The 220309-nt window shown below is 45.3% G+C and overlaps 2 protein-coding genes across 3 annotated transcripts; one reads left to right on the plus strand and one right to left on the minus strand.

Moving 5' to 3' along the window:
- Window positions 1-8901: 8901 nt before the first annotated feature.
- On the minus strand, window positions 8902-84941 carry LOC137385114 (NACHT, LRR and PYD domains-containing protein 3-like). 2 transcript variants are annotated; one of them, XM_068059904.1, is made up of 10 exons: window positions 84858-84941; window positions 59439-59534; window positions 44583-44749; window positions 30887-31058; window positions 30716-30781; window positions 12084-13860; window positions 10683-10769; window positions 10367-10537; window positions 10081-10248; window positions 8902-9909 (listed from the first exon to the last, which is right to left on the minus strand). In XM_068059904.1, exons 2-10 carry the CDS (start codon window positions 59500-59502, stop codon window positions 9822-9824), a joined length of 2760 nt encoding a protein of 919 aa, XP_067916005.1. In that variant the 5' UTR covers window positions 59503-59534; window positions 84858-84941; the 3' UTR covers window positions 8902-9821. The 2 variants fall into 2 exon arrangements, with proteins under 2 accessions (XP_067916005.1, XP_067916006.1); XM_068059905.1 differs by lacking the exon at window positions 84858-84941 and adding an exon at window positions 66749-66787 and having other exon boundaries at window positions 12084-13821.
- Window positions 84942-85329: 388 nt separating this feature from the next.
- Window positions 85330-197358, plus strand: LOC137385117 (NACHT, LRR and PYD domains-containing protein 3-like). Its single transcript, XM_068059907.1, has 16 exons — window positions 85330-85431; window positions 87542-87768; window positions 89819-89984; window positions 91579-91731; window positions 100539-100691; window positions 111869-111985; window positions 148110-148279; window positions 157996-158091; window positions 168959-169125; window positions 181652-181823; window positions 181929-181994; window positions 192439-194176; window positions 195491-195577; window positions 195723-195893; window positions 196012-196179; window positions 196351-197358. The coding sequence occupies exons 8-16, from the start codon at window positions 158028-158030 to the stop codon at window positions 196436-196438; spliced, it is 2721 nt and encodes a 906-aa protein (XP_067916008.1). The 5' UTR covers window positions 85330-85431; window positions 87542-87768; window positions 89819-89984; window positions 91579-91731; window positions 100539-100691; window positions 111869-111985; window positions 148110-148279; window positions 157996-158027; the 3' UTR covers window positions 196439-197358.
- The last annotated feature ends 22951 nt before the right edge of the window (window positions 197359-220309 follow it).

Raw genomic sequence — 220309 nt, forward strand, 5'->3', positions numbered from 1 at the left:
AAATCTGTACTAATACACTCAGGATTCATTATCCTATTAGGGCCAGTCAGTTGCACACAGCAGCATATGTTTCTCATACCTACAGAAGAACAGGGCATGTTTAAATAGAGATATTAAACAGAATCACTGAGCCCATTCCAATAAAGCAATCCTGATCAGTTCAGTCAACAAACTGCCTGATTGGACAATTGCAGGAAATTCCTGCTCGCAAAGTACTGGATGTCGGATAAGGAGTCGGACAAATGGGAGCCAATGGAGAGTTCCGGAGAGCTGGTGTCGAGGTACAGCTGGATGTTTTCAGTGTATATATGGAAAGTGACTTAGTGGTTTCAGATAATGTCGCTGAACAACAGCGTGTAGATGCAAAACAGGAATAGGCCAATGATAGATTCTTGGGGAAACTCAAATGTAACGGTGCAGAATCGGGAAAAGAAACCATCGCAGGTGATTCTTCAGCTTTAACTCAATCTTTATTGAGCCATTTCTGCTGGAACTGTGTGAGAACTGTTTCACATTTATACAGAATGAGGAAATAGATTCACATCTGTGTATCTGTGGTTTAAAGTGGTACTGGAATACTCATTGATGGAAATCACAGCACAACAAAGCTAGGACTGTACATAAAGCACCTCTGGAGAAGTCTACAACCCAAGTTATGAGGGAGTGTCCATAAAGCACCATTAGGAAAATTCCCATCTGAAAAAGGGGCCCATCCATCAAATAATAAACGATTGTCCAAAATTCTTCTTCAGAAAAATCTCCCTCCAAAGAATAACGGCTCTTCATAAATCACCTCTGGAGTAATGGGCATTCAAATAATGAGGGACCATCTGTGGGCGATGCAGTGGTTAGCACCGCAGCCTCACAGCTCCAGCGACCCGGGTTCAATTCTGGGTACTGCCTGTGTGGAGTTTGCAAGTTCACCCTGTGTCTGCATGGGTTTCCTCCGGGTGCTCCGGTTTCCTCCCACAGCCATAAGACTTGCAGGTTGATAGGTGAATTGGCCATTATAAATTGCCCCTCGTATAGGTAGGTGGTAGGGGAATATAGGGTCGGGTGGGGATGTGGTAGGAATATGGGATTAGTGTAGGATTAGTATAAATGGGTGGTTAATGGTCGGCACAGACTCGCTGGGCCGAAGGGCCTGTTTCAGTGCTGTATCTCTAAATCTAAATCTAAATCTATAAGTATTCTTCAGATTAATCTGCATACAAATAAAAAAAGCCTGGTCATCGGGGTATAAATGTCAAAACTGGGCAACAGAATGCCCCCTAAAAAAAGGATTATAACTTTTTAAACGATCTTTCATTCATTGAGAATGGTCGGTATTTTAATCCTGACCTGTGAGGATGTTTATTTGTTGAAATGTATCATTTGCCTTTGCCCCTCACCAAGATGGCGTTCACTGAGGGGCAATGAGACCAGCCATGGCAGCATTATTAACGAGGAGGATCCGCATGGAGACAAGAGTGAACCAAAAGTATCTGTCTCCTCCAACAGCCCCAGTGGGGGCTTGTGGCAAACGAGCTGCAGCAATCAGATTTCTTTTTTAAATAGATATGAAAGAAGACATATTAATTTTGTTTTCTGGCAATTTCTTCCCTAGCTTCCTGAATTAGAGTGGGCCGGTCTTCATCTGTGGGTTTTGGAAGGCTATTTCACCATGGAAGGCTGCACAACTGGGCCAGATTCTGGAACTCTCAATAGCAGCAACTGTGTAAGCTCCATCACCAGAAGGGACAGCAGCTGGTTCGGGGCAAAGGCCCAAATCACCTTCTCATGGGGCATTTATTGTTGGGCAAGTAATGCCAGCATTGTCTGTGGCACCCACATCCTGCAAATCAATCTGTACTGTGAACACATATTGGAAACAGATGAGAACTATTTATTCAGGGTTTTCAAAGACCCTGGTGAGTGAGAATTATCGTGCAATATATATTATGGGTCTATGCGTATGTTTGTGGTTTATGAATGAGTTAATGTGCAATGTTAATCTCACAGTGCCACTGAATGTGAGCAGTGCATGAACAATTGGACTGCTCTGTTCCCTAGGGGACAAGTTCAGGGTCTGAGAGGAGATTTCGGTACCCAGTGGTTATGTCTAGCTCATTGCCCTCCTTGTGTCTCCACCCCCTCCTCAGAAGCCCCCCTACCACTGCTCCCCGGCCTCCACATTCCATCTCCATCCCTCTCTTGGGGGCACTTCTGTGAGAAGATTATGAGACCTTGAGCTTGCTGCTCAACTGGCAGGAGAGGTGGTAGTGAAAGGCAATGAAGCAGAAAGTTTCCTGTTTGATTTGATCTGTGACCCAGACGTGCATGTTTATTTCAAGACTGCCTGTTTCCATCTCCATACTGGTGCCCATCTTCTCCCCAGCCTCAGTGGATCTACTGCTGAAACCTCATCCACGTCCGTCAGCTACAAACTTCACTATTCCAATGCTCTCCTTACTAGTCGCCCAGTTTCCACTCTTCATAACCTTCAGCTCCTCCAACTCTCTGCTGCCTCATATCCTGACTTGCAGTTATCCCTGTTCACCCATCTTGCCGATGTTCACAGGCCTACAATGGCTCTCCATGTGTCAACAGCTTAATTATAGAATTATCATCCTTAAGCTCAAATCCCTCCATGATCTTACGCCTTCCCTATCTCAGTAACCTCCTCCAACCCTGCAAATCTCTGTAATCTCCACTATCCCCTACAACCTTTCCTATCTCTGTAACCTTATCCAGCCCCTATAATCCTCCTCATCTCTGTAACCTAATCTAGCTCGTACAACCATACATAACTGTAACCTCCTTCAGTCCCTACAATCCTTCCTATCTCTGTAACCTCTTCCAACCCAACAATCCTCCAAGCTCTCTGCATTCATCTAATTCTGGCCTCTAGCGTACAAGAAACCCCCCCCCCCCCACTCCTCCTCCTCCTCCCCACCCTGCCCCCCATGCTCTAATTTCTATCTTTCCACCATTGGCAATCACGCCTTCAGATATCTGGATTCGCAGATTTGGAATTCCGCCCCCCCCCCCCCCCCTCCACTCAACCCACAAAAAATGTCTCCATCTATTTCCCTCTCTCCCATCCTTTAAGACACTACTGGAAACTTACACCTTTGATCTAGTTTTTGGTCCCTTGTTCTGATAATCGTTTCTGAGAATAGGACTATATCAAATTAATATATCTTACGTTCTCCCTTTCAATCCAGCCCAACAACCTCTCTTTCCAACCTTGTCCCTCTCCACAGCCCTCACTCTCTGCCTGCATATCTAACCCTCTCTCATTCCACCTTAAAACATACCTCTTTGACCAAGTTTTTGGTCAACTGCCCTAATATGTGGCTCAATATTATATGAGAGATTCCCTTTTGTGACAGGTCTTGAGAAGTTTTATAGCATTAAAGGCACGATATAGCTACAAGTTAACACAAGAACATAAGAAACAGGAGACAGAGGAGGTCATTTGACTCCGCAAGCCTGCTCCTCCAGTCAATAAGGCCATGGGTGATCTTCTACCTCAATTCCACTTACCTTCCCTATCCTCATATCCCTCAATTCCCTTAGTGCACAAAATCTATGAATCTCAGTCGTGAATATGTTCAATGATAGACCATCCACAGATCTCTGAGGTAGGGAATTCCAAAGATTCACAACCCTCTGAGCCTCAATTCATGCACAATCACCCTCTGGGATTCTCCATCGCCCGAAGGTGCCTTCTAGAAATATATACAGCACCACGGAAACATCCCAAATTTCACACAACTGATCCAGGCCAACAGTGGGTGTCATGTGACCCAGTATCTCATGAGTAGGTGTCGGATCAGTGTTCAGCTTGAGGTCAGTGTTCACTTCAGATCAGGGTTCACATTCGTTTCCATTCAAGTTAGGTAGATATTTGGCAATTATAGTTCGGGTTAGGATTAGGGGTAAGGCTCCTGTCAGGTTCAGGAGGAGAGTTCGAGTAAGGTTTATGGTTACAGTTTGGTTTAGTTTTAGGGTTAGAGTAAGGGTTAACCTTGTAGATAAGTTTTGGATTTGTGTTAGAGTTAGGTTTATGATTACACGTAGTTTTCGGGTTAGGTTTAGAGTTAGCGTTAGTTTTAGGGTTAGGTTGAGGGTTAGGATTAGGCTTAGGATAAGGGATAGTTCTAACCACTTAGGGACAGGGTCTCAGTTAGGTTTACGGTTATGGTCAGCATTTGAGGTAGGAAAGAGTTGGGATCAGATTTCGGGTTAGTGTTAGTTTTAGGGTTATAGTTGGGTTGAGGATCAGGGTTAAAGTTAGGGTTAATTTTAGGCATACAGTTGGTTTTAGGGTTACATTTATGATTAGGGTTAGCATTCCAGTTTAATGTTGGGATTCCAGTAGGGTTAGGGCTACAGTTATTTTTAAGTTAGGGTTGGGGTTAGGGCTAAGATTAGGGCTTGGATTAGGGTTGATGTTGCAGTTATGGTTTGAGTTAGGTTAGGTTGAGTTTGTTCAGGTTAGCGTTAGGATTAGTGTCAGGTTTAATATTCCAGTTAGGATTAGAGTTACAGTTAGTTTTGTGTTAGGTTTGGCCTTGCGTTTGCAGTTGGGGTTAGGGTTACAATTGTAGATGGTTTCCGGGTTATTATTACAGTTAGGCTTAGGGCTATGTTTATTGTTATGTTTAGGGTTAGCGTTACATTTATGGTTAGGGTTCGCCCTAACGTTAGGTATAGTGTTACATCTAGAGTTAGCATTACATTTCTGTTTCAGGCTAAGGTTACAATTCAGATTTTGTTTCGGGATAGGTTTATGGATACAGTTAGTGTTAGGGTTAGGTTTATGTTTTGTGTTACAGCTTGTTTAGGGTTGCAAAAGATATACTCAGGGAGAGAGAGAGAGATAACAGCAACAAAACCTTATTTTTATGTCACGCCTGTATTATAATGATGCATCCTAATAAATTTCACTGGGCCACAGAGCGAGATATTAGGACACAGGGATAAAAGCTTGCTCAAAGCGTTGGTGTTATGGAGTGATTTAAAGGAGGGGAGAGAGCGGTTTAGGGAGGAACCACCAGAGCACGGGGCCCAGGTAGCTGCAGACATGACCGCCAATGGTGGAGGGCTTAGAGTCGGGGATGTATGTGAGACAAGCATTATAGGAGCCCGGAGATCATGGAGCGTTGTAGGGGTTAATGAAAGTTACACAAATAGGAAGAATGTAAGGCTGGAGCAGATTGCAGAAATAGGGAGGAACCAGACCGTGGAGGGATTAGAAAACAAGGATGAAAGTTTTAAATCAAGGATAGTAGTGGGAAGTTGTGTGTGGAATCAGAGGAGGTAGGGGAAGTGTTAAATGAATATTTTGCGTCGGTATTTACAGTAGAGGAAGAAAATGTTGTCGAGGAGAATACTGAGATTCAGGCTACTAGGCTAGATGGGATTGAGGTTCACAAGGAGGAGGTGTTATCAATTTTGGAAAGTGTGAAAATAGATAAGTCCCCTGGGCCAGATGGGATTTATCCCAGGATTCTCTGGGAAGCTAGGGAGGAGATTGCAGAGCCTTTGTCCTTGATCTTTATGTCGTCATTGTCGACAGGAATAGTGCCGGAAGACTGGAGGATAGCAAATGTTGTCCCCTTGTTCAAGAAGGGGAGTAGAGACAGCCCTGGTAATTATAGACCTGTGAGCCTTACTTCGGTTGTGGGTAAAATGTTGGAAAAGGTTATAAGAGACAGGATTTATAATCAGCTTGAAAAGAATAAGTTCATTAGCGATAGTCAGCACGGTTTTGTGACGGGTAGGTCGTGCCTCACAAACCTTATTGAGTTTTTCGAGAAGGTGACCAAACAGGTGGACGAGGGTAGAGCAGTGGATGTGGTGTATATGGATTTCAGTAAGGCATTTGATAAGGCTCCCCACGGTAGGCTATTGCAGAAAATACGGAAGTATGGGGTTGAAGGTGATTTAGAGCTTTGGATCAGAAATTGGCTAGCTGAAAGAAGACAGAGGGTGGTGGTTGATGGCAAATGTTCATCCTGGAGTTTAGTTACTAGTGGTGTACCGCAAGGATCTGTTTTGGGGCCACTGCTGTTTGTCATTTTTATAAATGACCTGGATGAGGGTGTAGAAGGGTGGGTTAGTAAATTTGCGGATGATACTAAGGTCGGTGGAGTTGTGGATAGTGCTGAAGGATGTTGGAGGGTACAGAGGGACATAGATAGGCTGCAGAGCTGGGCTGAGAGATGGCAAATGGAGTTTAATGAGGAAAAGTGCGAGGTATTTCACTTTGGAAGGAGTAACAGGAATGCAGAGTACTGGGCTAATGGGAAGATTCTTGGTAGTGTAGATGAACAGAGAGATCTTGGTGTCCAGGTGCATAAATCCCTGAAGGTTGCTACCCAGGTTAATAGGGCTGTTAAGAAGGCATATGGTGTGTTAGCTTTTATTTATGGGCGGCACAGTGGCGCAGTGGTTAGCACTGCAGCCTCACAGCTCCAGGGACCCGGGTTCTATTCCGGGTACGGCCTGTGTGGAGTTTGCGAGTTCTCCCTGTGTCTGCGTGGGTTTTCTCCGGGTGCTCCGGTTTCCTCCCACAAGCCAAAAGACTTGCAGGTTGATAAGGTAAATTGGCCAGTATAAATTGTCACTAGTATAGGTAGGTGGTAGGGAAATATAGGGACAGGTGGGGATGTTTGGTAGGAATGTGGGATTAGTGTAGGATTAGTATAAATGGGTGGTTGATGTTCGGCACAGACTCGGTGGGCCGAAGGGCCTGTTTCAGTGCTGTATCTCTAATCTAATCTAAAAAAAATCATTAGTAGGGGGTTCGAGTTTCGGAGCCACGAGGTCATGCTGCAGCTGTACAAAACTCTGGTGAGACCGCACCTGGAGTATTGCGTGCAGTTCTGGTCACCGCATTATAGGAAGGATGTGGAAGCTATGGAAAGGGTGCAGAGGAGATTTACTAGGATGTTGCCTGGTATGGAGGGAAGGTCTTATGAGGAAAGGCTGAGGGACTTGAGGTTGTTTTCGTTGGAGAGAAGGAGGAGGAGAGGTGACTTAATAGAGACATATAAGATCATCAGAGGGTTAGATAGGGTGGATAGTGAGAGTCTTTTTCCTTGGATGGTGATGGCAAACACGAGGGGACATAGCTTTAAGTTGAGGGGTGATAGATATAGGACAGATGTCAGAGGTAGTTTCTTTACTCAGAGAGTAGTAGGGGCGTGGAACGCCCTGCCTGCAACAGTAGTCGACTCGCCAACTTTAAGGGCATTTAAGTGGTCATTGGATAAACATATGGATGAAAATGGAATAGTGTAGGTCAGATGGTTTCACAGGTCGGCGCAACATCGAGGGCCGAAGGGCCTATACTGCGCTGTAATGTTCTAACAAAACAAAAAAATGCAAGACGTTGCTTGACTGGGAAACAATGTACGTCAGTGAACACAGTGGGTTGTGGGTGAACGGAACTTGGTGCAAAGGAGATAGGCGGCACGGTTTAGGGTGGTGTCACGTTTATGGAAGGTAGAATGTGGGAGGCCAACCAGGCCAGGAATAATTAAGTCTAGAGATAAAAAAAAAGGATGAATGAGAGTTTCAGCAGCAGATGAGCTGAGGCAGAGGAGGAGTCAGGTGATGTTACAGAGGTAGAAATAGGCAGTCTTCGTGAGGATGTAGAAATGTGGTTGGAAGCACATCTTGGGGTCAAATATGATGCCAAGGTTGAGAACCATCTTGTTGAGACTCGGACAGTTGCCAGAGAGAGAGATCGTGTCAGTATCTAGGGAACCGAGTTAGTGGCAGGGATCGAAGTTAATAGCTTCAGTCTTCCCAATATTTGATTGGAGAAATTTTCTGCTTATCCAGTACTGGATGTTGAATAAGCTTTTTGACCGTTTAGAGACAGTGAAAGAATTGAGAGAAATGCTGGTGAGACGGAACTAGGTGTCATCAACATACATGTGAAAAATAACACTGTGCTTTTGGATGATGCAGCCGAGGGGCAGGCTATAGTTGAAAAACAAGGAGGCAAGGAAGGATCCTTAGGGAAGATCAGATGTAATGATGTGGGAGCAGGAAAAGAAGCCATTGAAGGTGATTCTCTGGCTACGATTAGATAGATAAAAGTGGAACAAGGTGAGAGCAGCACCCCTCCCCCCCCCCCACCCACCACCAGGCTGGACGACGGTGGAGAGGGATTGGAGGAGAATGTCGTGGTCAAAGGCAGCTGCCAGGATTAAAGATGGTGCTGCTCAAATAATCACATAAAGCTAATGTCAACACATGGCAGCACACAATGGCCTGAGGGAGAGAGAGAGTGGGGGGCGGGGCAGGGAAGAGAGCGAGTGGGCGGGAGTGGGGGGGTGGGGGGGAGGAGAGCACACCCGCCACCACCAAGGTCTATGGCTGCTCTCTCCCTGCTTCCCCTCGCTCTCTCCCCCTGTTACGTGATGATCTCATATACACATGCACCAACCAGTCCTGGCAAAGCGGAATGCAGCGCATGCGCAGACAGCAGGAGCCCCTTTGCGCACGTACGCAGTCTGATGACATCAGTGGCCGGCTGTCAAGAATCACTCTATATTTCTATACTCAAAAACGCATCGCACCAGGAGATTATTAATTCTGAGGTCCTGCTTGCTGGTTTCTTTCCTTGCTCCCTAAAATCTGCCTGCAGAACTTCAGCCTCTTCCTTCCTATATTGCTGGTACTGATATGGACAACTGCTGGCTGTTAACTCTCCCCCGTCAGAGTGCTGTGCAGTCGCTCAGTGGCATCCTTGACCCTGGCCCCAGGAAGACAACATACTATCCTGGATTCACATCTACGCCTGTAGAAATACCTGTCTGTTTCCTATCACTCTATGGTGGGGAATGTAAAATTAAACACGAAATAATGCAATGTACAGCAGGTCCATCAGTATCTGGAAAATAATTTCATTATAAAAGAGGTACATCACAAGCACATGATACCAAACATCTTCTCTCCGCTTATATGCCGACAATATTGTTCTGTATTTCAACCACAGTCTGTTCAGTTTGCAGGTTCCAACGTGGGTCCTGTCCATTTACTGCAGTGCAGTTTTCACTGGATCACTCAACTTCCGCAACTTGTTACTCTTTGAGCGGGCGGGTGAACTTACCATGTCACCTTCTTTATTTGACACTCTCCAGTCCTTGTGCGTCATTCCAGCTCAGTGTACAACCAACAGGAATAATCAATGGGGCGGAACCTGCATTATGTACATTGTTTCAACAATTGTTCCTTTATTTTGGGAAGGCAGGAAAACATTGATCCTTTCAGTTTGATTCCACTGGTGCACAGTCCTAAAGAAATCTCTCCAACAGGATATACTCTCTGGGTCATCCCAAACACTGGATGTTGGTCCCTACTGAATGCTGAGATCCATGCCAGCTGAACAGAATCTGTCCTCATCCTGAACCCACGCTGTTTCACTTCACTGGGTACTGATATTGAGTGCAAACCCTGGGTAATGTCATCCCCAAACCCAGGGATATTGAATGTGATTACCAGTGTCCCACTGCAGCCCAGACTGAGCCCCACCCTGGACCCTTCCTGTCTGTACATTTCCCCATTGCCCCATTGGGGAACATTCAGTCCCGGATATCCTGCAGAAACAGCGCTGTGGGGCCGGGCGGCTGAGTCACGTGACCCTGTTGCTGGGCCTCTGATGTCACAATGGGAGATGACACTCGCTCAGCTCGAACTAGAAACAGTGAAACAGCCAATAGGATTTAAACCTGGAGTGCAGCCAATTAAAGGGGAAGGACAGAAAATTGGCCAAAAATGTTCATATAGAGACCAGTGATGTTTACAAATTGAAACGTTCACACTACCACACTCAGTTCAGGTCTGAATTTGCTCAGCGACTCCAAATGTCTCTTTCCAGCTGGACAGAACCGGTTCTCCCGCAGCCTTAAACAGAAAAAGATTAAACAGGAAATAAACAGACTGAACAACAGTGTAAATAACAGGGAGACTGGGATTAATATTTCAATAAAAATTACAGGCAAATATTACCATAAAAGTGACTGAATCCCATTTATATTTTATTCATTATATTAAAATATTAACACAAATGCTCACCAGATCTCCTTCAGACTCCTGCAGGTCACTGTGAGGTGGCAGAAAGTGGGGACAGATCGGTCTGTGAAAGAGTTTGATTCTAGGGATAGAACTGTCAGTGACCAGTTCATATTGACTACGGAGGCAAACTCCTCAGTACAAGAATCTGTGAAATGGGCAGTATCTAGCCTGGGCATCAGAGAGACAGAAACAACAGGGATCAGAGTAAATTCCCAGTGTTTATTGTTACTGTAAATTATTATTAGTATAAATGCTATAAACACAATACACCCAGTCTGATACTTACTCCTGCTCCTGTATTTTACAGTCTGGATTCCTCAGAGCCGCAGACAGTCGTTTCACCCATGAATCTCCCAGTTTATTTTTATCCAGGTAGAGTGCCTTCAGTGACTGGTTTGTACTGAGAGCGGAGGCGAGATCCTTGGCACAAGAAGCTGTGATAGCATTATTATTCAGCCTTGGGATCAGCAAGAGCAGGATATACAGGAAAAAAGAATAAATTACCAGTGTTTATCATCAGTATCAGTAATAGTGCTATTGATAATGTTCACTGTCAGATATCCAGTTATTATAAACACAATCTCACACAGTCTGGCACTTACCACAGTTTTTGTATTTTACAGTCTGGATTCCTCAGAGCCACAGACAGTAGTTTCATTCCTGAATCTCCCAGATTATTGGAGCTCAGTCTAAAGACAAACAGACAGAGAGCGAGAATCAAACCTTGGATATCTACAATTCTTTTTCTGTCCAATGTTACAGGAAACATTTGAGGAAATGAATGATAATTTTCCTGGACTGAGAATGAATCTCACTCCCCATATATTCACAGACTGTCGGTATTGTATTTATTAAATAAAGTTTTGTCTGTGCGAAACCTTTAAATGTTCCTCAGTCCAGCCATATTCCCTATGATTAGAATTACTCTCCTGGAGCTCACTGACCAGTCCCGTCATATTTTGAGAAGGTGGTCTCATTTCTGCTACTCCTTAATCCTGGATTTTATAGGAATGGGATAATTTTCCCCAAATTAAATGATAAAACAGTCATTTCCCAGTACTTTATATTCTGCACATTATATTAATCAAGAAAATATCTAAGGGTGTTATATTGTGAAATGGCATTAACTATTGCTGTAAACTCCATCCCCAGGATTCTATAAAACAAGGAGAGATAATTCTGTCCAATTACAAGTTTTAAATGTACCTGTTCTCTTACTTTATATAGGTGGGGATTTTCTCATTTTATTCCCCATTGAACTCACTCGACATTTATTTCACATGTAATTGGTCTGACAGTGTTTGGAAGTCCCCTCCCCGAGTCAGTCCTTTCACACAGGGGACAGATTATGGGAAGTTCCTGGGTTCACTTTTCCCCCGTTTACCCAGGAGTCTCCTGGTGTGTGAAATCCCACCCATGGCTGGTGTGTACCTATACTCTGGGGCGAATACCTCACAGCCCTTTAGATTCGAGCCTTTTTATTGGCAGGTTTAATCTCCCAAATCTCATTCTTTACTTAATGTTCAGGACTGTGAATAATTCTAAACATTTCCAACTGAAAGAACTTTCATTTCCAATATCCCCAATCCAGGAAACTTTCCTGCCGACAAGACACACACTGCAAGGAATTGGATTAAATATGTTAGTTATTTAAACTCCTGTTTCTAGTTTAAATGGTGTGGAAAATATTTTACATTAATTTTCTGTATTTTATATTTTGTGTTTACATTCCACTGTCCAGTTTATTAAATGTGATTTATTGTAATTAAATAATCAGATCCTTTCAGTGATCTCTATTTGTTGATCTGACAAAGCTACTGGTTCACAACGATCCATTTTAGATTCTCCAGTCCTGAGGCAATTAGTAAATGGTCCTCTTATTATTGATCATATATTTGTGCTGAATCTGCTTCTCTCTGAAATGTTTGTTTCATTTCATTACAGAGCAACAACACAATCAGTGACTGTTCTGCAATTCACCCAACAGTTAAATAAACAGTTACCTCAACACAAGACATTTGTGCAGTACAGGACCCAACCGTTGGAGTCCTTCACATTGAATGTAGCAGTTCTCTAGATCAAGGTGTTTTAATGTATTACAGAATCCAATGACATGAAACAGGATAGCACAATCAATCGGGATCAGTCGCAATCCACTAAATGCAAGTGTTTCCATAGATCCAATTGTGTCCTGAACCAGTGCTTTATTCTGAGACTCAAACAGGTAGTGCAATGTGTTCAGGAGGTTCCTTTTACCAGTTTCACTTCCTGTGTTTCCAATCTGTCCTTTAACCTTCTCCTTCACCCAGTCAATCACTCGGCAGGTTGTTTGATGAGGAAATGGTCCCAGAAACTCCTCCAGGGGTCGAGCTGCCTGCGGGGAGGAGAGACCAGCAACAAAACGCAGAAATATCTCAAATCTCCCATCCTTCATCCTGTGGGCGTCACTGAGGAGATTCCGGATGTCCCCACGACCTGCAGTCAGGAATTGTGCGAGTGCGGCCACAAACTCTTGGATGGTGAGGTGCGGGAATGTGTAAACCACACTCTGGACAGAATCATGTCTCTCCAAAAGTTCCATCAAGAATCCAGACAGGAACTGGGAAGGTTGCAGATTGTACTCGATCAAATCTCCATTTCTAAACACAATCTTCTTCCTGGAGACTCCTGTGAAGGCCATCTCACCGATCTTCAGTAACACATCACGGGGGTTTTCAATCTCTCGGCCATGGTTTTTCAGAATGTTGTAAATATAGTAGGAATATAGCTGGGTGATGGTCTTGGGAACTTGCTGCTGTTTCCTGTCTCTTTGTGTAAAGAAGGGACCCAGTGACAGACAGAGGATCCAGCAGTAGGAAGGGTTGTAGCACATGGTGTACAGGATCTCGTTCTCCTCCACGTGTTTGAAAACAGCTGCTGCCACCGTCTGATCTTCAAAAAACTTGTTGAAATATTCCTTCCGTTCATCACCAACAAATCCCAGGATTTCAGCCCAGACACTGATCTCAGCCTTTTCCAATAAATGTAATGCAGTGGGACGACTGGTCACTAACACTGAACATCCTGGGAGCAGCTTGTGTTGTATTAAACTGTACACAATGTCAGACACTTCACAGCAGCATTCGGGATCTGTGCACATGTACTGAGGTTCTGTATTTCTCCGATTGTCAGTAAAATCGATCGTGTCCTTGAATTCATCCAAACCATCAAATATAAACAGCAATCCCTCTGGATTCTTCCAGAGCTCTCCCAGAACATTCCCAAAGTAAGGATACTGATCCAGTATCAGATTCCTCAGGTTTATTCTACAGTTAATTGTATTCAAATCCCGGAATTTAAAACTGAAAACAAATTGAAAGTTTGGGTATATTTTCCCAGTGGCCCAGTCATAAACAATCTTTTGTACCATTGTAGTTTTTCCAATCCCCGGGACTCCACTCACTGCTGCTGAACTCCCAGATTTGGATTTTCTGTGGGAAAAACTGCTCTGGAATAATTGATCAGTTCGGATTTTTTCCAGTTCTATCCGGAGATGTTTCTCTCTCCACTCTTCATGGTCTCGGCCTCTTACCAGCAGTTCATGTTCTACAAGTGTCCGATCTCGAACAGTAGAAATGACCGTTAGCTCAGCGTATCGATCAACCAGCTGGAAAATCTTAACCTTCTCCTTTATTAGGATAGTGTTCACTCTCAGTGTTTCAGTTTGTACCCGGAGTGTTTCCTTGTGTTTCTGTTGAACATCTTCAATTAGAACAGACAGAAAGTGGTTTTCAGTGTTAGCTGTATTGATATAAAAACAACTTCTGAAAAACATTTTATTAGTCAATAAAGTTGCAAGATTTAATTCACAGCTTCAATAGAGGTGTGTGTATAAATTAAAACTCAGTTAATGAAAACTTCACCTGAAAGTGAAGAATGGTGAAAAGAAGTTTTAAATCCTGATTTGATTCTAACATTTACTGAACAGGGAGATGCCTACACAGGTGATATTTTCCCTCTGATGGTTAACATGATCTGTCCTGCCCTGTACGATTAGAAATCTCATTACAAATCCCCACGTGATCCTGGTTATACAACAGTAGAGATTCCACTGGATTAATTTTTAAAACCATCAGCGGTGCTTACCTTCTCCAGAAATGGGAAATTTGACATCGGACACAAGTGGGTTATACTGTGAATTGTCAGTAATCCCACTGTTATTGTATCAGACAATGAGCAGTTTATCTGGCTGGACATTGGCTCCCAGTTCGGCAACGTATCAATTTAAAAATTCTCATTATTTTCAAATCCCTCCATGGCCTGGACCCTCACTATCTCTGTAACCACCTCCAGCCTGACAAAACTCTGAGGTCTCTGTGTTTCACCAAGGGTAGAGTAACACAGTTATGTCACTGGACTAGTAAGCCAGAGGCCTGGACCACTGACCCAGAGATATATACAACCATGGCAGCTGGGGAATGTAAATTCTGTTCAGTAAATAAATCTGGAATAAAGCTAGTATCAAGAATTTTGTGCAGGAAATCTACCAGATTGTCATGAAAACCCACCTGGTTCACTAATGTCGTTTTGGGAAAGAAATTCACCCTCCTTATCCAGGCTGGTTCTAGGTGACTACAGACACACAACAATGTGGCTGACTGTGAACTGCTGGCTGAAATGGCCTGGCAAGTTACTCAGTTCTATCAAATTGGTAAAAAAAAGTGTAAGCAGTATAAAACCAGACAAACCACCTGGTGTTGACGGAGGCTCCTGACACCACATGCATAACCAGCCCAGTCAACCCTGTAAACTCCTCTTCACCAACATCTTGTGCCAAAATTCAGAGAGCTGTCTCACAGACTTGTCAGGCATCAGCCTAAGATATTCATAATCACAGAATCATTTGTAGCTTCACCAGGTTGACACCTCATTTTGAGTTATGTCTGGTGCTGTTCCTGGCATGCCCTCCTGCACTCTTCATTGAACCTGGTTTTGTCTCCTGGCTTGATGGTAATGGTAGAGTGGTGAATATGCCGGGTCTTGAGGTTACAGATTGTGATTGAGTACAATTCTGCTGCTGCTGATGGCCCACAGCACCCCATGGATGCCCAGTTTTGCATTGCTAGATCTGTTTGAAAACTACCCCATTTAGCACAGTGGTAGTGCCACACAACACGATGGAGGGTATCCTCAATGTGAAGGCAGAACTTTATCTCCCAAGGACTGTGCAGAGGTCACTCCTACCAATACTGTCATGGACAGGTGCATCTGTGGCAGGCAGATTGGTGAGGACAAGGTCAAGTATGTTTTTCCCGCTTGTTGGTTCCCTCACCACCTGCTGCATACCCAGTCTAGCAGCTATGTCCTTTAGGACTCGGCCAGTTCGGTCAGTAGTGGTGTAACCGAGCCACTCTTGGTGATGGACATTGAAGTCCCGCATCCAGAGTACATTCTGTGCCCTTGCCATCCTCAGTGTTTCCTCCAAGTGGTGTTCAACATGGGGGGTACTGAGTCATCAGCTGAGGGAGGGCGGTCGGTGGTAATCAGCAGGAGGTTTCCCTACCCGAGTTTGACCTGATACCATGAAACTTCATCAGGTCCGCAGTCGATGTTGAGGACTCCCAAGGAAATTCCATTCCGACTGTATTCCACTGTGCCAACACCTCTGCTGGATCTGTCCTGCCAGTAGGACAGGACATACCCTGGGATGGTGATGGCAGTATCTGGAACAGTGTCTGTCAGGTATGATTCCGTGAGTTTGACTATGTCAGGTAATTGCTTGACTAGTCTGTGGGAAAGCTCTCCCAATTTTGGCACAAGTCCCCAGATGTTATTAAGGAGGACTTTGCAGGGTCGACAGGGCTGGGTTTGCTGTTGTAATTTCCGATGCCTAGGTCAATGCCGGGTGGTCTGTCTGGTTTCATTCTGTTTTATTGACTTTGTAGCGGTTAGGTACAACTGAGTGGCTTGCTAGGCGATTTCAGAGGGCATGTAAGAGTTAACCACATTGTTGTGGGTCTGGAGTCACATGTAGGCCAGACCAGGCAAGGACAGCAGATTTCCTTCCCTAAAGGACATTAGTGAACCAGATGGGTTTTTACAACAATCGACAATGATTTCATGGCCATCATTAGACTAGCTTTTAATTCACATTTCACCTTCTGCTGTGATGGGATTCGAACCCATGTCCCCAGAAAAATACCTTGAGTCTCTGGGTTACTAGTCCAGTGACAATGCCACTACACCACTGCCTGCCCGCAGACAAGAAATAAGACTCATCAAAGACAGATTCTTCAAACAAAGGAATGAACCTTCGATACGCGACCATGTTCCAGGAAAGGCTCACAAAAGCTTGTAACGTGTCCTGAAATCATCCCAAGCCAATATAAAAAAATGGGCGGACAAGAATGCAAAGACCCAAAATTTTCAACTAGGGGATGAAGTATTAGTATTATTACCTTTACAGGGTGAACTATTAAAAGCAGGTTCAGTATAAAGTTGTGAAAAGAGTGGGTACGGTAAATTACTTGATTGACACCCGTGATCACCCGGAAAAGAATTGGCTGTTTGATATCAATATGTTGATGCAATATTACCACAGGGAGGAGGATAAACCAGTACAGGTATGCTAGGTAATGGGGACTATTGAGAAGGAAAAGGATAGTGAGGATGAGGTAGAAGCAGGCCTAGACAATTTTCAGATTGAACCTCCTGCTGTCCAGTTAGCTAATACAGAATGGCAAGGAAAATTGGACAACATGCTTTTGTACTTACAGACAGAACAACGTGAAGACCTAACAAGACTTTTCACAGCGTTTAAGAGTCCATAGGAATAAGCCAGGATGTACAACCTTAGCCACACATGATGTGGATATAGTGGAATCCATTCCTATAAAACTTGTTATCTCTTGCCCCACCCCTACTTTATTTGCTTAAAACCTATTCCATTTCTTCCCTTTGCTAGTTCTGAGGAAAGGTCACTGACCTGAAACATTAATTCTGCTTCTCTCTCCACAGATGCTGCCAGACCTGCTGAGTATTTCCAGCATTTCTTGTTTTTATTTCAGATTTCCAGCATCTGCAGTATTTTGCTTTTATTTTAGCCTATAAAACACCATCCTTACCGCTTAAGTCCAGACCAACAGGCTCAAGTAAAAGTAGAAATCCATGCTGGAAAACAATGTAACTGAATGGAGTCAAAGCAGCTGGAGTTCACCAATAGTTATTAGTGTTTAAACCTGACAGGTCAACCCAACTTAGGGTTCTGTAGCTTAGGCTACAGAAAAGTCAATGCAGTTATGAAGGCAGACTCTTGCTCAATTTCTCGCTTGGAAGACTATTTACAGTGTGGGCAGTGCCATTTGTCTTAGAGGTAAATTTGGTTCGAGAGATAATGGCAAATTCCTTTGACACTCCAAGCTCAGAAAGAAGACGTTTTTGTTCCAATGGACGGGGTTTTCCAGTGTCAAGTATTACCACACAGATTACCGACTCAAAAAAAAAATTCAGAGACGAGTGAACCCAGTAGTGGCCAGTTCCTAACGATGCAGGTCATCTTGCTGAGGTGCTGGTCTTTAGGAATACTTGGAAACAACACATGAAAAAACTGGGAGACTATGTTTGGAAGGTTGCAATTGGCTGATGGAAACAACCTTTGCATAAAAAATGTTTAAAGCAAAATGCCAGAATATAAAGATAAAGTTTATTGTTACAGCCTTATCATTTGAAGATTGGACACATTTTGGGGAAAAAAACGATGTTATTGCCAATGCTTTGTCAGAAATTTAACCTTATTTCAGTTCCAGGAGCAACAATGCTACAAAGAAAAATTGTGTTAACTACCAGTAGAATGAATGATGGGTATGAATGCGAAAATGTGTTTATACTGTTTTTTCAATTTCTGTTTTACATTGTAATGGAATTTAGAATAGTGGGAATGGAGGTTAAGGCAGTTGTATGTTCCTCCTGCAGAATGTGGGAGGTAAGGGTCGCCAAGAGTGTCCCTGCTGACTGCATCTGCGGGAAGTGCACCAAACACCAGCTCCTCGAGAACCGCGTTAGGGAACTGGAGCTGGAGCTGGATGAACTTCGGATCATTCGGGAGGCGGAGGGGGTTATTGAGAGGAGTTATGGGGAGGTAGTCACACCTCAGGTAAAAGAAGTAGGTAGATGGGTTACCGTCAGGGGAAGGAGAGGGAACCAGCAGGCAGTGCAGGGATCCCCTGTGGCCGTTTCCCTCAACAACAGGTATACCGTTTTGGATACTGTTGCGGGGGACGACTTACCAGGGGTAAGCAATGGGGTACAGGTATCTGGCACAGAGTCTGTCCCTGTTGCTCAGAAGGGAAGGGGGAAGAGGAGCAGAGCATTAGTCATTGGGGACTCCATAGTTAGGGGAAAAGATAGGAGGTTCTGTGGGAACGAGAGACTCACAGTTGGTGTGTTGCCTCCCAGGTGCCAGGGTTCGTGATGTATTGGATCGTGTTTTTGGGATCCTTAAGGGGGAGGGGGAGCAGCCCCAAGTCATGGTCCACATAGGCACCAACGACATAGGTAGGAAGAGAGATGGGGATTTAAGGCAGAAATTCAGGGAGCTAGGGTGGAAGCTTAGAGCGAGAACAAACAGAGTTGTTATCTCTGGGTTGTTGCCCATGCCACGTGATAGCGAAGCGAGAAATAGGGGGAGAGAGGAGTTGAACACGTGGCTGCAGGGATGGTGTAGGAGGGAGGGTTTTGGTTTCCTGGATAATTGGGGCTCTTTCTGGGGTAGGTGGGACATCTACAAACAGGATGGTCTTCACCTGAACCAGAGGGGTACCAATATCCTGGGGGGGGAGATTTGCTAGTGCTCTTCGGGGTGGTTTAAACTAATTCAGCAGGGGAATGGGAACCTAAATTGTAGTTCCAGTGTACAGGATGTTGAGAGTAGTGAGGTCAGGGATAAGGTTACAAGGACGATAGAGGGCACTGGCAAGCAAGAACTTGGTTTAAAGTGTGTCTACTTCAACGCCAGGAGCATCCGGAATAAGGTGGGTGAGCTTGCAGCATGGGTTGGTACCTGTGATCTCAATGTAGTGGCCATTTCGGAGACATGGGTAGAGCAGGGGCAGGAATGGATGTTGCAGGTTCCGGGATTTAGATGTTTCAGTAAGAACAGAGAAGATGGCAAAAGAGGAGGGGGGGTGTGGCATTGTTAATCAAGGAGAGTATTACAGCGGCAGAAAGGACGTTTGAGGACTCGTCTACTGAGGTAGTATGGGCCGAGGTTAGAAACAGGAGAGGAGAGGTCACCCTGTTGGGAATCTTCTATAGACCTCCGAATAGTTCCAGAGATGTAGAGGAAAGGATAGTGAAGATGATTCTCGACAGGGGCGAGAGTAACAGCGTAGTTGTTATGGGGGACTTTAACTTTCCAAATATTGACTGGAAATACTATAGTTCGAGTACTTTAGATGGGTCAGTTTTTGTCCAGTGTGTGCAGGAGGGTTTTGTGACACAGTATGTAGACAGGCCAACCAGGGGCGATGCCACATTGGATTTGGTACTGGGTAATGAACCTGGCCAGGTGTTAGATTTAGATGTAGGTGAGCACTTTGGTGATAGTGATCACAATTCGGTTAGGTTTACCTTAGTGATGGGCAGGGACAGGTATATACCGCAGGGCAAGAATTATAGCTGTGGGAAAGGAAATTATGATGCGATTAGGCAAGATTTAGGATGCGTAGGATGGGGAAGGAAACTGCAGGGGATGGGCACAATCGAAATGTGGAGCTTATTCAAGGAGCAGCTACTGCGTGTCCTTGATAAGTATGTACCTGTCAGGCAGGGAGGAAGTTGTCGAGCGAGGGAGCCGTGGTTTACTAAAGAAGTTGAAGCGCTTGTCAAGAGAAAGAAGAAGGCTTATGTTAGGATGAGACGTGAAGGCTCAGTTAGGGCGCTTGAGAGTTACAAGCTAGCCAGGAAGGATCTAAAGGGAGAGCAAAGAAGAGCAAGGAGAGGACACGAGAAGTCATTGGCGGATAGGATCAAGCAAAACCCTAAGGCTTTCTATAGGTATATCAGGAATAAAAGAATGACTGGAGTTAGATTAGGGCCAATCAAGGATAGTCGTGGGAAGTTGTGTGTGGAATCAGAGGAGATAGGGGAAGCGTAAAATGAATATTTTTCGTCAGTATTTACAGTGGAGAAAGAAAATGTTGTCGAGGAGAATACTGAGATTCAGACTACTAGGCTAGATGGGATTGAGGTTCACAAGGAGGAGGTGTTAGCAATTTTGGAAAGTGTGAAAATAGATAAGTCCCCTGGGCCAGATGGGATTTATCCCTGGATTCTCTGGGAAGCCAGGGAGGAGATTGTAGAGCCTTTGTCCTTGATCTTTATGTCGTCATTGTCGACAGGAATAGTGCCGGAAGACTGGAGGATAGCAAATGTTGTCCCCTTGTTCAAGAAGGGGAGTAGAGACAGCCCTGGTAATTATAGACCTGTGAGCCTTACTTCGGTTGTGGGTAAAATGTTGGAAAAGGTTATAAGAGATAGGATTTATAATCATCTTGAAAAGAATAAGTTCATTAGCGATAGTCAGCACGGTTTTGTGAAGGGTAGGTCGTGCCTCACAAACCTTATTGAGTTTTTCGAGAAGGTGACCAAACAGGTGGATGAGGGTAAAGCAGTGGATGTGGTGTATATGGATTTCAGTAAGGCATTTGATAAGGTTCCCCACAGTAGTCTATTGCAGAAAATACGGAAGTATGGGGTCGAAGGTGATTTAGAGCTTTGGATCAGAAATTGGCTAGCTGAAAGAAGACAGAGGGTGGTGGTTGATGGCAAATGTTCATCCTGGAGTTTAGTTACTAGTGGTGTACCGCAAGGATCTGTTTTGGGGCCACTGCTGTTTGTCATTTTTATAAATGACCTGGAAGAGGGTGTAGAAGGGTGGATTAGTAAATTTGCGGATGACACGAAGGTCGGTGGAGCTGTGGATAGTGCCGAAGGATGTTGTAGGGTAAAGAGGGACATAGATAGGCTGCAGAGCTGGGCTGAGAGATGGCAAATGGAGTTTAATGCGGAAAAGTGTGAGGTGATTCACTTTGGAAGGAGTAACAGGAATGCAGAGTACTGGGCTAATGGGAAGATTCTTGGTAGTGTCGATGAACTGTGAGATCTTGGTGTCCAGGTACATAAATCCCTGAAAGTTGCTACCCAGGTTAATAGGGCTGTTAAGAAGGCATATGGTGTGTTAGCTTTTATTAGTAGGGGGATCGAGTTTCGGAGCCACGAGGTCATGCTGCAGCTGTACAAAACTCTGGTGAGGCCGCACCTGGAGTATTGCGCGCAGTTCTGGTCACCGCATTATAGGAAGGATGTGGAAGCTTTGGAAAGGGTGCAGAGGAGATTTACTAGGATGTTGCCTGGTATGGAGGGAAGGTCTTACGAGGAAAGGCTGAGGGACTTGAGGTTGTTTTCGTTGGAGAGAAGGAGGAGGAGAGGTGACTTAATAGAGACATATAAGATAATCAGAGGGTTAGATAGGGTGGATAGTGAGAGTCTTTTTCCTCGGATGGTGATGGCAAACACGAGGGGACATAGCTTTAAGTTGAGGGGTGATAGATATAGGACAGATGTCAGAGGTAGTTTCTTTACTCAGAGAGTAGTAGGGGCGTGGAACGCCCTGCCTGCAACAGTAGTCGACTCGCCAACTTTAAGGGCATTTAAGTGGTCATTGGATAGACATATGGATGAAAATGGAATAGTGTAGGTCAGATGGTTTCACAGGTCGGCGCAACATCGAGGGCCGAAGGGCCTGTACTGCGCTGTAATGTTCTAATTCTAATTCTAATTCATTCAGGAATGGTGTTTCATTTCGCCAAGGGCGGAGGTGTTACAAGTGCTTTGTTTTTCAAAAGAAAACTTGGAGTTTTGTGTTTTGAAAGACTAGGAGAAAAAAGGATTTCTCTCCGAGAACACTGAATGCTGAACTGGGTGGGCATAGATTGCAAGGCAACCTGTTTCTAAGCAACAGCAAGGGAAATGACAGGTCACCTGACTTACTGTTAAGAGTTCAGTTTCACTTTTGCTTTGTGAAAGACCCGTGCTGGGCAGGCAGGAGGCAGAACAAACAGGCAGGCAGTTGTTTTTTTCGTTCGTTTTTCGTTTTGCAAACCAGAGAAAGACCTCTCCCTGAACAGAAGACTTGTCTCTCTTAAGAAAGGGAATCCTACATCTGAGTTGTGGCTGTGTTCGACCTGGAGAGAGAAAAACAGCCCTGGAGAGGAAAAGAGCCAGAGAAAGAGGAGTTGCTGCTCTCTATGGAGAAAGGCTCCTTTGCTAAGTGGAAGCCCTGCATTGTTAAAGGTAGCAAATTGCTATTGTCTCCATTCTCTGGAAAATCTCTGCCTCAAGAGTGATTCCTGTTGTTTGTGTTTTGGGAGATCTTCAAATTTCAAGAAAGCTTCTATTGCTGGACTTTTACTTTAAAATGTAGGCAGAGCTGTTGCTGCATCCTTTGCTGCAGATGAATTACCTTGAACGCCTACCCATCACAGACTGTTCATCAAACCTGCCTGGAGAGACTTCGAGTGGCATCTGACTATTCGACTCTGGGATCCCTCTCCGATCTAGAAATATCCTACCAGCCCATGACCACCAACTATCTCATTATTGCTAAGAAATAGTTGAACACCAAAAGGTTTTTCCCCCAGTTAACCGATTTTTGAAAGCATGTATGTGTGCATGAGGGCTAGGAAGAATAAGAAGCTATAAAATCTTTTTCTATATACAGATTTAACCCATTACTGTTTAAGATTTAGTTTATTAGTAAATACTTAGTTTTGTTGTTGTTTAAAGAAACCTGGTTTGGTGTGTTTTATTCTGGAGGATAAATAAAGTGTTTAATTTGGCTAATTTTCAGTAGGAAGGAAACTTTACTAGTATGTTGTGACCCGTGAAGTAGTGGGACTGAATTAGCACTGCATTACTCCCACCTTGGTCATAACAATGTGAATAGGTATGAAGTTATCCACTTTCGTAGAAAAAACAGTACGACAGAGTATTTCTTAAATGGTGAGAGGTTGGGAAATGTTAATGTTGAAAAGGACCTGGTGTCCTTGTTCATGAGCATTAAAAGCGAGCGTGCAGGTGCAGCAAGCAATTAGGAAGATAAAAGGTATGTTGGCCTTCATTGTAAGAGGATGAGAATACAGGAGTAAAAATGTCTTGCTGCAATTGTATAGAGCCTTGGTGAGACCAACCCTGGAATATTGTGCACAGTTTTTGTATCCTCATTTAAGGAAGGATATACTTACCATAGAGGGAGTACAATGCAGATTCACCAGACTTGTCCCTGGGACACTGTCTTATGAGAAGAGATTGAGGAAACTGGGTTTGTATTCTCTATATTTTCAAAAAATAAGAGGTGATCTCATTGAAAAATACAAAATTCTTACAGGGTGTGACAGGGTGGATGTAGCTAGGATGTGTCTCCTGGCTTGTGAGTCTAGAACCGGGGGACCTAGTCTCAGAATAAGGGATAGGCCATTTAAGACTGAGATGAGGAGGAATTTCTTCACGCAGAGGGTAGGAAATCTTTGGAATTCTCTACTCCAGAGGGCTGTGAAAGTTCAATCATTGAGCATGTTCAAGACAGAAATTGATAGCTATCTGGATGCTAATAACATCAAGAGATATGGAGATAACGTAGGGTAGTGGCATTGAGGTAAATGATCGGCCATGATCTAAAGTGAATGGTGGAGCAGGCTCAATGGGCAGAATGACCTACTCCTGCTCCTTTGTTCCTATGCTCCTAATTAAAATTACAGGCGACTGGAAGCTAACAATTATTCAGCAGTTTTACACATACATTCATTGATTGTGGTTTTATAACAGTCCGGTCATGTTACTGATTAGAATTAGAAATTGAACTACTGCGCACTTCACTCAGTGTAATGTTAGAGCAGAAAACATTCGCAGTTCATCTGAACTGTTCTACCAATAATTATACTGCATTGCTTTGTTTTGGTCTTGAATTCCGACAATGCAGGCTTGGGAAATTAAAAATATGTTTCTGTTAGTCATTACATTGGGTTCAAAAACAACTCCAGAGTTAAAGGATTATTCTTTGTGTAGAATGAGATTCTCTCTTTCACTGTCATTAGGAAGTTGGCCAATAACTAACTTTCCAGTCACTCTGAACATTGTCTTTTCCTCACATTTCTCCACAGATTAATGTTCTATTGTGTGAACATTAACATATATTCTCAGATTGGATCAAACACATTCTGATGTCTTATTCTGTGCTGTGAAATGATAACGTTTTAATATTTCACATTTCTCCACCTCTTTCCCTACAGTTTAAAAGGAGACAAATCAGAGCCAGGGAACTACAGACCTATCATGCTGACATCCCTTTTTGGGAAGATGCTAATGGGATCAGAAGAAATGTCCTTTATGTTTAAAGAGAAATGAAGGGACCAATAGAAATTCATAACGGAGCTTCTGAGAAAATAGCTTCTGCCCAACAAATTTTGCAGAGTTTATTTTGAGGAAGTCATTGGGATGGTGGATGAGGGAAATCCTGTGCACATTGTTTACTTGGACTTTCAGAAAGTCTTTGATAAGGTTCCTCACACTAGGTTACTTCAGAAGATGGAATTTTGATGTATCAGTAGAAATTTGAAACTCTGGATTGGGAATTGTCTTCAATCCTGCAGCCAAAATGTTATAATTAACAGACGTGATTCAGCTTGAAGACAAGTTACAAGTGACTGGTCCTAGACCTGCTACTCTTCACAGTCTGTATTAATGACCTAGACAGTGGCGTTGGGAGGATGGGAAGTAGGTTTGCAGATGACACTCACATATGTGCAATGGTGAAAATAGTCGAGGAGGGCAATCAAATCCAAAAACTTTGTAGATGTGCCAGGAGAGTGAAGCAAACATGGGAAATGGCATTTAATTTAGTTAAATGTAGTGCCACACATATTGATCGGGCAATCAGAGAACACAGGAATCATTCGGAGGCATCAATAGGGCGGCACAGTGACGCAGTGGTTAGCACCGCAGCCTCACAGCTCCAGCGACCCGGGTTCAATTCTGGGTACTGCCTGTGTGGAGTTTGCAAGTTCTCCCTGTGTCTGCGTGGGTTTCCTCCGGGTGCTCCAGTTTCTTCCCACAAGCCAAAAGACTTGCAGGTTGATAGGTAAATTGGCCATTATAAATTGCCCCTAGTATAGGTAGGTGGTAGGGAAATATAGGGACAGGTGGGGATGTGGTAGGAATATGGGATTAGTGTAGGATTAGTATAAATGGGTGGATGATGGTCGGCACAGACTCGGTGGGCCGAAGGGCCCGTTTCAGTGCTGTATCTCTAAACTAAACTAAAAAAACTAAACTAAATAGTGAGAGAGTGAGAGAGAGAAAAAAGATCTTGATAAGATCACTGAAGATGAATGACCAATGTAAAGAAATCATTGCTAAAGCTACCAAAGTACTGGGTTATATTAATCGAACCACTCAGTATAAAAGACAAGGTACCACTTTGACACTGTACAGGTCACTGGTCAAACCACATCTGGATACTGTGCCTAGTCCTGGTTCCCCCACATGGTGGATGATATAGTGCCATTGGAAAAGGTACAGAGGAAATCTTCAGGAATGATTCCTATCTTAGGGAACCTGAGCTACTGAGACAAGGTCAAGGACCTTGGTCTATTTATTTTCGAGCAGCACAGGTTTTGTTTGCACTGGAGTGATGACTTGGGTTGCATTCGAGTGCTACAGTGAAAGCTTGGTAAGTGAGGAAGTTCGGTAAGGAGGGAGCGAGGAGCTCCTTTCATTTCCTACCTGTCCTCAGAGTGAGGGGAGCCAAGAGCTTCCAAAGAGCACAGCTGACTGGGAGAAGACTCGGAGCGCAGCGTTCCGGACCGGTAAGTACAAAAAAACTTACCTCTGGTAAAAAAAAACTGAAAGTGACGTCACAGGAAAGCTGTGACCTGATTGGCTGATAGGGAATTTTTTTACTGAATTTGGAAATAAAACATTGATAAAAATTGATTAAAACCCTAATTAACTAATTAATAAGTAGAGTAACTAAACCAGAGGGAGGAGATTACTGTATTTAGTTCGCATTTAATATTTATAGTAGGAATCTAGCACTAGGGACCAAATAGTTATTATAACAATTTAGTAAGGATTTAATCAGTATTTATTTATTTTAAATTAAGTTATTAATTGGTGCTAGAAATGTCAGTTAGAGGGGTGAAGTGCTTCACCTGTGAGATGTGGGAGGTCCGTGACACTTCCAGCGTTCCGGACGACTACATCTGCAGGAAGTGTACCCAGTTGCAGCTCCTCACAGACCGCATGGATCGGTTGGAGCGGCAACTGGATGCACTTAGGAGCCTGCAGGTGGCAGAGAGTGTCATAGACAGGAGTTTCAGAGAAGTGGTTACACCCAAGGTGCAGGCAGATAGATGGGTGACCGCTAGAAGGGGCAGGCAGTCAGTGCAGGAATCCCCTGTGGCTATCCCCCTCTCGAACAAGTATACCGTTTTGGATACTGTTGGGGGGATGGCCTATCAGGGGAAAACAGCAGCAGCCAGAGCAATGGCACCACAGCTGGCACTGTTGTTCAGCAGGGAAGGACAAAGTGCAGAAGAGCAATAGTTATAGGGGACACTATAGTCAGGGGCACAGATAGGCGCTTCTGTGAACGTGAAAGAGACTCCAGGATGGTATGTTGCCTCCCTGGTGCCAGGGTCAAGGATGTCTCTGAACGGACAGGGGGCATTCTGAAGGGGGAGGGTAAACAGCCAGAGGTTGTAGTACACATCGGTACCAATGACATAGGCAGGAAGAGTGACGAGGTCCTGCAGGGGGATTTAGGGAGTTAGGTAGAAAGTTAAAAGACAGGACCTCGAGGGTTGCAATCTCGGGATTACATATACTTTTATTTTATTTAGAGATACAGCACTGAAACAGGCCCTTCGGCCCACCGAGTCTGTGCTGACCAACAACCACCCATTTATACTAACCCTGCAACAATCCCATATTCCCTACCACCAACTTGCACTAAGGGCAATTTATAATGGCCAATTTACCTATTAACCTGCAAGTCTTTGGCTGTGGGAGGAAACCGGAGCACCTGGCGAAATCCCACACGGTCACAGGGAGAACTTGCAAACTCCACAGGGAGTACCCAGAATCGAACCCGGGTCCCTGGAGCTATGAGGCTGCGATGCTAACCACTGCACCACTGTGCCGCCCTTATTGGGACTCACTTAGTGCTAGGGGCTTGGATGGGGCAGAATTTGGAAGGAGCATTGAGGAGGGCTTCTTGAAACAATGTGTAGATAGTCCAACTAGGGATGAGGCCGTACTGGACCTGGTATTGGACAATGAGCCCGGCCAGTTGGTCGAAGTTTCAGTTGGGGAGCATATCGGGAACAGTGACCATAATTCCATAAGTTTTAAGGTACTTGTGGACAAAGATAAGAGTAGTCCTCGGGTGAAGGTGCTAAATTGGGGGAAGGTTAATTATAATAATATTAGGCAGGAACTGAAGAATTTAGATTGGGGGCAGCTGTTTGAGGGTAAATCAACATCTGACATGTGGGAGTCTTTCAAATGTCAGCTGATTAGAATCCAGGACCAGCATGTTCCTGTTAGGAAGAAGGATAAGTTTGGCAAGTTTCGGGAACCTTGGATAACGCGGGATATTGTGAGCCTAGTCAAAAAGAAAAAGGAAGCATTCGTAAGGGCTGGAAGGCTAGGAACAGACGAATCCTTTGAGGAATATAAAGACAGTAGGAAGGAACTTAAGCAAGGAGTCAGGAAGGCTAAAAGGGGTCATGAAAAGTCATTGGCAAACACGATTAAGGAAAATCCCAAGGCTTTTTATACGTATATAAAGAGCAAGAGGGTAACTAGGGAAAGGGTTGGCCCACTCAAGGACAGAGAAGGGAATCTATGTGTGGAGCCAGAGGAAATGGGCGAGGTACTAAATGAGTACTTTGCATCAGTATTCACCAAGCAGAAGGACTTGGTGGATGATGAGCCTAGGGAAGGGAGTGTAGATAGTCTCAGTCATCTCATTATCAAAAAGGAGGAGGTGTTGGGTGTCTTGCAAAGCATTAAGGTAGATAAGTCCCAAGGGCCTGATGGGATCTACCCCAGAATACTGATGGAGGCAAGCAAAGAAATTGCTGGGACCTTGACAGAAATCTTGGCATCTTCATTGGCTACAGGTGACGTCCCAGAGGACTGGAGAATAGCCAATGTTGTTCCTTTGTTGAAGAAGGGTAGCAAGGATAATCCAGGACATTATAGGCCGGTGAGCCTTACGTCAGTGGTAGGGAAATTATTAGAGAGGATTATTCGGGACAGGATTTACTCCCATTTGGAAACAAACAAACTTATTAGCGAGAGACAGCATGGTTTTGTGAAGGGGAGGTCGTGTCTTACTAATTTGATTCAGTTTTTTGAGGAAGTGACGAAGATGATTGATGAAGGAAGGGCAGAGGATGTTATCTATATGGACTACAGTAAAGCCTTTGGCAAGGCCCCGCATGGCAGACTGGTACAAAAGGTGAAGTCACACGGGATCAGAGGTGAGCTGGCAAGATGGATACAGAACTGGCTCGGTCACAGAAGACAGAGGGTAGCAGTGGAAGGGTGTTTTTCTGAATGGAGGGATGTGACGAGTGGTGTTCCGCAGGGATCAGTGCTGGGACCTTTGCTCTTTGTAGTATATATAAATGATTTGGAGGAAAATGTAGCTGGTCTGATTAGTAAGTTTGCGGACGACACAAAGGTTGGTGGAGTTGAGGATAGTGATGAGGATTGTCAGAGGATACAGCAGGATATAGATCGGTTGGAGACTTGGGCGGAGAAATGGCAGATGGAGTTTAATCCGGACAAATGTGAGGTAATGCATTTTGGAAGGTCTAATGCAGGTGGGAAGTATACAGTAAATGGCAGAACCTTTAGGAGTATTGACAGGCAGAGAGATCTGGGCGTACAGGTCCACAGGTCACTGAAAGTGGCAACGCAGGTGGATAAGGTGGTCAAGAAGGCATACGGCATGCTTGCCTTCATTGGTCAGGGCATAGAGTATAAAAATTGGCAAGCCATGCTGCAGCTGTACAGAACTTTAGTTATGCCACACTTAGAATATTGCGTGCAATTCTGGTCGCCACACTACCAGAAGGACATGGAGGCTTTGGAGAGGGTACAGAGGAGGTTTACCAGGATGTTGCCTGGTCTGGAGGGCATTAGCTATGAGAAGAGGTTGGAAAAACTCGGATTGTTTTCACTGGAACGACATGATAGAGGTTTACAAAGTTATGAGCGGCATGGACAGAGTGGATAGTCAGAAGCTTTTTCCCAGGGTGGAAGAGTCAGTTACTAGGGGACATAGGTTTAAGGTGAGAGAGGCAAAGTTTAGAGGGGATGTGCGAAGCAAGTTCTTTACACAGAAGGTGGTGAGTGTCTGGAACTTGCTGCCAGGGGAGGTGGTGGAAGCAGGTACGATAGCGACGTTTAAGAGGCATCTTGACAAATACATGAATAGGATGGGAATAGAGGGATATGGTCCCCGGAAGTGCAGAAGGTTTTCGTTGAGGCAGGCATCAAGATCGGCGCAGTCTTGGAGGGCCGAATGGCCTGTTCCTGTGCTGTACTGTTCTTTGTTCAGACTTACAGGCAACCTGATAGAGGTCTATTAAATAACTGAATGGCTGGATAGAGTCTCTGTTGATAGATTATTCTAGTTTATCAGATTGGGAGGACCAGCAAACACACATTTAAACTATGTAAATGTAGGAATAAACTGGATGTTCGCTTGTTCTTCTTTCCCAGAGAATTGTGAGCCTCTGGAATGTGCTGCCGATTGCTGACTCTCTGTATCCCTTCAAGAGGGAGCTGGACCGGTTCCTGACTGGGACAGAGATCTCATCATGTAGAAGGTAAGTGTCTTTATAGGTAAAATGTGGTCCGTGTGATTTCCTGGATTGGTCCCTGGGGGGGGGGGGGGGCGGGGTCAGGTCAGAGAGGAATATTACCAAGAACATTTTCCCATATTGGCTCTGGGTGTTTCCATTGTTTTGCTTCACTGTGGAGGTGGGGGTGGTGTCTTGTGGGGGTAAGGGGTAAGGGAGGGATGAAGTGTTTAGCCATAATGGTCGAGCCTGCGTGGTGTGGGGTTTAGGTTTGATGGACCATCTGGTCTCTTCCTGCTCATCATTTCGGTGGGACATATTGCTCGGGATGCAGGAACCCTTAACATCTGGGTCAAGGCACTGCTCTTTACTGTGAGCCCAGAGCATCCGTGCAGCACACAGGAGGTTTGTATTAAGATTCACAGCTTATCAGGATCCTGCCAGATGTGTGTAAGATTTCAGAAATAATAATGATCAGCAGCTGGATTCAGTGAAATAATACAATGTTCACATATTTACAGGATATGATAGAAATCATATGAATTGTAACTTGAATCTACACAGAATAATTGACAACAAATCCAAACAATGTTCAATCTTGTTTCTCCAGCCTTTGATTTTCGGATTCCCAGATTCTGTCAATCTCTTAAACAAACGGCTACAGTCAATCATTCTGATTCTGGGAAGTGAAATAAACAGTTTGAAATCTCCATGTCATCACTTACCTTTCAGGTCACTGGGTATTTCAGATAAACCATGTGCGATGTCCATATAATCAAATGAATCACAACCTGTTAAAATCAATAAAATTTCATGAAATCAGATTTGTGTAATATTATAGTAAATTCTGCAGTGTTTGAATCTGAAGTTGAATTCAGTGTGTGATTTTACCGTACCGAGTTCCTGTATTTCTTTCAGTATTTTCTCCAACTTTGGTAACCTGTGGCACATTTTCACAAAGGATTTCCACATCAGCCTTCGGACCCGAGAGCCTTTCTCCATCACCAGATTGAGGAGAAGTTTGGAACTGTCCGCCCGGTTTCCCTTCTCCACAAGCTCAGTGACTTTCTGTCAAGAATAATAATGAATATATGAATTCTCAGTTTTGAGCACAGAAAGCAGTCACTTGGCCGAGTACTGATCCATTCTGAACATGGGCTGAATATTCTGTAAACATCTTGATTCAGACATTAATGGCAAATAAATGTGATAAAACTAAATTGAAAATCAGAAGTATTGTTCCAGGAGAGTGAGGAATCACTGAGAATCTGCAGTATTTTAATGAGATTAGTTTTCTCTGTCGTTCAGTATCCAACATGACATCAGATACTGATTGACAATATGATCCACTTGTTTCTCACACTTATTTCCTGCGGTCACACTTTGTGATTTACTCAGAAATAAAACAGCAGTGAATCAGAACTCAAGTGACAGGGAAGGACGATTCTGAACTGAGGGAAGCAGCGAGAAAACTGTCTGAGAAATTATCACCAACCAATCGAAACAACCCCTGTTGATTTATCAGTCAGGAGAATCGACCAATAATAATAATACTGAAAATCCAATCACTCCATATATATTCCCCTCAGTAATTGAGATGTCAGATACTCAATGTTTTGTACACCCACTGCCAGTATGAAACCTCAGTAACCGGGAGAACATATCCAGCAATGGATAGTCAGGACTTCTATCAACAACTTACATTTAATATAGGACTTTTAATGTCGAGAAACAACCCAAGATGTTTCACAGCGACAGAATCAGACAACGGGCCCGAGACAAAGTAGGATAAATTGGCACAGGTGACCAAAACATAACAAAAGATAAGTTTTAAAAAGGAGGGGACGGGGATCGGTTTCAGGAGTGAATTTCAGAGCGTGGGGCCCAAGGTAACTGAAAGCTTGACCACCAGTGGTGATGTGAAGGAAGGGCTGCACAAAAGGACAGGGTCAGAACAATGGAAAATTCCAGTGGTACGAGAATTGAAGGAGGTTACAGTGATAAGAAGCATCAGGACCATCAAGTTATTTAAATAGAAGGACAGGAACTTTAAATTGAAGGCCTGAGGGTTGGAAGCCATTCTAGGTATGTGAGCACACATGTGATATCAGAAATGGGACCTGGAGGGGACAGGGTACAGGCAGAAGATTCTGAGTAGCTGAAGATTACAGAGTGTGTAAGGTGGGAGGCTGGGCAGGAGAACATTGGAATAGTCGTGTCTGGAGGCATGGACGAGGGCTCAGCAGGAGATGGGCTGAAGTAGGGAGAGAGACTGGCAATGTTACATAGATAGAAGTAGGGGATCATCGTGATGGAGAGAATGTCGGATATGGAGTTCAGCTCGAGGGTGGATGCTGAAATCACAGACAGTCTGTCTTAGCCTCAGGCAGTGGCCAGCAGGAGTTGACAATGTGTCTGCACACAGACACCAGTGGTCCATGGTTAAAAATGTTGAAGTCCGTGGTAATTGTAAATGTCTTGCTCCAAGCCTTCCCTCCAAATCCTGTCTATTGTCTCTGTTCTCTCTTTTTTTCCAGTCCTACTAAAACTCTTTCCCTTTGTTTTCAGTCCAGACTCCAGTTACACTCGAACCACTACCCTGTTCTTTGTACAGATACTGATGGATCCACTAATATTTTCACCTCTTCAGAACATTGTTTCAGATTCATGGTATTTGCCATTTTATCCTTTCTCTCCTATTTCCCGGTTTCTATCCTTTAACAATCTGCAATTCGAAGATCTAACATTGCAACAATTCTCAGTGACTGCGTGGAAGCAAATTACATGTTGGGGTGTATTAACAGTGCAAGATTGAGCTGAAAGAATGAGATAATCCTGTCACTTCCTAAAATCATTCATGTGACTGCACTTAGATGACTGTGTATAATTCTGGTTGACTCAGTACAAAACGTTAATGTTGCTACTGAAAAGAGGAAGTAGAATAACTGAGAGAAGGGAGTGGTTGGAATTGAGGAACTATTGTGTAATCTGGGAATGTCCTCACTGGAAAAGAGAATGTTGAGAGGTGATATGATTGCTGTTTCACTTTGTCCAGTACAGTAGAAACAGAGGACACAGCCTGAGCTTCAAGGAGGGTAAATTCACAACTAATCTCTCATAACAATATTTCAGTGAGTGAACAGTTAATCTGTAGGACACACTTCCTAGGGAAGTTGGAGTTAGTATTGATTCATTCAACTGTGAATTAGACAGATATATTTCAGAAAATAACATTTTGAGATGCACTATTAGTGTAATTTAAGATATGACAGTTTTTATTTATTCATTCATGGGATGTGGATGCCTCTGGCCTGGCCAGCATTTATTACCCATGAGAAGGTGGGAATGAGCTGCCTTCCTGAACCGCTGCAGTCCATGTGGTGATGGTACACCCACACTGCTGTTAGAGTTCCAGGATTCTGACCCAGTGACAATGAAGGAATAGCAATATATTTCCAAGTCAGGATGGTGTGTGACTTGGAGGGGAATTTGGAGGTGGTGGTGTTCCCGTGCACTCGCTTCCCTGGTCCTTCTAGAAGGGAGAGGTCATGGGTTTGAAAGGTGCTGTCGAAGGAGCCTTGATGAGTTACTGCAGTGCATCTTGTTGATGGTACATACTGCTGTCACTGTGCGTCGATGGTGGAGAGAGCGAATATTTAAGGTGGTGCCAATCAAGCAGGCTGTTTTGTTCTGGATGGTGCCGCGTTTCTTGAGTGTTTCTGGAGTCGCACTCATCCAGACAAGTGGAGAATATTCCATCACACTCCTGATTTGTACCTTGGTACGTCTATGGCACGAATGTTACTTGCCATTTATAAGTCCAAGCCCAAATGTTGTCCAGGTCTTTCTCTATGTGGGCACAGACTGCTTCATTATCTGAGGAGTTGCAAATGTAGCTGAACACCATGCAATCATCATCCATATTTCTGACATTATGACGGAGGGAAGGTCATCGCTGAAGCAACTGAAGATGTTTGTGCCGAGGACACTTCCCTGAGGAATTCCTGTAGCGATGTCCTGGGGCTGAGATAATTGGCCTCCAAGAATCATGACCATCTTACTTTGTGATAGATGTGACTCCAGTCAGTGGAGAGTTTTCCCCCTGATTCCCATTGACTTCAGTTTTGCTAGGGCTCCTTAATGCCACACTCGGTCAAATGTTGTCTTGATGTCAAGGGCCAACACTCTCTCCTTTCCTCTGGAATTTGGTTCTTTTATCCAGGTTGGACCAAGGCCATAATGAGGTCTGGAGCCGGGTGTCTGTGGTGGAACCCAAACTGAGCATCGATGAGCAGATTATTGGTAAGTGCCTCTTGAGAGCATTGTTGACGACGCCTTCTATCACTTTGCTGATGATTGCGAGTACCCTGTGGGACAGTAATTGACTGGTTTGGATTTGTCCTGCTTTTTGTGGAGCAGGACATACCTGGACAATTCTTCCAATTTGTCAGGCAGTTGCCAGTGTTGGGTAGGCAGTATTATCACTGGACTAGTAACCCAGAGACCCAGGGTATTTCTCTGGGGTTTGATAAGGTATCTACCAAAACTCGTTTTCACAGCCACATCTCCTTCCTCAGTGACTGTCTCCGGCTCCGACTGATTCCACGTGGATTCCAACTGCAGTTTCACCCGTCATGCTTTGAGACCACCCAGGATCACAGGTATCTCCGAGAAATACAACGTTCCTTGGACTGCTACTCTCGCCGCATCCTGAGATCCACACTCAGTGCTATGCGCCGCCATATGCACACACTGGACCTCTCTCTCCAGCAGCACCGTCTTACCTTATCTCAAATCTGTTCTACTCCGCAGTTTCATCTCATCTTACGTCTCATCCGAAACATTAACAAAAAACTTTTTTTCTTCCTTTCAGGTGTTAAGGAATGCAAGCTCCAGCAGCTGATGGGGACTAATGCCCCTCCAGATCCTCCTTCCGCTTCACTTCCCTCTGACCCCACCCCTTCTGATCTGACACCTTGCCGTGTATTTACGATACCCTCTGACCTCCCCCTCTCTGATGCTGAGCGTTCTGTACTCAGCAAAGGTCTCAGTTTTATCCCTTACGCCCCCACCTCAATGAATTTCGCGCTCGGCATGACGTTGAGCTCTTCTTCCGTCGCCTCCGCCTCCGGGCTCACTTCTTCGACCAGGAGTCCTCCCCCCGACCAGCAGACCCATTCACCCGCCTCCAGCATTCTCCCTCTACCTGGACCCCTCCCCCTGGCCTCTTACCCGCTCTTGATCTCTTCATTGAAAACTGTCGGCGAGACATTGGTCGTCTCAATTTCTCTGCCCCCCTCACTCACTCTAACCTGTCCCCCTCTGAACTTGAGGCACTCCGTTCTCTCAGGTCTAACCCCGACATGGTCATCAAACCTGCAGACAAGGGTGGTGCTGTTGTTGTATGGCGTACCGACCTCGACCTTGCAGAAGCTCAACGCCAACTCACAGACACCTCTTCCTACCTCCCTCTGGACCATGACCCCACCACCGAACATCAAGCCACCGTCCAAAGGACTGTCACTGACCTCATCTCCTCTGGAGATCTTCCCTCTACAGCTTCCAACCTCATAGTCCCGCAACCCCGGACAGCACACTTCTACCTCCTTCCCAAAATCCACAAACGGGACTGTCCCGGCAGACCCATTGTGTCAGCCTGCTCCTGCCCCACTGAACTTATTTCTTCCTATCTAGACTCTATCTTTTCTCCGCTGGTCCAGTCTCTTCCCACCTACATCCGTGACTCTTCTGACGCCCGACGTCATTTTGACAATTTCCAGTTTCCTGGTCCCAACCGCCTCCTCTTCACTATGGACGTCCAATTGCTCTACACCTCCATCCCCCACCAGGATGGTTTGAGGGCTCTCCGCTTCTTCCTGGAACAGAGGCCCAACCAGTCCCCATCCACCAACACCCTCCTCTGCCTGGCTGAACTTGTTCTCACATTGAACAACTTCTCCTTCAACTCCATGCATTTCCTTCAAGTAAAAGGTGTCGCTATGGGTACCCGCATGGGTCCTAGTTATGCCTGTCTTTTTGTGGGATATGTCGAGCATTCTTTGTTCCAGTCCTACTCAGGCCCCCTCCCCCAACTCTTTTTCCGGTACATTGATGACTGTATCGGTGCCGTTTCCTGCTCCCGCCCCGAACTAGAAAACTTTATCAACTTTGCTTCCAATTTCCACCCTTCTCTCACCTTTACATGGTCCATCTCTGACACTTCCCTTCCCTTCCTCGACTTCTCTGTCTCCATCTCTGGGGATAGGTTGTCTACCAATATCCATTATAAGCCCACTGACTCCCACAGCTATCTCGACTACACTTCTTCACACCCTACCTCCTGCAAGGACTCCATTCCATTCTCCCAGTTTCTCCGTCTCCGACGCATCTGCTCTGATGATGCTACCTTCCATGACGGTGCTTCTGATATGACCTCCTTTTTCCTCAACCGAGGATTTCCCCCCACTGTGGTTGACAGAGCCCTCAACCGTATCCGACCCATTCCCCGCACCTCTACCCTCACCCCTTCCCCTCCCTCCCAGAACCGTGACAGGGTTCCCCTTGTCCTCACTTTTCATCCCATCAGCCTCCATATCCAAAGGATCATCCTCTGCCATTTTCGCCACCTCCAGCGTGATGCCACTACCAGTCGCATCTTCCCCTCCCTTCCCCTGTCAGCATTCCGAAGGGATCGTTCCCTCTGCGACACCCTGGTCCACTCCTCCATTACCCCCACCACCTCGCCCCCGTCCCCGTCCCAGGGCACCTTCCCCTGCAATCGCAGGAGGTGTAATACCTGCCCATTTACCTCCTCTCTCCTCACTATCCCAGGCCCCAAACACTCCTTTCAGGTGAAGCAGCGATTTACTTGTACTTCTTTCAATGTAGTATACTGTATTCGCTGCTCACAGTGTGGTCTCCTCTACATTGGGGAGACCAAGCGCAGACTGGGTGACCGCTTTGCGGAACATCTCCGCTCAGTCCGCAAGCAGGACCCTGAGCTTCCGGTTGCTTGCCATTTCAACACTCCCCCCTGCTCTCATGCTCACATCTCTGTCCTGGGATTGCTGCAGTGTTCCAGTGAACATCAACGCAAGCTCGAGGAACAGCATCTCATCTACCGATTAGGCACACTACAGCCTGCCGGACTGAACATTGAGTTCAATAATTTCAGAGCATGACAGCCCCCCACTTTACTTTCATTTTTAGTTATTTTTTCTTCCTTTTTTTTTACATTCCTTTTTACATTTTTTACAATCTTTTTTTGCATTTATTTCATTTCATCTTAGTTTGTTCAGTTTGCTTACCCACTGTTTTTTTCAGGTTGTTTTTCTTCAGGTTTGCACTTGCTGCTGTTCAATATTCAGTATATTCACACCTAATCAGTACTAATGCTTTGTCTTTCAACACACCATTAACATATTGTTTGCCTTTGCTCCGTGACCTTTTGGTCAGCTTTGTGGCCTGGTCTAATCTGCACCTTCTCCTTTGTTATCTCTTGCACCACCCCACCTCACTTGTTTATAATCTGTGACTTTTCTAATATTTGTCAGTTCCGAAGAAGGGTCACTGACCCGAAACGTTAACTCTGCTTCTCTTTCCACAGATGCTGCCAGACCTGCTGAGTGAATCCAGCATTTCTTGTTTTTGTTTCAGATTTCCAGCATCCGCAGTATTTTGCTTTTATTTCTCTGGGGACATAGGTTCGAACCTCACCACATCAGAAGGTGGAATTTGAATTTAATTAATAAAAAAAAATATCTGGAATTAAAAGCTAGTCTAATTTTTTTTTTTACTTGGAGATACAGCACTGAAGCCATCCCTTCGGCCCACTGAGTCTGTGCCGACCAACAACCACCCATTTATACTAACCCTACAGTAATCCCATATGCCCTACCTACACAATGGGCAATTTACCCATCACCTGCAAGTCTTTGGCGGCGGGAGGAAACCGGAGCAGCCGGCGAAAACCCATGCGGTCCCAGGGAGAACTTGCAAACTCCGCACAGGCAATACCCAGAATTGAACCCGGGTCCCTGGAGCTATGAGGCTGCGGTGCTAACCACTGCGCCACTGTGCCGCCCATGATGGCCATAAAACCACTGTCGATTGTTGTAAAAACCCATCTGGTTCACTAATGTCCTTTAGGGAAGGAAATCTGCTGTCCTTACCTGGTCTGGCCTACATGTGACTCGAACCCACAGCAATGTGGTTAACTCTCACATGCCCTCTGAAATGGCCGAGCATCCACTCAGTTGTACCTAACTGCTACGAAGTCAATAAAAAGGAATAAAACCGGATGGACCACCCGGCATCGACCTAGGCACCGGAAATGACAACGGCAAACCCAGCCCTGTCGACCCTGCAAAGTCCTCCTTACTAACATCTGGGGGTTTGTGCCAAAGTTGGGAGAGCTGTCCCACAGACTAGTCAAGCAACAGCCTGACATAGTCACACTCATGGAATCATACCTTACAGACAATGTCCCAGACACTGCCATCACCATCCCCGGGTATGTCCTGGCCCACCGGCAGGACAGACCCAGCAGAGGTGGTGGCACAGTGGTATACAGTAGGGAGGGAGTTGCCCTGGGAGTCCTCAACATCGACTCCGGACCCCACTAAGTCTCATGGCATCAGGTCAAACATGGGCAAGCAACCTCCTGCTGATTACCACCTACTGCCCTCCCTCAGCTGATGAGTCAGTACTCCTCCATGTTGGGCGGCACCGTGGCGCAGTGGTTAGCACCGCAGCCTCACAGCTCCAGGGACCCGGGTTCGATTCCGGGTACTGCCTGTGTGGAGTTTGCAAGTTCTCCCTGTGTCTGCGTGGGTTTTCTCCGGGTGCTCCGGTTTCCTCCCACAAGCCAAAAGACTTGCAGGTTGATAGGTAAATTGGCCATTATAAATTGTCACTAGTATAGGTAGGTGGTAGGGAAATATAGGGACAGGTGGGGATGTTTGGTAGGAATATGGGATTAGTGTAGGATTAGTATAAATGGGTGGTTGATGTTCGGCACAGACTCGGTGGGCCGAAGGGCCTGTTTCAGTGCTGTATCTCTAATCTAAAAAAAAAAAGTTGAACACCACTTGGAGGAAGCACTGAGGGTGGCAAGGGCACAAAATGTACTCTGGGTGGGGGACTTCAATGTCCATCACCATGAGTGGCTCGGTAGCACCACTACTGACCGAGCTGGCCGTGTCCTAAAGGACATAGCTGCTAGACTGGGTCTGCGGCAGGTGGTGAGGGAACCAACACGAGGGAAAAACATACTTGACCTCGTCCTCACCAATCTGCCTGCCGCAGATGCTTCTGTCCATGACTGTATTGGTAGGAGTGACCATCGCACAGTCCTTGTGGAGACGAAGTCCTGCCTTCACATTGAGGATACCGTCCATCGTGTTGTGTGGCACTCTTCTTCTTCTTTCTTTGGCCTCCTTGTCTCGAGAGACAATGGGTAAGCGCCTGGAGGGGGTCACTGGTTTGTGAAGCAGCACCTGGAGTGGCTATAAAGGCCAATACTAGAGTGACAGACTCTTCCACAGGTGCTACATAAAATTGGTTGTCGGGGCTGTTACACAGTTGGCTCTCACCTTGCGCTTCTGTCTTTTTTCCTGCCAACTGCAATGTCTCTTCGACTCGCCACGCTTTCGCCCCACCTTTATGGTTGCCCGCCAGCTCTGGCGATCCCTGGCAACTGACTCCCACGACTTGTGATCAATGTCACAGGACTTCATGTCGCGTTTGCAGACATCTTTAAAGCGGAGACATGGACGGCCGGTGGGTCTGGTACCAGTGACGAGCTCGCTGTGCAATGTGTCCTTGGGGATCCTGCCATCTTCCATGCGGCTCACATGGCCAAGCCATCTCAAGCGCCGCTGGCTTAGTAGGGTGTATATGCTGGGGACGTTGGCCGCCTTGAGGACTTCTGTGTTGGAGATACGGTACTGCCACCTGATGCCAAGTATTCTCCAGAGGCAGCGAAGATGGAATGAATTGAGAAGTCGCTCTTGGCTGACATACGTTGTCGAGGCCTCGCTGCCGTAGAGCAAGCTACTGAAGACACAGGCTTGATACACTTGGACTTTTGTGTTCTGTGTCAGTGCGCCATTTTCCCACACTCTCTTGGCCAGTTTGGACATAGCAGAGGAAGCCTTTCCCATGCGCTTGTTTAATTCTGCATCGAGAGACAGGTTACAGGTGACAGTTGAGCCTAGGTAGGTGAACTCTTGAACCACTTCCAGAGTGTGATCGCCGATATGGATGGGGCGTTTCTGATGTCCTGTCCCATGATGTTCGTTTTCTTGAGGCTGATGGTTAGGCCAAATTCATTGCAAGCAGCCGCAAACCTGTCGATGAGTCTTTGCAGACACTCTTCAGTGTGAGATCTTACTGCAGCAAAGAGGAGTTCCCTACCACCGTGGAGGCACTACCACCGTGCTGAATGGGATAGATTTCGAACAGATCTAGCAATGTAAAACTGGGCATCCATGAAGCGCTGTGGGCCATCAGCAGCAGCAGAATTGTACTCAACCACAATCTGCAAGCTCATGGTTCGACATATCCATTACCATCAAGCCAGGAGACCAACCCTGGTTCAATGAAGAGTGCAGGAAGGCATGCCAGGAGCAGCACCAGGCATACCTCAAACTGAGGTGTCAACCTGGTGAAACTACAACACAGGACTATCTGCGTGCCAAACTGCATAAGCAGCATGCGATAGGCAGAGCTAAGCAATCCCATAACCAACGGATCAGATCTAAGCTCTGCAGTCCTGCCACATCCAGCCATGAATGGTGGTGGACAATTAAACTACTAACTGGAGGATGTGGCTCCACAAATATCCCCATCCTCAATGATGGGGAAGCCCAACACATCAGTGCGAAAGATAAGGTTGAAGCATTTGCAACAATCTTCAGCCAGAAGTGCCGAGTTGATGATCCATCTCGGCCTCCTCCTGAAGTCCCCTGCATCACAGATGCCAGACTTCAGCCAATTCGATTCACTCCGCATGATATCAAGAAACGACTGAAGGCACTGGATACTGCAAAAGCTATGAGCCCTGACAATATTCCGGCGATAGTACTGAAGACCTGTGCTCCAGAACCTGCCGCGCCCCTAGCCAAGCTGTTCCAGTACAGCTACAACACTGGCATCTACCCTGTAATGTGGAAAATTGCCCAGGTATGTCCTGTACACAAAAAGCAGGACAAATCCAACCAGGCCAACTACCGCCCCATCAGTCTACTCTCACTCATCAGTAAAGTGATGGAAGGTGCCATCAAGCGGCACTTGCTTCGCAATAACCTGCTCAGTGATGCTCAGTTTGGGTTCCGCCAGGGCCACTCAGCTCCTGACCTCATTATAGCCTTGGTTCAAACATGGACAAAAGAACTGAACTCAAGAGGTGAGGTGAGAGTGACTGCCCTTGACATCAAGGCAGCATTTGACAGAGTATGGCATCAAGGAGCCCTAGCAAAACTGAGGTCAGTGGGAATCAGGGGAAAAACCCTCCGCTGGCTGGAGTCATACCTAGCGCAAAGGAAGATGGTTGTGGTTGTTGGAGGTCAATCATCTGAGCTCCAGGACATCACTGCAGGAGTTCCTCAGGGTAGTGTCCGAGGCCCAACCATCTTCAGCTGCTTCATCAAGGACCTACCTTCAATCATAAGGTCAGAAGTGGGGATGTTCGCTGATGATTGCACAATGTTCAGCACCATTCATGACTCCTCAGATACTGAAGCAGTCTGTGTAGAAATACAGCAAGACCTGGACAATATCCAGGCTTGGGCTGATAAGTGGCAAATAACATTCGCGCCACACAAGTGCCAGGCAATGACCATCTCCAACAAAAGAGAATCTAACCATCTCCTCTTGACATTCAACGGCATTACCATTCTTGAATCCCCCACTATCAACGTCCTAGGGGCTATCATCGACCAGAAACTGAACTGGAGTAGCCATATAAATACCGTGACTATAACAGCAGGTCAGAGGCTGCGAATCCTGAGGCGAGTAACTCACCTCCTGACTTCCCAAAGTCTGTCCACCATCTGCAAGGCACAAGTCAGGAGTGTGATGGAATACTCTCCAATGCCTGGATGGGTGCAGCTCCAACAACACTCAAGAAGCTCGACACCATCCAGGACAAAGCAGCCCGCTTGATTGGCACCCCATCTACAAACATTCACTCCCTCCACCGCCGACTCATAGTGGCAGCAGTGTGTACCATCTACAAGATGCACTGCAGCAATGCACCAAGGCTCCTTCGACAGCACCTTCCAAACCCGCGACCTCTACCAACTAGAAGGACAAGGGCAGCAAATGCATGGGAACACCACCACCTGCAAGTTCCCCTCCAAGTCACACACCATCTTGACTTGGAACTATATCGCTGTTCCTTCACTGTCACTGGGTCAAAATACTGGAACTCCCTTCCGAACAGCACTGTGGGTATACCTACCCCAAATGGACTGCAGTGGTTCAAGAAGGCAGCTCACCACCTTCTCAAGGGCAATTAGGGATGGGCAATAAATGCTGGCCTGGCCAGCGACACCCACATCCCTGAATGAATAATAATAAAAAAAAGCTTCTGAGAGATGTGGTTACTTCTTCAGCACTGCAGATGTGAAATCGTCGGGGCCCATAGAAGTTGTTGTGTCCAGTGCGCTCAGCCATTCCTTTTGTCACGTAGGGTAAATAAAACTGGCTGAAGACCGGCATCTGTGAAAGTATGGACCACAGGAGGAGGCAGAGATGGATCATCTACTTGAAACTTCTGGCTGAAGATGGCTGCGAATGCTTCAGCTTTGTTTTCTGCACTCTGGGCTTCGCCATTATGGATGATGCAGATGTTTGTGGAACGTCCTCTTCAGTTAGTTGTTCAATTGTCCAGCACTATATGACTGGGTGTGGCAGGACTGTAAAGTTTTATGATTTGTTGGTTGTGGGATCGCTTGTCTGTTTACAGCATGCCACTTCTGCTGTTCAGCATCCATGTCGTCCTGTGATGTAGCTTCACTATGTTGGCACCTCAATTTCAGTTCACCTTGTGCTGCTCCTGACATGCTCTCCTACTCTCCTCATTGAACCAGAGTTGGTCCCCTGGCTTGATGGTAATGGTAGAGTGAGGGATACGACAGGCCATGAGGTCACAGAACATAGTGAAATATAATTCTGCTGCTGCTCGTGGCTCCCAGCACCTCATGGATGCTCAGTTTTGGATGATAGATCTATTCTGTATCATCACATTTACAATAGTGGTAGTGCACACAACATGATCGAGGAGTCTTCAGTTCCCAAACGTGACTTAGTCTCCACAGGGACTGTGTGGTGATCACTCCGACCAATACAGTCATGGACAGATACAACTGCGACAGGTAGATGGGTGAGGACAAGTAGATTTTTTCCCTTGTGTTGGTTCTCTCGGCACCCTCTGCATGCTCTGTCTGCCAGATATGTCCTTCAGGATCGGCCAGCTCGGTCAGGAGTTGTTCTACTAAGCCACTCTTGACGGACATTAAAGATTCCCTACCCTCACCCCCTCCAGAGTAAATTCTGGGCCCTTGCTTTTTCCACGTGACATAAAGGAATACAGATTCATCAACTGAGGGAGGACAATAATCAGAAAGTGGTTTCCTCGTCCATGTCTGACCTCAGGTCATGAGATTTCACGGGATCCAGAGTCAATGTTGAGGACTCTCGTGGCCAACCCTGTTTACTGTATATCACTGGGCCACCATCTCCCATCGTTCTGTCTGGTGGGAAAGGACATACCTAGGAATAGTGATGGAGGAGTCTGGGATATTGATTGATGGTTCGACTCGATCATACCTAGATCAGGCTGTTGCTTAACTGAGCTGTAGGATAAGTTCTTTCAATTTTTTTCCCAAGATTCCAGATGTTACTGAGGAATTAGGAGGGTCAGCGGGCAGTGTGACTGAATACGATTCTGGTCGGTCCACCTGGTTTTACCATTATACTTTTTTGTAGCAGTTTGAGTGACTTCCTGGGCCATTTCAAAGGGCAGTTAAGAGTCAACGACACCACTGTGTCTGGAGTCACAGGTAGGCCAGGCTGGATAAGGACGGCAGCTTTCCTTCCCGAAAGGATGTTACTGAACCAGCTGGGTTTTGACGAATATCCAATATTATTTAATGAATTCAAACTCACAAACTGCCACTGTGAGATTTGAGCTCAGGTGTCTGGATTATTGGTCCAGACCTCTGGTATAACAATCCAGTAACATGATCACTATGTCACTGGACCCAAACGTGGTGAGTGTAACATGCTTGGAAGGAACAGGTGACTTTAGACCTCTGGTTCCCAAAGCTCTCCACCTCTGGGCTTTTCCGCATACCTGGGTCTGTTGTAGACTAGCTGATAGAGATCAGTTAACAATTAACTGTTATTATTAACCATTAACCATTAACAATTAACCATTATCAGTGCAGTATGTGACTGCCCAAATGTTAGGTGAGTCAGACATTGGTCATTTTTTACCCAGCATTTCCTTTGTTCCCATGTTACAATATTCTATCAGTTCTGTGATGTTAGAATAAATTAACTTCATTCTGTATCCCTCCCACTTACTTGATACTCCTGTCCAGTGAAATGGTCCTCGCCTGTTAATATGAGACTGAGTCCCTCCACCCCTTCTTCAATCGCCTGTTCTAGTCTGTCCCGGTAGAATTTCATCAACTTGAACAGCTGGTAATCGTCACACTTTGTCAGGAAATCAGTGATTGTGGAGTTCGGATCTGTGAACACAAATGGAGAAAACTAAACACATTGTCGGTATTCTATCCAGACTGTTACATTTCCTCTGATACCAAACAGCTGAAACCTCCTGTGAGTCACATTACCAAACAACTTCTGAAAACAGAGAAACACCACATGTATCACATTCCACTGACCTGTATAGTCAATGCTCAAAAACTGGGGACAAGTTTGTCAAACATGACTTACCTTCAACTTATCAGCTCCAGATCCCCAAACAATCCCCTGTATCTCTAAATGGTCACTAGATCAAAACTGAAACACAGACTCCAGGAGTTTTCCCACAACTCCAGCCTCCTCCTGCATCTTATCTCCATTCTCGATAGTCTGCAAAACCGATGAAGAAATGTGCTGTTTTCTTTTCTGTTCTTTAAATGTATACCTATTGATTCCATCGTGGGAACAGGAGTAGGTCATTTAGCCCCTCGAGCCTGTTCTATCATTCAGTGATATCCTGGCTGATTTGTGATCTAATTCTAGATACCCCTCTTTGCCTCATATCCTTTAATACCCCTGGTTAACAAGAAGTTATCAATCTCAGATTTAAAATCAACAATTGATATGGCATCACTTGCTGTTTGTGGAAGAGAGTTCCTTTGCGTGTCGAAGTTTTGTGTAATTTCACTCCTGAAAGGAATGGTTCTAATTTTTTGACTACGTCTTCTAGTTCTAGACTCCATATTTAGTGGAAATAGTTTCTCTCTATTGACCCCATCTCTTCCCCTTAATATCTTGAAAACTTTGATCAAATCACCCCTTAACTTTGCAAAAAGCAGGGATTACAAGCCTAGTTTGTGTAAACTCTTCTCATAATTTTACCTTGGAATCCAGATATCATTCTGATAAATCTATGGTATCCTCCTTCCAAGGATAATAGATCCTTCCTAAGGTTTGGTGCCCAGAACTGAACACAGTTCTCCAGGTGTGGTCTAATTCAGTACCTTTATTTCTGGTCCATCTTTGTCCTTTTCCATAACTACCTTAAATCTTACAGAGTTATGGTCACTATCCCCGAAATGCTCCCCCACTGACACTTCTCCCATTTGACTGGCTTCATTCCCGAGGATTCGGTCCAGTACTGCCCCTTCCCTTGTAGGACTTTCTATGTACTGGCTCAAAAAGCTCTCCTGTATGCATTTTAAGAATTCTGCCCCCTTTAAGCCTTTTGCACTGAGACTATCCCAGTTTATATTGGGGAAGTTGAAATCCCCTACTCTTATTACCCTATTATTTTCACACCTCTCAGAGAATTGCCTACATATCTGCTCCTCTATCTCTTCCTGACTGTTTGGAGGCCTGTAGTAAACATCCAGCCAAGTGATTGCCCCCTTTTTGTTTTTAAGTTCTACCCAAATGGCCTCATTTGAGGAACCTTCCAAGATGTCATCCCTCCTTACTGCAGTAATTGACGCCATGATCAACAGTGTAATACCACCTCCTCTTTTATCCCCTCCCCTGTCGCGCCTGAAGATTCTATACCCTGGAATATTGAGCTGCCAGTCCTGTCCCTCCCTCAACCATGCCTCTGTGATCGCAACAATATCATAATCCCATGTGCTAATCAATGCCCTCAATTCATCTGCCTTACTAGTAAGACTCCTTGCATTGAAATAGATGCAATCCAACCTTGCATTTTTCCCTTGTGCTTTACCAGGTCTATATTTGCTCTGCCTTCCAGACAGACTCACTTTCTGTTCGATATTACCCCCTACTGTACCTCCACTCTGTATCATATCACCCGCCAAATCAGTTTAAACCTCCCCCCTCCCCCCGCCCCAACAGAACTAGAAAATCTCCCAGCAAGGATGCTTGTCCCATTCCGGTTCAGGTGCAACCCATCCAACTTGTATAGGTCCCACCTTTGCCAGAAACAGACCCAGTAATCCAGGAAACTAAAGCCCTCCCTCCTGCACCATCTCTTCAGCCACGCATTCATCTGCTCTGTCCTCCTATTTCTGAACTCACTAGCATGTGGCACCGGGAGTAATCCAGAGATTACAACCTTCAAGGTTCTGCCTTTTAATCTGCTACCTAGTTCCCTAAATTCTTGTTGTCGGACCTCATCCCTTTTTCTACCTATGTCGTTGGTACCAATGTGAACCATGACCCCTGGCTGCTCACCCTCCTCCTTCAGAATGCCCTGCAGCTGCTCCGTGACATCCTTGACCTGAGCACCATGAAGGCAACATACCATCCTGGCATCAAGGTTGCGGCCACAGAAACGCCTATCTGTACCCCTAACGATAGAATCCCCTGTCACTATAGCTCTTCCCTGCCTTTTCCTTCCCTGCCTTTTCCTCCCCTGCGGTGCAGCAGAGCCATCCTTGGTGCCACGGACCTGGCTGTTGCTGCTTTCCCCTGGGAGGTTATACCCCACCGCACCCCCACCAACAGTATCCAAAGCTGTATATCTATTTGAGAGGGGGATGGCCACAGGGGACTCCTGCACTACCTGCCTGCGCCTACTACTCCGCCTGGTGGTCACCCAGTTCCTTTCTGCTTGTGCTGCCATTACCTGCGGTGTGACCACCTCTCGAAACGTGCTATCCACGTCCTCAGCATCACAGATGCTCCACAGTGAATCCACCCACAGCTCCAGCTCCGTAATGCGGGCAGTCAGTAGCTGCTGATGGATACACTTCCTGCACACATGGTCGTCAGGGACACTGGAAGCATCCCTGATTTCCCACATAGTGCAGGAGGAGTATATCACAGGGCTGAGCTCTCCTGTCATGACTTACCTTTAAATTAATTTAGTTACTCCCTTTAAAAAATACTAATTACACTCGGGGTCTTGTTCTACTCCAAACACTACCCACTACAATCTAAAGTCCTGAATAAATTACTCTAATTTAAGTAGTACCATTCACCTTATCACTTGAGGTTTTGAAAAAAAACCTTCCCCTTTTTTTAAGCAATTTAAATACACCAACAGCTGTTGCATTACTGGTCAAAGAGGATATCACAGCTGTGCTGAAGGAAGGCACTATGGAGGACTCGAGCTGTGAGGCAATATGGGCAGAACTCAGAAATAGGAAGGGTGCGGTAACAATGTTGGGGCTGTACTACAGGCTTCCCAACAGCGAGCGTGAGATAGAGGTACAAATATGTAAACAGATTATGGAAAGCTGTAGGAGCAATAGGGTGGTGGTGATAGGAGATTTTAATTTTCCCAACATTGACTGGGATTCACTTAATGTTAGAGGTCTAGATGGAGCAGAATTTGCAAGGAGCATCCAGGAGGGTTTTCTAGAGCAGTATGTAAATATTCCAACTCGGGAAGGGGCCATACTGGACCTGGTGTTGGGGAATGAGCCGGGCCAGGTGGTTGACGTTTCAGTAGGGGACTACTTTGGGAATAGTGATCACAATTCCGTAAGTTTTAGAATACTCATGGACAAAGACAAGAGTGGTCCTAAAGGAAGAGTGCTAAATTGGGGGAAGGCCAACTATACCAAAATTCGGCAGGAGCTGGGGAATGTAGATTGGGAGCAGCTGTTTGAAGGTAAATCCACTTTTGATATGTGGGAGGCTTTTAAAGAGAGGTTGATTAGCGTGCAGGAGAGACATGTTCCTGTGAAAATGAGGGATAGAAATGGCAAGATTAGGGAACCATGGATGACAGGTGAAATTGTGAGACCAGCTAAGAGGAAAAAGGAAGCACACATAAGGTCTAGGCGGCTGAAGAAAGACGAAGCTTTGAAAGAATATCGGGATTGTAGGCGCAATCTGAAACAAGGAATTAAGAGGGCTAAAAGGGGTCATGAAATATCTTTAGCAAACAGGGTTAAGGAAAATCCCAAAGCCTTTTATTCATATATAAGGAGCAAGAGGGTAACGAGAGAAAGGATTGGCCCACTCAAGGACAAAGGAGGAAAGTTATGCGTGGAGTCAGAGAAAATGGGTGAGATTCTAAACGAGTACTTTGCATCGGTATTCACCGAGGAGAGGGACATGACGGATGTTGAGGTTAGGGACAGATGTTTGATTACTCTAGGTCAAGTCGGCAGAAGGAGGGAGGAAGTGTTGGATATTCTAAAAGGCATTAAGGTGGACAAGTCCCCAGGTCCGGATGGAATCTATCCCAGGTTACTGTGGGAAGCGAGAGAGGAAATAGTTGGGGCCTTAACAGATATCTTTGCAACATCCTTAAACACGGGGGAGGTCCCGGAGGACTGGAGAATTGCTAATGTTGTCCACTTGCTTAAGAAGGGTAGCAGGGAAAATGCAGGTAATTATAGACCGGTGAGCCTGACGTCAGTGGTAGGGAAGCTGCTGAAGAAGATACTGAGGGATAGGATCTATTCCCATCTGGAAGAAAATGGGCTTATCAGTGATAGGCAACATGGTTTTGTGCAGGGAAGGTCATGTCTTACCAACTTAATGGAATTCTTTGAGGAAGTGACAAAGTTGATTGATGAGGGAAGGGTTGTAGATGTCATATACATGGACTTCAGTAAGGCGTTTGATAAGGTTCCCCATGGTAGGCTGATGAAGAAAGTGAAGGCGCATGGGGTCCAAGGTGTGCTAGCTAGATGGATAAAGAACTGGCTGGGCAACAGGAGACAGAGAGTAGCAGTGGAAGGGAGTTTCTCAAAATGGAGACGTGTGACCAGTGGTGTTCCACAGGGATCCGTGCTGGGACCACTGTTGTTTGTGATATACATAAATGATTTGGAGGAAATTATAGGTGGTCTGATTAGCAAGTTTGCAGACGACACTAAGATTGGTGGAGTAGCAGATACTGAAGGGGACTGTCAGAGAATACAGCAGAATACAGATAGACTGGAGAGTTGGGCAGAGAAATGGCAGATGGAGTTCAATCAGGGCAAATGCGAGGTGATGCATTTTGGAAGATCCAATTCAAGAGTGAACTATACAGTAAATGGAAAAGTCCAGGGGAAAATTGATGTGCAGAGAGATTTGGGTGTTCAGGTCCATTGTTCCCTGAAGGTGGCAACGCAGGTCAATAGAGTGGTCAAGAAGGCATACGGCATGCTTTCCTTCATCGGACGGGGTATTGAGTACAAGAGTTGGCAGGTCATGTTACAGTTGTATAGGACTTTGGTTCGGCCACATTTGGAATACTGCGTGCAGTTCTGGTCGCCACATTACCAAAAGGATGTGGATGCTTTGGAGAGGGTGCAGAGGAGGTTCACCAGGATGTTGCCTGGTATGGAGGACGCGAGCTATGAAGAGAGGTTGAGTAGATTCGGATTATTTTCATTAGAAAGTAGGAGGTTGAGGGGGGACCTGATTGAGGTGTACAAAATCATGAGAGGTATAGACAGGGTGGATAGCAAGAAGCTTTTTCCCAGAGTGGTGGATTCAATTACAAGGGGACACGAGTTCAAAGTGAAAGGGGAAAAGTTTAGGGGGGATATGCGTGGAAAGTTCTTTACGCAGAGGGTGGTGGGTGCATGGAACGCATTACCAGCGGAGGTGGTAGACGCGGGCACGATAGCGTCTTTTAAGATGTATCTAGACAGATACATAAATGGGCAGGAAGTAAAGAGATACAGACCCTTAGAAAATAGGCGACAGGCTTAGATAGAGGATTTGGATCGGCGTAGGCTTGGAGGGCCGAAGGGCCTGTTCCTGTGCTGTAATTTTCTTTGTTCTTTGTTCAATCACCTTGCAGAATTCCCGTGATGTCACTAAGTTTCTTTTCTGCTTTTCAAGTTTCAATGCGCGCTGAGAGACACAGGTCCGCCAGTCACTGCACCGCTCTGTTCCCAGGTAAGTGAACGAGGGCCTCGAGTCCTGCTCTTGACTTACAGCCACCGTTCCGGATCAGCTTCCACACAGGTCCGCCAGTCACTGCACCGCTCTGCTCCCAGGTAAGTGAATGAGGGCCTCGAGTCCTGCTCTTTACTTACAGCCACCGCTCGGATCAGCTTCCACACAGGTCCGCCAGTCACTGCCCCACTCTGCTCCCAGGTAAGTGAATGAGGGCCTCGAGTCCTGGTCATTACTTACAGCCGCCGTTCCGGATCAGCTTCCACACAGGTCCATCAAGCGGCACTTGCTTCGCAATAACCTGCTCAGTGATACCCAGTTTGGGTTCCACCAGGGCCACTCAGCTCCTGACCTCATTACAGCCTTGGTTCAAACACGGACAAAAGAGCTGAACTCGAGGTGAGGTGAGGTGAGAGTGACTGCCCTTGACATCAAGGCAGCATTTGACCGAGTATGGCATCAAGGAGCCCTAGCAAAACTGAGGTCAATGGGAATCAGGGGGAAAACCCTCCGCTGGCTGGAGTCATACCTAGCACAAAGGAAGATGGTTGTGGTTGTTGGAGGTCAATCATCTCAGCTCCAGGACATCACTGCAGGAGTTCCTCAGGGTAGTGTCCGAGGCCCAACCATCTTCAGCTGCTTCATCAAGGACCTACCTTCAATCATAAGGTCAGAAGTGGGGATGTTCGCTGATGATTGCACAATGTTCAGCACCATTCGTGACTCCTCAGATACTGAAGCAGTCCGTGTAGAAATGCAGCAAGACCTGGACAATATCCAGGCTTGGGCTGATAAGTGGCAAGTAACATTCGCGCCACACAAGTGCCAGGCAATGACCATCTCCAATAAAAGAGAATCTAACCATCTCCCCTTGACATTCAACAGCATTCCCATCGCTGAATCCCCCACTATCAACATCCTAGGGGCTACCATTGACCGAAAACTGAACTGGAGTAGCCATATGAATACCATGGCTACAAGAGCAGGTCAGAGGCTAGGAATCCTGAGGCGAGTAACTCACCTCCTGACTCCCCAAAGCCTGTCCACCATCTACAAGGTACAAGTCAGGAGTGTGATGGAATACTCTCCACTTGCCTGGATGGGTGCAGCTCCAACAACATTCAAGAAGCTCGACACCATCCAGGACAAAGCAGCCCGCTTGATTGGCACCTCATCTGCAAACATTCACTCCCTCCACCACTGCCGCACAGTGGCAGCAGTGTGTACCATCTACAAGATGCACTGCAGCAATGCACCAAGGCTCCTTCGACAGCACCTTCCAAACCCGCGACCTCTACCAACTAGAAGGACAAGGGCAGCACATACATGGGAACACGACCACCTACAAGTTCCCCTCCAAGTCACACACCATCCTGACTTGGAACTATATCGTCGTTCCTTCACTGTCGCTGGGTCAAAATCCTGGAACTCCCTTCCTAACAGCACTGTGGGTGTACCTACCCCACATGGACTGCAGCGGTTCAAGAAGGCAGCTCACCACCACCTTCTCAAGGGCAATTAGGGATGGGCAATAAATGCTGGCCTGGCCAGCGACGCCCACATCCCGTGAATGAATTTTAAAAAAAGGTCCGCCAGACACTGCACCGCTCTGTTCCCAGGTAAGTGAATGAGGGCCTAGAGTCCTGCTCTTTACTTGCAGCCGCTGCTCTGGATCAGCTTCCACACAGGTCCACCAGCCACTGACCCGCTCTGTTCCCAGGTAAGTCCTTAGTTTAGTTTAGAGATACAGCACTGAAACAGGCCCTTCGGCCCACCGATTCTGTGCCGACCATCAACCACCCAATTCTACTAATCCTCAACTAATTCCATATTCCTACCACATCCCCACCTGTCCCTATATTTCCCTACCACCTACCTATACTCGGGGCAATTCATAATGGCCAATTTACCTATCAACCTGCAAGTCTTTGGCATGTGGGAGGAAACCTATGCATTCCTGTGCTGTGATATCTCATCCTGTGCCTCAGTGTCATTTTTTTTTATTGATAATGCTCTTGTTAAGCTGCATTTGCTCAGTGATTCAGTCTCAGATCAGTAATTTCACCAAACGACATAGAGTCATAGCGTTATACAGCATGGAAACAGGCCCTTCGGCCCATCGTGTCTGTGCTGGCTATCAAGCACCTAACTATTCTAATCCCATTTTCCAGCACTTGGCTGACAACCTTGTATGCTATGGCGTTTCAAGTGCTCATCTAAGTACTACTTAAATGTTGTGAGGGTTCCTGTCTCTACCACCTCTTCAGGCAGTACATTCCAGATTCCAACCATCCTCGGTGAAAATTTTTTTCCTCAAATCCCCTCTAAACCTCCTGACCCTTACCTTAAATCTATGACCCCTGGTTCTTGCCCCCTCCACTATGGGAAAAAGTTTCTTCCTATCTAACCTATCAATGCCCCTCATAATATTCTCCACCTCAATCATGTCCCCCCTCAGCCTTCTCTGCTCTAAGGAAAACAACCCAAGCCTTTTCAGTCTCTCTTCATAGCTGAAATGCTCCAGCCCAGGCAACATCCTGGTGAATCTCCTCTGCACCCTCTCCAGTGCAGTCACATCCTTCCTATAGTGTGGTGACCAGAACTGTACACAGTACTCCAGCTGTGAACTAACTAGCGTTTTATACAGCTCCATCATAACCTCCCTGCTCTTGTATTCTGTGCCTCAGCTGATACAGGCAAGTATCCCATATGCCTTCCTAACCACCTTATCTACCTGTGCCGCTGCCTTCAGTGATCTACGGACCAGGACACCAGGTCCCTCTGACCCTCTGAACTTCCGAGCGTCCTACCATCCATTGTATATTCCCTTGCCTTGTTTGTCCTCCCAAAATGCATCACCTCACACTTCTCAGGATTAAATTCTATTTGCCACTGCTCTGCCCATCTTACCAGCCCTTCGATAACGTTCTGTAATCTGAGGCTTTCCTCCTCACTATTTACGACACCACCAATTTTCATGTCATATGCAAATTACTTATTATACCTCCTATATTCACGTCTAAATCATTGATGTACAGTTCAAATTATTCTGCAGCATTCATTTATAACCAAGTTTGAGACAAAGTGAAATTCACTTCTCGGCTGTTTCACTCGTACTGACACTGGTATCATAAAAACACAACAATAACTTACATTTCCATAGCATTTTAAACATCAAAATACATCCCAAGGCACTTCACAGAAGCTGAGCCAGACAAAAGATAGACGCTGAATAAAGGAGGAAGCAGCAGCAGCGGACAAAATATTGGTCAAAGCTCTGAATTATAGGAGGGTCCAAATTGAGAAGAAGGAGGTTGAGAGGTTTAAGGAGGCAAAGCAAAGCAGAAAGTTGGGACAATTCAAAGTACGGCCGACACAGATGGGGTGAGGAGAAGGTGAAATGTACAAATGGTCAGTGTTGGAGGAAGAGTGAGAATTTGGTGGTTGCGGGGCCGGGGGGGGGACTGCAGGGCTGGAGGAGGTTACAGATGGTGGGGGATTGCAGGGCTGAAGGAGGTTACAGATGGTGGAGGGATTGCAGGGCTGAAGGAGATTACAGATGGTGGGGGATTGCAGGGCTGGAGGAGGTTACAGATGGTGGGGGGATTGCAGGGCTGGAGGAGGTTACAGATGGTGGAGGGATTGCAGGGCTGGAGGAGGTTACAGATGGTGGGGGATTGGAGGGCGGGAGGAGGTTACAGATGGTGGGGGATGGCAGGGCTGGAGGAGGTTACAGATGGTGGAGGGATTGCAGGGCTGGAGGAGGTTACAGATGGTGGGAGGATTGCAGGGCTGGAGGAGGGTACAGATGGTGGGGGATGGCAGGGCTGGAGGAGGTTACAGATGGTGGAGGGATTGCAGGGCTGGAGGAGGTTACAGATGGTGGGAGGATTGCAGGGCTGGAGGAGGTTACAGATGGTGGGAGGATTACAGGACTGGAGGAGGTTACAGATGGTGGAGGGATTGCAGGGCGGGAGGAGGTTACAGATGGTGGAGGGATTGCAGGGCTGGAGGAGGTTACAGATGGTGCAGGGATTGCAGGGCTGGAGGAGGTTACAGATGGTGGGGGATTGCAGGGCGGGAGGAGGTTACAGATGGTGGAGGGACTGCAGGGCTGGAGGAGGTTACAGATGGAGGGGGGATTGCAGGGCTGGAGGAGGTTACAGATGGCGGAGGGATTGCAGGGCTGGAGGAGGTTACAGATGGTGAAGGGATTGCAGGGCTGGAGGAGGTTACAGATGGTGGGAGGATTGCAGGGCTGGAGGAGGTTACAGATGGTGGGAGGATTACAGGACTGGAGGAGGTTACAGATGGTGGAGGGATTGCAGGGCGGGAGGAGGTTACAGATGGTGGAGGGATTGCAGGGCTGGAGGAGGTTACAGATGGTGCAGGGATTGCAGGGCTGGAGGAGGTTACAGATGGTGGGGGATTGCAGGGCGGGAGGAGGTTACAGATGGTGGAGGGACTGCAGGGCTGGAGGAGGTTACAGATGGAGGGGGGATTGCAGGGCTGGAGGAGGTTACAGATGGCGGAGGGATTGCAGGGCTGGAGGAGGTTACAGATGGTGAAGGGATTGCAGGGCTGGAGGAGGTTACAGATGGTGGGGGGATTGCAGGGCTGGAGGAGGTTACAGATGGTGGGGGGAATTGCAGGACTGGAGGAGGTTACAGATGGTGGGGGGATTGCAGGGCTGGAGGAGGTTTCAGATGGTGGGGGGGGGATTGCAGGGCTGGTGGAGGTTACAGATGGTGGGAGGATTGCAGGACTGGAGGAGGTTACAGATGGTGGAGGGATTGCAGGGCTGGAGGAGGTTACAGATGGTGGAGGGATTGCAGGGCTGGAGGAGGTTACAGATGGTGGGGGGATTGCAGGGCTGGAGGAGGTTACAGATGGTGGGGGGAATTGCAGGACTGGAGGAGGTTACAGATGGTGGGGGGATTGCAGGGCTGGAGGAGGTTACAGATGGTGAAGGGATTGCAGGGCTGGAGGAGGTTACAGATGGTGGGGGGATTGCAGGGCTGGAGGAGGTTACAGATGGTGAAGGGATTACAGGACTGGAGGAGGTTACAGATGGTGGAGGGATTGCAGGGCGGGAGGAGGTTACAGATGGTGGAGGGATTGCAGGGCGGGAGGAGGTTACAGATGGTGGAGGGATTGCAGGGCTGGAGGAGGTTACAGAGACAGGGACTGACGAAACCATAAAGATGATTAAATGAGGATGAGAAGTTTAATTTGCAGGTGCTGGGGGACCAGGATACAATGTAGGTTTATAATGACAGGGTGATCAGTGAGCAGGGAGTTTGATTGATCTACATTTACAAAAGGTGAAAGGAGCAAAGCTGCTCCGGAGAGCCTCGGGAAATCGAGTGTACAGGTGATAAAAGTATGGATTCGGGATCAGCCGCAGATGAGCTGAAGCAGGGTGAAGATGGGCGATGTTACAGAGGTGGAAGGAAGCGGTCATTATGATGAACAGAATATCATCTCGGAAGCTCAGCCCGGCCTCAAACAGAACACTGAGGTTGTGAACAGTCTGGTTCAATCTGAGACATTGTCTGGGACGGAGACAGAATCATTGGCGAGGGAACAGAATTCATAGTGCTGGGTAAAGAACATGTCCTCAGTCTTCACACTGTTTAATGTGGGCTGCAGAATTAGAATAAATCTTCTGATATCAACAGAAACATCTCCACCCCGACCAGCCTTCAACATCTCTGCACTCCTCCAGATCTAACCCCGTGCCCGCACCCCACTCACCCAGCCCCGCGCCCGCACCCCACTCACCCAGCCCCACGTCTGCACCCCACTCACCCAGCCCCGTGTCTGCACCACACTCACCCAGCCCCGCACCCTCACTCCACTCACCCAGCCCCACGTCTGCACCCCACTCACCCAGCCCCGCACCCTCACCCCACTCACCCAGCCCCACGTCTGCACCCCACTCACCCAGCCCGGCATCTGCACCCCACTCACCCTACCCTGCCACGCGGCCTCACCCCACTCACCCTGCCCCGCGTCTGCACCCCACTCACCCAGCCCCGCGCCCGCACACCACTCACCCAGCCCTGCGCCCGCACCCCACTCACCCAGCCAGGCGCCCGCACCCCACTCACCCAGCCAGGCGCCCGCACCCCACTCACCCAGCCCCGCGTCCGCACCCCACTCACCCAGCCCCGCGTCCGCACCCCACTCACCCAGCCCCGCGTCTGCACCCCACTCACCCAGCCCCGCGTCCGCACCCCACTCACCCAGCCCCGCGTCTGCACCCCACTCACCCAGCCCCGCGTCTGCACCCCACTCACCCAGCCCCGCGTCTGCACCCCACTCACCCAGCCCCGCGTCTGCACCCCACTCACCCAGCCCCGCGTCTGCACCCCACTCACCCAGCCCCGCGTCTGCACCCCACTCACCCAGCCCCGCGTCTGCACCCCACTCACCCAGCCCCGCGTCTGCACCCCACTCACCCAGCCCCGTGCCTGCACCCACTCACCCAGCACCACGCCCGCACCCCACTCACCCAGTCCTGCCTTCCACTGACCAAGCAAATGAATGGCAATGTACTGCATCCCCCACACCTAGAGTACTGTGTACAGTTTTGGTCTCCTTCTTTATAGGGGATATTCTTGCATTGTAGGTAATTCAGAGAAAGTTCACTTGTTTGGATTCTGTAATGAAGGAGGGATTTGTCTTCTGAAGAAAGGTTGAGCACTTTGGATCAATACACATTGGAGTTTGGAAGAATGAGAGGTGATCTTATTGAAACATACAAGATTATGAGGGGGTTGACAGTATCGAAGCTGAGAGGATGTTTCCCCTGGTGGGAGAAATTTAGCTCGATGTCAGTAAGCAGGATTTGTACGGCAGTGAGTGTGGAGTGAAGAATGGTTGTGAAAGAGTGTTTTGTTAACGGAAAAGTCAGGAATTTGGTGCAGGAGGAAATTCTCTGGTAAGTATTTCTCAAGCTGAAATTTAGTTTTACATTTACAAATTGACTTTGACTTTTACAAATTGTAAAAGGGCCTGCAAGTTAGTGAAGATACCGAGTTAATAGAAACTGTCAGTGAGAGTTAACTGTCAATCAGCTGAAAGTGATTATCTGAATAGATGTTAATAACTGGAACAGGAAGCTGAGTTAACAGTTGTAACTTGGGTGTGAGTTATAAACTCTATCTAAGTGAACAGTATTTACTGCCACACACAGTGTTCAGGAAAGAGTGATTTGTTAACAGAGAGCTAAAGTCAAGAATTTGGTGCAAGTTGTAATTCAGAAGAATGAGAGGTGATTGCATTCATAAAATTCATAACAGGTTTGACAGGTTAGAAGCTGAGAACATGTTTCCCCTGAGTGGGAAATCGAGGACATGGGGTCAGTCTCAGAATAATAGGTCAGCCATTTAGGACTGAGATGACAAATTTATTCATTCAAAGGGTTGTGAATCTTTGAAATTCTCTACCTCAGAGAGCTGTAGACACTTTGTTACTGAGAATATTCAAGATGGAAGTTGATACATTTTGGGTACCATGGGAATTAAGGAATATGGGTTAGTGTGGGAAGATGGAGTTGAAGTAGAAGATCAGCCATGATGTTATTGAATGGTGGAGCAGGCTTAAAGGATCAAATTTCCTATTCCACCTCCTGTTTCTTCTGTTCTTGATGATGGTTCCAACCATGACCATTATCTGCTTTCCCTGGCTTCCCAGAGAAGGTCCCACCCATCACAGGATGTTCTTCCCTCTGACACCAGGGAGGTAACTGACCATTCTGGACCTGCTCAGGGCTGTAGAAGAGTCTGTCTATTGCCCTGACTGTAGAATCTCCCATCACTATCACTCCCCTATTCCTGTGTCCCAACTACCTCTCACACGGCCCCACTCGGGGTGGCCTCCTAATCCCACACTGTTGCTCAGGAAGACCCTCCTTGATTTAAGCACCTTTCGGGGCTGGGATTGGAGGTGGATGAGTGGGTGCTAAAAATAGCCCCTCCGTCTGGCACACTGGTTCCTCAGCTCCATCCTGGCTTCAGGCCATTTTCATGGAGACGGGGAGGGGGGGAGGCAGCAGGACTACCCCACCACGTGATGGTTAACCGACAAGTTCACAAAGAGCCTATTGCAGCCAATTAAAGGAGGTCATGGACTGAGTGAGTGATCATCTAGAGGGGCATCATATTGACAGGTGGATGGAGCCCCTGAGCACTGGAACTGTCTAGTAGATTTGGGATTTTCCATTTGGCCTTCAGATCATTGCAGGCAGCGGGAGCCAGTTTAACTGCCTGGAGGCAGCCTCCCAGCAGCAGACCAGGAGGGCCAGTATTCCAGGAAAGTCTAGAGGCCCACCCTGCCAGCCTGGGTGAAGGAGCAGCCACACTCTGCCCAGTAGAGGGGTTCCCCCACTAACAGTGGTGGTTTGGCTGCAAGATCCATTTGCTTTCAATTAAAGTTTTAAAAAGTTGAGGATAGAGAGAGTGCCTCCATTTTGAAGCATTGTCACCCTCTATTACAGCCTGCTACTCCTTTCAAGCTGGACGGCCTCTGACAGACCCTCCAGCTTCGATAGTCTGTCTGCTGTCATTAATTAGACAGTGAGCCTGCCCTCTCTGGCCATTAACTGTCTGGCACAAACTAGGGCTTGTGACTCCTTCCCCCATGGGCGGGTTCGGGACACAGAAACAATCCCAACCACTGTTTCCTTCCCCCGGATGGAAAATCCTGCCTGTTTCTCTCTCCCCCTTACAGTCCCAATACCAGGTATCTACTGGACAGTTCCAGTGCTCAGGGGTTCCATCCACCTGTCAATGTGATGCACCTCTAGATGATCACTCACTCAGTCCCTGTCCTGTTCTTTCTTCCTGTGTAGCTGCAGCTTCCTGCTCAAGACTTGGACACCTTTGTCAGGACAGAAATTATATTTGAAGTATTTTGTGAACCTACCTGTGTCCATTCTCATTCTTGTTGAAGATGTTGGATCTTCTCCCCTGTTTGAACCTTCAGCCATGGTGGTGACAGGCGTTCCCAGATTCTGATATTCTGTAATAAATACAATATTAATAGGAAGGTTACACAGAAATATGAAAATGAGAGGTAGAACATTGCCTTGTTAAACATGATATCAGTCCCTCCTCCCCCATTAGTACAATAGCTGTTAGCTCCGGGATCGAGCATTTCCCGAGCGTTATGATCCACTCTCCACATCAGGTATGACACAGACAGATGCCCAGTGAATCACTGAATTATTTATGGCACAGAAGGAGGTCATTCAGACCATCGGGTTCATGCCAGCTCTCCATGGAACTATCCATTCAGTCCCACTCCCCCACTCGATCCCCATAGCTCTCAAAGTCTATTTACCACAAGTGGCCATTCAATTTCCTCTTGAAATCATTGATTATCTCTGCTTCCACCTCCCTCGTGTGTAGCGAGTTCCAGGTCATTAGCACCCACTGTGTAAAAACATTCTTCTTCATATTCCCCCGCTTCTCTTGCCCAAAATCTTCAATCTGTGTTCCCTAGTCGTTGTACCATCAGTTAATGGGAACAAATGTTCCTTGTCTAACTTATCTAAGCCTATCATAACCTTGGACACTTCTACTAAATCTCCCATCAATCTCCATTGTTCTAACAAGAACAAACCCAGCTTTTCCAACATAACCTAGTAACTAAAATCCCTCATCCCTGGAAGCATTCTGGTAAATCTCCTCTGCACCCACACAAGAACCCTCACTTTAGCCAACTATGCCCACATCCCGTGAAAGAAGGAAACATGGTAACATAAGGCTAAGGAGAGAGTAATGGTATAAGTGAGTTAGTATCCTTATCTTGGGCATCCATGTGAGGGCACTGAATTTCTTCCTACACTGCAGTAGTGGGCTGTATTTCTGTTTGTGCCAGCCATCAAGCACCTATCTACTCTAATCCCATTTTCCAGCACTTGAACCGTAGCATTGTAGGCGGTGGCATTTCAAGTGCTCGTCTAAATATTTCTTAAATGTTGTGAGGGTTCCAGCCTCTACCACCACTTCAGGCAGTGCGGTCCAGATTCCAACCAGCCTTTGGATGAAAATGTTTTTCCTCAAATCCCCTCTAAACCTCCTGTCCCTTACCTTAAATCTATGCCCCCTTGTTATTGACCCCTCTGCTAAGGGAAAAAGTTTCTTCCTATCTAACCTATCAATGCCCCTCATAATTTTGTACACCTCAATCACGTCCCCCCTCAGCCTTCTATGCTCTAAGGAAAACAACCCAAGCCTTTTCAGTCTCCCTTCATAGCTGAAATGCTCCAGCCCAGGCAACATCCTGGTGAATCTCCTCTGCATCCTCTCCAGTGCAATCACATCCTTAATATAGTGTGGTGCCCAGAACTGTACACAGTACTCCAGCTGTGAACTAACTAGCGTTTTATACAGCTCCATCATAACCTCCCTGCTCTTATATTCTATGCCCAGGCTAATAAAGGCAAGTATCCCGTATGCCTTCCTAACACCTTATCTACCTGCCTGTGCTGCTGCCTTCAGTGATCTATGGACAAGTACATCAAGGTCCCTCTGACCCTCTGTACTTCCTAGGGCCCTACCATCTATTGTATATTCCCCTTGCCTTGTTAGTCAACCCAAAATGAATCACCTCACACATATCAGGATTAAATTCCATTTGCCACTGCTCTGCCCATCTTACCAGCTCACTTATATCATCCTGAAATCTAAGGATTTCCTCCTCACTATTTACGACACCACCAACTTTCGTGTCATGTGAACTTACTGATCATACCTCCTTTATTCACGTCAAAATCATTAATGTACAATACAAACAGCAAGGGTCCCAGCACCGATCCCTGTGGTACACCACTGGTCACAGGCTTCCACTCGCAAAAACAACCCTCGACTATTACCCTCTGCCTCCTTCCACTAAGCCAATTTTGAATCGAATTTGCCAAATTGCCCTGGATCCCATTGGTTCTTAACCAATCTCCCATGCGGGACCTTATCAAAAGCCTTACTGAAGTCCATGTAGACTAAATCAACTGCTTTACCCTCATCAACACACCTAGTCACCTCCGGCCTGTAATTACCTGGTTTATCCCTACTACCCTCCTTGAATAATGGTACCACATTTGCTGTCCTCCAGTCCTCTGGTACCTCTCCTGAGTCCAGAGAGGATTTGAAAATTTGTGTCAGAGCCCCTGCAATCTCCTCTCTTGCCTCACATAGCAGCCTGGGATACACCTCATCTGGGCCTGGGGATTATCCACTTTTAAGCTCACTAAAACTGCTAATACCTCCTCCCTTTCAATGCTAATTTGTTCAAGTGTTCAAGTATATCACAATCCCCCCTCCCTGATCTCTACACCTACATTGTTCTTCTCCATAGTGAACACAAATGAAAAGTAATAATTTAAAACCTCACCCACGCCCTTTGGCTCCACACACAGATCTGCTACTTTGGACCCTAATAGGCCCTACTCTTTCCCTGGTTACCCTCTTGCCTTTAATATACTGATAAAATCCCTTGGGATTTTCCTTTATCTTGCCTGCCAGTGTTTTTTCATGCTCCCTCTTCGCTCTCCAAATTCCTTTCTTTACTCCTCTAGGGCCGCCACTGTTTTCAGCCCTCTGAATCTGCCATAAGCATCCTTTTTTGTCTTTATCCAATCCTCTATATCCCTTGACATCCAGGATTCCCTGGACTTGTTGGTTCTACCCTTCACCTTTACTGGAACATGTTGGCCCTGAACTCTCACTATTTCCTTTTTGAATGACTCTCATTAGTCTGATGTAGACTTTCCTACAAGTAGCTGCTTCCTGTCCATTTTGGCCAGATCCTGTTTTATCATATTGAAATCGGCCTTCCCCCAATTCAGTACCTTTATTTCCGGTCTATCTTGGTTGTTTTCCGTAACTACCTTAAATCTTACAGAGTTATGGTCACTATCCCCGAAAGACTCCTCCACTGACACTTCTACCACTTGTCCGACTTCATTCCCTCAGATTAAGTCCAGTACCGTCCCTTCTCTTGTTGGACTTTCTATGTCTTTCTTACTTTTTTGTCTTTCTCAACTCTACAACATCAACCCTCTCCAGAGCTACAGTAGTTTTTTTTTGATTAATACTGCAAACACATCCCTTCTTCTTAACATTCCCGAATACCTTGCAGTCAGGAATATTAAGTTCCCAATTTGCTCCTTCTTGGAATATCTCTGCTACTGCCATTGTATCATTCTCCCATGTGGCGACTTGCACCTACAACTCACCGACCTTATTTACCATGTCACATGTATTCAGGTACCTGCACTCCAAACATGTGACTGCTTCACATTCGGCTGCTGGCCAAACCCTCGTATTACTGCACCATTATTTACACTAATGCTATGTGCCTCTCCCAGTCCTCTGTGCATCTAGTTTCCCCTCACGATATTTCATTCTGGTGCCCATCCCACTGCCCAATTAATTTAAACCGTCCCCCAAAGTACCAATGAACTATACAGTGAGGACACTGATCCCAGCTCCATTCAGGTGTAACCTTTCCATCTTCTACAGGTCTATCCTGCCCCAGACCTTATCCCATTGTCCCCAGAGTCTGAAACTCTCTCCTGCATCATTTCTCCAGACACACATTAACCTGGAGTACTGTGTTCAGTTCTGGGCACCACATCACAGGAAGGATATATTGGCCTTGGAGGGAGTGCAGCATAGATTTTCTACAGTGATACCTGAACTTCAAAGGTTAAAGTTCAAGGAGCGATTCCAGAAGTTCGGGTTGCATTCCCTGGAATTAAGAAGGTGATTTGAGTGAAGTTTTCAACATATTATGGGAACGGCTAGGGAAAGATGCCATTTCTGTTGTTTGGAAAATTTAGGATTAGGGGAGATAGTCTACAAAATAGAGAATGAGCTGTGGAAACACTTCTACATGTGAGGGGGGTAAAACCTTGGAACTCTCTGCTGCAAACACCAACTGATGCTGGACCAAATGCTAAATTTACACCTCAAATTAATAGATTTTTGTTCTCTAAGCATTTAAAGGGATTTCAGGCAAAGGCAGCTATATGGAGTTAGGTGAAAGATCAGATGAAACTCACATCCCAAGATAGTTTTTTTTCAATCACCTGGTAACATGCTGTCTGATCTCATTGGGTCCATCCTCCCCGGGTTACACACTGTCTGATCACACCAGGTCCATCCTCCCCGGGTTACACACTGTCTGATCACACTAGGTCCATCCTCCCTGGGTTACACACAGTCTGATCTCACAAGGTCCATCCTCCCTGGGTTACACACTGTCTGATCACACTGGGTCCATCCTCCCTGGGTTACACACAGTCTGATCTCACAAGGTCCATCCTCCCCGGGTTACACACTGTCTGATCACACTGGGTCCATCCTCCCCGGGTTACACACTGTCTGATCTCACTGGGTCCATCCTCCCCGCGTTACACACTGTCTGATCACACTGGGTCCATCCTCCCTGGGTTACACACAGTCTGATCACACTAGGTCCATCCTCCCCGGGTTACACACTGTCTGATCACACTAGGTCCATCCTCCCTGGGTTACACACAGTCTGATCTCACAAGGTCCATCCTCCCCGGGTTACACACTGTCTGATCACACTGGGTCCATCCTCCCCGGGTTACACACTGTCTGATCACACTGGGTCCATCCTCCCCGGGTTACAGACTGTCTGATCACACTAGGTCCATCCTCCCTGGGTTACACACAGTCTGATCACACTGGGTCCATCCTCCCCGGGTTACAGACTGTCTGATCACACTAGGTCCATCCTCCCTGGGTTACACACAGTCTGATCTCACAAGGTCCATCCTCCCCGGGTTACACACTGTCTGATCACACTGGGTCCATCCTCCCCGGGTTACACACTGTCTGATCTCACTGGGTCCATCCTCCCCGGGTTACAGACTGTCTGATCACACTAGGTCCATCCTCCCTGGGTTACACACAGTCTGATCTCACAAGGTCCATCCTCCCCGGGTTACACACTGTCTGATCACACTGGGTCCATCCTCCCCAGGTTACACACTGTCTGATCACACTGGGTCCATCCTCCCCGCGTTTCACACTGTCTGATCTCACTGGGTCCATCCTCCCCGCGTTACACACTGTCTGATCACACTGGGTCCATCCTCACCGGGTTACACACTGTTTGATCTCACTGGTCCATCCTCCCCGGGTTACACACTGTCTGATCACACTGGGTCCATCCTCCCCGGGTTACACACTGTCTGATCTCACAAGGTCTATCCTCCCCGGATTACACACTGTCTGATCTCACAAGGTCCATCCTCCCCGAGTTACACACTGTCAGATCTCACAAGGTCCATCCTCCCCGGGTTACACACTGTCTGATCTCACAAGGTCCATCCTCCCCGGGTTACACACTGTCTGATCTCACTAGGTCCATCCTCCCCGGGTTACACACTGTCTGAGCACACTGGGTCCATCCTCCCTGGGTTACACACTGTCTGATCTCATTGGGTCCATCCTCCCCGGGTTACACACTGTCTGATCACACTGGGTCCATCCTCCCCGGGTTACACACTGTCTGATCTCACTGGGTCCATCCTCCCCGGGTTACACACTGTCTGATCTCATTGGGTCCATCCTCCCCGGGTTACACACTGTCTGATCTCATTGGGTCCATCCTCCCCGGGTTACACACTGTCTGAACACACTGGGTCCATCCTCCCCGGGTTCCACACTGTCTGATCACACTGGGTCCATCCTCCCCGGGTTACACACTGTCTGATCTCACTCGGTCCATCCTCCCCGGGTTACACACTGTCTGATCTCATTGGCTCCATCCTCCCCGGGTTACACACTGTCTGATCACACTGGGTCCATCCTCCCCGGGTTACACACTGTCTGATCACACTGGGTCCATCCTCCCCGGGTTACACACTGTCTGATCTCACTGGGTCCATCCTCCCCGGGTTACACACTGTCTGATCTCACTAGGTCCATCCTCCCCGGGTTACACACTGTCTGATCACATTGGGTCCATCATCCCCGAGTTCCACACTGTCTGATCACACTGGGTCCATCTGTAGGGAGGTGGTGGCGTACTGGTATTGTCACTGGACTAGTAACCCAGGGTATTTCTCTGGGGATATGGGTTCAAATCCCACCACAGCAGAAGGTGGAATTTGAATTCAATGAATAAATCTGGAATTTAAAGCTAGTCTAATGATGGCCATGAAACCATTGTCGATTGTTGTAAAAACCCATCTGGTTCACTAATGTCCTTTCGGGAAGGAAATCTGCTGTCCTTACCTGGTCTGGCCTACATGTGACTCCAGATCCACAGCAATGTGGTTGACTCTTACATGCCCTTGAAATGGCCTCGCAAGCCACTCAGTTCAAGGGCAATTAGGGATGGGCAATAAATGCTGGCCTGGCCTGCGACGCCCACATCCCATGAATGAATTTTTAAAAATCTAACCCTCGAATTGGTTGCAGTAACTGTTTAAATTGCTGCGAACATACTGAATTCAATGCCAAAACATTTGATATTTTAGAAGTACAAGGATTGTGAGTATTACAACATACATTTCAGGAGTCCAGGAGTAGGAACATCTGGATTCCTGGAATAAAACTCCAGTGAGTGTTTAAAGGGCTAAAACATGGTCGTTTCATTTCCTGTTGAAAGCAGGTCCCAACAATAACCAGGTGATTTGTGTTGAACGAGTACAGCAATGAATCTACAATGTAGCAGAACAAACACTGTTCTCAGTTTAATAAAAACCCTCGGTCGAGGCTGGGAGCTGGATCAGGTGACCATTGAGAACTCTTTATTCTGACAGAACACAAAGTAATTACATTTAAATCAAGTTTAAAAATATATCCTGTAAAAATAACATGATTATAATTTTATCACCAGTTAATGATCAATCATTACATCCAATATTGTGTTAAATTGAGAAACAGATGTAACAATGGGAAATAAGTGTGATTAGTAAAACCCAGATTTTGGTTAAAACCTGTCAGTTTATTAATTTATTTTATTTTATTTCCGCGTTTTCATCGGTGGAGCCGGAAATTCTCCATCTTCTCTACAAACTGTAGATTAACACAATCAGACCAAACCCTCTATTAACACTGTATCTTAACACTATATTACACTATTAATACTATAACTATATTAATACCATCACTTTATAAATCCAAAATCTCTCTATATTGATGCTATTTTACTCGATATTAATACGATACAATACTGTAAATGTTCCTCACCATCACTCAGAGACCAACCACGTCGTGAACCCGGAAGAAAGGCTTTACTGTGCGCTTGCGCAATAGCAAGGCTAAACTTGCGCCTGCGCCGTCGTGGAGATCTGACTGCGCCTGCGCGGCAGCAGAGGCTGCGGAGGACCCTGGAATTCCGAAAGTTAAAAAAAGGCTGAAATAAAAGCAAAATACTGCAGATGCTGGAAATCTGAAATAAAAACAAGAAATGCTGGAACCACTCAGCAGGTCTGGCAGCATCTGTGGAAAGAAAAGCAGAGTTAACGTTTCGGGCCAGTGACCCTTCTTCGGAAATGCAGCATGTGCCACCAAAACGTCACAGGCTGCGCCTTCAGGCAGCTGCCAGGACTAAAGATGGCACTGCTCAAATAATCACACGGAGGCAACCTGACCTAAACACATGGCAGCGCACAATGGTCGGACGGAGAGATCGAGTGAGCGAGAAGGCCGGGGTCGGGGAGGGATGGAGCGGCCGAAAGCGCGGAGCAGCAAGGGAGGCTGGGGGGAGCGGAGCAGCCGGAGAGAGCAGCGAGGTGGAGGAGGGGAGCAGAGCTTGACGCATGCGTGAATACCCGTTGGCATTGCATAGCTGGAAGCGTAAAGCGCACGCGCAGAGGCTGACCAGCCGCATTGCCCGAAGATGCACACGTCACGTGATGACGTCATCGGCGCACGCACTAACCAGTCATGGCAAGTCGGAATGCACCGCATGTGCAGAGAGCAGGGGACCGTTGGCGCATGTGCACACGTTGGCGCAGCCTGATGATGTCATCGGCTGGCTGCGTTGTCAGGAATCACAAAGTCGGATGTTGTGGAGGAAATGGCAATGGGAACATGGAGAGTCAACACCAACAGCTGCTGGACTAAAACAAACAAAATAAAATACAGGGTCACTGACTTGAAACGTTAACTCTGCTTCTCTCTCCACAGATGCTGCCAGACCTGCTGAGGATTTCCAGCATTTCTTGGTTTTATTTCAGATTTCCAGCATCTGCAGTATTTTGCTTTTATTTTAGTGTTTAATTCACTGCCACTTCTCCAGGAATGCCCACCTTGAAGAAGTTCTGCTCTTCTCTCCGACGGGATTTTCATTTGTCTCTTTTAACTTGTTCACCTTCGTTGTTTTCTCTCTCTCTCCTGGTGTTTGATAAAGTCTCTACCAAAACCCGTTTGCACAGTCACATCTCTTTCCTCAGTGACTGTCTCCGGCCCCGACTTATTCCATGTGGATTCCAACTGAACTTTCATCCTTCATGTTTTGAATCCACCCAGGATTACAGGTATCTCCGAGAAATACAACGTTCCTCGGACTGCTGTTCTCACCGCATCCTGAGATCCACACTCAGTGCTCTGTGCCGCCACATGTACACACTGAACTGAACCTCTCTCTCCAGAAGCACCGCCTCACCTTATCTCAAAGCTGTTCTACTCTGCAATTTCACCTCATCTTTCGTCTTATCCGACGCATTAACAAAAAGCTTTTTAACTTCCTTTCAGATATTAAGGAACGCAAGCTCCGGCAGCTGATGGGGACGAATGCCCCTCCAGCTCCCTCTTCCCCTTCACTTCCCTCTGACCCCACCCTCTCTGATCTGACCCCTTGCCATGTATTCACTATACCCTCTGACCTCCCCCTCTCTGATGCGGAATGTTCTCTTTTGGGCCTCCTTATCTCGAGAGACAATGGATACGCGCCTGGAGGTGGTCAGTGGTTTGTGAAGCAGCGCCTGGAGTGGCTATAAAGGCCAATTCTAGAGTGACAGGCTCTTCCACAGGTGCTGCAGAGAAATTTGTTTGTCGGAGCTGTTGCAAAGTTGGCTCTCCCCTTGCGCCTCTGTCTTTTTTCCTGCCAACTACTAAGTCTCTTCGACTCGCCACAATTTAGCCCTGTCTTTATGGCTGCCCGCCAATGTTCTGCACTCAGCAAAAGACTCAGTTTTATCCCCTTACGTCCTCACCTCAATGAATTTCGCCCTCGGCATGTTGTTGAGCTCTTCTTCCATTGCCTTTACCTCCGGGCTCACCTCTTTGACCAGGAGTCCTCCCACTGACCAGCAGACCCATTCACCCGCCTCCATCATTCTCCCTCTACCTGGACCCCTCCCTCTGGCTTCCTACCCGCCTTTGATCTTTTCATTGAAAACTGTCGGCAAAACATCGGCCGTCTCAATTTCTCTGCCGCCCCACCACCAGCCCCCCCCCCCCCACCCCCTTCACTCACTCTAATCTGTCCCCCTTTGAACTTGCTGCACTCCGTTCTCTCAGGTCTAACCTCAACATTGTCATAAAACCTGCAGACAAGGGTGGTGCTGTTGTTGTCTGGCGTACCAATCTCTACCTTGCAGAGGCTCAGCGCCAACTCTCAGACACTTCTTCCTACTTCCCCCAGACCATGACCCCAGCATCGAAAATCAAGCTATTGTACACAGGACTGTCACTGACCTCATCACCTCCGGAGATCTTCCCTCTACAGGTTCCAACCTCATAGTCCCGCAACCCCAGACAGCCTGCTTCTACCTCCTTCCTAAAATCCACAAACAGGACTGTCCCAGCAGCCCATTGGGTCAGCCTGCTCCTGCCCCACTGAACGTATTTCTTCCTCTCTTGACTGTATCTTTTCTCCCCTGGTCCAGTCTCTTCCCACCGACATCCGTGACTCTTCTGACACATACGGCATTTTGACAATTTCCAGTTTCCTGTCCCGAACCGCCTCCTCTTCACTATGGACATCCAATCACTCGACACCTCCATCCCCGACCAGGATGGTTTGAGAGCTCTCTGCGTCTTCCTGAACAGAGGCCCAACCAGTCCCCATCCACCACCACCCTCCTCCGCCTGGCTAAACTTGTTCCCAAATTGATCAACTTCTCATTCAACTCCACTCACTTCCTTCAAGTAAAAGGTGTTGCTATGGGTACCCGCATGGGTCCTAGTTATGCCTGTCTTTTTGTGGGATATGTCGAACATTCCATGTTCCAGTCCTACTCAGGCCCCTCCCCCGACTCTTTGTCCCGTACATTGATGACTGTATTGGTGTCATTTCCTACTCCCGTCCCAAAATGGAAAACTTTAAATCAACTTTGCTTCCAATATCCACCTAACTCTCACCTTTACATGGTTCCTCTCCGACACTTCCTTTCCCTTCCTTGACTTCTCTGTTTCCATCTCTGGGGATGGGTTATCTACTAATATTCATTATAAGCCCACCGACTCCCACACCTACCTCGACTACACTTCTTCACACCCTGCCTCCTGTAAAGACTCCATTCCAGTCGCCCAGTCTCTCTGTCTTAGACGCGTCTGCTCTGATGATGCAACCTTTCTTGACAGTGTTTCTGATATGTCTTCCTTTCTGCTCAACCGAGGATTACCCCCCACTGTGGTTGACAGGGCCCTCAAACATGTCCGGTCCATTTCCCACACCTCTATCCTCACCCATTCCCCTCCCTCCCTGCGACAGGGTTCCCCTTGTCCTCACTTTCCATCCCACCAGCCTCCGCATCCAAAGGATCATCCTCCGCCATTTCCATCACGTCCAGCGTGATGCCACTACCAAACGCATCTTCCCCTCCCTTCCCTGACAGCATTCGGAAGGGATCGTTCCCTCGTGACACCGTGGTACACTCCTCCATTACCCCCACCACCTTGTTCCCTTCCCACGGCACCTTTCCCTGTAATCGCAGGGGTACCTGACCTTTTACCTCCTTGCTGCTCACTATCCCCAAACACTCCTTTCAGGTGAAGCAGCGATTTACTTGTACTTCTTTCAATTTAGTACACTGTATTCGCTGCTGACAATTTGGTTGCCTCTACATTGGAGAGACCAATGGCAGATTGGGTTACCGCTTTACGGAACACCTCCACTCAGTCCGAAAGCATGTCTCCAAGCTTCTGCTTGCTGGCCATTTCAGCACATCCCACTGCTCTCATGCCCACATCTCTGTCCTGGGATTGCTGCAGTGTTCCAGTGAACATCAACGCAAGCTCGAGGAACAGCATCTCAGTTACTGATTAGGCACACTACAGCCTGCCGGACTGAACATTGTGTTCAATAATTTCAGAGTATGATGGCCCCCCCTATTTATTTTTAGTTATTTTTTCTTCTTTTTTCTTTGTTCCGCTTTAGGCAAAACACAGCCTGTAGGCAATGTAGATTTTCTGCTGAGAGGGGAGACATATCCTTCCTTCATGGAGAGCACACTTTGCTGGTCAGCCAGATCAAACCAGTTCGTAGCCAGTTCTTACACACAGTCAAACTGATACAATATGACATGTGACTGCCTCTCCCTTGCTGTTGCTTAGGAACAGGCTTGCACCACGCACACACCCTTCCCAGAGATTAAAACTTCTTTCAGTCTTAAAGGCACACTGAGTCCCCTTAATTTTTTTTTTTAAACTGCTCTGACACACTGGACTAATAATCCAGAGGTCCAGGGTAATGCCCTGGAGACTTGGGTTCAAATCCCACCATGGCAGCTGGTGGAATTTAAATTTAATAAAGTAATAAAAAATCTTGAATTGAAAGCTAGTCTCAGTAATGATGTCATGAAATTCTCATCAAATGTTGTAAAACACCATCTGGTTCACGAATGCCCTTTAAGGAAGGAAATCTGCCATCCTTACCAGATTTGGCCTACATGTGACTCCAGACCACAGCAATGTGGATGACCCTTAACTGCCCTCTGAAATAGCCTCGCAAGTCATTCAGTTGTCAAGGGCAATGAGGGATGGGCAACAAATGCTGGCCTTCCCAGTGACACCCACATCCCATGAAATAAAAAAAAATGACTTAGATGAAGGGACCAAGTGTATTTTAGCCAAATTTGCTGAAGATATAAAGAGAGGGCAGAAAGCAAGTTGTGAGAGGACACAGTCTTCAAAGGGATACAGATAGGTTGAGTGAGTGGGCAAACATTTGTCAGATTGAGTATCTTTTGGGCCTCCTTATCTCGAGAGACAATGGATACGCGCCTGGAGGTGGTCAGTGGTTTGTGAAGCAGCGCCTGGAGTGGCTATAAAGGCCAATTCTGGAGTGACAGGCTCTTCCACAGGTGCTGCAGAGAAATTTGTTTGTTGGGGCTGTTGCACAGTTGGCTCTCCCCTTGCGCCTCTATCTTTTTTCCTGCCAACTACTAAGTCTCTTCGACTCGCCACAATTTAGCCCTGTCTTTATGGCTGCCCGCCAGCTCTGGCGAATGCTGGCAACTGACTCCCACGACTTGTGATCAATGTCACACGATTTCATGTCGCGTTTGCAGACGTCTTTATAACGGAGACATGGACGGCCGGTGGGTCTGATACCAGTGGCGAGCTCGCTGTACAATGTGTCTTTGGGGATCCTGCCATCTTCCATGCGGCTCACATGGCCAAGCCATCTCAAGCGCCGCTGACTCAGTAGTGTGTATAAGCTGGGGGTGTTGGCCGCTTCAAGGACTTCTGTGTTGGAGATATAGTCCTGCCACCTGATGCCAAGTATTCTCCGAAGGCAGCGAAGATGGAATGAATTGAGACGTCGCTCTTGGCTGGCATACGTTGTCCAGGCCTCGCTGCCGTAGAGCAAGGTACTGAGGACACAGGCCTGATACACTCGGACTTTTGTGTTCCGTGTCAGTGCGCCATTTTCCCACACTCTCTTGGCCAGTCTGGACATAGCAGTGGAAGCCTTACCCATGCGCTTGTTGATTTCTGCATCTAGAGACAGGTTACTGGTGATAGTTGAGCCTAGGTAGGTGAACTCTTGAACCACTTCCAGAGCGTGGTCGCCAATATTGATGGATGGAGCATTTCTGACATCCTGCCCCATGATGTTCGTTTTCTTGAGGCTGATGGTTAGGCCAAATTCATTGCAGGCAGACGCAAACCTGTCGATGAGACTCTGCAGGCATTCTTCAGTGTGAGATGTTAAAGCAGCATCGTCAGCAAAGAGGAGTTCTCTGATGAGGACTTTCCGTACTTTGGATAATGTGGGAAAATGTGAGATTGTCCATTTTGATGTGAAGAATAGAAAAGTAGAATATTATATAAATGGAGAAAGACTGCAAAATACTGCAGTACAGATGGATCTGGGCGACCTTGATGTGAACCACAATAAGTGAGCTTGCAGGTACAGCAAGTAATTAGGAAGGCCAACAGAATGTTGGCATTTATTGCAAGGGGGATGGAGGAGAAACGTGTGAAAGGCTTGCTACAACTGTACAGGGTACTGATGAGATCACACCTAGAGTTTTAGTACAGTTTTAGCTTCTGTATTTAAGGAGAAATATACTTGCATTGGAAGCAGTTCAGAGAAGGTTCATTAGGTTGATTCCTGGGATGAAGGTGTTGGCTTATTGGAAAAGTTGAGCTTATACTCATTGGAGTTTAGAGGAATTAAATGTGATCTTATCAAAACATATACGATTCTGAGAGGGCTTGACAGGGTAGATGCTGAGATAATGTTTTCCCCTCCTGAGGTAATCTAGAACTAGGGGACACAGTTTAAAATGAAGGGGTCTACCATTTAAGACAGAGATTAGGAGGAATTTCTTCTCTGAGGGTTGTTAATCTTTGGAAAGCACTTCCCCAGAGTGCAGTGGAGGCCCGGTCATTGAATATATTGTCATGGTCCTGAAGTATTTTTTCCAGAAATATGCGGTTTGCCTTTAAGGCTTGCAAAGAATCAGTATTGCTTTAAAATGCAGCAAGCCTCAGGAGTTATAGGAAGGTGCATTTTCGTTGCCTGAGAAACAGCCATTTGGAGACTGCGATTCAAAGGGTGTATTCTTGTTACCATCGATATAGCCACTGGGAGTGAATGTTAAGCGATACATTTGTTAACATTCAATTTTGAACTGGCTTTTTAGTTGAAGACAGTTTGTTCTAACAGAACACAGACACAGAGGACACAGACACAGACAGCTGGTGTTAGCACCTGGAAAAAGAGCTCTCTACCATTTAAACTGAAGGAAGAGGATTTTTGTCTGTTTAATTATCTCAAAATTCTAAAAAAAATAGCCAAGACAGAACAGAGATCTCTGGTAATTTAAACTGAAGGAAGGAAAGTTAGACTGTGACAATGTATTATCCGTCAAAAACTCTAAAGTCTGATTGATTCTACTGAAAATGTTTGCAAGTCATTAATTGTTGAAATTCGCTGGAGAAGGAAGCAACATTCAGTGAGGACTTCATGTAACATTCGGTGAGGACTTCAAGCAACAATGGACTGTTAATTTGCAAGGACTCTATTTTAAATGTTACTTATATCTTCATAGTGTTTAAGAATTTTTAAAAATTAAACAGTTAATTTGTTGATTTAAAGGCACCTGATTTGATTAGCCTCATTCGGGGGTTAATAGACGGTACAATTTGGCTGGGTCTTTCTTTAATTTGGAAAGTTTTAAAATTATATGTTAGGCAATCTGTGGAGCGACGGGATTGAATTATCAGTGCGTGTCTCCCACCACAATCAGAATAATATATTTTGATTGGGGGCTTTGACAGGAGCGGTCAGTCTAACATATTTATTGGGTTTCTCATCTGGGATTTGAATTATATTAGTTGGAGGGCTCGCTCAAGATTTGAATCACAAATTAATTGGGTTTCTGGATTTGAATCATATCTTCAAGGCTGAGGTAGACTGATTTTTGATCTACAGGGGATTTAAGGGTTACGGGGTGGGGTGGAAGGGGTCAGGCAGGAAAGTGAAGTTACGGCCACAATCAGATCAGTCATGATCTTATTGAATGGTGGAGCAGGCTCGAGGGGCTGAATGGCCTGCTCCTATTTCTTATGAATGAAGGTTCACGAGATTGCCTCCTGAGATGGGCACAGTCTATAAGGAGAGATTGAGTAGAATGAAGCCTATATTCTTTGGAGTTTAGAAAAGGTGATCTCATTGAAACATATAAAATTCTTAGGTGGCTTGATAGGGTAGATGCTGAGAGGCTGCTTGCCCTAGCTGAAGAGTCTAGAACTAGAGATCATAGTAGCAAGATAAGGGGTGGTACATTGAGAACTGAAATGAGCAGAAATTTCTTCAGTCTGAGGGTTGTGAATCTATGGAATTCTCTACCCTAGGCGTCTGTGGATAATCAGTCAATGAGTATATTCAAGACTGAGATTGTTACACACATTATACATCAACAAATTTGAAGCCTATGGAATAAAAGGGACATTGACAGCACGGATATGAATTTCCTGAGCGACAGGAGATAGAGAGTAATGGTGAACATTTGTTTATCGGGCTGGATCAAGGTATAAGTGGTGTTCCCCAGGGGTCAGTATTCGCAGAGGGACCTGGGGTATATGTGAACAATTTGTTGAAAGTGGTGGGGCAGGTTGAGAAGATAGTTGTAAAGGCACATGGGAATCTGGGCTTTATAAAAAGAGGTATAGAGTACAAAGCAAGGAAATTATAATCAACCTTCATACATCACTGGTATAGCCTCAACTGGAGTATTGTGCCCAATTGTGGGCACCACACTTCAGGAAGAATCTGATGGCTTTCGAGAGGATGCAGCAAAAGCTTTACGGTTCTGGGGATCAAGGACTTCAGCTACATGGGTAGATTGAAGAAGCTGGGTTTCTTGCCCTTAGAGGAGGTTGAGAGGAGATTTGATCACGGTGTTAAAAATCATGAATGGTCGAAACAATGTAGATAGAGAGAAACTTTACATTGGCAAAGGGTTGCGAAATAGAGGACACAACTTTACGGTAAATGGCAAAAGGACCAAAGGCGGCATGAGAAAAAACATTTTTACACAGCAGGTGGTTATGATCTGGAACACACGGTCTGAAACATGTGGTGGAGATAGATTCAATCATGACTTTCAAAAGGGAATTAGATAAGCATCTGAAGGGGAACAAAATTGCAGGGCTACGTGGAAAGGCAAGGAAGTAGGAGTAGCTAAATTGCTCTCAGAGAAGTGACACCGAATTAACTGGCTGAATGGCCTCCTTCTGTGCAGTAACCATTCTTTGATACGATACAGCAATAGATTTCCTGCTGTCAACTGCAGAGAGCCACAGCGTGCAATAAGCTGCAGTGTGCAATAGGAAAGAGATGGAACAGTGTTTATAATAAAGAATTATATCACTGGGAGCGGCTGGGTGGTGTCCCTGTGAGTTCAGTCCCATCGAATAAACAGCTGTCAGTTACGGTATTGAACTTTGAGGTAAAATAACTGGAAATTTAGAGAATGGAATGGGGTTTGTTGGGATCTGAGAGGTGCTGCTGTGGGGAGGGAATGGCCACAGGACAGGCTTTATCCTCAGGTAGAAAGGAGGAAACATCAATGAACAAACGAACAACAGGAATGTGGTGACCTGGGACTCAAATTCATGATATTTGTCTATATTTGTCTCATTTTCTGTTCTGTCATAGTTAGATCTCCTGGTGAATGACGGAGTGATGAGAAAGGGCCACAGCTGGAAGTAAACTGGGATTGTACACTGAGGAACAACAGCAGGTGAACCAGCACAGGATTATGAGAGCACCAACCAGAGCGAACCCTTTTAACGAAGCTTTTTGAACATTTAGTTGAATTAGTTGAGCCTCCCTCAAATGGCTGGGAATGCATACTGTCCATCCGACTGCTCACCACCTCTGGTCCAGTACACCTACTCAGCATCTATACTCCAACACTCTGCTCCCCAACTGAAGCCAAAGACCAGTTCTACGAGGAACTCCATAACATCATTAGCAGCATCCCCAACACCGAACAACTGTTCCTGCTGGGGGACTTTAATGCCAGGGTTGGGGCCGACCATGACTCATGGCCCTCCTGCCTTGGGCGCTATGACGTTCGAAGGATGAATGAGAATGGGCAGAGACTGCTTGAGTTGTGCACCTATCATAACCTCTGCATTACCAACTCGTTCTTTCACACTAAACCCTGTCACCAGGTTTCATGGAGGCACCCAAGATCGGGTCATTGGCACCAGCTGGACCTCATGGTCACAAGGTGAGCCTCTTTAAACAGTGTTCAAATCACACGCAGCTTCCACAGTGCGGACTGCGACACTGACCACTCCCTGGTGTGCAGCAAGGTTAGACTCAGACCAAAGAAGTTGCATCATTCCAAGCAGAAGGGCCACCTGCGCATCAACACGAGCAGAATTTCTCATCCACAGCTGTTACAAAAATTTCTAAATTCACTTGTAACAGCCCTTCAAAACACTCCCACAGGGGATGCTGAGACCACATGGGCCCACATCAGAGACGCTATCTATGAGTCAGCTTTGACCACCAATGGCAAACGTGCGAAGAGAAATGCAGACTGGTTTCAATCTCATAATGAAAAGCTGGAACCTGTCATAGCCACTAAGCGCACTGCACTGTTGAACTACAAGAAAGCCCCCAGCGAGTTAACATCCGTGGCACTTAAAGCAGCCAGAGGCACTGCACAAACAACAGCCAGGCACTGCGCAAATGACTACTGGCAACACCTATGCAGTCATATTCAGCTGGCCTCAGACACCGGAAACATCAGAGGAATGTATGATGGCAATAAGAGAGCTTTTGGGCCAACCATCAAGAAGATCGCCCCCCTCAAATCTAAATCAGGGGACATAATCACTGACCAACGCAAACAGATGGACCACTGGGTTGAGCACTACCTAGAACTGTACTCCAGGGAGAATGTTGTCACTGAGACTGCCCTCAATGCAGCCCAGCCTCTACCAGTCATGGATGAGCTGGACATACAGCCAACAAAATCGGAACTCAGTGATGCCATTGATTCTCTAGCCAGCGGAAAAGCCCCTGGGAAGGACGGCATTACCCCTGAAATAATCAAGAATGCCAAGCCTGCTACACTCTCAGCACTACATGAACTGCTATGCCTGTGCTGGGACGAGGGAGCAGTACCTCAGGACATGCGCGATGCCAATATCATCACCCTCTATAAAAACAAAGGTGACCGCGGTGACTGCAACAACTACCGTGGAATCTCCCTGCTCAGCATAGTGCGGAAAGTCTTTGCTCGAGTCGCTTTAAACAGGCTCCAGAAGCTGGCCGAGCGCGTCTACCCTGAGGCACAGTGTGGCTTTTGTGCAGAGAGATCGACCTTTGACATGCTGTTCTCCCTTCGTCAGATACAGGAGAAATGCCGTGAACAACAGATGCCCCTCTACATTGCTTTCATTGATCGCACCAAAGCCTTTGACCTCGTCAGCAGACGTGGTCTCTTCAGACTACTAGAAAAGATTGGATGCCCACCAAAGCTACTAAGTATCATCACCTCATTCCATGACAATATGAAAGGCACAATTCAACATGGCGGCACCTCATCAGACCCCTTTCCTATCCTGAGTGGCATGAAACAGGGCTGTGTTCTCGCACCCACACTCTTTGGGATTTTCTTCTCCCTGCTGCTCTTTCACATGCGTTCAAGTCTTCAGAAGAAGGAATTTTCCTCCACACAAGATCAGGGGGCAGGTTGTTCTACCTTGCCCCTCTCAGAGCGAAGTCCAAAGTACGGAAAGTCCTCATCAGGGAACTCATCTTTGCTGACGATGCTGCTTTAACATCTCACACTGAAGAGTGCCTGCAGAGTCTCATCGACAGGTTTGCGGCTGCCTGCAATGAATTTGGCCTAACCATCAGCCTCAAGAAAACGAACATCATGGGCAGGACGTCAGAAATGCTCCATCCATCAATATTGGCGACCACGCTCTGGAAGTGGTTCAAGAGTTCACCTACCTATGTAAATCTGAGTTCTTTTTGCCTTCAGTCTGGTTCAGTCAGTATACCGAGTCGGATGTGTAGGTAAAATCAATTACTTTATTTGCGCAGTAGCCAGCGGACTTACTCTGAGAACAGCGGCACTGACTCCACCAGAGTCTGTCGGGTCCCCCCCCAGAGTAAGTGAAGTTTGTGATACAGGTACGACTGTTTATACATTAAGATTCATGCTATACATCCTTGTTTAACCAATCAGTGCGGTACAATTCGACTTCACCCACGTGGTGACATGCAGTACATCTGTTACTGAGGTTACAATACACTCCATTCTCAATACATATTTGTTACTAATAAAATATTGTTTTGTACCAGCAAGATTAAAAGAAAACAGACATTAAGACAATTAGCAAAGGAAGAGGAGTTAGAAACAAGATACTGATTTTGATTCCCACAATTGTCATAAGTCCTGGGATCCTGTAATCTCTATCAAGTCACATCATGAAGTAACACCAAGCAGCAACAGTATACAGTGATAGTGTGGCCTTTCATTCCTTATCATCACTCACACAGGGATGGCCAGCATCTCTCACAGGAATCCATTTGTTCCAAACCACAAGGAGTCACACAATCAAGTCATGAATGAACAAATGTCCTTGCAATTACCAGTGCCTGTAAGTTTATACGATCTCACACTCTCAGCCTTTACTTTTAACTATTTCATTGCAGTTTCTCAAGATTTAAATCATTTCATCAGAGCTCAGCAAAGTGACTACTCCTAACTTGGCTATATTTCCCATCTAGCATAGTGCCATGTCGTTCTGCTCACTTCCACACCTAGGCTCAAGTATCACCAGTAACCTGTCTCTAGATGCAGAAAATCAACAAGCGCATGGGAAAGGCTTCCTCCGCTATGTTCAGACTGGCCAAGAGAGTGTGGGAAAATGGCATACTGACACGGAACACAAAAGTCCGAGTGTATCATGCCTGTGTCTTCAGTACCTTGCTGTATGGCAGCGAGGCCTAGACAACGTATGTCAGCCAAGAGCGACGTCTCAATTCATTCCATCTTCGCTGCCTCCGGCGAATACTTGGCATCAGGTGGCAGGACCGTATCTCCAACACAGAAGTCCTCGAGGCGACCAACATCCCCAGCTTATACACACTCCTGAGTCAGCGGTGCTTGAGATGGTTTGGCCATGTGAGCCACATGGAAGATGGCAGGATCCCCAAAGACACATTGTACAGCAAGCTCGCCACAAGTATCAGACCTACCGGCCGTCCATGTCTCTGCTTCAAAGACGTCTGCAAACGCGACATGAAGTCCTGTGACATTGATCACAAGTCGTGGGAGTCAGTTGCCAGCATTCGCCAGAGCTGGCGGGCAGTCATAAAGGCGGGGCTAAAGTGTGGCGAGTCGAAGAGACTTCGCAGTTGGCAGGAAAAAAGACAAAAGCGCAAGGGGAGAGCCAACTGTGTAACAGCCCCGACAAACCAATTTTGCTGCAGCACCTGTGGAAGAGCCTGTCACTCTAGAATTGGCCTTTATAGCCACTCCAGGCACTGTGCCACACACCACTGACCACCTCCAGGCGCTTACCCGTTGTCTCTCGAGATAAGGAGGCCAAAGAAGACAGCGAGCTCGAAGCACAGTAACAAAAACCCTCTTTAGAGATTGCCTCAAACTTCTCCATTTTATTTTTCTTCTGCTCTTTTCTGTCACTATTTGCATGTGTGTATCACATGTACATGCCAGTATGGGTGCGTGGTATATCCGTAGGCATTAACTGTGTTAGAGTCTAAGTTTAAGGTTTAATACATTTCACTTTTCTTCTTTGAACACAAGAAAACCTGGTGTGGTAACTTCTTTGCCTTATAATTGGAAAGTTGTGAACAAGGATTCACCAAAGGGGGAGCGTAAAACAAAGTGTGTTTAAAATTAATCCCTGTAACAATAAGACCAGGTGAAGATAGTAAAAGACCCCTCGACACCTTTCTCACTTGGTCCTAACATCAGTGACCATTTAAATTACTGCTAAAATACTAATTTGATTGCAAAATATAATCAGGTTCGCCATACATCCAAAATACCAAATTTGGATAAACATTTTGTGAAACTCCAGGACGTGTTTAAAGCGCCGAAACATGGTGCATTTTTAAGTTCTGCTAAAAGCAGGTTTTTTAAAATTCATTCATGGGATGTGGGCGTCACTGGCCAGGCCAGCATTTATTGCCCATCCCTAATTGCCCTTGAGAAGGTAATGGTGAGCTGCCTTCTTGAACTGCTGTAGTCCATGTGGGTTAGGTACACCCACAGTGCTGTTAGGAAGGAAGTTCCAGGATTTTGACCCAGCGACAGTGAAGGAATGGCGATATAGTTCCAAGTCAGGATGGTGTGTGACTTGGAGGGGAACTTGCAGGTGGTGGTGTTCCCATGCATCTGCTGCCCTTGTCTTTCTGGTTGGTAGAGGTCGTGGGTTTGGAAGGTGCTGTCTAAGGAGCCTTGGTGCATTGCTGCAGTGCATCTTGTAGATGGTACACACTGCTGCCACTGTGCGTCGGTGGTGAAGGGAGTGAATGTTTGTAGATGGGGTGCCAATCAAGGGGCTGCTTTGTCCTGGATGGTGTTGAGCTTCTTGAGTGTTGCTGGAGCTGCACCCATCCAGGCAAGTGGAGAGTAGTCCATCACACTCCTGACTTGTGCCTTGTCGATGGTGGACAGGCTTTGGGGAGTCAGGAGGTGAGTTACTCGCCTCAGGATTCCTAGCCTCTGACCTGCTGTTGTAGCCACGGTATTTATATGGCTATTCCAGTTCAGTTTCTGGTCAATGGCAGCCCCTAGGATGTTGATAGTGGGGGATTTAGCGATGGTAATGCCATTGAATGTCAAGGGGAGATGGTTAGATTCTCTCTTGTTAGAGATGGTCATTGCCTGGCACTTGTTTGGCGCGAATGTTACTTGCTACTAATCAGCCCAAGCCTGGATGTTGTCCAGGTATTGCTGCATTTCTACACAGACTGCTTCAGTACCTGAGGAGTCACGACTGGTGCTGTACATTGTGCAAACATCAGCGAACATCCCCACTTCTGACCTGATGATTGACGGAAGGTCATTGATGAAGCAGCTGAAGATGGTTGGGCCAAGGATGCTACCCTGAGGAACTCCTGCATTGATGTCCTGGAGCTCAGATGATTGACCTCCAACAACCACAACCATCTTCCTTTGCGCTAGGTGTGACTCCAGCCAGCAGAGGGTTTACCCCCGATTCCCATTGACCTCAGTTTTGCTAGGGCTCCTTGATGCCATACTCGGTCAAATGCTGCCTTGATGTCAAGGGCAGTCACTCTCACCTCACCTCTTGAGTTCAGCTCTTTTGTCCATGTTTGAACCAAGACTGTAACGAGGTCAGGAGCTGAGTGGCCCTGGCAGAACCCAAACTGAGCGTCACTAAGCAGGTTATTCATAAGCAAGTGCCGCTTGATGGCACTGTAAATGACACCTTCCATCACTTTATTGATGATAGAGAGTTGGCTGATGGGGCGGTAATTGGCCAGGTTGGATTTGTCCTGCTTTTTGCGAACAGGACATACTTGAGCAATTTTCCACATTGCAGGGTAGATGCCAGTGTTGTAGCTGTACTGGAACAGCTTGGCTAGGGGCGCAGCAAGTTCTGGAGCACAGGTGTTCAGTACTATTGCCAGAATATTGTCAGGGCCCATAGCCTTTGCAGTATCCAGTGCCTTCAGTCATTTCCTGATATCACGCGGAGTGAATCGAATTGGCTGAAGTCTGGCATCTGTGATGCTGGGAACTTCAGGAGGAGGCCGAGATAGTTCATCAACTTGGCACTTCTGGCTGAAGATTGTTGCAAATGCTTCAGCCTTATCTTTTGCACAGATGTGTTGGGCTCCCCCATCATTGAGGATGGGGATATTTGTGGAGCCACCGCCTCCAGTTAAGTTTAATTGTCCACCACCATTCACAGCTGGATGTGGCAGGACTGCAGAGCTTAGATCTGATCTGTTGGTTATGGGATCGCTTAGCTCTGTCTATCGCATGCTGCTTACGCAGTTTGGCACGCAGATAGTCCTGGGTTGTAGCTTCACCAGGTTGACACCTCATTTTGAGGTATGCCTGGTGCTGCTCCTGGCATGCCCTCCTGCACTCTTCATTGAACCAGGATTGGTCTCCTGGCTTGAAGGTAATGATGGGGTAGGGGATATGCTGGGCCATGAGGTTACAGATCGTAGTTGAATACAGTTCTGCTGCTGCTAATGGCCCACAGCGCCTCATGGATGCCCAGTTTTGCATTGCTAGATCTGTTCGAAATCTATCCCATTCAGCACGGTGATAGTGCCACACAACACAAAGGAGGGTATCCTCAATGTGAAGGCGGGACTTCGTCTCCACAAGGACTGTGCGGTGGTCACTCCTCCCAATTCTGTCATGGACAGATGCATCTGCGGCAGGCAGATTGGTGAGGCCGAAGTCAAGTATGTTTTCCCCTCTTGTTGGTTCCCTCACCACCTGCTGCATACCCAGTCTAGCAGCTATGTCCTTTAGGACTCGGCCAGCTCAGTCAATCGTGGTGCTACTGAGCCACTCTTGGTGATGGACATTGAAGTCCTCCACCCAGAGTATCTTCTGTGCCCTTGCCACCCTTAGTGCTTCCTCCAAGTGCTGTTCAACATGGAGGAGTACTGACTCATCAGCTGAGGGAGGGCGGTAGGTGGTAATCAGTAAGACGTTACCTTGCCCATGTTTGACCTGATGCCATGAGACTTCATGGGGTCCAGAGTCGATGTTGAGGACTCCCAGGGCAACTCCCTCCCTACTGTATACTACTGTGCTGCCTCCTCTGATGGATCTGTCCTGCCAGTGGGACAGGACATACCCGAGGAAGGTGATGGCAGTCTCTGGGACATTGTCTGTCAGGTCTGATTCCATGAGTATGACTATGTCAGGCTGTTGCTTGACTAGTCTGTGGGACAGCTCTCCCAACTTTGGCACAAGCTCCCAGATGTTCGTAAGGAGGACTTTGCAGGGTTGACATGGCTGGGTTTGCCATTGTCGTTTCCAGTGCCTAGATCGATGCCAGGCGGTCTGTCCGGTTTCATTCCTTTTTATTGACTTCGTAGCGGCTAGGTGCAACTGAGTGGCTTGCTCGGCCATTTCAGAGGGCATTTAAGAGTTAACCACATTGCTGTGGGTCTGGAGTCACACGTAGGCCAGACCAGGTACGGAGAGCAAATTTCCTTCCCTGAAGGGCATTCGTGAACCAGATGGGTTTTTACAACAATCGACAATGGTTTCATGGCCATCATTTGACTGGCTTTTTTTTAAATTCCAGATTTATTGATTGAATTCAAATTCCACCTTCTGCTGTGGTGGGATTCGAACCCATGTCCCCAGAGCAATACCCTGGGTCTCTGGGTTACTCGTCCACTACGCCACCACCTCCCCGAAATAAAAGATCCCCAGAATAATCAGGTGATTGTGTTGAACGAGCACAGAAATGAATAGAGAATGTATCCGGACAAACACTGTTCTCAGTTTAATTTTTAAAAAAACTCTCAGCCAAGCTGAACTGGGTGATCAACAAGAATCTTTCTTCTGAAAATAATTCCAAGTGATTATTTTGTTCATTTTTACAAATTTTTATTAAAATAAGCTTTCCATATCTTCATGTTTATAGTTGAATGACAGTGATTGAACTACAATTTTGAAATCCAGAAATAGATTTGCTGAGGGGAAATAACTGAAATACAACACAGCATCCAGTTCAGCATTATAAAATCATTTATTCTGATAGTTGGATATGAAATATATCTGAATTCAGTAACACTGTCTGGTACTACATTAACACACAGTATAACATTATGGGGACCACAAAGGTCAGTTCTTTCCCCATTGGTATTGGGGGCTGGGAGTTAGTGTACACCTGCCGGGCAGACTACCTCAGAGATCAAATCCCTTTAATCTAAAATACACAGAAGATTCACTTGTGACTGTGTATTTTCACAGAATCACAATCACAGAATTGTTGCAGAGCAGGAGGCCATTCGGCCCGTCCTGTCTGTACCAGCTCTCCGAATGAGCAATTCACCTGGTGCCAATCTCCCGCCCGCAAATCCTGCACATTCTTCCTTTTCAGATCAGAGTCCAATTCCCTTTTGAATGTCTCCATTGAACCTGCCTCCACTAAACTCTCAGACATTACATTCCAGACCTGAACCACTCGCTCTCTGAAGATGCTTTTCCTCAAAGTCGCTTCTGCTTCTTTGGTCAATTATTTTAAATCTGCGCCCTCTTGTTCCCCATCCTGTCATGAGAGGGAAATTGCTGCCACTTGCCCTTCCATTGCAGGTCTTCATGCTGGATAATTGTACTGGGTGATCAGACTCTCCCAGTCTCATTCTCACTATTTACTCTCTTACCTTGTTATCTCAGGCCGGTGACCGTTCCTGTTAAACTGAGTCTCAGCAGCAAATCCCGCCGATCATTGGCCAGTCCGGCGCAGGCGCAGGCGCAATACAAACAGCCCCGCCTCCCCTCCGATTGTTTCTCACGCGCATCAATCAAAACGTGGTCATGCGCACTGGGGAGAGGACTCAGACTATTGCTGCCCGACACGGAGTCAGTTTTCTGGCCGAGCCACGTGACCGCGAGCGACCCTGTTGCCGGAATGGGGCGGAGCTGGGATTGCCCCCGGCCTGTTCTATCGGCAGATGTGGTTGTCAATCTGTACATCCGCGACCAGTGGGAGGAGCGGACAGATGGAGTGTCATTAATTTATGCAGCGTTCGGTGGCGGTATTACGCATGCTCCGCTCCAGCACCCCTCCCCCTTCCCCCAGCCTGGGTCGCGCGCAGTTTTCGTTAAATTTCTGTTTTGGGAAAATAAATAAAACGGAAAATACTTGAAATCTGAAATAAAAACAGAAAGTGCTGGAAATACACAGCATCTGGTCTGTCAGCATCTGTGGAGAGGGAAACAGAGTTCACCTTTCAGGTCTGTGACCTTTCATCTGAATCATCGAATGGTGACAGCAGAGGCCATTCGGCCCGTCCTGATCGTGCTTGTTCTCTGCAAGAACAAATCACCTCGTCCCACTGCCCGGCCTTTTCACTGTGGACAGAAATTGTTATTCTCTTCAGATCCTGCCTTTTATCTCCAAATAGTTCAACGTTGATCAGTAACGAATTGATCAAAATGGACCTATTTAAATAAACACCCAAATACTGAAGGGATGATGTGCTTTTTAAAGACTTTGTTAAATCCTCAAACTCCAATTCTCCCCCAATCTCACCTATTTTGTCAGGACAGCAACCCTGATACATACTCAAACTCCAATTCTCCTAATCTCACCTATTGCGTCTGGAAAGTCACCCCAATAAATCCTCAAACTCCAATTCTTTAAGAACTGTTTCTGTTTTCATCGATAGTGATTTGATTTATCCTAAAAATAAGCGCAATCTGTATTTAATTACACATTCTGCTTTAAATTATTAAGTTACTGACTCTGATTTTCTCAAGCCTAAATATTTATTATTACAGACATTGTCATGAGCAGATGAGAACCAACTATACATTGTGTTTTTGTGCACTTGGGTGTTATTGTCAACTGCCACTATGCACAGCATGTTAAGTTTTTACTTCTGTGTTCCACTTGTTAAAATGGAGGAGGTGGGACAGCCACTTGAAGTGGTCCAGTCACATGGCCCAGAAGTCATACTTTTCAGTCTGCCTGGATTTGAAACAGTAGCAGTTGAGGGAACAGCTCATTCAAAAGCCACAGCTGTCTTGAAGCTGCATCTAACTTCTCTGAGGCCTCCCTGCAAGAAAATTAAAAAGAAGGTGCAGTCTGCAAAATGGCAAGAAAATCTGCTCTCTGCCAGTTTTCTCTCCATTAGAAAAGGTTGCATCAGAAATTAAGCTGCCTCAATTTATCTCTGAAAGTGCAAGAGGAAGAAAGTGTAAGAAGTGTAAGAAGGATAGTGCCGAAGGATGTTGTAGGGTACAGAGGGACATAGATAGGCTGCAGAGCTGGGCTGAGAGATGGCAAATGGAGTTTAATGTGGAAAAGTGCGAGGTGATCCACTTTGGAAGTAGTAACAGGAATGCAGAGTACTGGGCTAATGGGAAGATTCTTGGTAGTGTAGATGAACAGAGAGATCTTGGTGTCCAGGTGCATAAATCCCTGAAGGTTGCTACCCAGGTTAATAGGGCTGTTAAGAAGGCATATGGTGTGTTAGCTTTTATTAGTAGGGGGATCGAGTTTCGGAGCCACGAGGTCATGCTACAGCTGTACAAAACTCTGGTGAGACCGCACCTGGAGTATTGCGTGCAGTTCTGGTCACCGCATTATAGGAAGGATGTGGAAGCGATGGAAAGGGTGCAGAGGAGATTTACTAGGATGTTGCCTGGTATGGAGGGAAGGTCTTACGAGGAAAGGCTGAGGGACTTGAGGTTGTTTTCGTTGGAGAGAAGGAGGAGGAGAGGTGACTGAATAGAGACATATCAGATAATCAGAGGGTTGGACACGGTGGATAGTGAGAGCCTTTTTCCTCCGATGGTGATGGCAAACACGAGGGAACATAGCTTTAAGTTGAGGGGTGATAGATATAGGACAAATGTCAGAGGTAGTTTCTTTACTCAGAGAGTAGTAGGGGCGTGGAACACCCTGCCTGCAACAGTAGTAGACTCGCCAACTTTAAGGGCATTTAAGTGGCCATTGGATAGACATATGGATGAAAATGGAATAATGTAGGTCAGATGGTTTCACAGGTCGGCGCAACATCGAGGGCCAAAAGGCCTGTACTGCGCTGTAATGTTCTAAAAAAAAAAGAGGTTTTTCCAGTGACTTGTACCCAACTCGACATTTCCAGTCTGTTAACTCCAGTTTTGGACTTTCTGATAATTAAAAAAAGGATTCTAGTTTCAACAGCAATCTATGTTTGTTTGCAGTTAAGATTTTTTTTCTATTTAGCAAATGTCCTTGCCCTTTTTATGTCTTTACCTTTCATTATATGTTCGTGAGCATGTGTTGGGAAGTTAACCCCTTCCTAAGTTTAAGACTGTGTTAAGAAACCCTACTGCTTTGTTTTAACTTTAACAACAGTGGGATTGCGGTCTTTTACAAGTCATGGTTCAAGGGAGGAAAAATTCAATCATAATCTGTTTCTGTGTGAGCTGATGCATTTTGGGAGGACTAACAAGGCAACGGAATATACAATGGATGTTAGGACTCTAGGAAGTACAGAGGGTCAGAGGGATAACAAGGAATGCTGGTAATAGTCAGCAGGTCTGGCAGCATCTGTGGACAGAGAAGCAGAGTTAACGTTTCAGGTCAGTGACCCTTCTTCGTAACAATATGTAAATGAGTTGTCAAATATTATCCAGTTATGTACATAAATTGTGAAAACTCCTGTGAATTTCCACATTGAGGTACTGTAGATAACTATTTTGATTGTTAAATATTCCTATTAAGATGTCTCACTTATAGTTACAAACATTCCTTAACAGCCCCACTTTGGAGTTTGTACCTAACTGGAAGCACATGCAGTCTCAGAGTCGTCCAGTACCAACGCAAGGCTGTTAGAAACCCAGTCAACAACACTTATTCAGCAGAGTGTCCACACTAAAAAGGAGCAGAGCAGCAGAAATATCTTGTTCTGCTGATATATCAGCCCCATGCTGTGTTATGTGAATACTAAGTGAAGTGAACTGACTACTATAGTTACACTTCCAGTCACAGTGTTGTGACAATACAGCTGCCTTTTGTAGGTAGAACCGTGTTACTGATGATATTTTCCTATCAACCCTCCCTGTTTGTTCATGGTTCCACTAAAATACAAATGGAAACTGGGAGTCTGGTCCCTGATTAGAGTTCAGCCAGAAAATGTAATGGAATGTCCACTGATTCAAAAATAGCCAATCTGATCCCAAAACAGGCAAGACATGGAGAATAAACTGTCTCTAAACAGGGACTGAATATCGAGACATGGAGAATAAACTGTCTCCAAACAGGGACTGAATATCGAGACATGGAGAATAAACTGTCCCTGACTGGGGATTGAAGGTGGAGACATGGAGAATGAACTGTCTCTAACCGGGGACTGAAGGTGGAGACATGGAGAAGGAACTGTCTCTAACTGGGGATTGAAGGTGGAGACATAGAGAATAAACTGTCCCTGACTGGGGACTGAAGGTGGAGACATGGAGAATGAACTGTCTCTAACCGGGGACTGAAGGTGGAGACATGGAGAAGGAACTGTCTCTAACTGGGGATTGAAGGTGGAGACATAGAGAATAAACTGTCTCTAACCGGGGACTGAAGGTGGAGACATGGAGAATGAACTGTCTCTAACCGGGGACTGAAGGTGGAGACATGGAGAATGAACTGTCTCTAACCGGGGATTGAAGGTGGAGACATAGAGAATAAACTGTCTCTAACCGGGGACTGAAGACAGAGACATGGAGAATGAACTGTCTCTAACCGGGGACTGAAGACAGAGACATGGAGAATGAACTGTCTCTAACCGGGGATTGAAGACGGAGACATGGAGAATGAACTGTCTCTAACCGGGGACTGAAGGTGGAGACATGGAGAATGAACTGTCTCTAACCGGGGACTGAAGGTGGAGACATGGAGAATGAACTGTCTCTAACTGGGGACTGAAGGTGGAGACATGGAGAATAAACTGTCTCCAACCGGGGACTGAAGGTGGAGACATGGAGAATGAACTGTCTCTAACCGGGGACTGAAGGTGGAGACATGGAGAATGAACTGTCTCTAACCGGGGACTGAAGATTGAGACATGGTGAATAAACTGTCTCTAACCGGGGACTGAAGATTGAGACATGGAGAATGAACTGTCTCTAACCGGGGACTGAAGGTGGAGACATGGAGAATGAACTGTCTCTAACCGGGGACTGAAGGTGGAGACATGGAGAATGAACTGTCTCTAACTGGGGACTGAAGGTGGAGACATGGAGAATAAACTGTCTCCAACCGGGGACTGAAGGTGGAGACATGGAGAATGAACTGTCTCTAACCGGGGACTGAAGGTGGAGACATGGAGAATGAACTGTCTCTAACCGGGGACTGAAGATTGAGACATGGTGAATAAACTGTCTCTAACCGGGGACTGAAGATTGAGACATGGTGAATAAACTGTCTCTAACTGGGGATTGAGGAATAAAACTATCACGTGGTGGCTGTGACTGTAAAGAAAGATGGAATGTAGGAGCAGAGCTCCTCAATAGTGTGTTTATTCAGTGAGATATTTTATTTAAGTTTGTTACCTTTTATTATTAAACATTAAAGAACAAGTGTACATTACATTTATCTTGAGACCATCAGTATTATTCTCATTTTCTGTCCTGCCATAATTAGATCTCCTGGTGAATGACGGAGTGATGAGAAAGGTCCACAGCTGGAAGTAAACAGGGATTGTAGACTGAGGAACAACAGCAGGTGAAACAGCACAGGATTGTGAGAGCACCAACCAGAGAGAACCCTTCCCATTCAAAGAGCTGTCATAGATCAACTGGGGATAAAGGTAAGAGAAAGTCCCATTCCGAGACTATATAGATTGTTTGAATACCACACATTCAGCGTATGTGGGTTTTTTGAGGCTGTGCGGCACACTCGAGTCATTGTTAGAGAGGACCTGGGGGTCACAGAAAACGCCATCTTTTGGGCTGATTCTACAACCTGCCCTCCAGTCCAGTGAGACTGCACCAAGAGCAGAGCCTGGTCATGTGACCCTGTAATACCGTGACTGGGCGGGGCTTGGGCTGGCTGCTGTGTGATTGTCTCCTGGCTTCCTTTGTGATGTCACCCGGAGACACATTTCAGCCCCTGGTTGCAATTCATCAGTTGCAGTTCCCGTGGGCAGGAGCTGGAGTTGGCAGCTGACACGTGCCTGGATGGGTGCAGCTCCAACCACACTCATCCAGGGCAAAGCAGCCGGCTTCATCAGTACCCCATCTACCACCCTCAACATTCACTCCCTCCATCACCGACTCACAGTGGCAGCAGTGTGTACCATCTACAAGATGCACTGCAGCAACTCACATCTCTTTTGAGTAAATGCTTGGTTAAAATGGTGATTTTTAAAATCATCTGAAGCGTAGAGGGAGGGGGAGCTGTTTGGCTTTGAGAGCAAATTCTGGAGCTTAGGGCCTAGACAGCTCAAGGCTTGGATACTAATGTAGGGACAAAGGAAATTGGGGTGTAGAAGAGGCCAGAATTGGAGGAGCACAGAGATCTTGGAGGTTTACAGGGCTGGAGGAGTCATAGAGTGATACAGCACTGAAACAGGCCCTTCAGCCCACCGAGTCTGTGCCAACCATCAACCACCCATTTATACTAATCCTACATTAATCCCATATTCCCCACCACATCCCCACAATTCTCCTACCACCTACCTACACGAGGGGCAATTTACAAAGGCCAATTTACCTATCAACTTGCAAGTTTTTGGCTGTGGGAGGAAACCAGAGCACCCGGCAGCAACCCACACGGTCACAGGGAGAACTTGCAAACTCCACACGGGCAGTACCCAGAACCAAACCCGGGTCACTGGAGCTGTGAGGCTGCGGTGCGAACCACTGTGCTGCCCCATTTGAGCACTGAGGTTACAGAGATAGAGAGGGGTGAGACCATGGAGGGAATTGAACACGAGAAATAAAAATGTTAAAATCGAGGCGTTGCCAAGCTGGGACCCAATGTAGATCGGTGAGCACCAGGTGAAGGGGCAACAGACAGCTGGAGTGAATACCATCCTGAACATAATAGGAGTAACCATGGCAAAATCACTTCCTCCTCGTTCAACAGCACTTTCATTCAGCAGTTAAATGGTTAAAGTGTTGATCTTTCGAGGTGGCAAGTTCTCACCACATTGAAACATCAGACATTGACTGTTAGGTGTTGGTCTGAAAGGCCAAATATCAGGGAATTGGTGGAGCATTGAATACAGTTTCAGACAGAAAGGGAATGATTCATTTCTATTGAATGGGCCGTGAGACAGTATTTAATAAAGAATTAAAATCAAAATACTGCGGGTGCTGGAAATCTGAAATGTTTATGACTAACTTTGTTCACGGTTGAAAGAGTTGTTTAACCGGTTCGACTTGTTTTATTTTAAACAGCAGCTTCCAGTCAGAGGACAGAAGCATCAGATCCAATTACCAAATGATGATTTGCTGAAAGAAAACCAGGAACAACCTCGGGATTGGTGGCAACAGGTTTACAAGGACGGAACTGGGAGGCTGCCCGTGGAAACGGAGAATCTGTGGATCAAGGTAAGGTTAATATAGTTTCTGAGCCTGTGTTCCATGTCTGTCTTTAATCTTCCTTTTGAAAGATAATTTCTCCCAGTGAGATTATGTTGTATGGGAGGTTGTGGCCATTCCTTTTCCTCATGTCGCTCAGTGTGAACTCAGACAGTTACTGAGGGTGGTCTGTTTAACAATGAGGGTCCTCAGATCAGGCCGCTGTTGTTCTGCACCCTCCTTTCATTTTGAAGAGGGATGGTGTGAGATAATCAGAGTGTTAGACCATCCTAGGTAGCTGTGACAGGGGTGGGCCCTGGACTTCTCTTCCTCACTGTGGATGTTTACCACAATACATACTGCATCTTTGGGGGAAGATTTCAGTTTTGAAGTTACAGGAAAGCAGGTTCAGGACCTCTGGCGGAGTCGGCCCACAGGGTTTAACCACACCCATGCACTTACCCCACTCAATACTGAGCAACTCAGGTAATGAAAGAGCTCTCGGGTGTTTGACTAAAACTTCAAACATCAGCTAATCAGTGTGACTTTTCATCATGTTCAAGATGCAGATGTAACAATTGGTGTTTAACCTTCTTTAACTGAACTTACTGAATAGGAAGTGAGAAAGAAACATTTCTAACCAGCCTTAAACATTCTTTGCAGCTGAACTGGGTGAGGACTTGTCAAACCGGTTCAATTCATTTTTATAAGAAATGGCAGATTTTTTCTTAAAGTTCTTCAGATACAAACCAATCTCATAGCAGAAACAACCTTACACCAGTTTAGTTTAGTTTAGTTTCGAGATGCAGCACTGAAACAGCCACTTCGGCCCACTGAGTCTGTGCCGACCATCAACCACCCATTTATACTAATCCTAAACTAATTCCATATTCCTGCCACATCCCCACCTGTCCCTATGTTTCCCTACCACCTACCTATGCTAGGGGCAATTTATAATGGCCAATTTACCTATCAACCTGCAAGTCTTTGGCATGTGGGAGGAAACCAGAGCACCCGGAGGAAATCCACGCAGACACAGGGAGAACTTGCAAACTCCACACAGGCAGTACCCGGAATTGAACCCAGGTCGCTGGAGCTGTGAGGCTGCGGTGCTAACCACTGCACCACTATGCTGCCCCAGAGGTGAAACTCAGGCACAAATCCTACAAACAAGGATCAACTGAAATGATTCACACTCTGATTTGTACAAAGTAAACCTGGAATTGACGGTAAATGAATTTATGAAGACAGCGCAGAGACAGAAAGCCCCGTTGGTTCAAAATAGTTTCCGAACCTGATTCTGAATCGTTCCGCATTAATTCTTTCCCCTTCCCATTTAAAGCTGTCTTCTCCCAGGGAGATGATATTCCATGGGTTCCTGTGGTAAATCCATTGCCCCGTAGCTGTAGCCATTCTGTGGGAAGTGTTCACTCAGACAGTGATCAAGGATGGTCTGTTTAACAATGGGACCCCCCTCCCCAGCTGAATCTGCTCCTGTTCTCCATCATCGCTCTCATTTTTGAAAGAGGTTGATCACGATTAACCACAGACACAAGTGTGCAGAGTTTCTGTCAATCCTATTTTTATTTTTATTTAGAGATACAGCACTGAAACAGGCCCTTCGGCCCACCGAGTCTGTGCCGACCATCAACCACCCATTTATACTAATCCTACATTAATCCCATATTCCTATCACATCACCACCTGTCCCTATATTTCCCTACCACCTACCTATACTAGGGGAAATTTATAATGGCCAATTTACCTATCAACCTGCAAGTCTTTGGCATGTGGGAGGAAACCGGAGCACCCGGAGAAAACCCACGCAGACAGGCAGCTCAGGATGACAGTGGTGGGATTGTGGAAGTAACTTCATGTCGAACAATGTGAGACAATACACTTTGGATTGAAAAGTTACAGATTAGAATACAGGGTGAGTAGGGAATTACTGGGAGATTGTCAAAGTGAGGTGTACAAAATTATGAGGGGCCTAGATAGAGTAGATAGGAAGGACCTGTTTTCCCTAGTGAAGAGGTCAATTACCAGTGGGCACAGATTTAAGGTGATTCGAGGGGACATGAGGATGGTGCGTGTCTGCAATTCACTGCCATGAATGGTGGTGGAGGCAGAAACCCTCAACTCATTTAAAAGTTGCCTGGACATGTCCCTGAAGTGCTGTAACCTGCAAGGCCAAGGACCAGGTGCTAGAAGGTGGGATTAGATTGGGTGGCTAGTTTGTTCAGCCGGCACGGACAGGCTGAATGGCCTCCTTCTGTGCTGTAATTTTTCGATGGTTCTATGAATTCGACTCTCAAAACAGAAATCATTAAAGAATAGATTCAGATCCTACAAAAATATTCTCAAAGGCCCATTGCAATTAAGTTAGTTAGAACTCAATGTATTCAGTTTTGGATGTCTGTTCCAGGAAGAACATACTAGGGTAATAATAGTTGGGGATTTCAACTTTCCCAAAATTAACTGGGATAGTCTTCGTGCAAAAGGCTTAAAAAGGGGCCGAATTCTTAAAGTGCATATAGGAGAGCTTTTTGAGCCAGCACGTAGAAGGTCCTACAAGAGAAGGGGTGGTACCGGATCTAATCCTCGGGAATGAAGCGGGACAAGTGGGAGTAGTGTCAGTGGGGAAGCATTTCGGGGATAGTGATCATAACTCTAAGATTTAAGGTCGTTACGGAAAAGGACAAAGATGGACCGGAAATAAAGGTACTGAATTGGGGGAAAGCCGATTTCAATATGATAAAACAGGATCTGGCCAAAGTGGGCTGGGATCAGCTACTTGTAGGAAAGTCTACATCAGACCAGTGGGATTCATTCAAAAAGGAAATAGTGGGAGGTCAGGGCCAGGATGTTCCCGTAAAGGTGAAGGGTAGGACCAATAAGTCCAGGGAACCCTGGATGTCAAGAGATATAGAGGATTGGATTAGAAAAAAAAAGGATGCTTATGACAGATTCAGAGGGCTGCAAACAGCAGAGGCACGAGAGGAGTAGAGAAAGTGTAGGGAGGTGCTTAAAGTAATTAGGAGAGCGAAGAGTGGGCATGAAAAAACACTGGCAAGCAAAATAAAGGAAAATCCCAAGGCGTTTTACAAGTATATTAAGGGCAAGAGGATAACCAGGGAAAGAGTAGGGCCCATTAGGGACCAAAGTGGCAATCTGTGTGTGGAGCCAGAGGATGTAGGTGAAGTTTTAAATGATTGGTGTTCACTATGGAGAAGGACGATGTAGGTGTAGAGGTCAGGGAGTGGGAATTGAGATATACTTTAACAAATTAGCATTGAAAGGGAGGAGATATGAGTGGTTTTAGCTGGCTTAAAAGTGGATATATCCCCAGGCCCAGATGAGATATATCCCAGGCTGTTACATGAGGCAAGGGAGGAGATAGCAGGGGCTCTGACAAAAATTTTCAAATCCTCTCTGGCCACAGGAGTGGTACCAGAGGACTGGAGGACAGCAAATGTGGTACCATTATTCAAGAAGGGTAATAGGGATAAACTAGGTAATTAGAGGCCGGTGAGTCTAACATCAGTGGTAGGGAAACTACTGGAAAAGATTCTGAGGGACAGGATTAATCTCTACTTGGTGAGGCATGGATTCATCAAGGTTATTCAGCATGGCTTTGTCAGGGGAGATCGTGTCTAACAAATTTGATTGAATTTTTTGAGGAGGTGACTAGATGTGTAGATGAGGGTAAAGCAGTTCATGTTGTCTACATGGACTTCAGTAAGGCTTTTGATAAGGTACCACATGGGAGATTGGTTAAGAAGGTAAGAGCCCATGGGATCCAGGTCATTTTGGCAAATTGGATCCAAAATTGGCTTAGTGGCAGGAGGCAGAGGGTTATGGTCAAGGGACCCTTGCTGTTTGTAGTGTACATTAATGATTTAGATGTGAATATAGGAGGTATGATCAGTAAGTTTTCAGATGACACGAAAATTGGTGGTATCGTAAATAGTGAGGAGGAAAGGCTTAGATTACAGGACAATATAGATGGTCTGGTATGATGGTCAGAGCAGTGGCAAATGGAATGTAATCCTGAGAAGTGTGAGGCGATGCATTTTGGGAGGACTAACAAGGCAAGGGAATATAGAATGGATGGAAGGACTCTAGGAAGTACAGAGGGTCAGAGGGACCTTGGTGTGCTTGTCCATAGATCACTGAAGGCAGCAGCACACGCAGATAAGGTGGTTAGGAAGGCATATGGGATACTTGCCTTTCTTAGCGGAGGCATAGAATATAAGAGCAGAGAGGTTATGATGGAGCTCTATAAAACGCTGGTGAGGCCACAGCTGGAGTACTGTGTACAGTTCTGGTCACCACACTAAAGGAAGATGTGATTGCACTGGAGAGGGTGCAGAGGAGATTCACCAGGATGTTGCCTGGGCTGGAGCATTTCAGCTATGAAAAGAGATTGGATAGACTAGGGTAGTTTTCCTTAGAGCATAGAAGGCTGTGGGGGGGACTTGATTGAGGTATACAAAATTGTGAGGGCCACTGATAGGGTAGATAGGAAGAGACTTTTTCCCTTATTGGAGGGGTCAATAACCAGGGGGCAAGGATTTAAGGTAAGGAACAGGAGGTTAAGAGGGGATTTGAGGAAAATATTTTTCACCCAGAGGGTGGTTGGAATCTGGAACACACTGCCTGAGGGGGTGCTGAAGGAACCCTCACAACATTTCAGAAGTATTTAGATGAGCTCTTGAAAGGCCATTGCATACAAGGCTGCAGGCCAAGTGCTGGAAAATGGGATTAGAATGGAAAGGTGCTTGATGGCTGGCACCGACATGATGGACGAAGGGCCTGTTTCTGTGCTGTATAACTCTGACTCTACTGACTCTTCAGCAAGTCTGGGTGAAATTGTTTAGGTTAGTACCGGAGTTGAAGGGACTGAGCTATGATGATATAACTGGTTAACCCAGTCTATTTCCTGGATAAATCGGTGATCTAATTTAATATTCTTCCCTCATGTTCAGATTTACCCAGACTGATATTTCTTTCTGAGTAATATCCTGATAGAAGATTGGTTAGCTAACAGGCAACAGAGAGTAGGCAAAAATGGGTAATTTTCTGCTTGGCAAGATATAATGAGTGTAACACGGTGGGGGGAGGGGGGCACGGGGGTGAAGGGATGGGAGGGGGCACGGGGGGAGGGTTTGGGAGGGAAGGGGAAGAGGGTAGGGAAGGGTGAGGGGGAGAGGGAGGGGAAGAGGGCATGTGGGAATGGGAGGAAGGGGGGAGCAGGGAGTGGAGAGGGGGAAGGGGAGAGGGAAAGGGGGAAGGTGAGGAGGGGTTGAGAATGGGAAGAGGTAGGGAGGGGAAGTGGAATAGGGAGGGGTGGGAGGGGAGGAAGGGAGGGGGAGGGGATGGGTGTTGGGGGAGGAGTGAGAGGGGAGGGCGAGGGGGGAGTAGGGAGTGGGGGAGGGGGGCATGGGGAGGGGAGGGGGGAAGAGGATGGATGGGGTGGGAAGAAGGCCTGGAACTCAGTGTGGGGGGAGGGGGAGAAGGCCTGGAACTCAGTGTGGGGGGAGGGGGAGAAAGCCTGGAACTCAGTGTGGGGGGAGGGGGAGAAGGCCTGGAACTCAGTGTGGGGGGGGAGGGGGAGAAGGCCTGGAACTCAGTGTGAGGGGAGGGGAAGAAGGCCTGGAACTCAGTGGGGATAGGGGGAGAAGGGAGGGGGAGAAGGCCTGGAACTCAGTGTGGGGTGGGGGGGTGGGGGGAGTTGGGGGGGAGAAGGCCTGGAACTCTGTGGGGGGAGGGAGAGAAGACCTGGAACTCAGTGGGAGGGGAAGAAGGCCTGGAACTCAGTGGGGATAGGGGGAGAAGGGAGGGGGAGAAGGCCTGGAACTCAGTGTTGGGGGTGGGGGAGGGGGGAGAAGACCTGGAACTCTGTGGAAGGAGGGGGAAAAGGCCTGGAACTCAGTGCAGCCTCTGCAGTCTATTGCCAACATCAGCAAAGTGATGAAGTTGTCCTTGACATTGCTATCAAGTGGAACTTGTTCACCAATAACCTGCTCAGTGATGCTCAGTTTGGGTTCCTGGAGGAACATTCAGATTCAAACTTGGTCCAAACATGGACAAAGAGCTGAATTCCAGATGTGTGATGACAGTGACTGGCCTTGACATCAAGACAGCTTTGTTCAGAGTGCGGCATCAAGGAGTCTGATTAAAATTGAAGTCATATAAATATTGTGGGTGCAACAGCAAGTCAGAGGCTGGGAATTCTGCAGTGAGGAACTCACCTCCTGACTCCCCAAAGCCTGTCCACCATCAGGAGTGTGATGGAATACTCTCCACCTGCCTGGATGGGTGCAGCTCCAACAACACTCAAGACTCTCGACACCATTCAGGACAAAGCAGCCGGTTTGATCAGCACCACATCCAGTACCTTTAACATTCACTGCCTCCACCACCACACACAGTGACAGCAGTGTGTACCATATACAAGAAGCGCTGCAGCAACTCACCTCTCATTTCAGCAAATGCTTAGTCAAAGTGATGGGTTTTTAAATCATCTTAAGCGTGTTAGGCTTGAAGAGAAAATTCCAGAACTTCGGGCAGCTCAAGGCTTGGTTATCAATGTATGGATGAAGGAAAACATGAAACGCTGGAAATACTCAGCAGATCTGGCAGCATCTGTGGAGACAGAAGCAGAGTTAACGTTTTAGATCAGTGACCTAAGAAGAGTCACTGAGATGAAACGTGAACTCTACTTCTCTCTGCACAGATGCTGCCAGACCTGCTGAGTATTTCCAGCGTTTCTTGTTTTTATTTCAGATTTTCAGCAACCGCAGTATATTGGTTTTATTTTAGGGATGAAGGAAATTGGGAGTGTGGAAGAGGCCAGAATTGCAGGAGCACAGAGATCTTCAAGGTTTACAGGGCTGGAGGAAGTTACAGAGGTAGAGAGGAGTGAGACCATGAGGGAATTGAACAGGAGAAATAAAAATGTTAAAATCGAGGCATTGCCAGGCTGGGACCCAATGTAGATCAGATTAGATTAGAATTTAGATTAGAACATTACAGCGCAGTACAGGCCCTTCGGCCCTCGATGTTGCGCCGACCTGTGAAACCATCTGACCTGCACTATTCCATTTTCATCCATATGTCTATTCAATGACCACTTAAATGCCCTTAAAGTTGGCGAGTCTACTACTGTTGCAGGCAGGGCGTTCCACGCCCCTACTACTCTCGGAGTAAAGAAACTACCTCTAATATCTGTCCTATATCTATCACCCCTCAACTTAAAGCTATGTCCCCTCGTGTTTGCCTTCACCATCCGAGGAAAAAGACTCACTATCCACCCTATCTAACCCTCTGATTATCTTATATGTCTCTATTAAGTCACCTCTCCTCCTCCTCCTCTCCAACGAAAACAACCTCAAGTCCCTCAGCCTTTCCTCGTAAGACCTTCCCTCCATACCAGGCAACATCCTATTAAATCTCCTCTGCACCCTTTCCAAAGCTTCCACATCCTTCCTATAATGCAGTGACCAGAACTGCACGCAATACTCCAGGTGCGGCCTCACCAGAGTTTTGTACAGCTGCAGCATGACCTCGTGGCTCCGAAACTCGATCCCCCTACTAATAAAAGCTAACACACCATATGCCTTCTTAACAGCCCTATTAACCTGGGTGGCAACTTTCAGGGATTTATGTACCTAGACACCAAGATCTCTCTGTTCATCTACACTACCAAGAATCTTCCCATTAACCCAGTACTCTGCATTCCTGTTACTCCTTCCAAAGTGAATCACCTCACACTTTTCCACATTAAACTCCATTTGCTATCTCTCAGCCCAGCTCTGCAGCCTATCTATGTCCCTCTGTACCCTACAACATCCTTTGGCACTATCCACAACTCCACCGACCTTTGTGTCATCAGCAAATTTACTAACCCACCCTTCTACACCCTCTTCCAGGTCATTTATAAAAATGACAAACAGCAGTGGCCCCAAAACAGATCCTTGCTGTACACCACTAGTAACTAAACTCCAGGATGAACATTTGCCATCAACCACCACCCTCTGTCTTCTTTCAGCTAGCCAATTTCTGATCCAAAGCTCTAAATCACCTTCAACCCCATACTTCCGTATTTTCTGCAATAGCCTACCATGGGGAACCTTATCAAACGCCTTACTGAAATTATTATACACCACATCCACTGCTTTACCCTCATCCACCTGTTTGGTCACCTTCTCGAAGAACTCAATAAGGTTTGTGAGGCACGACCTACACTTCACAAAACCGTGCTGACTATCTCTAATGAACTTATTCTTTTCAAGATGATTATAAATCAGTGAAAGATCAACAGACAGCTGGAGTGAATAACATCCTGACCATGGAGGGAATTGAACATGAGAAATAAAAATGTTAAAATCGAGGCGTTGCCAAGCTGGGACCCAATGTAGATCAGTTAGCACCAGGTGAGGGGGCAACAGACAGCTGGAGTGAATACCATCCTGAACATAATAGGAGTAACCATGGCAAAATCACTTCCTCCTCGTTCAACAACACTTTCATTCAGCAGTTAAATGGTTAAAGTGTTGATCTTTCGAGGTGGCAAGTTCTCACCACATTGAAACATCAGACATTGACTGTTAGGTGTTGGTCTGAAAGGCCAAACATCAGGGAATTGGTGGAGCATTGAATACAGTTTCAGACAGAAAGGGAATGATTCATTTCTATTGAATGGGCCGTGAGACAGTAATAAAGAATTAAAATCAAAATACTGCAGGTGCTGGAAATCTGAAATGTTTATGACTAACTTTGTTCATAGTTAAAACAGTTGTTAAACCAGTTCGACTTGTATTTATTTTAAACAGCAGCTTCCAGTCAGAGGACAGAAGCATCAGATCCAATTACCAAACGATGATTTGCTGAAAGAAAACCAGGAACAACCTCGGGATTGGGGGCAACAGGTTTACAAGGACGGAACTGGGAGGCTCCCCATGGAAACGGAGAATCTGTGGATCAAGGTAAGGTTAATATAGTTTCTGGGCCTGTGTTCCATGTCTGTCTTTAATCTTCCTTTTGAAAAATAATTTCTCCCAGTGAGATTATGTTGTATGGGCTGCTGTGGCCATTGCTTTTCCTCATGGCTATATCCAGTCGCTCAGTGTGAACTCAGACAGTTACTGAGGGTGGTCTGTTTAACAATGAGGGTCCTCTGATCAGGCCACTGTTGTTCTGCACCCTCCTTTCATTTTGAAGAGGGATGGTGTGAGATAATCAGAGTGTTAGACCATCCTAGGGAGCTGTGACAGGGGTGGGCCCTGGACTTCTCTTCCTCACTGTGGATATTTACCACAATACATACTGCATCTTTTGGGGAAGATTTCAGTTTTGAACTTGCAGGAAAGCAGGTTCCGGACCTCTGGCGGAGTCGGCCCACAGGGTTTAACCGCACCCATGAACTTACCCCACTTAATACTGAGCAATTCAGGTAATGAAAGAGCTCTCGGGTGTTTGACTAAAACTTCAAACATCAGCTAATCAGTGTGACTTTTCATCATGTTCAAGATCTTTGGCCTCCTTGTCTTGAGAGACAATGGGTAAGTGCCTGGAGGTGGTCAGTGGTTTGTGGAGCAGCACCTGGAGTGGCTATATAGGCCAATTCTGGAGTGACAGACTCTTCCACAGGTGCTGCAGAAAAATTTGTTTGTCGGGGCTGTTACACAGTTGGCTCTCCCCTTGCGCCTCTGTCTTATTTCCTGCCAACTGCTAAGTCTCTTCGACTCGCCACACTTTAGCCCCACCTTTATGGCTGCCCGCCAGCTCTGGCGAACGCTGGCAACTGACTCCCACGACTTGTGATCAATGTCACAGGACTTCATGTCGCGTTTGCAGACGTCTTTAAAACGGAGACATGGACGGCCGGTGGGTCTGATACCAGTGGCGAGCTCGCTGTACAATGTGTCTTTGGGGATCCTGCCATCTTCCATGCGGCTCACATGGCCAAGCCATCTCAAGCGCCGCTGACTCAGTAGTGTGTATAAGCTGGGGATGTTGGCCGCCTCGAGGACTTCTGTGTTGGAGATGCGGTCCTGCCACCTGATACCAAGTATTCTCCGGAGGCAGCGAAGATGGAATGAATTGAGACGTCGCTCTTGGCTGACATACGTTGTTTTAAAATTAGGAGTTGCCCTTTTAGGAAAGAGGTGAGGAGAAAATTTTCCCTCAGAGGGTTGTGTGACTTTAAAACTCTGTATCAAAAGTTGATGGAGCTGGGGTTATTGAATATTTTAGGCGGAGGTATATAGATTCTTGTTAGGCAAGGGAATCAAAGATGGGAGTGTGGAATTTGAAATACAAACAATGTTCAAGATACAGATGTAACAATTGGTGTTTAACCTTGTGTCTGTTTTACTGAACTTACTGAATAGGAAGTGAGAAAAATATTTCTAACTGGCCTTAAACATTCTTTACAGCTGAACTGGGTGAGGATTTGTCAAACCGGTTCAATTCATTTTTATAAGATACGCAAGCTTTTTTTCTTAAAGTTCTTCAGATACAAACCAATCTCATAACAGAAACGACCTTACATCAGAGGGTGAAACTCAGACACAAATCCTACAAACAAGGATCAGCTGAAATGATCACACTCTGATTTGTACAAAGTAAAGCAGGAATTGACGGTAAATGAATTTATGAAGACAGTGCAGAGACAGAAAGCCCCGTTGGTTCAAGATAATGTGAATGTAGTTTCTGAACCTGATTCTGAATCGTTCTGCATTAATTCATTCCCCTTTCCATTTAAAGCTGTCTTCTCCCAGGGAGATGATGTTCCATGGGTTCCTGTGGTAAATCCATTCCCCTGTGGCTCTAGCCATTCTGTGGGAAGTGTTCGCTCAGACAGTGACCAAGGATGGTCTGTTTAACACTGGGGCGCCCCCCACTCCCCCCCAAGTGCTGGAAAATGGGATTAGAATAGTTAGGTGCTTGATGGCCGGCACAGACACAATGGGCCGCAGGGCCTGTTTCTGTGCTGTATAACTCTATGACCAAGTCAAGACCCCTCAGAATCTTATATGTTTCAATCAAGTGACCTGTTACTGTTCTAAACTTCAGCGATACAAGCCTAGCCTGTCCAACCTTTCATCATTAGAGGACTCGCCCATTCCAGGTATTAGTCTAGTAAACCTTCTTTGAACTGCTTCCTTGAACATTTACATCCTTCCTTAAGTAAGACCAATACCTACGAACATAAGTTTTAGCAGAAGTAGGCCATTTGGCCCCTCAAGCCTGCTCTGCCATTCAATAAGATCATGGCTGATCTGTTTGTATTTCAAATTCCACACTCCCATCTTTGATTCCCTTGCCAAACAAGAATCTATATACCTCCGCTAAAAATATTCAATGACCCCAGCTCCACCAACTTCTGAAACAGAGTTTTAAAGTCACACAACCCTCTGAGGGAAAATTTTCTCCTCACCTCTTTCCTAAAAGGGCGACTCCTAATTTTAAAACAGTGTCCCCGAGTTCTGGACACAACCACAAGAGGAAACATACTTTTCACATCAACCTTTTCAAAACTATTCAGGATCTTATATACTTCAATCAAGTCCCCCTCACTCTTCTAAACTCCAGTGAAAATATGCCCAGTCTGTCCAACCTTTCCTCATAAGACAACCCACTCATTCCAGGTGGCAATCCAGTAAACCTCCTCTGAACTGCCTCCAACACATTTACATCCTTCCTTAAATAAGGAGACTAATACTGTGCACAGTATTCTAGATGTGGACTCAACAATGCCCTGCATAACTGAAGCATAACCTCCCTACTTTTGTATTCAATTCCCCTCACAATAAACTAGACCATTCTATTAGCTTTCCTAATTACGTGCTGTACCTAAATACTAAGCTTTTGCAATTCATGCACTAGAACACTTAGATCCCTCTGCATCTCAGAGCTCTGCAATCTCTCACCATTTAGATAATATGTTTCTTTTTTATTCTTCCTGCCAGAATGGACAATTTCACATTTTCCCACATTATACCCCGTTTGCCAGATCTTTGCCCACTCACTTAACCTATCGATATCCCTTTGTAACCTCCTTATGGCCTCTTCACAACTTACTTTCCTACTTATCTTTTTGACCTCAGCAAATTTAGCAACCATACCTCTGGTCCCGTCATCCAAGTAATTTATATAAATTGTGAAAAGTTGAGACCCCAGCACTGAACCCTGTGGCACACCACTAGTTACATCTTGCCAACCAGAAAATGGCCCATTTCTGCATACTCTCTGTTTCCTGTTAGCTAGCCAGTCTTCTATCCATGCCAACATGTCACCACCTGCACCATGAGCTTTTATTTTCCGCAATAACCTTTGATGTAGCACCTTAACAAATCCCTTTCACAAAACCTTGTTGATTCAGCCTGATTACCTTGAATTTGTCTAAGTGCCTTTAATAATAGCTTCTAACATTTTCCTGATGGCAGATGTTAAGCGAACTGGTGGGTAGTTTCCTGCTTTCTGTCTCCCTCCCTTTTTGAATAAAGGAATTACATTGGCTATTTTCCAGTCTAATGGAACCTTTGCTGAATCTAGAGAATTTTGGAAAATTGGAACCAATGCATCAACTATCTCACTAGCCACTTCTTCTAAGACCCTAGAATGAAGTCCATCAGGCCCGGGGACTTGTCAGCCCGCAGACCCCACAATTTGCTCAGTACCACTTCCCTGGTGATTGCAATTATTCTTTAATTTCCCTCCCTTCCGTTTCCTGATTTACAGCTATTTCTGGGATGTTACCTGTATCCCCTATGGTGAAGACAGATGCAATACATCTGCTTGAACTGCTTGCTGTACCATGGGGCCATGGTCAGTCTGCTCATCCACACTACAGCCCTCGCTCTTGTCCATACAAGCTGCAAGAACCTCAAACTTGTTGCTCAATTGCAAGGGCTGTAGCTCCTCCACTCCCACCTTCGCCACCACCTTACCAGCCTGACTCGCTGTCACACCCTCCTGTTCCTGACCAAAACCATTACCCTATCCTAACGGGTGTGACTGCCTTCTGGAACAAAGTGTCCAGATAACTTTTCCCCTCCCTGATGCATCGCAATGTCTGCAGCTTTGTCTTCAGCTCATCTACTCTGAGCCGAAGCTCCTCAAGCCACAGGCACTTACCACAGACGTGGTTGCCATGGATTGCCGTGGCATCAAGGAGCTGCCACAGACTGCAGCTGCGATACATCACCTATCCTGCCATCTATATTGTGTTAATGAAATTAAATTTATTTTTCTTAATTAATTTACAGTTCCATTCCTGACCAAACTTCCTCACTTATCAATCTCCCTTCTTCACACTCTGTGCAGTCCAGCAGCACTCAGAGACCCCTGTATTTATACTCTCTGAAAACAATAAGTCAGCTCTGAAACCAGTTTAAGGTAGCTACCTAATGAACTAGCCACAGCTACTCTGAGAGCTTGTATACCCCTGTTTAAAACTTTTAGAGACTTAACTTACCTCGAAACAGTAACTTTAGTTAACTGCTAAATGTAAACAAAACAAAAATTAGACTTCAGAGAGATTAGCCCTTAAAATCCTGTCACTTACCAAACTCCCTTCTTCACACTCTGTACACTCCAGCAGCAGTCAGTGCAGACCTTGAACACGAGTGCAGAGTTTCTGTCAATACTAGGCAGCTCAGGAAGTCAGTGGTGGGATTGCAGAAGTAACTTCATGTCGAACAATGTGAGACAATACACTTTAGATTGAAAAGTTACAGATTAGAATACAGGGTGAGTAGGGAATTACTGGGAGATTGTCAAACTGAGTTCAACTCTCAATACAGAAATCATTAAAGGTCAGTTTCAAATCCTTCAGAAAAACTCTCAAAGGCCCATTCTAATGAATGAAGTTAGTTGGAACTCAATGTGTTCAGTTTTGGATGTCAGGAAGAACATACTGGCTTTTCAGGTGGAATTGTTTCAGTTAGTTCCAGAGTTGAAGGGACTGAGCTATGATGATATTAGTAGTTAATCTAGTCTATTTCCTGGATAAATCAGTGATCCAATTTAATATTCTTCCCTCATGTTCTGATTTACCCTGACTGATATTTCTTTCTCAGTCATATCCTTTCAATTCCTTTCATGATGTGAAACACGGAAGGTAACGAGTATTCACTCTGTTCAGGCAAACCAGAAAAAAGGGATGGAATATTAAAATGATAACAAACCTGGTTAAAAGCCCATGGGGAAAATTCAGCTTCAGTTATAAAGGATTGTGCAGTTCTGGAATCCTACTCGCTTGGTGATAAAGGACAGATTAATTGAGGTATCACAAAGCGGGAATTCTTGGATTGAAGAGTACATGACACTCGGGGTGGGGTGGGTAGGGGGAGCAGATCAGAAATACCATTGTAACTTAAAAGGGAAAATGAATAGATCTTTGAAGATACAGATCGATGGGAGAATGTGTGACAGTGAGTTTAGTTTAACTTTGTTCTGCCAAAGACCCGGTGCTGACCCGGTGGCCTGATGGTTGAATATTGTGCCAGAAACATCCATGTCAGTAAAAAATATCTTGGGTGCTGCAGGACACCAGTGAGATCAGTGTGTAACCCAGGGAGGATGGACACAGTGAGATCAGACAGTGTGTAACCTGGGGAAGATGGACTCTGTGTGCTCAGACAGTGTGTAACCTGGGGAGGATGGACACAGTGAGATCAGACAGTGTGTAACCTGGGGAAGATGGACTCTGTGTGATCAGACAGTGTGTAACCCGGGGAGGATGGACCCAGTGTGCTCAGACAGTGTGTAACCTGGGGAGGATGGCCCCAGTGTGATCAGACAGTGTGTAACCTGGGGAGGATGGACCCAGTGTGATCAGACAGTGTGTAACCCGGGGAGGATGGACCCAGTGTGATCAGACAGTGTGTAACCTGGGGAGGCTGGACCCAGTGTGATCAGACAGTGTGTAACCCGGGGAGGATGGACGCAGTGAGATCAGACAGTGTGTTACCCGGGGAGGATGGACCCAGTGAGATCAGGCAGTGTGTAACCCAGGGAGGATGACCCAGTGAGATCAGACAGTGTGTAACCCGGGGAGGATGGACCCAGTGTGATCAGACAGTGTAACCCGGAGAGGATGGACCCAGTGAGATCAGGCAGTGTGTAAACCGGGGAGGATGACCCAGTGAGATCAGACAGTGTGTAACCCGGGGAGGATGGACCCAGTGAGATCAGACAGTGTGTAACCCAGGGAGGATGACCCAGTGAGATCAGACAGTGTGTAACCCGGGGAGGATGGACCCAGTGAGATCAGACAGTGTGTAACCCGGGGAGGATGGACCCAGTGAGATCAGACAGTGTGTAACCCGGGGAGAATGGACCCAGTGAGATCAGACAGTGTGCAACCTGGGGAGGATGGACCCAGTGAGATCAGTCAGTGTGTAACCCAGGGAGGATGGACCCAGTGAGATCAGGCAGTGTGTAACCCAGGGAGGATGGACCCAGTGAGATCAGACAGTGTAACCCGGGGAGGATAGACCCAGTGAGATCAGACAGTGTAACCCGGGGAGGATGGACCCAGTGTGATCCGACAGTGTGCAACCCGGGGAGGATGGACCCAGTATGATCAGACAGTGTAACCCGGGGAGGATGGACTCAGTGTGATCAGACAGTGTGTAACCCGGGGAGGATGGACCCAGTGTGATCTGACAGTGTGTAACCCGGGCAGGATGGACCCAGTGTGATCAGACAGTGTGCAACCCGGGGAGGATGGACTCAGTGAGATCAGACAGTGTGTAACCCGGGTAGGATAGACCCAGTGAGATCAGACAGTGTAACCCGGGGAGGATGGACCCAGTGTGATGAGACAGTGTGTAACCCGGGGAGGATGGACCCAGTGTGATCTGACAGTGTGTAACCCGGGGAGGATGGACCCAGTGAGACCAGGCAGTGTATAACCCGGGGAGGATGGACACAGTGTGATCAGACAGTGACTAACCTGGGGAGGATGGACCCAGTGAGATCAGACAGTGTACAACCAGGGAGGATGGACCCAGTGAGATCAGACAGTGTGCAACCCGGGGAGGATGGACCCAGTGAGATCAGACAGTGTGTAACCCGGGAGGATGGATCCAGTGTGATCAGACAGTGTGTAACCCGGGGAGGATAGACCCAGTGAGATCAGACAGTGTAACCCGGGGAGGATGGACCCAGTGTGATCAGACAGTGTGTAACCCGGGGAGGATGGACCCAGTGAGGTCAGACAGTGCACACCCAGGGAGGATGGACCCAGTGTGATCAGACAGCGTGCAACCCGGGGAGGATGGACCCAGTGTGATCAGACAGCGTGCAACCCGGGGAGGATAGACCCAGTGAGATCAGACAGTGTAACCCGGGGAGGATGGACCCAGTGTGATCAGACAGTGTGTAACCCGGGGAGGATGGACCCAGTGTGATCAGACAGTGTGTAACCCGGGGAGGATGGACCCAGTGAGATCAGGCAGTGTGTAACCCAGAGAGGATGACCCAGTGTGATCAGATAGTGTGTAACCCGGGGAGGATGGACCCAGTGAGATCAGGCAGTGTGTAACCCAGAGAGGATGACCCAGTGTGATCAGATAGTGTGTAACCCGGGGAGGATGGACCCAGTGAGATCAGGCAGTGTGTAACCCAGAGAGGATGACCCAGTGTGATCAGATAGTGTGTAACCCGGGGAGGATGGAACCAGTGAGATCAGGCAGTGTGTAACCCAGAGAGGATGACCCAGTGTGATCAGATAGTGTGTAACCCGGGGAGGATGGACCCAGTGAGATCAGGCAGTGTGTAACCCAGAGAGGATGACCCAGTGTGATCAGACAGTGTGTAACCCGGTGAGGATGGACCCAGTGTGATCAGACAGTGTGTAACCCGGTGAGGATGGACCCAGTGAGATCAGACAGTGTGTAACCTGGGGAGGATGGACCCAGTGAGAACAGACAGTGTGTAACCCTGGGAGGATGGACCCAGTGTGATCAGACAGTGTGTAACCCGGGGAGGATGGCTCAGTGTGATCAGACAGTGTGTAACCCGGGGAGGATGGACTCTCTGTTTTCTGTCCATAAACCAATCCCCAATCCACTCTAATATATTACTCCACACATTTACACATGTTCTATCTTTGTGCAATAACCTCTTGTGTGGAAAATCATTAAATTTCTTTTTGAAAACACAAATATATTACTTATCCATCTTCCTAGTTCATTGTTCAAAAACTACTCTGAGATTTCCCAAATATGAGTTGCCTTCTCATAAATCCATGTTGACTCTGCATAATCATTTTATGATTTTCTAAATGTCCTGTTACCATGTCTCTCATAATAGAGTCCAGCATTTATCCTACTCCTGACCTTTTTCTATTCCTTCATGGGATGTGGGAATCACTGTCTCAGAAAGCATTCTTCACCATCCCTAATTGCTTCTGAGAAGGTGGTGGTGAGCTGCCTTCTTGAACCGCTGCAGTCCTTGGGGTGTAGGTACACCAACAGTGCTGTAAGGAAGGGAATTCCAGGATTTTGACCCAGTAGGAATAGCAATATAGTTCCAGGTCAGGATGGTGTATGGCTCAGAGTGGAACTTGCAGGTGGTGGTGTTCCCATGCATCTACTGCCCTTATCCTTCCAGGTAGTAGAGGTCGTGGGTTTGAAAGGCACTGTCACAGGAGCCTTGGTGCGTTGCTGCAGTGCATCTTGTACACTCTGCTGCCACTGTGCGACGGGGGTGAAGGTAGTGAATGCTGAAGCTGGTGGATGGGGTGCCAATCGAGCAGGCTGCTTTTTCCTGGATGGTGTTGAGCTTCTTGAATGTTGTTGGAACTGTTGTTGCACCGATTCGGGCAAGTGGAGAGTATTCCATCACACTCCTGACTTGTGCCTTGCAGATGATGGACAGACATTGGGGAGACGGGCGGTGAGTTACTTGCCACAGAATTCCCAGCCTCTGACCTGCTGTTGGAGTCACAGTATTTATGTGACTGGTCCAGTTCAGTTTCTAGTCAATGCTAGCCCTCAGGATGTTAGTAGTGGGGTATTCAGCAAGGTAATGCCATTGAACATTAAGGGGAGATGGTTAGATTCTTTTTTTTTTTGAGTTGCTCATTGCCTGGCACTTGTGTGGTGTGAATGTTACTTGCTACTTATCAGCTCAGCCTGGATGTTGTCCAGGTCTTGCTGCATCTGGATACGTGATGCTTCAGTATATGAAGAATGGCAAATGGTGATGAGCATTGTTCAATCATCAGTGAACAGCCCCACTTCTGACCTTATGATGGAGGGAAAGTCAATGAGAAAGCAATTGAAGATGGTTTCGGCCTAGGACACTCCCCTGAGGAACTCTTGCAGTGATGTCCGACCTGGGACTGAGATGATTGACCTCCAACAACCACAACCATCTTCCTTTGTGCTAGGTATGTCTCCAGCCAGTGGAGATTTTCTCCCTGATTCCCCTTGATGCCAATTTTGCGAGGGCTCCTTGATTCCATACTCTGTCAAATGCTACCTTGATGTCAAGGGCAGTCACTGTCACCTCACCTCTGAAGTTCAGCTCCATTGTCCATGTTTGGACCAAGGTTGTAATGTGGTCAGGAACTGAATGGCCCTGGTGGAACCCAAACTGAGCGTCAGTGAGCAGGTTATTGCTGAGCAAGTGCCACTTGATAACACTGTTGACAATTCCTTGGCTAACTGACCTATGGTTCCCTGTTTTCTTTCTTCCCCCTTTGTTAAAAAAGTGTGGTTATGTTTGCTACCTTCCAATCCTTGGAAATTGTTCTCGAATTGAAGGAATTCTGGAAGATCAAAACCAGTGGTCTCTTTTAAACCCCTTGTATGCAGGATGCCAGGTGCAGGGTTTTTTTTGCATTTCGTCCCATTAACTTCTCCAGTACTACGAGTTTATATATGTTTTATGGCTCTTGCCAGTCTACACTTACGTTCTCTTTTCTCTTTCCTTATTAATTTCTTGGTCCTTCTTTGCAAAATTGTAAAATCCTTCAAATCCTGAGACTTATTACACTTTTTGGCAACATTTATAAGCTACTTCTGATCTAATACCAACTCCCCTTGTTAGCCCCAATGGGCCACTTTTTCTGTGGTTTTTATGGCTCAACAGCATGTATATTTAATGAAAATTATACATTCATTCTTTAAATGCTAGTCACTGTTTCCTACCATTATAACTTTTCATGTAGTTTCCCAATCTACCTTGACTACCACGTCCCTCATACCTACATAGTTTGCTTTGTTTAGACTTAAGACTCTAGTTTCAGACTTTACTAAATCATTTACAAACTCAGTGCAAAATGTTGGCAAATGATTCTAGCCAATAATCACTTAGCAAGTGATTTACCCTTCGCTAGAGGCCCTTTTCTACGAAGGTTATTAATTATGCCTTTCTCATTGTGCAATCCTAGATCCAAAAAAGCATATTCCCTTGTTGGTTCCTTGACACACTGATTAAGAAAACTATCTTGTATATATTCCATGAATGCATCCTCAACACTGTTACTGCAAATATGTTTTGCCCAGAGTTTATGAAGTTTAAAATCCCCCATGATAACTGTATTACATCATTCATTATCCCATTCTCTCATGCTGGTACTCTTATGAAAACAATTACATTTTGCATCAGAACTTGTCGAACTTTAAACCTGCTGTTTGACTGATCATGAAGCATTTTTTTCTGGATGTCTCCATTATGTAGGATTAGAAATCACTGATTACATTTCTAGACCATCTATTTCAATTAGGCTCTTATTTAAGAATACCCCTTAAAAATCAGCAACATCTGTTGAAATGTGGGGCGAAATTCATTTAGGGAGGCAGCAAAAAAACAGGCGGTGTTACATTGGCCGCCTGTTATACCCACCACCCTGTATTCAGTTCCCTTGACGTCAGTGGAACTGAATATCGGGCTGGGTGTTCATGGGCGGCCGATGTGATACCAACCATTTCGCATCACTTAGGCAAGTTGAATTTTTACCCTTAATACTGTCAAGTTCACCAAGGTACCAGGTATGATTGTATTTTGTATCCAAAGCAAGTTCTGGTATAATATGAGAATTTGTGACTATGTACTTGCTATTAATGATTATTATTTGATTTATTAACCATTTACAATGGGATATAAGTGTATTACTCCGTTTTATTTAATTCATTCTCAGGATGTGAATGTCACTGACAAGGCTGGCATTGATTGTCCATCACTATTTGCCTTGATGCAATTGAATTACTTCCTCATCCACTTCAGAGGACAGTTACCTGGAGTCATATAAGAGCTGGTAAGGATCACAGTTTCTCTTCACTTTCTCCAATATGACAGCTTCATGATCAGTTTTGCTGATGTCTTTTTTTAAATTTTGAGATTGGAAGTCATTTCAAATTCTCAACCTGCAATGGTCAGATTTGATCTCACATTCTCTGGATTGTTAGTCAAAACCTCGGGATTACCAGTCCAGTAACATAACCACAACATGATCTTACATAATACTGGGCAAAATTATTTATTGTGGCCCTTTGAAATATGTCGTAGTACACAAAGTGAAGAAAGGTCGAGTGCTGAACAGATCAGCAATGTCTCTTCATCATAGCTCACTACTTTGCTTAAATTGTGGATTATTTTAATGAGTCAATTTCCAACTGCATGATGGTGGAGACTAGACTAACCATTTCATTGAAATATATTTAGTTGTGTGAAACACATTGCTGGATGTTAATTGTTATTACACTTGCAGATTATATAACTTTGCTGCACACCACTAAAAGAGATACTGGGTGTAATTTTCACTTTGGACAAGACCCATACTATGTAGTGGAAGTAAAGGGAAGAATACGGGGTTGGTCACTAGGTACAGACTCAGTTCTTATTCATTACAGAACCCCCAAAGCTGAAGGGGGTGAGTATAATTTTAACTTTGGGCAGTGGTGTGAACAGGCAATACTGAATCAGCCACCTATTACACACTGCACCTGATTTTCTATTCCATTTAAGTCAATATCAATGTCTCCCGTTTTACACCATCACTCAGTGAAAATCACCCTTGATTGTTCCTCGATTGAAGTATTATTCCACCTCTGTCTTCAAGAATGTTGTCAACAAGTTGTTCTTCACTGTCAATGTCCCTCTGTATGATCTGTCATTTGTGGAATATTTTCTCTCTCTCATGCTGACGGTTACTTTGTTCGTGATTCTCATCCGATCCCGAGGAAAATACAATTTCTCTAAATGCCTAACTAACTAACTGATAGTAATGGGCACAGCAGATCTGACAATTGTTATTCTTTATGTAGTACTGTGGCAGATCAATCATATTTATCTCATCTTTGCTCCCTTGTTGTACAGCCTGCAGTTCACAATCCATCTGGTTTCGTGCTGCACAGCCATTGTCATGCAGACCCCCACCTGCCAAGAATGGGGAAAATTAATTTCACCACACGAGCATTGATTTTAAGCTGTTGGTGAAGAAAGAACTGGCTTTAAAAAAAAATTGCCAGATTTTAGCTGGAGAGACACATTAGCATATTAACAGCAACAAGAAATGCTGGATTCACTCAGCAGGTCTGGCAGCATCTGTGGAAAGAGAAGCAGAGTTAACGTTTCGGGTCAGTGACCCTTCTTCGGTTCCAAAGAAGGGTCACTGACCCGAAACGTTAACTCTGCTTCTCTTTCCACAGGTGCTGCCAGACCTGCTGAGTGAATCCAGCATTTCTTGTTTTTGTTTCAGATTTCCAGCATTCGCAGTATTTTGCTTTTATTTTAGCATATTAACAGCAGTGCTTAAAAGGACATTCAATCCACAATGTAGTTCTGATTGCCAGACGTTGAGGGTGGGGGAGAGAACATTTCAGTTTAACTGTTAAAATGACCGAATACACAAACAGATGTGGTCATACCAGTTTAGTCACATGACTAACTGGCTGTTGCAGAATTTGAACTGGCCACAGAGCTTTGAACTGATCAGAAAAGCCTGTGCTCTGGGACTGAAGCAGAACCTCCTCTCCTGTCTACTCTCATCTCTTTCTATTGAATTGAATCTTGTGAAGACACGTGAACCTCAAATAGAGACAAGTCTCTTACGTGGAACAAGGTTCAAGAAGAATATTGGGCCCCAATGAAAAGTGCGAGTTGCCTACAATAAAATACTCTACAGGGAGCTGGAAACACAGAAACAGTAACAAGAAACCCCCTTCAGAGACTGCTTCAAACCTTTCACCTTATATTTTCATCTCTCTTGAGCATGCTGCTGTGTTAGAAATAAATCTGGCTTTATTTTGCGCATGGAGATGTTTTGTCTCGACAAAAACACTGATTGCAGAAATGAAGTATTGACTATAAACAAACATACAACATTTGAACATACGAATTAGGAGCAGGATTAGGCCACTCGGCCCTTCGATCCTGCTCCACCAGTCAACAAGATCATGGCTGATCTGATTGTAACCTCCACTCCACATTCCCGACTATTCCCAATAAGCTTTCTAGCTTATCAAGAATCTATCTATCTCTGCCTTAAAAATATTCAAAGACTCTGCTTCCATCACCTTTTGAGGAAGAGAGTTCCAAAGACTTTCGACCCTCTGAGAGAAAAAATTTCTCCTCATCTCTGTCTTAAATGGATGACCCCTTATTTTTAAACAGTGACCCCTCGTTCTAGATTCTCCCACAAGAGAAACATCCTTTCCACATTCACCCTGTCAAGACCCCTCAGAATCTTATATATTTCAATCAAGTCGCCTCTTACTCTTCTAAACTCCAGCAGATACAAGCCTAGCCTGTCCAACCTTTCCTCATAAGACAACCCGCCCATTCCAGGTGTTAGTCTAGTAAACGTTCTCTAAATTGCTCCCAATGCATTTACATCCTTCCTTAAATAGTACTCCAGATGTGGTCTCACCAATACCCTGGATAGCTGAAGCATAACCTTTCCACTTTTGTATTCAATTCCCCTCACAATAAACAAAATTCTATCAGCTTTCCTAATTACTTGCTGGACCTGCATACTAACCTTTTGCGATTCAAGCACTGGGGCACTCATCCCTCAGCATCTCAGAGCTCTGCAATCTTTCACCATTTTGATAAGATGCTTTTTTATTCTTCCTGCCAAAATGCACAATTTGACATTTTCCCACATTATACTCCATTTGCCAGATCTTTGCCCACTCACTTAACCTATCCATATCCCATTGTCGAGTCCTTACGTTCTCTTCACAACTTATTTTCCTACCTATCTTTGTGTCATCAGCAAATTTAGCAACCATACCTTTGGCCCCTTCATCCAAGTCATGAATATAAATTGTAAAAAGTTGAGGCCCCAGCACTGATCCCTGTGGCAAACCACATATTACATCTTGCCAAGCAGAAAATGATCCATTTATGCCCACTCTCTGTTTCCTGTTAGCTGGCCAGTCTTCTATCCATGCCAAAATGTTTCCTCCTACACCGTGAGCTTTTATTTTACAAAGTGATTATTGACAGCGCAGCCGGCAGCTGACATCATCAGACTGCGCCAATCTGCGCACATGCGCAAATTGACTCCTACTCTCTGTGCATGCGCCGCGTTCCGCATTGCCAGGACTGGTTGGCGCATGCACAGATGACGTCATTGTGTAACATGGGGAGAGAGAGGGGTGGGGGAAGCTGGGAGAGCGTGGCCGAAGACCTTGCTGGTGCGGGGTGCGCGCTCCTCCTCCATCCCCACTCGCCCACCCCCTCCCCAGCTGCCTGCTCGCTTCCCACCCACCCATCCGCTCGCTCGCTCACTGCCTCCCCGGCCTGCTCGCTCTCTCCCTCCGGCTATTATGTGCTGCCATGTGTTTAGGTTGCCTTTGTGTGATTATTTGAGCAGCGCCATCTTTAGTCCTGGCTGCTGCCTGAATTCACAGACGATGACGTTTTAGTGGCACAGGCTGCATTTGCACATGTGCCACTGCAGCACCACCTACTGGTTGCATGGTCAGCAAACGCAGCCTTTATTTTACACAATAACCTTTGATGTGGCACCTTATCAAATGCTTTTTGAGAATCCAAGTTCAGTACATCCACCGGTTCAACTTTATCCACAACACATGTTACTTCTTCAAAGAACTCCAATAAATTGGTTAAACATGATATCCCTTTCACAACACCATGTTGACTCTGCCTGATTACCTTGAATGTTTCTAAGTGCCCTCCTGCTGTAACATTTTTAATAAGAGCTTCTAACATTTTCCCTCTGACAGATGTTAATGTCAGCTGAGTGTAATTCCAACAACACCCAAGAAGCTCAACACCATACAAGACAAAGCAGCCTGTCTCATCAGCACCACATCCACCACCTTCAGCATTCACTCCCTCCACCAACGGCACACATTCGCAGCAGTGTGTACCATCTACAAGATGCAGTGCGGCAACTTGCCAAGACTCCTTTGACAGTACCTTCCAGACCCATTACCTCTACCACCTACAAGACCAAGGGCAGCAGATGCATGGGAACACCACCATCTGCAAGTGTCCCCCCAAGTCACACATCATTATGACTTGGCACTCTATCGCCATTCCTTCACTGTCGCTGAGTCAACATCCTGGAACTCCCTGCTTCACAGCACTGTGGGTGTACCTACATCACATGGACTGTAGTGGTTTATGAAGGCGGCTCACCACCACCCTCTCAATGGCAATTAGGGATGTGAAATAAATGCTGGCCATGACCGCGATGACCGCATCCCATGAAAGAATTTTAAAAAGCTATATAACGCAGTGCTGATCAAAGGTGTGAGCGTGGCTATGGGCTCCGTGTTTGTGGATTGATGGGAGGAGCTGTCAGTCTCTTGATCGTAGGCAATAGGAGGAGCGGACTAACTGAGGGTCATTAATTGATGCAGAGCTCTGTCTCAGTAGTGGCAGAGAGCATACACCACCTCGGCCACCAATTGTGCACGGCTTCAGTTAAATATCTGTTCAGGTAAATTAAATGTCCCGGAACTTATCTCCAAATAATTCATCATGGAACAGGAAAGAAGGTTTCTGTAGATGAAATCGGTCAGTAACTTATTGTTCTATACTGACCCCGTTTATATAAACATCCAAAGATTGAAGAGATTCTAACTTTCATAAATAATTTATTACAGTATTGAATCCTCAAACTCCAATTCCCCAATCGCATCTATTGTATCTCGAGAGTGATCCCGATAAATCCTCAAACTCCAATTCCCCAATCACATCTATTGTATCTCGAGAGTGATCCCGATAAATCCTCAAACTCCAATTCCTCAATCACATCTATTGTATCTCGAGAGTGATCCCGATAAATCCTCAAACTCCAATTCCCCAATCACATCTATTGTATCTCGAGAGTGATCCCGATAAATCCTCAAACTCCAATTCCCCAATCACAGCTATTTATCTCGAGAGTGATCCCGATAAATCCTCAAACTCCAATTCCCCAATCACATCTATTGTATCTCGAGAGTGATCCCGATAAATCCTCAAACTCCAATTCCCCAATCACAGCTATTTATCTCGAGAGTGATCCCGATAAATCCTCAAACTCCAATTCCCCAATCACATCTATTGTATCTCGAGAGTGATCCCGATAAATCCTCAAACTCCAATTCCCCAATCACATCTATTGTATCTCGAGAGTGATCCCGATAAATCCTCAAACTCCAATTCCCCAATCACAGCTATTTATCTCGAGAGTGATCCCGATAAATCCTCAAACTCCAATTCCCCAATCACATCTATTGTATCTCGAGAGTGATCCCGATAAATCCTCAAGCTCCAATTCCCCAATCACATCTATTGTATCTTGAGAGTGATCCCGATAAATCCTCAAGCTCCAATTCCCCAATCACATCTATTGTATCTCGAGAGTGATCCCGATAAATCCTCAAACTCCAATTCCCCAATCACATCTATTGTATCTCGAGAGTGATCCCGATAAATCCTCAAACTCCAATTCCCCAATCACATCTATTGTATCTTGAGAGTGATCCCGATAAATCCTCAAGCTCCAATTCCCCAATCACATCTATTGTATCTCGAGAGTGATCCCGATAAATCCTCAAACTCCAATTCCCCAATCACATCTATTGTATCTTGAGAGTGATCCCGATAAATCCTCAAACTCCAATTCCCCAATCACATCTATTGTATCTCGAGAGTGATCCCGATAAATCCTCAAACTCCAATTCCCCAATCACATCTATTGTATCTCGAGAGTGATCCCGATAAATCCTCAAACTCCAATTCCCCAATCACAGCTATTTATCTCGAGAGTGATCCCGATAAATCCTCAAACTCCAATTCCCCAATCACATCTATTGTATCTCGAGAGTGATCCCGATAAATCCTCAAACTCCAATTCCCCAATCACATCTATTGTATCTTGAGAGTGATCCCGATAAATCCTCAAGCTCCAATTCCCCAATCACATCTATTGTATCTCGAGAGTGATCCTGATAAATCCTCAAACTCCAATTCCCCAATCACATCTATTGTATCTCGAGAGTGATCCCGATAAATCCTCAAACTCCAATTCCCCAATCGATCTATTGTATCTTGAGAGTGATCCCGATAAATCCTCAAGCTCCAATTCCCCAATCACATCTATTGTATCTCGAGAGTGATCCCGATAAATCCTCAAACTCCAATTCCCCAATCACATCTATTGTATCTCGAGAGTGATCCCGATAAATCCTCAAACTCCAATTCCCCAATCACATCTATTGTATCTCGAGAGTGATTCCGATAAATCCTCAATCTCAAATTCCCCAATCACAACTGGGTGACCGCTTTGCGGAACATCTCCGCTCAGTCCGCAAGCAGGACCCTGAGCTTCCGGTTGCTTGCCATTTCAACACTCCCCCCTGCTCTCATGCTCACATCTCTGTCCTGGGATTGCTGCAGTGTTCCAGTGAACATCAACGCAAGCTCGAGGAACAGCATCTCATCTACCGATTAGGCACACTACAGCCTGCCGGATTGAACATTGAGTTCAATAATTTCAGAGCATGACAGCCCCCCATTTTACTTTCATTTTTAGTTATTTTTTCTTCCTTTTTTTTACATTCTTTTTTACATTTTTTACAATCTTTTTTTTTGCATTTATTTCATTTCATCTTAGTTTGTTCAGTTTGCTTACCCACTGTTTTTTTTCAGGTTTGCACTTGCTGCTGTTCAATATTCAGTGTATTAACACCTAATCTGTACTAATGCTTTGTCTTTCAACACACCATTAACATATTGTTTGCCTTTGCTCCGTGACCTTTTGGCCAGCTATGTGGCCTGGTCCAATGTCGACCTCCTTTGTTATCTCTTGACCCACCCCCACCTCACCTACTTATAACCTGTGACTTTTCTAATATTTGTCAGTTCCGAAGAAGGGTCACTGACCCGAAACGTTAACTCTGCTTCTCTTTTCACAGATGCTGCCAGACCTGCTGAGTGGTTCCAGCATTTCTTGTTTTTATTTCAGATTTCCAGCATCCGCAGCATTTTGCTTTTATTACCCCAATCACATCTATTGTATCTCGAGAGGACCCCAGCTATTCACAATATACATTAATGATTTAGATGAGGGAACTAAATGTAATATCTCCATATTTGCAGATGACACAAAACTGGGTGGGAGGGTGAGTTGTGAGGAGGATGCAGAGTGGCTTCAGGGTGATTTGGACAAGTTGAGTGAGTGGGCTAATGCATGGCAGATGCGATATAATGTGGATAAAGGTGAGGTTATTCACTTTGGTAACAAAAACAGGAAGGCAGATTATTATCTGAACGGCTATAAACTGAGAGAGGGGAATATGCAGCGAGACCTGGTTGTTCTCATACACCAGTCGCTGAAAGTAAGCATGCAGGTACAACAGGCGGTAAAAAAGGAAAATGTTTGGCCTTCATAGTGAGAGGATTCGAGTACAGGAGCAGGGATGTCTTGCTGCAATTATACAGGGCCTTGGTGAGGCCAGACGTGGAATATTGTGTGCAGTTTTGGTCTCCTTATCTGAGAAAGGATGTTCTTGCTTTAGAGGGAGTGCAGCAAAGGTTTATCAGACTGATTCCTGGGATGGTGGGACTGACGTATGAGGAGAAATTGAGTCTTTTAGGATTATATTCGCTGGAGTTCAGAAGAGTGGGGGGAGATCTCATAGAAACCTATAAAATTCTAACAGCACTTGACAAGGTAGATGCAGGAAGGATGTTCCCAATGGTGGGGGAGTCCAGAACCAGGGGTCATAGTCTAAGGATACCGGGTAAACCTTTCAGAACTGAGATGAGGAGAAATTTCTTCATCCAGAGAGTGGTGAGCCTGTGGAATTTGCTACCATAGAAAGCAGTTGAGGCCAAAACATTGTATGTTTTCAAAAAGGAGTTAAATATAGCTCTTGGGTCTAAAGGAATCAAAGGGTGTGGGGCAAAAGTGGGAACAGGTTACTGAGTTGGATGATCAGCCATGATCATAATGAATGGCGGAGCAGGCTCGAATGGCTGAATGGCCTACTCCTGCTCCTACTTTCTATGTTTCTATATTTCTATGAGAGTGATCCTGATAAATCCTTAAACTCCAATTCCCCAATCACATCGATTGTATCTGAAGAATGAATCTGATAAATCCAAAGACTCCAATTCCCCAAGTACTGTTCATATTTCTAGAGATAGTGATTTGGTGTCTCTTCAAACTAAGAGTAGGCTGTATTTAATGACGCAGACTACTCTAAATCATTCCGTTACTGGTTCTAATTTTCACTCATAGATTGTGTACATATATATTGTCCAGTTGTGCATGGAAATTACCATTCATAGTAAAAGAAATGCAAGTTCATTTCTGATGGTATCTAATTTTACTCATTCACTGCATGCACTGTTTCCAACTGGGAACTGAAGATAGAGACATGGGGAATGAACTGTTACTAAGTGGCGACTAAACCTTGAGTCATGGAGAATGAACTGTTACTAACTGGCGACTAAACCTTGAGTCATGGAGAATGAACTGTTACTAACTGGGGACTGAACCTTGAGACATGGGAATGAACTGTTACTAACTGGGGACTGAACCTTGAGTCATGGGGAATGAACTGTTACTAACTGGGGACTGAACCTTGAGACATGGGAATGAACTGTTACTAACTGGGGACTGAACCTTGAGTCATGGGGAATGAACTGTTACTAACTGGGGACAGAACCTTGAGACATGGGAATGAACTGTTACTAACTGGGGACTGAACCTTGAGACATGGGAATGAACTGTTACTAACTGGGGACTGAACCTTGAGTCATGGGGAATGAACTGTTACTAACTGGGGACTGAACCTTGAGACATGGGGAATGAACTGTTACTAACTGGGATATTAACCTTGAGTCATGGGGAATGAACTGTTACTAACTGGGGACTGAACCTTGAGTCATGGGGAATGAACCGTTACTAACTGAGGACAGAACCTTGAGACATGGGGAATGAACTGTTACTAACTGGGGACAGAACCTTGAGACATGGGGAATGAACTGTTACTAACTGGGGACAGAACCTTGAGTCATGGGGAATGAACTGTTACTAACTGGGGACAGAACCTTGAGACATGGGGAATGAACTGTTACTAACTGGGGACTGAACCTTGAGACATGGGGAATGAACTGTTACTAACTGGGGACTGAACCTTGAGACATGGGCAATGAACCGTTACTAACTGGGGACAGAACCTTGAGACATGGGGAATGAACTGCTTCTAACTGGGGACTGAACCTTGAGACATGGGGAATGAACTGTTACTAACTGGGATATTAACCTTGAGTCATGGGGAATGAACTGTTACTAACTGGTGACAGAACCTTGAGACATGGGGAATGAACTGCTTCTAACTGGGGACAGAACCTTGAGACATGGGGAATGAACTGTTACTAACTGGGGACTGAACCTTGAGACATGGGCAATGAACCGTTACTAACTGGGGACAGAACCTTGAGACATGGGGAATGAACTGTTACTAACTGGGGACTGAACCTTGAGACATGGGGAATGAACTGCTTCTAACTGGGGACAGAACCTTGAGACATGGGGAATGAACTGTTACTAACTGGGGACTGAACCTTGAGACATGGGGAATGAACTGCTTCTAACTGGGGACAGAACCTTGAGACATGGGGAATGAACTGTTACTAACTGGGGACTGAACCTTGAGATATGGGGAATGAACTGTTACTAACTGGCGACTAAACCTTGAGTCATGGAGAATGAACTGTTACTAACTGGGGACAGAACCTTGAGACATGGGGAATGAACTGTTTCGAACTGGGGACAGAACCTTGAGACATGGGGAATGAACTGTTACTAACTGGCGACTAAACCTTGAGTCATGGAGAATGAACTGTTACTAACTGGGGACAGAACCTTGAGTCATGGGGAATGAACTGTTACTAACTGGGGACAGAACCTTGAGACATGGGGAATGAACTGTTACTAACTGGCGACTAAACCTTGAGTCATGGAGAATGAACTGTTACTAACTGGGGACAGAACCTTGAGTCATGGGGAATGAACTGTTTCTAACTGGGGACAGAACCTTGAGACATGGGGAATGAACTGTTACTAACTGGCGACTAAACCTTGAGTCATGGAGAATGAACTGTTACTAACTGGGGACAGAACCTTGAGTCAAGGGGAATGAACTGTTTCTAACTGGGGACAGAACCTTGAGACATGGGGAATGAACTGTTACTAACTGGCGACTAAACCTTGAGTCATGGAGAATGAACTGTTACTAACTGGGGACAGAACCTTGAGTCATGGGGAATGAACTGTTTCTAACTGGGGACAGAACCTTGAGACATGGGGAATGAACTGTTACTAACTGGCGACTAAACCTTGAGTCATGGGGAATGAACTGTTTCTAACTGGGGACAGAACCTTGAGACATGGGGAATGAACTGTTACTAACTGGCGACTAAACCTTGAGTCATGGGGAATGAACTGTTTCTAACTGGGGACAGAACCTTGAGACATGGGGAATGAACTGTTGCTAACTGGCGACTAAACCTTGAGTCATGGAGAATGAACTGTTACTAACTGGGGACAGAACCTTGAGTCATGGGGAATGAACTGTTTCTAACTGGGGACAGAACCTTGAGTCATGGGGAATGAACTGTTTCTAACTGGGGACAGAACCTTGAGACATGGGGAATGAACTGTTACTAACTGGCGACTAAACCTTGAGTCATGGAGAATGAACTGTTACTAACTGGGGACAGAACCTTGAGTCAAGGGGAATGAACTGTTTCTAACTGGGGACAGAACCTTGAGACATGGGGAATGAACTGTTACTAACTGGCGACTAAACCTTGAGTCATGGAGAATGAACTGTTACTAACTGGGGACAGAACCTTGAGTCATGGGGAATGAACTGTTTCTAACTGGGGACAGAACCTTGAGACATGGGGAATGAACTGTTACTAACTGGCGACTAAACCTTGAGTCATGGGGAATGAACTGTTTCTAACTGGGGACAGAACCTTGAGACATGGGGAATGAACTGTTACTAACTGGCGACTAAACCTTGAGTCATGGAGAATGAACTGTTACTAACTGGGGACAGAACCTTGAGTCATGGGGAATGAACTGTTTCTAACTGGGGACAGAACCTTGAGACATGGGGAATGAACTGTTACTAACTGGCGACTAAACCTTGAGTCATGGGGAATGAACTGTTTCTAACTGGGGACAGAACCTTGAGACATGGGGAATGAACTGTTACTAACTGGCGACTAAACCTTGAGTCATGGAGAATGAACTGTTACTAACTGGGGACAGAACCTTGAGACATGTGGAATGAACTGTTACTAACTGGGGACAGAACCTTGAGTCATGGGGAATGAACTGTTACTAACTGGGGACAGAACCTTGAGACATGGGCAATGAACTGTTACTAACTGGCGCCTAAACCTTGAGTCATGGAGAATGAACTGTTACTAACTGGGGACTGAACCTTGAGTCATGGGGAATGAACTGTTTCTAACTGGGGACAGAACCTTGAGACATGGGGAATGAACTGTTACTAACTGGGGACTGAACCTTGAGACATGGGGAATGAACTGTTACTAACTGGGGACAGAACCTTGAGTCATGGGGAATGAACTGTCACTAACTGGGAACAAAACCTTGAGACATGGGCAATGAACTGTTACTAACTGGGGACAGAACCTTGAGTCATGGGGAATGAACTGTTACTAACTGGGGACAGAACCTTGAGTCATGGGGAATGAACTGTTACTAACTGGGGACAGAACCTTGAGTCATGGGGAATGAACTGTCACTAACTGGGAACAAAACCTTGAGACATGGGCAATGAACTGTTACTAACTGGGGACAGAACCTTGAGTCATGGGGAATGAACTGTTACTAACTGGGGACAGAACCTTGAGTCATGGGGAATGAACTGTTACTAACTGGCGACTAAACCTTGAGTCATGGAGAATGAACTGTTACTAACTGGGGACAGAACCTTGAGTCATGGGGAATGAACTGTTACTAACTGGGGACAGAACCTTGAGTCATGGGGAATGAACTGTCACTAACTGGGAACAAAACCTTGAGTCATGGGGAATGAACTGTCACTAACTGGGAACAAAACCTTGAGACATGGGCAATGAACTGTTACTAACTGGCGACTAAACCTTGAGTCATGGAGAATGAACTGTTACTAACTGGGGACAGAACCTTGAGTCATGGGGAATGAACTGTTACTAACTGGGGACGGAACCTTGAGACATGGGCAATGAACTGTTACTAACTGGCGACTAAACCTTGAGTCATGGAGAATGAACTGTTACTAACTGGGGACAGAACCTTGAGTCATGGGGAATGAACTGTTTCTAACTGGGGACAGAACCTTGAGACATGGGGAATGAACTGTTTCTAACTGGGGACAGAACCTTGAGACATGGGCAATGAACTGTTACTAACTGGCGACTAAACCTTGAGTCATGGAGAATGAACTGTTACTAACTGGGGACAGAACCTTGAGACATGGGGAATGAACTGTTACTAACTGGGGACAGAACCTTGAGTCATGGGGAATGAAATGTTACTAACTGGGGACAGAACCTTGAGTCATGGAGAATGAACTGTTACTAACTGGGGACAGAACCTTGAGTCATGGGGAATGAACTGTCACTAACTGGGAACAAAACCTTGAGACATGGGCAATGAACTGTTACTAACTGGCGACTAAACCTTGAGTCATGGAGAATGAACTGTTACTAACTGGGGACAGAACCTTGAGTCATGGGGAATGAACTGTTACTAACTGGGGACGGAACCTTGAGACATGGGCAATGAACTGTTACTAACTGGCGACTAAACCTTGAGTCATGGAGAATGAACTGTTACTAACTGGGGACAGAACCTTGAGTCATGGGGAATGAACTGTTTCTAACTGGGGACAGAACCTTGAGACATGGGGAATGAACTGTTTCTAACTGGGGACAGAACCTTGAGACATGGGCAATGAACTGTTACTAACTGGCGACTAAACCTTGAGTCATGGAGAATGAACTGTTACTAACTGGGGACAGAACCTTGAGACATGGGGAATGAACTGTTACTAACTGGGGACAGAACCTTGAGTCATGGAGAATGAACTGTTACTAACTGGGGACAGAACCTTGAGACATGGGGAATGAACTGTTACTAACTGGAGACTGAACCTTGAGTCATGGGGAATGAACTGTTACTAACTGGGGACTGAACCTTGAGACATGGGGAATGAACTGTTACTAACTGGGGACTGAACCTTGAGACATGGGGAATGAACTGTTACTAACTGGGGACTGAACCTTGAGTCATGGGGAATGAACTGTTACTAACTGGGGACAGAACCTTGAGACATGGGGAATGAACTGTTTCTAACTGGGGACAGAACCTTGAGACATGGGCAATGAACTGTTACTAACTGGCGACTAAACCTTGAGTCATGGAGAATGAACTGTTACTAACTGGGGACAGAACCTTGAGACATGGGGAATGAACTGTTTCTGACTTGGGACTGAACCTTGAGACATGGGGAATAAACTGTTACTAACTGGGGACAGAACCTTGAGACATGGGGAATGAACTGTTACTAACTGGGGACAGAACCTTGAGACATGGGGAATGAACTGTTTCTGACTTGGGACTGAACCTTGAGTCATGGGGAATGAACTGTTTCTAACTGGGGACAGAACCTTGAGACATGGGGAATGAACTGTTACTAACTGGGGACAGAACCTTGAGACATGGGGAATGAACTGTTACTAACTGGGGACAGAACCTTGAGACATGGGGAATGAACTGTTACTAACTGGGGACAGAACCTTGAGACATGGGGAATGAACTGTTACTAACTGGGGACAGAACCTTGAGACATGGGGAATGAACTGTTACTAACTGGGGACAGAACCTTGAGACATGGGGAATGAACTGTTACTAACTGGGGACAGAACCTTGAGACATGGGGAATGAACTGTTACTAACTGGGGACAGAACCTTGAGACATGGGGAATGAACTGTTACTAATTGGGGACTGAATCTTGAGACATGCGGAATGAACTGTTACTAACTGGGGACAGAACCTTGAGTCATGGAGAATGAACTGTTACTAACTGGGGACAGAACCTTGAGACATGGGCAATGAACTGTTACTAACTGGGGACAGAACCTTGAGACATGGGCAATGAACTGTTACTAACTGGCGACTAAACCTTGAGTCATGGAGAATGAACTGTTACTAACTGGGGACAGAACCTTGAGTCATGGAGAATGAACTGTTACTAACTGGGGACAGAACCTTGAGTCATGGGGAATGAACTGTCACTAACTGGGAACAAAACCTTGAGACATGGGCAATGAACTGTTACTAACTGGCGATTAAACCTTGAGTCATGGAGAATGAACTGTTACTAACTGGGGACAGAACCTTGAGTCATGGGGAATGAACTGTTACTAACTGGGGACAGAACCTTGAGACATGGGCAATGAACTGTTACTAACTGGCGACTAAACCTTGAGTCATGGAGAATGAACTGTTACTAACTGGGGACAGAACCTTGAGTCATGGGGAATGAACTGTTTCTAACTGGGGACAGAACCTTGAGACATGGGGAATGAACTGTTTCTAACTGGGGACAGAACCTTGAGACATGGGCAATGAACTGTTACTAACTGGCGACTAAACCTTGAGTCATGGAGAATGAACTGTTACTAACTGGGGACAGAACCTTGAGACATGGGGAATGAACTGTTACTAACTGGGGACAGAACCTTGAGTCATGGAGAATGAACTGTTACTAACTGGGGACAGAACCTTGAGACATGGGGAATGAACTGTTACTAACTGGAGACTGAACCTTGAGTCATGGGGAATGAACTGTTACTAACTGGGGACTGAACCTTGAGACATGGGGAATGAACTGTTACTAACTGGGGACTGAACCTTGAGACATGGGGAATGAACTGTTACTAACTGGGGACTGAACCTTGAGTCATGGGGAATGAACTGTTACTAACTGGGGACAGAACCTTGAGACATGGGGAATGAACTGTTTCTAACTGGGGACAGAACCTTGAGACATGGGCAATGAACTGTTACTAACTGGCGACTAAACCTTGAGTCATGGAGAATGAACTGTTACTAACTGGGGACAGAACCTTGAGACATGGGGAATGAACTGTTTCTGACTTGGGACTGAACCTTGAGACATGGGGAATAAACTGTTACTAACTGGGGACAGAACCTTGAGACATGGGGAATGAACTGTTACTAACTGGGGACAGAACCTTGAGACATGGGGAATGAACTGTTTCTGACTTGGGACTGAACCTTGAGTCATGGGGAATGAACTGTTTCTAACTGGGGACAGAACCTTGAGACATGGGGAATGAACTGTTACTAACTGGGGACAGAACCTTGAGACATGGGGAATGAACTGTTACTAACTGGGGACAGAACCTTGAGACATGGGGAATGAACTGTTACTAACTGGGGACAGAACCTTGAGACATGGGGAATGAACTGTTACTAACTGGGGACAGAACCTTGAGACATGGGGAATGAACTGTTACTAACTGGGGACAGAACCTTGAGACATGGGGAATGAACTGTTACTAACTGGGGACAGAACCTTGAGACATGGGGAATGAACTGTTACTAACTGGGGACAGAACCTTGAGACATGGGGAATGAACTGTTACTAATTGGGGACTGAATCTTGAGACATGGGGAATGAACTGTTACTATCTGGGGACTGAACCTTGAGACATGGGGAATGAACTGTTACTAACTGGGGACAGAACCTTGAGACATGGGGAATGAACTGTTACTAACTGGGGACTGAATCTTGAGACATGGGGAATGAACTGTTACTAACTGGGGACAGAACCTTGAGACATGGGGAATGAACTGTTACTAACTGGGGACTGAATCTTGAGACATGGGGAATGAACTGTTACTAACTGGGGACAGAACCTTGAGACATGGGGAATGAACTGTTACTAACTGGGGACAGAACCTTGAGACATGGGGAATGAACTGTTACTAACTGGGGACTGAATCTTGAGACATGGGGAATGAACTGTTACTAACTGGGGACAGAACCTTGAGACATGGGGAATGAACTGTTACTAACTGGGGACTGAATCTTGAGACATGGGGAATGAACTGTTACTAACTGGGGACAGAACCTTGAGACATGGGGAATGAACTGTTACTAACTGGGGACTGAACCTTGAGTCATGGGGAATGAACTGTTACTAACTGGGGACAGAACCTTGAGACATGGGGAATGAACTGTTACTAACTGGGGACAGAACCTTGAGACATGGGGAATGAACTGTTACTAACTGGAGACTGAACCTTGAGATATGGGGAATGAACTGTTACTAACTGGGGACAGAACCTTGAGACATGGGGAATGAACTGTTACTAACTGGGGACAGAACCTTGAGACATGGGGAATGAACTGTTACTAACTGGGGACAGAACCTTGAGACATGGGGAATGAACTGTTACTAACTGGGGACAGAACCTTGAGTCATGGGGAATGAACTGTTACTAACTGGGGACAGAACCTTGAGACATGGGGAATGAACTGTTACTAACTGGGGACAGAACCTTGAGACATGGGGAATGAACTGTTACTAACTGGGGACAGAACCTTGAGACATGGGGAATGAACTGTTACTAACTGGGGACAGAACCTTGAGTCATGGGGAATGAACTGTTACTAACTGGGGACAGAACCTTGAGACATGGGGAATGAACTGTTACTAACTGGGGACAGAACCTTGAGTCATGGGGAATGAACTGTTACTAACTGGGGACAGAACTTTGAGACATGGGGAATGAACTGTTACTAACTGGAGACTGAACCTTGAGTCATGGGGAATGAACTGTTACTAACTGGGGACTGAACCTTGAGACATGGGGAATGAACTGTTACTAACTGGGGACTGAACCTTGAGACATGGGGAATGAACTGTTACTAACTGGGGACTGAACCTTGAGTCATGGGGAATGAACTGTTACTAACTGGGGACAGAACCTTGAGACATGGGGAATGAACTGTTTCTAACTGGGGACAGAACCTTGAGACATGGGCAATGAACTGTTACTAACTGGCGACTAAACCTTGAGTCATGGAGAATGAACTGTTACTAACTGGGGACAGAACCTTGAGACATGGGGAATGAACTGTTTCTGACTTGGGACTGAACCTTGAGACATGGGGAATAAACTGTTACTAACTGGGGACAGAACCTTGAGACATGGGGAATGAACTGTTACTAACTGGGGACAGAACCTTGAGACATGGGGAATGAACTGTTTCTGACTTGGGACTGAACCTTGAGTCATGGGGAATGAACTGTTTCTAACTGGGGACAGAACCTTGAGACATGGGGAATGAACTGTTACTAACTGGGGACAGAACCTTGAGACATGGGGAATGAACTGTTACTAACTGGGGACAGAACCTTGAGACATGGGGAATGAACTGTTACTAACTGGGGACAGAACCTTGAGACATGGGGAATGAACTGTTACTAACTGGGGACAGAACCTTGAGACATGGGGAATGAACTGTTACTAACTGGGGACAGAACCTTGAGACATGGGGAATGAACTGTTACTAACTGGGGACAGAACCTTGAGACATGGGGAATGAACTGTTACTAACTGGGGACAGAACCTTGAGACATGGGGAATGAACTGTTACTAATTGGGGACTGAATCTTGAGACATGGGGAATGAACTGTTACTATCTGGGGACTGAACCTTGAGACATGGGGAATGAACTGTTACTAACTGGGGACAGAACCTTGAGACATGGGGAATGAACTGTTACTAACTGGGGACTGAATCTTGAGACATGGGGAATGAACTGTTACTAACTGGGGACAGAACCTTGAGACATGGGGAATGAACTGTTACTAACTGGGGACTGAATCTTGAGACATGGGGAATGAACTGTTACTAACTGGGGACAGAACCTTGAGACATGGGGAATGAACTGTTACTAACTGGGGACAGAACCTTGAGACATGGGGAATGAACTGTTACTAACTGGGGACTGAATCTTGAGACATGGGGAATGAACTGTTACTAACTGGGGACAGAACCTTGAGACATGGGGAATGAACTGTTACTAACTGGGGACTGAATCTTGAGACATGGGGAATGAACTGTTACTAACTGGGGACAGAACCTTGAGACATGGGGAATGAACTGTTACTAACTGGGGACTGAACCTTGAGTCATGGGGAATGAACTGTTACTAACTGGGGACAGAACCTTGAGACATGGGGAATGAACTGTTACTAACTGGGGACAGAACCTTGAGACATGGGGAATGAACTGTTACTAACTGGAGACTGAACCTTGAGATATGGGGAATGAACTGTTACTAACTGGGGACAGAACCTTGAGACATGGGGAATGAACTGTTACTAACTGGGGACAGAACCTTGAGACATGGGGAATGAACTGTTACTAACTGGGGACAGAACCTTGAGACATGGGGAATGAACTGTTACTAACTGGGGACAGAACCTTGAGTCATGGGGAATGAACTGTTACTAACTGGGGACAGAACCTTGAGACATGGGGAATGAACTGTTACTAACTGGGGACAGAACCTTGAGACATGGGGAATGAACTGTTACTAACTGGGGACAGAACCTTGAGACATGGGGAATGAACTGTTACTAACTGGGGACAGAACCTTGAGTCATGGGGAATGAACTGTTACTAACTGGGGACAGAACCTTGAGACATGGGGAATGAACTGTTACTAACTGGGGACAGAACCTTGAGTCATGGGGAATGAACTGTTACTAACTGGGGACAGAACCTTGAGACATGGGGAATGAACTGTTACTAACTGGGGACAGAACCTTGAGACATGGGGAATGAACTGTTACTAACTGGGGACTGAATCTTGAGACATGGGGAATGAACTGTTACTAACTGGGGACAGAACCTTGAGACATGGGGATTGAACTGTTACTAACTGGGGACAGAACCTTGAGACATGGGGAATGAACTGTTACTAACTGGGGACTGAACCTTGAGTCATGGGGAATGAACTGTTACTAACTGGGGACTGAACTTTGAGACATGGGGAATGAACTGTTACTAACTGGGGACTGAACCTTGAGACATGGGGAATGAACTGTTACTAACTGGGGACAGAACCTTGAGACATGGGGAATGAACTGTTACTAACTGGGGACTGAACTTTGAGACATGGGGAATGAACTGTTACTAACTGGGGACTGAACCTTGAGTCATGGGGAATGAACTGTTGCTAACTGGGGACTGAACCTTGAGTCATGGGGAATGAACTGTTACTAACTGGGGACAGAACCTTGAGACATGGGGAATGAACTGTTCCTAATTGGGGACTGAACTTTGAGACATGGGGAATGAACTGTTACTAACTGGGGACTGAACTTTGAGACATGGGGAATGAACTGTTACTAACTGGGGACTGAACCTTGAGACATGGGGAATGAACTGTTACTAACTGGGGACAGAACCTTGAGACATGGGGAATGAACTGTTACTAACTGGGGACTGAACTTTGAGACATGGGGAATGAACTGTTACTAACTGGGGACTGAACCTTGAGTCATGGGGAATGAACTGTTACTAACTGGGGACTGAACTTTGAGTCATGGGGAATGAAATGTTACTAATTGGGGACTGAACTTTGAGACATGGGGAATGAACTGTTACTAACTGGGGACAGAACCTTGAGACATGGGGAATGAACTGTTACTAACTGGGGACTGAACCTTGAGTCATGGGGAATGAACTGTTACTAACTGGGGACTGAACTTTGAGTCATGGGGAATGAACTGTTACTAATTGGGGACTGAACTTTGAGACATGGGGAATGAACTGTTACTAACTGGGGACTGAACCTTGAGTCATGGGGAATGAACTGTTACTAACTGGGGACTGAACCTTGAGTCATGGGGAATGAACTGTTACTAACTGGGGACTGAACCTTGAGCCATGGGGAATGAACTGTTACTAACTGGGGACAGAACCTTGAGACATGGGGAATGAACTGTTACTAACTGGGGACAGAACCTTGAGACATGGGGAATGAACTGTTACTAACTGGCGACTGAACCTTGAGACATGGGGAATGAACTGTTACTAACTGGGGACAGAACCTTGAGACATGGGGAATGAACTGTTACTAACTGGGGACAGAACCTTGAGACATGGGGAATGAACTGTTTCTGACTTGGGACTGAACCTTGAGTCATGGGGAATGAACTGTTTCTAACTGGGGACAGAACCTTGAGACATGGGGAATGAACTGTTAATAACTGGGGACAGAACCTTGAGACATGGGGAATGAACTGTTACTAACTGGGGACAGAACCTTGAGACATGGGGAATGAACTGTTACTAACTGGGGACAGAACCTTGAAACATGGGGAATGAACTGTTACTAACTGGGGACAGAACCTTGAGACATGGGGAATGAACTGTTACTAACTGGGGACAGAACCTTGAGACATGGGGAATGAACTGTTACTAACTGGGGACAGAACCTTGAGACATGGGGAATGAACTGTTACTAACTGGGGACAGAACCTTGAGACATGGGGAATGAACTGTTACTAATTGGGGACTGAATCTTGAGACATGGGGAATGAACTGTTACTAACTGGGGACTGAACCTTGAGACATGGGGAATGAACTGTTACTAACTGGGGACAGAACCTTGAGACATGGGGAATGAACTGTTACTAACTGGGGACTGAATCTTGAGACATGGGGAATGAACTGTTACTAACTGGGGACAGAACCTTGAGACATGGGGAATGAACTGTTACTAACTGGGGACTGAATCTTGAGACATGGGGAATGAACTGTTACTAACTGGGGACAGAACCTTGAGACATGGGGAATGAACTGTTACTAACTGGGGACAGAACCTTGAGACATGGGGAATGAACTGTTACTAACTGGGGACTGAATCTTGAGACATGGGGAATGAACTGTTACTAACTGGGGACAGAACCTTGAGACATGGGGAATGAACTGTTACTAACTGGGGACTGAATCTTGAGACATGGGGAATGAACTGTTACTAACTGGGGACAGAACCTTGAGACATGGGGAATGAACTGTTACTAACTGGGGACTGAACCTTGAGTCATGGGGAATGAACTGTTACTAACTGGGGACCGAACCTTGAGACATGGGGAATGAACTGTTACTAACTGGGGACTGAACCTTGAGTCATGGGGAATGAACTGTTACTAACTGGGGACAGAACCTTGAGACATGGGGAATGAACTGTTCCTAATTGGGGACTGAACTTTGAGACATGGGGAATGAACTGTTACTAACTGGGGACTGAACTTTGAGACATGGGGAATGAACTGTTACTAACTGGGGACTGAACCTTGAGACATGGGGAATGAACTGTTACTAACTGGGGACAGAACCTTGAGACATGGGGAATGAACTGTTACTAACTGGGGACTGAACTTTGAGACATGGGGAATGAACTGTTACTAACTGGGGACTGAACCTTGAGTCATGGGGAATGAACTGTTACTAACTGGGGACTGAACTTTGAGTCATGGGGAATGAACTGTTACTAATTGGGGACTGAACTTTGAGACATGGGGAATGAACTGTTACTAACTGGGGACAGAACCTTGAGACATGGGGAATGAACTGTTACTAACTGGGGACTGAACCTTGAGTCATGGGGAATGAACTGTTACTAACTGGGGACTGAACTTTGAGTCATGGGGAATGAACTGTTACTAATTGGGGACTGAACTTTGAGACATGGGGAATGAACTGTTACTAACTGGGGACTGAACCTTGAGTCATGGGGAATGAACTGTTACTAACTGGGGACTGAACCTTGAGTCATGGGGAATGAACTGTTACTAACTGGGGACTGAACCTTGAGTCATGGGGAATGAACTGTTACTAACTGGGGACAGAACCTTGAGACATGGGGAATGAACTGTTACTAACTGGGGACAGAACCTTGAGACATGGGGAATGAACTGTTACTAACTGGCGACTGAACCTTGAGACATGGGGAATGAACTGTTACTAACTGGGGACAGAACCTTGAGACATGGGGAATGAACTGTTACTAACTGGGGACAGAACCTTGAGACATGGGGAATGAACTGTTTCTGACTTGGGACTGAACCTTGAGTCATGGGGAATGAACTGTTTCTAACTGGGGACAGAACCTTGAGACATGGGGAATGAACTGTTAATAACTGGGGACAGAACCTTGAGACATGGGGAATGAACTGTTACTAACTGGGGACAGAACCTTGAGACATGGGGAATGAACTGTTACTAACTGGGGACAGAACCTTGAAACATGGGGAATGAACTGTTACTAACTGGGGACAGAACCTTGAGACATGGGGAATGAACTGTTACTAACTGGGGACTGAACCTTGAGTCATGGGGAATGAACTGTTACTAACTGGGGACTGAACTTTGAGTCATGGGGAATGAACTGTTACTAATTGGGGACTGAACTTTGAGACATGGGGAATGAACTGTTACTAACTGGGGACTGAACCTTGAGTCATGGGGAATGAACTGTTACTAACTGGGGACTGAACCTTGAGTCATGGGGAATGAACTGTTACTAACTGGGGACTGAACCTTGAGCCATGGGGAATGAACTGTTACTAACTGGGGACAGAACCTTGAGACATGGGGAATGAACTGTTACTAACTGGGGACAGAACCTTGAGACATGGGGAATGAACTGTTACTAACTGGCGACTGAACCTTGAGACATGGGGAATGAACTGTTACTAACTGGGGACAGAACCTTGAGACATGGGGAATGAACTGTTACTAACTGGGGACAGAACCTTGAGACATGGGGAATGAACTGTTTCTGACTTGGGACTGAACCTTGAGTCATGGGGAATGAACTGTTTCTAACTGGGGACAGAACCTTGAGACATGGGGAATGAACTGTTAATAACTGGGGACAGAACCTTGAGACATGGGGAATGAACTGTTACTAACTGGGGACAGAACCTTGAGACATGGGGAATGAACTGTTACTAACTGGGGACAGAACCTTGAAACATGGGGAATGAACTGTTACTAACTGGGGACAGAACCTTGAGACATGGGGAATGAACTGTTACTAACTGGGGACAGAACCTTGAGACATGGGGAATGAACTGTTACTAACTGGGGACAGAACCTTGAGACATGGGGAATGAACTGTTACTAACTGGGGACAGAACCTTGAGACATGGGGAATGAACTGTTACTAATTGGGGACTGAATCTTGAGACATGGGGAATGAACTGTTACTAACTGGGGACTGAACCTTGAGACATGGGGAATGAACTGTTACTAACTGGGGACAGAACCTTGAGACATGGGGAATGAACTGTTACTAACTGGGGACTGAATCTTGAGACATGGGGAATGAACTGTTACTAACTGGGGACAGAACCTTGAGACATGGGGAATGAACTGTTACTAACTGGGGACTGAATCTTGAGACATGGGGAATGAACTGTTACTAACTGGGGACAGAACCTTGAGACATGGGGAATGAACTGTTACTAACTGGGGACAGAACCTTGAGACATGGGGAATGAACTGTTACTAACTGGGGACTGAATCTTGAGACATGGGGAATGAACTGTTACTAACTGGGGACAGAACCTTGAGACATGGGGAATGAACTGTTACTAACTGGGGACTGAATCTTGAGACATGGGGAATGAACTGTTACTAACTGGGGACAGAACCTTGAGACATGGGGAATGAACTGTTACTAACTGGGGACTGAACCTTGAGTCATGGGGAATGAACTGTTACTAACTGGGGACCGAACCTTGAGACATGGGGAATGAACTGTTACTAACTGGGGACTGAACCTTGAGTCATGGGGAATGAACTGTTACTAACTGGGGACAGAACCTTGAGACATGGGGAATGAACTGTTCCTAATTGGGGACTGAACTTTGAGACATGGGGAATGAACTGTTACTAACTGGGGACTGAACTTTGAGACATGGGGAATGAACTGTTACTAACTGGGGACTGAACCTTGAGACATGGGGAATGAACTGTTACTAACTGGGGACAGAACCTTGAGACATGGGGAATGAACTGTTACTAACTGGGGACTGAACTTTGAGACATGGGGAATGAACTGTTACTAACTGGGGACTGAACCTTGAGTCATGGGGAATGAACTGTTACTAACTGGGGACTGAACTTTGAGTCATGGGGAATGAACTGTTACTAATTGGGGACTGAACTTTGAGACATGGGGAATGAACTGTTACTAACTGGGGACAGAACCTTGAGACATGGGGAATGAACTGTTACTAACTGGGGACTGAACCTTGAGTCATGGGGAATGAACTGTTACTAACTGGGGACTGAACTTTGAGTCATGGGGAATGAACTGTTACTAATTGGGGACTGAACTTTGAGACATGGGGAATGAACTGTTACTAACTGGGGACTGAACCTTGAGTCATGGGGAATGAACTGTTACTAACTGGGGACTGAACCTTGAGTCATGGGGAATGAACTGTTACTAACTGGGGACTGAACCTTGAGTCATGGGGAATGAACTGTTACTAACTGGGGACAGAACCTTGAGACATGGGGAATGAACTGTTACTAACTGGGGACAGAACCTTGAGACATGGGGAATGAACTGTTACTAACTGGCGACTGAACCTTGAGACATGGGGAATGAACTGTTACTAACTGGGGACAGAACCTTGAGACATGGGGAATGAACTGTTACTAACTGGGGACAGAACCTTGAGACATGGGGAATGAACTGTTTCTGACTTGGGACTGAACCTTGAGTCATGGGGAATGAACTGTTTCTAACTGGGGACAGAACCTTGAGACATGGGGAATGAACTGTTAATAACTGGGGACAGAACCTTGAGACATGGGGAATGAACTGTTACTAACTGGGGACAGAACCTTGAGACATGGGGAATGAACTGTTACTAACTGGGGACAGAACCTTGAAACATGGGGAATGAACTGTTACTAACTGGGGACAGAACCTTGAGACATGGGGAATGAACTGTTACTAACTGGGGACAGAACCTTGAGACATGGGGAATGAACTGTTACTAACTGGGGACAGAACCTTGAGACATGGGGAATGAACTGTTACTAACTGGGGACAGAACCTTGAGACATGGGGAATGAACTGTTACTAATTGGGGACTGAATCTTGAGACATGGGGAATGAACTGTTACTAACTGGGGACTGAACCTTGAGACATGGGGAATGAACTGTTACTAACTGGGGACAGAACCTTGAGACATGGGGAATGAACTGTTACTAACTGGGGACTGAATCTTGAGACATGGGGAATGAACTGTTACTAACTGGGGACAGAACCTTGAGACATGGGGAATGAACTGTTACTAACTGGGGACTGAATCTTGAGACATGGGGAATGAACTGTTACTAACTGGGGACAGAACCTTGAGACATGGGGAATGAACTGTTACTAACTGGGGACAGAACCTTGAGACATGGGGAATGAACTGTTACTAACTGGGGACTGAATCTTGAGACATGGGGAATGAACTGTTACTAACTGGGGACAGAACCTTGAGACATGGGGAATGAACTGTTACTAACTGGGGACTGAATCTTGAGACATGGGGAATGAACTGTTACTAACTGGGGACAGAACCTTGAGACATGGGGAATGAACTGTTACTAACTGGGGACTGAACCTTGAGTCATGGGGAATGAACTGTTACTAACTGGGGACCGAACCTTGAGACATGGGGAATGAACTGTTACTAACTGGGGACAGAACCTTGAGACATGGGGAATGAACTGTTACTAACTGGAAACTGAACCTTGAGATATGGGGAATGAACTGTTACTAACTGGGGACAGAACCTTGAGACATGGGGAATGAACTGTTACTAACTGGGGACAGAACCTTGAGACATGGGGAATGAACTGTTACTAACTGGGGACAGAACCTTGAGACATGGGGAATGAACTGTTACTAACTGGGGACAGAACCTTGAGTCATGGGGAATGAACTGTTACTAACTGGGGACAGAACCTTGAGACATGGGGAATGAACTGTTACTAACTGGGGACAGAACCTTGAGACATGGGGAATGAACTGTTACTAACTGGGGACAGAACCTTGAGACATGGGGAATGAACTGTTACTAACTGGGGACAGAACCTTGAGTCATGGGGAATGAACTGTTACTAACTGGGGACAGAACCTTGAGACATGGGGAATGAACTGTTACTAACTGGGGACAGAACCTTGAGTCATGGGGAATGAACTGTTACTAACTGGGGACAGAACCTTGAGACATGGGGAATGAACTGTTACTAACTGGGGACAGAACCTTGAGACATGGGGAATGAACTGTTACTAACTGGGGACTGAATCTTGAGACATGGGGAATGAACTGTTACTAACTGGGGACAGAACCTTGAGACATGGGGAATGAACTGTTACTAACTGGGGACAGAACCTTGAGACATGAGGAATGAACTGTTCCTAATTGGGGACTGAACTTTGAGACATGGGGAATGAACTGTTACTAACTGGGGACTGAACCTTGAGACATGGGGAATGAACTGTTACTAACTGGGGACAGAACCTTGAGACATGGGGAATGAACTGTTACTAACTGGGGACTGAACTTTGAGATATGGGGAATGAACTGTTACTAACTGGGGACTGAACCTTGAGTCATGGGGAATGAACTGTTGCTAACTGGGGACTGAACCTTGAGTCATGGGGAATGAACTGTTACTAACTGGGGACAGAACCTTGAGACATGGGGAATGAACTGTTACTAACTGGGGACAGAACCTTGAGACATGGGGAATGAACTGTTACTAACTGGGGACTGAACTTTGAGACATGGGGAATGAACTGTTACTAACTGGGGACTGAACCTTGAGTCATGGGGAATGAACTGTTACTAACTGGGGACTGAACCTTGAGACATGGGGAATGAACTGTTACTAACTGGGGACAGAACCTTGAGACATGGGGAATGAACTGTTACTAACTGGGGACTGAACCTTGAGTCATGGGGAATGAACTGTTACTAACTGGGGACAGAACCTTGAGACATGGGGAATGAACTGTTACTAATTGGGCACTGAACTTTGAGACATGGGGAATGAACTGTTACTAACTGGGGACAGAACCTTGAGACATGGGGAATGAACTGTTACTAACTGGGGACTGAACCTTGAGTCATGGGGAATGAACTGTTACTAACTGGGGACTGAACTTTGAGTCATGGGGAATGAACTGTTACTAATTGGGGACTGAACTTTGAGACACGGGGAATGAACTGTTACTAACTGGGGACTGAACCTTGAGTCATGGGGAATGAACTGTTACTAACTGGGGACTGAACCTTGAGTCATGGGGAATGAACTGTTACTAACTGGGGACTGAACCTTGAGTCATGGGGAATGAACTGTTACTAACTGGGGACTGAACTTTGAGTCATGGGGAATGAACTGTTACTAATTGGGGACTGAACTTTGAGACATGGGGAATGAACTGTTACTAATTGGGGACTGAACTTTGAGACATGGGGAATGAACTGTTACTAACTGGGGACTGAACTTTGAGACATGGGGAATGAACTGTTACTAACTGGGGACTGAACCTTGAGTCATGGGGAATGAACTGTTACTAACTGGGGACTGAACTTTGAGTCATGGGGAATGAACTGTTACTAATTGGGGACTGAACTTTGAGACATGGGGAATGAACTGTTACTAATTGGGGACTGAACTTTGAGACATGGGGAATGAACCGTTACTAACTGGGGACTGAACTTTGAGTCATGGGGAATGAACTGTTACTAACTGGGGACTGAACTTTGAGTCATGGGGAATGAACTGTTACTAATTGGGGACTGAACTTTGAGTCATGGGGAATGAACCGTTACTAACTGGGGACTGAACATTGAGACATGGGGAATGAACTGTTACTAACTGGGGACTGAACTTTGAGTCATGGGGAATGAACTGTTACTAATTGGGGACTGAACTTTGAGTCATGGGGAATGAACTGTTACTAATTGGGGACTGAACTTTGAGTCATGGGGACTGAACTTTGAGTCATGGGGAATGAACTGTTACTAATTGGGGACTGAACCTTGAGACATGGGGAATGAACTGTTACTAATTGGGGACTGAACTTTGAGTCATGGGGAATGAACCGTTACTAACTGGGGACTGAACTTTGAGTCATGGGGAATGAACTGTTACTAATTGGGGACTGAACTTTGAGTCATGGGGAATGAACTGTTACTAATTGGGGACTGAACCTTGAGTCATGGGGAATGAACCGTTACTAACTGGGGACTGAACTTTGAGTCATGGGGAATGAACTGTTACTAATTGGGGACTGAACTTTGAGACATGGGGAATGAACTGTTACTAACTGGGGACTGAACTTTGAGTCATGGGGAATGAACTGTTACTAATTGGGGACTGAACTTTGAGACATGGGGAATGAACTGTTACTAATTGGGGACTGAACTTTGAGACATGGGGAATGAACTGTTACTAACTGGGGACAGAACTTTGAGTCATGGGGAATGAACTGTTACTAATTGGGGACTGAACTTTGAGTCATGGGGAATGAACCGTTACTAACTGGGGACTGAACTTTGAGTCATGGGGAATGAACTGTTACTAACTGGGGACTGAACTTTGAGACATGGGGAATGAACTGTTACTAACTGGGGACTGAACTTTGAGTCATGGGGAATGAACTGTTACTAATTGGGGACTGAACTTTGAGACATGGGGAATGAACTGTTACTAACTGGAGACTGAACTTTGAGACATGGGGAATGAACTGTTACTAATTGGGGACTGAACTTTGAGACATGGGGAATGAACAGTTACTAATTGGGGACTGAACTTTGAGACATGGGGAATGAACTGTTACTAACTGGGGACTGAACTTTGAGACATGGGGAATGAACTGTTACTAATTGGGGACAGAACCTTGAGTCATGAGGAATGAACTGTTACTAACTGGGGACTGAACTTTGAGACATGGGGAATGAACTGTTACTAACTGGGGACTGAACTTTGAGACATGGGGAATGAACTGTTACTAACTGGGGACAGAACCTTGAGACATGGGGAATGAACTGTTACTAATTGGGGACTGAACCTTGAGACATGGGGAATGAACTGTTACTAATTGGGGACTGAACTTTGAGTCATGGGGAATGAACTGTTACTAATTGGGGACTGAACTTTGAGACATGGGGAATGAACTGTTACTAACTGGGGACTGAACTTTGAGACATGGGGAATGAACTGTTACTAACTGGGGACAGAACCTTGAGACATGGGGAATGAACTGTTACTAATTGGGGACTGAACCTTGAGACATGGGGAATGAACTGTTACTAATTGGGGACTGAACTTTGAGTCATGGGGAATGAACTGTTACTAACTGGGGACAGAACTTTGAGACATGGGGAATGAACTGTTACTAACTGGGGACAGAACTTTGAGACATGGGGAATGAACTGTTACTAACTGGGGACTGAACCTTGAGTCATGGGGAATGAACTGTTACTAACTGGGGACAGAACCTTGAGACATGGGGAATGAACTGTTCCTAATTGGGGACTGAACTTTGAGTCATGGGGAATGAACTGTTACTAACTGGGGACTGAACTTTGAGACATGGGGAATGAACTGTTACTAATTGGGGACTGAACCTTGAGACATGGGGAATGAACTGTTACTAATTGGGGACTGAACTTTGAGTCATGGGGAATGAACTGTTACTAACTGGGGACAGAACTTTGAGACATGGGGAATGAACTGTTACTAACTGGGGACAGAACCTTGCGACATGGGGAATGAACTGTTACTAATTGGGGACTGAACCTTGAGACATGGGGAATGAACTGTTACTAATTGGGGACTGAACTTTGAGTCATGGGGAATGAACTGTTACTAACTGGGGCAGAACTTTGAGACATGGGGAATGAACTGTTACTAACTGGGGACAGAACTTTGAGACATGGGGAATGAACTGTTACTAATTGGGGACTGAACTTTGAGTCATGGGGAATGAACTGTTACTAACTGGGGACAGAACATTGAGACATGGGGAATGAACTGTTACTAACTGGGGACTGAACTTTGAGTCATGGGGAATGAACTGTTACTAATTGGGGACTGAACTTTGAGTCATGGGGAATGAACCGTTACTAACTGGGGACTGAACTTTGAGTCATGGGGAATGAACTGTTACTAACTGGGGACAGAACCTTGAGACATGGGGAATGAACTGTTACTAATTGGGGACTGAACCTTGAGACATGGGGAATGAACTGTTACTAATTGGGGACTGAACTTTGAGTCATGGGGAATGAACTGTTACTAACTGGGGACAGAACTTTGAGACATGGGGAATGAACTGTTACTAACTGGGGACAGAACTTTGAGACATGGGGAATGAACTGTTACTAATTGGGGACTGAACTTTGAGTCATGGGGAATGAACTGTTACTAACTGGGGACTGAACCTTGAGACATGGGGAATGAACTGTTACTAACTGGGGACAGAACCTTGAGACATGGGGAATGAACTGTTACTAACTGGGGACTGAACTTTGAGATATGGGGAATGAACTGTTACTAACTGGGGACTGAACCTTGAGTCATGGGGAATGAACTGTTGCTAACTGGGGACTGAACCTTGAGTCATGGGGAATGAACTGTTACTAACTGGGGACAGAACCTTGAGACATGGGGAATGAACTGTTACTAACTGGGGACAGAACCTTGAGACATGGGGAATGAACTGTTACTAACTGGGGACTGAACTTTGAGACATGGGGAATGAACTGTTACTAACTGGGGACTGAACCTTGAGTCATGGGGAATGAACTGTTACTAACTGGGGACTGAACCTTGAGACATGGGGAATGTACTGTTACTAACTGGGGACAGAACCTTGAGACATGGGGAATGAACTGTTACTAACTGGGGACTGAACCTTGAGTCATGGGGAATGAACTGTTACTAACTGGGGACAGAACCTTGAGACATGGGGAATGAACTGTTACTAATTGGGCACTGAACTTTGAGACATGGGGAATGAACTGTTACTAACTGGGGACAGAACCTTGAGACATGGGGAATGAACTGTTACTAACTGGGGACTGAACCTTGAGTCATGGGGAATGAACTGTTACTAACTGGGGACTGAACTTTGAGTCATGGGGAATGAACTGTTACTAATTGGGGACTGAACTTTGAGACACGGGGAATGAACTGTTACTAACTGGGGACTGAACCTTGAGTCATGGGGAATGAACTGTTACTAACTGGGGACTGAACCTTGAGTCATGGGGAATGAACTGTTACTAACTGGGGACTGAACCTTGAGTCATGGGGAATGAACTGTTACTAACTGGGGACTGAACTTTGAGTCATGGGGAATGAACTGTTACTAATTGGGGACTGAACTTTGAGACATGGGGAATGAACTGTTACTAATTGGGGACTGAACTTTGAGACATGGGGAATGAACTGTTACTAACTGGGGACTGAACTTTGAGACATGGGGAATGAACTGTTACTAACTGGGGACTGAACCTTGAGTCATGGGGAATGAACTGTTACTAACTGGGGACTGAACTTTGAGTCATGGGGAATGAACTGTTACTAATTGGGGACTGAACTTTGAGACATGGGGAATGAACTGTTACTAATTGGGGACTGAACTTTGAGACATGGGGAATGAACCGTTACTAACTGGGGACTGAACTTTGAGTCATGGGGAATGAACTGTTACTAACTGGGGACTGAACTTTGAGTCATGGGGAATGAACTGTTACTAATTGGGGACTGAACTTTGAGTCATGGGGAATGAACCGTTACTAACTGGGGACTGAACATTGAGACATGGGGAATGAACTGTTACTAACTGGGGACTGAACTTTGAGTCATGGGGAATGAACTGTTACTAATTGGGGACTGAACTTTGAGTCATGGGGAATGAACTGTTACTAATTGGGGACTGAACTTTGAGTCATGGGGACTGAACTTTGAGTCATGGGGAATGAACTGTTACTAATTGGGGACTGAACCTTGAGACATGGGGAATGAACTGTTACTAATTGGGGACTGAACTTTGAGTCATGGGGAATGAACCGTTACTAACTGGGGACTGAACTTTGAGTCATGGGGAATGAACTGTTACTAATTGGGGACTGAACTTTGAGTCATGGGGAATGAACTGTTACTAATTGGGGACTGAACCTTGAGTCATGGGGAATGAACCGTTACTAACTGGGGACTGAACTTTGAGTCATGGGGAATGAACTGTTACTAATTGGGGACTGAACTTTGAGACATGGGGAATGAACTGTTACTAACTGGGGACTGAACTTTGAGTCATGGGGAATGAACTGTTACTAATTGGGGACTGAACTTTGAGACATGGGGAATGAACTGTTACTAATTGGGGACTGAACTTTGAGACATGGGGAATGAACTGTTACTAACTGGGGACAGAACTTTGAGTCATGGGGAATGAACTGTTACTAATTGGGGACTGAACTTTGAGTCATGGGGAATGAACCGTTACTAACTGGGGACTGAACTTTGAGTCATGGGGAATGAACTGTTACTAACTGGGGACTGAACTTTGAGACATGGGGAATGAACTGTTACTAACTGGGGACTGAACTTTGAGTCATGGGGAATGAACTGTTACTAATTGGGGACTGAACTTTGAGACATGGGGAATGAACTGTTACTAACTGGAGACTGAACTTTGAGACATGGGGAATGAACTGTTACTAATTGGGGACTGAACTTTGAGACATGGGGAATGAACAGTTACTAATTGGGGACTGAACTTTGAGACATGGGGAATGAACTGTTACTAACTGGGGACTGAACTTTGAGACATGGGGAATGAACTGTTACTAATTGGGGACAGAACCTTGAGTCATGAGGAATGAACTGTTACTAACTGGGGACTGAACTTTGAGACATGGGGAATGAACTGTTACTAACTGGGGACTGAACTTTGAGACATGGGGAATGAACTGTTACTAACTGGGGACAGAACCTTGAGACATGGGGAATGAACTGTTACTAATTGGGGACTGAACCTTGAGACATGGGGAATGAACTGTTACTAATTGGGGACTGAACTTTGAGTCATGGGGAATGAACTGTTACTAATTGGGGACTGAACTTTGAGACATGGGGAATGAACTGTTACTAACTGGGGACTGAACTTTGAGACATGGGGAATGAACTGTTACTAACTGGGGACAGAACCTTGAGACATGGGGAATGAACTGTTACTAATTGGGGACTGAACCTTGAGACATGGGGAATGAACTGTTACTAATTGGGGACTGAACTTTGAGTCATGGGGAATGAACTGTTACTAACTGGGGACAGAACTTTGAGACATGGGGAATGAACTGTTACTAACTGGGGACAGAACTTTGAGACATGGGGAATGAACTGTTACTAACTGGGGACTGAACCTTGAGTCATGGGGAATGAACTGTTACTAACTGGGGACAGAACCTTGAGACATGGGGAATGAACTGTTCCTAATTGGGGACTGAACTTTGAGTCATGGGGAATGAACTGTTACTAACTGGGGACTGAACTTTGAGACATGGGGAATGAACTGTTACTAATTGGGGACTGAACCTTGAGACATGGGGAATGAACTGTTACTAATTGGGGACTGAACTTTGAGTCATGGGGAATGAACTGTTACTAACTGGGGACAGAACTTTGAGACATGGGGAATGAACTGTTACTAACTGGGGACAGAACCTTGCGACATGGGGAATGAACTGTTACTAATTGGGGACTGAACCTTGAGACATGGGGAATGAACTGTTACTAATTGGGGACTGAACTTTGAGTCATGGGGAATGAACTGTTACTAACTGGGGCAGAACTTTGAGACATGGGGAATGAACTGTTACTAACTGGGGACAGAACTTTGAGACATGGGGAATGAACTGTTACTAATTGGGGACTGAACTTTGAGTCATGGGGAATGAACTGTTACTAACTGGGGACAGAACATTGAGACATGGGGAATGAACTGTTACTAACTGGGGACTGAACTTTGAGTCATGGGGAATGAACTGTTACTAATTGGGGACTGAACTTTGAGTCATGGGGAATGAACCGTTACTAACTGGGGACTGAACTTTGAGTCATGGGGAATGAACTGTTACTAACTGGGGACAGAACCTTGAGACATGGGGAATGAACTGTTACTAATTGGGGACTGAACCTTGAGACATGGGGAATGAACTGTTACTAATTGGGGACTGAACTTTGAGTCATGGGGAATGAACTGTTACTAACTGGGGACAGAACTTTGAGACATGGGGAATGAACTGTTACTAACTGGGGACAGAACTTTGAGACATGGGGAATGAACTGTTACTAATTGGGGACTGAACTTTGAGTCATGGGGAATGAACTGTTACTAACTGTGGACAGAACTTTGAGACATGGGGAATGAACTGTTACTAACTGGGGACTGAACTTTGAGTCATGGGGAATGAACTGTTACTAATTGGGGACTGAACTTTGAGTCATGGGGAATGAACCGTTACTAACTGGGGACTGAACTTTGAGTCATGGGGAATGAACTGTTACTAACTGGGGACTGAACTTTGAGTCATGGGGAATGAACTGTTACTAACTGGGGACTGAACTTTGAGACATGGGGAATGAACTGTTACTAATTGGGGACTGAACTTTGAGACATGGGGAATGAACTGTTACTAATTGGGGACTGAACTTTGAGACATGGGGAATGAACTGTTACTAACTGGGGACTGAACTTTGAGACATGGGGAATGAACTGTTACTAACTGGGGACTGAACTTTGAGACATGGGGAATGAACTGTTACTAATTGGGGACTGAACTTTGAGACATGGGGAATGAACTGTTACTAACTGGGGACAGAACCTTGAGACATGGGGAATGAACTGTTCCTAATTGGGGACTGAACTTTGAGACATGGGGAATGAACTGTTACTAACTGGGGACTGAACCTTGAGTCATGGGGAATGAACTGTTGCTAACTGGGGACTGAACTTTGAGTCATGGGGAATGAACTGTTGCTCACTGGGGACAGAACTTTGAGACATGGGGAATGAACCGTTACTAACTGGGGACTGAACCTTGAGACATGGGGAATGAACTGTTACTAACTGGGGACTGAACCTTGAGACATGGGGAATGAACTGTTACTAACTGGGGACAGAACCTTGAGACATGGGGAATGAACTGTTCCTAATTGGGGACTGAACTTTGAGACATGGGGAATGAACTGTTACTAACTGGGGACAGAACCTTGAGACATGGGGAATGAACTGTTCCTAATTGGGGACTGAACTTTGAGACATGGGGAATGAACTGTTACTAACTGGGGACTGAACCTTGAGTCATGGGGAATGAACTGTTGCTAACTGGGGACTGAACTTTGAGTCATGGGGAATGAACTGTTGCTAACTGGGGACAGAACTTTGAGTCATGGGGAATGAACTGCTTCTAGCCTTGGACTGACTGTCGGAACATGTGGAATGCACAACCTCCTCGAACCAGGGACTGAAGACTTAATCTCTCACATGTTGTGGCTGTGACTTTAAAGAGACGTCGAATGTTGGAGCACAGATACTTGAGGCTGTTTATTCAATTCAATATTTATTGTCTTTAAGATTGTTACCTTTATTATTAAACATTAGAGAACAAATGAATGTTGCATTTATCTTGAAGGAAACAATGTTATTCTGATTTTGTGCCCTGCCATAGTTAGATCTCCTGGTGAATGATGAACTGATGAGAAAGGTCCACAGCTGGAAGTAAACAGGGATTGTAGACTGAGGAACAACAGCAGGTAAACCAGCACAGGATTGTGAGAGCACCAACCAGAGAGAACCGTTCCCATTCAAAGAGTTTCCATAGATCGACTGGGGAGAAGGGTAAGAGAAAGTCCCATTTACTCTGAGAAACACTGGCCCTGTAGACAGTCCACAAAGCTAATGAGGTCAGGCAGGAAATGGTGAGATTGAGACTCGGAGAGTCTGACTACTGAGAAAAATTTACCAGTATGAGGCTGTGCAAGTAAGATCATTTTCTGTCTCAAAACACACAAAAAACAGAATCACCTTTGAAACAACACAGAGGTCCAAGTGAATGTTGTGTTCAATTTTTAGGAAAGGGATTTGATCTAAGGGGTGACTCCAGTCCGGGGCAGAATCCAGCAGATGGACACCTGTCTGTTTATTAGGTGGGACTGAACTCACACAACATCATCAGATCAGTGTTAAAATGTCTCAGATTTGGGGACAAATCAAATCGGAGATTGAACTGTGACAGTAATTCCTGTCAATTCACTGAACACGATGCAGAGACAAACCTCAAAGATCAGCACGGCCTCTGACCAGCAGCTGTGGTGTACTGTCACATAATGAATGTTGAACACAGCTTCATTAACTTTCAACAAGCCCAATGTTTAGGACTGAGGATGGTGAAAGACATTGAACACCAGGTGAGTGTTTGCCTCCTATTTCATTGGTCACAGAGACCACAATACAGAAATCAAACAACAGTGGTCAAAGCAAGCAGCGAATGTGCTTCCAAAATCAACGTCAGATATAAGAAGAAGAAGAAGAACATTACAGCGCAGTACAGGCCCTTCGGCCCTCGATGTTGCGCTGACCTGTGAAACCATCTGACCTACACTATTCCATTTTCATCCATATGTCTATCCAATGACCACTTAAATGCCCTTAAAGTTGGGAGTCTACTACTGTTGCAGGCAGGGCGTTCCACACCGCTATTACTCTCTGAGTAAAGAAACTACCTCTAACATCTGTCCTATATCTATCACCCCTCAACTTAAAGCTATGTCCCCTCATGTTTGCCATCACCATCTGAGGAAAAAGACTCTCACTATCTACCCTATCTAACCCACTGATTATCTTACATGTCTCTATTAAGTCACCTCTCCTCCTCCTTCTCTCCAACGAAAACAACCTCAAGTCCCTCAGCCTTTCCTCGTAAGACCTTCCCTCCATACCAGGCAACATCCGAGTAAATCTCCTCTGCACCCTTTCCAAAGCTTCCACATCCTTCCGATAATGCGGTGACCATAACTGCACGCAGTACTCCAGGTGCGGTCTCACCAGAGTTTTGTACAGCTGCAGTATGACCTCGTGGCTCCGAAACTCGATCCCCCTACTAATAAAAGCTAACACACCATATGCCTTCTTAACAGCCCTATTAACCTGGGTAGCAACCTTCAAGGATTTATGTACCTGGACACCAAGATCGCTCTTCATCTACACTACCAAGAATCTTCCCATTAGCCCAGTACTCTGCATTCCTGTTACTCCTTTCAAAGTGAATCACCTCACACTTTTCCGCATTAAACTCCATTTGCCATCACTCAGCCCAGCTCTGCAGCCTATCTATGTCCCTCTGTACCCTACAACATCCTTCGGCACTATCCACAACTCCACCGACCTTTGTGTCATCAGCAAATTTACTAACCCACCCTTCTACACCCTCTTCCAGGTCATTTATAAAAATGACAAACAGCAGTGGCCCCAAAACAGATCCTTGCGGTACACCACTAGTAACTAAACCCCAGGATGAACATTTGCCATCAACCACCACCCTCTGTCTTCTTTCAGCTAGCCAATTTCTGATCCAAAGCTCTAAATCACCTTCAACCCCATACTTCCGTATTTTCTGCAATAGCCTACCGTGGGGAACCTTATCAAAAGCCTTACTGAAATCCATATACACCACATCCACTGCTTTACCCTCATCCACCTGTTTGGTCACCTTCTCGAAAAACTCAATAAGGTTTGTGAGGCACGACCTACCCTTCACAAAACCGTGCTGACTATCGCTAATGAACTTATTCTTTTCAAGATGATTATAATTCCTGTCTCTTATAACCTTTTCCAACATTTTACCCACAACCGAAGTAAGGCTCACAGGTCTATAATTACCAGGGCTGTCTCTACTCCCCTTCTTGAACAAGGGGACAACATTTGCTATCCTCCAGTCTTCCGGCACTATTCCTGTCGACAATGACGACATAAAGATCAAGGACAAAGACTCTGCAATCTCCTCCCTAGCTTCCCAGAGAATCCTAGGATAAATCCCATCTGGCCCAGGGGACTTATCTATTTTCACACTTTCCAAAATTGCTAACACCTCCTCCTTGTGAACCTCAATCCTATCTAGCCCAGTAGTCTGTATCTCAGTATTCTCTTCGACAACATTTTCTTTCTCTACTGTAAATACTGACAAAAAATATTCATTTAACGCTTCCCCTATCTCATCTGATTCCACACACAACTTCCCATTACTATCCTTGATTGGCCCTAATCTAACTCTAGTCATTCTTTTATTCCTGATATACCTATAGAAAGCCTTAGGGTTTTCCCTGATCCTATCCGCCAATGACTTCTCGTGTCCTCTCCTTGCTCTTCTTAGCTCTCCCTTTAGATCCTTCCTGGCTGGCTTGTAACTCTCAAGCGCCCTAACTGAGCCTTCACGTCTCATCCTAACATAAGCCTTCTTCTTCCTCTTGACAAGCGCTTCAACTTCTTTAGTAAACCACGGCTCCCTCGCTCGACAACTTCCTCCCTGCCTGACAGGAACATACTTATCAAGGACACGCAGTAGCTGCTCTTGAATAAGCTCCACATTTCGATTGTTCCCATCCCCTGCAGTTTCCTTCCCCATCCTACACATCCTAAATCTTGCCTAATCGCATCATAATTACCTTTCCCCCAGCTATAATTCTTGCCCTGCGGTATATACCTGTCCCTGCCCATCGCTAAGGTAAACCTAACCAAATTGTGATCACTATCACCAAAGTGCTCACCTACATCTAAATCTAACACCTGGCCGGGTTCATTACCCAGTACCAAATCCAATGTGGCATCGCCCCTGGTTGGCCTGTCTACATCCTGTGTCAGAAAACCCTCCTGCACACACTGGACAAAAACAGACCCATCTAAAGTACTCGAACTATAGTATTTCCAGTCAATATTTGGAAAGTTAAAGTCCCCCATAACAACTACCCTGTTACTCTCGCCCCTGTCGAGAATCATCTTCGCTATCCTTTCCTCTACATCTCTGGAACTATTCGGAGGTCTAAAGAAGACTCCCAACAGGGTGACCTCTCCTCTCCTGTTTCTAACCTCGGGCCATACTACCTCAGTAGACGAGTCCTCAAACGTCCTTTCTGTCGCTGTAATACTCTCCTTGATTAACAATGCCACACCGCCCCCCCCCCTCTTTTACCATCTTCTCTGTTCTTACTGAAACATCTAAATCCCGGAACCTGCAACATCCATTCCTGCCCCTGCTCTACCCATGTCTCCGAAATGGCCACTACATCGAGATCCCAGGTACCAACCCATGCTGCAAGCTCACCCACCTTATTCCGGATGCTCCTGGCGTTGATGTAGACACACTTTAAACCAAGTTCTTGCTTGCCAGTGCCCTCTTGCGTCCTTGTAACCTTATCCCTGACCTCACTACTCTCAACATCCTGTACACTGGAACTACAATTTAGGTTCCCATTCCCCTGCTGAATTAGTTTAAACCCCCCCGAAGAGCACTAGCAAATCTCCCCCCCAGGATATTGGTACCCCTCTGGTTCAGGTGAAGACCATCCTGTTTGTAAAGGTCCCACCTACCCCCGAAAGAGCCCCAATTATCCAGGAAACCAAAACCCTCCCTCCTACACCATCCCTGCAGCCACGTGTTCAACTCCTCTCTCTCCCTATTCCTCGCTTCGCTATCACGTGGCATGGGCAAGAACCCAGAGATAACAACTCTGTTTGTTCTTGCTCTAAGCTTCCACCCTAGCTCCCTGAATTTCTGTCTTAAATCCCCATCTCTCTTCCTACCTATGTCGTTGGTGCCTATGTGGACCACGACTTGGGGCTGCTCCCCCTCCCCCTTAAGGATCCCAAAAACACGATCCGAGACATCACAAACCCTGGCACCTGGGAGGCAACACACCAACCGTGAGTCTCTCTCGTTCCCACAGAACCTCCTAGATGTTCCCCTAACTATGGAGTCCCCAATGACTAATGCTCTGCTCCTCTTCCCCCTTCCCTTCTGAGCAACAGGGACAGACTCTGTGCCAGATACCTGTACCCCATTGCTTACCCCCGGTAAGTCGTCCCCCGCAACAGTATCCAAAACGGTATACCTGTTGTTGAGGGAAACGACCACAGGGGATCCCTGCACTGCCTGCTGGTTCCCTCTCCTTCCCCTGACGGTAACCCATCTACCTACTTCTTTTACCTGAGGTGTGACTACCTCCCCATAACTCCTCTCAATAACCCCCTCCGTCTCCCGAATGATCCGAAGTTCATCCAGCTCCAGCTCCAGTTCCCTAACGCGGTTCTCGAGGAGCTGGAGTTGGGTGCACTTCCCGCAGATACAGTCAGCAGGGACACTCTTGGCGACCCTTACCTCCCACATTCTGCAGGAGGAACATACAACTGCCTTAACCTCCATTCCCACTATTCTAAATTCCCAACAAATCTACTGAAAAACCAAAAAAAAAAAGTCAAAACTTGTTAGGTTAGCAATCCATCGGACAGAACTTTTTAAATCAAAAGCTGACCTTATCAACGCACCAGAGTCCTTTTTTCTTTGGTTAGAGGAGGAGGGTGGGTGGGAGGCACTACATGTGTAGTGTCTCAGGTACAGCCACCACCCAAATATATAGTTTTTACTTACCCAGCAGTCGTCTGGTCCTGCGAAAACAAAAGGGAATTAACTTTTAACTTACACTGAAATTGACCTCTCAGCTGCAAGTTCGCTCCGTACCTCCGCTTCTGTCAAAGCTGCTGCAACCAAAACCAACACCAAAACCAAAGCCAACATCAGCTTCCCAGTGTATTCTGAAATAGAATCCAAACCAAGAAAACACAGAATCTAGTCTGAAATGGGGATGAGTCATCATATTAGAAATAAAGCAGAAAATGCTGGAAATACTCAGTGGATCAGAGAGTATCTGTGGAGAGAGGAAGGTGGGGTTAATGTTTCAGATCCTGATCCTGTTCTCAGGAATGGTCATCAACCTGAACCGTTAACCTCACCGTCCTCTCCCCACAGACACTGTCTGATCCACTGAGGATTTCCAGCATTTTCTGTTCTTTTTATCAGACTTCCAGTATCTCCAATATCTTGCTGTCTCTAATAATAGTTTATTTTTGGGTTGGTTTACTCTCTCGTATAAATGGCCCTTATATTTCAGGGTGAGACTGTCCAGACTGTAATAAATGCCTGTCCCCCATCTTACTCCCCTCACTACCCCATGCTCCCTGGCTGCCTCTTTCTCCCCATTCCCAGCCTCTCCACTCTTCTCCCCAGCCCTCTGTACCCTGGACCCACACCTTCTTCTGTTGCTGCAACAAGCAAGCTCCTCTGATGGAACTGAAAGATTCCAGTCTCCCAGCTAAAGCATGTGGAATATCCTGTAAAAATGAACTGACTTTAATGGTTTCTATAACATTAAACCACAAAGGAGATTGTGTATTCCAGAAGATAGGGTTCGATCAGAGACTCACCCAGTTTGACCTGTGGGTGAAGAATTAAACATGTACATCTCCATCTCCAGCCTCACTTTCCTTTCATCGATTTGTTGGCTTCTTATTCCCTGCAAGTTTCTCACATTTCCATGCTTTAATCTCCAATCGGGTTTCTGCTCCTGCCACAGTTCTGAAATGACAAGAATCAAAGTCACAAATAACGCCTTCTTTGACTCTGACTGTGATAAACTCTCCCTATTGATCCCTCTCTACCTCTGCAGTCTTTGACACTGTCGAGTACAACATCCTCCTTCAGTGCCTCTCCTTCATTGTCCAGCTCAGTGGGACTGAACTCACTTGTTTCCACTCTTACCCATCCAATGATAGCCGGAAAATCTTGTTCAATGGCTTCTCTTCCTGCCCCTGCACCATTACCTCTGGAGACCCCCATGGATCTCTCCTCACTCCCTCCTATTTCTCATCCTTATGCTGCTCCTTGGAGACATGATGTAGAGACAAGGACTCAGCTTTCACGTGTCCACTGACAACACTCTGCTCCACCTCTCTCGACACCTCCACTGCCTCTGCGTTTTCATGCTACTAGTTTGACCACAAGTCTTAAACTCCATCATTACGGTACAGAAGGAGGCCATTCGGCCTATTGCGTCCATGCTGGCTCTCAATAGTGCAATCCAATCAGCCGCATACCCCTGTTCTATCCCCATAGCCTTTCAAATTTATTTCCCTCGAGTGCCCATCCAATTTCATTTATAAATCATTGATCATCTCCACTTCCACTGTCCTTATAGACAGCGAGTTGCAGCTCATTGACACTTACTGTGAAGAAAATTCTTCCTCACATCCCCCCGCCCCCCACCAGCCCACACCGGCATCTCTTACCCAAAATCTTAAATCTGTGGCACCTAATCCTCATACCATCAACTAATGGGAACAGCTTTTCTTTGTCGACCTTATCCAAATCTGTCATAATCTTGTAAAGTTGCAGCTATGAGAAAAGATTGGTTCGGCTGGGGTCGTTTTCCTTCGAAACGAGGAGGCTGAGGGCTGACTGAATTGAGGTGCATAAAATTATGAGGGGCCAAGATAGAGTAGACAGGAAGGATCTGTTTCCACTCGCGGAGAGGTCACTTACTGGGGGCACAGATTTAAGGTGATTGGTGGAAGGATTAGAGGGGACGTGAGGAAAATCTTGTCCACCCAGAGGGTGGTGGGTGTCTGGAATTCACTGCCCAGATCAGTGGTGGAGGCAGAAAGCCTCAACCCATTTAAAAGGTACCTGGACCTGCAGCTGAAGTGCAGTAACCTGCAAAGCTACGGAGCAGGTGCTGGAAGGTGGGATTAGATTGGCAGCTAGTTTTTTCAGCTGGCGCAGACACGATGGGCTGAATGGCCTCCTTCTGTGCTGTAACTTTTCTATGGTTCTAAACCTCTATCAAAATCTTCACTGGCCATAATCTTCCAATCTTCCTTAGATACAGGGGTGGTGCCAGAGGACTAGACAAGTACAAATGTTACACCCTTGTTCAAGAAAGGGTGTAAGGATGAGCCCAGCAACTACAGGCCAGTCAGATTAACCTCAGTGGTGGGAAAGCTTTTGGAAATGATTTCTTTTATTTGTTTGGGGGATGTGGGTGTCGCTGGCTAGGTCAGCATTTATTGCCCATCCCTATTTGCCCAGAGTGGCTTGCTAGGACATTCCAGAGAGCAATTAAAAGTCAAACCACATTGTTGTGGGTCTGGAGTCGCATGTAGACCAGACCAGGTAAGGGCAGCAGATTTCCTTCTTTCAAGGCCATTATTGAACCAGATAGGTTTTTACAACAATTGACATTGATTTCATGATCACCACAAGACTAGATTTTTAATTCTCCATTTATTATTTGAATTCAAATTCCACCATCTGCTGTGCCATTTCCCCAGAGCTTAGCCTGAGGGTCTGGGTTACTAGTCTAGTGACATTACCATGACACCACCACAAAATTAATAGTTCCTTAGACAAATGTAGATTAATAAGGAAAGCCAGCACGGATTTATTAAGGGCAAATTGTGCTTAAATTATTGCTCGAGTTTTTTGATGAGATAACAGTGCATTGATGAGGATAATGTCAATCATGGGATGTACATGGACCTCCAAAAGGCATTTGATAAAGAGCCACATAACAGGCTTTTTGGCAAAGTTCAAGCCCATGGAATAAGAGGGAGAGTAGCTGCATGGGTATGAAATTGGCTGAGTGTTGGTTTTTCAGACTGGAGGAAGTTATACAGTGGGGTTCCCGAGGGGTCTATGTTAGGATCCCTACTTTTCCTGATATATATCAATGACCTTGACTTGGGAGTACAGGGCACTATTTCAAAATTTGCGGATGACACAAAACTTGGACGTGTTGTGAACTGTGAGGAGGATAGTGATAAACTTCACAGGGACATAGACAGGATAGTGGAATGTGTGGACAAGTGGAAGATGAAATTTAATGCAGAGAAGTGTGAAGTGATACATTTTGGTAGGAAGGACGAGGAGAGGCAATATAAAATAAAGGGTATATTTCTAAATAGGGTGCAGGAGCAGAGGGACCTGGGGGTGTCTGTGCACAAATGATTGAAGGTGGGAGGGCAGGTTGAGAAAACTGTTCAAAAGCAGTCAGGTACCTGGACTTTATAAGTAGACACATTGAGCAAAAAAGCAAGGAAGTAATGGTCATCCAGTATAAAATGCTGGTTTGGCCTCAAGTGGAGTATTATGTCCAGTTCTGGGCACCACACTTCAGGGAAGATGTGAAGGATTTAGAGAGGGTGCAGAGAAGATTCACAAGAATGGTTCCAAGAATGAGGAATGTTGGTTATGTGGCTAGATTGGAGAAGCTGGGTACGTTCTTGTTGGAGAAGGGAAGATTAAGAAGAGATTTGATAGAGGTGTTCAAATTCATGAGGCGTCCGGACAGAGTAAATGGGGAGAAACTGTTTCTGTTAACGGAAGGATTAAGAACCAGAAGACACTGATTTAAACTGAACGGCAGAAGAAGCAACGGTGACATGAGGAAAAACTTTATTATGCAGTGTTACGTTCTAGAATGTACTCCCTGAGAGTGTGGTGGAGGCAGATTCAGTTGTGGCTTTCAAAAGAAACAATTATCTGAAGAGAAAGAATTGCAGGGCTAAGGGGAAAAGGCAGGGGACAAGGTGAGTTGCTCTTTCAGAGAACTGGCATGGACACAATGGGCCAAATGGTCTCCTTCTGTGCTGTAACCATTCTAATTTTCTATGATCACACCCAGATATATATTGTGTATGTGGGGAGATATATTCATAAAGTAGCAGAATTCAATATCAACACTTAGCACATCCAAAATATTAAACACAGACCTGTGAATAAAAATGTTGTAATACTGCCAGACTGTGTAAAGCCGATTGGTGGATCATTTAATACAGTAATGATCACCTGCTCCACATTTCCCTGCAGAATATTTACTGCCTCAGAAAGAAGGCAGTTTTTGACCAGCACGATGTGAGTAACTCTAACGAATGGGCACTTTTTAAAATTCTTTGGGATTTGGGCATCACCAGCATTTGTTGCCCATCCCGAATTGCCCTTGACAAGTGAGTGGCTCGCTGGACCATTTCAGAGGGCAGTTAAGAGTCAACAACTTTGCTGTGAGTCTGGAGTTACATGTAGGCCAGACCAGGTAAAGATGGCAGATTTCCTTCCCTAAAGGGCATTAGTGAACCAGATTTTTTTTTACGACAATCGATGATAGTTTCATGGCTTTATTACAGAGACCAGCTTTCAGTTCCAGATTTTTATCAGTTAATTGAATTTTAATTCCACCAGCTGCTGTATTACTAGTTCAGTGACATTATCATTACACCACTGTCTCCCCCACTTCTAGTGCAGAGTCTCTGTGAAGGGCGTCCATCTGGAACTGGGTGATGGAGCTCAGCGGGACTCACTGGGCAGCTGTCTGTATCACACCTGATGCTCAATCCCAGAGTTACCAGCTGTTATACTGATGGGGAGGAGGGACTGACATCATGTTTAACTAGGCAGCATTGCCTTTATTAAGTATTGCTGTATAAGCCTCTTATTAATTTTACCTTTATGACAGAAAATCTGAATCTGGAAACGCCTGTCATCACCATGGATGAAGGTCCAAATGGAGGAAAAGTTCCAAAATCTTCAAGAAGAATGAGAATGGATACAGGTAGGTTCACAAAATACTTCAAAATATCATCTGTGACCTGATCTTGTGCACAAATCTGCAGCTCACACAGCAAGAGGGATCAGAGTGGGCTGAGTAGAAAGAGGGAAGTGAGTGACCATCTAAAGGGGCATCACAGTCACAGGTGGAGGTAGCGCCTGAGTACTGGAACTATCCAATAGATACATGCTATTGGGGATTGAAAGGTGAATAGAGACAGTGGCTTGGAGAAGGATCTTCCTGTACAACAGTGTGACACCAGGGAGCAGGAGATCACCATGAGTGGGTGGGGGTGAGAGGCAGGTGGAGCACAGGAATAAGAGAGTGTAGTGGTGGCAGATTCTATAGTCAGGAGGATTTTTTTTATTCGTTCATGGGTTATGGGCATCGCTGGCCAGGCCAGCATTTATTGCCCATCCCAAATTGCCCTTGAGAAGGAGGTGGTGAGTTGGCTTCTTGAACCACTGCAATTCATGTGGAGTAGGTACACCCACAGTGCTGTTAGGAAGGCAGTTCCAGGATTTTGACCCAGCGACAGTGAAGGAACAGCGATTTAGTTCCAAGTCAGGATGTTGTGTGACTTGGAGGGGAACTTGCAGGTGGTGGTGTTCCCGAGCATCTGCTGCCCTTGTCCTTCTAGTTGGTAGAGGTCGCGGGTTTGGAAGGTGCTGTCTAAGGAGCGTTGGTGAGTTGCTGCAGTGCATCTTGTAGGTGGTACACACTGCTGCCACTGTGCGTCGGTTTGTGATTGGGGTGCCAATCAAGCGGGCTGCTTTGTCCGCGATGGTGTCGAGCTTCTTGAGTGTTGTTGGAGCTGCACCCATCCAGACAAGTGGAGAGTATTGCATCACACTCCGGACTTGTGCCTTGTAGATGGTGGACAGGCTTTGGGGAGTGGGAAAGCGAGTTACTTGCTGCAGAATTCCCAGCCTCTGTACTGCTCCTGTAGCGACAGTGTTTATGTGGCAACTCCAGTTCAGTTTCTGGTCAATGGTAACCCCCAGGATGTTGATATTGGAATGCGAATGTTACTTGCCACTTATCAGCCAAAGCCTGGTTGTTGTCTAGGTGTTGCTGGATTTCTACATGGACCGCATCAGTATCTGGGGAGTCACAAATGGTGCTGAACATTTTGCAATCATCAGCGAACATTCCCACTTGTGACCTTATGATTTGAAGGAAGGTCATTGATGAAGCAGCTGAAGGTGGTTGAGCCTAGGACACTACCCTGAGGAACTCCTGCAGTGATGCCCTGGAGCTCAGATGATTGACCTCGAACAACCACAACCATCTTCCTTTGCGTTAGGTATGACTCCAACCAGCGGAGAGTTTTCCCCGATTCCCATTGACTCCAGTTTTGCTAGGGCTCCTTGACACCCTATGCGGTCAAATGCTGCCTTGATGTCAAGGGCAGTCACTCAAACCTCACCTCTTCAGTTGAGCTCATTTGTCCATGTTTGAACCAAGGCTGTAATGAGGTTAGGAGCTGAGTGGCTCTGGCGGAACCCAAACTGAGCGTCACTGAACAGGTTATTGCTAAGCAAGTGCTGCTTGATAGCACTGTTGATGACACCTTCCATCACTTTACTGATGATTGAGAGTAGGCTGATGGGGCAGTAATTCGCCGGGTTGCATTTGCCCTGCTTTTTGTGTACAGGACATACCTGGGCAATTTTACACATTGCTGAGTAGATGTCAGTGTTATAGCTGTACTGAAACAGCTTGGCTCAGAGCGCAGCAAGTTCTGGAGCACAGGTCTTCAGTACTATTGCTGGAATTTTGTGAGGGCCCATAGCCTTTGCAGTATCCAGTGCCTTCCGTCATTTCTTGATATCACACTGAGTGAATCGAATTGGCTGAAAACTGGCAACTGTGATGCTGGAGACTTCAGGAGGAGGCTGAGATGGATCATCAACTCGGCACTTCTGGCTGAAGACTGTTGCAAATGCTTCAGCCTTATCTTTCGCACTGATATGTTGGGTTCCCCCATAATTGAGGATGGGGATATTTGTGGAGCCACCTCCTCCTGTTAGGTTAGTTGTCCACCACCATGCACCAGTTGATGTGGCAGGACTGCAGAGCTGAGAGCTGATCCATTGGTAATGAGATCGCTTGCTGTGTCTATTGCATGCTGCTTACACTCTTTGGCACGCAAGTAGTCCTGGGTTGTAGCTTCACCAAGTTGACACCTCATTTTGAGGTATGCCTGGTGCTGCTCCTGGCATACTCTCCTGCACTCTTCATTGAACCAGGGTTGATCCCCCGGCTTGATGGTAATGGTAGAGTGGGGGATCTGCCAGGCCATGAGGTTACAGATTGTGGTTGACTACAATTCTGCTGCTGCTGATGGCCCACAGCGCCTCATGGATGCCCAGTTTTGCATTGCTGGATCTGTTTGAAATCTATCCCATTTAACACAGTGGTAGTGCCACACAACATGATGCAGGGTATCCTCAATGTGAAGACAGGACTTTGTCTCCACAAGGACTGTGCAGTGTTCACTCCCACCAATGCTGTCATGGACAGATGCATCTGCAACAGGAAGATTGGTGAGGACAAGGTCAAGTTGTTTTTCCCTCTTATTGGTTCCCTCAACACTTGAACACTTGTTGTAGACCCAGTCTATCAGGTGTGTCCTTTGGGACTCGGTCAGTAGTGGTGCGACCGAGCCATTCTTGGTGATGGACATTGAAGTCCCCCACCCAGAATAATTTATGTGCCTTGCCACACTCCGTGCTTCCTCCAAGTGCTGTTCAACATGGAAAAGTACTCAATCACCAGCTGAGGGAAGGCAGTAGGTGGTCATCAGCAGGAGATATCCTTGCCCATGTTTGACCTGGTGCCTTGAGACTTCACGAGGTCTGGAGTCGATGCTGAGGATTCCGAGGGCAACTTGATCCCAACAGTATACCACTGTGCCGCCGCCTCTGCCAAATCTGTCCTGTCCCACCGTGATGGTGATGGCGGTGCCTGGGACATTGTCTGTAAGGTATGATTCCGTGAGTATGACTATGTCAGGCTGTTGCTTGACTAGTCTGTGGGACAGCTCCCCTAACTTTGGCACAAACCCTCAAATGTTGGTAAGGATGACTTGGCAGGGTTGGGTTTGCCGTTGTCGTTTCCGGTGCCTAGGTCAATTCCGGGTGGTCTGTCCGGTTTCATTCTTTATTGAATTCGTAGCAGTTAGAGACAAGTGAGTGGCTTGCTAGGCCTGGACAACGTATGTCAGCCAAGAGCGACGTCTCAATTCATTCCATCTTTGCTGCCTCTGGAGAATACTTGGCATCAGGTGGCAGGACCGTATCTCCAACACAGAAGTCCTCGAGGCGGCCAACATCCCCAGCTTATACACACTACTGAGTCAGCGGCGCTTGAGATGGCTTGGCCATGTGAGCCGCATGGAAGATGGCAGGATCCCCAAAGACACATTGTACAGCGAGCTCGCCACTGGTATCAGACCCACCGGCCGTCCATGTCTCCGCTTTAAAGATGTCTGCAAACGCGACATGAAGTCCTGTGACATTGATCACAAGTCGTGGGAGTCAGTTGCCAGCGTTCGCCAGAGTTGGCGGGCAGCCATAAAGGTGGGGCTAAAGTGTGGCGAGTCGAAGAGACTTAGCAGTTGGCAGGAAAAAAGACAGAGGCGCAAGGGGAGAGCCAACTGTGTAACAGCCCCGACAAACAAATTTTTCTGCAGCACCTGTGGAAGAGTCTGTCACTCTAGAATTGGCCTTTATAGCCACTCCAGGTGCTGCTCCACAAACCACTGACCACCTCCAGGTGCTTACCCATTGTCTCTCGAGACAAGGAGGCCAAAGAAGAAGATTAAGAGTCAACCACATTGCTGTGGGTCTGGAGTTATATGTAGGCCAGACCAGTTAAGGACAGCAGACTTTCTTCCCTAAAGGGCATTAGTGATCCAAATGGTTTTTATAACAATCAGTGATATTTTCATGGCCATCATTAGACTAGTTTTTAATTCAAGATTAATTATTTAAATTCCACCTTCTGCCATGATGGGATTCGAACCCATGTTCCCAAAGCAATACCCTGCGACTCTGGGTTACTCGTCCAATGTCATTACCACTAGGCCACCACCTTCCCTCATGCAACTATCTTTGTGGTTCTGCTTCTTAATTTGGTGTCTAGCTCCTCATACTGACTATGCATAACCTCCTTCCTTGTCCTGCCTATATCATTGGTACCTAGATGGAGCACGACGACTAGATCCTCCCCCTCCCACTGTAAGCTCCTCTCCTGAGCAGATGTCCTGAACCCTGGCACCGGGCAGGTAACACAGCCTTCTGGACTCTCGCTCTTTGCTACCGAGAACAGTGTCAATCTCCCCCACTACACTGTCCCCGGCTACCACTACTTTCTTTTTTGCTCCTCCCACTTGAATGGCTTCCTGGTGCCATGGTCAATCTGCTCATCCACACTGCAGCTGTCGTTCTTTTCCATACAAGCTGCAAGAACCTCGAGCTTGTTGCTCAATTACAAGGGCTGTGCCTCCACCACTCCCACCTTCACCATCCTTTTACCTGTCTGACTCGCAGTCACACCCTCCTGTCCCTGACCACTGACCAAAGGTGTGTGACTGCCTTCTGGAACAAAGTGTCCAGGTAACTTTCCCCCTCCCTAATGCATTGCAGTCTCTGCAGCTTGGCCTCCAGCTCAATGACTCTGAGCCAAAGCTTCTCAAACCGCATTCACTTACTACAGACGTGGTGGCCATGGATTGCCGTGGCATCCAGGAGCTCCCACATACTGCAGTTGTGACACATTACTTGCCCTGCCATCTTTATTGTGTTAGTTTAATTAAATTTATTTTCTCAATTATTTTATCGTTCCTCTCCTTACCGAACTCCCTCACTTACCAAACTCCCTGCTTCACACTCTGTGCCCTCCAGCAGCACTCAATGTAGACCAGCAGCACTGAGAGGCCCCTGAATTTCTACTCTCTGAAAACAAGTTTTTCCTCATGCTGCCTCTGACTCTTTTGCCAATCACCTTAATTCTGTGTCCTCTGGTCATTGACCTTCAACCATTGGAAACAGTTTATTTTTATTTACTCTATTCAAAGTCTTCATAATTTAAACACCACTATCAAATTTCATCTCAGCCTTCTCTTCTGAGAACAACTCCAGTTTGTACAGTATATCTGTAACTGTAATCCCTCAGCCCTGTAACCAGTCTAATAAATCTTTTTGTACCCTCTCCAAAGCCTTCATGCTCTTCCTAAAGTGTGATGTCCAGAATTGGACAGTTTGGTTGGTGCTGAACTGGATTATATAGGTTGAGTATAACCTCCTGACTTTTCTGCTCTATGTCTCTATTTATAAAGACCAGGATCCCATATGTGTTATTAACTGTTTTGTCCGCCTGTCCAGCCACTGTCCAAGATTTGTGCATTGAATTTGAAAGAATTAAACAAATGGCTCTTGATTGCTGGATATGCTCTCTCAAGCTAGAACCCTGGTGGAAATTCGAGAGAAGTGATTTTTCTGGAAGAATTTAAAAATAACATCCCAACTAATATAAGGACCCCAATTGAAGAACAAAGAATTACCAGGGTGAGAGATACCAACAATGGCCGATTATGAATTAACGCACAGACTTTTAATTCAGAATAAACTTGATTCTAGTATCTCTTACAGGTCAGGGAGAAATGAGGTGGATGTAGAAGAAGCAGAAATGGGCACAAGAAAAGGAGAGAAGGGAAGGAAAAACAGATCAGTCTCCAACTTTGAAAAGAAGGAACCAAGATGATAAACCAGTCGGGGCACGCACAGTGTGTTACTGTTGTGGGAAATCTGGGCACATTAGGGCAAATTGGACACTGCAGTCAAGCCAGTGTCTATAGCTATACAAGTCGTGAGCATGTGTTCCAATATAGCACAAGATCAGAATAGTTACAAGAACATTTTTGCATAATGGGAAAATGACTCCTTTTGTATCCCAGTCACCAGGCAAAGAGATAACTATCCTCAGGGACACCGGTTGTCTACAAGCACTGCTGGTGGCAAAGATTGTAAAAATGCTGCACGAAAGCTGAACAAATACCATTGTATTGGTAAAGGGCTTACTGGAAGATGCTTGAAGGTTCCTTTAGTTAAGGTTTACCTGCAGAGAAGGTTGGTCACCGTTGTAGTGACGGTCAGGGTCATTCCAAACTTAACAATGCAGGGGATTGATCTATTGCTGGGCAATGACTTGGCAGGAAGCATGGTATTGTTTCCAGAGGGTCTAGAACCTGGAGACAAGCGAAACTGAGTTGAACAAGCAAAATTCTGCACAGCTGCTGTGGGCTGAGAAAGTTCCAAAAATGCCATAGGGGGAAAGAGGGCCAGTAATGATTAAAGAGTATAAAGGAAAGCCAGTGGAATTTAAAAAGACTGAGATGGAACCAGTAGAATTTAAAGGAGCTGCAATAAAAACGGCAAAAATTGATGGGAAAATGTGAGAGATATGGTTAGCTGAAACCTTCTTTGAAAAATTTAAATAGGGACAATGAAAGTTCCCAAACAAGCAAGTCAAAAGTGAGGGAGATGCCTCACTAACTGAAGTGCCACAGGGAAGTGCAGTGGAAGCTGGACAGCCACCTGTGAGCAGTAATGTCCCAGAGGACATGGGCCAGGTTAGGGAAAAAACCCATCCCCGAAGTAATGGAAAAGGGGAAGGTGAAATTTCCTAAGGTAAATAGCACTTGTGAAAGACACACAAAAAAAACCCAGCGAGCTCAGTGTCGATTTGCCCACTGAAGAATCAAACGATCAGGTTCTAAATCCAAAGCTAATCAAACTCAGAAATTTAGATTTAGAATCCACTAAGGACAAAGTACAGGAGGAGAACCCCTATGCTTCACCGGGGTTAAAATCAATTTATCACCCGAGAGATAAGAATGATCAATATGCCAGAACCTGAGCTACTGAATCCATGTGTTGTGGAAACAGCAGTTAAGGGGTTAAAGTCTGTACAGACAGTATCTCTTGCCACCAGCCAAGAACAATGCAGTAACGGAAATTTCCATATTGCAAACCTTGGCTCAGAAAAGAGGTCCCTACATCCACCTGAAAAACAAATGGTCACTGTAAGGATTCAGGAGCCAAAATTGAATTACTCTTTAGGCAAAACCTCACAAACAACTACATGTTTGCTATTAAAGTTCCCAAAGTACTACAGATGCTAGAGAAAATCCAATTCTGTTTGACAACATATAACTTGGATTTAAAGGCAAGAGAGAATGGACAGCACCAGGTTTAAAACAAATTCTGGCGCTACAATTTGACGTCAAAGGAATTTCAATTATAATTGTGCCTCATGCAAAGAAAGGGTTGATGTAAACATATGAACATATGAATTAGGAGAAGGAGTAGGCCACTCGGCCCCTCGAGCCTGCTCCACCATTCAATAAGTTCATGGATGAACTGATTACTCCACATTTCCACCTACCCCCGATAACCTTCCACCCCCTTGCTCATCAAGAATCTATTTACCTCTGCCTTAAAAATATTCAAAGTCTTGCTTCCACTGCCTTTTGAGGAAGAGAATTCCAAAGACTCACAACCCTCTGAGAGAACAAATTTCTCCTCATCTCTGTCTTAAACGGGCGACCCCTTATTTTTAAACAGTGAATTCCAGTTCCAGATTCTCCCACAAGCAGAAACATCCTTTCCACACTCACCCTGTCAAGACCCCTCAGGATCTTAAATAAAAACAAGAAATGCTGGAATCACTCAGCAGGTCTGGCAGCATCTGTGGAAAGAGAAGCAGAGTTAACGTTTCGGGTCAGTGACCCTTCTTCGGAACTGACAAATATTAGAAAAGTCACAGATTATAAGCAAGTGAGATGGGGGTGGGGCAAGAGATAACAAAGGAGAAGGTGTAGATTGGACCAGGCCACATAGCTGACCAAAAAGTCAAGGAGCAAAGGCAAACAATATGTTAATTGTGTGTTGAAAGACAAAGCATTAGTACAGATTAGGTTCACCTTCATTTCCCTCAGGATCTTATATGTTTCAATCAAGTCACCTTTTACTCTTCTAAATTCCAGCAGATATATGCCCAGCCTGTCCAATCTTTCCTCATAAGACCACCTACCCATTCCAGGTATTAGTTGAGTAAGCCTTCTCTGTACTGCCTCCAACGCATTTACATCCTTCCTTAAATAAGGAGACCAGCACTGTACACAGTACTCCAGATGCGGTCTCACCAATGCCCTGTAAAACTGAAGCATAACCTCCCTACTTTTGTATTCAATTCCCCTCATGCTAAGCGATAATATTCCATTAGCTTTCCTAATTACGTGCTGTAACTGCATACTAACCTCTTGCAATTCATGCACCAGGACACCTGGATCCCTCTGCATCTCAGAGCTCTGCAGTCTCTCATCATTTAGATAATATGCTTTTTTATTTTTCCTCACAAAATGGACAATTTCACACTTTTCCACATTATACTTAATTTGCCAGGTCTTTGTCCACGCACTTAACCTATCTATATCCCTTTGTAGCCTCTGTATGTCCTCCTCACAAGGTACTTTGCTACCTATCTTTATGTTATCAGCAAATTTAGCAACCATACCTTCAGTCCCTTCTTCTAAGTCATTTATATAAATTATAAAAAGTTGAGACCCCAGCACTGATCCCTGTGGCACACCACTCATTACAACTTGACAACCAGAAAATGTCCCATTTATACCTACTCTCTGTTTCCTGTTAGCTAGCCAATCTACTATCGATGCAAATATATTACCCCCTACATCATGAGCTTTTATTTTCTTCAATAACCTTTGATGTGGCACCTTATCAAATGCCTTCTGGAAATATAAGCACAATACATCCACCGGTTCCCCTTTATCCACAGCACACGCGAATCCCCCAAAGAACTCCAATAAATTGGTTAAAACATGATTTTCCTTTCACAAATACCTTGTTGACTCTGCCTGATTACCTTGAATTTTTGTAAATGCCCTGCTATAACATCTTTAATAATAGCTTCTAATATGTTAGGAAAGACAGATGTAAAGCTAACTGGCCTGTAGTTTCCTGTTTTCTGTCTCCCTCCTTTTTTGAATAAAGGAGTTACATTTGCTTTTTGCCAATCTAAAGGAACCTTCCCCAAATCTAGGGAATTTTGGAAAATTAAAACTAATGCATCAATTATCTCACGAGCCGCTTCTTTTAACACCCTAGAATGAGGTTCATCAGGATCCGGGGATTTGTCAGCCCTCAGCTCCAAAAATTTTTTCAGTACCACTCTCTTGGTGATTGTAATGTTCTTGAGTTCCTCGTTCCCTTCCATTTCCTGACTTACAGTTAATACTGGGGATACTTGTATCCTCAATAGTGAAGGCCGATGCAAAATCTCTGTTCAATTCATCTACCATCCCCTTATTATACATTATTAATTCCCCAGACTCACTTTTTATAGGATCAACATTCACTTTGTTAACTATTTTCTTTTAAAAATATCTATAACTCTTACTGTCTTTATATTTCTAGCTAGCTTTCTCCTGTACTCTAATTTTAGCTTCCTTATCAATCTTTTAGTCCTTCTTTGTTTTTTTTATATATATTCTGTGCAATCTTCTGACCTGCTTCCCATCTTTGCACAATTGTAGTCTTTTTTTAAGTTTGATACCATCTTTAACTGTTTTCATTAACTATGGATGACGGGTCCCACTCTTGGAATGATTTGAACAAGAAATATCTATTAATGCCAGATGTAGCAGTTATAAAATGGAGGTGTGGGTATCATGTGTGCAGTGTTGTGACCGTTATTCTTTCCTCCGTCCCTCCCTCAATTGAAAATACATAACTCAAATTAGAGATTTGTATATAAACAAATTACTTTTCCACTGAGGATCAAACGGTATATATATTCAAAGCTAAGAGGTGTCAATTACACTCATCCTGAACCATCAAGAGACATTGTTGAACTGTACGAAATTTTTACCTTCAAAAGGCAACCGTCTGCAAAGAAACAGAGATCTCAACAAGTCATCCAGATGACACATTCAAAAGGTGTCCAGCCAAGCGGGAGGAACTCTGCTATACCACAGCACAGAATTTAAAGTGAACATCAACTCAAGTCTGAAATATTAACTCCCAGAAAACCTACAGACATCTCGATAAGCTCAAGTGTACAAGAAATCCAGGCCTGCAACTTTAAATTGAAATACCCATCCACCAGAGAAGTTCCAACAGGTTTACTGTAAACCACAAACACCAACTTCACTTTGACCTACTTACCCCTTTCCCTCTCTATCTATTCCTCTGTATGAGTGTGTGAGTGAATGCGGACGTGACTGAGGTTACGACCACTTCAGGAATAGTGAAAAAATAAATATTTAATCTTCTGTTTTAAACCTACAAGAGAACCTGCCATTTGATTGTTTGTGTATTTGACCTAACGACACTCAGAGCACTAACACATCACTTTAACTAAACACGTTTGCGGTCAGTTGGAAGGTAAACATTGGGAACCACCCACACCCCTTATCACCTGTCAGTAATAACTAGAATCCCCAAATCACTTTCTCCATTTTCTTTAATACTTTTCCCTGAAGGTTTTGTGAATATTGAACATTCACCCTACCCATGTGTAGAGTATAAGGAGGTAAGTATTTTTTGTATCTATCCAAAGTAAGCATTATTTTCCAGTCATGTGCACAATATCTGAACACACATGACAGCTTTGTTGAGAATTATCAGTACAGATCTATGGAATGTAGCACATGTGGTATATCTGGGTTTTCAGAAGATGTTTGTCTCAGTGAAGGTTGCAGCCATTTGTTATAAGAGGAAATGTCGCAGGGTCTGGATAGAATGTCGATAATGTGTTTAGTTTTCTCCATTTGTGTTCACAGATCCGAACTCCACCATCACTGATTTCTTGACAAATTACGACGATTACCAGTTGTTCCAGTTGACAAAATTCTACCGGGACAGACTAGAACAGGCGATTGAAGAAGGAGTGGACGGAGTCAGCTCATTGTTAACATTTGAGAGACATTTCAGTGGACAAGAACATGGGGTAAGTGAGAGGGACACAGAATGAGTTTGGATTATTTAAACACCACAGAACTAACAGGATATCAGATCTTACAATCATAGAATGTCACAGAAGAGAAACAGGTTAAACAGGAAAGAAATGGATAAACCTGAACATATTATGAATCTGAAACAATGATATGAAGAGGTGAAAATACCCAGCGGGTATTACCGGCATTTCAAGAACAAAAACAAAAATCTTCAAATGGTTAAAATGTGAGACGCAAACAGGGAAACTAACCAGAAGCCAGCTATGGGGATTGAAAACCTGATATTGTGCAGGGTTTATTCTCCCCCACACATCACCAATTCCAACTTCAGTGCAGGCACAATCTGGGCAGCAGAACTTACTGTGGAGGGTCACTCCCCGGAAGAGCACTTTAGAAAATTCCATGCAAACAGCCTGTAATGTTCTGTTAGTTCCTTTTAACGGAAGAGAAGTAAATGGGAATGAAAATCAGACAGGGTATATAATGGACGATCGATCTGCTACCACCTGCACAAGTTGAAAAACTAGTCTAATCTCAAGCATTTGTTTACCACCCATTAACATTAATATCCACTCAATCTAGTCCCAATTTTATGATCATTCCCCATACTCTAGCTTTCCTACTTTTTCACACACCAACAGAATTCTCCTGAATAAACATTTGCCCACTTGCTACCACAATAGTATGAAGAACATTTTTCAAATTCAACCTGAATGCTTCAGATTTACCCAACTATTTGCTGTTTGGCCAATCAGTGAAAACTATCATCTATTTATTTCATCATAACTCTTCAGAATCTGAAGACCTGCAGCAACTCCTCACTGAATCTACTCACCCTTGAGTGGAATGAGCCCAAAGTTCTCAAATCCCTCACTGTAACAGTAATTCCACATTTCTCATTAGCAGCATCCTAGTCAATCTGCATGTCAGTTTTTTCCTGATGCCTTTATTTCCTATAAATGGAAAGTCCAAAAAGGTACAGAACTGAGGAAATTTCCTGGCCCTGTGCTCTTGCTGTGGAACCTCACTGCAGAGAAATAGCAGGAAATTGAGCTCATTCAGTCTGTAATTTCCTGCCTCTGTGTTCTTGCTGTGGAACACCACACCCCGGAGGAACATCAGGAAATTGAACATATTCTGTCAGTTATTTTGAGATAAATGGATTGACTTCTGCTCCATTTTGGTTATGGAAAGCTAAAGCTTGCCTCCCCGACCTGAACCCGAACAAACCCGAGTACCTGTGTCGGATTCGTGTTGGGTCTATATTCTGTGTCCAGGTTCGGGTCGGGTGGGGTTCGGGTTGGCTGTCGTCGGGTTTTGTTTTGTCTTGTTTTCTTTTTAATCTACATTTTGATGCGATTTTGTTTCTGTACTAATAACCTGTTTGATATTTTCAGGTCGGGTTGGGCATGAAAAAAAAATTGAAGGACTCGAACCGGGGTCGAGCTCGGGTTGGCAGTGGTTGGGTCGGGCCCAATCAGGTTTTAATTTTATACCCGAGCCAGGCTTTGCGGAAAGCATGACTGGGGGATAAAATTTTGTCGATTCATGTTTTTTAGAAGCAGCTGGATTTTGCAGTAGAAATAATAGTGAGGCTAACAGTGCTTGCCATTATTAACATTAAATCGGACAGTAACTTTCAGCTGCTGCACATGCCCAATTAAACACAGAAATCTCACAGTTTCTGTCTGAGATTCCGTGCTCCTCTAAAAGCTTCATTGATGATTTACCATTGAACTGTGTGAAGTTGCTGAATTTACTGGATACACATTAAATTGGTCAGAAAAAATGTTACAGCTTGTTCATTCCAGTGTAAGTAAATTTTTTAGCAGACTGATAAATCTTAATTACTGCTAAACAGCCTCTCTGGCATGGAAAAATAACTTTTACAATTGTGGAGTCTCGTTCCTTCAAATTTAAATTATCATTGGAGATTAAAGAAAATAAATGTATTTTTATAGTTTTTACTTTTTCTTGCTGTCTCTTTTCTCTCTCGATCTGATTATTCTTTCCCTCTTGTTATTGTGCTTTCTGTACCTGATGTGGCATTGAATTAAATATCCAAACTGACACTTCCTGCTTCAGACTCTGTGCTGTTCATGAACAAATTTTCAGTCTGACTGGTTAAGGATACACACTATCTTTCCCTGTTCACACAGGTCCCAGATGCTTTGTAAAGTAGTTTACCTGTTTTCAAGAGTTGACTGAGAAGAACCTCCATCACAAATGCCGATAAAATGTTGATGGGCAAGTGCCAGTGTGATGAATGACTGGTGCAGTACATTCACCACAGATCACAAGATGCGTCTCATTGTTCTTTTGCAGTTCATTTAGTTTGAATTTTCCTCAAGTTAAATATTGTCATGACAAATGACATTGTCATCTTCTTTTAACACAAAACCTGTCTCCTTGCTACTTTCCATCTCCCTCCATAACCACTGTTTGAGGCTGCAACTAAATGTCCATAAACTCTGTATCCTGTTTCCTCGGACTGGAGGAAGTTATATAGTGGGATTCCCCAGGGGTCTGTGTTGGGACCAGTGCTTTTCTTGATATGTATTAATGACCTAGGCTTGGGTGTACAGGACACAATTTCAAAATTTGTGGATGACAGAAAACTTGAAAGTATTGTGAACTGTGAAGAAGACAGTGAACTTCAAGAGGACATAGATAGACTGGTGGAATGGGTGGACAAGTAGCAGGTGAAATTTAATGCAGTGAAGTATAAAGTGATACATTTTTTCGAAAGAATGAGGAGAGACAATATAAAATAAAGAGTGAAATTCTAAATGAGGTGCAGGAGCAGAAGGATCTGAGGTGTATGTGCAGAAATAATTGAAGGTTGAGAAAGGAGTTCACAAAGCATAGAAGATCCTGGGATATATAAATCAGGGCACAGAGTACAAGTACAAGGGTGTTATGATAAACTTGTATAAAACACTGGTTCAGCCTCACCTGGATATTGTGTCCAGTTCTGGTCACCACCCTTTCGGAGAATGTGAAGACATTAAAGAGGGTGCAGAGAAGATTCAGGAGAATGGTTCCAGGGATGAGGAACTTCAATTATATGGATAGATTGGAGAAGCTGGAGATGTTCTGCTTAGAGAAGAGAAGGTTGAGAGGAGATTGTTCAAAATCATGAGGGGTCTGGACAGAGTAGATAGGGAGAAATTACTCCTGTCGGCAGAGGATCGAGAACCAGAGGACACTGATTGAAGGTGATTGGTACAAGAAGCAACAGTGACATGAGGAAGAAGTTTTTTTATGCAGTGAGTGGTTAGGATCTGGAATACACTGTCTGAGAGTGTGGTTGAGGCAGATTCATTTGAGGCTTTCAAAAGAGAATTGAATAATTATCTGAAGAGATGAAAAGAGAAAGGCTACGGAGAAAAGATGGGGAAGTGGGACTAGGTCAGTTGGTCTTGCAAAAAGCTGGCATGAACCCGATGGACAAATGGCCTCCTGTCCTGCAATCTGTTCTATGATACTGTGATTCTATTCCCTGTCAAACTGAGCTTTCGATCCCATATACTCCACATGATAAATACCCCATACCTCTATCTCCATTATATTGCCTGACTCAACTCCTATCTTAGCCCATCTGCTGAGTAAACCATCACCCTTGCCTAAGTCATTAAACTCGATTATTTAAATAATTCCCTGACCAGCCTCCCGACTGTCACATTCTGTAAACTTCAGTTCATCTAAAACTCTGCTGCCTGTTCCCTGTCCTGCCCACGTCCTGCTCAGCTACCACTCGTTTGCTCAATCACTTATTGTGTTTCCTGATTCTCTAATGACTCCAGTTCAGATGAAATGTCATTGATCTGAAATGTTAACTCTGTTTCTGTCTCCACAGATGCTGCTTGACCTGCTGAGTATTTTCCACACATTCAGTTTTTTATTTCTGACTCCAATTTAAAATTCCCCATTTCCAATTTAAATACCTTCATTGTCTTGCCCTTCCCTATTCTCTGTAAACTGCTCTATCCCTGTAAACTTCTGATGCCACTGGAATTCACTGTTCCCTCTTACACTGGCCTCTGTGCACTCACCCAGCACCTAGTTCTTTGCCTTACCAATGGTGACCAGAGATGGTAATGCCATTGAATGAGGAAGTAAAGTGTTTAAACTGTCTCTTATTGGAGGCAGAGAGTAGAAGTAGGAAGGTAAAGAGCATCAGTGTGTGGCTTCAGGCATGGTGCAGGAGGGAGGGATTTAGATTATTGTGCCAGGGCGTGGGCCAGGGGGCACCTATTCAAAAGGGAAGAATTGTACCTCGATCGGACTAAATTGGTAGGGGAATTGACACCAGCGTATAGAAGTAGAAAAGAGGAGTAAGGTGCATAAAGGAACATAACCTAAGAAATAGGAGCAGGAGTAGGCCATTCAGCCCTTGGATCCCACTCTGCCATTCAATGAGATAATGGCTGATCTACTTCAACACCATTTTCCTGCACTATTCCCATATCCCTTGATGTTTTCAATATGTAGAAATCTGTCAATATCAGTCTTGAACATACTCAATGACTGAGCCTCCACTGCCCTCTGGGGCAGAGAATTGCAAAGATTCACCACCCTCTGAGTGAAGAAATTCCTCCTCATCTCAGTCCTAAATGGTCTTCCCCTTATTCTGACACTGTATGTCCCCTGTTGTTCGACTCCCAGCCAGGGGAATTATTCTTTCTGCATCTATCCTTTTGAGCCCTGTAAGAATTTTGTATGTTGAATGAGATCACCTCTCATTCTTCTAAATTCGACAGGATAAAGGCCCAGTCTATTAAAACTTTCTTCATCGGGCAAACCCTCCATCCCAGGAATTAGTGTGGTAAATCTTTGTGACACTCCCTCCATGGCAAGTATATCTTTCCTTAGGTAAGGAGACCAAATTATACACACTACTCCAGGAGCGGTCTCACCAAGGCTGTATATAATTACAATAAGACATCTTTACTCCGATGCTCAAATCTTCACATAATAAAGGCCATTATACCATTTGCCTTCTTCATTGCTTGCTGTACCTGCATTTTAGCTTTCAGTGACTCATGAACACGGACACCCAAGTCCCTTTGAAATTTAGCACTTCCCAGCCTCTCACCATTTAAGAAATACTCTATTTCTGTTTTCCTACCAAAGTGTGAAAAACCTCACATTTCTCCACATTGTATTCCATCTGCCAAGTTTTTGTCCACTCACCAAACCCCCTTGAAACATCTTTGCATCCTCCTCACAACTCAAACTCCCACCTAGTTTTGTGTCATCTGTAAACTTGGAAATATTACATTTAATCCCCACATCCAAATGAGAGTAATAAGAGTCTTGGGTAGTTTTTTAAAAATCATTTCAGGGGATGTGGGTTTTGCTGGCTAGGCTAGCATTTATTGCCCATCTCTAATTTCCCATGAGAAGGTGGTGGTGAGCTGCCTTCTGGAACCACTGCAGTCTATGTGGGGTAGGTACACCCACAGTGCTGTTCGGAAGGGAGTTCCAGGATTTTGACCCAGTGACAGTGAAGGAACAGCAATATAGTTCCAAGTCAGGATGGTGTGTGACTTGGACGGGAACTTGCAGGTGGTGGTGTTCCCACGCATCTGCTGCCCTTGTCCTTCTATGTGGTAGAGGTCGGGGGTTTGGAAGGTGTTGCCTGAGTAGCCTTGGTGCATTGCTGCAGTGCATCTTGTAGATGGTACACACTGCTGCCACTGTGCGTCGGTGGTGGAGCGAATGAATGTTTGTTGACGGGGTGCCAATCAAGTGGGCTGCTTTGTCTTGGATGGTGTCGAGCTTCTTGGGTGTTGTTGAAGCTGCACCCATCCATGCAAGTGGAGAGTATTCCATCACACTCCTGACTTGTGCCTTGTCGATGGTGGACAGGCTTTGAAGAGTCAGGAGGTGAGTTATTAGCCACAGGATTCCTAGCCTCTGACCTGCTCTTGTAGCCACAGTATTTATATGGCTACCCCAGTTTAGTTTCTGGTCAATGGTAACCCCAGGATGTTGATAGTGGGGATTCCATTGAATGTCAAGGGGAGATGGTTAGATTCTCTCTCGTTGGAGATGGTCATTGCCTGGCACTTGTGTGACACAAGTGTTACTTACCATTTATCAGTCCAAGCCTGAATATTGTCCAGGTCTTCCTGCATTTCGACATGGACTGCTTCAGTATCTGAGGAGTCACAATCATGAGTGATCATCCCCACTTCTGACCTTATGATTGAAGAAAGGGCATTGATGAAGCAGCTGAAGATGGTTGGGCCTGAGGAACTCCTGCAGTGATGTCCTGGAGCTGAGATTATCGACCTCCAAAAACCACAACCATCCTCCTTTGTGCTAAGTAAGACTCCAACCAGTGGAGAGATTTCCCCTTCATTCCCATTGACACCTGATTTGCTAAGGCTCCTTGATGCCATACTCGGTCAAATGCTGCCTCGATGTCCAGGGCAGTCATTCTCACTTCACCTCTGGAGTTCAGCTCTTTTGTCCATGTTTGAACTAAGGCTGTAATGATGTCAGGAGCTGAGTGGCCCTGGCAGAACCCAAACTGAGTATCAGTGAGCAGGTTATTGCTGAGCAAGTCCCGATGGACAGCACTGTCGACAATACCTGGCATCACTTTACTGATGATCGAGAGTAGACTGATGGGGCGGTAATTGGCCGGGTTGGGTTCGTCTTGCTTTTTGTTTACAGGGCATATGGGCATTTTGCCACATTGCCAGGTAGATGCCAATGTTGCAGCTGTACTGGAACAACTTGGCTAGGGGTGTGGCAAGTTCTGGAGCACAGATCTTCAGTACTATTGCTAGAATGTTGTCAGTGCCCATAGCCTTTTCAGAATCCGGTGCTTTCAGTCATTTCTGAATATCACACAGTGAATAGAACTGGCTGAAGACTGGGATCTTTGATGCTGGAGACTTCAGGAGGAGACTGAGATGGATCATGCACTCAGCACATCTGGGTGAAGATTGTTGCAGATGCTTCAGCCTTATCTTTCACACTGCAGGGAAGGAAGTAGTACCATGTTAGATAGGAACAGACTAAGAAGGACAATGAAGAATACAAGGACAGGTTTGTAATGCATGTATGTAAATGCACAAAGTGTGGTGAATAATGTTGGTAAGCTCCAAGCACAAATAGCCGCGTGGGAAGAAAATGTAGTGGCAATAACGGAAATGTGGCTTAAAACCTTGAGGACTGGGTGCTTAATATTCAAGGATACCAACTGTTCAGAAAAGACAGAGAAGGAAAAAAGGGAGGTGGGGTGGCAGTGCTGAATAGGAAAGATATTGTATTGTTGGAAAGAGAGGATTTCCTTGAGGGGGGAAGGTCAGAATCCATTTTGTTAGAGTTGAGAAGCATAAAGTGCAAGCTCATGCTACTGGGGGGCGGGGTGGGGGGTGGTGGGGTAATCTATGTGCATCCAAATAGTGAGGAAAGACAGAGGAGCAAATCTGCAGGGAAATCAGAGATGTGAAAGAACTATAGAATGGTGATATTGGGGGACTCAAATTACCCAAATATCAATTGGGATAATTTTGGAGTAAAGGGTAAGGAGGCAGAGGAATTTATGAAACGTGTTCAGGAAACAACTAGAATATTGCATCCAGTTCTGGTCACCACACTTTAGGAAGGATGTGAGGGTCCTTGAGGGGATGCAGTGGAGATTTACCAGAATGGTTCCAGGAATGAGCAAAGAGACTGACGTGGGATTTGATAGAAGTGTATAAGATTAAGACAGGTTTAGATAAGGTAGACAAAGAAAAGGTTTTCCCATTAGCTGATGGTACAAGGACTGGAGGACACAGATTTAAGGTTTTTGACAAGAGATACGGGGGGATGTGAGGAAGAGGTCTTTTTATGCCGCAAGTGGTATTGACCTGGAACTCGCTGCCAACAGTGGTGGAAGGGGAGGTGGTTAATAATTTTCAAAGGAAATTGGATGGGTACTTTTGCAGAATAAAGTTGGGAAATGGAGATAGAGTGAGGGAATGGGACTGATTAGATTGGTCTACAGAGAGCTGGCATGGAATCGATGGGCCGAACGGCCTACGTCTGTGCTGTTATGACCCTGTAGTTATTTCCTGGTCTTCTGGGCCTTGAATGTTACATTTCCAGTTGTCAGCCTAAGTCTGGATAATGTTTAGGTTTTGTTGCATGTAGTTGGAGATGGTTGGGCCGAGAATGGTACCCTGGAAACCCCTGCAGCGATGGCCTGAGACTGAGATGATTGTCCTCCAAAATTACACAAGGAATGACCGCAGCCAGTGGAGAGATCCGCCTGATTTGCATTGACCAGTTTTACTGGGACTCCTTGGTGCCACGCTCAGTTGGATGTTGATATCAAGGGCAGTCACTCTCATCTCACCTCTGATATTCTGCTGTTTGGTCCATGTTTGGACCAAGGCTGTAAGACTGAGTGGGCCTGGTGGAACCCAAACTGAATATCAATGAACAGGTTACTGGTGAGTAAGTACTGCATCAACAACATCAACTGATATTTATCTCGGCCATTAACATAATGAAACATCCCAAGACGCTTCACAGGAGCATTATAAAACAAAATGTGACAGTGAGCCACATAAGGAGATATTAGAGCAGATGACCAAAATCTTGGCCAAACAAGCAGGTTTTGAACAGTGTCTTAAAGGAGTAAAATGAGGTAGAGTAGAGTTTGTGGTGGGGCCAGAAGACAATAGCTTCTGTCTTCTCAATATTTAATTGAAGGAAATTCCTGGTGTGGCAGAGCTGGGTGTTGTCTCTGTACATATGGAAACTGTTGCCGTGCCTTCGGATGATGTTGCCAAGGTGCAGCATGTAGATGAGAAATAGGAAGGGGCCAAGGATAGCTCCTTGGGTAGGGACACAAAGGTAACGGTGCGGGAGTGGGAAGGGAAGCCATTGCAGATGATTCTCTGGTGATGATTAGATCGATAAGAATGGAACTGGGTGAGTGCAGTCCCACCCAGCTGGATGACGATGGAGAGAGATTAGTGGAGGACGGCATGGTCAACTATGTGAAAGACTGTGACAGATCGAGAAGGGATAGTTTACCTTTGCCACAGTCACATAGAATGTCATTTGTGACTTTGATAAGTGTAATTTTGGTACTGTAGCAGGGGCGGAAACCTACTTGACCAGGTTAAAACATGGAGCTCCGGGAAAGATGGGCACAGACTTGGGAGGCAACAACACATTCAAGGACTTTGGAGAGGAGAGGCAGCTTGTAACTGGGGCAGGAATTTGCAAGGACAGAGGGTCAAGGGTTTTTTTTTAGGAGAGGAGCTTATGACAAATTTGAGGAGAATGGGGCAGAACCTGAAGGGAATATCAACTAACATGGGAGCCAGGAAGGGAAATGGTCTGGTTAGTAATTTAGTGGAAATAGGAGTGAGAGAGCAGGAGATGGCTCTTGTGGATAAGATGAGCTTGGAAAAGGTGAGCTCAGACAATGCATGAGGTGAGATAGGAAAGAAACTAGAGAAAGTTCAAGGCTAGGAAAGAAGGGTGTCTTCAGTGTGTTTAGATCCCCGTGGAGACCACCAAGAAACCAAAAGAATCAAATCCACCAACTGTCCCAAATTTAGGAAACAAAACCGGAATGGCCAAGATTGTTGGGACCAATAGCCTTTGCTTTGTCTGGTGTGCTCAGCCATTTCTTGATATCATGTGGAGTGAATCAAATTGGTTGGAAACTGAACATTTAAGTTCCCCACCTAGATTAGGTTCTGTGCATGTTATACCCTCAGTGCATCCTCCATGTACATTTTGACATGGAGCAGAACTAATTCTTCAGTTCCGGAGGATGGCAGGTTGTAATTAGCACGAGATTTCCATGCTCTAGTTTTACTGAATTCATGAGACTACATTGGGTCTGCAGTCAGTGTGGTAGATTCTCAGGGTCAGACCCAGCCGAGTGTATTCCACTGTGCCCCATTGCCAGTGCAACAGAACATACCCAGGGATGCTGTTGAAGGAGTCTGGGACGTTGGCCAATAAATGTGATTTCATGAGTATGACTTCACAGAATCACAGAATTGTTACAGTGCAGAAGGTGTCTGCACCAGCTCTCTGAATGAGCAATTCACCCAGTGCCATTCCTCTGCCTTCTCCCCATATTCCTGCACATTCTTCCTTTTCAGACAACAGTCTAATTCCCTTTTGAATGCCTTGATTGAACCTGCCTCCACCACTCTCTCAAGCAGTACATTCCAGATCCTAACCACTCGCTGCGTGAAGAAGTTTTTCCTCATGTCATTTTGCTTCTTTTGCAAATCACTTTAAATCTGTGTTGTTGTTCTCCATCTTTTCATGAGTGGGAATAGTTTACCACATCCACTCTTTCCAGAACCCTCATGATTTTGAATACCTCTATCAAATCTCCACTCAGCCTTCTCTTCAAAGAAAACACTCCCAACTTCTTCAATGTATCTTCATAACTGAAGTTCCTCATCCCTGGAACCATTCTCATGAATCTTTTCTGCACCCTCTTTGATGCCTTCACATCATTCCCAAGATGCAATACCCAGAACTGGATGCAGTGCTCCAGCTGAAGCTGAACTGGTGACTTATACAAGTTCAGCATAATCTCCTTGCTCTTGTACTCTATACCCCTATTAATAAAGCCCAAGATACTGTGTGCTTTATTAACTACTCTCACAACTTGTCCTGCCACCTTCAGTGAGTTATGCACTTTTACCCCCAGGTCCCTCTGTTCTTTCCTCTTTCACCTCTTTAGAGTTGTACCCTTTGTTATATTGTCTCTCCATGTTCTTCCTATCAAAATGAATCACTTCCCATTTCTCCACATTGAACTTCATCTGCCACTTGATCGCCCATCCCTGTGCCCTGGACACCAAGGTCTAGGCCATTCATATATATCAGGAAAAACAAGCGTACCAACACTGACCCCTGGGGATCCTCGCTACAAACCTTCCTCCAGCCTGAAGAACATCCATTAACTACTATTCTATGTCCTGTCACTCAGCTAATTTCATATCCACGTTGCTACTGTCCCTTTTATTCCATGAGCCATAATTATTCTCTGAAGTCTGTTGAGTGGCATCGTATCAAATGCCTTCTGGAAGTCCATGTACACCACATCAACAACATTGGCCCCATCTCTGTTACCTCTTCAAAAAAGCCAGCAAGTTGGTTAAATATGATTTCCCTTAACAAATATGTGTTGGCTTTCCTTAATTAACTCACCTTACCCGAATTATTGTTTCTAGGAGTTTCCCCACCACTGAAGTTAAACTGACTGGCCTGTAGTTGCTGGGCTTTTTGTTATCCTTTTTTGAACAAAGGTTTAACATTTGGAACTCTTGTTATGACCGAGTTGGAAGGAGTGCACTGTTTATTCTTGTGCTGCTTCTCCATGGGTCACAACATATATTTACTTTTTTTCCCACTTACCAATCTGGTCAATCGGAGACTCTATTTGTATCCCAGAATTAAAACACACCAACCAGGTTTCTTTAATAAACAACAAAAGTATCAGTTTATTATAAAACAAGTCTTAACCATTAATGAAATAAAGCATCAACACACAGATTGAAATATTGAAGTACCCTTTTTACCTTAGACACACACACACACACACACACACACGTCAACCGGAAAAATAAAAAGGATTGTTGTTTAGAGCTCTATTACAAAAATAAACAGCCAAAAATAACCCACTTCAGCTGAATACTTGCTCAATCTTAAAGAAGAATAGATGAAATCTGTTGTGTTCCAAAACTGGCATACAGTCTAGCTCCGAATACACATAGACAGGTCACTGGGATCTTTTACAACAATTCTTTCCAGGTGGCTTTGAGAATTAATTTAGCAGGCTTTTCTTCCAAGACAGGAGACGAGATGAGTTGACACCGTGGACTTTTCAGAGAGGTGCTGGAAAGCTGAGCTGGGTTGTGGCCTTCTCATCCTTCTTTGGAAATTCTCTTCTCTCCTCTCCTTGGGAATTCTCATCTCTCCTTGGAAGTTCTCTTACTTTTTATACAACTCAACACCAAATCAAAATCATTTAAAAGCAAAACCGACAACAGGAGTTGACCCCCATCAATCTCTCTAGGTGTCCAAAGTTCTCTGCTGTTTATTGAGCTGGAAGTCGGGTCGTTTCCCAGAAAACCATGTTGTTGCTAGAAGTCAGGTTTGTTCCCGAAAAGGCCTGTTTTCCTTAGAAGGCCTCTCAGTGCCCCTTTTAAAAATGTTTCCAGGGTCTGTTTTTCAAATCAAGTGGCCTTTACATGACTCCCATTGAAAACCCCAAAATTTAACATTTCTTCAATCTTTAACAAACGAATCGTCAAAAATGTATTTAACAAAACACAGAGTCTTGTGTAGTCAGATGTTTCTAAAGTATTCTGCTCGTGTTCAGAATGGATCAATACCCAGCCCAGTGACTGCTTTCTGTGCTGAAAACCACTGGGAGATATCATCATTGAGCAGATTCTTTCCTTCTCATTCTCCATGTGTGTCTTTCACTCCCCTCCTCAATGTAATCATTATTATTCTTTACAGAAGATCACTGAACTCACAGAGAAGGGAAACCGGGCGGACAGTTCCAAACTTCTCCTCAATCTGGTGATGGAGAAAGGCTCTCAGGCCCGAAGGGTGATGTGGGAATCCTTTGTGAAAATGTGCCACAGATTACCAAAGTTGGACAAAATACTGAAAGAAATACAGGAACTCGGTACGGTAAAATCACACACTGAATTCAACTTCAGATTTCAACACTGCAGAATTTACTGTAATATTACACAAATCTGATTTCACGAAATCTAAATAATTTAAACAGGTTCTGATCCATTTGACTATATGAATATCGCACAAAGTTTATCCGAAGTACCCGGTCAACTGAAAGGTAAGTGATGATACAGAGATTTCAAACTGTTTATTTCACTTTTGAGAATCAGAATGTTTGACTGCATCCGTTTGTCAGAATCCGGGAATCAAATTCAAAGAATGTGGGAGCAGGATTGAACGTTGTTTAAATTTGTCATCAATCCTCATGTATTCTGCATAGATTCAAGTTTCAATTTGTACAACTTCTGATGTTTGCTGTAAATATGTGGACTTGACATTATTTCACTCAATCCAGTTGCATCACTTTCAGTCCATCTGGTCCACATCGGTTCTTTATAGAGCAATCCAATCAGTCCCATTCCCCGGCTCTATCCCCATTGCCTCTTAAGTTTATTTCCCTCAAATGCCCATCCGATTTCCTTTTGAAATCATTGATCGTCTCTGCTTCCGCCACCTTCATAGGCAGCGAGTTCCAGGTCATTACCACTCACTGAGTGAAAATATTTTTCCTCACATTCCCCTGCATTTCTTGCCTAATATTTAAATCTGAGTACACAGTCTTGGAGACAATCAGCTCATGGGAATAACTTTTCTCTGTCTACCCTGTCCAAACCCGTCTATCAAATCTCCCCTCAATCTCCTTTTGTTCCAAGGAGAACAACCCCTGCTTCTCCAACCTGACCTTGTAGCTAAAATCCATCATCCCTGGAATCATTCTGGTAAATTTCCTCTGCACCCTCTCAAGGACCCTCACATCCTTCTTTAAGTTTGGTGACCAGAACTGGCTGCAATACTCCAGTTGTGGCCTAACCAGAGCTTTATAAACGTTCAGCATAATTTCCCTGCTTTTGTACTCATTACCTCTATTTAAGAAGCCCAAGATCCCACATGCTTTGTAATGTGATAATAACCAGATAATCTGCTTTTGTGATGTTGGTTGAGGGATAAATATTGGCCAGGACACTGGACATAACTGCCCTGGTCATCTTCAAAGTAGTGCTACATTTTGTACATTTACTAGAGAGGGTAGATGGGCTTTGGTTTAACGTCTCATCAGAAAAGCGGCCCCTCTGGCAGTGCAGCACTCCCTCAGTACTGCACTGGAGTGTCAACTTGAATTTTATGCTCAAGTTCTGGAATTGGACTTAAACCACAGCCTTCTGACTCAGAGCAAGTGACCTACCAACTGAGACACTGCTGATACCATTCAGTATTGACCTGGGCACCAGATATGACCAGCCCAGTCGACCCTGCAAAGTGCTTCTCACTGACATCTGGGGAATTGTGCCAAAATTGGGAGACTGTCCCCCAGGCTAGTCAAACTACAGCCTGAAATAGTCATAGTTACGTCATCATATATCTCAGTCAATGGTCCAGATTCCTCCATCACAATCACTGGATATGTCCAGTCCCACCGACAGGACAGACCCATCACAGGTGGTGGCACAGTGTGACACAGTCAGGAGGGATTGGCCCTGGGAGCTCTCAACATTGACTCCAGATCCCTTGAATTCTCAATCAGGTTACATATAGACAAGGAATTATCCTGCTGATTACCACCTACCGCCTTCCCTCGGCTGATGAATTACTGTTCCTCCATGTTGAAGAAACACTGAGAAGAGATGACACAGAATGTATTCTGAATGGGGCACTTCAGTGCAGCAGCACTGCTGACCGAGCTGGCTATGTCCTGAGGGACATAACTGCCAGACGGAGCCTGTGGCAGGTGGGAGAACCAACACGCAGTAAAAACCAGCTTGGCATCGTCTTCACCAATCTACCTATTGCAGATGCATCTGTCCATGACAGTATTGGTAGGAGTGACAACCACACAATCCTTGAGGAGTAAATCCCATCTTCAAACTGAGGACCCCCTCCATCGTGCTGTCGGGCAACTACCATAGTGTTGAATGTAATAGTTTCAGAACAGATCTAACAACACAAATTTGGGCATCCCTGAGACACTGTGGAGCATCAACAGTAGCAGAACTGTATTCATAGAAACATAGAAAAAAGGAGCAGGAGTAGGCCATTCGGCCATTCAAACCTGCTCCGCCATTCATTATGATCACGGCTGATCATCCAACTCAGTAACCTGTTCCCGCTTTCGCTCCATACCCTTTGATCCCTTTAGATCCAAGAGCTATATCTAACTCCTTCTTGAAAACATACAATGTTTTGGCCTCAATTGCTTTCTGTGGTAGCGAATTCCACAGGTTCACCACTGTCTGGGTGAAGAAATTTCTCCTCATCTCAGTCCTGAATGGTTTACCCGTATCCTTAGACTATGACCCCTGGTTCTGGACTTCCCCACCATAGGGAACATCCTTCCTGCATCTACCCTGTCAAGTCCTGTTCGAATTTTATAGGTTTCTATGAGATTCCCTCCTCACTCTTCTGAACTCCAGCGAATATCATCCTAACCAACTCAATCTCTTTTCATACGTCAGTCCTGCCATCCCAGGAATCAGTCTGGTAAACCTTTTCTGCACTCCCCCTATAGCAAGAACATCCTTCCTCAGATAAGGAGACCAAAACAGCGCACAATATTCCAGGTGTGGCCTCACCAAGGCCCTGTATAATTTCAGCAAGACATCCCTGCTCGTGTACTCGAATCCTCTCGATATGGAGGCCAACATACCATTTGCCTTTTTTACCGCCTGTTACACCTGCATGCTTACCTTCAGCGACTGGTGTACGAGAACACCCAGGTCTCGCTGCATATTCCCCTCTCTCAGTTTATAGCCGTTCAGATGATAATTTGCCTTCCTGTTTTTGCTACCAAAGTGGATAACATTATATGGATCTCCAAATTATACTGCATCTGCCTAGCATTAGCCCATTCACTCAACTTGTCCAAATCACCCTGAAGCCTCTCTGCATTGTCCTCACAACTCACCCTCCCACCCAGTTTTGTGTCATCTGCAAATTTGGAGATATTGCATTTAGTTCGTTCATCTAAATCATTAATATATATTGTGAATAGCTGGGGTCCTAGCACTGATCCCTGCGGTACCCCACTAGTCACTGCCTGCCATTCGGAAAAAGACCATTTATCCCTACTCTTTGTTTCCTGTCTGCCAACCAATTTTCTATCCATCACAATATACTACCCCCAATCACAAGTGCTTTAATTTTGCAAGCTAATCTCTTATGTGGGACTTTGTCGAAAGCCTTCTGAAAGTCCAAATAAACCACATCCACTGGCTCCCCCTCATGAAATCTACCAGTTATATCCTCAAAGAATTATAGTATATTTGTCAAGCATGATTTCCCTTTCGTAAATCCATGCTGACTCTGTCCAATTCTACTACTGTTCTCTAAGTGCTCTGCTATAAAATCTTTGATAATGAACTCTAGATATTTCCCCACTGCCGACGTCAGGCTGACTGGTCTGTAATTCCCTGTTTTCTCTCTCCCTCCCTTTTTAAATAGTGGGGTTACATTAGCTACCCTCCAATCTGTAGGAACTGTTCCAGAGACTATGGAATCTTGGAAGATGACCGCCAATGCATCCATTACTTTTAGGGCCACTTTCTTAAGTACTCTGGGATGCATACCATCAGGCCCTGGGGATTTATCGGCCTTCAATCCCATCAATTTCCCCAATACCATTTTTCTACTAATACTGATTTCCTTCAGTTCCTCTCTCTCACTAAGCCCTGTGTTCCCCAACATTTAAGGTATGATATTTGTGTCCTCCTTTGTGAAGATAGAACCAAAGTATGCATTTAGTTGGTCAGCCATTTCTTTGTTCCCCATAATAAATTCCCCTGCTTCTGACTAAGGGATGTACTTTTGTCTTCACCAATCTTTTTCTCTTCATATACCTATAGGAACCTTTACAGTCAGTTTTTATGTTCCCTGCAAGCTTGCTCTCGTACTCAATTTTCCCCTTCTTAATCAATCCCTTGGTTCTCCGTTGCTGAATTCTAAACTGCTCCCAATCCTCAGGTCTGTTGTTTTTTCTGACAAATTTATATGCCTGTTCCTTGGATCTAATGCTATCTCTAATTTCCCTTGTAAGCCATGGTTTGGCTACCTTTCCCATTTTACTTATGCGCCAGACAGGGATAAACAATTGTTGCAGTTCATCCATGCGCTCTTTAACTGTTTGCCATTGCCCATCCACTATCATCCCTTTAATTAACGTTTCTCAATCCGTCATAGCCAACCCGTGCCTCATACCTTTATAGTTTCCTTAACTAAGATTCAGGACCTGAGTCTCAGAATCAACTAAGTCACTCTCCATCTTGATGAAGAATTCTATCATATTCTGATTGCTCATCCCCAAGGGGTCTCGCATCGCAAGATTGTCAATTATTCCCCTCTCATTACACAATACTCAGTCTAGGATAGCCTGTTCTCTAGTTGGTTCCTCAACATATTGGTCCAGAAAACAATCTCATATACACTCCAAGAATTCCTCCTCTACGGTATTGTGACTAATTTGATTTGCTCGATCTATATGCAGATGAAAGTCACCCATAATTACAGATGTTCCTTTATCACATGCGTCTCTAATTTCCTGTTTAATGCCATTCCCAATATCACTACTACAGTTTGGGGGTCTATATACAGACCCCACGAACGTTTTTTGCCCCTTCGTGTTTCGCAACTCTACCCATACAGATTGCACATCGTCAGAGCTAATATCTTTCCTCACTATTGCATTAATTTCATCATGATCAGTAACTTCGGGGCCTGGCATATCTCTCAATATATCATTTCCATTGAGCCAGGGGTTCAACCCTGGTTTAATGATGGGTGTCGGACAGCATTGCAGGAACAGCACCAGGCTTACCTGAACATTAGGTACCAACCTGGTAATGTAATTACGCAGGACTTACACATGCATTCTAAACACCAGAAGCCACATGCTATAGACAGAGCTAAGCGATCCCACAAACAACATATCAGATCAAAGCTTAGCAGTCATGTACATTTTTTACATGTTCATGGGATTTGAGCATTGCTGACAAGGCCCACATATGTTGCCCATCTCTAATTGCTGTTGAGAAGGTGATGGTGAGCTGCCTTGAACTGCGCAGTCTGTCTGGTGTAGGTGCACCCACACTGCTGTTAGGAAGGGAGTTCCAGGTTTTTGACCCAGTGACAGTGAAGAAACAGCAATACAGATCCAAGTGAGGACGATGTGTGACTTGGAGGGGAACTTGCAGGTGGTGGTGTTCCCATTGTTACAGCCAGTGGGTGAGGTGTCGGTGTTCCCACTGTTCATTTCTGAACTAAAAACGGCAAGTGATTTTGTTGTTCGGATTTTAACCCCTTGTGTTTTATTTGTCAAATAAACAGACAGTGACAGTTTTTTTTGTAGGTTTAGAACAGAAGATCAGAAGATTAATTATTTATTGAAGAATTATCATTCCTGATATGGTCACAACTGCACACACACAAATGCGCACACACACACAAATGCGCACACACACACAAATGCGCACACACACACAAATGCGCGCACACACACACACAGGCAGACACACCGGAAGCGAAATATTGAAAGGAAAAGGGTAATTGGTTTTGGGTGAGGTAGGTGTTCAGGGTTCATGGTAAACCTGTTGAATCTTCTCTGAGGACAGTTTCTTTAAAGTTGCAGGCCTGGGTGTTTGCAGTTTTCTGGTAGTTAAAACTTCAGACTGGAGGAGGTGGTCACTTTCAGTTCTCTGCTGTACCAAGTTGAAGTGTAGAATATGCAGCAGGGCTTCTTCTTTGGTTTTTGCTGAGCTACTTTTCAAAGCCCTTGGCTGGATTGCTTTTTGGTGATGTTCTTTCTCTAACTCTCGCTCCAGAGATCTACCTTTTAAGGTAAAACGAATCTTTCTTATTAGCCTCTGTTAGGACGCTCCTGCCCCCCTTCCTGTTGTGACCACATAGTGGCCCAGGATGTGGCTACTTCACACCTTTTTTCGGAAGAACCCATTCAATTCAGGGATGTCTGTTAATGTTTTCAGGATGGGTATAATTGACACCTCTTAACCTGGAATGTATCCTTTTGTTTTATCAGACAGTGAGACAGTTTGAATATACAGGCCAAGTCAGCCCACTGTCCACTTTTCAAAGGAACGGTCAGTTTTTATAACTCTTCAGTTTGCTTCTGTATTTCCACCGTTGCACTTCTCGTGAGTGTGACACCATGCGGCTGCTGCACTTGTCCTTTAGATGGTAGAGGTCGTGGGTTTGGAAGGTGCTGTCAACAGATGCTTGGCGAGTTGCTGCAGTGCATCTTGAAGATGGTACACACTGCTGCCACTGTGTGCTGGTGGTCGAGGAGTGAATGTTTAAGGTGGTGGATGGGGTGCCGATCAAGTAAACTGCTTTGTCTTGGATGGTGTCGAGCTGCTTGAGTGTTGTTGGAGCTGTACTAATTCAGTCAAGTGGAGAGTATTCCATCACACTCCTGACTTGTGCCTTGTGGATGGTGGACTGGCTTTGGGAAGTCAGGAGGTGAGTTACTTGCCACAGAATTCCCAGCCTCTGACCTGTTCTTGCAGCCACAGTATTTGTATGGCTAGTCCAGTTAAGTTTCAAGTCAATGGTAACTCTCAGGATGTTGTTGGTGGAGCAGGGTGGGAGGCATGGGATGCTCAGTGGTGGTAATGTCATTGAATGTCAAGCGGATATGGCTAAATTTTCTTTTGTTTGAGATGGCCAAGGGCTCATGGTGTTGGGGGTAATATATTAGCATGCATAGTGGATTGGTTAATAGACAGGAAGCAGAGAGTGGGCATAAATGAGGTATTTCGTATTGGCAGGCAGTGAATTGTGGGGTGCCGCAAGGATCAGTGCTGGGGTCTCAGCTATTTACAATCTATATTAGTGACTTAAATGAAGAAACAGAGTGTAATGTTTCTAAATTTGCTGATGATACAAAGCTCGGTGGAAGGTTCAGCTGCGGGAAGGACATAGAGAGGCTGCAAAGAGATATAGACAGGTTAAATGAGTGGACAACAAGATGGCAGATAGAGGATGATGTAAGGAAGTGTGAAGTTGTTCACTTTGGTCGTAAAAATAGAAAAGCAGAATATTTTTCAAAAGGTGTGAAACTGCTAAGTGTTGATGCTCACAGAAACTTGAGGGTACTCGTATAAAGATCGCACAAAGTTAACATGCAGGTGCAGCAGGCTATTAGGAAGGCAAATGGCATATTGGCCTTTATTGCAAGGGGATTGGAACACAGGAATAAAGAAGTCTTACTAAAATTGTACAGGGCTTCAGTGAGACTGCACCTGGAATACTGTGTGCAGTTTTGTACTCCATATTGAAGAAAGGATATACTTGCACTGGAGGCAGTGCAGTGAAGATTTACTCGCTTGGTCCCTGGAATGAGGGGTTTTTCCTATGATGAGAGGCTGAGTAAACTGGGCCTATATTCTCTGATGTTTAGAAGAATGAGAGGCGATCTATTTGAGACATATAAAATTCTGAAAGGGCTTGATAGGTTAGAAGATTGTTCTCACTGGTCAGGGAATCTAGAATGCAGGAGCACAGTCTCAGGATAAGGGCTGATCATTCAGGGTTGAGATGAGGAGAAATTACTTAAGTCACAGAGTTGCGAATCTTTGGACATCTCTACCCCAGATGATTGTGGATGCTCCATCTTTGAGTACATTTAAGGTTGGGGTAGATAGATTTTTGGTTTCGCAAGGAATCTAGGGATATGGGGAGCAGGCAGGAAAATGTAATTGAAACCCAGGATCAGCCATGATCATATTGAATGGCGGAGCAGGCTCGATGGGCCATATGGTTTATTTCTGCTCCTATTTCTTGTGTTCTTGTGTCTTTGTCTGGCACTTGTGTGGCACAAATGTTACTTGCTGTTTATCTCCATTAGCCTGAATTTTGCCCAGGACTTGCTGCATGTGAATGGAGACAGTCTCTGAATCTGAAGAGTTGAAAATGGTGCTGAAGACTGCAATCATCAAAGAACACTTCTGACCTTTTGATGGAGGGAAGGTCATTGATGAAACAGCTGAAATGATTGGTCCTGGGACACTACCCTGAGGAACTCCTGCAATGATGTCCTGGAGGTGAGACGTTTGGTCTCCAACAACCACAAGCCTCTTCCTTTGTATTGGGTATGTCTCCAACCAGTGGAGAGTTTTACCCCCGATTCCCATTGACTTCAGTTTTGTCAGGGCTCCTTAATGCAATACTCGGTCAAATGCTGCCTTGATGTCAAGGGCAGTCACTTTCATCCCACCTCTTAAATTAAGCTCTTTGTCTATGTTTGCACCAAGGCTGTAATGAGGTGAGAAGTTGAGTGGTGCTAGCAGAACCCAAACTGAGCATTGGTGGGTGTACCTACAACACATGGACTGCAGTGGTTCAAGAAGGACGCTCATTACCACCTTTCCAAGGGCAAGTAGGGATGGACAATAAATGCTGGCCCAACCAGCGATGCCCACATCTCGTGAAAGAATAAAAACACATCTCAGACCCAGGACATTGCTGCAGGAGTTCTTCAGGGCAGTGCCCCCAACCCATGCTTATGGTTCTGTGTTGTAGTCTTACCAGGTTGTCACCTCATTTTTATATATGCCTTCTGCTGCTCTTGGCATGCTCTTCCACACTCCTCATTGAATCAGGGTTGGTACCCTGGCTTGATGGTCTTGGTAGAGTGAAGGATATGCAAGGATATGAGATTGGAGATTGTGGTGGAAGACACCACTGCTGCTGCTGATGGCCTGTAGTGTCTCATGGATGCTCAGTTTTTAGCTACCAGATCAGTTCTGAATCTATCCCATTTAACATGGTGGTTGTGCCACACAACATGATGGAAGGTGCCCTCAGTGTGAAGACAGTACTTTGTCTCCACAAGGACTGTGTGGTGGTCTCTGTTACCAATATTATCATGGGCAGGTGCATCTGCGATAGGTAGAATCGTGAGGAGAAGGCCAAGTAGATTTTCCCCTCTTGTTGGTTCTGTCTCTACCTGCCACAGGCTCAGTCTGGCAGCTATATTCTTCAGGACACAGCCAGCTCAGTCAGTAGTGGAACTAGAGAGACAGTCTTGGTGATGGACATTGAAGTCTCCCACCCAGCATACATTCTGTGCCCTTCCTACCCTCTGTGCTTCTCCCATGTGATGTTCAATATGGAGGAGTAATGACTTGTGAGCTGTGGGAGGGCAGTTGGTAGTAATCAGCAGATTGCTTCCTTTCCCATATTTGGTCTGATGCCGTGAGACTTCATAGGGTCTGGAGTCATTTTTTAGGGACTCTCATGGCCACTCCCTCCTGACTCTGTACTACTGTGCTGCCACTTCAGGTGGGTAAGGCCAGCCAGTCTGACAGCACGGAACCAGCGATGGTGATCGAGTCGTTTGGGACGTTGGCTGAAAGGTATGATTCTGTGATTATGAAGCTGTTGCTTGACTGGTCTGTGGGACAGCTCTCCCAATTTTGGCACAAGATATTGGTGAAGAGGAATTTACAGGGTTGATTGGGCTGGTTATGCATGTGGTGTCAGGAGCATCGTTTAATGCCAGATGGATTGTCTGGTTTTATACTGCTTAGACATTTGTTACATGGATTTGATAGAACTGAGTAACTTGCCAGGCCATTTCAGCCAGCAGTTAACAGTCAATCACATTGTTGTGTGTCTGGAGTCACCGAGAACCAGACTGGATAAGGATGGTAGATTTCTGTCCCCAAACGACATTAGTGAACTTGGTGGATTTTCATGACCATCTGGTAGTTTTCCTGTACAACATTCTTGATACTAGCATTATTCCAGATTTATTTACGTAACAGAATTTACATTCCCCAGCTGCCATGGTTGTATAGAAACTCATATCTCCGGGTCAGTGGTCCAGGCCTCTGGCTTACTAGTCCAGTGACATAACTGTGGTACTCTACCCTTGGTGGAACGCAGAGACCTCAGAGTTTTGTCAGGCTGGAGGTGGTTACAGAGATAGGGAGGGTCCAGGCCATGGAGGCATTTAAAAATAATAAGAATTTTTAAATTGATATGTTGCCAAACTGGGAGCCAATGTCCAGCCAGATAAACTGCTCATTGTCTGATACAATAACAGTGGGATTACTGACAATTCACAGTATAACCCACTTGTGTCCGATGTCACATTTCCCATTTCTGTAGAAGGTAAACACTGCTGATAATTTTAAAAATGAATCCAATGGAATCTCTACTATCGTATAACCAGGATCATGTGTGGATTTGTAATGAGATTTCTAATCGTACAGAGCAGGCCGGATCATGTTAACCATCAGAGGGAAAATATCACCTGTGTAGGCATCTCCATGTTCAGTAAATGTTAGAATCAAATCAGGATTTAAAACTTCTTTTCACCATTCTTCACTTTCAGGTGAAGTTTTCATTAACTGAGTTTTAATTTATACACACACCTCTATTGAAGCTGTGAATTAAATCTTGCAACTTTATTGAATAATAAAATGTTTTCAGAAGTTGTTTTTATATCAATGCAGCTAACATTGAAAACTACTTTCTGTCTGTTCTAATTGAAGATGTTCAACAGAAACACAAGGAAACACTCCGGGTACAAACTGAAACACTGAGAGTGAACACCATCCTAATAAAGGAGAAGGTTAAGATTTTCCAGCTGGTTGATCGATACGCTGAGCTAACGGTCATTTCTACTGTTCGAGATCGGACACTTGTAGAACATGAACTGCTGGTAAGAGGCCGAGACCATGAAGAGTGGAGAGAGAAACATCTCCGGAAAGAACTGGAAAAAATCCGAACTGATCAATTATTCCAGAGCAGTTTTTCCCACAGAAAATCCAAATCTGGGAGTTCAGCAGCAGTGAGTGGAGTCCCGGGGATTGGAAAAACTACAATGGTACAAAAGATTGTTTATGACTGGGCCACTGGGAAAATATACCCAAACTTTCAATTTGTTTCCAGTTTTAAATTCCGGGATTTGAACGCAATTAACTGCAGAATAAACCTGAGGAATCTGGTACTGGATCAGTATCCTTACTTTGGGAATATTCTGGGAGAGCTCTGGAAGAATCCAGAGGGATTGCTGTTTATATTTGATGGTTTGGATGAATTCAAGGACACGATCGATTTTACTGACAATCGGAGAAATACAGAACCTCAGTACATGTGCACAGATCCCGAATGCTGGTGTGAAGTGTCTGACATTGTGTACAGTTTAATACAACACAAGCTGCTCCCAGGATGTTCAGTGTTAGTGACCAGTCGTCCCACTGCATTACATTTATTGGAAAAGGCTGAGATCAGTGTCTGGGCTGAAATCCTGGGATTTGTTGGTGATGAACGGAAGGAATATTTCAACAAGTTTTTTGAAGATCAGACGGTGGCAGCAGCTGTTTTCAAACACGTGGAGGAGAACGAGATCCTGTACACCATGTGTTACAACCCTTCCTACTGCTGGATCCTCTGTCTGTCACTGGGTCCCTTCTTTACACAAAGAGACAGGAAACAGCAGCAAGTTCCCAAGACCATCACCCAGCTATATTCCTACTATATTTACAACATTCTGAAAAACCATGGCCGAGAGATTGAAAACCCCCGTGATATGTTACTGAAGATCGGTGAGATGGCCTTCACAGGAGTCTCCAGGAAGAAGATTGTGTTTAGAAATGGAGATTTGATCGAGTACAATCTGCAACCTTCCCAGTTCCTGTCTGGATTCTTGATGGAACTTTTGGAGAGACATGATTCTGTCCAGAGTGTGGTTTACACATTCCCGCACCTCACCATCCAAGAGTTTGTGGCCGCACTCGCACAATTCCTGACTGCAGGTCGTGGGGACATCCGGAATCTCCTCAGTGACGCCCACAGGATGAAGGATGGGAGATTTGAGATATTTCTGCGTTTTGTTGCTGGTCTCTCCTCCCCGCAGGCAGCTCGACCCCTGGAGGAGTTTCTGGGACCATTTCCTCATCAAACAACCTGCCGAGTGATTGACTGGGTGAAGGAGGAGGTTAAAGGACAGATTGGAAACACAGGAAGTGAAACTGGTAAAAGGAACCTCCTGAACACATTGCACTACCTGTTTGAGTCTCAGAATAAAGCACTGGTTCAGGACACAATTGGATCTATGGAAACACTTGCATTTAGTGGATTGCGACTGATCCCGATTGATTGTGCTATCCTGTTTCATGTCATTGGATTCTGTAATACATTAAAACACCTTGATCTAGAGAACTGCTACATTCAATGTGAAGGACTCCAACGGTTGGGTCCTGTACTGCACAAATGTCTTGTGTTGAGGTAACTGTTTATTTAACTGTTGGGTGAATTGCAGAACAGTCACTGATTGTGTTGTTGCTCTGTAATGAAATGAAACAAACATTTCAGAGAGAAGCAGATTCAGCACAAATATATGATCAATAATAAGAGGACCATTTACTAATTGCCTCAGGACTGGAGAATCTAAAATGGATCGTTGTGAACCAGTAGCTTTGTCAGATCAACAAATAGAGATCACTGAAAGGATCTGATTATTTAATTACAATAAATCACATTTAATAAACTGGACAGTGGAATGTAAACACAAAATATAAAATACAGAAAATTAATGTAAAATATTTTCCACACCATTTAAACTAGAAACAGGAGTTTAAATAACTAACATATTTAATCCAATTCCTTGCAGTGTGTGTCTTGTCGGCAGGAAAGTTTCCTGGATTGGGGATATTGGAAATGAAAGTTCTTTCAGTTGGAAATGTTTAGAATTATTCACAGTCCTGAACATTAAGTAAAGAATGAGATTTGGGAGATTAAACCTGCCAATAAAAAGGCTCGAATCTAAAGGGCTGCGAGGTATTCGCCCCAGAGTATAGGTACACACCAGCCATGGGTGGGATTTCACACACCAGGAGACTCCTGGGTAAACGGGGGAAAAGTGAACCCAGGAACTTCCCATAATCTGTCCCCTGTGTGAAAGGACTGACTCGGGGAGGGGACTTCCAAACACTGTCAGACCAATTACATGTGAAATAAATGTCGAGTGAGTTCAATGGGGAATAAAATGAGAAAATCCCCACCTATATAAAGTAAGAGAACAGGTACATTTAAAACTTGTAATTGGACAGAATTATCTCTCCTTGTTTTATAGAATCCTGGGGATGGAGTTTACAGCAATAGTTAATGCCATTTCACAATATAACACCCTTAGATATTTTCTTGATTAATATAATGTGCAGAATATAAAGTACTGGGAAATGACTGTTTTATCATTTAATTTGGGGAAAATTATCCCATTCCTATAAAATCCAGGATTAAGGAGTAGCAGAAATGAGACCACCTTCTCAAAATATGACGGGACTGGTCAGTGAGCTCCAGGAGAGTAATTCTAATCATAGGGAATATGGCTGGACTGAGGAACATTTAAAGGTTTCGCACAGACAAAACTTTATTTAATAAATACAATACCGACAGTCTGTGAATATATGGGGAGTGAGATTCATTCTCAGTCCAGGAAAATTATCATTCATTTCCTCAAATGTTTCCTGTAACATTGGACAGAAAAAGAATTGTAGATATCCAAGGTTTGATTCTCGCTCTCTGTCTGTTTGTCTTTAGACTGAGCTCCAATAATCTGGGAGATTCAGGAATGAAACTACTGTCTGTGGCTCTGAGGAATCCAGACTGTAAAATACAAAAACTGTGGTAAGTGCCAGACTGTGTGAGATTGTGTTTATAATAACTGGATATCTGACAGTGAACATTATCAATAGCACTATTACTGATACTGATGATAAACACTGGTAATTTATTCTTTTTTCCTGTATATCCTGCTCTTGCTGATCCCAAGGCTGAATAATAATGCTATCACAGCTTCTTGTGCCAAGGATCTCGCCTCCGCTCTCAGTACAAACCAGTCACTGAAGGCACTCTACCTGGATAAAAATAAACTGGGAGATTCATGGGTGAAACAACTGTCTGCGGCTCTGAGGAATCCAGACTGTAAAATACAGGAGCAGGAGTAAGTATCAGACTGGGTGTATTGTGTTTATAGCATTTATACTAATAATAATTTACAGTAACAATAAACACTGGGAATTTACTCTGATCCCTGTTGTTTCTGTCTCTCTGATGCCCAGGCTAGATACTGCCCATTTCACAGATTCTTGTACTGAGGAGTTTGCCTCCGTAGTCAATATGAACTGGTCACTGACAGTTCTATCCCTAGAATCAAACTCTTTCACAGACCGATCTGTCCCCACTTTCTGCCACCTCACAGTGACCTGCAGGAGTCTGAAGGAGATCTGGTGAGCATTTGTGTTAATATTTTAATATAATGAATAAAATATAAATGGGATTCAGTCACTTTTATGGTAATATTTGCCTGTAATTTTTATTGAAATATTAATCCCAGTCTCCCTGTTATTTACACTGTTGTTCAGTCTGTTTATTTCCTGTTTAATCTTTTTCTGTTTAAGGCTGCGGGAGAACCGGTTCTGTCCAACTGGAAAGAGACATTTGGAGTCGCTGAGCAAATTCAGACCTGAACTGAGTGTGGTAGTGTGAACGTTTCAATTTGTAAACATCACTGGTCTCTATATGAACATTTGTGGCCAATTTTCTGTCCTTCCCCTTTAATTGGCTGCACTCCAGGTTTAAATCCTATTGGCTGTTTCACTGTTTCTAGTTCGAGCTGAGCGAGTGTCATCTCCCATTGTGACATCAGAGGCCCAGCAACAGGGTCACGTGACTCAGCCGCCCGGCCCCACAGCGCTGTTTCTGCAGGATATCCGGGACTGAATGTTCCCCAATGGGGCACTGGGGAAATGTACAGACAGGAAGGGTCCAGGGTGGGGCTCAGTCTGGGCTGCAGTGGGACACTGGTAATCACATTCAATATCCCTGGGTTTGGGGATGACATTACCCAGGGTTTGCACTCAATATCAGTACCCAGTGAAGTGAAACAGCGTGGGTTCAGGATGAGGACAGATTCTGTTCAGCTGGCATGGATCTCAGCATTCAGTAGGGACCAACATCCAGTGTTTGGGATGACCCAGAGAGTATATCCTGTTGGAGAGATTTCTTTAGGACTGTGCACCAGTGGAATCAAACTGAAAGGATCAATGTTTTCCTGCCTTCCCAAAATAAAGGAACAATTGTTGAAACAATGTACATAATGCAGGTTCCGCCCCATTGATTATTCCTGTTGGTTGTACACTGAGCTGGAATGACGCACAAGGACTGGAGAGTGTCAAATAAAGAAGGTGACATGGTAAGTTCACCCGCCCGCTCAAAGAGTAACAAGTTGCGGAAGTTGAGTGATCCAGTGAAAACTGCACTGCAGTAAATGGACAGGACCCACGTTGGAACCTGCAAACTGAACAGACTGTGGTTGAAATACAGAACAATATTGTCGGCATATAAGCGGAGAGAAGATGTTTGGTATCATGTGCTTGTGATGTACCTCTTTTATAATGAAATTATTTTCCAGATACTGATGGACCTGCTGTACATTGCATTATTTCGTGTTTAATTTTACATTCCCCACCATAGAGTGATAGGAAACAGACAGGTATTTCTACAGGCGTAGATGTGAATCCAGGATAGTATGTTGTCTTCCTGGGGCCAGGGTCAAGGATGCCACTGAGCGACTGCACAGCACTCTGACGGGGGAGAGTTAACAGCCAGCAGTTGTCCATATCAGTACCAGCAATATAGGAAGGAAGAGGCTGAAGTTCTGCAGGCAGATTTTAGGGAGCAAGGAAAGAAACCAGCAAGCAGGACCTCAGAATTAATAATCTCCTGGTGCGATGCGTTTTTGAGTATAGAAATATAGAGTGATTCTTGACAGCCGGCCACTGATGTCATCAGACTGCGTACGTGCGCAAAGGGGCTCCTGCTGTCTGCGCATGCGCTGCATTCCGCTTTGCCAGGACTGGTTGGTGCATGTGTATATGAGATCATCACGTAACAGGGGGAGAGAGCGAGGGGAAGCAGGGAGAGAGCAGCCATAGACCTTGGTGGCGGCGGGTGTGCTCTCCTCCCCCCCACCCCCCCACTCCCGCCCACTCGCTCTCTTCCCTGCCCCGCCCCCCACTCTCTCTCTCCCTCAGGCCATTGTGTGCTGCCATGTGTTGACATTAGCTTTATGTGATTATTTGAGCAGCACCATCTTTAATCCTGGCAGCTGCCTTTGACCACGACATTCTCCTCCAATCCCTCTCCACCGTCGTCCAGCCTGGTGGTGGGTGGGGGGGGGGGGAGGGGGGAGGGGTGCTGCTCTCACCTTGTTCCACTTTTATCTATCTAATCGTAGCCAGAGAATCACCTTCAATGGCTTCTTTTCCTGCTCCCACATCATTACATCTGATCTTCCCTAAGGATCCTTCCTTGCCTCCTTGTTTTTCAACTATAGCCTGCCCCTCGGCTGCATCATCCAAAAGCACAGTGTTATTTTTCACATGTATGTTGATGACACCTAGTTCCGTCTCACCAGCATTTCTCTCAATTCTTTCACTGTCTCTAAACGGTCAAAAAGCTTATTCAACATCCAGTACTGGATAAGCAGAAAATTTCTCCAATCAAATATTGGGAAGACTGAAGCTATTAACTTCGATCCCTGCCACTAACTCGGTTCCCTAGATACTGACACGATCTCTCTCTCTGGCAACTGTCCGAGTCTCAACAAGATGGTTCTCAACCTTGGCATCATATTTGACCCCAAGATGTGCTTCCAACCACATTTCTACATCCTCACGAAGACTGCCTATTTCTACCTCTGTAACATCACCTGACTCCTCCTCTGCCTCAGCTCATCTGCTGCTGAAACTCTCATTCATCCTTTTTTTTTATCTCTAGACTTAATTATTCCTGGCCTGGTTGGCCTCCCACATTCTACCTTCCATAAACGTGACACCACCCTAAACCTTGCCGCCTATCTCCTTTGCACCAAGTTCCGTTCACCCACAACCCACTGTGTTCACTGACGTACATTGTTTCCCAGTCAAGCAACGTCTTGCATTTTTTTGTTTTGTTAGAACATTACAGCGCAGTATAGGCCCTTCGGCCCTCGATGTTGCGCCGACCTGTGAAACCATCTGACCTACACTATTCCATTTTCATCCATATGTTTATCCAATGACCACTTAAATGCCCTTAAAGTTGGCGAGTCTACTACTGTTGCAGGCAGGGCGTTCCACGCCCCTACTACTCTCTGAGTAAAGAAACTACCTCTGACATCTGTCCTATATCTATCACCCCTCAACTTAAAGCTATGTCCCCTCGTGTTTGCCATCACCATCCAAGGAAAAAGACTCTCACTATCCACCCTATCTAACCCTCTGATGATCTTATATGTCTCTATTAAGTCACCTCTCCTCCTTCTCTCCAACGAAAACAACCTCAAGTCCCTCAGCCTTTCCTCATAAGACCTTCCCTCCATACCAGGCAACATCCTAGTAAATCTCCTCTGCACCCTTTCCATAGCTTCCACATCCTTCCTATAATGCGGTGACCAGAACTGCACGCAATACTCCAGGTGCGGTCTCACCAGAGTTTTGTACAGCTGCAGCATGACCTCGTGGCTCCGAAACTCGAACCCCCTACTAATGATTTTTTTTAGATTAGATTAGAGATACAGCACTGAAACAGGCCCTTCGGCCCACCGAGTCTGTGCCGAACATCAACCACCCATTTATACTAATCCTACACTAATCCCACATTCCTACCAAACATCCCCACCTGTCCCTATATTTCCCTACCACCTACCTATACTAGTGACAATTTATACTGGCCAATTTACCTTATCAACCTGCAAGTCTTTTGGCTTGTGGGAGGAAACCGGAGCACCCGGAGAAAACCCACGCAGACACAGGGAGAACTCGCAAACTCCACACAGGCCGTACCCGGAATAGAACCCGGGTCCCTGGAGCTGTGAGGCTGCAGTGCTAACCACTGCGCCACTGTGCCGCCCATAAATAAAAGCTAACACACCATATGCCTTCTTAACAGCCCTATTAACCTGGGTAGCAACCTTCAGGGATTTATGCACCTGGACACCAAGATCTCTCTGTTCATCTACACTACCAAGAATCTTCCCATTAGCCCAGTACTCTGCATTCCTGTTACTCCTTCCAAAGTGAAATACCTCGCACTTTTCCTCATTAAACTCCATTTGCCATCTCTCAGCCCAGCTCTGCAGCCTATCTATGTCCCTCTGTACCCTCCAACATCCTTCAGCACTATCCACAACTCCACCGACCTTAGTATCATCCGCAAATTTACTAACCCACCCTTCTACACCCTCATCCAGGTCATTTATAAAAATGACAAACAGCAGTGGCCCCAAAACAGATCCTTGCGGTACACCACTAGTAACTAAACTCCAGGATGAACATTTGCCATCAACCACCACCCTCTGTCTTCTTTCAGCTAGCCAATTTCTGATCCAAAGCTCTAAATCACCTTCAACCCCATACTTCCGTATTTTCTGCAATAGCCTACCGTGGGGAGCCTTATCAAATGCCTTACTGAAATCCATATACACCACATCCACTGCTCTACCCTCGTCCACCTGTTTGGTCACCTTCTCGAAAAACTCAATAAGGTTTGTGAGGCACGACCTACCCGTCACAAAACCGTGCTGACTATCGCTAATGAACTTATTCTTTTCAAGCTGATTATAAATCCTGTCTCTTATAACCTTTTCCAACATTTTACCCACAACCGAAGTAAGGCTCACAGGTCTATAATTACCAGGGCTGTCTCTACTCCCCTTCTTGAACAAGGGGACAACATTTGCTATCCTCCAGTCTTCCGGCACTATTCCTGTCGACAATGACGACATAAAGATCAAGGACAAAGGCTCTGCAATCTCCTCCCTAGCTTCCCAGAGAATCCTGGGATAAATCCCATCTGGCCCAGGGGACTTATCTATTTTCACACTTTCCAAAATTGATAACACCTCCTCCTTGTGAACCTCAATCCCATCTAGCCTAGTAGCCTGAATCTCAGTATTCTCCTCGACAACATTTTCTTCCTCTACTGTAAATACCGACGCAAAATATTCATTTAACACTTCCCCTACCTCCTCTGATTCCACACACAACTTCCCACTACTATCCTTGATTTAAAACTTTCATCCTTGTTTTCTAATCCCTCCACGGTCTGGTTCCTCCCTATTTCTGCAATCTGCTCCAGCCTTACATTCTTCCTATTTGTGTAACTTTCATTAACCCCTACAACGCTCCATGATCTCCGGGCTCCTATAATGCTTGTCTCACATACATCCCCGACTCTAAGCCCTCCACCATTGGCGGTCATGTCTGCAGCTACCTGGGCCCCGTGCTCTGGTGGTTCCTCCCTAAACCGCTCTCTCCCCTCCTTTAAATCACTCCATAACACCAACGCTTTGAGCAAGCTTTTATCCCTGTGTCCTAATATCTCGCTCTGTGGCCCAGTGAAATTTATTAGGATGCATCATTATAATACAGGCGTGACATAAAAATAAGGTTTTGTTGCTGTTATCTCTCTCTCTCTCCCTGAGTATATCTTTTGCAACCCTAAACAAGCTGTAACACAAAACATAAACCTAACCCTAACACTAACTGTATCCATAAACCTATCCCGAAACAAAATCTGAATTGTAACCTTAGCCTGAAACAGAAATGTAATGCTAACTCTAGATGTAACACTATACCTAACGTTAGGGCGAACCCTAACCATAAATGTAACGCTAACCCTAAACATAACAATAAACATAGCCCTAAGCCTAACTGTAATAATAACCCGGAAACCATCTACAATTGTAACCCTAACCCCAACTGCAAACGCAAGGCCAAACCTAACACAAAACTAACTGTAACTCTAATCCTAACTGGAATATTAAACCTGACACTAATCCTAACGCTAACCTGAACAAACTCAACCTAACCTAACTCAAACCATAACTGCAACATCAACCCTAATCCAAGCCCTAATCTTAGCCCTAACCCCAACCCTAACTTAAAAATAACTGTAGCCCTAACCCTACTGGAATCCCAACATTAAACTGGAATGCTAACCCTAATCATAAATGTAACCCTAAAACCAACTGTATGCCTAAAATTAACCCTAACTTTAACCCTGATCCTCAACCCAACTATAACCCTAAAACTAACACTAACCCGAAATCTGATCCCAACTCTTTCCTACCTCAAATGCTGACCATAACCGTAAACCTAACTGAGACCCTGTCCCTAAGTGGTTAGAACTATCCCTTATCCTAAGCCTAATCCTAACCCTCAACCTAACCCTAAAACTAACGCTAACTCTAAACCTAACCCGAAAACTACGTGTAATCATAAACCTAACTCTAACACAAATCCAAAACTTATCTACAAGGTTAACCCTTACTCTAACCCTAAAACTAAACCAAACTGTAACCATAAACCTTACTCGAACTCTCCTCCTGAACCTGACAGGAGCCTTACCCCTAATCCTAACCCGAACTATAATTGCCAAATATCTACCTAACTTGAATGGAAACGAATGTGAACCCTGATCTGAAGTGAACACTGACCTCAAGCTGAACACTGATCCGACACCTACTCATGAGATACTGGGTCACATGACACCCACTGTTGGCCTGGATCAGTTGTGTGAAATTTGGGATGTTTCCGTGGTGCTGTATATATTTCTAGAAGGCACCTTCGGGCGATGGAGAATCCCAGAGGGTGATTGTGCATGAATTGAGGCTCAGAGGGTTGTGAATCTTTGGAATTCCCTACCTCAGAGATCTGTGGATGGTCTATCATTGAACATATTCACGACTGAGATTCATAGATTTTGTGCACTAAGGGAATTGAGGGATATGAGGATAGGGAAGGTAAGTGGAATTGAGGTAGAAGATCACCCATGGCCTTATTGACTGGAGGAGCAGGCTTGCGGAGTCAAATGACCTCCTCTGTCTCCTGTTTCTTATGTTCTTGTGTTAACTTGTAGCTATATCGTGCCTTTAATGCTATAAAACTTCTCAAGACCTGTCACAAAAGGGAATCTCTCATATAATATTGAGCCACATATTAGGGCAGTTGACCAAAAACTTGGTCAAAGAGGTATGTTTTAAGGTGGAATGAGAGAGGGTTAGATATGCAGGCAGAGAGTGAGGGCTGTGGAGAGGGACAAGGTTGGAAAGAGAGGTTGTTGGGCTGGATTGAAAGGGAGAACGTAAGATATATTAATTTGATATAGTCCTATTCTCAGAAACGATTATCAGAACAAGGGACCAAAAACTAGATCAAAGGTGTAAGTTTCCAGTAGTGTCTTAAAGGATGGGAGAGAGGGAAATAGATGGAGACATTTTTTGTGGGTTGAGTGGAGGTGGGGGGGGGGGGCGGAATTCCAAATCTGCGAATCCAGATATCTGAAGGCGTGATTGCCAATGGTGGAAAGATAGAAATTAGAGCATGGGGGGCAGGGTAGGGAGGAGGAGGAGGAGTGGGGGGGGGGGGTTTCTTGTACGCTAGAGGCCAGAATTAGATGAATGCAGAGAGCTTGGAGGATTGTTGGGTTGGAAGAGGTTACAGAGATAGGAAGGATTGTAGGGACTGAAGGAGGTTACAGTTATGTATGGTTGTACGAGCTAGATTAGGTTACAGAGATGAGGAGGATTATAGGGGCTGGATAAGGTTACAGAGATAGGAAAGGTTGTAGGGGATAGTGGAGATTACAGAGATTTGCAGGGTTGGAGGAGGTTACTGAGATAGGGAAGGCGTAAGATCATGGAGGGATTTGAGCTTAAGGATGATAATTCTATAATTAAGCTGTTGACACATGGAGAGCCATTGTAGGCCTGTGAACATCGGCAAGATGGGTGAACAGGGATAACTGCAAGTCAGGATATGAGGCAGCAGAGAGTTGGAGGAGCTGAAGGTTATGAAGAGTGGAAACTGGGCGACTAGTAAGGAGAGCATTGGAATAGTGAAGTTTGTAGCTGACGGACGTGGATGAGGTTTCAGCAGTAGATCCACTGAGGCTGGGGAGAAGATGGGCACCAGTATGGAGATGGAAACAGGCAGTCTTGAAATAAACATGCACGTCTGGGTCACAGATCAAATCAAACAGGAAACTTTCTGCTTCATTGCCTTTCACTACCACCTCTCCTGCCAGTTGAGCAGCAAGCTCAAGGTCTCATAATCTTCTCACAGAAGTGCCCCCAAGAGAGGGATGGAGATGGAATGTGGAGGCCGGGGAGCAGTGGTAGGGGGGCTTCTGAGGAGGGGGTGGAGACACAAGGAGGGCAATGAGCTAGACATAACCACTGGGTACCGAAATCTCCTCTCAGACCCTGAACTTGTCCCCTAGGGAACAGAGCAGTCCAATTGTTCATGCACTGCTCACATTCAGTGGCACTGTGAGATTAACATTGCACATTAACTCATTCATAAACCACAAACATACGCATAGACCCATAATATATATTGCACGATAATTCTCACTCACCAGGGTCTTTGAAAACCCTGAATAAATAGTTCTCATCTGTTTCCAATATGTGTTCACAGTACAGATTGATTTGCAGGATGTGGGTGCCACAGACAATGCTGGCATTACTTGCCCAACAATAAATGCCCCATGAGAAGGTGATTTGGGCCTTTGCCCCGAACCAGCTGCTGTCCCTTCTGGTGATGGAGCTTACACAGTTGCTGCTATTGAGAGTTCCAGAATCTGGCCCAGTTGTGCAGCCTTCCATGGTGAAATAGCCTTCCAAAACCCACAGATGAAGACCGGCCCACTCTAATTCAGGAAGCTAGGGAAGAAATTGCCAGAAAACAAAATTAATATGTCTTCTTTCATATCTATTTAAAAAAGAAATCTGATTGCTGCAGCTCGTTTGCCACAAGCCCCCACTGGGGCTGTTGGAGGAGACAGATACTTTTGGTTCACTCTTGTCTCCATGCGGATCCTCCTCGTTAATAATGCTGCCATGGCTGGTCTCATTGCCCCTCAGTGAACGCCATCTTGGTGAGGGGCAAAGGCAAATGATACATTTCAACAAATAAACATCCTCACAGGTCAGGATTAAAATACCGACCATTCTCAATGAATGAAAGATCGTTTAAAAAGTTATAATCCTTTTTTTAGGGGGCATTCTGTTGCCCAGTTTTGACATTTATACCCCGATGACCAGGCTTTTTTTATTTGTATGCAGATTAATCTGAAGAATACTTATAGATTTAGATTTAGATTTAGAGATACAGCACTGAAACAGGCCCTTCGGCCCAGCGAGTCTGTGCCGACCATTAACCACCCATTTATACTAATCCTACACTAATCCCATATTCCTACCACATCCCCACCCGACCCTATATTCCCCTACCACCTACCTATACGAGGGGCAATTTATAATGGCCAATTCACCTATCAACCTGCAAGTCTTATGGCTGTGGGAGGAAACCGGAGCACCCGGAGGAAACCCATGCAGACACAGGGTGAACTTGCAAACTCCACACAGGCAGTACCCAGAATTGAACCCGGGTCGCTGGAGCTGTGAGGCTGCGGTGCTAACCACTGCATCGCCCACAGATGGTCCCTCATTATTTGAATGCCCATTACTCCAGAGGTGATTTATGAAGAGCCGTTATTCTTTGGAGGGAGATTTTTCTGAAGAAGAATTTTGGACAATCGTTTATTATTTGATGGATGGGCCCCTTTTTCAGATGGGAATTTTCCTAATGGTGCTTTATGGACACTCCCTCATAACTTGGGTTGTAGACTTCTCCAGAGGTGCTTTATGTACAGTCCTAGCTTTGTTGTGCTGTGATTTCCATCAATGAGTATTCCAGTACCACTTTAAACCACAGATACACAGATGTGAATCTATTTCCTCATTCTGTATAAATGTGAAACAGTTCTCACACAGTTCCAGCAGAAATGGCTCAATAAAGATTGAGTTAAAGCTGAAGAATCACCTGCGATGGTTTCTTTTCCCGATTCTGCACCGTTACATTTGAGTTTCCCCAAGAATCTATCATTGGCCTATTCCTGTTTTGCATCTACACGCTGTTGTTCAGCGACATTATCTGAAACCACTAAGTCACTTTCCATATATACACTGAAAACATCCAGCTGTACCTCGACACCAGCTCTCCGGAACTCTCCATTGGCTCCCATTTGTCCGACTCCTTATCCGACATCCAGTACTTTGCGAGCAGGAATTTCCTGCAATTGTCCAATCAGGCAGTTTGTTGACTGAACTGATCAGGATTGCTTTATTGGAATGGGCTCAGTGATTCTGTTTAATATCTCTATTTAAACATGCCCTGTTCTTCTGTAGGTATGAGAAACATATGCTGCTGTGTGCAACTGACTGGCCCTAATAGGATAATGAATCCTGAGTGTATTAGTACAGATTTCCTTTGTCTGCAAATCAGACATCCAGTAAACCTAAAATCTGCTTCCCTAAGACAAACCAGAATTATCATTTCTCACAGGAAATGTGGCCAGATAAGATAATTATTTCGATTGAGGATGATTTCCAGCTTATCCTATCAACCAGTGTGTTCAGTAAGGTTTGCTGTTGTGTCTTTAACAGTGTAAATATACATCCCACAGTAGCTGTATTGGTTTTCCAGTCTACTGAGGATTCAGCTCCTTTGTTCAGAGTTGCCTTTTATACAGGTGTCTATTCAGTGATGTCTATACCGAGAATGTCGTGCTTTGTCGTTTTACGATTAATTTCAATGATCACTTTATTCAGACTAGAATATTCTTTGAATTTCCAACATCAGTAATGCATTCATGGAACATTTTAAGATTCTGACTCAGACTGAGCAATGACATCATTTTCAGGAAATGGGTCACTTTAAGGTTTCAGGTTCAGTTAATTGTTATGAGAAGTTTGCATGCACTGGGTCTGTTAACGTGTGTTGGATTAGATGGTGGACACATGGTCAGTTTTGGGTCAATGGGTCTGTTTACAAGTTCTATTAGATGATGGTCACTTGCTCAGTTTCCAGGTACTCTGCCAGTCCCGTGTGCCGGGTTAAGAGAATATCACCAGGTCAGTACTAAGGTACTGGCTTACTTTCCGTGTGCTGGGTTAGACTAATATCTCCTGCTCAGTTTCTAGAAACTGGGTACTTTCCACATCATGGGTTAGATTAATAGCTGCTGCTTAGTTTCCATGAGATGGGTTGCTCTCCAAATGCTGGGTTAGGCGATGATCATTGGTCAGTTTCTTGTGACCTGGCTAGTTTATATGTGCTTAGTTGGTTGATGGTCACTTGGTCAGCTCCTGAATGCTTGGTCGTTTACCTGTTCATGGTTGGATGATGGTTACTTGGTCACGGTCTGGGTGATGAATTAATTTATGCGTGTTGGATGAGATGTTGTCACCTGGTCCATGTCCTTGATGTGGATCAGTTCATATGTTTTGGGTTTGGTGATTATCACTTGGTGAATTTCTGGATGATCCATCATTTTAAGAATTTTAGATTCAACTTCGGTGGGTCAGTTTCCAATTGATGAGGCAGTTTGTTTCTGTTGGGGTATTTAATGGTCACACATGGTCAATTTGTGGGTAATGGGTCCGGTTACTCATGTCGGGTTATGTTATGGATACCTGGTCCTGTTCTTCAGGCTTGGCAACTTAACTTGCGCTGGTATAGGTGTTTGTCACTTTCTCAGTTTCTAGATATTTCATCAGTGAATGCGTGGTGGTTTAAGTGATTGTCACTCTGTCAGGTTCTGGATGATGGATCAGTTATCATACAGTCCGTTATATGACGGTCACTTAGTCAGTTTCTGTGTGAATGGCAGCTTACGTGTGCTCTATTAGGTGGGTGTCACTTCGCCAATATCCTGCTTGTGGGTCATCTTATTTGTGTTTAGTTTGGTGATCGTCACTTAGTCAGTTTATGGTCCAAAGAGAGTTTAATTGTGTTGGGCTGGTTGATGGTCACTTGGACAGTGTCTCCAACCTCAGATAGTTTACTTAAGTTTGGTGTGGTGATGGTCATTTGGTCAGTTTCTGAGTGATAGGTCAATTTGTTTTCACTGGTTTAGTTGATAGTCACTTGCTCAGTTGCTGGATAATAGGACAGTTTACTTACACAGGGTTAGGTGATGTTCACTTATTTGGTATCTGTTTGATGAAACCAAGATTAACTTTCAGGCTTCAGTGACTGAAATAGCAGCTATGCACTCTCAGTTTTCTGTTCTGCACAGAAGTGGGTGATTGAAATTTATTGTGTGGAAATGGAGACAGTCTGGTGTCACTCACTGCTAAAGTATTTGTGTCACAATGAACATGTTCACTTTAAAAGAGTGCAGCATACCTCTGAGCCTTGTCTCTGAAGAAACATTCCGTTTTCTGTGAAAATAATTTGGTCACTGCTCTAAATGACAGCGGCAAAACTCGAACCTGTAATTTTCTGATGAAATTCTGACCCGCACAATAGTCAAATGATGTACATATTGGGCCTTGGGCTCCTCTTAACCTTCCCCCGACACCTCCAGATCAACAAATTTGATCTCGAGGCTGAGACATTTCTAAAATCTATGACAGTCCAGGACAGCTCACTGTTGATGCATTATCAGACTGTATATCTCACATCTTGTGCTGGATGAGCAGAAATGTCTTTCAATTCTGCATTCAGAAGACTGAATCATTTTCTTTGATCCCAACTCCAAACTCCTTCCCCGAGCTACTGACTCCAACCCTCTCCCTGACAACTGTCTGAGTCTGCACTAAACTGTTTGCAACCTTGGTGTCATATTGACCCTGAGATGAACCTCGATTCACATATGTGTGCCCTCGCTAAGACTGCAAACTTCCATCTCCATAACATCGCCTGACTTCGCCCATGCCTTAGTTAATTGGTTGCTAAAACCTCATTTAAAGCCATTGTGACTTCCAGGCCTGACCATTCTAACCCAGTCCTTGACGGCGACCCACACTCTACCATCTGTAAACTTGATCATCCAAAACCCAGCTGACTGTGCACTTATTGACACCAAGTTTGTTCACACATCGCAGCCTGACCTGTAATGGCTCCCGGTCAAGAAACTGCTCGTTTTTAACTTCATATGCTTGAATAAGAATATTATTCTTAAGAATATTGCCTGAGTTGAAGGCCTGCTCAGGTCGGGAAAAAAAACCCGACCGAACCACAGCGGACTGGAGCCCGCCCGACCGGAACCCACCCCGACCGTCCCTTTACTTACCTTCCTGACTCAGAACCTCCGGGAAGCTACAGCACATGCTGTCACAGTGACACCACTCGCTCACTGCGCAGACTCAGTTTCGTCCCGGACTCCCAGCTCAAGTAAGTTTTTTTAAAATTCAATACTTACCGGCAGAGCACTTACCGTGTGTGTCCGTCCCGACCCAAGCCCGACACATGTCGTCAGGTCCTGTCAGGTTCGGGCTAGGTAGCAGGCCTTTCTGATGAGCTGCCTTCTTGAACCGCTGCAGTCCTTGGGGTGTCTGTACACCCACTGTGCTGTTAGGAAGGGAGTTCCAGGAATTTAATCCAGCGACAGTGAAGGAATGGCGATATAGTTCCAAGTCAGGATGGTGTGTGATTTGCAGGGGAGCTTGCAGGTGGTGATGTTCCCATGCATCTGCTGCCCTTGTCCTTCTAGGTGGTAGAAGTCGCGGGTTTGGAAGGTGCTGTCTAAGGAGCCTTGGTGCGTTGCTGCAGTGCATCTTGTAGATGGTACACACTGCTGCCGCTGTGTATCAATGGTGAAGCGACTAAATGTTGAAGCTGATGGATGGGGTGCCAATCAAGCAGGCTGCTTTGTCATAGATGGTGTTGAGCTTCTTTAGTGTTGTTGGAGCTGCACCCAAACAGGCAAGTGGAGAGTATTCCATCACATTCCTGAATTGTGCCTTGTAGATGGTGGACAGGCCTTTGGGAATCAGGAGGTGAGTTACACGCCGTAGCATTCCCAGCCTCTTATCTGCTCTTGTAGCCACATCATTTATGTGGCTGGTTCAGTTCAGTTTCTGGTCAATGGTGACTCCCAGGATGTTGATAGTGGGGAATTCAGTGATGGTAATGCCATTGAACGTCAAGGGGAGGCGGTTAGATTTTGTCTTGTTTGAGATGGTCATTGCCTGGCACTTATGTGGCATGAATGTTACTTGCCACTTATCAGTCCAAGCCTGGATCCAGGTCTTGCAGCATTTCTACATGTACTGCTTCAGTATCTGAGGAGTTGTTGAATGATGCTGAACATTGTGCAATCATCAACAAACATCCCCACTCCTGACCCCATGATGGAGGGAAGGTCATTGATGAAGCAGCTCAAGACGGTTGGGCCTAGGATACTACCCTGAGGAACTCCTGCAGTGATGCCCTGGGACTGAAATGATTGACCTCCAACAACCACAACAATCTTCCTTTCTGCTAGGTATGACTCCAACCAGCAGAGAGCTGTCCACCCATTCCCATTGCTCGGGCTCCTAATGCCATATTTGGTCAAACACTGCCTTGATGTCAAGGGCGATCACTCTCACCTCACCTCTGGAGTTCAGCTTGTTTGTCCATGTTCGGGCCCAGGCTGTAATGAGGTCAGGAGCTGAGTGGCCCTGGCAGAACCCAAACTGAGCGTCACTGAACAGGTTATTGCTGAGCAAGTGCCGCTTAACAGCACTGTCAACGATCCCTTCCATCACTTTGCTGATGATTGAGAGTAGACTGAGAGGGCAGTAATTGGCCGGGTTAGATCTTTCCTGCTTTTTGTGCACTGGACACACCTGGGCAATTTTCCAAATTGCTGGGTAGATGCCAGTGTTGCTGCTGTATCTGATCTCTGGAATTCTCTCCCTGAGTCTATCCAACACTCCACCTGTATGTTTTCGCCTTTAAAGCATTCCCTGAAACTAAAAGCCACCTCTTTGATCAAACTTTTGTTTTTCTCCCTGACAATCTCCTTATGTGTCTCGCTGTCATTTATTTTAAATAATTCTCCCTGCGAGTGGCCTTAGGACATTTTATTACGTTAATGGCGCTATGCCTACATAATGTTGTTGTTGTTGTTGGAAGAAGTCCCAGTTCCCCGAGGTATTACCTTTTATAAAAAGAGCATTGGTTGACAGACTGGAATTTACTCTTCACTGCAGGGAATCGAATCTTCAACATTGAGCAGGACTCTAGAGTTCAACAGGCTAGTTTACCTGTCTCACTGCATTGTACCTCTGTTGGGTTTGTCCAGTCAGGCAGTTGTATTGAAGTGATGAGGATGGCATTATCATATTTCTCTCCGTGCCTCTGTTTAACATCTCTTTTTAAAGATATTGTTACGACTGCGATGGGGGCAATGCACTGTCAGTTCAGTCCTGTCACTCCGCAGGGCGCAGCATATTATTAATACTTTCCCACCCAACCAGAAAACAGCCAAATTAAGCACTCTATTAACCCCAAGAATATAACAGACCAAATCAGGTATCTTTAGACAACAACAAGTTAACATTTATTTTAAAAAACTAAATCTTAACACTATTAAGATAAAACTATGTCTAAAGACCTTATAACTTCTTATTTTAATCTAACGCCCCCATTCACACACATGCACTTGGAAATGACAGTAGATAATCGGTTTTAAAAGTGGTGTTTTTAAAAATTAGCTGTTTCTTAATAATAAATAAGTAAGTCTTTGTTAGTTATGTTCCTGATGGATGGGGTATTCCAATGTGGAAATAATCAAATGCCACTCGACGTCTTTGCATGGATTTGATGAAGCAGTCTGTTTTTTTGATAGGCATTCAATCTCTTCGGCTGCAGAAGGCATCAACAGTTCCTTCAGCAATACCAAATGGTCTCTTAAAAGGGTTATTTCCTCATTAGGCAATCAATATGGCCCATAACTCCTTGTAGAATTTCTGCTGAGAGAGAAAGGACAGCTCTTTTCTCTTCAGTATGCTTCACCAGTGAGTCTGGTTCAGACTGGTTTTTTGCCAGGTTTGCACACAGTCAACTCGAAACATTATACCACGTGACCTCTCTCTCTCCTGCTGTCACCTAGATAGCAAAATGCAGCTACCATGCTGTGTCTCAGAAAATCCAAAACTTCTCATCTTTGTCTTAAAGGCACACTGTTTTTAACCGACTATTAAAGGCACACTTCTTTAATCCAAGGAGAAAATAATACAAGTCCGTGACAATATCCTATTCTCCTGTAGGATTGAGACTCATGCTGCTCTGTGCAATTGACTAGTACTAATAGGATAATGAATCCTTAGAGTCTGAGTCCAGGTTTCCTTTGTGTGAAAATCAGCCCTGCAGTGAACGCAAAATCTGCTTCTCTAAACTGAACCAAAATCATCCCTTCTCACAGACAATCCGGCCACCTACGATAGATCTTGGGACTGAGGATGATTTCTGCACTATTTCATCAACCACTGTCCCCAACAGTGTAAATATACATCCCACAGCAGCAAAGCTGCTTTCCAGTCTGCTGGCAATTTAGCCACATCATTCTGAGCTGTTTTATATGCAGGTGCCTGTGTAGTGATGTCTGTGTTTGATCTTTATCATTTATGCCACATGATCACTTAATGCAAACTAGAATGTTCTTTGAATCCCCAACATCAGTAATGTTTTCATCGAACATTTAACAATTCTGACTATGACTGAGCAGCGTCATCATTTTCAGGCAATGAATCGATTTAAGACTTCTGGATCAGTCAATTGTTCCAAGAGCAGCTTCCGAGTGTTGGCTCCATGAATGTGTGTTGGGTTAGATGATGGTCAATTGCGCAATGTCCAGGTACTGGTTAGATGGCAGGCTTTACAATCCATCAGTACAATCCATGAAAGTGAAGACAAAAACACATCATGTGCCGATCAGAGATATCCTTTATATTGATGATGTTGCATTAATCGCTCACACGGAATCTCAGTTACAAAGACTCATGGACTGACTCTCCCACACCTGTAACTTGTTTTCCTTGACTATGTGTCTAGAAAACCGTGGTTGGGGAACAAGGTGTTTTATCTCCGCCCCTGAGCACACTAAATAACACCACACTGGAAGTGGTTAGCACAATCTGCTACATTGGGTCCACGGTGACATACAATCTGTCCCTTGATGCACAGCTCGGTACACCCAAAGGGACAGCAACTACCATGTTTGTATGACTTGCGAAACGTGCATGTGATAACACCAAGCTGATCCTTAGGACAAAATTGATGGTTTATTAGGCCTGTATTCTCATCACCTTGCTGTATGGCTGTGAAACATGGGCAACTTACAGTTACAGGAAAAGAAGCTCAATCATTTCCATCTTTGCTGTCTACAATGCGTTATGGGTATATCCTGGCAAAACAAAATCACAAATGTGGTAGTCCTCTCAAAGGTAGAGCTCCCAAGTGTGTTGGCACTAATGAAACAGGGGCAGCTTCAGTGGATCAGACACGTCTGCGGGATGGAAAATAGTCACATACAGAAAGAGCTTCTCTATGATGAGGTAGCTGAAGCCTGATGACCAGTGGGATGTCCAAAGCTCCGCTTCAAGGATGCTTGTAAGCGTGACATGAATGCCCCAAATGTCGACTGTCACATCTGGGAGTCATGAGCTGGCGAAAGAGAGAGATGGCGATACATCGTGTGGACAAGAATGTCCTATCACGATGACCAGTGGCTACAGCAGCTTGGCAACAAGCGCCAACATCAAAAACAACAACTCACGGTGTCACTTCGCAGCTTTACATACGGGAATTGTGGCAGAACCTGCCTCTCAAGGATTGGCCTTCACAGCCATCAGCAAAGGTGCACCAAGAGAATACACTCCACCTAAATGGATTTTTTTCTGCATATTCATCACCTTCCCACGATGGAAGGAAACCAAGCAAAAGGTTCTGGTTTACTTTACGTGTGCTGTGTTAAACGAAGATCATTTGGTCATTTTCCAGTGACTTGGCTATTTTACAAGTCCCTATATGTTCTGTTCCTTGGTCCTTGAGCAGTTTTGTTGTGTTGGGTTAGGGAATAGTCATTCTTTTGTGTGATGGTCCCTTTACTGTTGCTGGAGTAAGTGAAAATCACTTGTTCTGTTTCCCATTACTAGGTCAGTTTATGTGTGCTTGTTTAGGTGCTGGTATTGTGGTCATTTTCTGGATGATGGGTCAGTCTACCCTTGTTGCATTAAGTGATGGTCACGTACTTTCTACAGATGTGGCAATGCAGGACAGTCGCACTGTCCACAAATTCTCATACATTGCCTCTCACTGCTATTACTAATATTCATTTATTTATTAGTTAGTAGTAGTTTATTTCGAGAACTAACTAAAGTCACTTGAGGGCTAGATGATATTTAGTGGATTGATTTATCTTGAATTCAGAATAATTAATATTAAATTACGATGAATCTATTTATTTAACTCCCTACATACTGTTGATAACGATTGGTGAAGTTAAGTTAAACACCGAGCTTTATTTCCTGCCTATCAAGTCACATTTTCACATGTTCCCCTGAGTTTGTTACCCCTGCTCTGCTGCTCCGTGTTTTCTGAACCTTTTAAATTGTTTGGCTTTTCCACTCTCTTTAAGCAGCTCTGCTTTCCCTCAAGATGATGTTTGGAGGCCCCTTATTAGGAAAGTTAGATATTCCATTAAAGGTGATGTAAGGATGTTTCCTCAACAGGAGGGTTAGGGATTCCCCAAAATGTGATGCATGGGCGAACACTAAATAGGAAGGATGGAGACATTGATTGATGGACGGCCCCTTATTATTTGGTTTGTTAAGTTCCCTGTCAGGTGATTTTCGGATGGTGCCTTATTATTTTCAGTGGTGACTTCATTGAAACTGATTTAAGGATGGAACCCTATTATTTATATTGATGAGCTGCCGGAAGATGATTGATGGATGGTCCCTTATTATTTTGGTCAGCAATTTCATTGAAGATATTTTATGGACAGTCCCCATTGGTTGGATTGATGATTTCTCTGAAGTTGATTTGTGTACTCTCTCCTGTTGCTTAGATTGCTAAGATCCCTGTAGGTGATTTATGGAGTTTTATGTACAAACCACTGTTATCTAAATGGATGTTGTTCCACATCAGTTTTATGGAAATTGCCTTAGCATATGCATGTGGATTGCTCCGAAGGTAATTTATACACTGCCCCTTATTTTTAGATGCAGACTTCACCAGAGGTGTTTTAGGGACACTCATTCATTATTCAGGTGAAGATTTCTCCAAGGGAATTGTATGGATATTTCCTTATGACATTGGGAAAAAATGTTCTATTTGATGTTTGATACCCTTTATATAAATCATGATTTAACTAAACAGGCTTTACGGACAATCCCTCTTAACTTTGGAGAAGATTTCTCCAGAGGTGTTTTATGGATAGTCTCATTGCTGTTGTTTTCCATTAATGAGCTGTGCGGTGCTTCTTCAGGGTCAGACAGTCGTAGAGTCATTTACGGCACAGAAGGAGGCCATTCAGCCCATTGAGTCCATGCCGGCTCACGTCAGATCTGTGCTGTTAGTCCCACTCTCCAGCTCGATCCCTGTATCCCTGCAAGTCTATTTCTCTCAGATGGCCATCCGACCTGCTGTTGATGTCATTGATCGTCTCCACTTCCAGCACCCTTGTGGGCAGTGAGTTCCAGGTCATTATCACCCACTTTGTAAAATAAAAGTGTTTCCTCATATTCCCCCTGCACCTTTTAACAAAACTTTCAATCTGTGTCCCCTAGTCCTAGGGGGTCATGGAGGGGGGTGGGGGCAGGGCAGCGAGGGGGTGAGGGGAGAGAGATCAAGGTCTCTCCTGAAAGATAGACATCTATCCAGAATACTCTGCATTGCTTCATCAAGTGTGCAGGCAGAGATTAACTACTTTTTCAAGCAAAAACAATGCCAGCTATATCAGTAAATCAGTTTTCAATATAGTGATGAGAAAGTACGTCAATAAATTAGTCTTCTCATTTAAAGTTTCTTCACAAAAATGCATATTTGTTTTTGTTTTTATTAGCAAGATAAATTTTTAATGCCGTTATCTTTTAAAATTTGTTCACTGCCCCCACCCCCGCCCCCGGGCCCCCACACTGGGCCGAGCGAAAATCATAATGTGGCATTCCACCCGAAAAGGTTGGACAACCCTGCTTTATCCCATATTTACTGACTCTGTAACCTTGTGTGTCTGACCCTGCATCTCTGTGTGTATGACTCAATTACCTGTGTGCCTGACTGCATTTTTGTATTTCTGTTTCTATATCCCCTGGGCCATGTTGCTGACTGTGTTTTGGAGTATCTGACTGTATCTTGTCTGACTTTGTATGTATAGCATATAACAGTGCGAAACTGTGTGTCGGAAAGTGTCTCTGTTTCTGACAAGTAGCCCTGTGGATTTGAGTGTCTCTCTGTTCCAGTCTCTGTATCTTCTTGTGTCTGATTCTGTATCCCTGTGAGCCTGACAAAGTGTATCAGTGTGTTTGCCTCTGTATTTCAGTGGGCTTGACTGTCTATCTGAGTATCTCAGACTCTGTATCCAAATGCATCTGACGGTGTATTCCTGTATGCATGACACTGTATCAATGCAACTCTGTATCTCCTTTAATTCTTTCCTGGGATGTGGGCTTCACTAGCAAGGCCAGCATTTACTTCCCACTCTTAACTGTTCCTGACAAGGGAGTGGCCTGTTTGGCCATTTCAGAGCAGAGTTAAGAGTCATCCACATTGCTGTAGGTCTGGAGTCACATGTAGGCCAGACCAGGTAAGGACAGCAGATTTCCTTCCCTAAAGGAGATTAGTTTTTACAACAACTGATTGTGACATAATTCAAGATTTTATTGATTAACTTAATTTAAGTTGCACGAGCTGCCATAGTGGAATTTGAACCCGTCTCCTCAGGGCATTTGCCTGGACCACCAAATTACAGGTTCAGTGACATTACCACGACATCAACGACTCCCCCGATTCAGTATCCCTCTGTGTCTGATCCTGTATCTCTCTGGCTATGTGTGTCTCAACCTATCTCTTAGTGACTCTGTACCTCTGTGTGTTTGACCCTGCATCTCTGTGATTCTTTAATCTCTGTATGTGTGACTCTGTATTCCAGTGTGCCTGATTCTGTATCCATGTGGCTGTGACTCGGTACCCCATATAGAAGAGAAGCTGAGTCTGTCTGGAAGGCAGAGCAAATATAGACCTGTTAAGGCACAAGTGAAAAATGCAAGGCTAGATTGCATCTATTTTAATGCAGAGTCTTACTAGTAAGGCAGATGAATTGAGGGTGTTGATTAGCACATGGGATTATGATATTATTGCTATCACAGAGACATGGTTGAGGGGGGGAGGCAGGACTGGCAGCTCAATAAATCCAGGGTATAGAATCTTCAGGCATGACAGGCGAGGGGTAAAAGAGGAGGTGGTATTGCCCTGTTGATCAAGGAGTCAATACTGCAGTAAGGAGGGATGATATCTTAGATGGTTCCTCAAATGAGGTCATATGGGAAGAACTTAAAAACAAAAAAGGGGGCAATCACTTGGCTGGGTGTGTACTACAGGCCTCCAAACTGTCAGGAAGAGATAGAGGAGCAGATATGTAGGTAAATCTCAGAGAGGCGTAAAAATAATAGGGTAATAATAGTAGGGGATTTCAACTTCCCCAATATCAACTGGGATAGTCTTAGTGCAAAAGGTTTAAAGGGGGCGGAATTCTTAAAATGCATACAGGAAAGCTTTTTGAGCCAGCACGTAGAAAGTCCAACAAGAGAAGGGGCAGTACTGGACGTAATCCAAGGGAATGAAGCCGGACAAGTGGTAGAAGTGTCAGTGGGGGAGCATTTTGGGGAAAGTGACCATAACTCTAAGATTTAAGGTAGTTATGGAAAAGCACAAAGACGGGCCAGAAATAAAGGTAATGAATTGGGGGAAGGCCGATTTCAATATGATAAAACAGGATCTGGCCAAAGTGGACTGGGATCAGCTACTTGTAGGAAAGTCTACATCAGATCAGTGGGAGTCATTCAAAGAGGAAATAGTGAGAGTTCAGAACCAACATGTACCCGATAAGGTGAAAGGTATGACCAACAAGTCCAGGGAACCCTGGATGTCAGGGGATATAGAGGATTGGATCAGGAAGAAAAGGAGGCTTATGGCAGATTCGGAGCGCTGTCAACAGCAGAGGCATTTAGAGGAGTATAGAAAGTGCAGGGGGGGTACTTAAAAAAGTAATTAGGAGAGCGAAGACGGGACATGAAAAACATTGGTGGGCAAGGTAAAGGAAAATCCAAAGGCATTTTATAAGTATATTAAGGGTAAGAGGATAACCAGGGAATGAGGAGGGCTCATTCGGGACCAAAGTGGCAAACTGTGTGTGGAGCCGTAGGACATAGGTAAGGTTTTAAATGATTATTTTTCATCGGTATTCACTATGGAGAAGGATGATGTAGGTGTGGAGATCAGGGAGGGGGATTGTGATATACTTGAACATATTAGCATTGAAAGGGAGGAAACATTAGTTGTCTTAGTGGGCTTAAAAGTGGATAAGTCCCCAGGCCCAGATAAGATGCATCCCAGGCTGTTATGTGAGACAAGGGAGGAGATAGGAGGGGCTTTGACACAAATTTACAAATCCTCTCTGTCCACAGGAGAGGTACCAGAGGACTGGAGGACAGCGAATGTAGTACCATTATTCAAGAAGGGTAGCAGGGATAAACCAGGTAATTACAGGCTGGTGAGTCTAACATCAGTGGTTGGGAAACTATTGGAAAACATCCTGAGGGACAGGATTGATCTCCACTTGGAGAGGCAGGGATTAATCAGAGATAGTCAGCATGGCTTTGTCAGGGGGAGATTGCATCTAAATAATTTGATTGCATTTTTTGAGGCAGTGACGAGATGTGTAGATGAGGGTAAAGCAGTTGATGTAGTCTACATGGACTTCAGTAAAGATTTTGATAAGGTCACACATGGGAGATTGGTTAAGATGGAAAGAGCCCATGGGAGCCAGGGCAATTTGGCAAATTAGATCCAAAATTGGCTGACTGGCAGGAGGCAGATGGTAATGGTTGAGGGCTGTTTTTGCGAGTGGAAGCCTGTGAGCAGTGGTGTACCACAGGGATCAGTGCTGGGACCCTTTCTGTTTGTAGTGTATATTAATGATTTAGACATGGATATAGGAGGTATGATCAGGAAGTCACGCCATTGGCACCAGCTGGACCTCATCGTCACACGGCGAGCCTCTCTAAACAGCGTTCAAATCACACGCAGCTTCCACAGTGCGGACTGCGACACCGGCCACTCCCTGGTGTGCAGCAAGGTTAGCCTCAAACCAACGAAGCTGCATCTCTCCAAGCAAAAGGGCCGCCCGTGCATCAACACTAGCAGAATTTCTCATCCACAGCTGTTACGTAAGTTTCTAAATTCACTCGAAAAAGCCCTTCAAAACACTCCCACAGGGGATGCAGAGACCAAGTGGGCCCACATCAGAGATGCCATCGTTGACTCAGCAATGACCACCTATGGCAAACGTGTGAAGCGGAATGCAGACTGGTTTCAATCTCACATCGAAGAGCTGGAACCTGTCATAGCTGCTAAGCGCATTGCACTGCTGAACTACAAGAAAGCCCCCAGCGAGTTAACATCCATAGCACTTAAAGCAGCCAGAAGCACTGCACAAAGAACAGCCAGGCGCTGCGCAAATGACTACTGGCAACATCAATGCAGTCATATTCAGCTGGCCTCTGACACCAGAAATATCAGAGGAATGTATGATGGCATTAAGAGGGCTTTTGGGCCAACCATCATGAAGATTGCCCCCCTCAAATCTAGATCAGGGGACATAATCACTGACCAACACAAGCAAATGGACCACTGGGTGGAACACTACCTAGAACTGTACTCCAGGGAAAATGTTGTCACTGAGACGGCCCTCAATGCAGCCCAGTCTCTGCCAGTCATGGATGAGCTGGACATACAGCCAACAAAACAAAAGGGTTTAAACTAGTTTGGCAGTGGGATGGGAACCAGAGCTACGGATCAGTGGATGGGGTAGCTGTTGAACAGGCAGATACCGAGTGCAGAGAGTCTGTGAGGAAGGTTAGACAGTTGACAGGGCAAAGTTGCAGCCAGTATGATGGGTTGAAGTGTGTCTATTTTAACGCAAGAAGTGTCAGGAATAAGGCTGATGAACTTAGAGCTTGGATCAGTACTTGGAGCTACGATGTTGTGGCCATTACGGAGACGTGGATATCACAGGGGCAGGAATGGATGTTGGATGTTCCGGGGTTTAGATGTTTCAAAAGGAATAGGGAGGGAGGTAAAAGAGGTGGGGGAGTGGCATTGCTAATCAGGGATAGTATCACAGCTGCAGAAAGGGAGGTCGTCGAGGAGGGTTTGTCTGCTGAGTCATTATGGGTGGAAGTCAGAAACAGGAAAGGAGCAGTCACTTTGTTGGGAGTTTTCTATAGACCACCCAATAGCAACAGAGACATGGAGGAAC

Source organism: Heterodontus francisci, chromosome 28 (genome assembly GCF_036365525.1).
Source record: "Heterodontus francisci isolate sHetFra1 chromosome 28, sHetFra1.hap1, whole genome shotgun sequence".
NCBI lineage: Eukaryota > Metazoa > Chordata > Chondrichthyes > Heterodontiformes > Heterodontidae > Heterodontus > Heterodontus francisci.

Excerpts from the sequence above, each read along its gene's own strand:
- LOC137385114 (XM_068059904.1), bottom strand. The coding sequence starts at position 59,502 with ATGGCTGAAGGTTCAAACAGGGGAGAAGATCCAACATCTTCAACAAGA. Across the intron at positions 13,861-30,715 it reads AATACCCAGTGACCTGAAAG|CTAACACTGAAAACCACTTT; the intron begins GTAAGTGATGAC and ends ATATCAATACAG. Across the intron at positions 9,910-10,080 it reads AGGAGTCTGAAGGAGATCTG|GCTGCGGGAGAACCGGTTCT; the intron begins GTGAGCATTTGT and ends TTTCTGTTTAAG.
- LOC137385117 (XM_068059907.1), top strand. The coding sequence starts at position 158,028 with ATGGATGAAGGTCCAAATGGAGGAAAAGTTCCAAAATCTTCAAGAAGA. Across the intron at positions 158,092-168,958 it reads AAGAATGAGAATGGATACAG|ATCCGAACTCCACCATCACT; the intron begins GTAGGTTCACAA and ends TTGTGTTCACAG. Across the intron at positions 194,177-195,490 it reads CACAAATGTCTTGTGTTGAG|ACTGAGCTCCAATAATCTGG; the intron begins GTAACTGTTTAT and ends GTTTGTCTTTAG.